General features: G+C 44.2%; 11 protein-coding genes and 2 long non-coding RNA genes across 36 annotated transcripts; 6 read left to right on the forward strand and 7 right to left on the reverse strand.

Moving 5' to 3' along the window:
* Positions 1–207: 207 nt before the first annotated feature.
* On the forward strand, positions 208–16,758 carry CDV3 (CDV3 homolog). 3 transcript variants are annotated; one of them, XM_051612930.1, is made up of 5 exons: positions 208–657; positions 2,598–2,677; positions 4,873–5,009; positions 6,083–6,245; positions 14,088–16,758. In XM_051612930.1, the coding sequence occupies exons 1-5, from the start codon at positions 433–435 to the stop codon at positions 14,110–14,112; spliced, it is 630 nt and encodes a 209-aa protein (XP_051468890.1). In that variant the 5' UTR covers positions 208–432; the 3' UTR covers positions 14,113–16,758. The 3 variants fall into 3 exon arrangements, with proteins under 3 accessions (XP_051468890.1, XP_051468889.1, XP_051468891.1); XM_051612929.1 differs by lacking the exon at positions 14,088–16,758 and adding an exon at positions 7,397–10,751; XM_051612931.1 differs by lacking the exon at positions 14,088–16,758 and adding an exon at positions 7,828–9,703.
* A 1,605-nt stretch (positions 16,759–18,363) lies between these two features.
* On the reverse strand, positions 18,364–42,245 carry TOPBP1 (DNA topoisomerase II binding protein 1). Of its 3 annotated transcripts, none has more exons than XM_051612927.1 (28): positions 42,215–42,245; positions 41,748–41,836; positions 41,032–41,166; positions 40,280–40,423; positions 39,339–39,520; positions 39,006–39,199; positions 37,988–38,167; positions 36,825–36,994; positions 36,122–36,285; positions 35,358–35,605; positions 34,762–35,081; positions 33,802–33,974; positions 32,564–32,775; positions 31,480–31,772; positions 29,629–29,802; positions 28,484–28,593; positions 27,567–27,690; positions 27,057–27,206; positions 26,486–26,585; positions 25,694–25,886; positions 24,935–25,083; positions 23,661–23,824; positions 22,655–22,769; positions 21,974–22,137; positions 20,926–21,066; positions 19,731–19,820; positions 19,122–19,283; positions 18,364–18,717 (listed from the first exon to the last, which is right to left on the reverse strand). In XM_051612927.1, the coding sequence occupies exons 2-28, from the start codon at positions 41,826–41,828 to the stop codon at positions 18,574–18,576; spliced, it is 4,476 nt and encodes a 1,491-aa protein (XP_051468887.1). In that variant the 5' UTR covers positions 41,829–41,836; positions 42,215–42,245; the 3' UTR covers positions 18,364–18,573. The 3 variants fall into 3 exon arrangements, with proteins under 3 accessions (XP_051468887.1, XP_051468886.1, XP_051468888.1); XM_051612926.1 differs by having other exon boundaries at positions 24,857–25,083; XM_051612928.1 differs by lacking the exon at positions 29,629–29,802 and having other exon boundaries at positions 24,857–25,083.
* Positions 42,246–42,439: 194 nt separating this feature from the next.
* LOC127381603 (uncharacterized) lies at positions 42,440–51,183 on the forward strand. Its single transcript, XR_007888767.1, has 2 exons — positions 42,440–42,524; positions 50,730–51,183. It is a non-coding gene; the product is annotated as an uncharacterized LOC127381603 (long non-coding RNA).
* LOC127381602 (C-C chemokine receptor type 5-like) lies at positions 46,733–69,424 on the reverse strand. Of its 2 annotated transcripts, none has more exons than XM_051612134.1 (3): positions 69,359–69,424; positions 48,586–48,745; positions 46,733–47,916 (listed from the first exon to the last, which is right to left on the reverse strand). In XM_051612134.1, the coding sequence occupies exon 3, from the start codon at positions 47,903–47,905 to the stop codon at positions 46,835–46,837; it is 1,071 nt and encodes a 356-aa protein (XP_051468094.1). In that variant the 5' UTR covers positions 47,906–47,916; positions 48,586–48,745; positions 69,359–69,424; the 3' UTR covers positions 46,733–46,834. The 2 variants fall into 2 exon arrangements, with proteins under 2 accessions (XP_051468094.1, XP_051468093.1); XM_051612133.1 differs by lacking the exon at positions 69,359–69,424 and adding an exon at positions 65,602–65,692 and having other exon boundaries at positions 46,742–47,916.
* LOC127381601 (C-C chemokine receptor type 5-like) lies at positions 60,037–69,424 on the reverse strand. 3 transcript variants are annotated; one of them, XM_051612130.1, is made up of 3 exons: positions 69,359–69,424; positions 64,006–64,165; positions 60,037–63,341 (listed from the first exon to the last, which is right to left on the reverse strand). In XM_051612130.1, the coding sequence occupies exon 3, from the start codon at positions 63,328–63,330 to the stop codon at positions 62,260–62,262; it is 1,071 nt and encodes a 356-aa protein (XP_051468090.1). In that variant the 5' UTR covers positions 63,331–63,341; positions 64,006–64,165; positions 69,359–69,424; the 3' UTR covers positions 60,037–62,259. The 3 variants fall into 3 exon arrangements, with proteins under 3 accessions (XP_051468090.1, XP_051468089.1, XP_051468091.1); XM_051612129.1 differs by lacking the exon at positions 69,359–69,424 and adding an exon at positions 65,602–65,692; XM_051612131.1 differs by lacking the exon at positions 69,359–69,424 and adding an exon at positions 65,602–65,681 and having other exon boundaries at positions 64,006–64,141.
* Positions 69,425–82,220: 12,796 nt separating this feature from the next.
* On the reverse strand, positions 82,221–122,301 carry LOC127381868 (C-C chemokine receptor type 8-like). Of its 6 annotated transcripts, none has more exons than XM_051612767.1 (4): positions 121,999–122,301; positions 114,331–114,508; positions 112,622–112,733; positions 82,221–84,158 (listed from the first exon to the last, which is right to left on the reverse strand). In XM_051612767.1, exon 4 carries the CDS (start codon positions 84,147–84,149, stop codon positions 83,094–83,096), a length of 1,056 nt encoding a protein of 351 aa, XP_051468727.1. In that variant the 5' UTR covers positions 84,150–84,158; positions 112,622–112,733; positions 114,331–114,508; positions 121,999–122,301; the 3' UTR covers positions 82,221–83,093. The 6 variants fall into 6 exon arrangements, with proteins under 6 accessions (XP_051468727.1, XP_051468728.1, XP_051468726.1 ...); XM_051612768.1 differs by having other exon boundaries at positions 114,331–114,511; XM_051612766.1 differs by having other exon boundaries at positions 114,331–115,096.
* On the forward strand, positions 114,543–115,547 carry XCR1 (X-C motif chemokine receptor 1). The gene has a single exon (XM_051612770.1). The coding sequence runs from the start codon at positions 114,543–114,545 to the stop codon at positions 115,545–115,547; it is 1,005 nt and encodes a 334-aa protein (XP_051468730.1).
* FYCO1 (FYVE and coiled-coil domain autophagy adaptor 1) lies at positions 122,215–165,566 on the forward strand. Of its 9 annotated transcripts, none has more exons than XM_051612756.1 (19): positions 122,215–122,288; positions 131,604–131,785; positions 133,301–133,407; positions 134,581–134,706; positions 137,517–137,623; positions 138,483–138,626; positions 139,290–139,383; positions 139,799–142,429; positions 143,451–143,543; positions 144,575–144,693; positions 146,069–146,236; positions 146,662–146,811; positions 148,058–148,263; positions 148,620–148,752; positions 156,654–156,803; positions 157,590–157,685; positions 159,591–159,801; positions 161,257–161,366; positions 161,716–165,566. In XM_051612756.1, the coding sequence occupies exons 2-19, from the start codon at positions 131,731–131,733 to the stop codon at positions 161,789–161,791; spliced, it is 4,776 nt and encodes a 1,591-aa protein (XP_051468716.1). In that variant the 5' UTR covers positions 122,215–122,288; positions 131,604–131,730; the 3' UTR covers positions 161,792–165,566. The 9 variants fall into 9 exon arrangements, with proteins under 9 accessions (XP_051468716.1, XP_051468715.1, XP_051468717.1 ...); XM_051612755.1 differs by lacking the exon at positions 122,215–122,288 and adding an exon at positions 122,783–123,180; XM_051612757.1 differs by lacking the exon at positions 122,215–122,288 and adding an exon at positions 123,599–123,666.
* Positions 153,947–156,550, reverse strand: LOC127381215 (C-X-C chemokine receptor type 6-like). Its single transcript, XM_051611184.1, is given in 2 exon segments — positions 153,947–154,617; positions 156,477–156,550. Coding segments are annotated over 2 exon segments (633 nt in total). The 3' UTR covers positions 153,947–154,058.
* A 4,602-nt stretch (positions 165,567–170,168) lies between the features above and the next one.
* On the reverse strand, positions 170,169–171,846 carry CCR9 (C-C motif chemokine receptor 9). The gene is made up of 2 exons (XM_051611849.1): positions 171,829–171,846; positions 170,169–171,332 (listed from the first exon to the last, which is right to left on the reverse strand). Exons 1-2 carry the CDS (start codon positions 171,844–171,846, stop codon positions 170,169–170,171), a joined length of 1,182 nt encoding a protein of 393 aa, XP_051467809.1.
* Positions 171,847–176,930: 5,084 nt separating this feature from the next.
* Positions 176,931–199,149, reverse strand: LOC127381729 (uncharacterized). Its single transcript, XR_007888784.1, has 3 exons — positions 199,089–199,149; positions 177,478–177,696; positions 176,931–177,127 (listed from the first exon to the last, which is right to left on the reverse strand). It is a non-coding gene; the product is annotated as an uncharacterized LOC127381729 (long non-coding RNA).
* A 7,921-nt stretch (positions 199,150–207,070) lies between these two features.
* On the forward strand, positions 207,071–218,135 carry LZTFL1 (leucine zipper transcription factor like 1). Of its 4 annotated transcripts, XM_051611754.1 has the most exons (11): positions 207,105–207,151; positions 208,358–208,443; positions 208,646–208,770; positions 209,243–209,437; positions 210,075–210,135; positions 210,992–211,060; positions 212,557–212,622; positions 212,766–212,843; positions 215,570–215,743; positions 216,218–216,321; positions 217,169–218,135. In XM_051611754.1, the coding sequence occupies exons 2-11, from the start codon at positions 208,426–208,428 to the stop codon at positions 217,185–217,187; spliced, it is 909 nt and encodes a 302-aa protein (XP_051467714.1). In that variant the 5' UTR covers positions 207,105–207,151; positions 208,358–208,425; the 3' UTR covers positions 217,188–218,135. The 4 variants fall into 4 exon arrangements, with proteins under 4 accessions (XP_051467715.1, XP_051467714.1, XP_051467713.1 ...); XM_051611755.1 differs by lacking the exon at positions 208,358–208,443 and having other exon boundaries at positions 207,071–207,151; XM_051611753.1 differs by lacking the exon at positions 207,105–207,151 and having other exon boundaries at positions 207,207–208,443.
* Positions 218,136–224,929: 6,794 nt separating this feature from the next.
* SLC6A20 (solute carrier family 6 member 20) lies at positions 224,930–238,676 on the forward strand. The gene is made up of 11 exons (XM_051611477.1): positions 224,930–225,150; positions 229,033–229,173; positions 229,907–229,998; positions 230,512–230,739; positions 233,045–233,155; positions 233,537–233,778; positions 234,541–234,703; positions 235,187–235,388; positions 236,086–236,245; positions 237,361–237,526; positions 238,446–238,676. Exons 1-11 carry the CDS (start codon positions 225,030–225,032, stop codon positions 238,593–238,595), a joined length of 1,776 nt encoding a protein of 591 aa, XP_051467437.1. The 5' UTR covers positions 224,930–225,029; the 3' UTR covers positions 238,596–238,676.
* The last annotated feature ends 418 nt before the right edge of the window (positions 238,677–239,094 follow it).

Consider the following 239,094-nt stretch of genomic DNA (forward strand, 5'->3'; position numbering starts at 1 on the left):
GCCGCCGCTCCCCCCTCCCCCCCCCTCCCCGCAGCCCGTCACGCATCCTCACGTCGCGACGTCAGCGGCTCGGCCCCCCACGGAGGTTCCTGATTGGCCGGCCCGAGCGGCTTTCCCGCGCGCTCATTGGCCGGGGCGCTGCGGCGCGTGCGCGGGGAGGGCGCGCCGGCGGAGGCCCCGCCCCCCCTGCCCCCCAGCCCCGCCCCCCGGGCCGCGCCGAGCGCCGGGCACCAACGTGGAGCGCCGCGGCCTCACCCCGCCGGGCGTCGGGCGGGCGCGCACGGGCCCGGCTCCCCGCCGCTGCTAGGCGGCCGCGCTCGCTGCCCCGCGCCAGGGGCGGCAGGGAGGCCGCTGCCCCGAGCTCACCGGTTGGCCCGGGCCGGCGCTGCCCCCGCTCCCCCTCTCCTCGCCCCGCCGGTGGGAGCGGCCGCCATGGCGGAGACCGAGGAGAGGAGCCTGGACGACTTCTTCGCCAAGCGGGACAAGAAGAAGCGGAAGGAGAAGAGCAGCCGAGGCGCCGCCGCTGCCTCCAGCGCCTCCAGCGCCGCCTCCAGCGCCGCGGGGGCGGCCGCGGCGGCCGGGGGAACCCGCCCGGCTGACGGCGGCGGCTCCGGGGCCGCTGCCTCCAACAGCGGCTCCGCCAAGACGGCGACCAAGGTGGGCCCGGGAGCAGAGAGGGGGGGGGGGGGGGCGAGGGGGGGGGGGGGGGGCGAGGCGGGGGCGGCGCGGCCGCTCCGTCGGGGCGGCGGTGGGGGAAGGGTCACGGCTTCCTCCGGCGGCTCGGGCCGCGCCTTCCTGCCGGCAGAGGGCGCCCCGCCGCCGGCCCGGGGAGCGGCGCCGCCCGCCCGGCCATGCGGGCCGCCCGGGGCCCTCGGGGCGGCCGGGCTGCCGGGGGGGCCGGCCCGGGCGGGCTGCCGGGCGCCTCGGAGCGCGCTGTGTGTCCTCGTCCAGGGGTGCAAGCGAAGCCGGTTCCCGGTCTGCTCTCCTGTGCAGCCCGCCCTGGTGCCTGGGGTTTGGCCCTAGGCCACCCGGGCGTGTGGCCCGTGGCCATAAGCTCGCCCCGGCTCTGCAGGCAGCGCACGCCGAGCTCCTTGCCTCCCTGCCGGGAAGGGCTTGAGGGGCCAGCACATTTGTTGTGCCGCGTTACGGCGAAGCGACGAGAATGCAAGAGACGCTCGAGTGCTCCTAGTTGAGTCAGTGCCTTACAGCTGCCCGTGCTGCGTGGTTTTAAAGTGGTTTTAAGAAATACTCTGCTGCTGTTTCCTGGTGCTGTTTAGCCTGGGGAGCTTGACACCTCCAGTGGTGGCTTTTTAAGCAGACCGAGGTCAGTGGTAATCATTCAGCTGGTCCTCCGTTCGTTTGCTTCTAAAATAATACTTTGGTTTTGATTGAAGTGTGTCCTTGGATTAGAAATGAAGATCTTTAAATAGGAAAGGTACGTTAGTTTATGATTTTTACGTGGAAGCGGGGATATAAGAAATGAAAAGACTTTAGAGCTGTGGGCTCGTGCTCTTGCCTTCAGCAGACGGTGCAATAACGTGAGGTCACTTTCTACTCTGATGTTATATTAAAGCAGGTCAGAGTTTTCCTGTGAGATGTTGATAATGGAGAAAATCCTTGGACAGGGCTCTTGAGCTGTATTCCCAGCTGTTCAGCAGAAAGGGGGCTGTGCCGTTGGCAGACCTTGCTTGCAAGGTTTTAATATTTAAAGTAATGTGACTGCGTTTCATGTTGAGTGTAGTAATTATGTGCATTGCTAATTGGGCTGCGTGTGTCTTAAAGCTAGGAACATGAAAGGGCTGCTTATCTGTTGTGGTCCATTTCTGGACTACCTTAATACCCCCAGAATCTTCTTATTGTACAGTAGGACAAAATTGGCTCCACTTAGGTGGGTCCATCTTTCCCCAAGCACGTAATCAAATTCTGGTTTTAAAACCTTATGTTGGTCTCCAAAGACTAATATTTTAGTATTTTTTGTGTACTGTGGTTTCGAAGCTGACCTTTTTACTACTATAACAACAGTATTAAGATAACAAGAAAGGCTGTAAATGTGGTTGTGAATGTGAAAAAGTCAAATTACCAATGTTAATCTTTGCCATAAATCCACTGTAAGCTATTCCAAATGTTCTTTACTGTTTGGCTTAGGAAAAGGGGTAATGGAAAAGTAAATCTAAAGCTTCATGTGTGTTTAAGCTGTTGTAAAAGTTTTACTGTTAGTAAAATGGAGAGAGGTCTTGCCCTTGTGTTTCCCTGGTCTTGACTGCACAGTCCTGTTCCCTACTTCGAGTTTTGGCTTCCTGCTGGATTTTTACTGAGGTGGTGTGGTTTTCTTGCACTTGAGTGTTTTTGCGGAGGCATTTCTTAGCTGTTCTAGTGAGTGAAAGTCAGCTCACAAGTGCACCCTAGGTGACATACAGGAAGTAATGGGAGAAGGGAGTGGAATTCTTTCCCCCATTGGCAGTGGTGCACACAGACAGGTTTCCCATGGAACTGCACCTTTGCCCTTCTTTTTCTTTGTGTTATCTTGGTTACATTCTTCTTTTCTACTTTCAGTGTAAAGAAGGTGACAACTTATATTTTTTTTTCTCTTCTTACAGGAAGAGGATGATTGGAAGGAGTTTGAGCAAAAGGAAGAAATCGATTATAGTGGTCTTAGAGTTCAGTCCATGCAAATAAGGTACTACTTTTTTTTTTTTTCTTTTTCTCTCCAGAATAGTAATTACCTATGTCTAAAAAGCATGTTTTTTTCTTTAGAGCTGCCTCTATGGAATCCAATTAAACAGGGGTTTGATATGATTCTGCTAGTATAGGAGTTTGCTGCATGGAACTGACTGTTCTCTGCAGATGTTTGCTTTATTTTTTAAATCTCTGTTGATACTCTAGGTCCATCTGTTTTGGTCAGGACTCAAATTTTTATTGCAAATGCTTAAGATTCCCCTCCATAAAGATAGTAAAGTAGGAATTTTGCTGAGAGGAGTGCAGAATAGTAATTCCCACTTAATCATTTGACTGCTGTAAAGGTATCTGACTCAGTCTATTCAGTCTGGGAAGTGAATTCCTGAACCATGGAATTTTTATTTCAGAAAACCCCAAAAATACAGTTGGTAATACCAGTGTCCTATGGCAGGATCCCACAGGACTGCATTTATGAGTCTGCCTTTTCATTAGGTTGTTCTTGTAGTCTGGTCCAAAGTAAGTCTACTTAAGTCTGTCCTGGTTAAGAAAAACATTTTTTCAGGTCAGAAAAAGGATTTTTATGATCTCGTTCTTAGACTGAGAATGTAAAATAATCCTCATTGTCCAGGTATTGATGATGTTCAGAATAATGCCATCTTAAAATCATCTTGTGACTAGTTCAGCAGATGCTTTCTTTCTGTTTTATATTCTTTGATTAATTTTAATTTTTTACACACACAGACCCTCTGTTAGTGAACTTGTCCTTTTAGGCTGTTTGCACTTATTTGGTCCACAAGCTCTCCATACCTTTGAAATGTCACAGCAGATAAACACGTCTGAATGGACAAGTGACAAGTGGGCTGCTGCTTCACTGACTACTCGTACTGTTTGATTGAAAAGTGAGCAGTTTGGTTTTCCAGACAAAGGCTGGCATTCTGAATGCTTTTGATGCTGTGGCAGATTTTCAGGCATGTGAAAGTTTGTGCCACAGGATTTTGTAACTGCTCCGTTAGTGGATTCAAGGGGAGGGTAGAGAAGTAAATGGAATTAAAACTCGGTGAGGTTGTGAATTCTGCAACTCTGACAGTCTCTTTGCTGAAAATAAGACAGTGTCTGGCAGGGGTGGGACATTATGTTCACCTACTCTGTTCTAGCTAGCTTGTAGGCATCTGCTTTTGACTCTAGTTTGAAACAGGGTAGTGATGTGCTTAGGCCCTTGGTCCAGCTTACTGTGTTTGTTACTCTTATTTGGATGAAAAGTGAAAGGCCTTTTGATTTTCTGAAATTATAGGTATTTATAACTGTTCTCCGAGTATTACTTTTGCAGAAAGCTTATTTGATCATGATTAGTAGGATTTAGTGTTGTTCCAGATTTCTCCTGTATTCACACTTTGCTGCTGCTGTTGAGATCAGTGTCTTGTTTTTTAACACCCTCCATGTATGTCCTGTTATACCACACAGCTTTCTCTAGTAGCTTTGTGTAAGAAATTATTTTTAGTCTCTGACTACTTCTGTGCAAGATAAAATAATCCAATTAAAATACAGTCAGGCTTTTGCATGCAGTTCATCTTTTTAAAGTGGCATATTTTTCTATCTGTATTTTTGATTGCCTGCTTTAAAAAAATAGATCTGAGTTTGTAGGGTATGATAATATAAGTGGAGTGGGTAATACAAGTATGGGCATGGGTTATAAGTTATGTAAGCTATGTATGGATAATATAAGAGTGTTTCTAAGGTGCTGTGGTTACAGGGAAAGGGAGCTCAGAGCTTGCTTTGTGTCACTGCTTTTCACATGTCTTCTTTTTGACTAAAACACTTAATGGAAGCTGGACTTGCAGGCCTTTCCTGCTTTATATTCTCGTCACTTCCAAATGCATGACTGTCTTAGTAAGAAGAAAGTCTTTTTAGCTCAAGATAAGAAATCAATATATTTGATCACTTAGTACAGTTTGAATTTGTATTTTTGGGGAGAACTTTTTTCCTTCTCTGTTGCCAAGTTATGTAACTGTGCCACAAGTTGTTCGGGTGGAAGTACTAATGCAGTGGTTACAGGACTAATGTAGCCTGGTTAAATTGAGTGTCTTCAGTGCAGTAACCATGAGTGAAGTCTCATCTGTGGTGACTGTGGTATCTCTGGCAAGTCTTAAACCGCAGTTTATAAAATGCAACTTAGTGTTTGTTTTTTTTTTATAATAGTGAAAAAGAAGATGATGAAAGTGAAAAAAGAGAAGAACCTGGTGAAAACTGGGAGGAGACTGGTGGTGTTGTAGACAGATCATCTGGTCCTTGGAACAAGTCGGCTCCTGCTCCAGCACCTGTCATTGAACCGACTGGTAAATTTAACTCAGAGTTGTTGCTTTTTCCAGTTGGAAACGTATCATGTTGAATTGGGTTGCTCAGAGGGTAGAGCTCAAGGAGCAGTTCCTATTCAGGCACCTTCTGACGTATTGATGGTTTGTTTGACATACTAGCAAATGAGGAGAATTTCCTTTGAAGGGATCTGAGGAACTGACTGGATAGTACTGTCAGATACTTTAAACATGAGTGGAGTTTTTCTATTTCTGACTGAAAGTGAGGAAGGAAAGCTTTCCATCTTTGAAGGAGATTCCTTTATTTTGCAATCTGCAAAATACCTGTTGGAAGCATTTCTGTTGATCTAAAAATACAGTTTTGACCGCTAAGTAGATGCTCAGCCAACATTTGATGTCTAATAAAGCAGTTCTTGAGTAGAGTTCCATGCTTAGTAGTATGCTTTCCAATCAGTTCTAGGGTACAGAGAGCATGACATTGCAAAATTGATTTCTTAACTGAGATAGGACTTCAGGTTTGATTAAATGAGGTTTATTAGCATTCATCAGAGATAAACTGCTTAGCCATGACATGAGTTCAGGTAATTGTTTTTGAGAAATTCGTTAAAAAATGGCCTGCTGTGTATTTTGTTTGTGCAGGCAAGGAGGTAAAGTTAATCAGTGTTATTTCATTGGTAGATTACCTTAAAAATGAAGTATTTCTGTATTCCCTTCTGCATTTGGAGAGGTGCTTTAAGTAAGATTTGGTTAATATATAATTATGTGTTTAAATCTTTAGTTTTAAATATAAGCTGCTAATAGATTGCAAATAATAAACATGAAGTTTATTAAACAACCTCATCAGTGGTTTTGATTCACTGACCTTTGTGAGGCAATACACTGGAGCCATATTTTAATTGGATTACTAAGTATAACTTAAATAAGGTGACACCTGATTTCCTGCCTTGTCTAAAACACTTGCTTCCAGAGCTTTAAGAGGTGCAAAAACATACTTGTAAGATTGTTTTCTTCTGTTGTTGTTTGGGGGGTGGTTTGTGGGTTTTTTAGATAGGAATGCCAGCTTCAGTCTCCTGTCTAAATCTTGTTCTTGTACCTAGTTACAGAAGCCCCTGAACCAGTCCAGACGGGGGGGGTGTACCGGCCGCCTGGCGCCAGGGAGGGCGGCAGGCCACGGAGGGCACAGCAAGGACCACCAGAGATCTATAGTGACACGCAGTTCCCCTCACTGCAGTCCACTGCCAAGCTTGTGGACAGCCGAAAGTAAGTACATTCATTCCTTCCCTAAGAGATGGGGTTTAACTGCCTCCTCTGGGTGCTTAGTTTGGCTTAGGGCTTAAGCCTGTGTCTTTCCACAGAGGAAAGGAATAACTAGGAGATTATTCTGTTTGGCAAAGAGGTATAGGAGACATTTTGACTGTGTTTTCCAACTCTAGGAAGGGCTTCCCATGAGATGATTTTCATAGGACATAGCCCAGTGAGATAGCCAAACAGGACAGCTAGTTACTCCTTTTCTTTGACTTGCTAAAGGATTTCCCTGAGCAGAATATGTCTGCTCTTGACAGCATCTAGTTCCCTGAGGTACAAGCCATGGTGAGTCTTGGTTTCTAGAGTCAGTAGACTTGAGTAGGGGGTCTTGAGCATACTGCCTTCTCATTAGAGATGTGAAGGTAAGTTACATGGAGGAATGGAATTTAACACAGATGTGCATAAAGAAACTTGCTGTTGGAGCTGTGTTTTACAATGATGAACTGCCCCGTTTTGATGAAGTGTGTTGTATTTTGTGGTGCTCAAGACTTTGAGTCTCACCTTTCTATTGAGTTTTGACATTCCATAACCTCATTCCTTAGAGAAGGAATAGCTAGACCAATACCTAATTCACTTGAGGCTTGGGTTTTTTTCCAGTTGGTGGTTTTTGGGGCTTTTTTTTTTTGTTCGTTTTTATTCCCATTTATATTTTTAATGCTTGCTGTGTTACTGACTAATACAGCCTAGCAGAAGCTTTGCTGCTTATTTTTTGGTATGGCTTTGTCTGCTTGGCAAGTGAGATGTGCTGTCATTGATGCATTAGAGTGTGAATGGTGCAAAATGAGCTAAGATGAAATTCTGAGTGAGCATTCTAGGAATGGCTTTCTGCTTTCTAAAGCCTATTTTTCATAAATGCACTTAAATGTAATTCTGAGATTGCTAGTACTGAAATTTAGAATGTAATCTGAATTGTACTGGGTGATGAACTTGATTTTGGAGATAAAGTTTTACGATTTGCTTGGGAATGTTTAACTGTTCTGTTAAAACTAGATCTTAGTGTTCTATGTTCATAATGTTTTTGTTGGGATGGGGTGGAAATCAACTAGAAATTCGCAATTCACAAGCCAGTGATAAGATACTTACTGATTACATTTATTTTCCCTTAGGGATAAAGAAATGGAGAAGAGCTTTGAAGTAGTAAAACACAAAACTAGAGGTAGGGATGAGGTCTCAAAAAACCAAGCACTTAAACTTCAGCTAGACAACCAGTATGCTGTGCTTGGAGATCAGTAGAGCTGCATACACATTACAATTAAGGAATGCTTTTTTGGTAACCCTTCTACTAAGGTAACTAAACTACAGCTAACGGCTATGATGAACATGCCACCTTATTTCTGCTGGATCTACTGCAGCAAGTGCAGACTGCTTGACGTAAGTGATTGGTTCTGCTGCACTATGGAAGCATACTATGTTACAACTTCTCCATTGGATATGGGGCAGATTAATATCAATGATTGAACAAGAGTCATCAGTGTTCTTTAGTTGCTCAGAAAGATACCTACAGCCAGTGGTCATTTCAAAATCTTTTTATGTTCAGATACTGAGCCTTCGTAAAGGTTGACTACCTCAGACTTGCTGCACTCATTGTGGACACCATGTGGATCACAACTTCTGGAAGAGAAGGTTACAGCTGTTTTAGTGGCCATCTGAAACTTGAAACCAGCTCTACTGGATTCCTGTCAGAAATCCTGCAGAAGTCAGCCATTTGGTTCCAATTTGCTATAACAAAGATTTAAGTGACCTTAATGACAAACCTATTCCGTTCCCCTTCTGAGGAATCCTGTCATGTGTAGCCGTAGCCTACTAGAGACTCCTGGAGCGTACCATACCACTCATACTATCCAAGTATAACAGAGCTGTAGTTTGTTTACCTTTTTAGATAGCTGTGCTGAAGTAACTGCAAAACAAATTGAAACTCATTCAGTATCAGATTTGAGGAATTATGGGTTTGAATGATCTGTTTGCATTAGCCATTTTCACAGTTGTCTGTTTAAGCATTTTTTTAAATTGTGTTCTCCACAAAAAAAAAAATGCCTGCCTTGTTTCTGGTATCAAATTGCAGCATATTTAAATAATGATGAGATGTTGTAGTGAAATAGGGTCTCTCCTGGTTTTTTGTCATAGGGTTTGTCTTTCTCACCCTAAAGCACTAAGACTTAAGAGTTCTGATTTGACACAGAGGTATCCAGACTCCAACGACAGTCTTGTTGAATTTATCTTCTAAAAATGAGATACATGGCAGTAGCGACACTAGATAAATTATCCTCTATTAAAAATAGTAATTGTTGAAGGGTAATGGTTAAATGATAACCAAAATAACTTTGTATGCAGAGGGATAACTAAAGCTGGTAAGCCTTATTTGGCTACTTCTGTGAAGAATGCAGGCTTTTTGAAGCAGAAATCCTCTAAGTAAAGCTCATAAATGGTGTTTATTCAAAGTCAGGAAGTTTAGTATTAATGGAAGGCAGTGACTTCTAAGTTGTTGTCATCTCTGACTTCGTTTAGTGGAAGCAGGCAAAATAGCCCTGGTACACTAATATAGGGCATTGCCCTTAAGTCTGATTTGATGAACAAAAGCTGTCAAGTACCAAAAGTGTCCTGCTGTAACTGTTTTTCTCTTCTCTGAATTCTTAAACCAGAAGCAAAATGAAGTACAATAGTGGCATGCTCCAGTGTTGAGGTTTCTCAGAGTAAATGCCAAAAAATAGACCCAACATCTGTAAGAGTTGCCAATGGCAAGAAAAATAAGGGAACAAAACAAAGCTTGCTTATGTGTGTGGGAGTACTGTCTTATGTGCAGAAGATGAAGGTAGTGCAGGAGTTGCCTATTGGTGTACCCTTGGACTAACTGCTGACTCGCTTTAAATCTACTTCTCTGAGGCCAATGGGAATTTTGCTTGTTGACTTCAGTGGGGCTGGGGTTTCACCTGGTTCTTTTGTGCAGAGTAAAACTGGCCTTGCCCTTGCAGAGTTAACTGTCTATAAAACTTCTGCTACAAGCTGCTATTAAAGAGAGGGCTCAAGAGACTATTCTTAAAGTTGGAGACTTCATTTGGAAACAAAACCCCACTGAAAGACTGATACCAATACCTTGGACTCTTAGCCATGTATCTTCCTTGAAAGTACATTGTTGCCAGCAAAACCATTGATCTGTTACTAAAGATTTATGTGGAATTCATGGTAAATGGACATGTCCCTTGATGTGGTAGAAGCGTGAAGTCTTAAAACACTTCCTGATGCTCTAAAGTGATTGTAATCACCAGTGCATGGGAATCATGTTTTAGTCTACTGTATGAAGGGTAGATGAGACTGTCCATTGTACTGTCTTTATTTGAGGTTTTGGGCATGAATTCTGGCAGTTCAAGAAAACCCTGTAACAGTTTCAAATCAAATAAAATGGAAATATACATGGATTCTGGAGTCTAATGAATCTTTACCTTTAGTTCTAGCTTGTGACCATACTGAAGAAGCACAGAACATTTGCATCTCATGAGGGACAGGCTATGGAGTGGGCAGTCAGCCTTATGGTCAGATGGGCTGTGTTTAAGAGCTTACAGAAGTGCATATTAACATGACTTATTTAGACACAGAAGTTTAGTTTGCTGCCTATCAGAGTGTCTTCTTACTCTCACCATATAGGACTGGATTGAGATTGTGAATGAAGCTTTGTTTTGCTTTTCACTTGAAAGTAGCAGTGCTAAGTTAAAGTATGAAGAAAACAAACAAAACTTCTGGTTGATTGCTGTCACCAGAGTCCATCAGATGCTGTTAACTAAAGGTTTTATTTGGCAGGCTTTCTTAAGCATATCATTCCAGGTTCTTTCTGGAGACATTAAGGGAAAAAAAAATCAGAAATGCAGAAGAATTCTGTAGTACAGAATGTTGAACTATTTAAAAGTGTTTCTTGTGTTAAATATTGCTGCCATTAACTATCAAAATGCCAGTTGTCAGTAACAATAAATTGTCTGGCATGCCTGAAATTTGAAAGTCCTGTGTGGAAGCTCAGTGTGCTTTTGAGACTCTGAAGTCCAGCTTTATCTGGTTGTTGTTGCATTCAGTCAAGACATGCTAAGAATGTCCATTTAATTCCTTCAGAATGCTTGTTGAAGGCTCATTCCATAAATGAAGGATTGTCAGTTGTAGACCTGAGATTCTTGATACCAGTCAGTAAAAGGTGGTTGCGTGCTGCTTCAGGAACTTCGTAACCTGTACTGTGGTTTTATGATGGGTTTGTTATTTTGAATTTCAGTGTTCCGCTTTACTTTCTTTTGCTTAAAATAAAGACACAGTCATAGTGTTACCAACATACTGGTAGAACATGTAAATGTTCAGTACTTACTGGGGAAGGAACAATTTGGATTTGTGGTTCTCAGTGATATAGTCTGTATTTAAGGAATGCTAAAATGCCAGAAGCTAGATAATTTTAATAAAGTTGGACTTCACAAGTGCCTGCTGTAGGAATCTGGCATCTGTATTTACTTGAGCTGGGGGTAAATGTAAGAGGGGATTAGTTTTGCCCCCCCCACCCTTCCCCTGGTTTTGCTGTGCCACGTCCCATTTTAATGGAATTTTATTTAGGAATTGACGACTAAAAGTGACTATTTCCTGCTACTTCGGTTAGCTATCTTTACTAGTCTTGTCCAAAGTAACTCATACAAAATTTAGGAATAGATGAATTTTTAGTGGTACAAATTGTGTTAAGAGACCTGACACCACAGGGACCAGGATTTTTGGTATTTGATTGCAACTGTTGGCTCTTAGAAACTCTTTCACCACAACATGGCTGAGACAGCTGTTTAGGTCAATATAAGTTTGATAAGGCTGCACATCCTGGAGTTTCTGATCTTTGGCAAGAGTTGAATCTTCTTTCTGATTTCAGCCTGGTTGAGCAGTTGAAAACTTGCTTGTGGTTTTCTGTCAAATACCATAACTAAAATGGAGCAAATGATTCTTTTTTAGACTTACTTGTCTTTGTGTGCTTAAAAGGTGCTCCTGTTTTACATGACCAATTTGTATCAGAGGCCAAAGAAACACAATTTTACCAAAGTCGCCTCAAGCACTTATCCTAATGAATAGCCACAATCCAGATTTCATCACGACTGTAACTTAGTTCCCAAATTATCTCTTTGTTTTTAACTTCTAATTTAAAAAATTGTTTTAGCAATAAATACGGGCTTTATTTAAGACTGTAAGAAAATAATGTGTAATAATTTCAGATACATAAATTAAGTACATACAAAGTGGGAGGAAATCTGACATATAGTTTCTGACAAATTCTTCAGAAAAAGTTTAAAAGTCATCTTGTCTATATTGAGGTTAATAGGAGACCCTGCAAGCTCCAGCAGATGGAAGAAGAAATGACAGCTGAAAACAGAACTGAGGAGTCTAACACTGACTTGGATAAGTCATAACTATCATGTATCTAGAGTTTGGCTTCTGAAAGACCAAGTGCGGTTCCACCATCTTCTGTTTGAAGTTAAATAGAGCAGGAAGGAAGATGTCTAAACAAAAAAAAAAGAGTGGGAATTATGCAAATGAAACAGGAGATATAAGAAGAGAGTGCTTAAGGCCGTTTTCTAAATCAGAGTATTAAAAGCATAGCCTGAGGTAGGGATTGTAGTGTAAGTTCTTGGATAAGAGGAGAGGTACTGCATGGGTAAGAGCTGCTTTCACAAGTGACAGATGTGTCTGCCTTTAAATCAGAAGTGTTTGAAGCACTTGGGGAAGGCATCCCACTTCATCTTTTCCCTTTGAAGGAAAGAATCAGGAAAACCTGTCCAGAGAGAAGGTAGGATTTTGCTTTGGCACAAAGCTGTCTAACCTGTTGACTGAAGGGAGAGCAGAGAAAGGGCGAACTCAAAGATAGTTCAGCAGTCTTATTAGGAACTAACTTGTTTCATATTTAAGGAAACTTTCACTTTTGCATGATAAAAAGCTGAGACACTGATTCAGATTGCTGTGAAGACTCCCTTTTTCTGTGAAGCATCTTCTAATGGTACGTATATCATGGTATTGTGTTCAGTTGCTTAGAATGTATGTTGATATAGTGAGGTTAATGAAGAGCCACAGGCTGCTTCACCAGAACACAAGTATTAAAAATGTATCACAATATTAATGAATCACCAGAAAAGTAGTCCATCTGGAATACTGGAATGGAAATGATTAAAATATCAAGCCTATTTTGTAGCAAGAACATAGGATCAAGAGAGGGGGTTTGGGCTTTGTTTTCCACTGGGCTGCTGTGTTAACTTGAGGTAATTTAGTTTCACTTTGCCTCAGTTTCCCCAGCTGTATCAAAAAAACACCAACAACCTACCTCACAGGGGTGTTGTGAGGCCAAAGCTGTTCTTCATCAAGGGCTGGGACTGATGGAAGGTGCCTAAAGATTTTTATTTAAAGATCTTTATATTAGCTTTAATTACAGTATTTTAGTACTACTTTGGGAAAGGCATATTTCTATAGAATGTAATATTCTATTTAAGTATTCTGTTCTTGGACTTACTTTAGTGTGTATGGGTAAGGAAAAAGTTCAGGCTGAACACTGAACTGGTATTTCCTCTCTTCAATTATCTGTGCCATTTTTGTTTTTACATTGAATACATGAGAACAAGTATTGCTATATTTCATAAACCCCATGACTGAAATAAAACCCTGCTCATGGTTGATAGCCATGTCTTGTAATGTGGCTGCTTTCATGTTTGTTCAAATCATGTGAACCAGGAGTGTTCACTCTTGAAGGTATACATCTGTGCTAGGATACTAACTGGTATTTTGTAGTAGAAATGTAGTTTTCTTCCCCTCTTCACATGCAGACACACATTTGTCCTACTCTTGATCCTTTCCCCTATTTAAATTGAAGTAGTACACAGGTACAATGGAAAGATGGGAGAGGTTAATCTTCAAACCTTTTAAAATCTGGTACTAAGGCAGGCTGTGGAGGAAAAATATTAAGGGAAATAGTTGCCCATTAAGAGGTTTATGTGAAACAGATAAATGATCAGAAGGTAAAGCTTAGAGAGATAAATAGAGGGATAGGAAGGAGAGGAAGGAATAGAGATACAGAAGAGGTGATTACCCTATTTACTGTTATCTCCTGTTTTATCAGTTAACTGCAGCTGAAGGAACACGAATAGTTTTTATGAATATGCCCTTGTCTGCTGTTGCTGGTGATTTCAAGGTTCATTGCTCAGCTTTTACAGTGGGCCTCCAAATGGGAGCAGAGAACATGATGGTGGCATGAATGCAGACAAATTAGAGCTCTGGTGAGCACTGGACAGAGATGAGGCCCAGCAGCTATCTTCTCTTACTGGTATTTTTAGCATTGCAGCACCTCTAAGACAGTTGTTAATGAGCATCAGCTGTGACAATTCTGTCAGAAGTGATTACTGTTAAATTTGAACAAACTATTGCAGTTGCTTTAGAGGAAATGTTGAACTAGCTGAATAATAAGCACTGAAGAATAACAGGGCGGGCTTTTTGGAACAGTTATGGTGATGTTGATGGGTGGTACTGAGGTCAACAGATTGGTAGGTGGCTTAAAAAGACTGAGGTGTATTTCCATGGTGGGGAGGAGAATTACCCTACGATGTGTTTCATCTTTTCCCCTCTTAACATACTGCTTTGGTCTTACTGTCTTTGCAACTACAAAGAGCTGCTTCTGTAATTCTTTTATTACCTTCCTCCCCGTATTTTTCTAGTATGTCACTTTTTCAAGGTCCTGATGAAACAGCACATAATATTAATTGGGAACATCTAAGAGAAATAATATGCTGTAATATTGTTCTGTCTTTAATGCAGCCTAACATCTTACTCGCTTTCTTGACTACAACTACACATTGAGCAGATGTCTTCATCAAGCTGTCCATGGTGATGCCTAGATCGTCCCCTTGAAAGATCACAACCAATTCAGAGTCCACCAGAGCATGTATGAGTGGTTTAAAGCCTTTCCAGTATTCATTGCCTTGGGTTTGTTCTCTGTTGGACGTTCACTTGCCACGGAATCACCACGTTTACAGAGCTGGTTAGCCTACCCTGGCAATCACCATCTTCCCCAGTGCTGACAAACCTTATAACCTACTATGGGCATTGGCTTTTGCCATCTGATATACTGAAGTCTTCAGGTTCGTGTATATAATTCCCTCTTCTTGCCAGTAATAAGCATGGCATGCTCTTACTAACTTTTACTCAACGTGATCCTTTCTGTTGTTTCTTGTTTCGTATCTTCTGTATTGAATTTGCTTTATAGCTCAGTTACAGCATTGAAGTCATGGAGTTATTACTGTCGGCTTTATTCCAAATCATTTGCCCAGAGAAAACTGTTAGTTAAAATGTTCACATAAGCTTTCTTGGTTTTAATTAAAACAAATCAACTCATTCTGTGTATCTTTCAGAGTATGTACAACCATAACAATGATTCAAACCATAAAAACAGGCTGATAAAGGAGAACAAATGGATTGAGAAGCAGGTAAAACACACGTGAATTTGATCTCCCAGAGCTTAACTTCATTTGTTTCAGTAGAGTTATTTCTATCACTTGAGATCAATTTCATTAGACCTTTACTTGAGATCTTCTCACTTGGAAGTCCAGATACAACAGCCAGAATCTAGCACAAGTCAACAAGCCCCATAGCAAAATTGTTTTAAATTTCTGGGTTATTCTGCTTTTTGTTTGTGGCAGAGATGAAGCAGATGTGCTCTCTGACCAGGAAACCAGATGGACTCAGCTGTGCTTAGTCTACCTGTTGTAGTATTTGACTCATCATTGAAATTAGACTGCAGTATTTGAGATGAAGATGAGTGCAGCAAGGAGGAAGCAGGCTTAGTCTTTGTGGTTTGTTTCATCTCTTCATGTTCTCGTACTTTAGAGATTGTACATTTGTAAATAAGGTTAAGTCTTTAAATGCTGACTGCATTTACCAGTAATGCTACATTTATAAATACAAAGGAGGTGTTATAAGGGAAGACCCAAGCCTGGTAGGATGTGAAGCCTACCACTGAATAGCTGCATTGTCTCAATATCATAATACTGTATCATATAGAACAGCTGCTTTCCAGGACTAATTCCAGGAATAATGAATGTACTTTGGGTTTTGCATACAAATGAATTTTGTTAGGTGTTCTGTTACACCAATTACTAGTATTTAGTCAAAAACAATTGTGGCTGCTGGGAGTTTATAAAGCTGGCAAATTGGAGCTAAGGTTTTTGTTAATTTTGAGGGGCCAGGGGAATACAGCATATTCAACAGCTGTTAGAATGTAGTATTTCGTACCCTCTCCCATGTATCTGTAAGACTCATCTCTGCTGCTACACTCGACCAAAGCCCTGCCTTGCCACTGTAAATTCTTAGTGTTACCCAGTAACCTTTAGGACTAACTAGGTCTCTTGGCTGTGTCTTTAATCCAGGAATTGGGTAAAAGGCAAACTGACATGACCATGTTTTCCAGATAACTGGCTCTGCTTTTTAATTTTTTTTTTTCCTGCAACTCAAAGCCCATAAAAAATCTCTTTTTTTGACATTTCCTCACCCTAGAGTATTCCCTTCTTTTGTTCATCTGTATTATTACTATGCCAAGGATTCCTAGTCAGGAGCCTGAATTATTCAGCTCTATAAGCAAGAACTGAGTCTTTATGATGCTGTATTTCTTCAGTCAGGGCTTTAGCATCACAAACATGGCTCTGTCTCTTGCAAAACTGCTAAGCAAGTAAGTGTGATTTCCTGGAATCATTTAGACCTAGACCTTCCAAGGCTTCAGGGGAACCCAGTTCCCACAGAGTACAGCAAATGAAGGCAAGAGTAGTGGTTGCAGTACAAAACAGTTCAGCTGTGAAAAGGAGTAGGACAGTATGACTGGTAACATGCTACCTGAAACAAAACTGTCTTACCTAGACAGCAGGGTCTAGCCTATAGCATTTTTATTTTTGTAATTAAGAGATGTGAGTGAAGAATAGTAAGAGGACAGCGCTGTGAGAAAAAAATGAAAACTGAATTTGCTTTCAACTATGTACCAGAATGTCTCACCACCAGACAACCTGGAGAAATGAAGATAAGGCCACTTGAATACTTACTGTAGTGTGAAATGAAGTGATACTGTCTCTCTGGGAAAATGGTTAGCTGAGAGCCCACTGAGCACAGCATAAACTGCTTCAGGAAAGTGGAGTACAACACAATCTACTTCCAAGAATCCCTGCGTGGCCCCACAGTAAATGCAGGAACCTAATGGTGCTTGTATATTTATATGTTTATGGTCCTAATTTAAGTTCAAAACCTGAACTATAGTAATTTTTTTTACCCTGGTTTACCTATCATGGCTTCTGCATATGACAGTATCTCACTGTGCAGTGCACAAACCTATTGTCCTTTTATCCCATGATAAGACTAATGGTATCAAACTCTGTAAAGCACTTTTGCCATGTTTCCTGTGAAGAAAGATGAAGAAAATAAATTTATCTTAATAGCACCAACTGAATTTATACCTCTAAGTTTGTCTCACTGTTTTTGTGTCCATCCCATCTCTTCTTCTCAGTTCAGGACAGGAGAGGGGCTGGCTCTGGCTCTAACAGCTGCTTTCTGCTCTTCCCCCCAGCTCACAGTGAGTACCAGGATTCATAGCAGCTGCAGGAACTGTGTGTCTCCAAGTCTTCTTTAAAGCTTAGCTAAGTGGGTCAGGTTTCTTATCTGTAAAGTGCTAATAGCAGCACTACTGTTCCCCAGCAGCTTCTTCTGAGGACTGAGAAGAAAAAAAGTCACACACCCTTAGGTGTCATCCACTGATAGCCACACCTATTTAAAATGCCTGCAATGCAAAGCAGCATTTTGGAGATGGAACAGAGAGGAGTGCTGGTAAAACACAAGTCAAAATGTGATTTAAGGCATTACAAGCAACATTATTTTCAGTATGTGTACATGGAGCAAGTTGGAGATGTTTGACATCCACAAAGACCATCAAGCTGTGAAGATCAAGAAAAGTAATGTAGATGATAAGACTGTGGTTTCTGCAACAACACAGGAATCTTGCAACAGGCCCCCACTGACGGGCCCAGATTTCAGTTTTTTAAAAGAATCAGCTCCATCATACTCGTTGGCATGTTTCAACCCATCCTGACAATTCCTTCAGTCATCCTGACGAAAGTACTTGAACATAAAGGCAAGCTGCTTTCCTGCTCCCTCTCACCTGGAGCCTCCCACAGCTCAGGGCCCTTCTCCCTTCCCCAGACCAGCAAGGGGTTAGTTCTTCCCAGCCTATATTCTCTGGATTGCGTAGGGCTTAGATGCTTGTGGCTCCTCCCATCTTGACACTGATGCAAAGACTTTCTACAAAAGAGTATTCAGCAGCTGGAAAATAAAAGTAGAATCTAATCCCTCCCCATCAAGAACAGTAGAGATAAATTAAATACACTTTAAGAATGTTACATGCATTTCCCCAGACAACTCCACTGTTTGTGCAACTGGATGTCATGCTTTTCTGTTCAAAGGGGCTGCAGCAATTCTAGCTGCTTAAATACAGCTCTTCAGATTTCATAAGCACAAACGTTTTTACCCACACTAACACAGCACAATTCATATAGGGCAAGTTCAGTAAACAGACCCAGACCCCACAGTTACTAAAAGGTGAAACAGTTTGTCAGATACTGTGGTTGTCTGACTAAGAACTAATTTCTGGCTGCTGGAAACCCAACATCTCTGTTCTGCCTCTGGTTCCTGTTGCAGATTCAAACAGGGAGCATGGTCAGACACACTTCAGAGCTGGTTTCAAGTTTGCTGAACAGATACATTAGCACTCCAAATGGCAGCAAATCAACAGCACCTCTGTTCTATAGAAATAATTAATTATACCCTCTATTAGAGCAAAAATTTACCAGCCAATTGTTCTTGTCCAGCTTTTCTTTTCCCTTCCAATAAAAAACACCAAAGTCCATTACTGTGTGGAAAATGCAACAGAATTTTTGGCAACTGGCATTTTCCCCACAACACAATAGCTAAAAAGGTTTGATAAGCATCTCAGAAAGTATTTCTTAATTATTATTATGCAGTGGTGCCCCTAAACAAAATCATTAGTGGGACAGTTAGGACATTTTGGTGACTAAGTACTTTTTTAATGAGTTCTTTCACACTTTTAGATGCTACTGGGAACCAAAAGCAACCTTTCCTATCAGTATTACTGTAAAGCTATTTTCATCTCAGGACAAATTGGAAGTGAATCTCAAAGCTTTTAATTTTTGTGGTGAGAATGAAAAAATATAAATATAATTTTCAAATGTACAAATTAAAAACATGGAGTTGCTTAGTGTGCTCTGGATCTCTTGACACTGCTCATTTCTCCCAGTGCTTTCCTCTTCTGGGATACTCCAGTTCCAAGTTCTGTGTTATTCTGAAGGTAAGATTCAGCTTCTGGCAGACAGTAAGACTCCATTGGTGGAGGTGGATCCTTCAGCAGAGGAAGAAAGAAAAAAAAAAAAGGTGGCTTAGCTCAAGTCTGTGTTTAGCTCAAGAAGCTTCTGATAAGAAAGACACAGCTCATTAGTTTTCTAAAACTGAAAATAATAAAACGAACACCTACATTTTGAATAGGTTTTGCAAGCTCCCTACCCTGTGACAGATCTCACTGCCAGCACTAGTACAAGCCATGTTACAGTAACTAATATTAGAGGTCACGGATCAAAATACTCGGCATAGGGACTTGTGGCCTCAACTCCTGGGAAAAGGAGACACATGATGGGTAAAGTTGCAGTCCCCTCCAGAGGTTTCAGGTGGCTGGGGCTGCTGGAGGGGAAGGGCCTGCCCCATCCACCTGTTGGGCAGGTGAAGAGCACCCCGAGAGGGCAGGCACACCTGGATGAGGTAGTCAGCAATGTACTCCGGTTTCAGGCAGTTCACTCCCTGGACTGCAGCCTCTGCTACGTTCACTCTGCTGTCATCTGGCTTCAGCTTGCTGAAGTCAGCAAAGAGATGAGTTGCTTCTTTAAAGAGAGATGCAGAATGACCAGAAAACACCTACAGATGAAAACACAACAGACAAAACCGAGTTTATTTCTCTGTTTCTTTGCCAGGACAAATGTAGCTCATGACCCACAATTTCACTCATGGAATTAACTAACTAGCAAGCCAGTGGGAAATAAAATACCATTTACAGCTGCACTTTGTACCATCACACACCTTTCAAGAAGGACGATCCTTCTCACCAGAGCAGGGCACAGAAATTCTGTCTTCAGTTCCCACCAGCACTACTGACTTGTGTGGCCTCAGACAAGCTGCCTGGCCTGACCCACATGCAAAATGAAGATTTCCTCCCACTCTTTGACCAAGTCTCAGCTATCCTGTGTAAGCAGTTTTGTCCATTAAGACATTTAACTCACAAAAAAACACAGAGGTTATCAGAAAGAAAATAAAACCCCTAATAAAAACAGATAGATTTAAGTATTTTTTCAAAAAACAACATACTTTTGCTCCTCCTGACTGAAGAAGGCGCCTGAATCCTGCTTCCTTGGTTTGGTCAACATTCAGGATCACTTTCCAGCCACTGAAAGCTCCCTAGACAAGAGGCTCCAGTTAGTAAGAAGTACACTGGTACTAAAAAGGCACAAGGATTTAATGGGTCTGTAATCTGCCCCTTTCATGAATATCCATCAGATGAACATTTGCTATCACCTACTTCTGTCTTTCAGCGTAGGTGGCAAAAAAAAAAACAAACCCACACATATTGAGCCAACACCAGTCAGGCATCTTGCCACCAAGACCTTTTACCTGCATAGCAAGACAGGAAAAACAAATCTATGAGAAGGCCCTTAGCAATAAGGATTTTTTCCAGAACACCAGACACTCATCTTTAGAAACAGATCTTACTTGAACACAACATTTCCCCCCTGCCCCATGCACTATATTATCCTCTCAGTTACAGTAGCAGCACCTAGGGCCAGCTGGTTTCCCCTACAAGCACTCACTCTGGTTTCTAAGTAGGCAAAGGGGAACAGAGGGTTTGTTACAAGCATTTAATTAAAAAGGCTATTGTAAAATACATGCAAATCAGGATTCATCCTGATGCGACTGAAACATCAGTGCTGTTTCTGCTTCTCAATGAACACTCAACAGCAATGCCTGATTTGAGAGGAATTAGAAGTCTTTGGGGACCCTAATTCCCACTTAAAAAAAATCTCATTGGAAGACTGTGAAACTTGCACTATAAACATCATGGAAGGTGCTTTATGAAAGGTGCAAACTTGTGGCATGTTTGAAGCACAGCCCTGCTAGAGCTATAAAAATGCTGTCCAGAGAGCTGTATTCACCTACAGGGCACAGCACAGGACTTGTGACTCCTAAGGCCAGTACCAGTTACTGGTGAATACAGCTCTCTGGACAGCAAGAGGTCTGAAGTGTAATCACCGTCGTCATGGCCAAGGGACCTTTGCATACATAAGTAGCTACATTCCAGCTTTGCAAAAAGATTAAGACTTCCAATATGCGAACACTTACAGTTTTTTCAAACAAAATTACTTAACTAGAATATATCCAGCTAAGCCATTTTGATCTTAGTAACAAGGCAGATTACATTTCTCTGCCAGTTACATTTCTGAGCTCTTTGGTGACAAGCCCTATCCTGTCCACCCACACTGTACAACTTCCACGAGTATATAAATACCTCAACAATACCAGTTTCTTGCCTCCCTTTATGAATTTTTTTCCTCCACCTCATGGCTGCAAGTGCTAGTTTCTTCTGGTTTACATTGATTCCAGGCAAGACATTAAGTATGGAATTACTTCCCCACTCATAATCTTCTTCCTAGAACAATCATAAACTTTAATTACAACTAGTCCTGCCAACTTTAAACAGCAGAAAAATAAAGAAAAAGAATAAACACACCAAGATGAAAAACACAAAAAAACACCAAAACAACGAATCCCAACTCACTCTAGCTTTATATAATGTTTTTATCTGGCTAAAACAGCTCTAGTTAAGATTAGAGATATAGCTCTTAACTGCACACATATATCTCAATCAACTAATTTTTTTAATAACATTAAGTTGCATCATAGACAAACAGATTCCTCCTGCAATGGAATTCAACAGGAAGACAAAGCAACTCACTACTCTGGACACCATTGATTCTGCATTTCTGCAGTGTCTTCCAAAACAATGAAAGTTAGTTTTGATACATAAAGATAAGATCCAGTCTACAGGCATTATTTTAAAGTTAGCCTGCTCAATGTAAAAGAACTACTAGATCCAGGAGAAGTGTAAAATACTGGTGAGGAAGGTGAGGAGTTGGAAAAGAGTGTTTAAAAACGTTTATGTACATAGTTACAGAGTTGGATCACTTAAAACTATTATGTTCATTTATTGAAAGGATCGGGTTTTAATTCCTGCTATAAAAAGATCCATAAAACTTCAGCTGATACCAATGAAAATTTACCAAAAGGTACTCATGCTTCAATTTTTAGAACAAACTATAAAAACATAAGTATTTTGTTTGTCCTTTAGCAGGAGTTTGGTCCAGGACTAGTTTTCAGAAAAAAGTTTGCAAAAAATTTCTCAGATTTTGGATCCCCTTAAACTTCCAAGGCTTGGGCACTTCAAACTGCTAATTGCTTTTGAGAGTCAAGTCCCCTTCCTAGTAGTGCAAAATAAAAAAAATAAAAATGAGAAAGGTGCAACATGAAATCAATTTCTTAATAATAAAATCACATGCCTGAACAAAGCAGCCAGCTCCTCTACATGCCTGCAGGTAGGAACGATGAAGCACCCATTTCCCAGCTGCCATCGAAGCCAAGAACTTTTCATTTCGAAGGGGATGTCCCACAATAATGTGTGTGCAACTGGGATCAAAGCACTGTTTCTCAAGTACTATTCCACCTGGGAAGCGAGGAATTCATTTAAATAAAAATATTTAAAGGTCATGCTGTACCACAGAAAGGATTAACCCGAAGTGAGAACTATGTGAATTGAGATATAGTTAACTCAAGTTTAGACTGAAAGCATTATCATTGAAGTGACATGGGCAGAAGCTGGCAAGAAAGGAGGAGTAGTCAGGAAAAAGTGGCTCTGATAAAAATAAAGTGCCACTCTAACACAGAGAGGAATGAGAGACACCAGAGGACAGCAGTCCTGAGCAATCCCAACAGTAAAGAATGAGGCCCTTGTGGGGACAGCTAAAAAAAACCCTGCAAGAAGACAAAACCATTGCTGTTTTATGAAGCTGATGGCTCTCATAATAATATATTCAAAAACTGCTCAGAAGCACAGAAAGCCATAAATTTGAGACCTCAAATCTGATGAGTCATGAACAGAAGCCCTTTCTTTCCCCCAATGAGCCACAGCCTACCAGCTTATAGACACACACTATTGTTTGCATTTTACAAATATCTAGTACCTAATTCCTCAATCAGATGGCAGTAATCAAATCTTTCTTGAGGATTAAGAGAAGACAGCTGAAATTTACGTTGTTTTTCTGGTTCTTCACCAGCCTTCTCATCTTCTGCAACAACCTGGAAATACAGTAACAGATTTTGAAAATACAACAGAAACATTAGGTTGACAGCTGACTATTTCTCTGCCTAGCATTCTGGGTTATTTTTATATTAAGTTTTCTTTTAGTCAGGAAAAGCAGAACCAAACCTATCAATCACTTGACAAAAGATTGAATCTTATCATATCAATGTTAGGCTCCTGTTTAACATCTTCTTGCTTCCCCCTTTCTTCAGGGCACAGCTGAACCAATCTGTCATAAAAAACTAATCCTTATATCCATGCCAAGTTGAACACATGAAGGAATCATCACCCATCTACCACACTGCCTAATTCATTCAGACCTTCAATAACTTCAAGGGCCTCTATGCATTTCCACCACACCCTATTTACTAACATGACACGTTGTGTCTCTGAAGACACGCAGCTGCTGGAAGTTTGTGCATCCAGGGATACACGGTGGGCAAAAGACTAACCTCATTTTCCCAGCCCCTTCCAAGTTCACCATAACAAAGCAGAAGATCAAATAAGGTTTTTGGAAGAAAAATAATTTTCAGTTTGTACCTAAACACAAATTCCAGATACCACCAAGGAAACAAAAGTCTAAACTTTTTTTTCCCCATCATCCCAATGTGGCTGGAGGAGCTTCAAGTAATACACATAGCAACTCCATCCCCAAGCACACCTTCGCATTCCAGCAGGAGCTGGATAAAAAGCTTTACTTAATTTAACAATCATTATTTGTTCAAAATCTCAAATAAAGGAGGAAAAAAGAACTAGAACTGCACAAAAGTAATCCACTTGAAAATTTTTAAATGCAAATATTCACCTATTTTATATTTCAAAAGGTCTTGAAGTGTCACTACATCTCAGAAGACAAATAATCATAAACATTTCTTCATATGACAAACCTTTTCTTTGGGCTGTGGTGCCACAGGAGGGTTAGCCAGTGGGAAAGCAATGCTGGGGGCCTGTGGAGTGGGGATCAAGTGATCTTTAATTGGTGTTTCAGGATCTCTACACACAGGATTTTCTAGACCTTCAACCAAATCTCCATCCCCAGCCTCAGGAACAGCTGTCAAAGGAAAGCATTTTTGCATGACCTGTCTTTGGCTGAATATAATTATAGATTAAAAAAAAAAAAATTAAAAGCAGCTATCCTAAAAGGACAATACACAGCTGGTGCTACAAAATGTGCAGTTACATTTTCACCATTGCCTTTCTCAAAGATGCTCTTCCTTATACCACAAACTACCAATCGGAATATTGCCTCTTGTTTTGGAAAAAAAATATGGAAAAAGAAAAACCTCAAATAGCCTAATTTCTTTGGCTAAGCTGCATCAATTCAGTTGAATCAAAAATCAACTGAATGCTGCGTGTAGCTAATGTTCTTCAACCTCCCCTAGGACAGGAGTCAGTTGTTAGGAAGCCTGTTGCCACAAGAAGAAACTCTGTAAGTAGACTGAAGGAAGGAGTTGAGGGCAGGAGGGTAAGAGAAATAAACGATTCAGCCATGTCTAAGGAGGCAGGAATGGCAAGAAAGCAGAAACAAATTGGAAACCATAATTATGTTGCTTCCTTAGTCCTAGCAGTAGACTAAGCATCTTCACTGAATCCTGACCGAGCTACATCCATTGGCAGCTCTGACACATCTGTTTTTCAGGCTCATGGGTAACTTCTTCCTGGATCTCCATTCTTCACCTAAAAGTATTTTCACTATAATTAAAAAGCTCCTGCTACTGGTATTCCCATTTGAATTCGACTATACCTACCTACTTAAAAAGTAGCTGTGGTTCCTAATAAAAATGTGGAAGATTTCCTAAAGCTGATGCAGGCTACTTTTAAAACAGGTGCTGCCTTAGTGTTTGACCACAAATGGCAGATGGACAGGAAAGATTCCTTTTAAAAACAACAACACATAATGGAGCTCAAAGATGCAAAATTGTATTTTTGGCATTCAAGAAATGGCAACAATGCTCAGTTTGGTTTGTTTTTTTTTGTTGTTAAAGGAGAATTCAAACAGTACTGTATTTTAAAAGTCTGTATTTTTACAAGTCTAAAATGGATAATGTACCAAAGAAGAAATATATTGTGTTTCTGATTTTACCTATACCAGCAATCTCTGCATCTGCTAAAGATCCTCTGAAGGTAGACTCATCCAAGTTCTTATTGACATTACTCTGACCTTGCTCGGGATACTGGGAAGGACTATTCGGCCACTGAAAGTTGCTGACAAGTCTTGCTCTTTCCTCCCTCGCAGTAGGGTCATCCCAGATGATCTGCTCACTCTGGGATGGCTCTGTATTTATATCTGTGAGTGCCTGACGGGATTGCCTAAGGAAAAAGAAACACAGATCCCTTCAATATTTATTTTACAGAAGACTACCATACCAGAAGGCAATGTGTTAATGATCATACCAACTGCAGTGTCCAAGCAAAGTCAGTATTAGAAAGCAGTGCTACAAAAAGGGAAAATTTCAGCATAAAAGCAACTCCAGCAGCCCTGCTTTAGAGCTCAAGACCTATGCTATGTTTAAAGAGAGAAGAATAGAGGAGAAACATTCACAGAGGCGCTTTGCAGGAATATCTGTTACTTGTATATCATCTATGTACTGAAATACTGCAGCAATGGTTTCTTCATAATCTGTAAGAACACTAACTAATGTGAAGAAAGATATATCAAGTGGTATAATTACATTCAAAATTAAAAAGCAATCATACTATTGCATGATTTTCTGAAAAACAAAAATCAACTCTGGATTAAGGTAACATTCATTCAGACTTTAACTAGCATGACCAGTTAAAGATTCTGAATTGCAACTCAAGCACATCAACAGAGAAAGACAATATATCTGCAAACTCTCGAGACCTATTCATGTTTCAATGACTGTCTAAGTAGGCATAGGGAGGACAAAATAAGACACTTTGAAACAAAAATCAATACCTTAGAGCTTCCAAGACCCTACTTCGGCCATTTCGCACAGATCTCGTGCTGTCAGGAGTGGTTGGAGAACCATCCAAACTGTTCCTCGAAAGGGAACCTCTTTGGCCCTGTGGTTTCACTAACGATGTGGCAGACATGAGCTCCTGCAGCTGCCTTTGGAAGTTCTCCCTCATTTCTAGTGCTTGGGTTAAAACTTGAGGAGAAAGAAAATTCACAAGATCAAGACCATTATATCATAAGAAGTGAAAAATAACTGAAATTCCAGCCAACTTCGCCTCTCAACCCCTGCTCTCCCAGCACCAGGACAAAAACTATACATTAAGAAGAGGAAAAGATACCTGTGAAAAAGTATCTAGGAAAACTACTTATGTCCTTAGTCACCCATCTCTCCATTTGGCTCACTTCCAAATTTGCTTGCATGATCTAACTTATATCCACAATTCTCCCTTAACTCATTTATTTACATAACAAAAAAGTAATACTTCTGAACCAGTGATTTGTCACATTAAAAGACAAACTTTAGTGTTTTAAAAACAAAGAAACAGCAACTAAGTAATTTGCAACAGATGATCATGATTTTTTTATGGGCTGTCAGTCTTCACAAGAGAGAACAAAACCCCTCACATCCAGCAACAATAAAGGGCTGGCTGTATTCCAGTGGTACATACATTAGTACCTAAGCTTCCAAATAAAGGTACTCATTCATGTATCAGCCAAGTACATTCAACACCTGAAACTGTAAAAGGCTTATATGTGTTCCACAACTGTTTGAAAACAGTAATTTACACTTACCTCCTTTGGATTCACTTCTTACAGTTTGTTCTTCCCCTGTAGTGATTGTTTCTTTTATTTGGTCAGCAGTTACACCATCCTCTTCATCCTCTGGAATAATCTAAAAACAGAGAAGGCAAGTAGAACTCTCAAACACCAAAACCATGTTCAACGTTTGTATAAATTCTGAAGATTATTAGTCTTAAGAGTAAATCTAACCTTTCTGCTACCACAGTGACTGCAAAACAGTGAACACCAGCATCAATGACAACACCTATTCTGCAGTCTAAATATCTACTAAGGCAAGTTCACACCTTGAATCTCTTTACCTACAAAAGGCAAAGACTGGACCTACATAATTTCAAATTTGGGAATTGCTTCTAATCTTGAAATGCCTGTGTCTTCCTCCATCACCCTACAAGAGAAGCATTACAAATGCAGAAAAAACTTTAAGGAACATCTGAGATAGCTACTATTAAGTACTAGCTAAACCTGATTCTGGGCATCATTGAGTAAGATTCAATGGTTTTTATTACTACGATAAAATAACAATTGACTGAATCCAAACATGAATTCATATCACACATTATACCTCATTTTCCTCTGCTGGTCTTCCAGTTGATGGAAGTTTACTGGAGGAGGAGAGCCTGACATCCTCCACTGCACTGATATCCAAGCTCATTTTGGGATTGTAAGTGTGAGGAAAGAGAGATTCAGGCAGCCGTTTATATTCTTGGGCACTCTGTAATAACATAATCAAGATGAGAAACTGATGAGATGAAAGAGAAATTCCACATCTTAACAGAGCAAAAGTATAGGAACACCATAAAAAGAAGTACTTGACACGAGAAAAATGTGGCTCTCATTCTGGGAAACATAGCAGAAATGTTCAATGGAAGGTAACTTCTCCTTAAGGACAAAAAAAGGTGAAAGTACATCAACGAAAACTGATTGGTCAATTTACAAATGCAAAACAGGATGCAAAACATCAGTTCCTATAGGTGTTCAAGATAAATTCAAACAGAAAATAAATTGCCATATAACTGGTTTTAAACCTCCATTTCCCTTAACTTTTAATAAGGGAACAAACTGAGCTGCATACCTCTAAAAGCCAGTGCTCTGAAACAATATATATGCCCCGTTCTTTAACTGATTTGTACTCCTTATTGTTGTCATTTTGTCCTCCCTTATAGATGAAGTGTGTTACTGTTTCATCAAAGCACCATCTAGAAAATAAAATAGAACTTGAAGATACAATTTCCTGTGAAAAAGTATTAAGAAAACCATCCCAGAAATTGTTTTATCCCTTAGTCATGTTAAAATACTGTTTTGCCTAAACAAACAACTTTACCAAAGACAGCATTCAGTTTCAGGACAGAAAAATGTCAGTGTCCTTAAGAAAAAAAAAAAAAAGTCTGAGAAACTTAGGTATTTGCTATCTAACACAAACATCTTCAGCATTTCTAAGCTACTAGTAAACATAAGGGCAACTTCCTCATCTGCACTGTCAGTATAAAATATATAAAATATATAAAATACATAAATCAGATTTAGTGGGAGCAGAATTCTGTCTTACATCTGAAAGGTTAGTTTGTATCTTCTATTTGTGACAGCTTTTTTTTCCTAAGCTTTCCTAAACCCACTAACTTAGCTGTGCTTAGAAACTATGAAATACTTAGTTTTGAGCCAGGGAGAAAGAAACACACACACAAACTCAGAACAGATCCAAAACCTAAAATATAAAGCAAATCTTAAACTACCAAAAAGGTAAAATGTTTTGTAGTCTTCTTCAGATTAGAAGTGGATGGACACATTTGGCAACAGAAATTGTTTAAGGTGCTGAAATCTAATGTTTAGCTGTGGGAAACAGTTCTTCCTCTTCCCCATGTAAGTCTAAACAAAATGCTTTTTTGCTATAGCAAAAGGTCATATAGATAAACATACTAGAACACCAAGGCTCATAATTATCAGAAGTCACAACAGTGCAGAAGCTTAGAAGCTGTTTGTATCAGTTAATACCTGTAGTCTGCCCCAAGAGAAGCTGCTACTGCATTCAGTTCACTTTGCTTCTTACTAAGTTTTTTACTAACATATATAACAACATCAGCTAGAGGCTTGGGTTCTTCTTCCTGTTCAAGCAGCAGGGAAGAAACAAAGAGTCATGTTTGGGAAGTTTCTGCATCAGTAACAAAAATACTTTAATATTAGCATATCGCATAGTAAAATATGTAATAACAATAAAACTAAGATAAACACATTTAATCTTATTTTTGCTGCCCCCAAACTCCATGGTCAAAACCCAGCACTATTAGCATTCCATGCACTAAGAATCCAAGGATAAAAGATTCACTCTCAGCCAGTCTCCCTGGAACATACTCTGCTCCTTCCACTGCAGACTGAGCAGTTCCTGAACCCTGAAATACGGGAATTGTCTAAGCTGATGCCACACAAGTATTTCGCTGTACTGGGGTGAAAAGAAAGGTAAAAATAAGCTAAAAACCAAGAAGTGACAGCCTCCCCTTAGAATCATAGAATGGTTTGGGTTGGAAAGAGAACTTATGTTGGGGGCCCCAGAGCTGGACACAGAACTCCAGGTGAGGTCTCATAAGGGTGAAGCAGAGAGGGAGAATCACCTCCCTCAACATGTTCTTTCCCCTCCTCCAGAGGAAACAGTGGCAAGCAATACACGAGTGCTCCCTTTCCTCCTACATCTTCTGTTTTCTCTCACTACAGTAGATTAGACTAAGTTAGATTAGGCAAGATGACTACAAGAAAGGGTAACAATGTGTCTTCATATGGGGGTAAGCAAGTGATCACATCTTGTGCTTCCTAGTATGCAGAAGAACAGCACCTTACAGAGGAAGACAGGAAAAGAGGACAAATGCATTGAAAAAGAACTCCTAACTTTAGTACACTACAGAGTATTTAATCTTGCTCATCTGGAGCCTGGGAATTTAAGTGTAATTAAATCCTCTCATGCCAACACTACAACGTCTAATTTGGCACATATGTATATGCCATGTTATTTGTGAACTGCTTAATATTCAAGATAGTACAGACAGTAGAAAAAGGTTTTAAAATTCTTTCCTTCCTTAAATAGCAAAAGATATGGAGTTTTCTTAAGTAAACCTATGCTCCAGAAACTCAAATCCAAAACTTCCTACCACTTCTGGCTGTGCAGCAGTCAGTTGAGGGCTGGCTGTAAGAGCTACTGCATTCCTTGTACTGTTTGCCAGGGCCAATTTCAAGTTTCTGCCAATAACTTCAGAGAGAGGTGTGCTCAGTTTCCTCGTTTTTTGATCATGGCCTCCTGGAGTTTCCAAAGCTGCCAGAGCATCCTACCCCAAAAAAAAAAGTGACTGAGTTTCATTAATGCAGTATAGAATTCTGTATATAGCCTGTAGTAAGATTTCATACTCCTAAACCAGGATGGAGTATACAGTAGCAGCTAGCATGCACAACTGTTCTACCACTGCACAAAAGCAGTACAAGGCAAACCCAATGTTAGAGCCTGCATAAGCAAAAAAGGAAGACAGAATGTAAATCTTTTTTCACTTCCATCAAGGAAAAGTGCCCACAGTACAAAAGCCAGCGGCCAAACCCTCTCCTAATCCAAATCAACTATTAAATTTAATAATACTGCCCCTACAAGAGTTGCATATGAGCATGTGATTTTATCTGCACCTTTAAAGCACTGAGTTGCCTACTGCCCTTTTAATAAAAGGGGAAGTCTTGGTCTAGAATATCCTGCTTTTGAAAATTATCAAAGTGGTGAACTATTATATTTCAAAAAGCAGAGTACCAGTTGAATCACAGAATGGTTTGGGTTGGGACATTTAAAGGTTATCTAGTCCATCCCCCCTGCCATAAGTAGGGACATAGAATCATAGAATTATATTGGTTGGAAGGGATCTTAAAGACTATCTAGATCTAACCCCCCTGCCATGGGCAGGGACACCTCCCACTAGACCAGGTTGCTCAGAGCTTCATCCAACCCAGCCTTGAACACTTCCAGGGAGGGGGCATCCACAGCTTCCCTGGGCAACCTGCTCCAGTGTCTCCCTGTCCTCACCGTAAACAATTTCCTCCTAATACCTTATCTAAATCTATCTTCTTGCCATTTAAAAACACTACGCTTCATCCTATCACTACACTCCCTGATAAAGAGTCCCTCCACATAGCCCCCTATAAGTACTGGAAGGCCATTATAAGGTGTCCCTGGAGTCTTCTCTTCATAAAGCAGAACAAACTAAGGAGAACACTAAATTGCTCTGGTTTTGTAACACTTGTTTTGTTCTATAGCAGGCAGAGAGGTTAAACAAAACAAAACAAACAACAAAACAACCAATCTACAAACAACCTTCCAAAAAAACCTAGCAACTTTGCAGGAATTAAATGCATTCATCTTTCAGTTAAGGCCTCAAAAATGAAAAATAACCCTGAAGCCTTTCAAAGCACACTTGAGCCATTCAAGAGCTATTCCAGCACAGATACTCCCCAAGTATCAGGATTTTTTTGTTCTAAGACTAGTAGCTTCTCTAGTCTTTTGTGGCCTTCAGAATGACACTCTGAACCCAAAACCCCAATGCACTGCTATAAAGCTACTACATTAAAACATGCCATTAAAGTAGCATTTTATCACGAAACAAGCAAACACTTGTTTCTGAATTTCTGCAGCAATTATAAGCCTTCTTGTTACATGTCTCAGTCTTTAGATGCAAAGAACGCAATTATGTACTGTGTGGGGTGTAGAACACCTGAGCCTAAGATGCTGTAAGAACAAATGAGCTTTGTTGAGGACATTATAGCATCTACTAGCCAATAAACTTAGTCCAGAGGTCATTAGAAACATACACAAATAAATGGAGCCAGTTTTCCTGGCTTTATTCAAAATGAGAAGTCTGTAACTCAACAGCATAAACAGAGGTAAGCACAGGTTTCTGTGCTGCTTCTAGGTTTACATGCACCTTTAACCCTACTGGACATACAGACTAAAAAATGGCAAAGATGATCACCTTGACATCAAAAGAGGGCTTGAATAACTTGTCTTTGGAAAGAAATTTTGATGGTGTATCAAGATGTAAAGATGGTTCTTTCTGTGGCAGTCCCCCCTGTGCAGGAGGGGTTGTGCTCTTGCCAATATGATGAGAGATTACAGCTTGGAAAGCTTTACTCTGGAACCTGTTGATATCAAGAGGGGTCACAGCTGTTTTTCTTCCAGCTTCAAGAAGACAAGTAGATTGCTCTGAATCAGGAGATTTGAAAGTTGCTGGTGTCTTGCTAAGCTGAGTAATGGAACTCTCCTCATCTTTGAAAGAAACAAAGACAATATAAGGAAGCAGTCTGTTTTTTCTTTCAAACACAGATCTCACATACACTTTTATTTAAACAACAACTGAAAGTTCATCCGGCCTTTCTTTCCCTAAAAGAAAATGAAAAATCATATCCCCCAAAAAATGCTCAAATTGATGGTTGTATTTTAAAAGCCAGTATCTTAAGTGCCCTTTCCAATTAACTACTTAGTTTGAGTGACACTGGTACTGAGCTTGAGCATAAGTGTTTGCAAAAGTGCGAGCAACCCCTAGCCCGCTCACACTGTTTGCAGTTCTACACATACCTGTACAGCTCACGTATGTCATACAACAATATGAAAAAAAAAAATCCAAGAAAACAATGGAATGCCAAACAAATCCTTCCCTTTCAACATTAAAGGTAGCTCCTCCTCCTTGGTTCCTTACTTTCTACGTCACATAAAATTTTTCATGCTAATGACTGAATCACACCTCTATGCACGCTTCCAGTCCCTTATGCCTCTGGATTAATAAAATCAAGATTTAGCCAGGAATAAGCCCTCAAAGTTTATCCATCATAAATGCTTCCAGACAAGCGTGACTCATTACCTTTGTAGCTCAAAGAGATTAGTACAAGAATTGCTTTTACATGTTAGTGCTAATTCCCCATCACCTTTTTTTTGCCTTAAAAAAAAAAAAAATCCTTTAGCTCTAGTACCTGAAAGGTATTAGGAGAAAAAAATTAATCTTTATTGTGAACAAACAGCAAAATGACGCAATCATATCCATTAATGTGTTAATAACCAACCTCCAGCCTCTGCATTTTCAACCAAGAACTTGCTTTCATCTGCTCTCCTTCCTGTCTTTGCACACTCCAAGAGCCAAGCTACAGTGACTGCTGGCAGATTCCACTTCTTCGCAGCTTCATACTTGGAACCATCTGGTTCTCTCACCACAAGATGGGTGCTGGCAAACATTCCCTTTTTTGCATTGGCTTTCCGCACAAAGAATTCCTGGACTCTAAAATTAGATGAATTAAACATTCATTTAGTCAAAACCAAAATTAATCTAGGGCATGTTTATACTGTAATAAATCCATTCAAGCAACAGAAAAAGAATCAGTAGAATTATCTAAGGCCATTTACTTTGCACTTTACAGCCTAACCTATGTGCCAAAAATAAATAAAAATGACAACCAAAAAAACAGAAAAAGAAAAAAGTTAACCAGTGATGTTTTGCTTCTCTCAGTATTGAAAACCTATCATTTCTCATACTGTGCAAGTCCTCATGTGTCCCATTTCCAAATCATACACTGGGACTAACATTCTTCAGCAAGATTAACAGGATAGTTTGGATTCCTTTCTGGAACCAACCAGCACAATTTTCAAATGAACAAGTTTTCTTTATATTACAGTACTTCTCTTACCATCAAGGACCCAGTCTTCCCAGGAAATGGAAGAACCGAGAACTCACCAGCAAAGAATCGAGGTCAAACAGAACACAAACCAGATCAAATTATACTCCAAGCTATGTAGTTTTACCACTCCAGGACTAAACATGTTTTTCTTAATGTTTCTTAAAGATTTTGAAGAACTAGGAGAAACAATTTGCCATCCCAGCTCTTAAGAAATGGTGCACTATCACTGGTTATGAGGCTGGACTGGACAGTACCGAAGAAGAGGAACAATGGGCCACTTTTGGACAACTCCAGAACAACTCAAAAGGCCTGTCATCCGAAAAGCTGACTTTTTTTCCTCTGTTCTAGAGTAGAGCAAAAAGTTACTGAAGCTCAGTCATTGGGAAATAGGAGATGTAGCACAGAAATTAGGCTGTGTGAATATTGAGTAGATTTCTGTAAAGGAGAGGATAATAAAAGAACTATATAGTAATGTCTCATTGCTTCAGCACTGGGTTTTGTAAATCAGGGGAATCCAAAAAGAGTTTTAGCTCTCTTTTTTACTCCTGTAAAAGAAGAAATTAAATGCTTAATGGATTTCATCACATTGGCTGTCCAAGAAAAAGAAAAAATGGCGACAGGAGACATACCTTGCTCCTAGCAGTCCTGCCAGATAAGTCAGGGAGTCTCTCTCTGCACCAGTGAACTGGCTAAAAGAAAGAACACAATCTTCCAGAGGGGTAACTCCTTCCATTACTGGGACTGGTGTGAAAAGTGGATTGGACTGGGGATCTAATAGGAGCCGCTGTTCCACACATGTTATCTTAAAGAATGTGAAAGATAAAAGTGCTAATTGAGTCAAACAGCAACAAGTCGATATTTCAGCAACTGTGCAACAGTATTTATGAACTCAACAAGCAATCCTGCTTCCATCTGAGACTAATTATTTCCCACTGAATCAGACAAATTATTTTCTAGAGAATTTTAATTTTGTCAGGTTTGACATACTGAGGCATCATTCGGAACTTTTCAGTTACTATTCTTCCAACCCTTGAGGCTCCCATAAAGTAGTTCAAGGAGTGATCCAAGGGTCTGTACATTTGCTTCACAGAAAGTTACCTAGTACTGAAAATTACTAACAGCTGTTAGCCTACATCACGTGCCTGCTCTTGGCAAATATGGTTAATATATTTTTACTTTGAGCTATGAAGCTGACTTGCTCTTCTGCCACAAGATAAAAAGCTGCAAAAAGCATGAAAACAGAAAAAGTTAAGCACAAAGGTATCAAATTAAATCATTATTAGTCAACTAGCTCCCTCTACAATTCATTGTTTAAAGAGAATGCTGTCAGACTCTCATGTAAGAAGCCTCTGAGTCATGACAATGAAGTCCTACTTAAGAAGCCTGTAGAAAATAAGTGAAACAGATAAAAGGTATCTTACAGATGCAGAGGCTTTAAAGCATGCTTCCATTTATTATATTCACATGAAGCAGGACTACTCTCTCTATATCTTGCTTACATTCAGGCCACAGGTAACTCTGCATTCTAACAAGACATTTTTAATACAGATACCTGTTTACTAGTGGAACTGAAAGCCTAACTCCCTTACCAGCCAGGTATTTGTGACAACATCACCAACAGTTGGCTTCACTGTGCACCCCAGTAAAGGCACCACAGCATAGTCTGCAATGGTTCTGCTTTGCAGTGGCAGAATTTTCCCAGCATTCTCCTTTATAATATCTGCCATGCAGGACTCTTCCTCTTCACCAAAACCCAAAAGAAGAAATGTCTTTCTGACAAACAAGCCTCCTTCAGCCAGTGCAGAAGGCTCCCCCAAAGAGCCATTACAGACAGAAGACTGATTTTCTCCTTGAACAGTCAAATGAGTAACATCATTGAAGGTACTGGATGTTAGTTTTTCAACTCCATCTGAAAGGAAAAGAAACAACCAACCATAGTAACTGCTTGAGAAGAACATCAAAGACAACTCAGAAGAGCTTCATGAGGAAATGACAGTATTCTGGTGTTCTCAGCCAGGTTTTAGTTAAAAACTGCTCTAAACAGGCTTATTTAAATTTGATTTCTAAAACACAATACAGAAGCTAACATACTAGATGTGGCTAGCTTTTTAATAAGCAAATGCTGCAAAACTCAAATGCTAATTAGGAGCACCTAAACCTGTGGTATCCCGAGTGTGGAACGTACCTAATGTAGACTCATTATTTACATATTGAGAGAGGAAGTCATCTTCAGCAGCTTTCGAGTGCCTTGTAATGTTCACAGATTGTTTCTTGAAGACACTGTTATTTTTGGGAAAAACTGACTTTACTCCAGGTTCCTCCAAAACTGGATTCTCTAGCAGCTGGTAGTTCAGAGGGATATACTGCTCCACTGGATGTAGATAACCTTTACTAAACGACTCCAGCAACCATTTTGCTGTCACCACATGAGGCCTATGAAATAAAGTGTTACACAAACGAGTTACAGCAGGTTTCAGATGTGACTCTTCTTTCCCACTCTGCAAATACTAGTATATACACACACACCTGAACTTTACAACTCCATCACTAAGCAAGCTTTGCACACTTAACAGACCACTTTTTTTTTTTTTTAATTCTTGCATTCTGAGAACAGAGAATTTCACATTTCATTTCTGCAATGTAAGTTATACCTGCCATCGCTGGGTTCCCAAATCCTTCAATATATTAACAGATACATGTTAACACCACTTTTCACAAATAAGAATATTTGTTTTTCTATTCACTGAGGTGACTCATGGCTACCTGAAGAAATACAGTATTCAAGAGCACACAGAGATGTACTTATGAATACCAGCTCTAAGTCTTCTCTTTTTTTTGTCAAGAACTATTTTGGATTTTCAAATTAGGACACAGTTTTTCCTGTTTACAGGGCAGTGGGAGAAAGAAAGTAAGACAGAAGTAGACCTTAAGCAATACAGTTATCAGAACCTGTGAGATGTCTTGTCCAAAAAGTGCTTCAGCTCATCAGTATTTTCCCCCAAAATGACATGGGTAACATCTTCATTAAGTTGATTAAATCGAACACCACCAGTGCAATTAATAAGCCTTCTCATCTTGTCCAACTTCCTGCCACTGAAACCACATAGATAGATCTGCAAAGAGAACAGAGCAACAAAATTGGCTTTTAAGTAAAGAAAAAAAAATGTAAACATGAAGAAAAAAATAAAGCAGGCTATTTTAGTATGATTTGTTTTGACTGCTGTAGAAGGCCAAAACTAAGGATGCAGCTTCTGAGAGGCAGAAAACAGTTCAGCATTTAGAATTGGATTCATTTACTTTTGTCAATAACCTAGCAAAACTTCAATATTTACTAATGGAATGTACCCACAGCCAAACCATACAACCAAAAAAGCCAACCCACACCAATTCCAGAACCCATTCACTATTTTAAATGATGTATGTATATAAAGATGTAATTTGATATTTATACTACATTCGTAATACAAGTATACACACACACACAGACCCACATGCAAGCTACAGCATGTGGAAACAAACTAAATCTGACGTTTGCTGCTGACCAAGGAAACAGCAAACAACAATTTACTCAAGCAGCGATTGCCACTGCCTCAACCTAGCTGCCTTCACAGGGTAACAGCAAACATTTCAAAGTATACATTGTTAAACATACTCGACACCCATCTAACAAATCTTCAGGGGCATGAGAAGAACTCGTATCCAAGTTTTCCAGCTCATCAGGAAGAGGATCCAATCTGCTGCTTGTAGCAGAACTACACGCGGTTTCGTTAACACCACTCAAATTGACATTGGAAATGTGGCTGACATCCGAAAGGGTGCTCTCTTTAAAAAAAAAAAATAATTAAAAAAAAAAATCAGAAAAGATGCATTAGTTTTGGCTCATCTCTCTCCACTAATCAAAGTCCAAAACTACCACACACGATTTTGTTGTGCCAGAAGGACAACGCAAATCTGAAAAATAAAAAATACTAGGTAAATATAACCTTGGTTAAACCAAAGGCTGTATTTGCACACATTTGAGTATGGTCTTACAAGCAAGAACGCTTATGCACCTTCTGGTCAATTCCAAATGAATGTCATCTATGAAAGACTCGTTTTCAAAGCTCTCGTTACAGTTTTGCGGCCACCTATTAGAAATACTCTTAGAGAGGCTTCTCTGTAGTGAAGAGACGACAGCTTGAAGCTCAGGCATTGCTCAGATATGCAGTTTCCATAATACCCAGCTTGAATTCCTAGTGCTGTTGGTACTGCTAAACCAGTGCTCCTGCCCACCAATTTCCTGAAGTAGTAGTCAAAAACAGGTGTTTGGAAAGACACTTTTAAAACTGCCTGTATCTTTCATGCTACCAGGTTTGGTTACAAAACGCTTTGTTTTTTCTTCTCTTAATAGCATTAGGTAAAAACAAATACATGAAGAAAAATAAATAAACTTAAAAAAATCAGCACGTTTTCCCTCAAAGACAGCTGTAAGACTTAATTCAGAACAGACACTTGTTTTAAACTACAGGTGTATGAACAGTCTTTTTTTTAGACTTAAGAGATGTACACCACTGATTCTTCAGCAGACAATCATACACCTAATTCAAATTTACTTTTTAAACAGTAATTCACGTGTTTTAAGTCTACACAAGTTGGAATATTAAGTACACATAAAAAGCAATCTGTTGTGTTTTAAGGATAAGCAGAATCGGAACCCAAATTGTCAGAACAGGATTGCAAAAGCAAACAGTACCTTGCTGATTTGAAACAGTTCTTCCTCCTTACTACAAATGTTTCCTACCTTACTTTAGTTATCTTTTTTAAAGTCTTACTTACTATCAGGCTTGCTGGCATCATTTGTAGGTGTCGATGTACTGGGTGTACTTCTCAGTTTTGATCCGGCTTCTATTTTATACATTGTCTCATCCTGACAGAAGCCTTTCTCAATGCTGTCAGAAAACCACTGCACTGACACACAGTGCACGTTCCACTTTTTGGCACATTCATACTTCTGACCTTTCAAAAGTAAACAAGATAAAAATCACAAGTTACTAAAAGGCTAATGCTTCAAACAGTGGTTGCTGAAAGACAGGTGGACATTAAGAAAATTTAAAAATTCAAATAAATTCTTTCAACCTGAAAGTTGTGTTATCTTGGACTCTTCTAATAAGGTGCTTACTTACTCACCTTTAGAGTAAACAAACTTGTTGATAGCTAGCTCATGCATACAGTATGACAGGGTACTAAACAAAAAACACTATTAAAAAAAGGGTCTAAATCTTTCAAGCACAGAAAAAAAAAAAAGTTTAAAAAGTCACAGAAAAAAAAAGTTTAAAAAGTCACTGAACATTTCCCCGTGGGGGAAGGGAGAGAAATTGGGAAAAAAGAATACCCTTCTCATTTGTCTCACAATAAATATCAAACCCTTTCATCTTCCCAAACGCTAAAAAAAGGGAGCTTGCATTTTGTCATAAAAGGTAAAAGGTATAGATCAGTTAAAAAAAAAACCCAACACAACACATTAGTCCACAAGCCAATTTCAATTAGACCAAATTAAGCCACATTGAGCTCTCTCCAGAAAACTTAAGTTTGTCTTTATTCTTCCATCCCCTCTAGGATTCTCTTTCTTCCTTTAAACACCATCTGGGTCTCTGTTTTTTCCTCCTTTTGTTCTCTTTCTCATGCCTTTAGACCCTAAGAGTGCCCTGAGTTACTCTTCCTATTGACAGCGATTCCCAAAACAGAAGTAGAAACAGCAACACTGAAGCAGAGACAGTTCAAACTTCTATGCTTATGCATATTTACACTACTCCAAGTCAATAAATGAAAATAGTATTTACTCTGCAAGCTCTACCTTTTGGCTCTTGAACTATGAGGTGAGTACATTCGTTCATCTTGAGCTGCCCTGTATATTGCCCACCATGCTCAGAAGTGAGGCGCTGAACTTCTCTCCTGTCTGAACTACTCAAGCCAGTGACACAAATTGTACAGCCAAGGAACACAGGACAGGCATAGTCTTCCATGTTCACATCCGTGTATCTCATTATGCTAAAGGAATGAGAGAGAGACACAAAAAAAAGAAGCATTACTCTCTTCCAAGTAAAATCAACCAGAAAAATAAAGCAGCCTATCACCGTAAGAATTACCATTCCCAAAATAAAGTAGGTTTTGTTTTGGATTTTTATACCTTTGCTGAGACTTATCCCACAGTGTCTTAACCCAAGAGGGAAGCAAAATGGGTTTTTTCAGAGAAGCAGCTACCAAGTATTTCTTGCTGCCAACTTCTCCAGCTATCAGATGAGTTACTGACACACTGAGGTCTCTGTACACACATCCACCCATCATCTGCACATATTTATGAACTTCTTCCTGGGTGAGAAAAAAACATTGTACAAAATTATGTTTAAAAAAACGTGCATCATACTCATGCTCACCTTAAAAAACAATGTATTTCAATTGCCCGTGGTTTGTCCTAAGAAACTGTTCAGAAATACAAACCGGATATATACGGAAGCAATAAAAAACATCAAATGTAACTTCCACTTTATCTGCATTTATGAGAAGCTGAACATAGTATGTATCCTTAGTAAAAATTCTAAAATGATACTCTGTGAGACAAAAACTTACATATGGTTGGCATTTTAATTAGAATAAATTAGCAAGATATTGGAATAAATAAAAAGGAAACTTCTAAGATAAACTATTTAAACTACAGTTGACTGAATATTATATCTTTATTGTGTAGTTTTGAGTAACCCACAACAGAGCATGCTGTCTGTAGCTGCAAACTAGCAAGCTGAGATATCCATCAAATCAGTTAATAAAAATCCCTAAGGCATACATTTTCTCCCATGCTAATACCACTGAAATTTTACATGCTTATATATGTACATGCCTATGTAACATATACATGTGGGTGCATAGATACAACACTACATACACATATATATATTACATGTAATTATAAGACTCCCTCTTACTTTGTACAACTTTCTACATAAACCATACATACTCTACAAACTATAGAAAGGCTACATACAACTAGACACAGACATACATAGTAATGAGCAATCTGAAGCAAGAATCAACAAGAATAAGCTAAACAATCCCTTATGTACAACACATTACCCTAACATGTTTTTCAAGGCTGGTACAGGATACTGTTATGTCGGCCATGGTCATATTGTACACAGGATGCTCAGCTCTTGGGACACATCGCTGGGACTGCATGCAGTACAGGACTACCTGTGGTCCAACAATTCTACAACCAAGCTGCAGTAAAATCAGAGGGAAAAAAAAAAAAAAAAAAAAATAGGCAAAACAACAAAGGAAATTAGCAGAAGGTACATCAGTGCAAAGAAGGCTTTCCTTGTCTCTGAATCCTGAGGAAGGCAGGGCCCTTGGTCTGTCCTCCTCTAACTCTCCAGGTAGTTGACAGTTTGGGTTTTTTTTTTACTTTCTTCTACAGATTCTCAGTACAATCCTTGTAGGTTTTTCACCCTCATTAAAAGAAGCAGATGCTATAGCTAACATTCTAGAGAACTCTAGCTAGCCTATCTTCTGCTGGACAACTCCTCGCAGGTCAAACAAAATCATGCTACTTAGGTGGTAAAAAACTGTGAAAGGCAGCCTACTGACTCCAGCAGAACCAGAATTGATCATATTATTTATTTTTCCACATGCTTCAAAATAATCCTTATCTTTGCTAGTCATCTTCTTCCCTAAACACAGGTTGCAGTGAAGTTTTAAAGATTTTATTGTTCATACTTCATACTGCTATATTCAGTGCAAAAAGAGAGAACACAGCAAGTGTAAGCATGGAGACGTGGGCTTCTAGAAAAGAAAGAATATAGCTCGAAGTAAGCTGATGGGCAGCATACCTTTTTGAGATGGTTGAAAACAGCTCCTCTGAAAGGATCACAAATGTAAAGGGATTTATCATTTTCTTTTATACTGAGCGCTCTTTCTTCTTCAAGGATCTGAAGATGTTCTTCTGACTGAAATTCCTTTATAGACTGCAGGTGAACAGTGCACACAGCAAAATGTATGTAAGTGGCAAATCACAAACAGCCAATCCGGTGGAAGCTACATGAGTACATCGACCCGCGACAGCTGACAAGAAAGCTGCCATGCAAGAGCATACCGGCAGAAGAAAAGGCTGAAACACCTCACAAGTGTCCCCCATCCTGCAGCTCTTCACAATACACATGCTTAACTGTTCATCACACAAACTGTCAGGACTTGATCCTGCCACACAGTGCCTTTAGCTCCCACTAACCTCTAAAGGTGGAAAACCATCTACAGTATTACCCTTCTTAAGTCTGCTCAGGTGAGCAACCACCACGCAGACCTTCCAAGCTACATGTCATTTCACTACACCAACAGGCTTTGAAACTATGATCTCTTGTGCCATGTATATTGCTTCAACAAAAGCGGGGTTTGTTCCACAAAATTTGCTAGACGACAACTGCCTCTATAACAGAACCAGCTTTGTTTCCAGGTGTATATATAATGAGCGATTTCTAAGTCAACCACAGCGATGATGTAATTAGGCAACCCACGAGGCTCACTACGAAAGGGGATCAAACCCACTCACCTCAAGAGCTTTAAAGAAATACTCCGAGCTCCCAGAGGACTCGACGAACTTCACAAAAAACGGCTCCTTACTCTCTTTCATCCTTCCCACTGCGGAGACAACACGGGAACCCTCCTCACACGCCCGGGCAGGGACAGGCCGGCTCCGCGCAAGGAGAGGCGGAACCCCTCCGGCCCTGCCCCTGCCCCTGCCCCCGCTGGCCCACGGGCCCGGCCCACGCCGCGCAGCCTCGGGGCGCCCGGGCCCAGCGGGAGGCCCCTTCACCACAGGGCCCCTTCCCTCCCCACGCCGGGGACGCCGCCGCTGCCGCCGCCGCCGCCCGGCGCGCCCACCCGAGGGCTCCCGCGCCCCCGCCGGCGCTTGCTTGCTGGGCGCTGCCGGTTTGACCCCGCACGCCCCCGCGACCCCGACCCCCCGGCCGCAGAGGGGACCCCCCGGCCCCGGCCCCGGCCCCGCCGCTCACGCACCGCCCGGGGCCTGCGCGGCGGGCGGGAAAACGGCGCCTCTCGCACTGCGCAGGCGCGGGGAGGGCGGAGGGGGCGGGGCCGAGGCGCCGGGGGGCGGGGCCTAGGGGCCGGGGGGCGGGGCCGAGGGCCCGGGGGGCGGGGCCTCCAGCGGTGGCTGGGCGGGGCGAGGCGGGCGGCGCCGGCGTCCCGTTGCCATCCGCGCTTCCCCCCTTCCTGCTTTTCCAAGTGAAATACGGGACGGCGTGCCTTTTTGTTCCTGTGACTTCCAGGCTGCGGGCAAAGAGTGTCGGATGCTCTCCTTCCGGAGCTGGTGAGCGGAATCCAGGCCGGCTGCGCGCGTGCCAAAGTCGCGCAGGGGCTGAAGGAAGCTGGCTTCTCCCGCATCGCCCCGTTGCGTCCCCCGGAATCGTTTAGACACGGGGGGACCAGTCTAGGATCTACCCCAGGGTACTGGGGGAGCTGAAAGTGCTCACCAAGCCACTTCCCATCATCTGTCAGCGCTCCCGACTAGCCAGGGAGGTCACAGGAGACTGGGAAGTTAGCAGATGAGATGCCCACCAACCAGAAGGGCAAGAAGGAGGATCCAGGGAACTATAGGCCTGCCAGTCTGACCTCAGGGAGCGTTAAGGAGCAGATCATCTGGAGTGCCATGGCACGGCGTGTGCAGGACAACAAGACAATCGTGCCCAGTCAGTGTGGGCTCATGACAGGCAGGTCCTGATTAACTCGTCTGAGCTATGGCAATGTGATCTGCTTAGTGGATGAGGCTGTGGATGTTCTCTACCTAGACTTTAGTGCAGCCTTTGGCACAGTTTCTCAACACATTCTCTTGAAGAAACTGGCTTTTCATGGCTTATATGAGTGTCTTGCTGGATAAAAAATGGCTGTATGGCTAGGCCCAAAGAGCTGTGGTTAATGGAGTTAAATCCAGCTGGTGGCCAGTCAAAAGTGGTGCTTCCCAGGACTCAGTGCTGGGGCCAGTTCTCTTCAGTATCTTTATCAGTGGTTTGGATGAAGGGATTGGAAGAGACTGCACCTCAAATACTGTGTTTGGTTTGGGGCCTTTACAAGAAGGACAGTGAAGTGTTAGAGCATGTCCAAAAGAAGGGCAGCGAAGCTGGTGTCTGGAGCACAAGTCTGATGAGGAGCAGCTGGGGGAACTGTTCAGTCTGGGGGAAAAAAAGGATGAGGGGAGATGGTATCCCTCTCTACAGCTACCTGAAAAGAGATTATAGTGTGACAGGTAATGTTACCTTCTGCAAGTAACAAGTGACAGAACAAGAGTAAATGGCTTCAAATTGTGCCAGAGAAGGTTTAGATTGGATATTGGGAAAAAATTATTTACTGAAAGGGTTGTCAAGCATTGGAACAGACTGCCCAGGGAAGTGGCTGAGTTACCATTCCTGGACGTATTTAAAAGAGATGTAGAGATGGTACTTAGGGCCATGGTTAAGTGGTGGGCTTGGCAGTGTTAGGTTAGCGTTTGGACTCCATGATCTTAACGGTCTTTTCCAACCAAAGTGAATCTATGATCCTATGATTAAAAGGAGACCATGCCCGTTCATCCAATGGACCTCCATTCCTAGTGGCCACGGCTGTTTTTCAAGGCATCCCGCTGTTTGCATTATATCGTAAGTGAAGGTAGTAGTTTTGATAAAAGATCCTTTAAGGAAAATAAATGTCTAGAAAGGGGAAGGCACCAAAAGCGTTGCCGACGTAGTGAGTGGTCGGTAGCATAAACCTTACAGTGTGGCCACGTGATGGCACCATCATCTTAGGAATGGCAGCGAAGTGAGTGCATAAGTCTGCTGTAATTGTTAGATGTTAGCTCTTCCATCAGGAGGGCAGATCCTAAGCACACTAAAAATACTTTTGTATGCTTATTTATTTTAAAAAACACGTTAATCTTCTAGAATCAGAGTTAATTGTGTCAGGTAGTGCTTTTACCATCTGTAAAAATGAACAAAACGTGACAAGCAGTTAAGAACAGTGGAGTTATTTTGACAGTCTTGTGTTATTTGGTCATGCTTTGTCCACTTGTAAAACCCTGGGTTTGTCCTGCTGCACTTTCAGCATCATAGCAACCTGTTATGGAGAGGAATTTATCTTCCTTTTTCATTCTTCTGGGCTACTAAAAAAAAAAAAAGGGGGGGGGGAAGGGGTCAGAGGGGAAAGGATCAAGAAGTCTAGCACACAAAAGTTAACCAACTTTAATGGACTGTATAATACAAAATATTAGTAGAATCTGTTGGCAGAGTCCTTGACTGAATGTCTCAGCAGTGCTACCAAATATAGTCTTTTCTGTTATCTCCTTGAATATGGACAACAGGTCACTACAGTAGCTGAAATCTGGTTTGTTCTCTTTCGCTGAAGTGTGGTCCCTACTCAATGAAGTGATAGAAACTCTTGATAAGCTGCTGATCCACTGGACCACCAGTCTCTTAAGTTCCACCTCTCCTCTTTGGAAGCTGCTTGTGGCTTGGAAAGATCCATGCTGTTGAAGAGAGCACTGCCAATGATCAGGGCTGCTTTTTACATGCCTCTCAGAAAGCTTGTCAGTGTCCTTGTGCCCATTTGGTTGTTGTACTTTGCTCCTGCAGGGCTGGTCAAGGTACATACCCTGCCTGGCATCAAAGCCCTCGTGAGAAAGTAACTTCTTAAAGGCAAGGTGTCTGAGGGGCCAAATGAAAATTCTTGTCAAGAGCAGTATAAAATACAAAGATATTTTCATAAAGGTATTCTGAAAGAAGAAAAAAAACCACAAAAACAAACAAACAAAAATCTGGCTAGAAGTTATTTAGTTATTGTGTGTAGCTTGCTATCTTTTTTTTTTTTTTTTTTTAATGCATATATTTGTCATTTTCTGCTGAAATTACCCAATTTCTGCTTATTCTGATATGGTTGCCTGTTTTAAAAGCATATACAAAGTCCAGAAAGTAACTGATACACAGGGTCTTCAGAAGGAGTATGCAGCTGAAAATCTTGTAAATTAGAAGTTGTGGTATACTTTTGTTACACTTCCCATGTGGATGTAGTCCAAAAGTCGTGCTTAACATAACAAAACTGAATAACTTAAAACAAGTGGTTTGATGAGCAGAGGTTTCCCTATTTCACTTCCTTTTTTCACAAGCACTTAGCAATGTAAACATTCTTTAGGCTGTTTAAAAAATGTGCTTCTTTGGAAATATTGTCTGAAAGGCTATCCAGAGGAGCTGGGGAGCAGAAATTGCCCTGCTGGATAAGAACAGCAATCAAAATACTTGCTTTTTAATTTCCTGTGTCCTGGAAACCAAGATCATAGGTCTTAGGGGAAATATAAGAGATGGTAGATAGGACAACTTGGACTAAATCAGCTAATAGTGTGATTATGATATTATCTTAAGCACATGATTGTCCCCATATTAATTTCATTTTTTCTGTTCTGCTGTTCTTTTCCTGCTTTGCAGGACCTGAGCTCTAAGGGGAAGGTCAGTCATAGCTCACCATCAGTATTACTAATTATGGAAGTTTTCGTTCTCTGAAAAACTGCTAAATGGCAGAAAAAACCTTATTGTTATAGCCCCAGTTGATGCCTACTTCTAAAACAAATAAGTGATGCTCTGTGCCTTTGACTCTGTAGAGCAGTGAATATTTTTACTTGTCCATGTTTTGATAACTTAAATGTCAATAGCATATGATTATCTCTAAAAGATCTGGTTCAAGCGTCTTCAGAAATCATTTTCACACCTCTAAGGCTGTTATGGTTTTGCAGCCATTACAACTGCATTCATTTCATGCTTTAATTTTTTTCTCTTACACAGGCTAGAAACATGGACAGCAAAATCACGGCACTAAAGCTAAAACCCTGTTGACTTTCTGTCCATATTTGACCTAAGCTGTTTAAAGCTCCATGTGCAATATTTTATTTTTAAAATATTGAAAACACAGTTATTTTCTGATCAATTATATGTCATTATATTAGCTTTTTAGTACAACTAGCATAGAAAAGAGCAGTTGATTAAAAGAGAGCCTTCTGAGGTATCAAGCTCTCAAGTCACTTAGGTATCAACATCTGGTAGTTTAAACTATTACGGGAAAAATCCAAGAGGTTGGTACAGAGCCATATGCAAAAGAAAATACACCTTGAAATATCAGTCTTTTCTATAGATATAGTTTTCCCATACCACTTGTAAAGATTCTGTATCACAGGCCTCAGTAATTTAGCACTATTTACAGAGATACACAACCAGGCTAGTAAAAGATGTGACAGACTGAGTTTAAATGAGGTTCAGTCAAGGGATGTTTCCAAGGAACCAGTGTCAATTTCTAACCTCTGATTCACTTCAAAACACCAGTTTATGAGCCTGCTGGCTTAGGCACTCAGCATTTGTGTGGCTTTGGGACCTACAATACAAACCTATGTTTTTATATTGACAAAAAGAAGATAACTCTTTTATTCCTTACAGAATCCCACATTAGCATATGTAGGAAGCTAATTTGATACCTTCTTTTCATTTACTTAAAAATACCCAAATGGACGTATGCAGCTGCCTTGGAGCCAATATCCCGGACATACTCTGAAGGCTTCAGTCACAGACTTGATTTCACAAAAGTCAATTCCACTTTTTCACTAGACACAATTTACAATGCAGCAGAAACTTCTTGTTCTCCAGTAGATTGTGTGTAGGTGGAGCTAGCCCGTTCAGCTGTGTCAACATAGAAAACAGGACAGTATTTGGAGAAGTGGAATGCAATCTGCTTTCGGAAAAAGCTATGAAGATACTTCCTAAATTTTTCTCCAACAAAGGCATAAATTACAGGGTTGATGCAACAGTGAATCATTGAGATTGTTTCTGTCACTTGGGTTGCTTTATGCAGTTGACCATTGCCTTCACAAGTACTGATGGAAAATGTACTTTGAAAATCACGCAAGAGAATGCAAATGTTGTATGGTGCCCAGAAAAAAAAATAGACAATCATGATGATAAAAATAAGCCTGACTGCTTTATGTTTCTTCTCATTCCTACATTGCAGTAATGTCTTTATAATCTGTGTGTAGCTGCAGATCATAATTAACATTGGAATAACAAGTCCCAGGATGTTCATTTTTAAGGTCAGGAATTGCTTCCATACAATTCTCTGCTCTGGTGGATAGTGAGCACTGCAAGTGTAACGTGAATTTTCCTTTTGAGTTTTGTGAAATACTACCCCAGGAACAGAGGCAAAAATAGCCACAGCCCAGGTGACAGCACTGGTGAGGATGCCGTAGGTAACTGTCCTAGCTTTTAAAGCAAACACTGCATGCACTATGGCCAGATACCTGTCCAGGGTCAACAGGATTATGAAGAAGATCCCGCTGTAGAAGCCGAGGAGGTAGACACCTGAGAGAATTCTACACAGCGCCTCCCCAAAAATCCAGTCATGAACAGCATAATAGGCCCAAAAAGGGAGAGAAAATATAAACAGCAAATCAGAAATTGCCAAATTGAGGAGGTAGATGTCAGTCATACTCTTCATTCTCTTGTATTTTACCAGGATAAGGATAACAAGCATGTTGCCGGTGAGGCCAAAGATCACCACCAAGGAATAAAGCGGTGGCAGCAGTTTTGCTGCAAAGTGCTTTTCCTCAGTTCCCATGCAAGGTGCTGAGTCGCCGTAGTCAAATTCTGTTGTCAGTGACAACTCATCCAAGTCCACAGTGTGGTTTTCCATGGTGTGCTGGTCTGGAAGGGAAGAAAGAGATGTTAAAGTAGAGGAAAGTCCAAGTTTGGCAGTGAGGGGAATGAAAGACGCTGATGTCCTCATCAGGTATGCACTTTCCACTTGCACACATAAGCTATGTCAAGGTGTAGCAGAGAATTAAATTGTAGAACTCCCAGGAAACCCATCTAGGTACCTATGAAGTGACTTTGCTGCATGTTGGAAGTTTGCTGCATGTCATTTCCCACATGTACGCTGTCTGGTGTGTGTTTCCTCCTCAGGATAGCCTGTCAGCTTCCTGACCTCACCAGAAATGGAGGAATGATGAATTTAACCTGAGCAGTGGATGGTTCGGGGCTGTTGTGTTCAGCAGGGGCTTTCCAAGGGGATGGAGAGAGTCAGCAAGGCAGCATGAGGAAAGCACAGCAGCTGGCACACAGGGTGTGGCCGTGCTTCTCCTTGGGACCTGGTCACCTTCTCACCATGCCAGCCCATGCTGTAGCCCTCACCCAAGGAGGAGCAGGCACTGGCAAGATGTAAATCAGTGCCTTCAGAAGTGCTGTGACATGGGTAAAAGAAACCGGCTGCTGCTCATTCTGGTTGTTGCTGACTTCCTGGGAGCCTGGATGCCTATGGGAATCAGGTCCCCGGAGGTGTGGAAACGCCCCTTGCACAGTACCAAACATACCCACCTGGTGGACCTGCTGTCCTGGGTGTTGCAGAGCAGCAAGTCAGCAGTGTTGGTCTGGGTTAAAATGGCAAATGTTGTGTCCTTTACCGAGTGTGGGTCAGGCGTAGGCCATGGAAGCGTGCTGGTCTTAGGTAGCTCTGGAAGGAAAAGGGTGTGCAGTCCTGTGGAAAGGACAGGTAGGCAAACACCTTGGTAAATAGCATAAAAGATGGCAGTTACAAATCTGATTTTTGTAAGCAAGTGATTCTGCTTTTGCAAAGCTTTTTCCTGCCCTTTCACAAGTTATTTCCTGAGTCTGGCTGTCAGCTATGTTCCTAACAGTATCGAGAATGAGAACATCCATGTTTGGACATTGCTGTGGCATGTTGATTATGGCATGAAACTTTCTTCTGCAGAATAAGAGGTAAAAGAAAATGGGCAAGTTTTAACAGTTTGGGTCTTGGCTTTGTCTAGATACAATTTCTTGGGGATGAAATAAGTACTGTCAAACTCCTCAAAGATCAGCTTTGAAGAAACTTTCGCAATCTCTGTGAAACAGGTTTTTTCCACAGCCAAACTAGCTACATAGTCATCACAATATTGATAAAACAGTGCTGTTGGTAAAGGAAGTGGCTGTGGCTCAGGTGTATTGATAGTAACTAAGCTGATTTTGAAGTATCTAAGGGTTTTGTATTTCTTAAGTACTTTCAGCAACTCTTTTAGAAAAAGAAAAAAACCACCTTTGTAAAACACTCTTTAATCCAAAACATCACCTTCTTTATTTCAAAACACAAAAAGACTTGGACACTGCTCAAATATTTAGTACTCCCTTCAGCTAGATCTGCTAAATCTGTGTTGCATGCCCTGATATTACAAGTGTCTGGTATTATATATAGCTAAATATTCCCATTTCTGATGTGTCAGTCAGCCATGCTGTGTGCTGGGATTATGGGATGAGGGACTGGCTGCAACGCAGTGCCAGACCCAGGACATCCTGTCTTGATCATTTTGCACCTGCACAATGCTCATGCATAAACTTGGTATGAAAAACACCTGGGTCATAAACCCAGGGTGGGATTTCATGAGTATGTGATTTATAGGATTCATGGAGATACTGCAAATTTCTGCCTTGATGTTATTGTGGTTAATTATTTTTGCGACAGCCCCTTCTTCCTGCTAACTTCTGTCTCAGTGCTTTCCCTCCTTTTCCCCTGCTTTCTTGCAATGACAATCATGTATTCCCTGTATCTTCTTCCTTTCAACCCATTTTGCATGCTTAAATTGTCATCTCCCTTCAGAGCGGTTCCTTCTACTTAGCCTCATTCCTCTAGCTTAGCTTTTGCTTCAGAAGCTGCTCTCTGCAAATGTACTTACTTCCCTGAATTGTGTATAGTATCCAGTGCATGTTGACAATGGAAACTACAGATACTGATTTGGAACCCAGAGAATTTTAAGATGTTTTGTGCTTCATGCTATAATCTCACTGGTTTAGGAAACAGTTTTGGCCACTGGCTAGAATGGTTCACTAGGTTAATCAACCTGGGTTTTTACCTAATTAGAGATATCTGACTGGGCTTATGTTTCCTGATAATTAAGAAAAAAACCACACAAATACAATAATGGAAGTTCTCTGAAGAAAGGCTATTTCAAAAAAGAGGTCTGTATTAATTTGAACACAGTTTAGATAAATGCAGTATTTCTAGAAGTCTGAAACATGCAATGTAAATTCTGTAGTCATACAGTTTTTAAGAGAAAAGCTCTCCATAAAAGAGCTGAGCAAGCTCATGTCACTGTTTCAAGTTGAGTTTCAGATGAGAACTCAGTTTTTAAAGAGGCAAATACTTTATTCAAGTGAGTGCTAGTTCACTTGCACAATGCTATAAAATGGTAACAGTTAAAAAGGTGTAGTAAATGGAGATAAAATTATAAGCCATGCAGTGTGTAAACAGGTTCCATGAGACAGAGTGTGTAAAACACAATATCAGATTTTCTCTAGTCATTCTGTGAGAAAAATAAGTACTCGGCACTTAAAGAAGATGTTTTGTCTTTGCAGTAACTGTTTTAAAATCCAGATTTAAAACATTATATATAATCTTTAGAGAAAAAATCAGAGAGTTATACTCTATTATATTTATTCCATTTAACATATCCTACTCATTTCCCCAGGGTAATTTTTAAAGATGAGTACACTGGCAAGATTCCACAAGTATTTTTCACCTCTGTCATCAGCAATTATCAAATGATAAAAGAAGAAAAGAAGAAGAAAAAAGAAGCAGCAGCAAAGATGACTTACCATAAATCTTGTGGTGCAACTGATGGCTTGGACTATTACATCAAGAATAACACCAAACTGATTTGTCAGTCACGAGAAGAAGGTGAAAAACACCCCTTCCTGCATGAAGAAGGATGTATCAGTTTGAAAACTTCTAGCAAACAAATCTGTTTCCATTTAAAAAAAATCAAGAAGCAGTTCTCTTTTTTCTAAAAATGGGTCATCAGATGTTACATTTCTAACTCTGTGAGATGTGTAGAGATGTTGAAATTGTGGAGGATCCTCCTAGGAACTGAATTCAAGGTTTCACAACTCACAGCTGTAGTTTCATAAAAAGGTTTTTATCTCTTTGTTTTCTTTTTATTTAGCTAACCTCTTTGAATCATACCAGTTTAAATGAGGTTCATCCCTTTACATTTATCAATCATATTTATTTTAAGGTTTTTGTCCCTGAACAAAAAGTGGAGCTTTTGAATAAAGCATACACTTTTATTCAGGATTACCTCCTCTTTCTTTTAGCTTGCTCTGAGTTGCAGTCTTTTTATTTTAGAAGATTTTATTTATTCTGTTTTTCTCCAACGTGTGTTTTTGGACTATGTTTCTTATTTTAATCTCTCTCTTAATCCTATGACTTAGTCTATAGTGAGTTTGACCCTCTTTTAAAACAACACTGTTACTTTTCAGAATTAAACTTCAGAAAACCCTGATAGAATCTGATTTCTTATCAACTCACTCCCTTGTGGCTGGTTCAGAGTTAAGCTGCACCACAGGCAGCTGTTTTGATCCCTCTTAGACATCAGAGAAACTACACAGGAGTTAGGAGAGGTACAGAGAAGGCAAGAGACTGTGCCTTATCAGATGCCTAAGAACCCCTGAGAGAGAAACCCTGAGAAGATACCTAATAAAACGCAACCCCCTTCCTCCCCTTGACATCTCTTTGGAACCTTCTGGAGCATCTCATCCTATCAACCTAGTGAAGGCACTAAAGGGATGTCTTTCCTCTACTCACTCCTTAGTATCCTTGAAATATTTTTAAATGCCAAAAGCCCACTGGAGATATCTTGCCTTGGATGCTGCCATTCCTTAATGGAAATTAAGAGAAGGGCAGCTTCTGAGTTACATCTCACATCTGGGGTGAGACAGTAAAAAGCAAAAAGTACAGCCTGTTGTCATTGTCAACCTTCTTTTCAGGAGGGACTGGTCAAGGATTTTATTCCACAGAACCAGCAGAGTTTTCCTTTTCCTTTCCTAGTCAGCTGTTCCAATGAGCTAAGGCCTGGAGTCCCAGTGTCAGAAACAGCGGCCACTATAGGGTATTCTAAGGGTATGTGCACACTGCCTTACTTAATGGGCTATATTACAGCCCCTATAGTCAGTGGAAAGAGCTGCTTCTAAAAATGTTTCCACTACACCTAAATCAAGTTCCTGACTGCTGCCAAACTTTGCTGATGAAAAAAACCCTGCACTTTTTCAATGAATTCCTGTAACTCCCAAACAAGGCATAGTATCAAATTAATTTTTCAATGTATAATTCTTAAGCACTCTACATATTGAAATTAACAGACACTTTAAGGATTTCTTTCTGAGGCCTGCTTCATTGTTCAATGCTTGTAACATGTTACTGAACCTCCTAGAGACTTAAAAACCTTTAATAATCCCATTCTATATGAACAGGGGAGCCAGTTTTTTGGACTTGCCTGTTTTTCATCAAGCTTTTGATTTTGAAATACACTCTTACAAAACTGGTCTCAAACATTTGAGACTTTTGGTAGGTTTGTCTTCAGAAATAGTCCCTTGCTCCCACGGATTCATTTGCTTTATTGATCTGTTTCATTTTGTTGCTTATAGCTTTTCATTCTTATAGCTCAGTCTGATCAGCATGGATATTTCATTTACTGATTAGCCCTGCAAGATCGCAGAGGGTTCTGCAGGCCAGCAGAGGGCCTCTGCCACTCACGATTAGAGCAGCTGACTAATGGGAGTGGTTTTGCTGTGCTCACCAGCCAGATCTTACAGCTGGATGAGAGACTCCCCACGGAGAGTGTGAATAGCTATGACACTTGGCAGCCCAAATACAGGGACACTCTGGCAGCAGGCATCTAGACTATGACTTTGTCATCAGCACCTACACGATACATTTAGGTAGCAGCTGCAGATAGGCAGAACTGCTGGGAAGTGAGATTTGATCAGGTCTTGCATGTAGCTGTAGGCAAGTCCTGGCCCCTTGTGCTGTTTGCTGGGCACTGGGGTGCTGGTGGTGTGCTATTCATCAATGCTGTTAGGACAAGATCTCAAGATGTTTCTTCCACCTCCCTGTCCACTTCCCTACTCCCTTCAGACACTCTCCATGAGCCTCATCAGAACTCGCTTTCCCATCCAGTCAGAATCTCCATCACACCAGCCTTGGACCCGCTGTCTTGCTGCTGCATCACTTCCTCTGCTCCTCAGATTGCCTATACCTCGTGTGTGAGTCAATACTGAGGTATGGACAGTGAAAGTATCCATTGTCACAAGTCACATTTTTTCAGCTTTTCTCAGTCCCTTGCCCAGAATCTCTTAAGAAGTGCACTGTTGCTTACCATGAGCTACAGCAGGTTTTAAGAATCTTTTACCTGCAGGTGAACCTCATAATTTCACCAAAAAACGGAAACTATTGTTCAGGCTTTAAGAGTCTTTTACCTGCAGGTGAGCATCATGATTTCATCAAGAAACTGAAGCTATTGTTCAATAATACAAGGAATAATACAGTGGGTTGATACAGCTTGGGATTTTTATCTGTTATGGTTTTACTTTCAGAGATGAGTAGGAGTTACGTTTAGTGTTATGACACTCATTCCCCACATAAAGACATTCCTGGAATGATAGTGGGTTTTGTTCCTTACCTGTGGGGCTTAAGTTGATCTACTCAGCAAGTATGCAGCCATGTACACTGTAAAGTCAAACTGCACTTGTCAATCTCTTCTACCTAGTATCTGATTATATGATTAATCTTCATAGTAATCAGGCCATCACACTGACATATCCAGTATCTAAGTGATAGGCAAACCTGCAAGGAAATGTCATCATATGTGTGAAATCTATACCAGTACTGAAATGTCTACAAGGAGACATACCAGATGTTCATATACCAGTGTGACATAAAAATGTTATCAAGTAGAATTATGGGTACTGAAATTTGAAAATGCAACTAACAGTTTCCACTTGATTTATCAGAAACTTGCACCACCTGAAGAAAGACTGGGGGGAAAAAAGGCAGATACTTTTCTTACAGATACACAGTATGATAGATAGTGCACAACACTATTAACAAAGTCTCTTATCTACAGCAAAACAGATCATCCTTTTCATCTGGAAAAGATGCCTAATGAAGACACGTGAACACAGACTGGATGCATTTCTTTTTCATAGAATCATAGAATCATAGAACTATTCAGGTTGGAAAAGACCCTTGGGATCACCGAGTCCAACCATCATCCCTACACTACGAAGTTTTCCCCTACACCACATCCATCAACACCACATCCAAGTGACCCTTGAACACATCCAGTGATGGTGACTCAACCACAGGCAGGCTATTCCAGTGTCTGACCACTCTCTCTGTGAAAAAAATTTCCTAATGTCCAGTCTAAAGCTGCCCTGTTGCAGCTTGAAGCCATTCCCTCTTGTTCCATCACTAATTACCTATGAGAAGAGACCAGCACCAACCTCTCTACAATGACTTTTCAGGTAATTGTAGAGACTGATGAGGTCTCCTCTCAGCCTCCTCTTCCTCAAAGTAAACATTCCCAGCTCCTTCAAGGGTTCTAGGCCCTTCACCAGCTTTGTTGCCCTCCTCTGTGCTTGCTGCAGCACCTCGATATCTCTCTTGAATTGAGGTGCCCAAAACTGGACACAACACTCCAGGTGTGGCCTCACCAGTGCTGGGTACAGGGGGACAATCACCTCTCTACTTCTGCTGGTCACACTATTTCTAATACAGGCCAGGATGCCATTGGCTCTCTTGGCGTCCTGGGCACACTGCTGGCTCATGTGCAGCTGCTTGTCAATTAGAACCCCCAGGTCCTTTTCTGCCAGACACTTTCCAGCCACACTTCCCCAAGCCTGTAGCCTTGCATGGGGTTGTTGTGGCCAAGTGCAGGACCCGGCACTTGGCCTTGTTAAAACCCAGACCATGAACATTAGCCCAAGGATCTAATCTATCCAAGTCTCTCTGTAGAGCCTCCCAATCCTCATGCAGATCAACACTCATATGCTCATCCAGGCCATGAGCAGCCAGCTTTTTAATGAGAGTTCTATGAGGAACCGTGTCAAATGCTTTTTGGAGGTCCAGATAGACAATATCCACAGCCCTTCTCTTGTCCAATAGTCAGGTCACCAGGTTATAAAAGGAGATCAGTTTCGTCAGGCAGGACCTGCTTTTCTACTAGTTATTTCAGTTATATCTCATTTTGTTACTTGTTATCTTCACAAAATCCATATCCAAATCAAGTTAGTATTAGCATATACTTTATTTCCTCAGTAACAGTTAAATGTTTTTAAGAGGCTGAATAAAGACTTCTGGCTACAAATACTTTGTTGCTTAAGGGTTTCTTCTTACCAGCCTTTTCTTTCAGACTCTCAGGTTCTTGTGACTAATCTTTTGCTGCCACCATACAATCACACCCCATCTTACATCTGTGAGGTATATTCTTTTGAGGAAAATGAGAAAAGAAATGTTATGTATCACAGCCTTAAAATTTCTATCATGGAGACTAGTAAAAAAAGAACACGAACAACAAAACTTTTTACACATTTCACAGTACCAAGGAAGCTGGGTTACAAAAAGGACTCTCTGGAAGACAGAAGCATTTATAATCTGGATTAAAACTACTTCTTCACATGGTTGTTTACTGGTAGCTAAGGGACTGCCCCTCGCCCCCACCCCCCCCAACACCCCCCCATTATTAATCTATTTTCTGTTCACTTCTCTCTTGTAAATCTTGCATATACATAATTTCCCATTGCAGCATATATTAATTCCACTGTCATCGTATTATTTTTGTTTTGGCTTTCTCCAAGCTGCTCTTACTGAACTAGCTGTGTTTCCTCATGCAGCAAGGAGGAAGAGTGTGTTCCTTCCTTTGTTGCTTCTACAAATTTTAACCAGGCTTCTGATGTATGCTGCTCAGTTTTATTTGTAAGGGGTTATCATGGTGCAATAGGTTTTAATTTTGGGCCACAGCTATACATTTCACAAGTTTTCAGCTCTCAGAATCTCATTTTCACATGGGCCTTTAATTCTCACATTTTGCTGTTTTCAGGTACATTTATAGTACATAAATTCTAAGTGTAGAGGTGTTGTTTGGGGCCATCTCAGCTGTGAATAGGAAATACTCCTCCCTGTACATGTAAATCCTCGACCTTTGATCAGGCAGACTGGGAAAATCACACAGCAAATTTCTCCCCAGTGAAAACTAGGCCACAGAAAGGATGGACAGAGTCTGCACAATGACAAGGTATGTGCCAGCACTCAGGAGCCCAAGAAAGTGCTTTTGGGTGCCAAAAATTAGACGTAGTCTGTAGTTGTCCATACCTCATGACTGCATCTCTGCAAGTTATGCCCCAATGGCTTCTTCATTTCCATCCACTCGGTTTTCCTTCCACTCAGAAAGTCTGGTATCAGGATAGATTGTGGTGTTAGTGCTGTATGGTTAGCATCCTACTGGCACAACCTTGCAGACAGTTCTGCAGAGCTGATTGTCACTTGTAGCTTTGTGCAGTTTTGCACGTTAGTCTGTGTATCTGATGCTGCTGCTCTCCTCTAGTTCAGTTGTGGCCCTACCTCCCCAGGATCAGTCATTTCAGGCTTAAAACATTCAGACTAAAGATAGTTCTCTGTCACAGGAATTACAGAACTGCTTGGCAGTTCTACAAACACACGCAGCATTTCTTTTCCCTCCATTCCATTTTTTGAGTCAAGTAAAGCTCCCGATAGGCAAAGTGTCACCAGAATATGGGTACAAAGCAATGCCTTCATCCTTTCTTTCTAGACAAACATCCTTCTTTGTTTGTCCTGGTTGCAATTAATATTCTGAATGTGCTAGAATTTACTGGTTTGGTTTTGTTTCCTCTGCTAGCCCACAGTAACCACAGTAGCATCTTGGTTTTGCTGGGGTAGAATTACAGTATCAATTTTCTGTTCAGGGAAGCTGCAACTTTTGAGAAGACTACAGCACCTGATTCTGTGAAAACAAAGTTGATCAGACACTTCGTTTTAGCTGATGGCCAGCCATGGTACGTGGGTTTCCATATTAATCAAAGTGTTAAGCAGCTTTGAGCTAGCCAGGTGCTAGGGCTGGGAGGAGCGAAACCAGGCAGCTGACCCGAGTTGGCCAACAGAAATATTCCATAGCATAAATGTAAATCTCCCTATAAACTGGGAAGTTTGCTGGGGATGGTTCTCTTCCACAATGGCTGTTGCCCCTGGAGAGTCTTGCCCATTATTTTCCCCTTGAGGCCTCCTCTCCCGTTTGCTGCGACCATTGTGCACTTGCTGAAGCTGTGGTGCTCACAGTGTTTGACGTCTGTCATTCACTGCTGGGAGCACACAGCTTGTGACCATTATGTGGGCTGAGTATAACTTTGTATTTCATATTAGTGTTGGGATTAATAGTAGTTGGTGTCTCTGCCAATGCAGGGGGTTGGAACTTGATCTTTAAGGTCCCTTCCAACCCATTCTGTGATTCTATGATTTTGTGATTATTTTATTTAATCTGTTTTTATTTCAACCCATGAGTCTCCTTTCTTTTTCCCAATCTCCCTTCTCAGGTGGAGAGGGGTCACCAGGTGATAGAAAAATTGCCTAAACATAGACTAGTAGCCACCAAGAGGAGGCCAGTAGGCATCAGCAGTTGAAAACAGCAGCAAAATTAAACTTAAAAATGAGCAGTATTTTCCTGATGTACCATTTAACCTGGTCAGCAACATGTCATTCTCCTGGCACTTCATTTCTTTGTGTTTTGTTAACTGGAACAAGATGTCCTTATGGTCTTTGTATTTATCTCATTTGTAATTTTCACTAGGAGGAGTGATATTTATTTTGGAACTTCGTAACTGAAAGTCTCTCTTGCTTGCCTAAATCTTTTAATGTTCTGCTTAAAATATTTATCTCTGATCTTCCCATTGCTTTGGGTATTACTTTATTAGCCTCTGTTAAAGCTAACAAAGTACTTATTTCATTTTTTGCCACTACTTTTTTCCTATTTATCCATTTTAATCATAGAGTGTTTTGGGTTGGAATGGACTTTAAAGATCATCTAGTCCAACCCCCTGCACAGGCAGGGACACCTTCCACTAGACCAGGTTGCTCAGAGCCTCATCCAACCTGGTCTTGAACACTTCCAGGGAGGGGGCAGGCACATGTTCTCTGGGCAACCTGTTCCAGTACCTTGCTACCTTCACTCTAAGGAATTTCCTCCTAATGTCTAACCTAAATCTGCCCTCTTCCAGTTTTAATCCACTACCCCTTGTCCTCTTGCTACAAGCCCTTCTAAAAAGTCCCTCCCCAGCTTTCCCGTAGGCCACTTCCAGATACACTTCTTCCTTTATATCCTGTTTATCTTAACTAAAATATGCACACGTAAGGTCACAGTTGGGTTAACAGACAAGAAAGTCTTATGATAGGAACATCCCTCTGCACTGGTTACCAGAAGTTTCACTATTTCTATGCTTTCCCATTATATACTTGCCACAGACAAACCAATGGCAGAGATCATGAATGCGGTGGTTGGTTGTGAGTACTGCTCAGCACTCACCAGTACCATATATGCACTTTTGCTCATTTCCTTTTGCCGTTTAGGAAGTCTGCCTGACACCTGGCAGAGTTATCGTCTGCTCTGTGGTACACTTCTCCTCGCATGCTTCTGAGCAATGTGACAGTAGCATCTCCTAATGAAGGTCCGTCCAGTCCTGTTCTGTGCATAAACTGAGCTTCGGTTTTGAGGCTGTACAAGGATATTTTTCCATGCCACATGGACATTCTTTTCATAAGCATGCTGAAAGCCCAGTCAACTCATCTCTTCAGAAGTTCAGTGCCCAAAATTTTGAATTTGTAACAGTTCCCACTTAGTTATTCAACTGTTGTTGTAAAGCAACAACTTACTCATAGCCATCACAGAGCTCCAGTCTTGAATTTTTTGTTGGTGCTCTGGCACTACTTGTACACTCTCTCAAATACTTGCTTTAGTTTCCTCAATATCTCAGCAGAGCAACTGAGACATCTCCCAAGCACTGCAATGGTTCTTCCTTGTGCTAGCTTCCCTGCTGTAATTACAATTCTGGTGTGCCTTGCCATTCTTCTTAACAAACCTTCAGTTCATCACACAGTTTCTGTGTTCCATGCTGGCTTCTCCAGCTCTCACATGTATCTTCATCTCAATGCTTTTCCCTGCGAAGCTTGAGTTATGGAATATTTGTCTCCCAAATGTAGAATTTCCCCCACCTGTCCATCAAGGTGACTTGTGTTGTCTTTCATAGGGGCTTAAACCTTCCCCATGGGAAGCTCCATCACCAGACTGCTTGAAATCCCACTAACCTGATTGGGAGCAGTCTGTCTTGTACCCACAGCAAGCTGCAGCCACATCTGACTGATTAAGATTCAAGATCTGCCACAAAACTATCTAGAACCTTGCTTGTCTCAGTGCAAAGATAGAGTGAAGGATCAAGGATTATTCTGCCTGGTAACATAATTTAACAATAACTTAATTTTTAAGTTTCATTAGTTTATTTTCCTGACAGCACAAAATAGAAAATGCGCATCAGAAAACAAAGGCAGTGGGTATAGAATTTAGCTTATCCCATTATGGGCAGATGAAAAAAGTGTGCAAGGGAGAGGAGCAAATTTGGATGATAGGCTGACAAAAGGGATGGGGGCAGTGGAACAGGGAGAATGAGATGGTGAAGCAGAAGCATATTTCCATATTGAACTTTGAATGCTCTTTGATTCCTCTTCACCTATACATGTCCTGGTTTCTCCTACCTGTCAAATTTCACCTAAAATCTGTGGCCCCAGCCTTTTCCTGAAGCATAATGCACTCTTCTCAAGCTTGCAGGTGGATAAAAGCTGTGCCAACTACAGTAGCTTTTGGACTGGACAGTTTTCCATTCTGACAGCACAGCTGATGCACTTGTGCTTAGGAGGAGAACATGGGCTACAGGATATAATTGTTTTTCAGACATAGATTTTATTAATTTCACTGCATTAACATGAAAACAGGAAGAAATGTAATACCAAAAAAAGAATTTAAAACAAAATGCAGCAGTAGAAATATCACAGTTACATCAGGATTTATGTCATACTGAACTAATTTATGCTTTAATACTAAAAAGGTGCTTTCACATTAGTGCAGTAAAAACTGTACAAAAGAAAGGAGAAGTATTATTTCCAAGCAAGAAGGTTTACTGTGAAGATAGTTGTTGATTTTTTCTTTAGTTTATTTGTGGCTATTAATCACATAAGGTAGTGGCCAGATTATAATAGCTGATGGTATACAAACTAACAAGTAGTAGAAGCAGTGCCTTGATGTTTTAAGGCTGGAGGGGGAAGAGTATTTGCACCACCTGGATTAAGGCATCTGATATCTAAATTAAGGAGATGGCATTTCCAGGATCCTTTTATGGTCAGACAGGAAACCTTACCCCGAGGCCATTTAAATCATACATCTGCTTCCAGCTCAGGCATCTCTTTCTCTACTGCCCGCTGAGTGATCTTGAAGAGATTTGCTGTTAATTTAGGCACCTGAATCATCTAATGTTAAGTCTTCTTGTGTCCTTATGTTGCCTGGAGGCTAGTTGAGCCTGCCTCTCTAGATTTACATGAGCAAGGCTCTACATGCATGAGTAGCACCCTTTGAAGTAAATGGGAAAAAAAGCAGACAGACAATTCTCTTGCACAAAGGGAGCTCACCTGCACTTCCTTATGGTTTGAAGCAAGAAGTTCTCTACTATGGCTCTCTGTCCTCTTCTTTGCTAACATCATGTCACTCGAATACCATTTCGTTATACTCCAAATAATGGCATAAATGAATGGTCATAGGACACCTGTAGACTGATGGTCTCGAGTCTTCAATTAGCAGGCCATTCTATTTGAGGTACCAGTTGACTATGGGCACTCTTCACCTGGGAAGGCAGAGTGGGTATGTTTCCTCTGACATTGGCTGCTTTTTCAGTTCCAAGGCTACTGTCTGCCTAAAAGTGTATCCCAAACATCAGACTTACTGTGTTTGTGAACATGTTCTTCTCATGCAGGCGTGTAGCCTGACACACTGCATCTGCCATGTAAAGTCTTCCTAGTGACACATGATTTATCTGTCCAGAACTAGAGAGGTGTCCAAAATCCTTCAGAGGGTCCTGATATTTTTTTTTTCCTAAAGATCCCGGCATACTGAACGCCAATGTCATTTTCATTCTGGCCTTGCAGATAGTGTTGATGTGTTTTTATTTACTAGGTGCTTTTTTCCTTGGAGGCATATGATTTGTCAGAGGGGATGCAGTGGTTCCTTTTTGTGCAGCTAGTGGACTCGTTGTGCGCAGTTACTTTCAAAACTGAACCCACAAAAATCACAATGTCGCCCATTAAAATCCCACTTGGGAAAATGTTAGCAACTGAACAGAGATGTGGCAGGCATAAAATTAAAAAAAATAAAATCAAAATACTATAACTTAGCCTGTAGTCAAAAGGATTACTGTGTTTAAAAATGTCTACACTGTTAGCTAACAGATAAACCCTTGGGCTAAATGGCTTCAGAACAAGAAAGGTCAGTAAACTCTCCCATCAGAGGAGAGCTATTATCTTGATACATCTCATGTACATCCTCAAATTTATTTTTATGGAAACATCTTTTGTTCATGTAGGGAAAATAAGGGGTATAGAGGTAAAATGAAGAAAAATAAAGCCTCCCTATATCAAACGTCAGATCATGTTGCAGAAAGAATACAGTCAGTTCCGAAAGGTGTTCCTTTAATGTTAAATACTAAACAGATACATCAGTCCTCAAAACTTCCTCCCACTATTTATCTTAAAATGTTCACATAACAGTAAATGCCTCTTGTGAGATGACATATTAGTCCATAGTCACTTCAATATTGTATTCCCCCCAGCATTTGTTCATTGGGTAGGGTTTGGGACAAGAAACAGAATCATAATACTCTGGGCCCCATTCAGATATTTACGTGATCCAGCTACAGTGTTAGTCATTCCTGGGGGACTCACTGCTTCTCTCAGTTTAAGAATGGAAATAGTGGAAACCTCAGGGAGTGGTTAATCACAAGAACTGAGGGTCAGGCAGTTTTCAGTAGCAGTTGACATAAAGATCTCAAATAACGTCAGGCCGCTCTTAAGGCAAAGCAAGTGATGCAACATTTACTAAGTAATGTTCTGATGTATTTCTACAGTCCAGTAGAGATGTCATGCTCTGCAGTGGATGGTGTGAATGTGGAACTAGCTCTCTCTAATTTTTCGCGATAAAGATTTGGACACTTTTTGCAGAGGTGGACTGCAACATGCTTTCGGAAAAAGACACAAAGATACTTCCTAAATTTCTCTCCAACAAATGCATAGATGACAGGATTGATACAACAGTGGATCATTGATACTGTTTCTGTCACTTGGATTGCTTTCTCCAGTCGACCTTTGATTTCACAATTTGTGACGAAAAGTGAACTTTGAAATGTATGCAAAAAGGAACAAATATGGAATGGTGTCCAGAAAATTAAGTAAAAAATCACGATCATGAAAATAAGTCTGACTGCCTTCTGTTTTTTCTCATTCTTGCATCTCAATAATGTTTTTAGGATTTGTGAGTAACTGAAAATCATAATGAGCATTGGAACAACAAGTCCCAGGATGTTCATTTTTAAGGTCAGGAATTGCTTCCAATTTATTGCAGCATCACTTGGATAGTGAGCACTGCAAGTGTAACGTGAATTTTCCTTTTGAGTTTTGTGAAATACTACCCCAGGAACAGAGGCAAAAATAGCCACAGCCCAGGTGACAGCACTGGTGAGGATGCCGTAGGTAACTGTCCTAGCTTTTAAAGCAAACACTGCATGCACTATGGCCAGATACCTGTCCAGGGTCAACAGGATTATGAAGAAGATCCCGCTGTAGAAGCCAAGGAGGTAGACACCTGAGAGAATTCTACACAGCGCCTCCCCAAAAATCCAGTCATGAACAGCATAATAGGCCCAAAAAGGGAGAGAAAATACAAACAGCAAATCAGAAATTGCCAAATTGAGGAGGTAGATGTCAGTCATACTCTTCATTCTCTTGTATTTTACCAGGATAAGGATAACAAGCATGTTGCCGGTGAGGCCAAAGATCACCACCAAGGAATAAAGCGGTGGCAGCAGTTTTGCTGCAAAGTGCTTTTCCTCAGTTCCCATGCAAGGTGCTGAGTCGCCGTAGTCAAATTCTGTTGTCAGTGACAACTCATCTAAGTCCACAGTGTGGTTTTCCATGATGTGCTGGTCTGGAAGGGAAGAAAGAGATGTTAAAGTAAAGTCCAAGTTCGGCAGTGAGGGGAATGAAAGACGCTGATGTCCTCATCAGGTATGCACTTTCCACTTGCACACATAAGCTATGTCAAGGTGTAGCAGAGAATTAAATTGTGGAACTCCCAGGAAACCCATCTAGGTACCTATGAAGTGACTTTGCTGCATGTTGGAAGTTTGCTGCATGTCATTTCCCACATGTACGCTGTCTGGTGCGTGTTTCCTCCTCAGGATAGCCTGTCAGCTGCCTGACCTCACCAGAAGTGGAGGAATGATGAATTTAACCTGAGCAGTGGATGGTTCAGGGCTGTTGTGTTCAGCAGGGGCTTTCCAAGGGGATGGAGAGAGTCAGCAAGGCAGCATGAGGAAAGCACAGCAGCTAGCACACAGGGTGTGGCCGTGCTTCTCCTTGGGACCTGGCCACCTTCTCACCATGCCAGCCCATGCTGTAGCCCTCACCCAAGGAGGAGCAGGCATTGGCAAGATGTAAATCAGTGCCTTCAGAAGTGCTGTGACATGGGTAAAAGAAACCGGCTGCTGCTCATTCTGGTTGTTGCTGACTTCCTGGGAGCCTGGATGCCTATGGGAATCAGGTCCCCGGAGGTGTGGAAACGCCCCTTGCACAGTACCAAACATACCCACCTGGTGGACCTGCTGTCCTGGGTGTTGCAGAGCAGCAAGTCAGCAGTGTTGGTCTGGGTTAAAATGGCAAATGTTGTGTCCTTTACCGAGTGTGGGTCAGGCGTAGGCCATGGAAGCGTGCTGGTCTTAGGTAGCTCTGGAAGGAAAAGGGTGTGCAGTCCTGTGGAAAGGACAGGTAGGCAAACACCTTGATAAATAGCATAAAAGATGGCAGATGCTATCAACGTGGCCCATTAACACCTCTGTCTGTTGTGGCATCTTCCTGTCAACTGAAAGACCTCCCCTGTGCTCAGGGATGAGGTAAGTTTTGAATCCTTGTTTCAGTAGCTGTTTATCAACTGTGATTCAGTAGCTTTCAGGGAAGTTTTGTTGTAGTGGGAGCAGGTAAAGGTTTGTGACTTTGATGTCACCCCTTTCTGTCACCAAACTCTCTCTCTCTTTCCCAAGTGTCTTCTGGGACTGTGAGCCAAATACAGAAGCTTAGATTTGTGTGATTTGGTCTCTGAAAAGTTTAGAAGCTCTGTCTTCTCATAGTCCTCAGAGAAAATGGAACAATTCCTTACGTGTCCCATGAGAAGCCAGGAGAGGATTTTGTGAAGACAGCTATCAGAGGGACCAAATGTCATTCCCGGTCACTTAGTGCGGAAGTGAAATTGATGTGTTTGTTGCACACTCAAAAGAGCTATTTGCTGCCTAGTAAAAGTGCTGCTCTTTCTTCCTGTGTCATCATGACTGCATTTGTCAGGCACTTCATGGCAGATTGGTGACTGCTAAAGCAGATTGATGGATTCAAAATCTGCCTTTTCCTGGCAGTTTGATGCCTGTTCTCATGACAAAGGCAGCGGATTGCTCCCAACACAGAGGACTTCAGGTACTGCATCTGCCCCAACTTGCTCTATGAACTCTGGCTGTGCATGTGGTGCAGCAACGTTTGCTCTCTTCCTGCTTTCAGCCACATCATGCACTGTTTTCAATGATGAGGTCTACCCTGGGCTTTTGCAGAGACCACATTCTCAAAACCACCACTTCATTCGCACTGCACTTGAGAGCTTAGAGACTAAATGTAACTGAAGAGACTCTGCCTATGGCTGGAGTGACACAGGTGTAGGATCCTGGTCTGGTTTTTTTTTGTGGAGGCTCAATGTAATTACATGGTGGTCCATCCTGAGCAGTAGCATACAAAATTTCTGAAGCATCTTAAACTTGTCTCAGCTTACTCAGCTGTTTGAGGAAAGGATTATTTCCTGATACACAATTGCAGACTACTCAGGATCCGGAGGACCTGGTTTTAATCTGGAGCATTATCTCAGTGGTTATATATATATAAAATACAAAAAATCTTAATTACCAAATTTGAGTGCTTACACTGTGTTAAAACAATTTTCTCTGTGTTAATATCCACACGTATCATTAATATATACACACACATACACATATATAAAGATATGCTCACATATATATAGAATCATAGAATCATAGAAATATTTAGGTTGGAAAAGACCCTTAAGATGATCAAGTCCAACTGTAATCCTGACAGTGCCATGTCCATCACTAAACCATGTCCCTAAATGCCACATTTACATGTCTTTTAAATACCTGCATGGATCCTGAGTCAACCCCTTCCCTGGGCTGCCTATTCCAGTGCTTGATGACCCTTTTGGTGAAGAAATTTTTCCTAATATCCAATCTAAATATATAAAAAGAAAGGACAAAATTTTTAAAACCTAGTTTGCAAATTATTTTGAGATTCAAAACCAATAGAAAATAATGGTGATAGTAACAGAACTAAAAGCAATCGCTTCCCTACAGATTTGTCTCCTTTGTTGTCCAAGTCTTTTTTCCTGTGGTGGGTCGACACCAGCCAGCAGCTAAGCCTTCATTTAGTCACTCACTCACTCCCTCCACAGCAGGATGAGTGAGAGAATGAGAAGAGCAAAAGAACGAAAGACTTGTGGGTTGAGATAAAGGCAGTTGAATATGCAAAGGAAACAGAAGAAACCACAAGAGATGATAGAAGGACGAATGCTTGCCACCTCTCCCCAAGCAGGCGGAAAGGCAGCTAGTTTCTGAGTAACACCTACTTTGGGAAGACTACACCACCATCACCACTCACCCCCACCCCCAGTTTTAGTACTGAGCATGACTTTATATGTCACAGAATACCCTTTTGGTCAGTTTGTGTCACCTGTCCCAGCTGTGGTCACAAATAAGGGCCCCATAAAGGCTCCTGTGAAGAAAACAAGGTCCATACCAGCCAGACCCACTATGCTTTCCCACTACCAAAATCTGAGCTCCTCCCCTGTATAATTCACATTGGTGTTGTCTAGAAAGACACAAATTGTCTCTGGCTAACAAATTGTATTGGAAGCTTTGTTTGCATTTGAATTTATTTTTTTTTTTCATTTATCTTTAAAAATTTTTCAAATTTTCATGCAGAAAGGAACATCTTCTGCAGAATCTGTCACCCTTGACAAGAAGTCTGGTTTGGACTCTAAAATGATCTAGACATGAATCTTCAGAATGAGTGTGTTAGCAAAGAAATCTCCAGGTTTATCTCTGCTCTTGTGCCTTAAGTATGAACAGGCTCTTCTGAGAGATTATTATTGGGGAATTTGTGATTATTTGGCTTATTTCCCTCTTACTTTCTTTCCAAAATGACGAATATTCAGGAAATCTTAATTATTTTAATTTGTGGGGCTTTCTCATTTACTTCATGGAGTGCTTGCAGCTATCAGTGCCCGCTGTCCTACGAACACACCAACTGCATGCACAGAAATTCTGGACAATTCCTGCAAAAGCAGGCAAATTAGTTAAACCTAAGGTAAAAATATAAGAGAAGGAGAATTTTCTCTTTGGTGCCTTCCTTCCCTTCTAATTTATCCTCTGTGCTTATCATGCAAAAAACATCTAACTATACGAGCACTCCAGTAAAAGGCTACTTTCGCTTCTCTTCCGGGGGCTGGTTACATTCTGAGTCTTGAAGAAGTTGGGTATAGTGAAGTGTGACCAAGCCCCATGACAAATACTTGCAACCTAGGAAAGAGTTATTGCAGAGAAAATGGAGTTACAGATTGGATAGGAGATAGTTTTGTTTTCTTAATAATTGCAATGTTGTAAGCCAAAATAGATATCATTTCATTTCTTTCAGTTTTAACAAAGCGTCACTTACTGCAACATCAGAGATTCTTGTAATGAGGATGTGGCTCTGAATCATGCCTTTTTAAATTTCTGTTTTTCAGCTGCTCTGAGAGAAGTCTTGCTAGCTCTTGAATATTAGCTGTCACCTATAGTGTGTCACCTTTAGCTATGGAAGTGTCCAGGTGCTGCTATGACTATCAGACACTTCCATGTTAGAGTAATTCAAGCAAAGAAGCTCCTGAGTTGCTACACTGACTTATTCAGGCATGACAGTTGTCGCAGCTCAATGAGTCTTCTCTGCCCGAAGGGGGATGTGGACAAAGTTTCCTCACGGAAATCAGAACATTTGGTAACTACAAGTTAGAAGACCATCTGTGCATTAACAGAGCTACTTATCTCAAACTGAATGACCCCAAAAGTTCCCTTTTCCTTTTTACAGTCTAAGACAAGGTTTATCTTTTGAAAGGTATGAACAGGTAACACAGCACTACTCCCCTTGCCCTCACTCCCCTCCTTTTCACAAATGGCAGTGTTTGTCATACAGAAAAATAAATTGCTTAATGACTTGTAGACAACTTGAAAGTTCTTGTCAGCAGCTCCTAGGGCATTTTATGAAGAGAGAAGTACAATGTAGCACCAAGTAAAACTGAAACTTCAATGCAGAAAAGTAATACCCCATATCCTGATAGCAGATGTTGCAAGAGAGGTCCCCCTTGTCTCCTGCTAACAGTTCTATCTCTTTAACTTTGCTTTTGACTTTCTAGAAGGAGTCTTTGGATGGGCAAAACTGCAGAGAAGACTGTGTACAGACACAAAAGACATCTTGGGGAGCAAGAATAAACACACGTACTTTTCTTAACTTAGCAAGAAAAGTGAAGGAAAAGATGGAAATGTGATCTAAATGCTGTATGTAGTTTCCTTCAAACATGTCTTTTCATGTGGCAGGGACCACAGAACTTCTTTTTAGGATATGATTGGGGAAAGGGAGTCCCTTCTAGAAGTAAAGCTCACTTTGGAAACTTCTTCCTCTTTTACAATAGCTGAGCATTAGAAACATCTCTTCAGAATCACTTGCCTCCTAACTGATCAGTTTTTTTTCATCCCTGCAGATCTTTCAGGGAAAAAATATGTTCTGGGGTGCAATAACAGGCTTAATTCTCTGTGAGCCCTCAGGATCCAATATTTTTTATTATTTTTTTTTTAATTCCTCTGCTTTGGATAAAATATTGAATTCAGAGTAATTCAAACAGTTGTAGTCACAACCTTTCTGGGGATGAACTTGAGTATAAAAAAGGATAATAGTCTGGAATGCAGATTGCCAACATATGCCATAGGATCATGTTCTTGTCATGTTATTGCTATAAGGGTATCCACACAGAGAAGATGAAGCCCACTGCTCTGGCACTGTCAACTGTTCCTGGGAAATGACTGTGCAATTCTCTCATAAAAGCAAATGTTGCAATAGCTGCATATAAAAAGTAAAGAATTCTTCAGCTATTGTAGCTTTTTTGCTAATACTCAAGTGGCAAGATTCTTACCCAAGCATAGGGACTCACCTCATCTTGTATATGAGAATGGTACAATTCCAGTGTAATAGTGATGAATTTGGTTCATGTAAAACTCATTAACAAAAACTGGAAGCCAGATCATGACTGATATATGTGAAATACAGAGTACAGACTTTTTGGTGGCTCAGAGATACAAGATTAAAAAGAGGAAACATAACATGATAATGAAACAACACCTTTAATAGACTAAATGGTTGAATAATACAAAGAAACTATCTGATAGGACAGTGATGAAGAACATCTGTCATCTGCATCTGAAAGAGCAAGATGTGGCTTAGATTTGGAGAGGCTAGATTGAGTGTGAAGGATTTCTTCTCTGATCAGTTTACATCTTTAGGAGAACACATTTTCAAGATACTGACCCCTGGAACAGCTCCAAAACCAAGACCTAATAAGTTTCTACTACAAAAAAAAAGATTATAATTTTCTACACCATTTGTCCAGTTCAAATCTCTGCTCTCACATTTAGCCTTACCCTGAGTTGTAAGTAAATTACAAGAGCCTATTATTCTTAAAGATGTCTCTGCTTGAATGGTATCCTTACTGCCACTGTCATTAGGTACATACATTTCCCCACTGAGTGAATCTTTATCTATAGATACACATTTACATGTAAAAAAGGGAAAAAAAAAAAATAAGCTACTCACTGATTTATCAAGCTTGTATTGTCTGACCGTGTCTTCTTCTTCTTAATGAAGAAACACATAGTTAAGCCCTATATCTGAAAATAGGAATCAGCACTTCCTGTGTGAGGTATTGCAAAACATTATTACAAGAATCAAGGGCATGGTTCTTGTTTTCTCAAAGAGCTCAGTTTCCAGGCTGAATACTTCAGGGACATATACATGTTCTGTTCCAGCTAGAATTGGAGGAGTTAGTGTCTGAACTACTGCATCTCTCAACAGGATCAAGACTGAGTGGTTAAATTAAATAAAATCCTGTTCTCAGGAGAGTAAGTATTTCTAGCTGATCCAGACACTTCTGTAGCTCAGCAGAAAGTGGGGTGAAATACCTAGTATACAGAATGTGTGTTTTTAAAATTAAATTTGGGTCTCCAAAATAGCTGTTGAAACAACCCCATCAACATGTTCTTCATGTTCATTGTGATTGACAGACTCCTACAGAATTTCTACATGCTTCTCCCTTTCATCATCACTGGTGAAAAAGAATCTCTAAGCAAAATTAGGATATGTTTATACTATGCAAAGCAGTGTCATGTCAGACAGCATCACACTTGCCTTAGGTGAGCATTGTGAAGAGAGAAAAGTCAAGGTCCAGAAAATTCAGAGCTAAATAGATCAGGCAGAGCCCTGTGCTGGTAAAGCTACCTCCCTTACAGTTATGTGACCAGTTTATGCAGGCTACACCACACTGCACTGTGCTGTGTAGATTCCTTCCTTGAACATCTATTGGAATTTTTGCAAAGCCATTTATAATGACCTTACACATCTAAGAGGCTGTTGTATGAGGTAAGCTGGAACCTGCAGCTCATTCCCTTTTTGATGTGGTGACATTGCAGGATTGAAAGCAATAGAAAGAAAGAGAGTAAAATAACAGAAAGTGGTTAAAATATATTGGCTTCAAAGGCAGGAAGCCTAGTTCAGTGTACAGGATGCTGTCATGTATTTATCTTTTTAAAGCATTCATTTCACCAATGTCATCAGCAGTGCAGCTGCAACAGCATCCAGCCATTGGAGTGATAATTGATACCTATGTAAGAGATCATTATAAACCAGGACTGATTAATGATACAGCCATTTATCTGCTCCTTGAGCAGTCTTTTTACAATTTTATACAAAGTTATAGCAAGGCTACCTTTTTCAAATTTGTAGGGTTTTTTTTGCTGAGCATTTTCCTGCAGTATTCCTGAAAAGCTGTAAGACTGGCTTGTGCTACATTATAGCTGGATTTTGTAATTTCCTGGAAAATCTACCTGGAGTTTCAATAAAACAAGAGATAAATAACCTGACCACGAGTTCAGGAGACTCAAAGAGCTGTTTCTGGAGCCCTAAGCAAGGTGTTAGGAAGAGAGGTCTCTGTGATGGCTGAAAGAACATAAACATTTCCTGTTCATCTGGAAGGGGTGTGTAGATTTTGCTGCAAACACTGAAAATCTTCAAGCATGAACAGGAAGGACCTTCCCTACAGGGACACAGTAGGTAACAGGGAGACATAACCTATATTTTCTTTCTATACCATCACCCTCTAATTTGCTGACTGAATTCGAGAAGTTATAATTTTCACCACTCAGGACATCTCTTCCTACTCAATATACATGCAGTTTTGTTTGCAAGTTTAATCTTTTGTGAACTACTATGCCTGGTAAAGAAATGCTTGGCTTGCAGGATTGAAAATCCTGCCTAAGACACTTTGTTTTCTCTGGCCCATGAGAAAGAGGGATGGTTGCCTGGAGAAGGGGCCTGTCTAGGCTCTAGAGGGTAGGACTCCTTTGAAGTCAATCGCACAGAAGCTACGGGTGGATGTAATTGTCTGGGGGTGCCAGAGTAATCCTTGCCCTCTTCTCTCCCTGTCTTGTGACACTAGGGCTTCCTTCAGCCTTTTTAAGGGACTTTCTGGAGTCACTGAGCTCCTTCTCTTTGCTTGCTCTACCAGTTTGCCAAAGCAAAAAGCAGTTACACTTGAAACCAGCATGGCCTACCTGTTAAGTGATGGCAGAAGTTTTGGAATTGAATCCCTCCCACGCAAGAGAAGAAAAAGACCTAGTTGTATTAGCAAGTATGCTATGCAGACGGTATTTTCAAAACAAATGTGTGTGTGGGGAAATGTAAACAAACCTGCAAGTGTCCATATATTGAAAGAACTGCTAAAATTTGAAGTCTCAGGAATGAATAAATTCCTGGTTTTGTTTCCTCTCTTACACAGACCAGTGCTAGAAGAGATCACAGAAGAAGTCATCCTTGGAAGACCTATGTGGTAGTTTCATAATCTGTGAGGTAAGCAGCGGTCTTGAGTTTGGCGTAATCCATCTGATGGATCCTTGTGTTGGGTTATGAGTGACTCACGACTCACGTGTAATTTGAGAAAGTACAGTTTTACACACATTGCTTTGAAATAGTTTGAATTCTTTGTGCCTCCAGTCTGTGTGCTTAGACTGAAGGCAGGTGGACAGTATTTTCAGGCTGCCTGAGCTCCAATTGCTCTGACCTTTGAAAATCAGGGACTATTTCTTTCTGAATTGGTAATGCAAAAAATTTCAGAAAGTCTGGCTGAGATTAACACACAGAAATAAAACAAAGATTCAAAGAGAAGAAATATCTCATATTGGCCACTTAATTTTAGGCACTTGGGAATAAATCTTGAATTGTAGCTAAATTATTATGATATTATAGTGGACAGGACCTGTTAAAAAGGGCAGAGCCACCTGAAAATCCCTTTTTCAGGGATGTTTGAGCTCTAAAGAAATCCAGGGGAAGAGAACAAAGTGTTCATCAGTCTAGAAAGCATGGCCTGTGAGAAATTTTTGGGAAAGTACTAGATGATTTATGGAGAGCTTTCTCAATCTGGTTTTCTATTATATTACTCTTAGCATATTTCCTGTAAGGGTGTAATTGAGCTTTATGAACATTAATAATCCAATGAACTGCCTAGGAGATGGAAGCAGAGGAAGCATCTGGAGAAGAGCCTCCCAGAATCAGAGACATTGCCAAGTGAAGACTGTTTGCCTTATAAAATTAAAGAACTGCTTAGATTCTCCAACTATAAAATTAGAAAGAGCAAGAAGGGAAGAAAGGAGTACATGAACTTCACTATGCTAATTAATTGAAATTTTATAAACAGGGAAGTACTGCTTGGTTGTACGAAAGAGAAGAATCAAAAAAGAACAAAATTTTCTGCAGCAAAACTGTCTTATTTCAGCTGGGGCTTTCTACAAGCTGTCACAACACTGTCATTGACAGAACTGAAACAAGGGAACCAAACCTTGGTGTGTTTCTATTAGTCCACCAACCACTGAATGTAAGAGAGAAGTAGATTTTTTTTTACAATAATACTGTTGCCTCAAATTTAGAGTGTGATGTGGATACTGAAGTCAAGACATGGGGCTTGACTCGGGGCACTGACATAATTTTCCTAATTTCTTGAAGAAGTGTCTTTTTTTTCTTTCTATGGGGTAAAAGGGCAAGCTGGAAACAGTTCACTATTGGCAAAAAATATTGGTAAAATTACCAAGCAGATTGTCTAAAGAGAAATGAATGGGCCTTAGCTGAATGCCACTAGGATCAGAGCAAAGATTAAGTGATGCTCTTGCAGTTCAACTCCTCTTCTAGACCTCCCACATGGAAGGACAACTGCTGACTTCAGTCCTTGTGTCAGAGCATGTTTAAGAATTTCAGGCAAAGCAAGACAGTGAGATGATGGAAGGTGCATACCAATTGAGTCAGTATTTCATTCTCTGGTGTGCTTCAGCCTGCCTTTTTATGGTGAAATTGGATGAAGTATATATTTTGTGTTGAGCCAGGAGTTCAATGAATGAATGACCAAGTCCTAGTGTAGTAGATGCCTTTTGAGCATCCTCCTCCACAGTAGCCCTCAGCAGACGTTTTGCTGACTGTCCTCAAGGTAACAGGGATGGGCATGTGGCAAGTTCGGGTGAGCACAAGGAGGGCCATACAGGAGGACCCTGCATGGTGCGTTGGTAGTTAATTCAACCCAGACTCCTTCTAACTGAACAGCTGTAGGCTGTAGGAATCACCTCTGCCACCCTCAGTGGGAAGTCTGCTAGCCAGAGTAAGGGCTCCCTCTATAGTCAAAAGATAGAGGTAGGTGTGCCCCTGTTCTGAGCTTCTCCACCTTCGGCTAAAATGAATCACCATGTGGAGAGGGCTTTCTTTGGCGATAGGAAGAGCCTAGACAAGGGGTTCAGACTAGGCAGCTAACCTGTACATTGATAAAACTGGATTACAGCCCAATCAGTTGTTTCAGATAACCTGAATGAAATTTTTGGGGCTTTAGGTAACAGGAAAGAACCATTCTTTATTTTGAATAAAGATCAAGCCAAATATTTTTTATTTGCTGTTCTTTGCTGAAGAGGAAGGTACCTATGCTATAGATCCCAAGATCAGCCCTGCTGACGACCCACACAGAAGCAGGAATGGATGTACTGGGTTACTACGAAGTCTGTATCCTTCTTTTGCCCATCAAAACTTTGTTCTCCCATTGTGTCACAGAAGTATGGCTGCAAAGGCCATCCTCCTCCTCCCTTACATCCTCATACCCATACGGGTGTTCTAGAGGGGCACTGTGTTTTAGAAGAGGTAGGAAGATACATAAAAGCAAAACACAGTTTCTATTGATGGCATATGAAAGTTGCATTGTTAGCGGTTCAGGTGGCATAGTACTTCCCCACAGCTTTGGGGCATGTCATAGAGTCTTAAAGAAGAAAGACTTGACAACTGAGATGTAAGTAAATTGGGTGTTCAACATATTCTTAAGCTATTCTGAGTTGTTCATAGGAAGAATGACACAAGGAAATCATAGTATCACAGAGTGGTTTGGGCTGGAAGGGACCTTAAAGATGGTCTAGTTCCAACCCCTCTGCATGGGCAGGCACACCTTCCAGCAGACCAGGTTGCTCAGAGCTCATCCAACCTGCCCTTGAACACTTCCAGGGATGGTGCATCCACAGCTTCCTGGGCAACCTGTTCCAGTGTCTCACCACCCTCACACTAAAGAACTCCTTCCTAATGTCTAATTTAAAGTTCACCTCTTACAGTTTTAATCCATTACCCCTTGTCCTCTTGCTACAAGGCCTTGTCAAAAGTCCCTCGATGCATTCTGCCCTTTGTGTTGACCTCTGGAGTACACACATCATGATGCTTCTTCATTCAGTTTGCAGGAGCCATCCTCCCAGCTGAGGGACTGGTTATTCAGGGTTCTTCTTTCTTACTGGTGTGCAGGACCGGGCCCTATTTAATGTGCACTACCCAGACCCTTCTTGGACTGCAGATTTAATTAATTCCTCTATGATTCCATTATATGATTAGTTTTGCTTTTCCCTCATGATCACGTCTCTAGTTCTGTCAGGGTAATATCTGATTGCTTCACAGATACTACAGTATTTGTCTTCTCACCACATTTATTAGAAGAATCAATACAATTATCTCAATTTTGCAATGGGGGAGCCAAATTGCCAAAATTGTGAATAACACTATCAAGCAAGCATCCATTAATCTGGGGAACCTGGTTTGTGAACTATTTTTCCCTGAAGCAAAGTATAATGCTGGGCCATGGTTCCCCTCTGTTGTAGCTGCTGGTTCCTGGTCTTCACATTGAGCCCTGGAACATGAGGAACACAACCTCAGAAGCCTTCTGTGAATATCTAAATTTAAGTGGAAGGGGAAGTTGCTTCATTTATGTACTGGAAGTAGACACTTAAGGGTAGGTAGGATAAATTCAGGCCTAGGTCCCTAAATCTCTTAGTGGAACTTGTGCCTGCCCTGTGAAAAGCTTGCAGATTCCAGGAGTATTTGTGGCACAGGACGAGGCACCTCTGAAATGTAAGTCTTCCCTGATTGTGCTTCCTAGATATCTGTGGGGCTGCTCAATGAAACTGAGTCCAAAAGACACAATGAGACCAAGCTGGTCTTCAGTCTTCTCAGAGACCAGCCTCACACTGCTGCATACCTTTATTCCTGAGAAAACTCACCCATGCAAAGTCCAGTAGTCTGAAGCTAGCTTGGTAGCCATCTACACCAATTAGTAGACATACTGAATCTGACCCTAATCATCTTCCCATACGTTTTATTTACAGGGTGGAGATACCATTTCTTTAGTAACTTCTGCAGAGAAACTTTAAGAAGACACTGGGCTTTAGGTAAGTCAGCAAAACCTTTCTCACAGTCCACAGCAAACTAACCACACCACAGCATCTGTGATACCACAGACTGTGCATGGTGTTTTCCATCCACAGAAATGAGGATCACTGTGGTATCTTCTGTCTTATGGTGTGGTAAATTTTATTGCATTCTCTCTCTTTTTTAAAGGCAGTACTAATTGCTGTCTCATAACGGGAATAGAAGACCTAGCTTACAACTTTGTCTACAAGGGAGATATTTTACACCTGCTCTGCTAGGTGAACAGCTGTGGATAGGCTGTTTGTGCCACTGGGCAAAACAGTATCAGTGCTGGCCAGTGTGATACAAAGCCAAGACCACCTGTGCTTGTGAAGCTCTCAGATCACATTGCAATTGCTGTTCTATGCCTGCATGTTTAGCACACGCAAACTAGTTTGCCATTCCTGGAAGAGACTGTGTAAGTCTAAAGAGGAAAGCAAGCCACAAATAAATTATAAAAATAACTTCAACTGAAAAGCCATCTGAGCAAGACAATTCAAAGGCAGGCTGATATTTCTGCCAAAGTTGCACTAATGTATGCTGGGATAAAGTCCTACATAAAACTTTAAGTGAATCTTAGCAGAAAAACCTATTTGCATGGCCTGAAGTGCACTTGGATTCACCTGAAATCTGAAAAACAAGCTGGCATGGTTCTTTGGGAGAATAACACCATACACTGATGCTTCAACTCACAAGATATTTTCAGTACTATAAGCATTTGTCCTTGGATAGTGGAGAAGTTAAACGTATGTTACTGTTCTTCACACTGACAAGGGACTATTTCTTATCTCCTAGTTGTTCATATGTTAAATACATTAAACATTAAATACTCATATGGTGCTCACTACCGACACTTCCAACTTCCTTCCCTCTACCTCATTTAATTGAAAACTCTCTCAGGTAACTCTAAATCCCACAAGCCTGTGTCTTTCCTGGGATATGGCCTAATGTTTTCTATGCCTGAGAAAAAAGCCTAGAAAAATTAGGGCCAAAGGTTCTGGACATCAGCCACAACCTGGAAAAGCTGTATCAGAAAGCTGTGACAAATGAAAACACAATTTACCAGCTAGCTTGAGAATCAGTGTGAAGGAGGAGAGCAGGATGACCCATTAGGAGGAGAGAGACCAACCAGCTGACACTGAAAAGCGCTGGAATGAATAAGAGAGGACACGTGCTCGTTTGGTTTGGTGGGATTTTTGGTAGTGGGAGAAGGGCTCCATGGGTGGTTCCAGCAAGAAGCAAAACTAGGACAAATTAAATATAGCTACCTGCTCAGAAGATCAGCTGTTGCAACTAAACCAAGCAAAAACAAAGCTTCAGGCAGGTCAATGTGAGTTCAGATAAAGCCAGGCTTGCACACTGAGTACTAATAAAGCCTGTGGCCTGTCAACAGCAATACCAGTACTGTATTACTGGAAGAAATAGATACAGTAGTATATTTCAGGAAATGTATACATTTTTGATATGGAGATAGCGAGGCTAGAGGAATTCAGCAACATCTCTTTCACTCACTAACCTGCAGAGAGCATCTTTGCTCAGCCCCAGCTCTTGAGAGCCAACAACCTGGCAGGTTGATACAGAGAAGCAGAGAGGTGTGCTATCCAGGAAAGAATGGGGACAAAGGCACCGAGCTACCCACTAGCATGTTTATAGAAGAAAAGAAATCAAGGTGCTAGAGACACCTCTAAACAGAGGAAGTAGTCCTTAGAAATGGGAAGACTGTGGTAAGGGAAGTACCCCAGAACAAAGGAAAAAGAGGTCAAGAGTATATTACAGTGGGTTGAAATTTCTGAGTAAGAGAGTGGCTAAAACAGCTCCTAGAATTAAGAGCAGTGCCAAGTCATAACTTCACATTTTCCCTTCTTGTAACTTTATCTTCTACCATATAACAACTGTTGCTGACTTTTTTTTTTTTCCATATTATTTCTAGACACCTTGTGCTGGGTTCATGGCACTTTTTGGTTTTTCACAATTCTCCCACCCCAGCCACAGGCTGAGGCTTTTTCATGTCTCCCCATGCCCCTATGGTCACAAACTCACCAACTACCCATGTCCATGTCCCTGAACTGCTGGACAACCTGACAGACTTTCCAACAGCCATTCCTGGAGACATTTTGGTGCACAGGGTGTAATAAGTGGAGAAATGTGTTTATATTGCACAGTTACAGGTGCATCTGAGCTAGATCCCGGGCCAGCAGCTGCAGGACCTGTTAGTCATAGCTGTCAGCTGCTAATTAGCCCAAGCACAGCAGAACACTTTTTTCACCTCACAGGTCTGTGACTCTGAAGCAGTCTCTCTGTGTGATACTGTAGTTACCATGTTGGCACATTTTTTATTTTGAAAGTGACTTTGTTTTCTTTTTGTGACCCTGAACTGCCCAGCACAGAAATTGCACTGGAAAAACAAACAAACAACAAACCAACTTATTTCTAGCACCTAAAACTCATTTTTTCTACATCTTTGCCATCTAGTAGTGTGGGTGATTTTTGAGCTAAGCTTGTTATTGTGAAATTATCTGAAATGTTGTTTGAGTTTCACATATTTGCCAGAGGGCCTAACTTCTTGAGAGTGGGTTGCCCCAGGGCTGGAAAGCTGCCTGAGTGTGCCAGTGACAGGGTCTGCTTAGAGACCACTGCCCTCAGCATGTAATGGGCACAAAAGAACTACTGGGAGGAGGCTGAATACATTTTTCAGCTCTTCAGAGGAATATACTCATAGTTTCCCAAACTCACTGAGATTAGCTGAAGTAATGTAGTATTATAAGATGAAGCTTAAAGTAATTTTTTTTTTTCCAGAGCTGTATCATCCTGAAGCATTGCATTATTTCTGACATAAGGAGTGGTTTCTATGGGTTGATTCCCATTTTTTCATAATGTTTAAGCATCTTAATTGAGAGTTCTATCTGTGTTTTTCTAGGAGCTTGAGCTGATGCAGGAAAAAAAAAAAAAAAGGCTGAATAAATCAAACTCCACTATTTAGTCAGAAATTAACATCCTTTTTTTTTTTCCCCAGAAGTGGAAGAGGTGATGAAAGTAGATGTTCTCTACAACTTCGTTGGGCTGTCTCCCCTGACCTTCAGTCACTGTTCCTGTTGGGAGGGCATAGCCCCTTAATCTGGTAACAGACCTTTGCAGCTGCTATACAATAAGGGCAAATCCAGGTGCCAACACAGAATAAACCAGCACTTTACCCTGCTCTCACACCAGCTGCAGCTCTTCATTTTTCCTAATGGAAATGGAGGCTTCATGGGGCCAAAGAGAGAGCAAGAGTGTGCACAACCTGTTCCTGAATAGGTACAACCTCAATTTAAGGGATTTTTTTTTTCCCTGTAGAATGATGTCCCATATTCATTTATCTAATCTCACAGGAGCCCTCAAGAAATCAGATGTCCCATGAGCCTAGCATGGGGAGATGGGCCAGATGTGACACATGTAAAGTTCAGTCTCACCTCTTCTTAGCATTGAGCTGCCCCATGGTAAGTCACTAGGATTGACAAACATTACAAAAGCTGTGAAATTGGCAACCACATGCTGGAGAAAAGCCAGGAGGAATCACCCACAGCACCATATTTTTGTTAAGTTCTTGCTTTTCTAGCTTCCCCAGTTCTCCTTTGCACAGCCTTGCACAGTTTTATTATACTTTATTTATTTTAAAGGTACGGCGAGTGTTTTTGAGGATGTGTGCATATGGGTGTTTTGTTGCACAGTGCCAAGTGGTCTCGGACTAGAATAAGGTCAGACTGTACTGTCATAGTGTCACAGGCATCACACCACAAAAGGGCAGAGAAATATGACATGCTGAAGGGGAGGATTGTGAAACATGTTAGATGAACATCGATACCTAGAAAGTTCAAGCACGTTCAGACACATTTTAGAACTAGCTAGAGAAATGTTGCCAAACATGAAAAGTGGTAGTTAGCACTTCAGCTGGCAATCTGACAACAATGGTAGGTGTTAGAATTTGGTTCTTGGAGAAACAGTATTTGCTGTAGTTGTGCAACATCTGATTAGGAGATGGAATAAGATTGAGCTAGATATTTTGGCATGTATATTCACATTACCCCACACAGCACCAGGAAATCCAGGTGACATCAAACCCGAATGTTCCTTGGTGCTTTTGCAGTGGTATTTGCAGCTAACAACACCTCAGCACATGAAAACCAGTTGGTCTGGTTATGAGTAGGCTGCAAAATTATTTTACTAATTTTACTTTCTGTCAAAGCCCTTGAAACTGAGGTACTAGTGCATCTGCTGACTGCTTTAATCCAGAAAAAATATTACATCTGCAGAAGAAAGCAGACTGGGGTTCACAAGTTTCTACCTAAAAAAAAGGATAATGGAAAAAATGGCAGTACCAGCTCCTTAATAGCATCCTGCCAGTGTAGTGCTATTACCCAGAACTATCTTAGTGCCTAGAAGTGCACAAATTTTTGAACATCGCTTAATCTCTCCGTAGATTCTTTCCATTGCATATAAGAGTAGTATAAAATTCTGTGGATTCACGTCATTAAAAAGTAAAGTTGCATGTTTAGAGAAGAAGCACAATGCTTCTGAGAGCTCTGCTGTGTCTGAGTACTTGAGATAATGCTGGGTATGTTGGTATCTTTATTCCGGTAGTTCGTACAAGAAAAGGGGTAATGTAGCTATTTGCATTGTTCCTTTTTGCAGCCACATTGGACAGACAAAGAGCCTTCTAAAGGGAAGAGCTCTTTAGAATCCCTAGTCTTGATCTGTGAGAGACTGACTGTACTTGAGCAGAGGATGAGGGGTTTATATCTATCCTAATTAATTCTTTCAGTCTTTCAAATGCAGCAGGGGAAGACAAGGAAGAGAAGGAAGAAACTCTGCAGTGGGTCCAGCAAAACCTTCTTTTTAACTTTCTTCTAAAAGAGGAAGCTTCACATATCCTTTGGGCTATATTCTGTTATTACCCACACATACAGAGCATGATTTCAGTGGGAGTTGGGGAAAAAAAAAAATAGAAACCAAAGAGTTTGGCTCTTTTTTTGTAACTCAGAAAGAATCCTAGTCTACTCCTGAAAACATTGCTGCCCTCGTGACACAAGAGTCTCTTCACGTTTGCAGAATTTTCATTGTGGCATTGGAAAGAATTGCGCACGGCTGAGGCATAATCTGGGGCCTATCATTTTGAATGATATAGCAAACTGAAAAGGGGCATGATTTTTGCAAAATTGCAGTGGTTTTGACCATCTTGTGTTTTTGAAAGACCCCTCCTGCATGGGGGGTTCCAGACTGGAACAGGTTGCCCAGGGAAGTTGTAGAAACCCCAGCCCTGGAAGCGCTCAAGGCCAGGTTGGATGGGGCTCTGAGCAACCTGATCTGGTGGAAAGTGTCCCCGCCCATGCAGGGGGTGGGAACTAGATGATCTTCAAGGTCCCTTCCAACTCAAACCATTCTGTGATTCTATGAAAACAAATTGATCGGGACAAATTCTTTGCTGTTTCATAGGTGGCCAATTTCAATCAGAAAAAAAAAAAAAAAGCTGCCAAAAACATTGGTAGGTATGAAATGATCATTCTTTGAAATCTAGAGACCTAACAAAGTGCAGGGGATTCTCCACAGATACTTCATATTCTTGAAGGTAGCTCCTTGGTTCTGTAAGTCCCATGCAGTCTATTTTGGACATGGATCCCTTCTTTGATCAGGCAGTTGTGCCTCTTGCCTGCAGCCAGAAAACTTGGGTCCTGACTGCCAAGTTTTGTGCTGTCTAAGCTACAGTGACGCACCTCACTGGGAAGGTGTCAGTGTGTGACAGCTGGCCAAGAAAACATTTCCATCTTCCCTTCTTCTTCAAATACCAATTAATAAAGAATATATATTTATAACTTCACTTTCTTCTCCCATGCATCTTAATTCGAAACATCAGCAGGTAAGATGATGGTAAATGTCACTGAACTTTTTGAACAGAAATACTTTTACCCAGACTCCAAAATTCTGGCCACGGGGAAATACCTGACCTGAGATGCTGACCCATGTTTCTTTTTGATCCTCAAAGTGCCTGCACAGTACCAAAAAACCCACAGAAATTCACTATCAGAGGCCTTTGTTTCTAAATACCATGAAGTCTTCTGAGAAGTAAAACCATATCATAACTGAGCTGCACAGCATTTCTTATCCATTGAGAAATAAAACCTAGAAATGTTAATTACACTATCTATAATAAGTGAAAGAAGTATTTCCTAAACTATGTAGCTAATGGCAATAACATTTTGGTACCAAAGGTTAGAAATGTATTTGAAATTTTTTGAAACAGAAAAATGCAATTATATTTTCATAAGTGAAGACAGAATTAAGGAAACAAATATTTTTTTATTACCCTAGAAAATACAATCTTTTACTATATCCAGGCTGTGTTTTCCCTGGTTTCAGGTACTCTTTTGTTTAACTGTAAAAATTTTGTTTACAGCAATATTACCTCAACATAAATGTTGCTTTTTCACTGGGAATTTTATTTGGGATTTTGAGAACAAATCTTTCTGAGCAGGAAAACGGGGTTAGGACTTATTTTGCTGAAGAGCTTCAGGGCACCTCTCGATTCCGTCAGAGGTATTTTATGTGATACCGGCTCAAAAATTCTTTATCCTTATCTTGTTAGTAGAAAGACTCCCAGAAGCCAAGACAAAAAGGTGCAGTTAATATGTTTATTCAAAGAAAACATTTCTAAAATGGCAGGAAATACTGAGGAATGGACAAAGAGACAGAGCCTACATGCTGTGTGTCATTTGATGGTGTTGACATTCAGCAGTAGGTGTGGGGGGCCCAGAGTTGGAGGTTCCACACCTCCAGCAGTGATGCAGACTACCAGGCTGCCTTGATGGTGGCATATTTAAGTGTATGGGCCTCCACCAGCCACCTGTACAGGGGGCACTTGGAGGCATTGCTCTGCTATTTTGAAGGCATCACCACCAAAGGCTGCTTTTGGGCAGCAGCAGCTCCAGGAACCCCCTGGCTGTGCCCCAGGAAGTGTCCCACAGCAAAGCAATGGGGCTGTGAGCTGAGGGGGCTCTATCTGGGAGATGAAGCAAAGGGGGAATGGTGACAATGGCCGAGGGAATTCCTTCTTTGTGATGTGAAGTAATCGCATGCTGTCCCCTTCCCTGCTTCCCGCAGGGGTGTCCCATGCCTGTCCCACGATGTAGGGATTCAGGGACGGAACAGTTTCCACAAGGCAGAGCATATTTGGGTGGTGAGGCAGAAGCGATGTTTTCAGCAAAGGAAAAAATGAAAATTAGAGGAAGCACCCAGCTCGCTGAAATGTATTTAAAAAGCTCTAAAACATAATTAAAAATAATTCTGTGGCAAGATTGTAAGGTCACCATCTAACAAATGCATCGGTGCTCTTAGGAAATTCACGTTGCCAGCTATTGTGCCGTAGTTCACAGCAGCTGCCCAAAGGAAATACAGGTGTACTGGTCCCTCCAAGAGGATGCTGCATACATGGTGCAACCTCCAGGGCCACCTCAGACCTTTGGCCAACTACTCACACCAGAAGAAGGCAGCTCAGGTGGGATCACAGGAACCCTGTGTTGTCCGAGCAGCCGGAGAGCTGGCTGGGTGCTGAAACCGACTGACCAAACTCAGCACTTCTGACAGGGCTGGAGAAGACACGGACACAGGACTGAAGTAGCCCTTTAAGATGGGCCTTGAATGTTACCCCAGCGAAGGCATAGATCACAGGGTTCAGGCAGCAGTGCATGAAGGAGATGGTTTCTGTCACCTGTAGGGCCAGGGCTATCTGGTAGCTCACCTTGCAGTCATTGATGATGTGCAGGCTCTGCAGAGAGTCCAAGAACAGCACGATGTTGAAGGGCGTCCAGAAGAGGAAGAAAACAATGACGATGATGAAAATCATCTTTATCGCCTTGACCTTGTTCCGATTTTTGCATTTTTGCAGGTTTTTCAGTATCTGGGTGTAGCAGCAGATGAGGATGCTAAAGGGAATCAAGAGGCCTAAGATATTGGCTGCAAACTGAGAAACAACCTTCCAGGTATTGTCGCCTGGAGGGTACGTGGAGACGCACTGCAGAGACTGCTCGATTTCCAGCTGCTGGTTGAACATGATGTTGGGTACAGAAGCCAAGCCAGCCACCAGCCACAGGATTAAACTGACAGTTACGCCACAAGAGGCTGTCCGTATCCTCGTGGCATAGACAGCATGGACAATTGCGATATACCTGTCTATGCTCATCAGGGTTATAAAGAAAATACTGCTATAAAACCCTGTGTAATAAATACCAGCCATTATCTTGCACATAACGTTGCCAAAAACCCACTGGTCCGAAGCGTAACGGGCTTGGAAAGGGAGAGGCACAACAAAGAGGAGATCAGAGGCTGCGAGGTTCAGCAGGCAGATGTCAGTCATCGTCGTCAGCCTTTTTCTGGTCAGGAGAACCCAAAGGACCAAGGAGTTCCCCAGAAGGCAGAAGACAAACACAAGGCAGTAAAGGATTGGCAGAAAGAAGGATCTGAACCTGTGAAAGCTGTTCCCTTCAAAGCATGGAGCAGTGTTTTCATCATATCCATAGTCATATTCTGTTGTGCCAAGGAACTGGCTCGTGGGATTCATCTCAGATACCTGTGCAAGAAAGAGGAAGGAATAAATGGCTGGTTATCCTGGCACAGGACTCCCAAGGTGGCTTCTGCCTCTCTCTGTGCCACATTGAGCCCATGGGTCAGCCTGCAGGCAGAGAGGGACTGCAAAATGCAGTCTAAGTCACACTGGCTGGACAAGAGCAGCTGTGCCACCCAAAAGGCTGCACCTGCAGCTGGCCAATCCTTCCTGTACATGCGTAAGTGTGAGCACTAGGGTGTTCTTAGTTTCCCCAAAACTGCCTTTCCCCAAAACTTCCCCCAAATCACCAATGAGTTAGCCCCTCATTGGTATAGTGACAAGGAAAAATTCATGCTCTGAATAGTTCTAATGGTGCAAAATGGTACAAAACCTGAATCTGAACTAAGAGCCTGGACTTTCTTGTGGACCCCAGGGTGCCTTTTCCTACAGCATGAAGAGTCTCATAAAAGCGTCTAGACGGAAGAAGCCATCACCCAGCAGCATCACCACATTTTTAGCTGAGCTGATCAAGGCTAGATACTGGCACAGAGTCCGGAGACATGTAAGCTAGTTTTCCATGGGTGGCTACAGGATCATATAAAAAACCACCAACAACAACCCAACCCTGTGCCACTGCGAGGAGTTTGCAGAGCTACACAGCAGTACTTGCAGTGCTGAGCTCTAGATTAGCTGGTGAGCAGCTTGGCTGTGTCTATTACTAAAACACAACAGCTTGTCAGACCTGCCTGTTCTGCTCAACTTCAGTTTTCTAGTTTAGAGAAAGCCTAGGCAATCGGGAGGGGGGGGGGAGTGTTTCCCCTCTGTCATTTCTGAAGAACTGAAACAAAGACAGCTTTGAAATAGTTGGACCTGCTCAGCAAAAGTAAGTCAGTTGTTTAGGTTTAGCCATCTTTTTTTCTTTTTTCTTTTCCAGATATCACATCATGACCCCTATAAAAGGGGATCTTGTTTGCTGAGTTAAGTGTTCATATTATGAGAAGTAATGGTTCTTTCAAAGACACTATTTCAAAGGACTTTTCCTTGTCACTGCTACTACATTTGCAGGTTTATTGTGCACTGCACCTCTCTGTTATGCTTGCAGAGAGGTTGATCACACCTTGAAAGATCTTCAAAGACCAGAGTTTCCAGGAGGGAAGAATAGTTTGTAATAATCATTCCTATTAAGCTGTAGTGATAGTATGAATGACAGTGATTAATTCATTAAAAGTAGTGTACATGAATTAAAAATATCTGCTCAGATAGGTGGAAAGAGAGAGAAGAGTGAATGTTTTTATATTGATGAGGAAGGAATCAGAATTCACCCCTTCTTGCCTGGCTGTACCACCTGGTGTAGGAAAAGAGGAGGATCCATATGCACAGCTCAGAGGGGTGCTGGAGTCAGTGTTCGTCCTCTGCTGCATATATGGATGCTGCTCATGGCCTGTCTCAGCTTTTCTTGGGGCACTAGGACTGTTTCCACCAGAGTCAGCTGGCATGTGCAATGCAGAGAAACCTATTACAAATAAAACACTCAACCCTACAGAGTTTATTGTTCAGAAATAACGAGTGATGAGAGAAAAGCACTGCTGCAATCTATGTTGATAGTGTAATTCTTTCCTATATTTAATTTTCAGCTCAGGTTAGGACATCTGCATTATTATGATTTATTTCCAATTTATTTTCATGCATAAACTCCTAAATATCAGAACGTTGAGTCACTAGATAATGGTTGTTCATGCAGCAAGAGATACGGGTAGAAAATATTTCCTGCTAATATTTTTGATGTGTGATTTTGACACGCTGTGACTGTAGGTGTTGCAGCAATGGCTTGTTTTTCTTAATCACCTCTCAGGGACCCCTTAAAAGCAGTCTGTAGATTTAACAACCAAAAGTAAAAAAAAAAAAATAAATTGAAATAAATTAAAATACTGTATTATAGATATAGATAGATATAGATAGATATAGATAGATAGATAGATAGATAGATAGATAGATAGATAGATAGATAGATAGATAGATAGATGCAGATCCATAAATACAGATTTATAGATATGATGCATCTGATTTTAGCAAAATTCAAAAGTGCTTTTCCTGGGCTGAACAGAGACTGGAGATGCTCCACTTCAGACTTCCAGAATGTCTTTACACCTTTAATATCTTTGATAACTTCCAACCAGGGCACAGCATTTTCCATTTTCTCCCCTTTTCTACATCAGCTGGCAAAACAGTCAAGGTGAAAAAGCACTTTTGCGGAGGGTATCAAGAGAGACAAAACTGCTGCATTTCCCTTTCCCCTGGTTGCCAAAATTAGCCCATTACTTTTAAGAGTAGCACAGTAAATGGGGAAGGACTTTACCTTTGACAGCAAGAAGCCTCTACTCTGTCAGTTGGCCCTGATCACCTTCTCCTTTTATCGTGTCCTTGTCTTCCCTTGGGCTCAGGAGCTTCCAAGAGGTTTACTCCATCACTTGTGAAGAGGGCTGAGATTGGATGAGATGCAGGTGCCAAATGGGCAGCTGCCAGTTACAGAACAGGTTTTGAGACAAATAGAAGGTTTTGTAGCTGTGGTAAACAGGAAAAGGGGTGAAAGGGCTTACAAAAGCATTCTGTGAAACAGAAATAAAATACGGCTCTTTCCGAGGACAGTAAAGCTAGCACATGAACAGTGCTTGCTTTTTACTGGGTTTGCACACCTGGTTTAAGCAAAAAAATTAAAAGCTCAGATGTCTCCATCACAGAAAACATCCTAATAAATTCGTAAGTTTTTACAGAAGCTGATACGTATTTTCCAAGATCCATTATTTTAATTTTTAATCTCCTTCAACTAATATCAACATGCAGACTGGTTATGTCCCTCCTCATTAGTAATGTATTAGCCTTCTGAGCAAAATAAGAACTTACAGCTACTGATACCTCTTTGCACTCATTTTTGAGCAGCTTTTATTCAAGTGGAGGTATTTCGGAGTGTCTTTGCTAAGTTGTTGTTTGGTTTTTTTAAAGTACATTTTAGTGCATTTAGGATACATGGTCAAGGACAAAATACTGAAACAAGGACAAACTTGAAACTTTTTAATTTTATTCAGTAACTGTAAACTATTTTTCTTTGTGTAGTACTGTAAACGGTGGTGGTTTAGAAGTCAGCCAAATTGTATGCTTTTCATCCATTAATCTCAATAAGCACTGTTTTCCTGATTTATAGGAGCACAGAGAACACAAGAGATTTGCCCAAGAGCCCCAGGCAAGTACATGGCAGATCCAAAGCATGACTGTTATTAAAGTTATTACCATGTTCTTTGGTAACAGCGAGCACCTCCAATCCAAAGTAGCTTTCCACCTGCTGGCTCTTGTACAAATAAATAGTGAAACACAGTCCTAAAGAAAAGAGAAGCTAAATACTGCAGGCAGACCAAAAACAAAGTGAGAAAATGGGCCGAGGGAAAAAAAAAATAACCTAATGAAGGACCTGGCACTAGTCAGTAGCACAACCAGAAGAAAAAGACTTGTCCCTTGAGGTATCCAAAATGCTACCCATGACCACGGCATCAATCTGCCTCTAAGTACCCAGATGAACTTATTACATAACAGAGACCAGCTCCTTCTTCCTTGTTGATTTATTTTTTGGGGGGGTCATAATTAACTTTTTAACTCTGTTGTAATAGAATTTTATTTTATTCTAGTCTCTCTATATTAGTTATCTGATTAGTAATATGTTGATAGTATGTCCTGCTGCTACAGAAATACAGTAAATGATGTAACTCGATTCCATTTACTATTTGTATAGAAATCAACAAGGTCCTTCCCAACACTTTTCATCTGTGAGTTGCATTCACCACATCCTGAATTACACCAGGGCCAGACAGGCTAACAGGGATTTTCTACCAAGCCAACAAACAGCCCTTTGAAGTTCACCTGAGGAGGATAATAAAGCAGAAAGTGTGGTAAACCAGCAAGACATGGAAATGAACACGGAAGTTAAAAGGTCACCTGCACTTGAAAATGCTGAATTCAAGTGGAAAGAGGTGCAGAGAGACTGCAAGGAGGCAGGAGGAGCAGTGCCAGAGAGCTGGGCTCATACTGGTAAAACAAAGTGGTGGAAGGAATACTTTGCTATGGACAGACAAGCCAGCAAGGAAATAGCCAGGAGAAAAGGAGGGTTGTCTCACCTTACAGAAAGCACAGGCATATAAGAGCAATATTTACAGGTTGTCCCTTGGGCTGAAGGCAGTTTGCTAGCAGGGCACTGGGGCTGTGGAGCAGCCTGCCCGCAGGAGGAGAGCAAGCCAGCTGGTGTAATATGGTCCTCAGCTGAGGGGAACAAAGGGGATGCCTGACCCATAGGTTCTCATAGCCAGGGATGGGAAAGCAGGCACCAGGCAGTCCCTCCCAGGGCCTCAGGATGCTCCCAAGATGCTGAGGGGAGCTGGTGGGCAGGGAGGTCTCAGATCTGTTTGCTAAGAGCCTGTCCAAAATCCACACTAGAGCTCCCTTCTCCAGCAGCTCTGTCTTGCAGTGTCCCTCCAGCTGAGTTTGAGCTGGACACTAACACTAGCGCTAGCGATGTCTCTCCACACTCTTGTGGACTTTCCTGTGAGAAGGAAATACATCAGAAAAGAGACAAGTGACTGTTGGTATCTCTGGTGCTCCAGCCTATGGTCCTTTAGGGCTTGGGTGTGGGAGCCATGCCACACACCAGGACTATGAGCTGCAGGTGAGAAGAACTGTGTGGCATCAGAACCTTGGTGAAACTGCTGGTGCACAGGCATCTCAGTCACCGCTCAGGTTCAAAAACACAGGCAAAATGTTGCCGTAGGAAGAGCCTTCTGGCTTGTCTTATGTTTGACAGTGGTTGTCAGGACCAGCCTGCACTGGCCACAGTGGCCCCAGGCAGCCAGTGGGTGCTGCGGAGTCTCACACCATCAGATTGTGCACCAAAGCTTTCACACTTCCCCTTTATCTGTGCCTGCTGCCATCACCACCACAAGTGGTTCTTGTATTTACACACTGAAGTTACGGTTTCTCCTGCTTTATCTTCTGTCAGAATCGTTGTTTCAGTGGGGGGGGGGGGGGAAACGTGCAATGGTTCGTTCATATTGATGAAGACACTATCAGCCTGAAAGTGACCAGTACATCAGAGTAATGCAGACTTCCATTCCCCCAAACTACCTGGAGCCCCAAGGTCAGGGAAGTGCTGTTCCACTGAAGACTCGTGTTAAATGGAAAGCCTGTGGCAAATGCCATGACCAAAATGAGTTTTGCTGTGAGGCAAACAGCTTGGCCACATCTGCAGCTGTCACAGCCAGATATATTCACTGGCACAAGGGAACACCTGGGCATGCTAGCTCAGCACCTGACATTATTACCTCAGGAGAATTTTCGTATCCCATGCCACCGCTGCAGATCCTCAGTCTGGGGATGATGGCCAGCTTAGTCACTGCAAAGCTGCTTGTAGAAACCTCTCCTTCCTCCTATGGGTAGTCTAGGTGAATTGAATTTGAACACAGAGCAGAAACTGGTTGCAACAGAAGATGCCACCAGCAAGAACTTGCATTGGCCTCAGGAGCTCCAGCCAGAAGCCCTGGTGTGGCCCTGGCTGTTTGGTAGGGCTGTTTTTGGGCACCTTTCTGACACCACAGCACAGGCTCCCATGTTAGTGTAGCAGCTCTTAGGAAAATATGGAAATAACAGCAGAGTAAGATACCCTACCTGGCAGGATATTTCCCAAGAAAAGACCAACTATTTCCTGGATCCAGTTGCTATCATAGCACCCGGCTTGAAAGTGGAGGATGAATTTGCCTTGATACGATGCTCTGCTTCCACCAGTCTCAAAGCAGTGATAACCAGACATGTCAGGCACTTTTATCCAAGAAGAGCACTTTCCTCTGCCTTTGCTTGACAGCAAAATAAGAGCAGCTTCTTAGTCAAAAAGAGTAATTTCCCCTTTCAAATCAGCTCTCACTTTACATCTCAGAGGGTTTACTCTGTCATATTAGGATAGGAGAGAAGAGGTCACTTAGTTCAGCAGAAGAAACAAAACCAGGATTAACTGCAACAGGGGGTATGCAGAGTTCAGAGATGCTGTTTTGCTCAGCCAAAAATGGCTTATAAAATACCAGCAGTCATCATGGTTGATGGGACGAACAATGATGACTGCTTGGTTTTGCAGGAGAAGGAAGATGCTGGGGGTCAGGGTGAGCAGGTCCTCTCCAGTGTGGGGACAGCATGGCAGGTAGCACTTTGTTGAACCTCCCACCCCAAATTTCTCCTCCTGGCCATCTCTATGCCCCAACAAACCTCTCCCAAGTGTCTCTGCTGCCTGCATGAACCAGCAAGCACCCCTGACCAGCCATAACATCCTCAGGGAATCCTTTGCACCCCCACAGGGCAGTGGGGACAGGCAAGGGGGACACTGAGCCCTGGGTGCTCAGGGCTGGCAGCCACCTGGGAGGTACAGGAGGAAACCCCACACAGGAGTTGTCTTTTGAGGAATCCTTGTGCGTTTCAGTTATTACCACATTGCTCAGGTCTATCAGCATTAGCTATCAACACACCATCTTTGTAGGACGACAGCATCTTAATAAAAATTGTTAAATCAGACCATTGCCAGTGTAGAGGTACCAATATATCATCTAGCAGAGTGGTTTGGTTCTGTTTCTTAACGGGGGTAACATATTTGTACGTGCATGTACAAAGAGGCAGGTGAGATTTTTTGGCTGGGTGAGATGTTGAGTGACTGGGTTTTTTTGTCATCAAAAAGGTATATTTAGGCTGACTAAAATATCTCTGAAAGTGCCAAATTGTCTTAGGGGGGATTTCCCCCCTTCAAATTAGAGAGAAGGAAAAAAAGAAAAAGAGTCACAATCCTTTATTCTGACAAGTTCCAGACAAAGCATTGTCATTTCTCATTTTTAAACGTGTCATTTTCAAATATAGCATTTATTTTTTGTTATAAATAATCACTTCTTCTAACTCTTCTTCCTCAAAACCAAGCAGACTTCAAAGCTTCGAATATTTCCAGTAGAACTAAGATGTGTCTGTTTTGCTGACAGCAGACAGAAATTTTTGGTTTTCTTTCCAGCTTGGTCAGCAAAAATATTGACAACCTACACCAAACTGGAGTGGCATTACTGTAACAAAGTGTTTGTGTGTGCAGACACATGCAGATGTGCTTATGAAAAAACTGAACTTGGCACTGCTCTGGCCCTCTCTCCTGCAGCAGATGCTCAGTGCAGAAAAGAAGGCTGTCAGCCAGAGAGTCCTCCAAAAAGCTGTTGCTGAGCTTGTACAGGAGAAGCAGCTGGAGGTGCCTGGTGAGGTCCACGCTCTGCTTTTCACTGCCAGCACCAAAGCCACACAGATTGTGTCTCTGACAGCTGCAGCCTTGCACAATCGCTTCGTTTCACCCAAGCAGAAATCAGTGCCTTGCAAAACACCCAGCACAGTAACTCATTCATCACAATGTCAGCAGGGAGCAGGATTTTCTCACTCATGGTTTATGACAGGGTAAACTGTGGGACAGAAAGAAGTAAACAAATATGTCTCTTGCATATGGAGTCTTTGAGAACAAGACTCTTCTCCATCTGTTCCTTATCTGATGCTTCTTTTTTCTCACCCTGAAGCATGTGGGATTTTAAGTCTTTGTTGTCCTACACCTTTGGTACATCAGTGCATGGGCAATCTCTCAGATTAGCATCTGACACTGCTTTGCCTAAGGGCAGAGGACAGAGAAGGATGCAGTTGAGGATGAGATAGAACAGAGAAATCACAGAAAACAAGGCTGGATGGGACACTGGAAGATGATGTAGTCTATCCCCTGCCTGAAAGGCAGGGGCAGAATTCCACTGTTACTCCTGCCACACGATTATTCAGCCTGCTCCTCCAGCCCCTGTTTTGCCTGCAGCTTCTCCTTACAAACCATCCCAGTGCTTCTCCAGACTCACTCCTAATATTTATGTCTTAATACTTCATCTAAAACTGTCATGGTATGCTTTGAGTCAGTTATTTATCTTATCTGTGGAGGAACAATTGCTACTTTCTTCTAGCTGCTTAAAAATTTTGTCAACTGTATTTCCCTTCAATCTTCATAGCTCATATTCCATCATCTTTTTCCTTTTTGGTCATGTTTTCTAAATTGTTCATTGTAGCCACTGTTCTCCTTTGGCAGCTGTCTAGTTTTCCTTAATCGTTTTTGCACCACAGTGCCCAAAACTAGACAGAGAAGCCCAGCTGTGGCCTTACCCCTGGCAAAGCAAACTGGAAGAGTCATCTGCCTGTGGTAGCTGTCTTCTTTTACAATCACGTAGCACTGGTGATTCATGCTTCTCTTATGCTGGCCCCCAGATCTTTTTCTCCAGAAGTGCTGCCTTCTCCATCTTGTGTTTCTGGTCTCAGCTGACCCTGCCCCTGTGCCCTTGTCCTTAATGAACTGCAGCCCATTGTTCGCAGGCTTTTTAATCTGTCAAGGTCAGTTTGAGCAGCCATCCTGTTCTCCAGCACATTTGCACCCCTTCACAAGGAGGTGGTGTGTGTTAAAAATAGTTAAAACATGCACTAGCCCTTCATCCTGAGCAGTAATGCATACAACGGGGCAGAGCTCAGCCCTGGCTGCAGGACTCCTGGGCAGCTTTCCTCTGCAGCAGCCACCACTCAGGACTTTGACTGTCAACTGCTTCTGCACCCATATAGATGGTGTTTGATAAGCTCAGAAAGTTTGCTACCTCCATGGCACTGGATACTGCTGCTTTGCCTGGCTGGCAGGAGGCTGTAACTGAGGCTGATTTGACATAAGTTCTTCTTGATGGATCTGCATCGGCTCTTTTTTTAAATTTTCTTGCAGACTGCTTATTCCTCTCAGTGCTTTCCAGCAACTTTAAATTACACTGATTGGTGCATAAATCCTTCTCTGGTGTAAACTGATGTTTCCCCACCAGATTATCAAGGCTACCTGTGCTGGCTGGCTGCACAGTGCTTGCCACCAGAGCCTTGCACTGGCCATGCTGGCTTGGAGCAAAGGGCCCCTGGACCAGCCCCCAGTCCCAGGTGCCCCAGTCTGCAGAGGGGACAACCTCACTGCCCAGCCACAGCTCTGCTCCCAGTGCCAGGCCAGCCAGCACTGGTCAGAGGCCACCAAAAACCACAACACACCTTCCTGCTGACACTCAGGGTTCTCTTTTCAGGGCTCGCTGACTTTTCAGGTGTGAGCTCTCTGGCCTCCCGCACAGAAACTGGCAGGATTCCTCCCACCGCAGCAGTGCCACCTAGCCCCGGGCAACACTTTTTGGCTCTGCAAATGCAGATAAATAACACGGGGGTTGGGGAATTGTTGAGGGCAATCAGTTAGGTTCTTGGTTCAAGTTCTGCCTCTTGAGCTCTGCAGGAGACTCCCACAGAAGCTTCTCTGGATACCCATCACATTTTAAAAGGTAAAAACAAAGGGTTTTCAATGTGCAAAACCGTGCTCTTAAAACAAGGAAGCCTGTGTGGTTTAAGGCCAGGATGGTGACTCAGGGACCCTGGATTCAAACCTGCACCCTGCCACTGACACCCTTGGAGGTGTCAGGTGCCTTTAGCAGCCCCTGCCTGGGGTAGGCTGCTCCCAGCACGAGAGCATCACTCCACAAAACCTGGGCAATGGTCCTGTCCTGCTGGAGCTTGCCATCTAGACCGCAGTGGGTACGATCCCAAAGCAAGCATCTGCACAGCATTATCCCATCTTTTGCCTCTTCTCTCAGGTCTCTGCCCTTGCCAGGGGCACGAAGGGAGGCTTTGCTGGGGGGACACACACCTCCCACGCTGCTGCGGTCCGAGAAGAGGTGTGAGGGAAGCTTGGCAATGCCACTGATAAATCTGTATCTGAGCTGCTGGTAAACAGGAAGCTGCTGAGCAGCTTTATTCTTCTTCTTGGTTTTTTGGGTTCTTTTGGTCTGCTTTTCGTAGCTATTTTTTTTCGCTTACTTCATCTCAGGAAACACATTTTTTTCTGCCACCTCTTGCAGGAAATGTGCAAGATACAAAAAGTGTTGAAAACCTCATGGTGTAGCTTAACAAGCTCTAAAAGAAGTGGTGAGTCAAAGGGCCTGGCAACGAGGGTATGGCAATTGCACTGGCAAAAGCTGGAAGCCCACAGGTCAAGTTCACCATGGTGAAAGAAATGCTGAAAGGATTTGACTGTGCAGGACACAGGCACTTACACAGGTTTGTGCTATGATTACATGTTGCAATTCAGGGTCTTTTCACCAGTATCAGAAAGAGCTTTCAAACCTTTTTGGTCAGGAGGACCAGGGACATATCTCTCTTTCCAGAGCTGCAGCACCTGTTTTCAACACCAATGACCCACTGTGGAGCCTGCTGTCCACCCCAGCCATGCCCATCATCCTGCAAACAAGGGCAGCCGTGCTGAGCCCAAACGCCAGAGCTTGCTGGGGGAGAGGGAAGGCCACTCACACTGCACCTCAGTGTGGACCCAGCAAGTTGTCCAGATACATCAGGACCATGGATGACAGACTACGCTACCATTTAACAGATATCCTGGGCTTGTCCTGGGCTGTGGGCAGCAGTGCAGGTACAAAACCTGCAGGGATCTCTCCTGATCTTGGATGGTGCTGCTTGAGAAGACAAGCAAATAATCAAGCCCTTGCTGCTTACAGGAAGTCATGCCAGGGTTTGCCATCAGTGGTGCTGGCAGGACAGAGTGAAGCTGTGAGGGTCAGGGGGTTGCAGGCATTTCTCTCCCGACAGGTCAAGGCTGCAAGCCTGGCTTCTCCTGCAGCATGGCTGACCTTGCGCTGATGGAAGAAGTTTGCTTTATGCATCAGCCCTTCTTACCCCCTCTTCACCCTAGCAGCAAGAAAGATCCCATAGGCTGGCCAGGGTAAAGCAGAGCTCGCACTCCCACCACCTACATTGTCCTCCTCTCCTATCGGCTGGGGATGTGTGTCCACAGCTCAATGAAGACTAGAGATACAGCCCAAAATGTTCTGAAAAATACCAGGTCCAGCAAGAAGCTGGGTTGAAGAGGAAGTGGCGTGTCTCTGCAGTATATGTGAGGCAAGTCATATTCTCATTACCAAACTGCAGTTTCATGTTTTTCTGGCATACTGAAAGCACAAGAGGGGCTGTTGTGGGTTTCAAGTGAGTGGGACAGAACAGATGAACTTTCTGCCACCACATAGGAAAAAACTGTATTTCCTTCTACAACAGGCAAAATTTCTTTTGCTGACTCTTTTCTGATACACTCAAATAATTCTAAGAACCTCTCTTATAAGTTTGTTGTCAGAAGACTAAAAAAGTCAAAAAGTTCTGTTAACCTTTTGACATCGCAAGGTGCGAATGTGTCTTTCTGACCAGGAACAAACACAAGAACAGCTTTTATAGACAAGATTCATAGTAATGTGTCTGCATTTTTTTTTTTTTTTATAGACCAAAGGACATCTGAGGAGTCCTAAAGTCAAGAGCTGAGGCACAGTGATTTAGGCAATATTTAATGAAAAAGAAAGCTCTTGAATGAGTCTCAAAGAGTTTTGAATATCCAGTAATAAAAATCAGTGTTTTGAGTGTTTGTGCTTATTTTACCTAAAATGCTGCTCTGCTTCCTGCATCTTTATTACCAAATATATGCAAAACTAGTCATTCCAAACTCTGAAAACCCTTCCTGGTGTGAGCTGTTCCTTAAGGAAGTGCCAAGAGTGCAGGTGGGGACAGTCAGCACAGGGAAACTTTCGCCCCTTACTTTGCCAAGGATAACTGTCATAAGTTGGGACAAGACTTGTCTTTTTGATTGCTTAGGACTTTCAGCAGTAAAATGGGTCTGAAGATGGAAGAGAACAACTCCCATTTATTTTTACTATATCTTATTTCAGTTCTGGAAAATTAAAACCAGAAAGTTAGACCAGAAATCCTCCACTGTAATGCAATAAAAGAGATCCATGGTTCAAGGCAGCAAAATGAAATCACAACATCAAAGAAAAAAGACACAATGTTTTGGGGTTTTCCTTGCCTTTCAAAATGTGAATATGTGTTCTGATAAGACATCAAACAGCAGCTGACCACATGTACCACAGGAGGTTAACATTTAAAGTACTTCTCAATAAGACAGGCTATTCAACAACACTAATGTGCTCCAAATATTATTTAATCTATCTTCTCAGTGTTAAGCTTTGCATAAACCCCATCTTTTTCCTCTCCTGTTGCACGAGAGAAAGAAACGACTGCATAGAGAAATTGCACATTTGTCTCCAGGCTCTCTAGAAATCCATGGCCAAAAAAGGAATCATTAAATCACTTGCTGTGTTAAAAATTCAGCCCTTGGAAATATCTACAAGCCTGACATCGAGACATGCTTTTAAAACAAAGTTGGAGTTTGGTATATCTTGGGTCTAGGGTAATAGTGGCCAAGAAGATCAAGCAAGTGGCCTTTAGGTGTTACGGAACCATGTTAGAAGTAGCATTCACCACCTGCCATCAAAATACTGATCCCAAGGGTTACTGCTGGTCCTTCAAGAAACTCTTAAGGAAATAAATTAACGTGGGCTTTTGGATATACATACAACCAATGAAAAGCTAACTGATGAACCTAGAAAAGACTTGGAGAGGCTGGTCTAGCAAAACACAGACAGGGCTACGGGAAGCACAACTCCTGTTGGAGAGTGGCCACGCTGACCTGAACCCTGCATTGCAAGGAGCACAGCAGAGAGGTCTGCCTGCTGGCTCTGACAATCAACCTAATGCAAAAGGTAAAGGCTTCTCATCATCCAGTAAACAAAAAGTTTTCAGCAGCATCAGTAAAGTGTTCAGCTCCCTGTGTGGCCACACAACACCGACACGGAGCAGGGCAGAGCAGCAGGCAGGGGGGAAGAGAAGTGGCTGGGCAGGAGGCCAGGCAGCCTGGGGCAGGCAGCTGCTGCCCACCCCTGCCCATGGCTGCCCACCCCTGCCCATCTCTGCCTGCCGCTGCCCACCCCTGCCCACCTCCCCTGGCATCCCACTCCTGCTCCATGGCTGCAGCACAGTGCATGGGGCATCAAAATGAGGAGGCTTACCTGCAGAGTAGGGGCACCAGAAGGGGAATTGCCAGGCATGGAGAGAAAATCTCACTCTCATAAAAGGCAGCCAGCTCTGCTGGCGATCAGGGATACCCGGGGTTAGGCAGAGGTTTCATATTTCATCTGGAGCGTTTTTGGAGAACTAGCTGGGGAGAAAGGAGCAGCCCTTTGGCCATCACCGAAGTGTGAACACACAGTCCCTGAGTTGAAAATATCCTCTATTCTGTTCCTCCCTCGTGCACCTGCATTTTCAATCCATTCTCATCTCCGGCACAAGCGTAGGAACAGGTTACCAAAGATAAGAAGTGATGCAGAGTTGACAGATGTGTCAGGTCACTGCCACCCAGAGCAAAAATACAGGGATCAGCTGGAGGCAAAGAAGCAACCAACTTTCAACACAGCCACATTCAAGACAGTGCAAACACAGCTGTGGGAGGGGGATATGTGGAGCAGCAATGACGCTTCACAGAGTCCAAAAAACAACAGGCAAGGACAAGAAGGAAAAGCAACAGACTGTCCTGAAGATAAAATACTGCCATTAGTCAGTCCCCTTGTGGTAAAGTGCCAGGGTTTGGGCAAGTTTTCCCCAACACTGGGCAGATAAAACCAATATCCATTCCTGTGAGCAGTACCTACCTCCCAGCTCAGCTCTGCTTCAGCCACCTTCTCCTCGCCTGGCAGCACGGGCTTTGGCAGGAGCCCTGAGGAGCTGGGGAGGGAGCAGCTATCAGTGCTGTGGAATGGGGCAGCAGCTGCTGGCTCCTGGGGCTGCAAGGACACACACAGATGGTGGGAGCTGGAGGCTGGTGTGGAGACAGCACTGGTTGCCTTTGAGCATCAAGGCTCCCCCCCCCCTCACTGAATAGTCAGATCTACTTATAGTTCTATTTTCTGGAAAAGCACCTCTGAATGTTTCAATGTATGAGGGCTGTTGTCTCTCCGACACTGCTGCAGCTGTCAGCAAGATTCTATGCCTCTAATTATGAGATGGTGTGCTAGAGTGCCCACAGTTTCACATTACACCATTAAAATGGGTAAAATGCCCTAAGTTGGAGCAATGCTGGAGAAGGAAGCACAGTGTGTGCTCCCCACTCCAGACAGCTACCCATTAGGTGTTTCTTCCTCTTGTACAGCTCAGCCTCTGCCCCATCCCCCTCTTGGGAAGCCCTTTCATCTCCACTGGAGGTGTCCCCCACCAGGTTCTTCCCCAACGGCCAAGGCACCCCTCTGGACATGAGAGTTGTGTATCTAAGTTGTGGGCTGACTAAAGCCTTCAGACCTTGGTCTTCCCCTCCCTGGAAGCCAGCATCATGCCCCAGCTTGCCAAAATGCCTGGATGCAGGGGCTTCCATGGGTCAGCAGGTACTGTCATGGGATGACAGGGACTGCCACAGAACATCAGTGGCAGCCATGAGCAGAGTATGGCAAAGGCCATCCAGGTGCCCCAAGAAGAACAGAAGGAGGAGAAATCCAGACAGCATGTGCTGATGGCATCCATCCTGGGGTTCAGGATGCAACCCAGAGGTGCCTCTGCTGCCTATGGCCTCCAGCAAGGGATGTCTCCATAGCAGGGGTAACAGTCCAGGCAACACAGGTGTTCCTTGGTCATCCCATTGCTGCCGGGAAGAGGGGCTCTTGCACACATGCAGCTGCTTGACTGCCTTCATTAACACGGGTTCAGCAGAGGAGGTCCAAGGGATCTTAGCTCCTCTTTTCTGTCATCCCATGTAACATTTCAGCCAAAAATTGCAGACAACAGGCAAAGAGCTGAGATGAGCGATAAACTCGGGTAAGGAAAGTGAAGCAGCAAGAGCACAAGCTGAGGGCACAATGAGCAGCCACATGAGACATAGAACTGGTGATGGGGGCAAATGCCTTGCACGCTACTTAGTCCTGACCATGCTTGAGCTGATCTTTCTTTTTTTTGCTCTGAGGTGCCCCAGCACATCTTCCTCATTTTCTGCATTGCCCTGACCCAAGGAACCAAGCTCTGCTGCTAGTGCCGCCAGCTGGGTACGAAGCTGGTCTTCTGCAGCTAGCTAACACTTAACTTTACCTGCTGTAAACCAAGAGCAGGATCTGGCCCCAGAGCATCCACTTCCCTTTTGTGCAAAGCCTATTTGACTACGTGCCCCGGCTTCCACTCTTGGCATCACAGCTGTGTAGCTGTCTGGCTCTGCAGAGATGGTGGCAGGACTCCTGCACACCTTCTGCTCTGCTACCAGCTCTTGTCAGCTCCTCCTCGCGTGCCCTGGAATTACTACTCTGCATCAGCCCAGAAAAGAGGAGAAATCTTCCAAAACATGCATGCTTTCTCCTATGGCCCTGAAGCTCTCCAGAGCTTTGTCAACAAAGTAACTGCAAAGATCAGACCTGCCCATGAGTGGTGCCCAGCAGAGGACAAGGGACCTCAGCTAATCTGTAGTAAGCAAGGGTGTCCTTAATCCTGGGTGTAAGCCAATCTCCTCCCGTACGCCTTGGCTTGGAGTCTTTGTCTCTGTAAGCCTTGCACCTTACTCTCAGCTGCTCATTCTGCACTGCTATTTTTGTGTCATCCTTAAGACATGTTAATTTCTCCAAGAAAACATTACAAAATAAGTGGAGGCATCTCAGGAAGAAAGGAATGCAAGATGTCTTTGCAGGAGCTTTGCCTTCTGGGGACAGTTTCAGCTCAGGCCTCTATCCAGGATCCAGCCACAGCCCCAAAGAACAGAAGAACACAGGGGGCTCCATTGGCTCAGATTACTTGAGGAGGAAGAGATGGGACAGGCTGGGACAACTACAGCAAGGATGTGTTGTAGCATTGCTCTTGTTTTGGACAGTCTTCCAGAGAACCAACAAAACTGGTTTTCTAAGGTAGTGCAGATTAGAGGGATTTGGAGCCAGCATCTGGCCTGAGATCCTGACTCCAGAAACCACCCTATTTAAATACCCTAAACGTTCACCATCATGCATTAGACCCCAGTTGTCATCATGATGCTGGTGTGTTGCGGCACAGTGCAACAAGGAGTAGAAGTTACAAAACCGCTTGTGGGAAGGAGAGGGCCAGAGTTAATCTTGGAAGGGAAGCACTGGGAAGAGGAAGATACACTCAGGTCCAGATTGTCCCCACCCAGATTGTCCCTGCCTGGTTTTATTTTTTGTAAAAGTAAAATTAAGAACACATACTTTTGATCATAATGATGGCCCAAATTCTGCAGCAGGACCCCAGTTCATTCCTGTGTAGTCTCCTCCTTTTTAATTTTTTCCCTCACAGACCAGCAGGAGAAAGACCCACAGGGTGAAATTTGGCCACATGGGTGCAGCTCCACTGACCACAGCTGGGTTGCTGCACAAAGCAGTGGGTGAAATGCTGCAGTGGTTTTAAAGGGCATGTGATTCATACCTGAGGTTTTAACTTTGAGGTTTTCATTGGGAAACAGTGATTTGCTGAGGACAGCTTTTATTTTTCAATCCTCAAATCCTGCCAGCAAAGATTAAGGTGTTCCTTGTGGCCTACACTTTGCAGCCCCCTGGCAGGTTTGGACTACATAGGGTCACACTGCTCAATGGTGCATGAGCACCTTTTGTAGTCCTTCTCCAGGAGGTCTGGGCAAACTCCCAGACACTACCCAGAGCCTCAGTGGGACCAGTCATGACCCTCTTCCATGACCCTCTCTTCTCCAAAATACCACCACATAGGGAGCCACTCTAAAGGAGAGGGGCTGGTCAGATGTGTGAACTCTGGCTGCAGCTGTCCCTGTCTTCCTTCACCAGCCCCACATGCAACCTCACACATCCCAGGAGGGGTAACAGAAGAGTCATCACTGTGGGCATCATACGTATTTCAGCCGAGCTTACCCCGCTTTGTTGTGGGACAGCCAGCTCCATCACCCAGACAGTCACCAGAGGCAAGAAACTTCCACTGCCAAGAACCTCAGGAAGAAAGATAAAAACAGTGTTCCCAAATCTGATTACATCCTTGCTTTATTTAACTGCCCAGGCAGAAAAGGAGATCAAAAACAGATGCATGAAATACGGTTTGACAACAGCCCATTTGCTACAGTTATAGCCATGTTTTGTCATGTCCTTGTGGTGGCCCCCAAACAGAACACGAGTCCACTCTGCCATCTTTGGGACCTGGAGAAAATGGACAGGGGGGACGAATGAGGAAACAGTAATATTTCAGCTAAGTCTGACGCTTGGTTTTGTGACGACTTCCGTAAAAGTGCTGGAAGCAAAAAAAAAAATGTTCCAGCTCCTGCTCCAGGAACACACAGTGATGCTTTGATTCAGATTCTAGAAAAGATCAGTAGGGAATTTTGTCTTCAAGGCAGCTGAAAAGCAGGTTTTAGAGAAACCTTTATACAAATGGTTACCCTGAATCAAATCTAAATGTGGCTTATATTAATTTAGCTTGCCTTGATGGGAGGAAGGCGTGAAACTGATACAGACATATATAAATAGACTTAACCAGACTTAAATCAAACTGAGATTTCCCTTGCATGGTTTTGTAGTGCTTTAACTAGATCAGCTTGTAACCACCCATTTTGTGTTTGGTCAGACAAAGCTTCATAATTTTTGTTTTGCAGCAGTTCCAATTCCTGCCACTGATCCTCTGTGCTAAAGCAACAGAGCAAGGTGCTCAGGGATGGCCGGCAAAGCTAGGCCTAATTTTAAACCCACTTCCCTCACCAGTTTAAGCTGTGCCACCTGAACTTTGCGCAGCCCTATCAGAGGTGTGAGCACCATATTTCATCTCACCAGGGGGGATGAAAAATCTGCCCAAGGGTTGGCCCCGACCAGCCTGGCACACACAGTGCTCCGTCCATTCCCCTCTGAGGGGGTGTGAAAGCCCCCAGGAGCCAGACCGGCTCAAACCCCACCCGGAGTTCAAATGAGACCTGCAGAGGCTTCTTGTGGTGGTGTTTTCTTCAAGGTGTGGCTTTATTTTTCACCGGCTTTCTGTAGTAGAACTAAACCTGCTGCCATTTTAGGAGCTTTTCAGGCTTGCTTGCTCTCTCCCTCAGCTATACCGGGATTGAGAATCTGGTTTTACTAGGAGAGGTCCCTGCTTCCCCAAGCTCAAAGCTTTCTCAGCCCTGAAGTGGAAACATACTCAAAATTTTAACAAACATGTTTTCTCCAAAGCGCTCCTTTGCCATTTGAAGTAGAAAGATATTAACAAAATCAACCTACATGCAGGAAAACCACTTTCTATCTCGATTAGTCACATCTCATTTGTCAGGTATCAGTATATCTCCGCTTTCAGCTGCAGAGCTCTTCAGGAAAACCAGAAGAGTCAAACCTGCCATGTGCTGTGGATGTAGGCAGAAGTTTCCCCTTCCTTTTTGCCTGCATGTAAATTTCTGAACTTTATTTACATATCACAAGTATGTATATACAATACAGGGTGCAAACTTTGTCATTTTTCCTCAGCCATCTTTAAAAAACAAATAGATATTGCTCTTTCATCATTTAAATAAAGCAAAATTATACTCTGTTGTTCTGATACCTATAGGGACAGTCTCATAAAATCCTAGGTGAATAATCAAAACAAAAATACCTACATTTCAAATAGTGCTTTTTCTGCATTGTAAATTGAGGTCTGAGGCTCAATTTTGTAACTAGAGGATCAGATAAAAGAAAATTTCATCAGTTCATCAAAGCTCTCCTTCACTTCAATTGTGGTTGACTATAGCACAGTTATTTACTTGCTGTCTTAGAAATATTGCTGCAGCCAAGGGCTTGTCCACTCAAGGTAGATAAAGCCTTAACAACTGCAGCTCTGACAAAAAATCCCTTCATCCCTTTTTTCCTGTTTCTGCATGGTTCCATCACCTGTCTCACAGGGATAGTAAGAACAACTGTCATTAGTGTTAGCAAGCAGTATGTACACACACTGGTGGAAGTCAAGATAAGCAAAGTATCAGGGTGCCTTTGAGAAGGGGCACATTATCACATTAGGTGTTTTTTATCAGATAAAGTATGAAAGTGGCTGTTGGTGGGGAGCTGTTATGAAAAAGCATGCTATCTTCTTATCTAAAATTCAAGCAAAAACATAACACTTTTGCCCATCAGGCGTGGCCAGATGGTGCCTCTCATTTGAGACTCCTCTTTGGAAACAGGGTGAGGGAGTTGCTTTGGGAGGAGCTGCGGGTGGATGGCCCAGTGTTCCTCCCACCCAGGGACAAGCTGGGGGCCAGCTCAGTAATGCACGAGGGTGCACAGCCCAAGTGATGGACCAAGGGCACGTGTCCCACATGGCCAGGGCAGTCTTTGACTGCTCAAAGAAGGGGGATCTGCTCCAAGAGGGGTGCCAGGGTCTGGCCTGAACAGGTGGAGGTGATGGGGCAGTGCTCGGCCTGAGTCAGCAGCATCTACCACTGCCCAGCCACAGCCCTGCCCTGCTCTGCACTGCACACGGCTGAGTCATTTCCAACAGCTTTTGGGAAGTCAGGGGGGGAGGGGGCCACATTTAGCAACTACCTTCAGTTGGAAAATAAAAAGGAAAAAATGAAAAAAAGAAAGGGAACAGTCACGAAAAGTCAATACATGAGGTGTCAGCTTTGAAATGCAAGGCTTGCCTTTCTTCACATTCTGCCCTTGCAGTTTTTCTTTAAATTGATGTTTGTGCTTAGAAAAATGAAAACAAACACCAAGTAATTAGAGTGCCCTTTTGCCTTCCCCCATGAAACATTTTGGTCCCAAACAGATTGGTATTTTTCTTTTTCACAAAGAACAAAGCCCAGATGTTTTCATTTCCAGTGTACCTGGAAACACCTTGTTGCTACTGAGGTTTCAGTCTAGCTTCATAAAATGAACCATAAATTACCCACACAGATGCAGCCAGCACCTTGAGCCTCTCATGCACTTTCCAGGAGAGACTTGGCTGCCTGGAGAAGACGGTGGGTCCCCACAACATCCCAGCCAGGCGTTGCAGCAGCAAGACGGTCCGTCCCAGGATAGTGTGATGGAGCTTCAGACTGGATGGGGGTCATCAAGAGTGTTTGAGGCCAGCAGGGGTGTGGAGAGGGAGGTGAAAGAAAGATCGTGTCCTAACAGCATTAATGAACAACACACCACCAGCACCTCAGTGCCCAGCAAACAGCAGCAGGGGCTGGACTTGCCGCAGCCACATCCAAGACCTGATCAAATCCGACTTCTCAACAGTTCTGCTTGTCTGCAGCTGCTCTAGATGTGGATGTATCTGCCTGCGGAAGAGCAGCTGCTCAGCTAAGCCTCCTTCTGGAAGACAGCTCAGACTGTCGGGGTCCCTTGGAAGGGATTTCTTGGGCTGCTGAAGTAAAGGCAGAGTTTAGCCCTACTCAAGCGTGCCACCTATTGCTGACCCGCACCCTCCTCCCCGCCGCAGGGCTGAGGTGTGCCAGGAAATCAAAGAAGAAAGCTTGAAATTGAAGGACTTGCTGAGGCTTATCTACAAGCAGACAAGCTCTCCAACCATCTTGGTCTTTCATTTTATGTCAGCTGGTCTTTAAAACCTCCTTCCACAAACCTCACTTTGTTCACATCAACCACCGAGGGCTGCTGCCAGTTTTATACACCACAGACAGCGGCAGCTTACAGAAGGGCTCGGCAGAAGTCAAGCATTTCAGTGCCCTGGGGAAGAGAGAATTGCATTTTATTTCAGGAAGAGAAGCAATAGTTTGAGACAAAAAAAGACAGAGGACATAGAAATTGCTCTGAAATAATGCAGGTTTCAATTCTGGCTGAGATGGGAAGCCACACTCCGAGCTGTGGCATGTGCTTCCCAGCAAGCTCTGGCATCCAGAGCTGAACAGGGCACTTGGTGATGCAGGGTCCTGAACCCTGTGAGGGCAGACTTACACATGAACTGAAACAAAGCTCAGGAGCAGCTCATAAAGTCTGCTTGCTTCATTTCACATGGCTGTTTGGCTACATCTCCGGAGGAAGAGGCCACCAAAGAGCCCCAGACCCAAGTGCTTTGCATTGCACACATCCTTCACCCTCAGCTGCCTCTCGCCCTGGAAAGCAGCAGCCTCTGCAGGCACAACGGGTGGTCTTGCAAATGTGTGCATGGTCCCACGGCCACTGTGCAGCCTCCAAAGTACCTGCTGGAAGCTGGAAGTTGAAGCCCTTTGCACTGCAGTCAGCTCGGCTTCTGGAGAAGGGGTGCAGACAAGTATGGAGGTACCGCTGGTCACTTGGGGTGATGGCTAAGCTACCTAACAAAACCCAAGAGCTCTGAGTCTTAATGTCTTTGCAGGGGAACCCGAAATCTTTGGGCTACCCAGGGCTGGGACACTTTGGAGCTGCTTCTTTGCACAGGGAGGGGGTAGGTGGGATCACATCCCAGCTTTGAGGAATGGGAATGCCCTTATTAATCCTATGTCCTGCACAGATCCTTCATGTCATCCATGGATAATTAGCTTGAATTCACTTCCACATTATCATCCACAAACGTATTTAAAATCTGTTTTAAGTAAGGAACAATATGAAAAGGGAAAGTGTACGAGGAGAGTGCTTTCTAGGTTATTTGGCCTTTATGCAAGCCTGGAAACTTGTGTCAACAGCTCCTAATTGCATTACTGCCTTCAGTTTCTTACCTGTTGGTTTTTTGCCACTTAATTTGGGGAAAGGAGCCCACCACACTTCACAGCTCACAAACTTGATTTTCCTTGACAGATGCAACAGTGGCTGTTTAAGATGGTTTGAGCACAATATCACCAAAGAAGAAGAACAGGCCTCTGCCAGGTGAATTGAATAGGACAGAAAGCCTGAATGACTGGAGCTACCTTGGAGTTGACATAGTGCAACCTAGGAGCTAGGGAGCAGTTTGGGGAAGAGCGTGCCAACCCTTGTTGCATAAAGAATTGTCTGCCCTCGCTGCACTTACCGCAAGATCTCGCCAAAGGACAGATGGCCGGAGACGTTATGAAATGTCTCAGGAACTGGAATATTAAGATTTTGTCTCGGTTCACCCATGCTTCACACACAGAGCCCCTGATGTTGCCTCCTGCTGTGGAATGTGGGCTACAGCTGACTTTTTTTGCTGAAGAACAGCTTATCTGGGTGGACTTGCTGCTGCCGGCCACCTGCTCACTCATACTTTGGTGTTGAAATATGTGTGCACAAACTGCACGGCATGGCAGATGGAAATGTGCAGATGTCTTCTGTCAGAGTGCTGTGGCTGCACCAAGGTAAAGCCCTTGGAGGTGCCTCTTACAACAACAGTGAATGTTCAATATGAGGAAATGAGCAAAATGATAGAGAAAAGGGTCTGGGAGTGTGAAAGCATGCCATGTCTAGCAGAATCTTGAGAATGGCTGGGCTCAAACTGAATGTTTCAGCCACTTGTATTTCATCCCAAAACTTTGAAAGGAACAGCTGTGCTCACAGGGGCAGCCAAGGAAAAGGACTTCCTCTCTGTAAAGACTATTGAGAGGAAAGCATGTGCAGAGTCTGTCTGCCAGGAGCTGGGTCTCACCCGGCTCTGTGGACCAAGCGCAGTCCAGTGCCACCTGAACCGCAGTCACCACAGGATGAGCTTGAGAAGCCACTGCTGACACAGTCATTCTTCAGAACTGCGAAAAAAAATGTTTCAGGAGGCAGGTTCCCCTCTTCAGACAAAGCTTTTGCAAACACACCTTGTGCCCCTGGCCTGCGAGCCGAGATGCCACGCCAGGAGGAAGTGCTGAGGTTTGGGGAAGTAACGGCTAAAACAGCACAAGAGAGTTTTTGGTTGTGGTTGATTTTTTCTGGTGCAAGCTTTTAATTGCCTCATTCTTAATATAAACAGTGCTTAGAATGTAACTATGGGTGGGGTTTTTTTCATTAAATGTTATTTATTTTGATGTAGTTCATCAGCGTATCCAACAAAGAGTTGGGAAACAGTATCTGTGCTCTGGAAATATCCTTGCACAACGAAGTTCCTCCAGCTCTGTCTGTCTTCTGTAGAAAACTTTGTTTTGACTATTAAAAGCTTTGCTTTCCTAACTTTTTGTTTTCCGAGGTCTGACTGAGCCTTGGGCTCTTCCCTGCCACCATTTGAGATGCCCTCAGATTATCAACCCTCTGAAGCCTCAGGCCACTCCTCTCTCCCATTCTCTCTTCTGATCAGACTGTTTTAAAAGCTGCTGTACCAGGTGACCACTCAGCGTTTCTCTCTTTTTGCTCACTCCAGATTTAACCCAGAGCACATTTCCAGCTTTTATTACTCCCCAGAAAGAGACCACTGGGAGCAACAAGAATTTTTTTGCTGTGTACAATCCGCAAGACTCAAAGGAAACGAGTGGTTGGTGGTGGGCAGAGTAGTTTCTCTTTTTTGTTCTTTTATTGTTTCATCTGGTTTTCTAGCCTTGCCCTCTGCACTGGCTGCAATGGGGAGTGGCCCAGTAACTCAGTAAGGGGCGGCAGCAGGGAGGGAAGCAGAGCAGCAATGAGGAGTGCTCAGATGCCCTGTACCTCCATGGCAGCAGTAGCATTTCAAGCCCACAGCCTCAACAGGTCTGTGCCACAGGTTGTCTTATCCAAACTGCTGCTGACTGCAGAGCAGCTGCTGCCCCGAGAAAAAAACAGGAACAACATGGCAGCCAACAAAGCTAATCTGGTGATAAGCAAATGACGTGACATGACTTGCCTGGTGGTGAGCCTCATTCTCCCTCTGGCCACAGGAGGCTGCTCGTCCATCAGGTCCCAGTCTTCACCAGAGCTGCAGCATGTCCATTCAAGGGAGCAGCTAGCAATTTGGGCTGGCAGAAGAGGGGCCATTGTACAGCCAGTGGAAAGGGGGATACAGCAATGCTTCATTCACTGACATGTCTGCAGCCTTTCCTTCTTCAGTCTTGCTTCCCATTCTGCAAGCAGAGGCTCCCTGTTGCTCCCTTGGCCAGTGCTGTGCTGGAGGAAGCCTGCAGCAAGGGCTCCCAGCCCAGCCAGGTCCATCCATGAGGATCAGCAGAGGCACGTCTCAGCCTCCCACCTGGGGCTGGGTGTCAGGGGGTCACCCAGGGTTGGGGCAGGCAGTAGCTGAAGCCAGTGAATTCCAGTGGGGTGGCTAAGACAAAGTCAGGCTCTGTGCTGTGCTGCAAAGTGTAAGGGATGTGGTGAAGGGAAAGCAAACCAGAACTGTTTAGAAAGTGCTGAGGAGACAGCAGGGACATGCATGGTTATGTTGTTTGCTTCCTTGCCTATGCCCAGCCTTTTGTTTTGTGCAAACGTGGCACAATGGGTAAGTTTTTCTTTCTTTCTCTTCTTCCTGCCTTTGGCTAAAGCCTTGCAAGTCTCCTGGGCTTCAGCATCAGAACAACTTCACCAGTGAAAGCAACCTGAATACAAGTGGGCCCATTTCACAGTCATAAAAACAGAGGCCAGCTGCAGTGCTGGTGTGGGGGACAGCTTCTGCCACACAGCTGGGTTCTTTCCAGTGATGTTGCTCAGCACTCTCTCCAGAAAACACACCTCTATCTGCCTTCGCCCACAGATGCTGAGGCTGCCCCCCACCTTGTCCCCAAATATGGGCCTGTTGCTCTGAGTCCTGCTTCAGGACAGGGGCAGGACCCCCTCATACCTCCTGGTAGCATCAGTGGCTGCCAGGATAGTTTGCCTCTGTTTCCGCATCATTCCTGCACCAACAAGCCCTGCAGCAACACTGAAATCCTACCCAAGATGTGAACCACAAATTCTCTAGACATGTATCTTGAAAAAAACTAATAATTTAATGGGTGTTTATAGCTTAAATACACTGGTAGTGATGGAATTCTATAGGAAAATACAACCCAGTTCTTCAAATTGTCCATGAATCATAAAAGTCAGTTCATTAACTTCATGTGGAGGCACGAGTTTTGCTCAACTTCAGAGGGAAGATGTGATTATCTCTCCCAAAGGTACAATGCACTCCTTTGCCTTGTCATCTCTTTTTTGTGACTGTAAGAATTTTTGAGAGAATAGGGGCAGCTCCTTTACAAACATCTTACTTAACAGACTTATTACACAGCTTTAAGACTGCTAATTAAATATACAGTGTAATGTCTGGTGGGTTCTCTTGAGGACAGCCCCATTTTTTCATGTACATTACACACAGACAAAGTCTGTGCATATGGCAACATTTTGTTGGCAGCAGAAACCTGCAGATATGTTGTGCCTTAGTAATAGAAACAAGAAGCGGATTTGCTTGGTTTCAATGGCCAAATAAACCCAGCTACTAAGAACCAAAGCAATGCTCTTTTCACAGCCAAGTAACAGAACATTTATGTTCTTTATGGAGCAGATGGGAAAGTGATAAGTCACGTCACTGCTGTCTGGCCTGCAAGAAATGCACTAATGTTTGGTGCCTTGTGGGCGGGAGAGAAACCAGAGTTATGTGTTAGACACAGAGTTGGATGCAATCTCTTTGTAAAAAATACACTTAAAGTCTCACTTGTCTACACTCTGGAAGCACAGTGACAATTTCATCACTCAGAAAACCTCAGAAAGCTCCAGCTTGCTCTTGCCTTCCAGCCAGTTATTACCAGAAGGACTATTTCTTCTCACCCCCAGGGTACATGCTTCCTCGTGCATGAGCTACCAGGAGAATCATGGCCAAGCTCTGCCCATTGTGCTGGTTTTGGCTGGGATAGAGTTAGTTTTCTTCACAGTAGCCAGTGTGGGGCTGTGTTTTGGGTTTGTGCTGAGAATTGTGTTGATAATGTGGAGATGTTTTCCTTACTGCTGAGCAGTGCTTATACAGAGTCAAGGCCTTTTCTGCTCACCAGCACCAGCAAGAAGGCTGGGGGTGCATAAGGAGTTGGGAGGGGACACAGCTGGGACAGCTGACTTCAGCTGACCAAAGGGATACTCCACACCATACGATGTCATGCTCAGCATGCAAAGCTGGGGGAAGAAGGAGGAAGGGGGGGAAGGTTCAGAGTGACGGCACTTCTTTTCCCAAGTAATTGCTACAGGTGAGGGAGTCTGGCTTTCCTGGGGATGGCTGAATACCTGCCTGCTGATGGGAAGTGGTGAATGGATTCCTTGTTTTGCTTTACTTGCTTTTCTGTTGACAGGAGGTGAGGCACAGCAACATTTTCATTCCCTGCTGTCCCTTCTGTCCAGGTGTGTGGGTTGAGATGGAAGTAAAGGTAGTTGCTGGTTCAAAAGCAGAGTGCAAATGCCACTTTTTTCTTTTTTCTTTTTTCTTTTTTTTTTTTAAAAAAAAAGCCCTCTGGATCAGAGAAAGATACAACAAAACTGTGATAAATGGCCCAGAGGAGGTGTTTGCAGCTCTTGAGAAAGGAGAAGCTGGAGAGAACATCATAACCTCTTCCTCATTGTAAAAAGTCTTGGCTACTAATTTTACCGCCATGGTGGCTTTGGATGAGGAGGAGGGCTGCTGCTTCAGCAGTGCTGTGACAGCACTTGTGAACAATATAATTCTTCATGTGGCAGGTCCACAAGCATTAATTCTGTGTAGATGCTGTGAGCTGATCTTGCCTTGACTGTAGTGGCACTTAGTATGTAAACTTAAACTCATATATCTGTTTCAGGACTCTTAGTCTGAGATGTTTGCTCCACCCCCTAGACTAGGGTTATCATAGGGCTGATGGCCAGTGCTGAGAAGCAGAGCTCAGGAGGAACAGAGGACCACCAAGGGGCTGGGCTCACAGCATGTGTTGTACCTGCCCCATGAAACCCATGGGGCACAGGTGGAAGCACCAGTTTCAGAAAAGAGAGCTGGGCTTATTGGGGTCTCCAAAATTCAACTGGGCAAAGGAAGTCCTACTGACTTTTCCCTTTATCCATGTCCTGAATTTGTTGCCATGTGGAAGACTCCTCCAAAGTGGACAATTATTTCACCCACCAGTGAAGACTGATCATCCACAGTGCATCTGTGCTTTGTGCCAAGCCTACATCCCATGAGTTCCAGGACTTTGTGGTTCATGTCCTACGTGTGACTCCAAGGGTGTGCTCCAAGATTGACACCAGTCATAGTCAGGGTAGGAGAAATATTACTTAACATGTTTTAACTTCCATTAAATAAAAAAGGCTGCTCCATAGACCTATTAGAAAAATTAAAACCTCTTCCTGCAAAAAAAGGGCACATTTGGGATTTTTCTTCCTAGCCCAAATTGGAACAAGAGATCAGTTAAGGAAGCAGCTACCAGACAAATTCCAGTTTAGGGGAACAGAAATTTATTTTCTGACTTGATCTTTGCTGCTTTAGGTAGCTAAAGAGCAAACCAGCCTGCAAACCCAGCTAGCTGTTATTTTTTTTGTTCTGCTGAGAAACCTGGAGAACAAGCTATGAAGCCCATCAGCTCTAGCAGGAATTTGGATCAAGTGAGCTAAAAATGCTTTAGACATAGCACCCATCAGTGCCTGCCTTGTGGTCGGGGGCTTCTCTTGGCTATATTCCCCTGGTCCTTTCCAACTAAGATGAGTTTAACCTCAGTTTGTCTGTGGAGATGCCAGGAATCTTCTTAAAGGGTCTCAGTCTCAGCTGCCTCTGCCTGCAGAGCAGGCTGATGTAACACCCAGTGAGCCTGCCAGGGCCTCTCCCTCCTCTGACTGCAAAGGGAGCAGGCACAGCTCCTGCCAGCCACTCTGTCAAATGCTCAGTGTAAAAACAAAACAAAACAAACAAACTTATTAACAAGACATATCTCCAGCTGTCAAGAGGAATTCTAGCTGAATTTTCAAAGAAAAACAAAATTTAATTAGAGGCCGCTAATAACAGCAATTCCACATTTCTGTATTAAAATCCTTTTTTCCATCATACTCTGAGGCAAAGATCAGCACTGATAGAAAACAACAGCTTCTGGGAAATAAGTTGTGTCTGGCCAATAGTGAAATAAATGTTGAATGCCTTGCTGAGTGCTCCTCACAAGGACAGGGACGACTTTAAACTGTAGGATATGTTTTTCCTCTGTTCCTGTTTGTCCTGGCAACAGAAACTAAGGCAGTTTCCATCTTTCAGCCAACTTCTGCTCTCACTTGTACCATTATATATATATATATATATATATATATATATATATATATACTGAAAAAAGTTGCATGATTTGTATTTCATGTGTGATGTTAATGTTCTTAGCCTGTTGATTCAATCACATCAAGTTTTTCCTCTCCTTTTCACATGTCTTAACTGGAAATCCATGCACAGCATTTCTCATTTATAGACTAGAATGGATAAAATACAATAGAGCAAAAACACAGGGTTTGACCTCAGGAGTTTTATAGCGAATCTGAGGCAAGAAGGAAAAGATCACAGCTCAGGTTCCTGCAAGGTGCTCCTTGCTATCACTGATCTGATGGAGGGCTTCCCAGCTGGAACAAACATAATATCGAAGCACATGCTTAGTCGTGATCCAGCCATCCAGGAGGTCAGATGCCTTGTAGGCTGGAACCTTAATCTGTAATTACACGGAGACTGCACCAGGTGACACAGCACACCATGCAGACTCCTACAGCTCAGCAAAGAATAGAAGTCTAGAAGTTCAAAGCTATGTTTACCCTGAGGATGATGACAGAGGTCCTGCATCAAGGTCTCACTTGCACGGGGAGCACAGGGAAGGGGTTCCAAGCAAAGCAGCCAGTGTGAACAATGGCTGTGCAACACCTGCAGCTGAAAGAGGACATGTTGATGGTCAAGACCTCAGTCCAACCCTTGTGTTACTCAAGTGTCTGTATTGTCAAACAAATCCAGAGAGGATGACAGCCTCGGAAGCGACTTGTCCTGCATGCCTGAAGATGGCAGCATGGTACAGACTGTGGGCCACGGGCACACTTGACAGTTAGAACTATAACTCTGGTGATATATGTGCCAGGGCCACTTGCTGTCACAGTACTGAATCCCACATATTCCTTGCCTCCAAAACTGGGTGACCACATCCCAGTGGATGGGTGGTCCCTGGCCTGTGCTGCCTGTGCCAAGCTCTGGCTGACCAGAGCCACCTGCCCCTGAAGACACCACTAAATGCTGGCAGCCAGCAGTGCTCCTTGGCATGCTTTCCTGGTGTAGACATAACCCTCCTGTCCTCCAAAGGCAGCATGTCTTTCCCTTGCTCTAACAGGAAGATTCTACTTTCGCTAATCCAAAAAGAAAAATGCCACCAGAACAAATTTGGCCCAAGTCATGGACTTTGCTTCTCGTGACTGTATTTCCAAAGAGGTGACAGGTCTCTCACTGGCACCAGTCAAATCAGGATCCAAACACAGTGCTGCAGGTAAACCCCTTCATCAGGGATTATGTTAATTTAGACTGAACCGTTGGTTGGAGCCATTACTAATTTTTCTATACCTACTTTGATCTTAATTTCATAAAGACATGAGGCTGCTGTGACCATGCTACCCTTGTATGTTCACCTGATTGTGTGTCATCTTCCAACTCCCAGTAATTTTGGACACTGGCCAATTTCAACCATACAGTTGGGATTAAATTCCTACCTGCAGACAGGCAGAGGGCAGCAGCCCCCAGGAAGGGGTGTGGTGTGAGCTCTGTTCCTGTCGCATCCCTAAGAATCAGCAGGACACAGAGATGCACGGAGTGCAAAAAGTGGGGGTGCCTCCCTCACAGCTGGGAGATTTTTAGGTATCAACCAACGTCAAGACAAAAATTTGTAAGAAACACCACTTTCCCCATCCTTAGTGCTTACACTTATTGATACTGGTACTGCTCAGCTTTTTAAGTTTCTACAGTGCTGAACATCAGTGACAAAGACTCATATATATAGTGAAGTGTTTAGGGATTTTATACAATTCCAGAAAAATGTAAAAATAGTAGTAGATTGGAAAGTCTTGGCACCTGAGATACTTATGTTGAAAAACAATGCATCCCCAAACTTCACATAGTAGAAGCTTAATACTTAGCGATTGTCACTGCCCATGGTCTTAAAGTAGAGCAGGACAGATTTAGATTAGACATTAGGAAGAAGTTCTTTACTACGAGCATGGAGAAACACTGGAACAGGTTGCCCAGAGAAGTGGTGGAGGCCCCATCCCTGGAGACATTCAGGGTCAGGCTTGATGCGGCTCCGAGCAACCTGATTCTACTTAAAGAGGTCCCTGCTCACTGCAGGGGGGTTGGACTAGATGACCTTGAAAGGTCCCTTCCAACCCAATGCATTCTATAATTCTGTGACATTGATTTAGAAACTTAGTTTCTGACTTCTCAAGTATTTAAGATCTTGACATTGCTTTTAGGGTAAATCTTTAGGATCTACCTGTTCATGCTCTTGTCGTAAGAGGAAATGACTCCTTTCTCTCCCAAAACCAGGACAAACAAAGTAGTTTCACTGCTTCTTTCAGTCCTTTAAAACAGCAGGCTCCGCAGCAGGAGTTTAGTTACTGGGTTGATTTTCACCCGAATTTTTGATTGATTGTTGTAGTTCTTTGAAGTAGCTGCTGGAAAATAGCACACGGTTTGCACAGACAAATGGATGAAGAAAATTATCCACCTGATTCAGATTATAATTACTCCATAATTTACAGCAATGTCTGCGAGATGGGCGGCTACTTTGTATTTTACACCCACCTCACTACTGTCGTCTATGCTCTGGCATTTTTATTCAGCCTGATAGGCAACACTCTAGTACTATGGATCCTATTCAAGTACGAAATCCTCACATCTTTAACGAACATCTTCATCATGAATCTCTGTGTCTCTGATTTAGTCTTCTCCTGCATGCTGCCCTTCTGGGCCATGGACCAGTCCTTTGGGTGGATTTTTGGCGAGTTCCTTTGCAAAGCAGTGAATGCTGTTTTCTCCATTGGCTACTACAGCGGCGTCTTCTTTCTGACGCTGATGACGATCCTGCGGTACCTGTTCGTAGTGAACCCCCTCTCCAGTCTGAGATCCCAGACACAACGCTGCGGCTTTCTGGTGAGCTTGGCTGTTTGGACTGGTAGCATATTAATGGTGGTTCCTGAGGTGATTCACACCACAGTGCAAGACAACTTGGAAGGGGGCAAGACCTGTGATTATGCTGACTGGAAATGGAAAAAGGTGGACATTTATCAGAGAAATGTACTCTTCTTGGTTTCCTTTGGGGTTATTGTATTCTGTTACTTCAAGATACTGATAATCCTGCTCAGAACAAGATCTCGCAGAAAGCACAGAACTGTGAAACTCATCCTTATCATTGTGGTGGCTTTTTTCCTTTGCTGGGCACCTTACAACATTCTCAGCTTTCTGATTACTTTTCCACCACCTACCTGTCAGTATGAAAAAGACTCCATGCTTGCCTTTCACATCAGCCGGAAAATTGCTTATTCCCACTGCTGCCTCAACCCTGTGCTCTATGTTTTTGTTGGAGTCAAGTTCAAGAGCCATTTGTTACGTTTATGCAGTCAGTATTTACCCTGTGGGAACAGTCAAGTCTCCAGCCCCAGAATCTCCCCTCCAGACAAATTCCACTATGAAGGTGCGTCCATCTACTGAAGTGAGACTTATTACCAGTAATCCGGGATGAATTTTCAGATTTTTAAAACCATGGATAATCTCTAATTCTTAGAGGGCCTTTCCTGAGAAAGACAGATTTGTGTAAATTTGTGTATATTTACTCTTTGCTAACATGCTGGGTATGGAAAATAATTTAAAAATGTATTTGCAGTGGGAGGGAGAGCTGAAAATGCAGAGAAATTACTTTATTGGCCTGTAAGTCTTTTCTTTATGCTTGTGTTGTGTTTTTTTTTGCACAGTGAGATGGATTTTTCTCTCATTTATAGTTTCTTTTTAAAAGGAAATAAATTTTTGCTTCTTCCTTTGGGAGCCTAAACAGCAGGTTTCAGCATAAATGCTGTTGCATTTTGCTTTCTTGCCTGACTTAAATACTTTGATTGTGTATCACAATAGACATATATATATCTCTGAAGATTTTAATGCTTTATAGTGTTTATCAGTGCTCTATTTGTATAATTAATGTTTGGCCCTTTTCTTTTTTCTTTTTTCTCTTTTCTTTTTTCTTTTTTTCTTTCAGGAAGCCAGAGCAGTAGGCTTTAGCCTACTTGGATGCTCGCTGCTTCACAACTTTTTAAAAACTGCTTCACAGAGATGCATAACTCTGCTTAAAACTTGACCATCAAAGCCAGCCAAGTGTTTGTTTTTGATGTGCTTCATGTCTGTCTAAATACCAGATACAGCCATAACTTGGAGGTGTGTGAGCATCTGGTCTAACTAGCTGCCTGGCCACACTCAAATCATCCATCTTATCTCCATGGGCAGGTGGAAAGTGCAAATATTTGCATGAACCTAGCCTTGAAAATGCTGGTAAGAGGGCTGGCTGTGCTAAGTTCAGGAGTGTTTTTATATGACCACTAAAACACGATTTCCCAACTAAGAGCAAGTTGAGGCAATTCAATTCCACAGCAGGCATTTTTATTCACGTTCTGATTACAACTTTTTTTGTTGTTTGTTTTTTTTTTTCCCCATGGAAATGGATATTCTTCTTTATGGTAGTTCAGTAGCTTGTTGTTTGTTTGTTTGTTTTTCCTTAGGCAGCATAACATGTAGTACACACTCCAGTGTAGCTGAATGACAAAGCCTTTGGAAGCCAGAATATTTAATTTCCTAGCATTTGTATAGAAAGCCAAGGTAGCTTTGCAGTGACACCAAGCAATGGTTTGGCAGGGATTCTAAGCAGCCAACTTAAAATATTTCTGTGTTCCTTCCACACTATTTCATTCAATGTTTAAGGATCATCTGGAGCAGACAACAGATTCTTCTCAGCTGTTGTATAGCTTACAAAACACAGAAACTCAGGCATGCCCAAAGCACAGTGTCCAATTTCTGATCATATCCAGAAGCAAGAATACCTAGGGGAAAGCACAAGAATGGGGCAAACCTATATGACACATATCCAAATAGCCTTCCTAAGGCTTGCCCAGAGTTTCTGGTTTGTGCTTCAGTTTAGCTGCCAGAAGAAAATGATCATAATCTCATCCCTTATCATCAGATGTGCCTTTCTGAACAAGTCAGTCCTGGTATCCTATTACTACAGTTATTGGCTAAAACTTAAAAAATGTAAAGGTTACTCATTAATTGCACCAGGAACTCACTTGTTTTCAGACAAACACTGGAAAAGTGGAAGTTGTCATTTGTCTGGTTGTGGTGGAAGAGCCTTTGGCTCTTGTCTCATGATAAGAGAGATTTGAAATGAATGTGGTTGCTTCTACACCCTTCAAGAGAGTTTGGACTGGAGACTCAATTATGAAGAGACAACCTACTGGAGGACAAATTAGTCCAAATTCTTCTTCTTCTTTTGAAGGAGTTGCCAGGACAACTTCACTGGCACCAGCAAAGCTCTACAAGAAGAAAATGCTATGACAATGAGTAGAAGGTGGTCCTGTGAACCTACATTATTTCAATAAACCATCATTCAGCTCCTTGACCTAGAGCCGCACTACCCTGAAATCTTTACTGTCAATAAATTTTACATTTATCTCTAAAAGGTCAAGAAGTGCAACAGAAGCACCAGAGACTGAAATGATCCTGCTCTGCGCAGTTTTTAACAAGTTATTTAAATCTGTTTCCAGCTTGAGTATACTTTGTTACAGTACGTATGAGCATGTAAAAGGAATGTTTAATACTACCCAATTGTACTTGCTGCTTACCATAGCCAAACTAACTCAGCATGTGGAGACTTCCTCTCCTGATATTATGAAGTGGGACTAATAAACATTCAGAAATTCAGTGGAATACCACACTGTGACTATTGTTCTCCGCCTCTGATAATGTCCTAATGAAGTTAAGATATTTTCAATTTAAGAGGTTATTGTGAATTTTTGTAGATTGATTTAGCTTGGAAGAGAGTTGTGGAGGTCATCCACTCCTCAGCCCCACTCACAGCAGTTCTGTCTTCCCAGTTAGACAAGGTTGCTCAGGGCCTTGTCTGGTCAAACTATGAAAATCTTTAAGAACAGGGATTGCACAACCCCTTTGGGCCCCTGTTCCAGGGCTTAACAGCTCTTATGGGTTTTTTCTTTTCCTTCTACACAAACAAAATTTCTTTTGCTGAAACCTGGTGATGCTGCCTTCTCCTTGCCTTCTCTATGTCCTTGCATTACATAATGGAAAAGAGCCATCAGATCTCCCCTAAACCTTGCTTTTTCCTGGGGCTAAACAAACCCCAGCCAATCTAGTCTCCTCATGTATCACGTGCTCCAACTCCCTAACCATCTTGGTGGTCCTCCACTGGGCCCACTTCAGTCAGCCAATCTCACTCTTCTATTGGGGGCCCCAAAACTGGATATGCTGCTGCAGAGCTGACCACAGTAACATCAGGTAGAGAGGAATAAAGGTTCCCCTCAACCTGCTGGCAATAGATAGACAGAAAATTGCAATGATACTGGGCAATGCCCTCAGCACCATCACATGCACCCTGCCCAGTCCTGCAGACAACTATAGGTCCAGTCTACTTAAGCAGTCCCAATGCAATTCTCCTCTGCCATGGGTTGTACCCCTCTCTCCAAACTCTGCTACTAGGCACAAAGACCTGTAAGGTAGGTACTTGGAACTATATTCATTGTCTAGAAGAAATAGTTGGTGTAGCTTCCATCTTAATTTATACACATATGTTATTAAATATCTGTATTGCTAAAGCCACAGGATAGGCCCAATGTGGGTCTAAGGATGGGCAGCCTGTCCATCTCTTTCCATGCTTGGAAAATACAGACTGCTCTGGGAGCATTGAATCTTTAATTTCACTCAATCAATCAACTACTATGTGGTCTGAGAAAATGCAGAACTGAGAGAAAGAAGTTCATGAAGTGAAAAAGGAAAATTTAATTGTTTTTTGGAAACCACAGACTATTTTGGAGAGGGTAGCAGTGCCAGATGAGTGGTTGCAGTACAACTTCTGTACAGTGCCAGGGATGCCTTTATGCAGGATGGCACCTCATTGCCATCCTCTATCCCTAAGTGTAAGTTCCAGTTAAATCAACATGCTCTTGCTGCTCTGATTAAGTCCATATTAGGTTCTACCCAGTAGAATGGGAGAACAACAGCTTCTCCCACAAGGAATTTAACTGGATTGAGCCCCTCTCCCTACCTGTCTTTTCAGCAGGTCAACACAAAACTGAGCATCACTGTCATAGCCTGTCAGAGCTCCCACCTTTGGTGTAGCCATGAGAGCCTAATGTGTAGTGATAGGAAGAGGGGTAATGGTTTTAAGCTGGAAGAGGGTAGATTTAGGTTAGACATTAGGAAGAAATTATTTTGTGTGAGGGTGGTGAGACACTGGAACAGGTTGCACCTCCTCCCTGGAAGTGTTCAAGGCCAGGTTGGATGGGGCAACCTGGTCTAGTGGGAAGTGTTCCTGACCATGGGAGGGGGGCTGGAGCTAGATGAGCTGGTGGAAAACAGTCTCAGAAGCTGACCTGATAGTAGCAGAATATTCTCCCAAGCCCCTCAGCCACCTTGTCTAAAATGTCATGTTTGCTTCAAGAGGTTTTACAGACCTCTGCTGGTTCTTTTTATGATCCCTGCTTCCAGCTCTATACCTACTGACAATTATTTGTCCACCTATTCAAAACAGAACGCAAACAAATGCAAAAAGTGCTTCCAAAGCTTTCTCCCCACAGTCACAGAAAGTCTCTGATGATGAACAGCAGCCTGTTGTTCAGTCTAGCTACAATGGCATGTTAATCCACTGAGGGTGACCAGGGAAACTGGGAGCTTGCTACTCTCACAAAATACCTCAAGTGCCTAGTGGGAGCAAAGGCCTCCCCAGTTATTATATAACATCAATTAATCCTTAAAAAAATATTAAAAAATATAAGAAAATATGGTAGCACATGTAACAATAGTCTCAGACAGATGGAGAGAATGGATCCTATGGGCACGTGTGTAGAGACCACTGTGAAATGTTCCCAGATCTAATAACCAGAGGAGACATTTTTTTCTGGTTTTGTTGGTTTTTGTTAATAGATCCCAGTTATTTAAGAGGGTTTAGTAAAGACCTGCTCTAGTCAATAAGGCACTAAAATGTTGTAAGCATGACACAACTGAGGGCAGTGTATAACTTTACTTCATGACAAGCACAACAGTGTGAATGTATCTTAGCTTCCCTGAATGGAGGAAACTTCCCCCACAAAAAAAGAGCACATTTATGCATCTCAACGAAAACTGAAGGTTTCTATATTTATTTGCAAAGTTGTATAGAAATGGCTTCCAGTGCCACCAAAATGCAAAAAAAAACCAAACAAACCCAAAAAAACACCCACAAAAAAAAAAAAGATGCAAAACCACCCACATTCAAATTGTATTTTCAGAATCACTCTAAAAAGAAACACAGCTAGCATTAGATTGAACTTCTGGTGCCAGAAATTACTTTCAGCCCTTAAATATTTATCTTGGCCTACATTTTAGTTATATGCAACAGAACCAAAAGAATACAGCAGGATCCTTTAATTATCCTTAACATATGTTATTTAGCAATTCAGTAGTTTTAGTTGATGGAGTTACCTCTATGGAATGTATTTATGATCACATGGGTAACATTCCATCAACTGGTTAAAAGTCTTTTCCCAACAAAGGCTTTCCTTTTGCTGGGATAATTGACATGGCCTTTCCTGGGCTAGTAAAATTGACAATAATTCCTATCCAGCTTATTATACTCTATGAATAAGTTAATCAATATATTGTATTAGAATAAAATTAAAGAAAAGCAACACAAATGGAGCAGATAATGCATTTTTCTCTAGGTTAGCTTCCAAAAAGCAAAAATCTGGAACATCTTTTCTGCCAAGAAATAAAAAAACCCAGAAAATTCTAAGGAAATGTTGATTATTGACAGACCTAGTTGGAAATAGCATGTTTTTCTCTAAAGAAATTGATGTATGTATAAACAGGCAATAATTCAGTAATTAATGTCAGTAATTAAATATTTATGAAAGTGGCTTGTCACCACATAATTCAAAGGAGGAACAATCCCTTCTACTTGATTATTTTTGCGTGAGAAGTAAAACTGCACAAAGACTTCTTCAAAATATATACACCATCCCCCCCCTGCAAGTGCAGCGAAATTATCTGGGGTTTGATGTATCCCTGTTTGCAACCGATGACCTTGAGGCTAATTTTGGAAGACACCCAGCTGCCTATAGATCAACGTGAAGCAAAATTTGTTCGCAGCAGATGCTCCCGGCGCCGCGCTGCGTGCCACAGCGGTGTGCCAAGGGAAGTCAGCCTGAAGGCTGCTGCCAAACCGTGAGACATCCCCCTGCCCTTCCCAAGGCCTGCGCCCGCCACACGCTCAGCCCTATAACCTGCACATCCGAGGACATTAAAATGCTTTCCAGCTACTCAAAACCACGCATTAGGTGAAGATTATTCACCAAAACTTAAGGTAACTTGAGTCATCCTTAAGGTGAGGATGAAAAAATGAGGGGCAATGGAGACATGTCAGTGACTCCAGGCTACACCTGTTTCCTCAGTCTTGAACACGTTGTGCTTTGATCTTTCGGCTTCCTAAGCTGAAGTTTACGGTGCTAATACAGTCACAAGCATTGCGGCAAAAACTGAGGACAAACCTTTTGATCACGAGTCTTATTAAAACGATTCGTTTACTAGGGCAACGCGGAAAAAAAGCGAAGGAACTTAAGTTTTCGAGTAAAGTTTATCCAACGAGCACTGCCCTCCGCTTCAGACACCACGGCAGAAACGCTCTTTTAGAGCATGGCATGGCTTACGGAAGGGCTGGAACGTGAAGAGTGCAAACTGCCTGCTTTTAGCAGCCTGGTTCCAGCTGGGAGATGGTGTGGGAGGCCTGGGAACCCCGGGCTCTGCAGAACGCCCGGCACCCCGCCGCGGGCAGCAACCTCTTGCTCCACTTTCACACCCGCTTTCTCTCTCCCAGTCTCCTTCCGTGGGGGAAGCTCTCTGAATCCCTACCTACCTCTCTCAGCTGCGGGAAGAGGGTTTTTCCTTTCGTCAGCCGATAGGGACAGAAAGGGGAGAGCTGGATTTATGGCACCCTCCCCGCCAGGCCCGCCCGGCGGCAGGGCCCGGCCCGGGCCGGCAGCCCGCGGCGCTGCTCCCCGCCAGCGCCCCGGGGTGGGGAGGCACCTCCAGCGGCCTCACGGGAGTTGTAGTCGGCGGGGGAGCGGCCAACAAGCTCGGGAGCCTCCCCCCCACACACACCCCGGGCCGTCTCTCCGCGACATGGCGGCGGCGGCGGCCGCGCAGGTAACGCGGGACACTCCCGCACCCCTGGGCTGCCCCCGCCCAGGCCCTGAGGGAGCGCGGGGAAGGGGCGGCGGCTGCTGGAGGGAAGCGGGGGGGGGGAAGTAACTTCAGCGGCTTCCACTTGTTGCCGCTCGGAGCTGGGCTGCGAGGGGAGGAGCCCCGGGGGGGCCGGCGAGGGCCGCGGGGGGGGCCCCGCAGCAGCGGGGCGGCCTGGACGAGCGCTGCGGGGCGTGAGCGCGGGCCCGGCCGGGGCCGGCTCGGCCTGCGGGGGGCGGTGGGCCCGGGGCGGCCCGGGGGGGGCTGGTGTCCGTCCGGGCGCTGGCCCTGAGGGGCGGGGAGCTGCGAGGGAACCCCGGAAGGGCCCCCCAGGGCCAGCGCCTAGGCGGCGTACAGGCCCGGTCGCTTGGGGTGACTCGCTTTCCACCTGGGGCTGAGATAAACACTCCCCTCTGTGCTCTCCCCTGTCACCCACCCCTGAGCGGACCCTCCCGAGGCCTCTCCGCAGGTCCCGGCCGCTGTCGGAGGAGCAGCAGAGTCACCCGGAGCCCTCGCTAGAAACCAAAGGCCCGCCCGTGCCCTCACCCCCCGTGCGAAGCGCTGACAGGCACATGTTTGCTGCGGCCCTAATCCCGCTTGCCCTTGTGTCGGCAAATCTCTGGCGCACGGACAGGGAGAGTTTTGCTGGCACACGAAGCGGCTGAGTCTGTCTGCGGAGCAGATGCCGGGGGTACAGCCGGCTCTCCCGCCGGCTGGGTTGATCCCGGTAATCCAGAGCAAGCAGGGGGGGGAAAAAACAAAAACAAACAACAACAAACAAACCAGGAGCCTTTAGTGAAATGATCGCCTGCTGCTTTTGGGCTCTGGATTCTCCTCGGGCAGAGGCGCTGCGGTGGTGAGTTGGGCGGTGGAGGCTGGGGCATTGGTGGCTGCTGCAGCTGCCTCTTGTGGACCTCACGGCCCTGGCGTTTTCTGCCTGGGTCGTTGCACCCAACCCGCTGCTGATTTTTTTTGCCTGTGCAAAGGTTTCCTTGCCTTACGGAGCTGGTCAGCTGTAGGTGTCGTGCTCCTGTTTCAGCCTCTCACTTGAAAACAAGTTGTTTTTCAAGCATCAACAGAGAGGGAGGAGTGCCAGGCGCTGCCTTCATGCCCATGGGGGCAGGCTGGGATTAAACTTTCAGGGTACAGCATGGACCCTGTCCTGTCAGCAGCATGGCAACGTGTTCTGTGTTGGTGTTGTTCTTGTTTTCAGTTCTGATATGATGTTGCAGGGAGATAAATTGCCTTGCAGCAGTGTGGTTTATGTTTTCCAGATACTATTGTGTGCAGGGCAATTTCCTGAAGTCTTCCAATGATCCTCGTGGGAGTGCTTGAATTTAAAGTATGTTCCAAATGTTCCAAACAGTGTTTCCAAACATGCACATTTAGAAGACTGCACTGCAGTTAAAAAAGCTGTATGTAAGATACTGTGAAGGAAAATGTGGTAGTTGATTTTGCACTTCTAGTTGTGGTATATATATTTGACAATTTTTGTTGTCTACTTCTTCTGAAGAGCCAGTTAGCTGTGGAGCCTGATTTTCTGGTATAAAGGAGCCTCTTATGGACTCCCATCTGATAACAGTGAAAGGGTGTTTTGTATTTGCAGTCCTTCTCTCCACTGCTAGAGGGTTACATAAAAGAAATAGGAATTTGTACTAACCTCCTGGAAGCCACAGTCCTCTGAGATTTATGGGGATTAAGACCTAAAGGAACAACTAATGAGAGAAAGCTATTCAAAATTTAAAGAGAAGTATATGTAGAATTGCATAAATACCTGGTGGACATAAGGAAGAGTAGTGCTGAAAATAATTTTTAACTCAGATTGTTATTTGTTTTTCTTAGCTGATCACATTTAGAAATTAACAATTGCCTATTTGTCAGATAAACTCTGAAACAATCTAGTACTCTTAAAATGTTGTTGAGATTGTTTTAAACTGAATGGAACTTTAAAAGCCCTAAGTGTTTTCATTGTTATCTGGTATTCCTTTTATTTACTGATATTACTATGTTTTTATTTCTGTTCAGTATTGCCAACAAAAGGAAACTTTTTAGCAACTTGTATTCCATCTTGTTCATATTTTTGTGTAGTAATTGCAGTTTGTCCAGGGAGTGGAGGCTGTTTGTGTCCAGAAGTTCTATAATAGTAGTAATTTTAAATACTTTGCCCAAGGCTTTACAGTTTCAAACACTGGTAGAAGGAGCAGAACCTTATCTGTATAGGGTCTCAGTCTCAGTGCTTGGAATAGCACTGGGAAATTGTTGCTGCACAGGTCCTTAACTCATACACCCTTCCCTTTGATTTCATTTTCACATCCATCTCAGTATTCTGTGTTTGCTTATGGTTTAGCAGTTTTGGCAAAGGTATTTGTAAACAGTTAACCCCTGAGTGTGTCCACCAGGACATTTAATTTACTGCTGGGATGAGCACAGTAAGGGTCTTGCTACTGCTGTAGGCTAACCTGGGGTTTGAAAGTGAAGAGGTTGGATCAGGATATCCCTGAATAACTGGGCTCACGCCAAGCCTGTGCCATCTGTGAGTCTGTCTGTTCCCAAGCAGCTCAGCAGTGACAGTCTCACACAGGCCTCTCTTCCAAAGGCTTTTAAATCTTTGGGGTTTGTGACTCTGAAATTCCAAAATTTCCACCAAAATGGTGACTTTCACTGGAAACCCAGTGAGAAAACAGGGAGAGAGGGTGTACTCCATACTTCCTGCTACAAAGGAAAGAAAACATGAATGTCTCTGCTGGCTCTGAGGTAGCATGATTCACTCAGTGGCCAGTCAGTCTGGGTTGCCTTAGCATTGTTTTTGCTTAATCTTGCCTTGCCACCTATTTGTTCTGCGTCTGTGTGGCCAAAACCTGTAATTTTCAGCGTTGCATGTTACTAGTTCACTGGGAGCTACATATAGGCTAGGAGTTGCCACAGGGAGCTGCTGCTGATGTTGGCTGGATGGAGGACTGATGGGGTGCTACATATGGGCAAGTCTCAAAACCCACCCTCCAAGCTTCCCAAAACTGTTGTTTGGAGGCAGCCTTTTCAAGTACTTCTGAAACCTCGGCCTGAAGGGACAGTGTGGAACGTTAGATACAGAGGTAAAAAGTCCTGCTAAGGAAAGCCCCCGTTCAGAGTTCAGATGTAATGGTTGTTGCTTTTAACTCTCCTGAAGTCTTAGAGATGTTTTAGCCAGGCTGAGCTTGCTGAGGAAGTTAAGAATGCTTAAAGACCAACTTTGGAAACATGAAAAACGAGGTTTTTTTAAGACTCCAAGCTCCTATAACGAGCACATTGACCATCGCGAGTCTCTAATGCTCCCTTGTGGCTGGCAGTCCTCTACTGTTTCTAGCTCTGTAGGTATCGATATGGTGCTCCTCAGAGTGGCATCTGAGTCTCAGGTGCCTGCCTTTAAGGACATGTAAGAGATTTAAATAGTTGGGTGAGTTTATAGAGAGGAAGAGCAAGTTTTGTGTGAGGAAGGGTACACAGGGACATAGGTAGAATGGCTTGGAAGAATGAGAGTGCAGAGGGGAAAAAACCCTGTTCCTTTTCAAATGAAACCTATCTTTTCAACTCACCAAATAGGCATTGAGGCAGCAGGGGTACCTTCCACCAGGGGGAGTGAAATAGGATGGGAGCATCTGGGAAGAAGCAAGTCTCTGGGAGAGTTACGGTTAGGTTAATTTATAGATGTTAGCAAACACAGTGTAGCATTCTTGACATGTAGTGAGGTCTGGCATGTCCTAAGGAAAAAGGGCAGATGGGTTTGTTAAGAGCGATACTAGTACAATTCCTGTAATCAGAAGAGTGCTCTTCTCCTTGTAAACTGACTGCTTCCTCAAACAGGCAACTTCTTTCGTCAGGAGACAGGGCTGAGACAGGACTGTCTCTGTGAGATAGATACAAGCTCATCCCTGTGTTGGTTTTTGTGGGAAATGGTCATTTGAGTTCATGTTGTTCAACAGTTAGTGGTGTGAGGAATATCAGAGACAAAGCACTGTATTCTCCAAATCAGGAAACTGTCTCCCTGGTCTCCTTTTTGTCAAAGTTCAGTGTAATGTTTTAAAGTGGTTTAAGTCAGGTCTTAGAGTGGTGGTCCAGTATGGTAGGTGGAACATTAAAAAGAGTCGTTAGGGTTGCAAACTTTCCCTACTCAGCCTCAAAAATTAACTGTATCTCATGGAGTTCTTATCGTGCCACTTGTATATTTGTATTTGTTGCTTTTCTAAGCAACAGATCATTTTCTTAGAACACTTTGCAAATAGAAAGAATAGGGGGAGGGAATGCAAGCCAGTTGTTCATAGAACAGGAAAGTTTGCACAAAGATTATACAAAACTTTACTGATTCTTTTCTGTCAGTCTCTCCTGTCAGGTAAGGGGTGCAAAAGCAATATTTTGTTAATTTCATCAGTTCGTGTTCTTAAGCTGTAAAATGCAAATATCCCTAGAGCACAAGAGCCTCCCCACAGAATGGCTTTATTATGAGGAGTCCCTAACTATAAACATGCTACTTTTCTAACAGGCATTTGCAAAATATGTGTAAGTTTTTATGCACTTTACCTAGTTATTCTCTTCTCCTAGGCTATCATACTGTGCTAATTTATTTTTCTGGACACATATTTTCTGCAACAAATGTTTTACTATGTAATGTTTATATGCCCAAACACTTCAAAACAACTTTTGTGTTTTGTATGTGTGTGGGACACACAGCATAGGCTGGCAGCATGGCAACTGTTTGAAGTACTAAAAGAAATATCAAATATTCCTCCCAAAATGTGTTTTTGTAATTGAAATGTGAAGATTTGTTGTTGTAGAACATGAAGGGGGAAGATTAATTTAGCAAGAAAATTTCACTTCTCAGAATGGAACCGAGCTTCAAAACTCCAAATGGAACTCCAAACATAGCTGATGTTCAGACTGTCCCTGCCTTTTGTTTTTAATTGTCCTATTTAATGTAGTCCAGTGTGCATTTTTTTCAGTCATGTATCTTGATATGCAGTGTTAAAGCACAAAGGGTTGAATTGGCTAATAAAAGCATGGATGTGTGCACGATGGAAGAGCCATGCTGTCTTTTTTGCAGTTCACCTCAGACCCTTATTTGCAGCGAGCAGTTCTTTAACTTACGGATCTGCAGCTTTATCTGCCTGCAAGGTACAAAAAAAAAAAAGCTAGCAGCACAGATGCATGAATTCCACTGAGACTCTGTTTCCTGCAACAACAAAGTTCAAAGTACTTTTCCCAGGCTATTATTGGGATGAAATTATTTAACTAAATCATTTAAATAAAATGTTACAGTCCTGAGAGGTAGGGAATTCTCTTTTACCAGTTCTTCCTTCATCTTTGCCATGAGATCTGCATTCAGTGTTCTTTTGTCAGTGTGTCTTGTAGCCACTGTATCACCATATAGGTAATTTTTTCCACACACTTTCTAAAAGTGTGCCTTGTAGTTAACCAGTGTCTACTTTTATGGGCCAAATCATGTTCACATTGCATAAATGAATAACACAGTTTAGATTGTGTTGTCTCATGAATGTAGGATTTGGCTCAGTATCCTTGCTTGACTCTTTTGTTTCATATAGAGTGTTAGAACAAGTATGGAATGACTGGCACCAAATAATTAAAGGTCTTGTGATACCAGTGGGGGCCATGTGATGAAGTGCCCTTGTTTGGAATGGTCAGGCCAGAGCAGTTGAGTTAATGTGAAATATTTCCATAAGCAGTAGAAAGTAGTGGACCTTGATTTCCAATGAATCTGCCTTGCACAGCCAATTTACTTTTTAACTGAATTATTCCAAGTCTTCTGAGTGAGTTCTGTTCTGTGTGATCAAAGTGCAGTTGGGTGGGGAGTGGATTCTCTTATGTCAGGCAGTAGTAGAAGTCTCACTGCAGGTTTTTTCTCAATGAAGAACTCTGCTTGTAGACACCCTTCCAGCTTCCTGTTCTGATTGCACATGGAAAAGTAGGTCATTGTAGCTACCTCACTAACCAATTTAGTTACAGTAATGAAATTTTGTTTAATGTTTTGTATGTGTCTCACTGTCCTTCAGGTAAATCTTTTCCTATGACTGGGCTGTTTCCTTTCTGCTTCTTTAATCTCCAGGATATCCTCCTCTGTAGAGAAGATTGTCACCCCCACACACCCCCACACTCCTGCCAGCAGGAGAAAGAGCAGCCACCTTCAGACATCAGCCAGCACAGCCCAAGGGTGCAAGGAGGGACTGATGGGCATGCTGTCTTGCCTCCTCTGCCGTACTCTGCCAGGTCCTTGGTGTGGCTGCACTGATGTCAGTGCAGCACTGCAGTTTTGTGCAAGTTAATGCCATTTGCCTTAGTAAAATGCTATTATGTAAGAGGTAATGATACATCATCTGAAAAGCTTTTGACCCAGAGCAGGTCACCCATGCCTAGCAGACGTATCATGCTGTTTTCACATAGCAGATGTTTACAGACATACATAATAGGAGAGGAAATACTGGAGGAACAGGGTTGTGCTCTGAACAATCCTGTGCAAAATGTTCTGTGATCAGGAAGGACTAGATCAGGTGTTTATACAACGTCTTCCTATTTTCAAACCTTGGGAAACCAGTTAAGGTTTCTTGTCGGCTTTCTTTGCCATACAAAGTGAGAGCTCTGCACCTGTCTGTGGGATGGATTCTGTTTTCTAAGAACACCTCTGGAAGGACCAGAGAAGGAGGAAAGAAGTACCTTTCTCCCTGATTTGCAGAGGAAAAGGCAGGTAGGAAAAGTTTCAGCACATTCTCCTGTTGTAGTAGCCCAGTTCAAAAGATCCCCTTCACCTCTGGGAAGAGAAGGGAGTAAATGCATGTCTCATGGGCAGGAGCTGATGGGAGGGAGGGAGAAGCTGTGAAACCTTGCTCCCTGTACTGAGGAAAGGAGTGATGGGGAGCAGACAGAGAGGGGAAGTGGGCTGTGGAGTTACATGCCTCCAACTGAGTTGTGGTCTCTGTTCCGAGTTACTGCGTTCTGCCTAGGAGATCTCAACAGGAGCAAAGACGCGTGTCTTGAGCTGCTTTGGCACAACAGGATCAGCCCATTGGCAACAGGCAGCTTTCCCTTGCACTGTGCCACCAATGTCATTTACGCTTGACTTCTGGGCCAATGCACTAACTTACGCAAAGCTGGTGGGGTTGGGGCAATTCTAAACCTCCTTAATCCTCCTCCAGTAAATATCTGCTCAGGCAGTCTGCTGGGAATTAGTGCTAGACAAGGTCCCATGCTGTGCTTGTCTGCCACAGGATGCCCCATGTCCTGCTCCCTGCTGGCTGTTGAGAAATAAGGGCGGGCTCAACTTCCAGCTGCTTCTCTTCCAAGGCTCTCCCTACATGCTTGCAGCTGGCCTGTTCACTGTTTTCCTGGCATGCCTCTCACATAATCTTTGTGCTTCTGAAGCTTTGAGTTCGAGCTTATTATGGCCTTTGCAGGATGAGCAGGATTGTTGGCCCATGCTCTTTTCCCCCATTATGTGAGGAAGAGCATTTGGTTTGGCCACACATTTTGACTTGCTGTCACACACATTGCAAAGTCTTGTCACTTAGGTTCCTTTCTGTAACAGTTGCCAATCTGAACAGTTATGGCTGATATTACAGTGTGTCCCTAGAAGAGGAAATGTTGACTCACTGGGTTTGTTATTCTTTCTTCTTTTCATTGGTACCCAAACTCAGCAAGTTACCAGGAAGTGTGGCAACTTACTTTGTATGATCACTCAGCAGAATCAAGATAGGAATCTTGGGTATGTGATGCTGTTGATTTAGGGTAAGAAATGGTGTTTGGCACCACAAGAGGCCAGCCGGTCTGTGCTGTGCTGGCCTTCTCTCCCTGAAGCAGCACAGCTGTGGTGGGGTTTTTACAGGCCAGGGCCCTTCCCCAGGCCACATGTGGCCCACTCCACAATTGTGTCATAACCTAACAACTGCCATCAAAATACAGAAACGGAAACTAACAGGTAGCAAAACACAAGTACTAAGAGAAGCAGACAGTAAGCCCAGTTTCAGCCTTTTTCTTAATACTTAGCATGTTTCTGTCTCTGTGGCTTTTGTCAAAGTTTGCTTTGTTTAAAAAATAAAAGAATACGGGATCACATGACCATTTACAAACAACACCTCAATACGTAGGATAGAAGGATGGTCCATTTGATTCATTCAGACACCTACTTCAGCCATGACAATTTAGGTACTTTGTGAGTAAAAGAAAGGAGAAAGGAGATAGAATAATTTTACCTAATCACATTTGTATTTCAAAAGTTTGTAAGATTTTAGTTGCAACTTAATTTCATTGTAGTTTAGTTTGAATGGCAATAAAAGCACAGAAGTGTAACAGCAAGTTTTCTAAAGATTCGGTGCTTTGGGTGTTGTGCTTGCTTGAAAATTTGGCTGTAGCTTTGCAGGTGGAACTCTGAACAGCCTTTGAATAGGATGCTTAGTAAGTTCCCTCTGCAGTTTCTGTGTGGTTTTTTTTGAATGATTGTTTCCAGGTGGGTGCTTGAAAGTTTGGGTCCTCAGACATGGCTGTTCTAGTGAAGTGTTTGAGTCTTTTAATTAATTTTCATTCATTAATTTTAATTAAGGAAAGATCTTCTATGAGTGCTAGGTATAGCTCTTTTGTCATTTTGCTGGGTGAAGGAGGTGGTGCAAGGGGTATTTATCCACCGAGGGATACTGTAACAGAGCTTAAAATAGAGTGGTGTCCTCTTACATGTGTTGGGAACAGTGGGTTCTGAGATGAAAGATGTTTCTCATGCTAAAACCAGTCTCCAGTACTAAATCTTTTGGTAGCTCTTATGAGTTAAAATTATGCTCCAATGCCAGACAATCAAACAAGCAGAATTTTTTGACTCCTTGGCCAGTGCCTAGTCTGTGTCTTGAAAGTCTCCCTGAAATGAAAAAGTCACTGTATCTTTTTACTCTGCAGCTCATAGGGAAAATTTCGCAGAGGGTTTTGGGAGGGCAAGTCCTGTGTCATCAGCACCTCCCTCAGGGTCACAAGATGAGTTGCATGAAATGCCAGCCCGAGCTGGGCTGTAAGACTCACTGTGTTGTAACTAGTAATAGAAAATTGCTCTCTGAGGTTTGCTCAGTGGTTTTGAAAGATATAACTGAAGAAATAACTGAAATGGAAAGTGACATCTAGAAGGAAATACAAAGGAGGTTGCTGGAAAAGAGTTTGCCTTATGGAATTCTTTACTCAACAGGATCTAGAGTGCTAAAGCACCTCTCATCTGCTCATTTGAGATGATAAAGACTCTAATTTTATGTTTGACTTTTACAGAATTACAAGTGTCAAAGAGAAGAATAATCATCAGCCCAATGGTCATCAAGGATTCAAATTCTACTGGTTTTATCTAGATGGATGAAAAGGTTAACAGCCCAGAAGGGGAGCTCCTTGGGTTTTCAAGATGGCAGCGACTAGTGGCGAGAGCCAGCTGCAGCGGATTGTCAGAGACTTGGAAGGTACAGTGCCATGCTGACACATTCCTTCTGTAGGCTGGACTGCATCCTTCATGTTTGACACCACAAAGAGTAGCAGTTGTGTTCTCAGTTGTGTAAGATTTTTGTGCAGCAGATGTAGCAACGTGGTTCAAGGTGTGTGGTGTGCTCAGTAAGGGATGTGACTGATTTTTTTGGTGAGAGGTGTGCTGCACTGACTGCAAGATCCTGAATTCTGAAATCATGCAAATAGAAACATGCAAGATGAGAAATAAGTTTTACAATTTGAAAAAGTGTCTGTAGGGTGCACAGTGTGAGCTAGGACTTTGTGGCTATGAATAGAGCTATGCTGTTAAAACTTCATGTGAGATAAGGAGAGGACCTGATTTTTAGATCCTCCTTCAGTGGGAAGGTAGTGTGGAGTTACTGCTAATGTATGAAGGAAAAAGAAGGTCAAACCAAACTGGGAATGAGGAGGAGTGCTGGGAAATTGGATCTGCTGTTCTTGCTGCAGTGGAACATGCTTTCTGTGCACCTGACTTGTCCTACACTAGCTGTAGCCAGCCTAGTTTGTCACAGCCCTGTTGCAGGCAAAATTGGGAGCAGATTTGTAACTGTTTTCCTGCTGTATGTCTGTCTTAGTCAGTTGCTTATACCAAGATCCAGGTATTTTTCCTTTTAGTTTTTATTAAATATAGGTCTGATAATGCCCAAAGCTGAGAATCTCAGTCTTCCTGGAACATAAAAAGTAGACCTACATGCCTGCTAACAAGAAGATACTTTTAATTTGCAAAGGGAATCAAGTGAGACTGGGAGCTAAGGCTCACTCAGGCACTTGAAAAAAGTACAGAACCAAGTGGAAAGGAAGCTCAAAATGAGTAATTTCTGATGCTGAGGAGTACAAACTTTTGGGGCCAGAGTGTTCAGGAAAACAGCAGAGTTTGCTTTGTCCTGAGTTTTCCTCACCCTCTAAAGGTGCAGGTTTAAGGGAAAAGGAGTTGCTGTATGCTTATTTTTATGTTAATTATTTTTCCCATTTGTGTTTTGTAACCAGCACAAGCTGAACCTTCCTGAATAAAGCATGGAGAAGATAAATGTGCTGACTGAACGACTGTTCTCGTGTTACTGATCCCCTTTAGCAGATTACGTGCTTTGTCCTTTCTAATCAGAATTCTGTTTGTCCTGTGGCAATACCTTAATATGCACATGAGGCAGCAAAAAGTTATTTCTCTTTCCTCTGCTGAATTACCAGTTAGCAATTGTCTGTTAGCAATTTTTGCTAAGTATCAGAAGAAAGTTTTGCTCTTTTTAAGAAGTAGTCATCTATAATACACAATTTTGGCTCTCTTTTTTGAGTAGGTGGTGTTAAAGTGCAAGCATATCAATAAGCTTTTGCACTGTTGTTAAGAGAGTTGAACTAAAATAAGGTGAATACACATGCATAATGTCCAGGCAGAAAAACCATTTATTTAGTTGTTTATGGCTTCAGTGCTATATACCTCTAGCATTAGTTAACCATTTTGGTGTCTTGTTTTAAAGATGCTGTGACTGAATTAAGTAAAGAATTTAAAGAAGGAGGAGAACCAATCACAGATGACAGTGGCAACTTGCAAAAATTCTCCTACAAGCTTGAGTACCTTCTACAGGTAAAAGGTTATATGTTTCATTTGTAATCCACCATCAAAGCTAGGCCATTTTTTTTTCTTGCTGCCTTTTCACTATGTGGGGTTTAACTCAAATTATCATAGCTATCCAGTTGAGTCTTTTTTTTTTTTTTTTTAGTGAGTGGACTGAAAAGTGTGGTTCTTATTGTACTTATTCAAGTGAAAGTAAATAATTGTAATGAAAAGACTACGCTGGCAGTTTCATTGAAGAATCTTAAGGCTTTTATCACAGAATGGTTAGGGTTGGAAGAGACCTTAAAGATCATCTATTGATCTGAAAGATTTGAGCTTGATTTTAAACATATATTCTGCTCAGTTATTTTGGAAAAACTAGCAGTACAATCTTGACAAGATTGTTTTTTGCAAAATAAATACTACTATTTTAATGTAAAATAAATACTGCTAAGATGTTCATGGTGTAAACATGGGGTTGTGATTAATTTACAGATTTTTTAGCAATTTCTCTTTGGAAGGTCATTTTTGATGTATGGAACGCTCAACATAAAAGGCTGATTCTTAATCTGGAATGCTGCTTTTTGGTCATCCTCTAAGTTTAATTAAAAGGGGACACTGCTGGGGAAAATGAAATTCAGTTTGCATAGCCTTTTGTCTACACATACTGTAATCATGTCACTGATTGCACCAAAGACATGTTAATCCAGCCTTAATCTAGGCAAGAGAACTTTAACGGGGTTGCAGACAATGCAGCAGAAGCCAAAGAACCCTTTTGGATTTGAGTGGTCCAGGCTGCAGTCCATACTCTCACTGCATTGCTAAACGTGATGTAGCTAGAGCAGGTTTTTCTGGTACGTATGTGTGCTGTGGCCACACTTGATTGCAGGTCTCTCAGCAACTGGTTCCTTGCTCTTGAACAGCTGCTGAGTCTGCTGCCAGTCTTTGTTTCAGCAGTTTTGAATAGCTATCTGTATTTTAACTAGATCCAGACATTATTATCTGTTACTGTCTGTAAAGCAGCTTTTGTAACTGCTGGACTTCATCTGTGCAGTACAATGTCTCTTTCCATTGTGAATACATTGACTAGAACTAAGAGGAGTCATGAATGCACATGTTGCTGGGAGAGGAACAGAATTCCAGCTATATATAAGTATATTTATGTTTAAGTTTTGCTCATTGTTTTTGTTTTCCTTGTTTAAGTTTGACCTGAAAGAAAAAAACACGTTGCTAGGGAACAGAAAAGACTACTGGGATTATTTCTGTGACTGTCTTGCAAAAGTCAAAGGAGCTAATGATGGAATCCGCTTTGTCAAGTCTATTACAGAAGTAAGTGTATCAGTTAAGCTTCATAATATGTGGCTTATGTTTTGGTATGTCTTTTCAGAGAGTTGGGGATTATTTCTTTTTAATTCTCATGTACAATATAAGCATTCAGGGTTACTCGTTTTACTAGGGCACTGAATTATATAGGGCTAGATAGCCTGACTCTTATTTTGAGGACTACTTGCACAAGTGAGTGGTCCTTTTGTTTCTGGCTGCGCCCTGCCTTTTCATAAACTTACTGCCATTTTCCCTAAAAAGGAATGAAACATAAGTTAAGGGTAGAGCCTGCCATCTTTAGCACAGCTTAAGAGAGGACTTAGAATCATAGAATCGTAGAATGGTAGGGGTTGGAAGGGACCTCTGGAGATGATCAAATCCGAAAGATTTACTATGTTTGAGATTTCTTAAGACTTTTTCAACTGATCAGTAGAGTTGAGAAGCAGTAGACTGAGAGCAGCATTTCATCTTCTGTCTCGTCTTAATTCCTTCATGTCAAATAGCATGATGTAGTGGCTTGGGATGGTTGTCATTATTCCCTCTGGTAAGCTGTCATGATCAGGACGAAAAGCTTTCTATTTATTAGTTAGAGTAATAAAAGTTTAATCTTGTAACAGCCATGTTATGTCTTCAGCTTCATAATGAGTGGGTGAAGTAATTGCTGTGAGAAGCTTTCTGTTCTGACCCTTTCTGAGTCTTTAGAATCTTTTGAAGAAGGCCTTCCCTTGTGGGTAAAGGAAGCAGTGGTGTGGTGGTGCCAGCCAGCATTGTACCAATGCTCATTTGTGTTGTCTGTGAGCAGTGCTAACTTGAATTATCAAGTTACTATTTACAGCAGATTTCCCTATTCTCTTAGCAATTTCTCCACAGCAGCTTTAGATAACATTGTCTTGAGCCATCTGAAAGAGTGCCATGATACTCTGGCAGAGGCAGTCTCTAGTGTACCCTACCAACCAAAATAGATACCCTGGAAATTGCTCAGCTCTTAATCATAGAGCTTTGTCCTTGGTGACACTGGGTGAGCAGTGAGTTCTGGGCACTTCCCTTTCAAAAGCTGATTACAGAGAATACACATCTTTCCAAGTCTGTACAGCCACAGGTTGCACAGTGCTGGAGCCATATGTTGCACCTTAGCCAGTGTTTGCAAGCAGCATGGAAACACAGCCAATACCAGACACTGCCTGCCTCCCTGAATTCTGTCAGGGCTCTAGCAGGAGGTGCTGTGGTTTTGCTTCCTAGTCAGATAGTCTTTGGCTGCTTGTAGCTGCATATATGTAAATCTATTCCTCTTCTTCTCATGTACACCTGTTACAGTATTTCCAGGCTTAAAAAAAGGCACTGTGGTTTAAATTGATAAGCCAGTGGGAGTTAAGGATTGAGTTAGTTCAGTGGCTTCCAGTGTTGTCAGGTTTTTTACTATTCTTAGGATATTCACTAAATGTGGCTAGTTAGGAAAAATGCTTGTGAGCTTCTGTGCACAGAGCAGGGGTGGCATCTCCCTGAAGAAGTATTTAGGTATCTACAGGGTGAATGAGTACAAAAAGCAGTTGGCAAATTGAATTTGCTGTTTCTGGAGTACTTAGATTTTGAGGACCATGTTATTTCACACTTTGTGTCCTACAGAAGTTAAAAAGCAGTGTTGCTTCCTTTGCTCCAAATTTCATAATTCCGTTTATAAGGAACAGTTTTGTATAGAGTGGATTGCTGAGGTAAATGAGGAACTTGGGTCTTAGTTGAGCACAGAAGCCTGGCAACAGCAAAATCAAGGAAACTGAGAGTTAAGGCATCGCTCTCACTTCACCACAGTCGCATACTGACCAGGAGAGAAAGCTTTTGAGCCTTCTTTCACACTAACTTTTCAAGCAAAATTTACAGTAACCTACTAACTTGTGCCTTGGTCCCTCTAGTATTTTCCTTGGCCTCCAGCTTAAAATCATTAATATAATTGGTTTGTTAGTTGGATGAGCAGTTTGGTTAGGAGTGTCGCTGACTGGCAAGAAATTATTTTCATCACTTTCATTTTCCATTCTTAAATTGATTACTGATTTAGTGGAAAAGAGAAATGAAACACTACTGTTTAGTGTTTCATTATTTTGCAGGAAAACCAGTAGCTCAGATGTAAAAGACAAAACAAAGCATCAATTACCCAAGTCAGTAGCTGTAACAAGTATTTGGTGCTGAGTTTTGTGATCTTCTTCTATGTTGATTTAACAGCTGTCTTCATAAAAAGATCCATTATTTCAGTCATGCAGCTGCTCTTGGTCTGAAGTAAGAATTAGATTTTGATCAACTTAACAACTAATTATTAAGAAAGACTTTAACATCATCTGGGGTTACTGTGTCCATGGGAATGTATATTTTTGTATGTGTACATGTTTATTCTATGACTAGATCTGCCCTAAATGTATTCTGCGACTATATCTTCCAGCTGTGGCCAGATATGTCTTAAGTAACCTAAGTAATCACTTCTGGCTTTGCTGGGCACATTGAGATTTTGCTCTATGTTGGGAATTATCCTTAGCATAGTCTGTGCTCATGTACTCAGTATGTTAGATCATTCATTGGTCCTGTGATGCCTCTTACATTATTATAAAGTGGACAAGAGCCAGCTGTAGATGCAAACTGGTCACTCAAAAAAGATTCGTCCAGTGACAGTGTTGGGAAAAGGTGTTTCGCAGTGGCAGTTCTTAACTGCTTCCTTTGCAACTAATGGCTTATTGTGGGTGGTCTTTGTGTCAGTGTGTAGACTGTTCTGGACATGTCTCTACATGATTACAAATGATATTTAGACTTTTCTTGTGGCTTCTCCTTTCCAGCTACGAACATCTCTTGGAAAAGGAAGAGCATTTCTTCGTTACTCCCTGGTTCACCAAAGGCTAGCAGACACCTTGCAGCAATGTTTTATGAACACCAAGGTGACCAGGTGAATAGCAAAGTACTTTGTTAACTAATGAATGTTTGTTCACTGTGATCAAGCAGTATCACCTAGTAGCTATTGAAAGAAATTTAAACCTTTCCAAACAGTTGGCTTAGAGAGCTGGTAATAGGATAGGAAGGATGATAGACCTTTTGGCCTGAATCATTTGTTCATACCTATCTTAGGCTGGTAAAGGTTGAAAGTTGTTACAGCTCAATGGCTGGTGCTGATTTTTCTATATGTCCATTTCAAAAGTGACATTTTTATAAGGATTGAAGTTCCTGGGGTTGATCTTCTGTGCTGTACATCACAAGGGAGGATTAATTTGAATGTGTTACACAAAACCCCAGAAAGCATTTGCTTATATCCCTGGATTGTTACCCAGAGGAACAGCTTGCCCTGGCCAAGTAGCTGATTTGAGGCCCTGGCAGGGCTTTTAGAAAAAGCCAAATATTTGCACAGTGTGTTTAACTTGGGTTCCTGCTTTTTGTCCCTCATTTTTTATGTATTAAGTGTGTGCTTTAGGTATTTACTGTGTCATTATCCACTGTATAGCAAGTATTTTGTCTTGCCAGTGTTTTGCCCAAGTGCTAGAGCAAAAAATATTTTGTGCAGGGCCTCCTTTAATGATATTTCTGTGGAACTCATTGAGGCTGTTTGGTTTCATTCACATCAAAGGGATGAGACACTGGTTTACTGGTTGGTGGGTCTGGTTGTTTTCAGATGGCATTTAGAATAGCGTATCAACATTTTTCTGGGGGGAAGTGAATAATGATACTGTGGGGGTGGTTTCAAGTGAAACTACTGCTTCTTTTAAAGTTATGAGTGAGTATTACTGATTCTTGTTTGTTTGTTTGTTTTTAAGTGACTGGTACTATGCAAGAAGTCCATTTCTGAATTCCAAAATGAGTTCTGACATTGTGGGTCACCTCTATGAGCTCACTGATGTTCAGTTTGACTTGGCATCAAGAGGCTATGATTTAGATGCTGCTTGGCCAGTATTTGCCAGGTAAACATACACGTTGTCCATATAATTAGTCTATGACCAACCTGGCCTTTTTTTCCTTCAGTTGTAAACCAGAGATTAGAGTTGATGCTCTGTAATGGAGTGCTTACACTAACTGCAGTTTAGGCCCAAATCCCAAGCTAATCTCACCTTCACAGACACATGAAGAAATGTTCTTAGCTCCTGTTTTAAGAGCTGAGATGTGTAGTGACTGAACAGCCAAGCAATGTTTACTTGCAGCAATGGTAGAGAGGACAATATGTGGTCACCATGGCCTGATCCCACCTCAAAGCAGGGAATAAGAAAAACTAGTAGGTCTGTTCCAGATCCATTTGTATCAGTGGGAGTTTACTAGGGCCGCATCCTGCCAGCGTCTGGTTGAGCCACCAGCTGCCACCACGCAGCAATACAACCTCTTAGAGCAAAGCTACATTGGTTCTTGTGGATAAGGGAAGTCACAGCTACCAACCCCATAATGTTTTACAGGTACTTTTGATATCCCTATTTTGTTTTTCCATCAGCTGCAGTGATTGTTGGCCCAGACACCAGGTGCATATGTCTTTTTGTATATGGTAGTTATAACTAGATAAATCTTACATGTTAGAGTAGAAAAACATGTATGTGCTTAGACTTCTCTTGTATATTGTTTCTCTGTGTGACCAACAGGAGGACACTGTCATCACTTGGATCCTCAGCATATTTATGGAAGCCCCCAAGTCGCAGTTCCAGCATGAGCAGTTTAGTGAGCAATTATTTGCAGGTAAGCAAATTACAAATACATGTTTATGTGGCATGGTAGATCTGTAATTAATGGCACAGTTGCAGAGAGCTTGGCAGTTCTGTGGCCATTATGACTCTTATAATGGTAAACTACAAGAAGAGTTCTTAATTAAAAGTAAAGGGACGTTTGCAGTAGCTGATTGAACTGAACATGGAAATCTTGAGGAGGAAAAAATATATCTGTTCAGAAGGCTGCCTGCAAATATGTGTATTTTCATTTCTCTTTTGTGAAAACAAGCCCCGTTTTCTTTAAGTTGGTATCTTGCAGTGCTGCAAATGCAACATACAGTGTCACTGTGTGTTAAGAACCTGAGCTTGCTCCCATTTGAGCACACCATTCAAATCTGTGTTTAATACCTCTTACACTTCATATTTTTCCCTTTCTGTTCATTTAGGCCCAAGAATTTCCCTCCAGCCCCGATGCAAATAACTCATTAAATGCTGAACACTTTGAGGGCTTTGAAGAGATGCGTGTAGAACTTGACCAAGCTGAGCTGAAGCAGAGGGAGCTTCAGGATCGCATTCACTACCTGGAAATGGAAAACCAGGAGCTCCAGGCAGCTCTTAGCCTTCAGAAAGAGCAAGTACAGGTAGAAAAGGAGAAGAGCAATAACTGTAGCGAGGAGAACTCCCGGCTGACAAAAATTATCACAGAGTTACAGAAGCAGTGTGAGGTCTCACACTCCACTCAGAGCACTGTTCATGACCTGCAGAAGTGCCTACAGTCACTGGAACTGAATGCAGCAGAGCAGCAGAAGGAATATTCAACAAAGCTGGAGCAGCTGGTGAACAGCAAGGAAGACTGTACCTCAAAACTGCAGGTATTGAATCAGGAGCTGGAGGCCTCTAGGGCTTTGGTTGCTATGAAGGATCTTTGCATCAATGAGCTCAAAGCCAAGCTGAGTTCCACAGAACAGAAAAACCTTAACCTCTGTGAAAAATTTGATGCTGCCTTGGAGGAAAAGGGACAGCAAGTCACAACCGACTGTGACTCTGCCCTGCAGATACAGGCACTGTTAGAGAAGCTTCAGGAGACAGAAAAGGAAAAGGCAGATATGCAAAGACTCAATGACAAACATGTGTCTCAGCTGAAAGCAGCAAGGGAGGAGCTGCACCTGAAAGAAGAGGCACAGATGGAACTGCAGTCCAGATACAATCGCCTCACTGCTGACTCCAAAGAAGAGAGTGAAAAGCTGCTTGGGAGCCTGGAAACCATGGCAAAGGAAATGGATGCACTTCAGAAGGCCCTGACCCTGAAAGAAAAGGAGATGACTGAGCTCCAGACCCAGGTAATGGGGTCGCTGGCTCAGGTGGGGTCATTGGAAAAAAATCTTGAGGAAGCAAGGAAAGAAAAGGAGAAACTCGAGGAGGAGTATGGTAGGAGGGAAGGAACACTGAAACAGGAAGCCCAGTCACAAGCAGAGCAACTTGAACTACAGGAAGGTCGCTTAACTAAGGTGAGTCAGATTGTGTGTAGCCTTGAGGAGCAAAACCGGAAACTCTTGTCTGAGAAAGAGCATCTCTGCCAGAAGGTCAAGGAGCTGGAGGAGCAGATGGAGCAGCAAAACTCTGAAGTGAGTGAAATGGGTGACAAGAGCAGGAAGTTGAAAGTAGAGAATGCAAATTTGCAGCAGTCCATTAAGAAGATGGAAGGAAAGCTGACAAGTTTGGAAGCTTCTAACGCTTCCCTGGAAGCTGAGGTGGCCAGGCTGAGAGCCTCTGAGAAACAGCTTCAGAGTGAGATAGATGATGCCCTGGTATCAGTTGATGAAAAAGAGAAGAAGCTCCGGAGTGAGAACAAACAGCTGGATGAAGACTTGCAAAATGCCAGGAGGCAAAGCCAAATTCTGGAGGAGAAGCTAGAGGCTTTGCGGTCAGACTATGAAGAACTAAAACAAAGAGAAGAGACCACCAAGGAGTCTTGTGCCTCACTTGAAGGACAGCTGAAGAGTGCCAAACAGCATAGTTTACTAGTGGAAAAAAGTCTAGGCACCTTGAAGGAAAGCAGTGAGTGTCTACAGTCACAGCTCAGAGAGAAGGAAGTAGAGCTGCAAGGCATGGAGAGTGTTTGTGAGCAACTAAGAGTAGAAGCTGAAAGATATAGGAAAAAAGCAGAGACTTTTGAGGTAGAGAAGCTCAGTGTTGAAAAGACATGCCTTCATCAGACAAAACTTATTGAATCCCTCACATCAGAAAAAGACTCAGTGGAAAAACAACAACTACAGCAGGCAGCTTCTCTGGAGAGGGAGGCAAAAGAGCTGGCTTCCAGACTGACTATCAGTGAAGAGCAGTTGGAAGTCAACCGAGGTGAGGTGTCCAGGCTGCAAGCAGAAGTCCTCGACCTGCGAATCAAGCTTCAGCAGACCATGGGTGAGAGAGAGCAGATGAGAGGTGAGCTGGCAGTCACAGAGACTGTCCTGAGTGAGCAGAAGGTGCTTGTCCAGCAGCTGAAAGAGCAAATCGAGTCACTCAACAGAAACCATGTGCAAGAACTGGTGCAATGTAAAGAAAGAGAAGAAGTGCTGAAAAAAAAACAGGAGACAGCAGCCCATCAAAAAGCTGAGCTGGAAAATAATTTGCTAAACCTGAAGGAGGAGCTATCCAAGGTCAAGCAGTACTTGGAAGCTGCTAGAATGGAAAATGAAGAAAACAAAGATCTCCTCCACAGGACCAACACGGATATGGCTGAACTTGGTATTCAGATTTGTGCCTTGACCTCTGAAAAGGTGAATGCAGAAGAGCAATTAGCCCAGGCCACAGAAAGGCTCAAAGAACTGGAGGAACAGGCAGCAGTGCAACAGGAGAAGCTGAACCTTGACATCTCTGATCTCAGACAGGAGAACAAGGGCCTGCAAGAGAAATTAGATGAGGCTCAAATATGTGCTGCAGCTGTCCCAAGTCTGCAATTGCAGCTGGAGTCAGTAAAGAAACAGTCACGGAGTTTCCAAGAGACCAGCCAAGAAGAACTGTCTGCAATAAAATTTCAAATGAGCACAGAGATTCTAAACTATCAGACAAAATTCAAGGTAAATTAATGTGATTATTATAGCTGAGGAACCTATGCAAGCTGTCCCCTGCTTTACCACCTGCTGCAGCAATTACTGCATGAAATCCTAAGGTTTGTGTTGGTCAGGCTCTGAGACTAGCACACAACCAGCCTAAGCCTGGAAATCTGAAAATGTCTCAACACTTATGACCTAGGCCTATTTGAGGTAAAAAAAAACTCAGAAGAGTTTTTTGGAGATGTATAGTGTGGCCATCCGAGCACAGTGGAGCAGCCATGTGATACGGAAAAGCCAGCCAGCAATGGAGAGTGTGGTGATTTCTTATGTTGGGACTGAAGGTGGCATCTTCTGTAACTTCCCTCTGGTCACAGCTGTGATTTTTTTTTTTTTTTTTAATTATTTTTGGTACAAACATTGCAAGATCTGTTCTCCACATCTGTAACACTACTCCTCCTTAAAACTGATTTTGATGAAAGCAAGCTTAGACTGAGACCAGATACTTTTGCAGTTAATTCCCTCCTGTATTTTTGCTTTCAACTGCTCAAGGGAGCGGCTGAGAAGATAAAAGTTTTGCTCTCAGAAAAACAAGACTCAGCCCTATGTATGTGAAACAGCACACCTACAGGCTGGAAATTCTCATGTTTGTTTTGCCATTCTGAGATAATGTTTAAGACTGGCAGTTATCAGAGGCTTATGCCAATGGTGGTATCCAGCAATGTTGCTTTATGTTTCGTTTCCACAGAGGTTTCTTAAACCTCAGTATTATTTGGGCTAACTCACTCTTTTGAGCCAAAACATTTCACAAGTTGGACCCTCATTTTGTTGAGAACTGTAATAGCCCGCAACAATTAGCAGTAAAACACAGCTAGTCTGCCACCACAGAGGGTGGTCCTTGCATCCACGACTTGGGTGTCTCTTCATCTGGTTTTCTTGAGCCTGACAGTGGTGCTGCATTTATCCCATACATGGCAGTCAGAGCACTTGGTGGATGAAGGTGTGATTGCTAGAGGAATGCTAACTCCTGGCTCAATCTCTCTGCTAGGCTGTCAGTGAAGAGTGTGTGAAAGTAAGAGAGCAACTTGAGGAGCAGAAGCGACAACAGTGTGCTGCTGAGGAAGAGATTACAGAGTTACAGGTAGGTGCTTGGTCTGATTAGAAGACAGAGGTGTTTGTGTCATCAGGCATTAGCGCTGTAATTGAGAAGGCAGGAAGCGTTTCTGATGACTGGCTGCGAGTCTGGGAATGCCCTTGAATAAATACAGGTGCTGCAAACAAAATACTGGGCAGCTGAAAGTTAGCCACTGAAGCAGAGATTATGAAAAGCACAGTGGCATTTAGGATTTGTCCTGCTTGGAAAGCAAGTCAGGTTTTGTGTAAGACCAGGTTATGGGTATGCTTCTTAAAGGGGGGTGCAGGTTTAAATGGTGTCTGTCTTAGACCCTGCTTGCCCAGTGCATACAGTCACATGTGGATCCAATTGTTTGCATACTGCAAGTGGCACTGGACCAATGAATTAATCTTGCTAAGAAATAACCCAGCCAGAAAAAAACAGGTCTTTTAAAATGCATTTATCAAACAGTTGAGTTAGGAGGGTTGCACTGAGGTGTAAGGAACCCAGAAAGAAGAAAGTTAAAGTTATTAAACCTGCCTGCTAGCTGAAATATATACACCTTTAGATGCAGTTATATATGTTCCCTGAGGATTCTCAAGTTTGGCAGATTTCTCTGGAGAGTCTAGCTGTAAAAGAAGTTTTTGTTTCCATTGTCTTTCATGTTCCATATAGCTTTAATAAGCAGCATCTTTCTAATTTTTAATTTATTTTTTAAAACACTTTTGGATGGTGAAAAAGCTTGCAGGACATACACATTTGCCATTATCTTTGAGAGATTTTCCTTGATAAGGAGGCAGAAGCTCAACTGACATGGATTAATAAGAATTACAGGCTTAATACTGTCTTACTTTAAAGTCTATGCCTTATTCAGTATGACAGAAGTAATCAATCACTAGTACACAACTAATTAGTGTTTGCTTCTACAATAATATCTTAATTGGTGGTTTGGTTTAACTGATTCTTTTAAGGCATTATTTAGGAGACTTGGTAATTGTCCAGTGATTGGTAAAGTGTGGTTTTCATGTGTAAGGAAATACAGTAACTTGTTTCACTAGGCTGCAAACACAAGTTTGTCTAGAAAGCTGGATGAAGCAAGAGAGCAGCTGTCTGAATCAGAATCTGCTCGGCTGCAGAAAGAAGAGGAGGTGACATCTCTGAGAGAACTCTTGGCAAGGTGGGAGTTTGTCTTCTTTACACAAGGGTTTAATTGTAAGTCAGGCAAGGGGCCCATAATCAAAGCATGTTGAAAATTTCCGTGGTTTTTTGGAAGCAGCATGTGCCACGGGGTTTATATAGGGCAAATAGTGCATGGGCTCTGATGAGGAATATCAGATTGACACTTCAGATGAGAAATATGTAAATTGCACAGCACACATGAATATGAGGTTTAGGTTTCATTGTGCTGTTCATTTATCTGAGGACGTAAATTCCTTGTATGTCTTTATGAAACTGAAAGACATTTTATCACCTCCTTTTACCTTATAGGTTAGTCCCAAAATTAAAGCACCAGTATTGGGTTTTTGTGGTTTTTTCATAAGGGATGGAAAATTTGTGCTTTTTGACAGTTTATATTTTCTCTCCTCACCATTAAATCATTAAGAATTATTTGAATGGGACCACATCCTGCATGTCTTTGCCTGTTTTAAGTATCTCACATGTGCTGTGCTTCCGAGGTTTGTAGTGTGGGCCTGTGTGGTGCAGATTATCTGGCCATCCAAAACAGATCTTCAGGAGCTGTGGGCTCACACAGAGTCTAGTGGGTTAACCAAAGCTTATGTGTTTTTACATTTTTGTGCTGATATCCTCTGTCTTTGTGGAAAGACAATTCTCAATCTATGCTGAAGGTTGTCAGTAGCAAATCTAACTCATCAAAATATTTGCGTTCAGTTGAATTGGTCGAACGAGCTCACACCAGCTCTGGCCTTTGTGTTGTGTTGCTGTAGCATTTTTGATCCATTGCTAGGATGCACAGTACTGAAATTACCATATTGTCAAGCCAAGATTTACGTTCTTAGAAGCTTCCTGGGGACACTGCTTTCCACTGACTCTGCAGTGAACTGGGTTGTCTTAACCTTTAGTTTTTTATTTGCATCTGTGTTTAAAGAATATAGTGAGAAGCTGGTTTGCTTCCCTTCTGTGAACATGGAGGAGTATGTGTTGAATGGCCCATTCCTGTGCAACCTGCAAATGCTGGGCAACCTGTGGCTATGGGACTTTCCCCATGTAGCTCAGTTTGCAGCTGCTGATGATTTTAGCTTCCAAGGGCATAACTTTTCTTCCCAGCATGGTAGCCATCATAAGCTTCACTATAAGCAGGGCATCCAAGAAACTGCTGATTGCTGACTGTGTTCACCAGATAATGGATCTGTGTGCACTTTCAGTGATGCGGAAAACTGGAGACATTCTGATTAGCTCTAAAAATAGGCATACTGAGAACAATTTCACTGAAACTACCTGTTTATCAGACTGGAGGACCCCTTTCTTCCATGGAGAAGACTTGAATGCACGTGACCTAAAAACAATTCTTAATTGCCTTTGTATTTGATCAGGATCCAAAAGGAAGCTGATGAAGCAAAAGAGAAGGCACTGTATTACAGTGAGAAGCTCAGCAAGGTGGCAGCAGACAAAGATAGCAGTGACCAGAAGTTATTTGCTGAACTGGATGACCTGACAAGAACAAAACAGTTCCTTGAAGAACGTTTGATAGAACTTATCAGGTTGGTAGCAAATTAAACAGCAAGCAGAAATTAAAATCCTAGCTTAGGATTTAAGGGATTGTCTGCCTAGGTGGTTCAGTCTTGTATTCCTGAATTGAAGAGACAGGTAATGGCCAAATTCATCAGCAGTCATAATTTTGCATTTCCATAGTGCAATCAAAAATATAACACCTAATATAATCCCCTCCATAATTTGCTGTCTCTTTTGCAAAAATATGTGGTTCTCTATATGGCATGTATTTCTCTCCCCCTCTTCCCAATAGCTTTGGGTTGGTTTCTTGATCTAAAATTCTGAAAGCTTCTTAGAAGTTACAGCAAGGCGATTTTTACTGTGACACTTTCACCAGCATTCAAATTGAGGTTGGTTAACATTAAACCAGCACTGATAATCTCTGTGTATTTTCCTTTTAACTATATCTCTGCAGAGATAAGGATGCTTTGTGGCAAAAATCAGATGCTCTGGAGTTCCAGCAGAAGCTTAGTGCAGAGCAAAGGTGGCAGGGGGACACAGAGGTTAATCATTGCCTGGACTGCCAGAGAGAGTTCTCATGGATGGTGCGCCGACACCACTGCAGGTCAGTTTGTGGAACTCTACTACACTCTTCAGAAGCAAAGTTCAGTATGATGGTTTACGTGGATGAAATACTTCTTAATGTTCACAGTTCCTTGGTCAAAATCATTGTAGAGACTGAAAGAACACATGAGGTCACGAGGGGGTAGGAGACATTAATGAAAGGTCTCTTGACATGTATTAAGACAAATACCTGGATGCAACTCTGCCTTGGGAGTCTGTCAGTTTCTCATTTCTGAAAACTAAGAGAATCACACCCTACATAGTCTGTTTCTTAGAAGGACTGTTTTTTTAATATATTTATAATGCACTGCTCTGTGCATGCTGAAAACAATATCCACTAAGATGGTTTTGTTGTTGTGATAGAAATTGTCCAGAACAAATCCAACGTGCTGTGCAATTGTTTGCTTACTTGTTCTAGATATGTTCAGAGATAATTACTGATTGCAGAGTAATCTTTTTTTTAAAAGTTAATACTAAATATTTCCTATACAGTTAGCCTGCTTGGAGTTACAAGTTACCAGATCTAGATTTATTCAAATGTATGTAAGTGGATACTCATTTTTGCTAAAATCCGTGGTATCTGCTCATACTTTCACATACTAATGATTTAAATGATCATGAAAAACAAAACCACTAAGACAAATAAAAGTTATCCCTGCTGGGTGCTTTTCTCCATTAAAATTTTAATATTTTCATTAAAATATGTTGACAGGTTTAATACTGAGAGTCTGCAGAGTAGAGAGGGCAGGATGAATGTACCTGTATGTGTCCAGTATTGTTCCTTCTTCCCTGTCTGAAGGGGAGAAGGGTAATTACTCAGGAGATAAATATAGGCATGTTCTAGCAGTCCTTAAAATGAAATAGTTTTGCTCTAACTGAACAAGAGATTCAGTCTGTGTAATGTTTGTAAGTATATTTCCTTTGTATTTATTTAATTTATTTAATTGGTTTGTGCCTTTATATTTAAATATATATATAATTTATTATTATTATTTCTATGCATTTTTTTCTGTTTTCCCTATTTATTAAGCAAAGTATGAATGTGAATTTCTGTCCTGTATTTGTCTAGAAAACTTGCTTCACCTCAGAACACAGCACAGACTGTGTGATGAATTCTGCCATGGATGTAGCATTTGGATTTTGTAGAGAACAAGACCATTATGACAAAGCTCCAAGCTCTGTCCCGTAGATATGTTCCACCTGTATGTGGTACCATTCTAACACCTTTGGTTTTGAATCATTTCTAGAATGTGTGGTCGCATTTTCTGCTACTACTGCTGCAACAACTACATGGTGACAAAGCCAGGTGGAAAAAAGGAGCGTTGCTGCAGAGCTTGCTTTAGTAAGCCTAGAGTCATTGTGGACAGTACAGATGACTCTGGATCCAGTGCCAACCAGGAAGGATCACCAGCTTCATTGGAATCACCTGTGTCACCATCTGAGAGGGATTTGGGTTAGTGTATTGTTTGCATGCTGTGGAGGAATAAGTAGGATTGTTAGACATTCTCCAAGAAACCACATGGTCACTTCCTGCTCCAAGTACCTGCATGTTCATGGAGTGTATTCAGGGTGGGACTCTGTACCATCTTTGAATTCAGTCCATATTGACAGAAATTTGCATGTATATTAAATGAATGTTGGTCAGCCTGAGGTTTTCAGTTGTTTGTAGTGGTTACCTAGTGCTTCTGTAATAGTTGAGAAAGGGCCCAGTCTTCCCCTTACAGGTTTGGCTTTTTTACTTTCCAGACAACCAGCTAATATTTTTTATGTTTCTTTTCATGTCATTTTATGGCACACTTGCAAATGAAGCCTCTAAACCACCAGATGATGCAGCATTTGATATAATCACTGATGAGGAGCTGTGCCAAGTACAGGAGTCAGACTCTCTCCACGATGAAAGTCAAATGGAGAGAGATTCTCTGGATCAAAGTGTGACAGATCTGTGAGTAAACACTGCTTGCTTCATGGAGAGGGGACTCTTTTGGGTTTTGTTTGGAGTGGTGGGGTTTTTTTTCCATTTGGTGGGGGTAGCCAGCCTCTACATAAAAAGAAGACACTTGTGTTCCCAGCCACATGGTCAGTAGACCAACACAAAATAATTTTGGCCTATTCGCACAGTCAGCATCAAATCTAGTAAATCCAAACAGTTCCATCCTCTCCCACCATCTCCTTCACCACAGCATAGAGTAGTCGTCCTGGTTCTGTGCTGTCATCAAGCCAGCTGTCACCCTTAAAATCAGCTTGCAGGCCACACTGGAGCACGCTGGTCATTCATGCCTAACTTATAATAGGAGCTAAGTGATACTCTGTCAAACTTACCATTACTTAATAGCAAGAGAGCAAGGAGCTGGGGAAAAGATAAGGAAAGATGTGCTCTTTTTATGACAGGTTACATTGAACTGAGCGTGAAACAACTGGTCTATGTCTGTAGGATTCCTTGCTACTTTAAAGATAACAGCTTACAGAATAGAAGAAGAATAGAAGTGGTACAGCTAAATCTGGCATAAGATTGTTCTTTTTTTTCTTAAGAAAATGAGAGTGAATGACATCTCAGTGATTTTTTGACATCTGTTTCTATTTGTACATCAATTAGCATTGAGGAATATCTAAGGCCATCTGATTATCTGAATACTCAGTTTGCAGGCTAAGTTGTGGTATTATAGTTTCATGTACATCCATGTTTATGCAAAATACAGGCTTACTGTTTTTCAAATATTTTCACATATTTTCAAAAAATTATTTTCTGTAAAATCTACTATATTGCAAAATGCTTATATATTGGAGAAGAAAAAAGAGCAATTTCACCTAAATTCTGGACTTGTTTTGCTTCTGAGCAGCAAATTAAGCATGATAAATTGAAATGCTAAACTGAAAATAGCCACAGAGTAACCAGCTTGCGGCTGAGAAAGCAGACCTAGTCTCTTTTGACCTCAGCAGACCCGTTTCCGGCATAAACCACGGTGACTTGCAGTTTGGGTAGAAGGCAGACTGTCCAGACTTGTTTATTTGGAAGAAAAATTTTCAAAATTCGACATTTTTATTTCTTGCTAAGTAAGTTCTATGTATTTAGCCCATTTTGTAGACTGTTGACACAGAGAGTTTATTCATATTTATTGTGCATTGGGCAGGCTTGAATGGACTGAGCTTCACAATATTCTTGTGAAGTTAGTGCTGTCTTTGGTTTGCAAAGGGACAGTTTGCAGTGGGAGATTTTTGTTTTGTTTATTTTAGGAAGAAAAAAAGGTGTAATGTAGTACTAGTTCATGCTCTCTATTACAGGTGAGTTAACCTTTGAGAAATGCAACCAGGAGAAAAGAAATAAGTGGGTGTCACCATTTTTTTCAGTTTGGAACTGGGCTAGGTTAGCATTGTCCCACAAAGTATTCAGGCTGGAAGGAAAGATTGACACCAATTATGGAATACTATTCTTCAAGGCACCCATGCAACATCCTGCTTGTACCATGTAAACTTTTAAAGACTGTTCATCTCCTCTTGTTCACAGATCATAGGCAGGAAATACAGGAAATAATGTTTTATCCTCTGTTGCTCATGGTTCATTAGTGTTATGAGCTGAGGGAGAGTCCTACTGCAGTCATCCTTGGAGCTTGAGACACTCTGCAGAGAAAGCAGGCCACACCTGCCCTTCCCTATGGCACTTGTAGTGCTGGAAAGGAAGGTCTCACTAGCCTGAACGCTGGAGGAGAATGCAGGAGAGTGACCTTACACTGTGGATGACTTGAGCACCTCAGGTTGATGGTGTGGTTTTGTGTTATGGGAGAAATGCAGAAGCTGATGTGTGAGTCAGATGATGGCACGGCACCTGCGGTACGTGCTGAGTAAAAAAAGCAGAGTGCAGTGTTGACTGTGACAGCACAGAAGTTTTCTCACGTGTTTCTGTGGGAGGGATATATGTGCACCCAAAGCCTAAGTGTAGCTTAGCACAGGACCAGATAATGCAGCATTTGATACTATGGGTGTTTGAGGGTAAAAATGCCAGAACTACTATACCATACCTGAACTAAGGTTCTGCTAACCCTCTAGCCTGTCTTCAACAGCAGCCCATAGTCTGTGTACTGATAATATGCCAGTGTGTGCAGGGACTTTGTAAGCTGTGGGTTTCACTGCTGCACATTTCTTGGCCATACTGGACTGGTGGACTACCTTGTCTTCATTTAGACTTTTGATCTTTTGTTTTTTAAAGTGTCCAGTTAAATGTGGCCTAGCAGTCTTGAAGTTTAAGTAAAAATCCCCTGGCATCCTAGTAACATTCCCTTTGCATGAAACTGAATATATGTGTTAGAATTTGCTTTGATATTGTGCCTGAGGTAGGCAGAAAGGATCCAAGATTGTGCTTGCTGAATACAGGTATGAGGAATGCTTACAAATAAGTAAGTTTTCAGGCTGAACTTCTTTATTGGGATTCTGCTGAAAATAGTCCAAGCTATTCTGTTGTTTTTTTGGTTTTTTTGGTTTTTTTTCAGAGATTTGAACTAATTGGTGCAGTTCTAAAAGGGAAGAGAAAGGAGGCTGGCAGGCCCAAACAGACAGAACATGCTGTGTTGACAGGGTTTCTTATTGCCTCACTCTATCTGAGTGTCTGGGTGAGGTTTTTGCATTGGCCTTACCTCAAAAATGGGTGTGAGTCCTTGCTGGACTGGAAATGAGAGCTGGTGCTTAAAGCAGTGAATTGTCTTAAAGGACATTTTCTTTTCTTCTTGTCCCTTTTGGTGTTTACTGTTATCTTATTTTTCATGGGTTCTCTTTACTTAACCATGTCCCTGCAGTTCTTTCCTTGAAGCTACATGAAATTATTACAACAGCATTACTTAATGACAGCAGATTTTCAGAGAATGCTCTTATTGGTACAAGTCAGTTCAGAACCAAATAAAACTCATCTTGGTCATGAGCTGCACAGGCATGTGGCTAGGTAAAACAGATGTCATACCAGCATAACTCTGACTGTGAAGCAGCTCTTTTCCTGTGGTTAGGATTAAGCAGCTTCATGCTTTCAGGTCTGTAATGTGAGTTTGGAGCAACCTGATTGAAATCTTATTGTGAGAAGCTGAGAGAAGTTGTGCAATTGCAGTACCTTCTGCTGCTCCAAGGCTCATGGGTTCTCTTTTGCAAGGTTGTATTTTTTTAAACTCTCTTATTTCTAAAACATTCACATTTGCAGCTTGTGCTGTAAAACAAAGGTCAGCATATTGCATAGCGCTGGGCCAGAGTTCCCAGGGTAAACCAGTGCACTGTATTTCCATTTTAACATATCAAAGAAGTTACATGCCTGCAGTAAATGTTGCAGCAGCAGAATCAAGATAACAGGTGGCAGAGGTGTACAAAAAAAAAGAAGTACAAAGAAAGAAAAAATTATCACTGCCCTGTTATAGAAGCAAAGAGTTTATTCACACCTTGGTACTGCTTTTGGTAGAAAGGACATCTCAGCCTGACTGTGGTTGCTGTGTTTTGGATTCTTTTTTCCTTAATGACTCATAACACACTTCCCTGACCTAATTACAGCTCGCATGGCTGGGCAAGGTGCCAGCAGAGCCAAAAGAGGGAACTGTGTGGTCTGAAGAGTTCCCTGCCCTGCGCAGAACCAGCCGGGGATGGGAGCACCTCTCACCGCCCTCTGCTGGTAAAGCCTGCCTTGCAGCTGTGTGTTGGGATAGCAGCTTTACTTGCCACACAGACGTGAGAACACAGCACATTCCTTCCTACTGTTATTTTTAAGGATATTGCACCATTTCGCTGTAGGAGAAACGAGAGATTGTGTAGTAAGAAAATGATTGCCTCAGCAGCTGTTTTCTAGGGGCGAAAAGGGGACTTAGACACAATCTTGCTGGCAAGGGTCAGGTACCACTGAGCTGCAGTGATCTGTAGGAAGGACTGAGTGATAATGGGGAGAAAAGGAACATCCAGAGTAAGCATGGTTATTGCATGAATGGTTTGAAACACCTTAAAACTGTTTTTTGGAAGCTGTAATGCAAAGGACTTACAGCCTTTGAGCTAGACCTAACTTTGCCTTCATCAGCAGTCCACAGATGCATAAAGCCCTCACTCTTCTCCTCTCCAACATCCCTTCTTTCTTTTCCCTGTTCCAGTCTCCACCCCTGTTCTCCTACTCTCTGCAGGAGCTTTTGCATACTCTGCCCTGCACTGCCCCCCATGCACTTTTTTACCTCCCACTGGTAAATGAAAAGAGGTCAAAATTAGAGAATGTGGGAATAAGGAAGGACAACAATTAAGGAATCCTCAGCTTTATGGCAAGGAAGCAGGGTGCCAAGGGGATGCCAGGAAAAACAGTCTGGAAAGATGTCATGGTGCAAAGAATGCATGGGAATTAGGGTGTGAGACTTTGCATCTAAGGAAACACTGCCCAGTGTTAGAGCTCACATGTGGTAGGTATGATGTCTCTAGTGTTGACAGGTGGCCCAGTCATCTGGGAACACAAGCTCTGTTACCAGAACTGAGATACAAGGATGTGTATGGGAGATTCAGGCCATCAACCTGACAGTAGATGGAAGGCAGGTGAAAATGCTATTTATTACAGAAATTTTAGATGAACGCTAAAGGAGTATGGGTGGAGACCTTCTGCCAAATTGAAAAATACTTAAAAAAAACCCACAGAAGAGCCCAACCACACATGAAACTCCGCATGAAGATTGAAGTGTGTATACTTTTAATCCAGAAATTCTAATTAAATTAATGAGCTAAACTAAAATCTATAATATCTTTGAAACAAAACTGCTATATTATTTTGTTAACAAACAGCTTTCATGGAAAACCAGCAGGCCAGAGGTTTGGTGAATGTCTCCAGGCCCTCTGGAGTCACGATGTCCAAGTTAGCTTTATGTAATGAAGAATGGTGTTTTATCTCAGCTTCTTATACCTTTTGAAGATCTCCTTCAGTTATCTCAGTTATCACCTTTGTCTTAAGATCAGCTCTGACCAGGAAAAGCAGGGAACACTAAGTATCATGATTAAGACAGGTTGGCCTAAAGCTGATTGCAGTGTCTTTACTAATGGGATTGTATTGCCTCTTTCATGCAGGCTCCCTATCTCAGTATTTTAAAAAAGGGAAAAAAAGAAAGAGAGAAAAAAAAAAAGAAGCCGTAAATAGTTGCCAGATTCTCTAGGCAGTTTTACAGCAGGTACAGGGTTGTTGCATCTGCATTATGTGAGGCAGTAAGTTTTAGAGCATTTGTCTTCAGTTGTTTGCTGCTATTTAGCCCTAATTTGCTGTTTGATTCATCTTGAGTTTTTAATAATTTTCTGAAAGTTCCTTCTGAATTTCATCCCCATGAAGAAATACAGGATAGGGTTAAGACAGCCATGGAAATAAGCAAGAGCTTCAGTTACAATGATGGCAAATTCAAAGCTGCTATTCAAGTTAAAGCTCCAGTCTGTAATCTTTGTCAGTGTCAAGGAAGTATAGGGTGACTGAGTAACAATACATATGGCAACTACAGAAAATAGGTTTCTTAAAAGATATGTATTTTGAAAATTCATGGCATGCAGTAAGGTTCTAATAATTGGTGAGTAGCAGATGATCATGGCTAGCATGGGAATAAAATAGCCGAGGATCACTTGGGAAACTTTAAGAACCAGCTTTGTGTGATGGTTTGCATATTCTTCCTGACATACTGCCTTACTGGTACTAAAAACCTCACTAAAAATAAACTGTGGTACAGGAAATGCAAGTGAGAACACCCAGATCAAGACACAGATTAATTTGCCTCATGTCATTTGTTTGGTTTGGCACATATGTGCTTTGGTGGCAAAAATAATGGCAGTAAGTTGGTCAAAGCTGATAGACAATCAATGGCAATTATTACACTTGATGGTTCAGAAGCATATTTAAGTGATACTACATTTTATTAGCTTCTACTGGTTTTCACAGAATTGCTGGAGTAGGAAGGGACCTCTAGAGATCATCTAGCCCAACTCTCCCACTGAAGCAGGATAACCTAGAGCACTTTACACAGGACTGTATCCAGGTGGATTTTGAGTATCTCCAGAGATGGAGACTCCACAACCTTCCTGGGCAGGCTGTTCCAGGGCTCTGTCACCCTCACTGTAAAGAAGTTTTTCCTCATATTTAAATGGAACTTCCTGTGTTCTAACTCATACCCATTGCCCCTTGCTCTGACACTGGAAACTACTGAGAAGAGCCTGTTTACATCTTGGTTACACTCACCCTTTAGATACTTAAATACATTAACAAGGTCTCCCCTCAGCCTTCTCATCTCCAGGCTAAAGAGTCCCAGCTCTTTCAGCCTTTCCTCATAAGAGAGATGCTCCAATCCCCCTAGCATCTTCCTCACCCTCCTCTGGACTCTCTCCAGTAGCTCCCTGTCTCTCTTGAACTGGGGAGCCCAGAACTGGATGCAGCATTCCAGATGTGGCCTCACCAGGGCAGAGTAGAGGGGCAGAATGACCTCTCTCGACCTGCTGGCTACACTCTTCCTTATGCACCCCAGGATTCCATTGGCCCTCTTGGCACTAAGGGCACACTGCTGGCTCATGGATAATTTACTATCTACCAGGACTCTAAGATCCTTCTCCTCAGAACTGCTTTCCAGCAGGTCCACCCCTAACCTATATTGGTGCTTGGGGTTCTCCCTCCCCAGGTGCAGGACCCTACACTTGCTCTTATTGAACCTCACTAGGTTCTTCTCTGCCCAGCTCTCCAGCCTGTCCAGGTCATGCTGGATGTCAGCACAGGCCTCTGGAGTGTCAGCCACCCCTCCCAGTTTGGTACCATCAGTGAACTTGCCGAGGATACACTCTGTCCCCTCGTCCAGGTCATTGATGAACACATTGAACAAGACTGGACCAAGTATTGACCCCTTGGGGACACCACTGGTTACTAGCCTCCAACTTGACCCTGATCCATTGATCAGCACGCTCTGAGCTCTGTCACACAGCCAGTTCTCAATCCACCTCCCTGTCCACTCATCTGGCCTGCACTTCCTGAGTTTCCTAATGAGGCTGTTATGGGAGACAGTATCTAAAGCCTTGCTGAAGTCAAGGCAGATAACATTCACTGCTCTCCCCTCATCTAGCCAGCCAGTAATGATGTCATAGAAGACAATCAGGTTGGTCAAGCATGATTTACCTTGGGTGAATCCATGCTGACCTCTCCCAGTGACATTCTTTGCTTTCACATGTTTTGTGATGACATCCGGAATGATTTTTTCTAACACCTTCCCAGGGACAGAGGTGAGACTAACTGGTCTGTAGTTCCCTGGGTCCTCCTTCTTGTACTTCTTGAAGACTGGAGTGACATTAGCCCTCCTCCAGTCCTCAGGCACCTCTCCTGTTGTCCATGACCTCTGAAAGATGATGGAGAGTGGCCTAGCATTGACATATGCTGGCTGTCTCAGAACTCGTGGATGCATCCCATCAGGGCCCTTGGATTTATGGATGTCCAGTTTGGCTAAGTGGCCTCTAACCTGGTCCTCCTCTACCGAGGGAAAGTCCTCCTTTCTCCAGACCTTATCTCTTATCTCCGGGGTATGAGATTCAAGAGGTCTGGCTTTTGCAGTGAAGACTGAAGCAAAGAAGGCATTCAGTAACTCTGCCTTCCCTGTATCATCAGTCACAAGGGCACCCGCCTCATTTGTCAGTGGGCCTACATTTCCCTTCCTTTTTTTATTGAGGTACTGGAAGAAACTTTTCTTGTTGTCCTTGATGGTCCTTGCCAGCTTTAGTTTCAGGTGGGCCTTAGTTTTCCTCATTGCATCCCTCCATTCTCTTACAACATTCCTATATTCCTCCCAAGTGGCCAGACCTGTTTTCCACATTCTGTAAATTTCCTTCTTTCCTCTAATTTTTTTCCAGAAGACCCCTACTCATCCATGCAGGTCTCCTACCTTGGTTTTGGAAGGAACCAACAAGTTGGTTCCCTGTATATAAGAATCCTTGTAATTTTTCTGGGAATGACAGCCTAATTGGCTCCGTTATCAACCTGCTGAAATGGCGTGAAGCAAAGTAAGTATCAGTTAGAAAATCTCTTAACTTACTTTGAAACTATCAACATTTGTTTGCTGACCCTCAAACTCATTATTCTTCCTGTGTCCCAGCCCTGTAATTCATAGCACAGTGTTCACCCAGACCATGCACCCTTTTTGCAGTAAGGAGTGGATGGCAGGTTCTTCCATGTACTTCCTCTGGTCTCCTGGACACATCAGGGTGGGGAGGAGACATCCTGCTTTGTCATCCTGTAACAGCTTCTTCAGTGTATTTGTTTGAATCATCCTGTATTTCTTGTAGGAAAAGAAGATAACATGAAAGTAATTCTAAAGTGATAAAATGTATCTTGTGCATCATTGTCAGAGTAAGGAACTGGATTAATATGCTTGCAAAGCACCTCACAGGTTAAATCCAGGGCAAATGTTATACCCCTGTGCAGGCTTTGTTTAAGTGAAGAGTCTAGACTGTGTGGCTTATGTCTGCCCTCCATCAGGGCCTCTACCTGCCATGGAATCTTTCAAACCTGGCAGCACCTCAATAAGGAATTCATTTTAAGACTGTTGAAGAGATCTTCTGACTGTATGTATTCCTCTTAGGTCATGAAACCAGGATAGGAACAGTTTTACATTTATGTGCTGTGGTCAGCAGATTGGGGCCACAAATGCAATGCACGAAGTAAGAATTCTAGATTTTTGTATCATGGCTATCAAAACATTTCTATTTTTAGGGAGACATCAGACACAGATGATGTTTGACCACATACTACTCAGACAATCATGGCTTTCTTTTTTTCTCTTGTCCTAGAAACAGCACATGCAATTCTTCAACCTTTGAGGAATCAGAAGAGTGGCAAGTTGCTCAAGATGCTGAGATATGCTTGTTGAAGTCTGGAGAAATCATGTAAGTAGAACAGTTTCATTATTATCAGGCTGAAAGAATGAAGGCTGAGCTCAGATACCAGTGATGTGAGCACAAGTCTTGTAGACTTCTGGAAGAGCTGCTTACTAGTGTCCCACAGTAGAATTTAGTCTGAGGGAAAGCAGAGAGTATAGCTCAATTAAACAGAGCAGCAGCAATCAGCCAGGGTCTCTCTCTTTGGTCCTGAAAAACTTAAGTGCAAGTGAGGAATAAGAAAAGATTTGTGTCCACATCACATCAGAAAACCTTCCTTCCTATTATTATTGCAGGAGGTGCTTTGAAGATGACAGGGGCTCAGAGAGAAGGCTGTGTAGTTCTAGTAGTCTCTGGAATAAACAGAAAGGGAAAGTCAGGGAGAGCTGTGCTAGTCTGACCTTTGTCACAAAGAGGGAATTCATGGCCTTTTGGAGCATGTGTCTAATTTTTATTGTTAGCCCCTACTTACTTGCTTCACAGAAACTGTCTTGCCTGCTCTGGCTGATACATGCCCTAGCATAAAATGTTCAGCTGAGCCTCTGTTAAACATCTGTGAACTCTGTGTGCACAATTCTCTGCATGTATCCTGCTCAGAAATCAATAGTTATGTGCAGTAGTGATACAGCACATCATTTTCACAGCCAAGAAGGGAATCTAACATGAAAATGCTGGAGACCTGGAGAAATTTCCTTTTGCTCACGGTCCCCTTAAACCTAGCTTTTAAATTTTGGCTTAGTTATGGGAATGTTTTAAACTTTTAAATGCAGACAGATAAATTAATCCATGCTTCAACATTGTTGCTGCAGTTCAGAGGACCTGGTAAATGAAGCAGTAACTAAAATCATAGCTGGGCTGTAGGGCCAAACCAAGATTGATCATTAGTTTATTAAAATCAAAGATCACCTGAGACACTCCAGTGGTTACTTCAGCTAAGAGAAAAAAAGTAACAAGGTCAGCAATGCTTGATATAAAGCTTCCTTTCTGGCCAGAGTATGATAGTTACCATAATAAAGCAGCTGGAATCCCTAACCATGGTGTAGTCATGGTTGGAAACTCAACTCCTCTGTAACAGCAAATCATCATGGTGACTATGTGATATCTTCTGGAAAATGTGTTGGGTTTTGACAGCTGCTGGAAAAAAAATCACAGTATTGTGACTTACTCTGATATCATTGATTGGGAAATAATTGCTTTGGCTTAAATAATGATATGTTAGATTAGTTTTAGTTAGGGTATTGTGAGATCCTCAGCTCTTAAAAATTACAAGTTTCCCTCAAAGAAAATAAGCAGCATTCTCCTGTTTTAGGGCCTCGCTGTTTGCAACCTGGAGTAGATATCAAATTAGAGGGGAGATTTTAATGCTTCAGGACTAGGGGTCATCTGGGTGCTAAGAACTTAATTTTAAATTGGAAGAACTTTCAAGCAGCTTTTATGCAGCTTGCTTGGGTAAGATGGACCAAGCTGTAGCAGTAGGTACTCCAGAGGATCTAGACAGAGCTGCTGTTCACTTTCTTCCCATCTGTCCTCTCTGTACTCCTGGTCCTTAATTCCTTTACAAATGATATCTAGAAAGGTGAGTAAATTGACTCATTTTTGTTTAAAAATAACAGTAGAGGGCAGAATACTCCTTTATTAATTGTAATAACTAAAAAGTTGTATTCAAGCAATAGATTTTTCTAGTTGAAATGAAATAAATAAGTTAATAATATCCACATTTGCCAAAGCAGTGCTTGATATCAGTCATCTTTTCCATAGTTCTCTTCATCCGAGGCTGAATTTTCCTGCATTTTGTGAACCTGTCCCTAAGATGCTGTGGAGTCTGCCTCAAATAGGTGGAAAATCATTACTGTGGTTTCAGTCTGAATAATGAGATTGAATCTCTTTAAGTAATTGTCTTTTTCCCCCTCACAGGGTCAAATTACCCCTTACAGTGGAAGAGATTGTAAATTTTGGGGAAAGCAACAGAGAGCTGTTCATTAAATCCAGCACCTACAGTATCATCCCTATCACTGTTACAGAGATGGGGCTAACTATTAGCTGGATCTTTTCATCAGACCCTAAAAGCATCTCCTTCAGCGTCGTCTTCCAAGAATCAGAAGACACACCACTGGATCAGTGCAAAGTAAGGCCCTTGTGTCCTTACTACCTTAGAAACTGTAGTTCACTACAATCAGCTGCCTTGAGGAGTCAGCAAATACAGCTAGTAGGTCTCCACAAGAGTACCAGATATTATTTCATTATGAGGACTTGTTTCTTCTATTAAGCTACAGTACTCCCAAAGGCAGAGATGCATCTTTAATTATTTAGTATTGACTGCAAAAGTTGAGTTGAAAAGCACTGTAGCTTCTATCTAAAATTCACTCACTATTATTAAGCAAAAGTGAAGGTCCAAGCCTGCAAAATTCTTCTTTTTTCCTTCCTCAATATTGCTTACTTTGTAAGTTGCTTATGGCTGATCTTGCCAGGCTCTTAAGCAGAGATGGGCCCTGAGCAACCTTAGCTAGTCGGAGGTGTCCCCACCCATGCAGGGGGGTTGGAACTAGATGATCTTTAAGGTCCCTTCCATCCCAAACCGTTCTATGCTTCTGCTAATTAAATGGGTTCACCTGCATTTCTTAAAGTCAATAATATATTTCAGTGCCTTGATAGTGTGCCAACATCTTGCAAAATCACTTTGCCAGTGCTCAGGTTACCCGTTTTTATCTGTGTTGTCTCTGTTTCACAAGGATTATGGATTAAGTTAATCTACATTGGATTAGATGACATTTAAAGGCCCCTTTCAACCCAGACTATTCTGATTCTGTGTTACTCGGCTCATTGCAAAGCTCTGCTGAAGACCAGGCAGCTGTTGGTTTAACCCGTCATGTCAGGGGGAGCTCTAAGGCTGTGATGTCACTGTGGGAGTAAGATATTTATGCAGTGTGCGTTAATTCACTCCAGGGTAATTAACTCGATGTAAAATCTCTTTTTCTCTTCATCTGGAGTCTTGAGTGAATATGGAATGTTGCTTCTATCTTCATATACCTACTTGATACAACTTTGGGTTTTATAGGGCTGTCCTCGATCTATGTCAGCTGCTGTTCTGACAGTCTCTGCTGGGGTTTTACAGCAAGATAGGTGGTTACACACAGTTTTGCTGTAAATTTAGATAAACAGTTAAGATTTGCTGAGAAAGCTTATTTTATAGTACAAGGAGCACAAAATCACATACTAAGAGACCAATCTAACTAAATTGTGGTCTTGGATATATTTGTATAGATTTAATTCAGCCCTGCTGATATTAGTAAACTTGCTTGGATTAACAATGTTAAAAGGATCAGGATTTGATTCTATCTTTAAAGCAGAGTTCAGTAGCTTAATGCTGTGAAGAGGCAGTCAAAGGAAAATGGATGTCTCACTGTGAGGTTTGTTGAGTTTGGGGGAATTTTTCATGCTCATCAATGAAAACAAATGGTATTGCAGGAAGATACACACTGTGGGATTTTGAAGATGGTTCAATTCTCAGTATTTTTCTGAAGTCAAATGTCAATTTATAGGTCAATCAGCAGATTTCATCTTGATTTGTATTGAATTCCAGGTTCTTATTCCTATGACCCGCTGCAACTCTCATAAGGAAACTATCAGAGGTCAGGTGAAAGTCAGAAACGCTGGGATCTACACACTGATATTTGACAACACGTTCTCTAGGTAGGTCCTAGCTGGGTGCAGAAGGTGAGAGAAGCTTGATTTTACAGACTGTGGAACTGATCGCATGTACCATGATTATTCTGCCATTCAGTAGTAAGTATGAGAAATTGGTCCCAGCTTGCCAAGAAATTTTCAGTGATCTGTGACTCTTTCCAAGACAGTATTAGTTGTGATTATCATCTTACTAACAGCAGATCTGACAGTCCTTGCACAGGCATAATTCTTTTTAACACCAGTCATTTATTTGCCTGAATATAAACTGAAAGACTGAATAGACTTTTAAGGCTTTCTCTCTAGTTGAGCTAGAACTAACATGACCATCTTGTTCTCTTTTTTTTCACCTTGACAGGTTTATCTCAAAAAGAGTGTTTTATCACTTGACTGTTGAACGACCCGTCATCTATGATGGAAGTGATTTTCCATAGCCTTGACTCTACTGTGTTGTTTTTAATTACATTTTTAAGAAATGCTGTTATTTATGTACATGTAAGCATTATGGTTACCACTGTGTTTGAAGACTTTGAAACTATGCAATAGTTATAATGCACTTAGAGCACATGTATACACTAAAAAATTGAAGCCTTTTTAGGAACACTAATGGTTCTGTACTGTGTACAGATTGCTGAAAAGCCATGTTGTTTGATTTAACAGGTCAAATAATGTTCCAACCAAATTACGCAGTGGGGAGAAATGTCATTGTGGGAGTGTCTAAATGCAAGCTGAAATTCTCCACTGAAAACTTCAATCACTTTTCTTCAAAAAATATCCTTCAAAAGGAAATTTAAAGAAAAATGCATATTTTTGTTGACCTCTTTACTGAGGAGCAAACATAACTATTTCTCTTCTGCTGTACTGCTCTTACAGTCAGAACAACAACTATGCAATACTTCAATCATCACAGGCATATACTGTAATCCATCTAGAATTTTGTACCTTTTCCAAGTTTTATAGACAGCAAACATAGGGGGTTTTTTTACATTTTGAGGCTGAGATTTGGTAAGTCCTAACTGGCTCTTACAAATGCTTTGGTACTGAATACCAGTTACAAAACAATGCAACATGAAGCAGCAACTCCTTTTCTTTCTGCTCACCATAGTCTGTAAGCTGGTGGCAGAATCAGGAGTATAATTTGTAGAATTGAAGTACTGCTCACTGTGTGACATTAGGAAGAGGAACATTCCTTTTTCTGGCTTTAGCAACTTAAATCATCAGCATTCACAGGAAAGCATGGATTCTGATGTTGTCATCAGTCTCTCTCTCTTTAGACCATGTGGAAGGTAGCAATGTTTGAATTGGTCCCAAAAAGTCCATCCAAAACTGAATGCTTATCCAGCTCTGATGAGCTCTCCACCCAGTGTTAGTGTATTCTGCCCATTTCCTAACCCTTGCAGTTGCCCCAGCCAGCTAATAACTTTCCATCTCAGATCTGGGGAGAGAGCTGGCTGTGAATTCTGCCTTTTAAGGGAAGACTGGGTTCTTATTTATACAACATTTCCACACAAACTGTCTGCTTTCTAGATAGAGTTTCAACTCTTTGTTGAAATATCTGCAAGCAGATCTTTCTGTTTAAAAACCCTGTCTTCTGATGGGAAAAAAAAATAATCCCAAAAACATTTGGCAGGAGAAAGAAGAAAAGCTCTTTTTCCCAACCAGCCTTCCTCATCATTTTAGATATGTCTGAGCTCTCATGTTATGGTTGGCCCGAGGAAACCTCAGACCTACAAGGTTTTAGGGCAGCGGTTGGTAGACAGCCAGCTCAGCTTGCTGGGAGCCCTGTCAGCTCTTGGTGGCAGCTGAAGCTGGTTATACCAGGGGTCATGGTGGGAGACAGAAAAGAAAACATAAAGGGAAAGAAGAAAAGAGGACAAGCTGAAGCACATTATTTAGGGGAGGGGAAGGAAAACAGAGGGCAAACTTAAAAATGTAAAAAACAAAGGCAGTGGATTGGAGGGAGCAGCTCAATAGGAAGGGAAGTTGGGAGAGTTAATTTGATATTTATGTTTCTAGTCCCATCCATTAGCCATAGGGGATCTCCTTCTATGGCAAAAGGCTGGTTGTTTAAAAGATGGACATTACAAGACAAGTCATGAATATTTACATAGTAGCAGCTGAGATAGAGGGAGATTTCTGATGGTAGGAAAGGAAAGAATACTGCAGGTAAAGCTAAATGTTGCTAATACTCATTCCAGTTGTTAACACTGTGTAAATACACTAATCTTGAAGAGGATTGTAAAAGAATGGCTACCTTTCCTGGAGCACTTGGATTTTGGATAGCTTTTCCTTCCTTTCAGACACTCCTTCCCCATATGGGTGGTGTGGTCCCCAGCCTCTGCCAGGCAGAGGAGTGAGTGGAAGGTGCAAGCTGGTTTGTTCCTCCTCCTGAGGGAACAGGCTGCAATGCAGTAAACCCTCACCTGGCTGCATGCATGAAAATTAGATGGACAAGAGACTGAAGTGGGCAATAAACAGGCAATAAAATGGCATATGGAACAGTTAATAGATTATGGCATCTTTCAGTATCGAAGCTATGTTTTATATTAGGCAAGAAGAGATTATTTATTGCTTGAAAATGGAGTACTGTTGTACCATATGCTATGCCATTTCACTGAGCTGTTACTGAAGTCTGCTGCAGTTTTCCTTTAAACTTTTAGGTGTGGTTTTTAAAAGCATTTTGCTGTTGTTTTAGTTATAATACTAATCTTACTCGATATCTTCCTTAAAATGCCAAATATAAGGTAAAGAGACACTGTCAGGTATCTTTCTTAGGCCAAATATGACACCTCTGCTCAGAAGTATTTGAAATATTTCCGTGGAAAATTATTTGAAGGGCTTGCACCTGGATTTCCTCTCGGTATCCTGGTTCTTAACATTTTTCATCCTGAGGCAAATAGTTTTAAGCCACTGTTGATGTAACTCCTTAGTAGGCTCCATTCTAGTACACCAGATGTTTCCCTACCAGTCTTTCATGTAGGCAGCCCTGAGGCTGCCTGAAGCGTGTTTGGGAGAAGGGGAGTAAAAACACCAGATTGTTTTTACTTAACATTTTAGTCTCTATGGTACCTTTTCTTCAGGTTTTCCTGCCCCATGAGAGTAGTTTTATGGATATTTTGCTCTCTGAAAGAGGACTAAGAGTGGGAGTCAGAACCTGTAAGAAAGAAAGGCTTGCTTCTGACTAAGGAAAGTATTTAAGAAGCAAAATATTTCAAAAGAGGAAATACTCAGACTGGTAAGGTACAATAAGTGAAAAGGAGTGCAGCCATTCAAATCCACTTTTGAAGAACAGGAATCTCATCATATCACTTAGAAGAGGGAGTCTTCTACACCTCAGAGGCTGTGCAGAGAAGACAGTAAAGAACCTGTCATTAGTACCCACCTTTTGTTTGAATGTCCCAGATGGTTTATTACTGGAACCACAGAAACCTGATAAAGGACTTAGCACAAGTGTAGGTTTGTGCAAGAGATTATTTAATTCAAGCACTTATTAAATAGCTCCATTCCTGCAGTATTTGTTCATGGGAGCTGTGTCAAGGACACTGATCAATATGTTTATTTACAGGTGCTCAGGTGATACGTTGAATTGGGCCTTTTATTAGCTGCAGCAATACAATTAAGAGAAAACAAATATTTAAAATTGATCATGAAATAAATTTAAGATTGTCCCACACTCATGGGAAAAAGAAAGTATACACTGTGGTCAGTATAAGCAATAGGATGTTCCATCTGGGTGCTGGAACGATGGAGGGTGGTATTTTTTTCTGTGCAGAGGTTTATGTGAAGTAAAAACGTAGTTGCTGTAAGAAAGTGACAGTGTTCCCTTGCTCAACATTACTCAATGTTGCTTTGTGAAAAGTCACTGAGACCTATTGCACAAAGGTGTACACCACGTTACAGAGCAGCTAAGCTACAAAAGCCTGACTTTCCTCCTTTTTTAGCATTGAAATTGCACTATAGTTTTAATTATGCTCAATCACTGAGACGGTAGCTTGTTCAGAAGCATCTTTTGGTTATAACTGCCAAAGAATTCCCAACCCCGTTCACATCAAACTTCACGTGCCAGAGAGGGGAAGAAGAGGTTTGTGTATACCAGTGTCTGTCCAGTCACAGAGATGGAGATGGTTATGTACTGGAATGTTTCTGGATGGTTTGTTTTTTTTCCTTTTTTAACCTCAGGAATTAAATAAAATTCTGTATCATTGAGAAGCTGTGTCCCTTTTCTGCCTCCTAAGGATAGCTTTGTCCAAAGATAAAATCAGATGACTGTATGACCTACTTTTAAGCAGGAAAAAATATTAGGAAATAAGGAAAATAGAAAATAGTTTGTCATGCTTGTGGATAGAGGCCAGATCTAAACAGTACAACACAGCAGCAGCAGAGAGCCTTAGATAAGCACTAAGTGAGCCAGTCCCCATGCTAGAAGAAGTACCACCATGTCCTGGTGACTAGGAGCAGCCAGGCCTTCCCCAGCAAGGGCAGAGCCCCATGGCTGAGAAACACCTTCACCTGCCCTTGCTTCCCCTGGGAGGTGAAAACAAAGCAGCCCCAAGGACAGCAATTGCACTCTCTGTTGCCCACGACACTGAGCAGTGCTGTCCTTCAGCTTAGGGCACCCATCTGGTTTTCCCCTGTCAGTGCACCCGGGTCACACTGCATGGCTGTGTTGGGGAAGGAAGGGCTGAGTGTGTTTGCAGGCACTCACTCTTCATGTGTCACCTCTGAGGCCACATCTATAGTCCCAGCCCTGGGACATGTGAGAAACAGTTTCCAGGGCTTGTCTGAGCTGCTGGGGCCATCTGAATGGGCTGAGGAGGACAAGGGGCTCCATCACCACCTGTCATTGCTTCTTTTATCAGTTATTTCTGTTTCCCCATGGGGGTTTCCTGCTGAGGTGGAGGCAGCAGCACTCCCTGTCCCCATGCTCCAGCAGCAACACCAGCCCCTGCCCCACGCTCAAAGGCTTCTTGTGGGGACAGTCTCCAGTGAAGCTTTGCCTGCAGTACAAGGCACCTTCAATACACGTGTAAGAGACCACACCTTGCTGCACAGCAGCTCTGCAGGGGAGGCTGTAGCTATTGACAGCCTTTCTGTATCTCCAATAAACCATTTTTAGCTGTACTGGGCAGTATTTCCTCCCTTTCTTGGTGCTAAGAACAAGGCTCCCCCAGCCCTTGTGCTGCCTTATGTAGGGTCTCAACCCATCTGTTTCTTGGCCTGTGCCCCAGGACTTGGCCTTGGCACACCCAGTACAACATTCTGCTGTGGGGACCATGTGAGGCTGCCACGAGACCAGTATCTTCCCCATCAGCCCTTAAGATGTCACAGGGACCCTCTGAAGTCTAAATATAACATTTCAAAACACATAGCCCAGGAGGGTTAGAAAAAATAGGCAGTACTTGGGGGTGCTGGGACTATAGCGTCTGGTCAGTTCAAAGAAGGATGATTAATCCAGATAATACTTGGAAATGGTGGATCTGCACATACCGCATGCAGATCAGTTGTTCTGGTTTTGGGCTCCTGTATCTACCATGAGTTCAGTGATTCCTGCAGCACCTCTTGCCATCCTCCCACAGCTTTCCATCATCGTTCTGCTCTCTGGAAGAGGTGCTTCTGTAAAGCCCATCCCTCTTTCAGGCAGGAGCAGGCAGCAGTTACGTGGGTTTGCCTGCAGAGAGTGAAAGTTTCTCACCGTTTGTCCCAACTTCCTCTCCTTGCACCACAAACGGGCCAGTGCCCTGCTATGACCGCCTGCACCCCTGTCCCAGCTGCCTCTAAGCTCTTCACTGCAGGGAATCAAGGACAACCCAAGGCTACCGCCATGGCCATCCCTGACATGGCACAGCTCCCTGCCTTTGCATAGTTTGGGGGTGTTAGGCCTGAGGGCAGGTCTGGCTTGGTTCCCACCTGGGTGAAATCTGCTGTCCTGGCTCTCAGAAGTCTGAGGTGGGGACCAGGGGTCAAAATGAAGGGTCTCAGGGTGACGATGCTCACGGCAGAGACAACCTGAACTGCTCCTTCAGACAAAAGGGGCTGCAGAGGAGACTGCAAGCCAAAACTGGGAACATCTGGGAAAATACGGCCCTAAAAAGAAGGGAGGAAAAGTGTGGATGATCTCAGACCTCTACCAGGACTTCCAACAACTGCTCAGTGACCATCCTGCTTAGAGGCGTTTGGGTAAGGCACAGGCAGCACCTCACGGGAGGCTTGAGGGGCCCATGGGGCAGGGGAGGCAACGCCCCCACCTTCGAGGAAACCTGCTTTCCCAGGAGACAGCACCGGCTGAAGGCTGGGGACACTCTAGGGGGCACAAGAAGGATTTTGGTGGGATAAATCCAGCTAAAACCTTGGGGCAGGGAGACAGAGGAGCCACAGGAGGGCTTGGCCACAAGGAGCCAGGCTGCTGGAGGACAGAGGCCCCCGCAGATGAAGGAGGGAGAAATGCCAGCAGACCCTTCTAGAACCAAGTCCCCGCGGTGTGATGGTGGCCAGCAGTCAGGGACCCTGCCAGGGACAAAGCTACAGCTGGAGGGGCCACAGGAAGGCAGCTTCCCCATGAATTTAGGGATAGTCAGTGGCCTGGGAAGCCACCAGCAGCTGCTGGACCACAGGCAGCCCTGGCAGGACAGACCCCATGAGGGAAAACCCCCCTGGAGGGGCTGGGGCTGGTCACTCTATTTTACCCCGGCAAAGTGTTGGGGCAGCCTGATTCAGAGTGGGACGTGCATGACCCAGAGTTGGCCCCATCACCCCAAACTGCTGAAAGTTCATCGCTGTGTCACCACGCTCAACAGTTTCGCTTGCCAACCAAGCTTGAGAGTTTCCCACAGCATTTTGTGGAGTGAAGAAGCTGTTAACTTCTCTGAGAAGGCCCCAAAATTCAAGTTCCTGGGTTCAGTGGGAGACTGTGCATGGAAGAGGAGCTTGGGGCCACTGGGCAGGACTAAAGGTCAGCAGCAGCTCAGGTTTGCACACTCACTTGTTTCTTTGCTTGCGTGACTCAAGATGTTCTTTTGGGGCTGGGAGAACCCCCTGGGAGGGAGCACCCTCACCCCCAGCTCTGGGAGAGGGTAGCACGGCTCAGCTGCTGTGGGGAAGCATCTGCCGCTGATGTGCTCTCTCCTACCACACCCTCAGAAACCTGCTCTCCCTCCCCAGAAGTGCACCCCACCCCTTCCCTTCGGAGCAAAACTCATCTGCGGTGCCTGCAGGGTCCCTCGGCTGCAACTTCCATGCCCCAAGACTTAAGACATGCATAGTGAACTCTGTTAGCAAAGTTTTCCTCCAGCCTTTTCCGGGGAGGAGGGAATTGTGTTGTTGGAAACAGGTTATGCATAGGATCGACACCTGGGAAGGCCATGTGGGCAAAAAACAACCAGTCCATCCCCTTGGTGTATGTGGAAATGTCTTTATTTAACAGAATTTCAGCTTCTCTTCGCACTGAGCTCTAGATGAGTTGCAAAATAAAGCCCAAATACCTTTCTTATACACCCAAACCTTGCAGAAAGCTTGTGTTTGTCAACAACACTTTAATGATTAATGCATAATGAAAACACTTTCTTCCTGCAAGACAAAATTAGCGAGAGACAAAAGAGATTAAATGTGACCGATTATTTGAAACAAAGCCTCCTGAGCACTGAAACTTGCTGTTGAAGACTGGGAGGTGCAGCCTGTGGTCAGGCAGGACAGGTGATGCCCTGTCCTGGAGAGGGGACGAGTGAGGGGGAAGGGCCACGCAGTGTCCTGCAGCCTGGGGCACCATGATGGCACCAGTGGTGGCACACCCAAAGCCCTGCAGAAGTTGTGGGGTGCATTACAGAAGACCGCTCTCGGGAACTGCTGCCTCCACCAACCTAAAGTTTCAATCCAGATTTCATTCACGTTAGGTTTGACTCTTAATGACTCTGTCTTACTGTCCCCGGGCTAAACATATTTTCTCACCGTTGGCAAAGATACCAGCACATCACTGGGGGTACGTTGAACCAGGGACTTGGTTTTTTGTGTCCTGGTTTCCTGCAGCTTTGCACAGTGCAGCAAATATCCCCAGGACAGGCCACTCGGTGCCTCCAACACCCTTGAGTTTTTATTGTGAGGTGTGACTTGTTTGCAGTATCAAAATAGGAGCCACAGCAAATAAAAATTGTACCAAATTTCACCTTACATCCCACAGCTAAAGTACAGAAGATAGATCTAATTTGGCAAGGACCACTTTATGAACATGAATGATTTGCTCTCCTTTGCAAGAGGTTTGAAAACCACCTGTGCAGCAAAACAGAGCAGCATTTGCCTGCTGCAATGAGCCAGTGCAGGAGCTAAAGGCTGTTCTCCTTTACAGGGGAGGGGATCTGGTGTAGAAACAGGCAGGGCTTCTGAGTCTGGTCACCTCCGTAGAAGACCCCAGCTGGGCAGCAGATGAAGGCTGAAGCCCCTCCTGCTGCTTCCTATGGACGGGGGCACTTATCCTGCTTCATCAGCTTCTGTTGCTGCTATAGCTGGGTTTACCACCTCCCTGCAAGGCTGGTTATTTCAGGCTGTGGTCTGAGCTGCAGATGGGCTGGTTATTTGCAGCTGCCGCAAAGATCTCTTTTGTCCTCTATCAGTTCTGCTTACAAGTACAGCTCCACTTCGCTGCCCTGTGCCAAAGCTTTCCCTTGCTTTCAGCCAGCAAGACCCTGCTGGGTCCTGCACAGCGAGGACAGGCTGTATGAGCAATCCCCAGCCCTCCCCGCTCCTCTGAGACAGCCTTTGGGGTGTACAGACAGTTCCCAAAGAGTCTGGTGCTCCTTCGGAAGGGAGAGAGGGGACAATAACTTACAAGAGGACCTGGCAAGGGGGAGGCGTAGAGGAGGAGGTCAAATGGGTCCTGAGGGTCAGTGAGCTCCTCACTCGCCGCCTGCCCAGCATGGCAAAGGACCAGTTTGAGCTGTGCTCCTGGGTGTCAGCAGCAGAGGAGAACTGCTCTTGGCTCCCATTCGAGCAGCAGCCGCCGCTTCGCATCAACCTGCCCAGCGCCGTCCGGAACCGCTCCCCGGCAAAGACGTAGAGGAAGGGGTTGAGGCAGCTGTGGAGGAAGGCGATGCTCTGGGTGACCTGCAGCCCTATGTCCAGCCGGTCGGCAGCCTGGCAGCTGTGCACCACCCCGGTGTAGGTGTGGATGGCTTTGACCAGCAAAATAACATTGTACGGGAACTGAGTGAGGAGGAAAGCAGTGATGATCATGGTGATGATCTTGAGTGACTTCTGCTTTTGGGATCTTTTGGCTTGCAGGAGGGTGTTGATGATAAGGGCGTAACAAATAACCATGACTAGGAGTGGGAGGAAGAATCCAATTGAGACTTTCAAGGCCAGGACAGTAACTCTGAAGATCATGCTGACGTTTGATGGGTATGTAATTTTGCAAACCGATGTGTCACCCACCTGCAGGCTTTGGCTGTACATGACTTCTGGGAGGCACAGGCTCACGGACATCAGCCAGACAGCCCAGCACATGAGCTTGCTGCGCAGGAGCCGCCTGCGCTTGGAGGTTTTAGCTTTCATCGCCTGGACAATAGTGATGTATCTGTCAAAGCTGATGCAGGTGAGAAACAAGCTGCAGCTGTAGAAGTTGATCTTATACATGCTGTTGACAATCTTGCACATGAAGTTCTTGAAGATCCAGCCATCAAAGGCAGCCTTGGCCCAGAAGGGGAGGGTGAAGAGGAGAAGCAGGTCTGCAATGGCCAGGTGCAGCAGGTACCGATCCATCATGCTCCTCCTGAAGCGGTATTTGCAACAGACAAGCACGACCAAGGCGTTTCCCATCGTGCCCACGGAGAAGAGGAGCCAGAAAAGCACCGGCAGAAAGGCTTGAGCGAACTGCCTGACCTGCCTCCTGTCACACATGAAGTCTGTGTCATTCCCTGAGTTTCCATACAGAGTCAGCACTGTGCTATCATTCCTGTAGTAATCCAGGCTGGTCTTGCCAGGGTGGGTGACCTGTAATGGGACATCAGGTAAATTTGTCTTGAGAGGTGGCTCAGTAAAGCATAAATTGGCCCCTCTCCACCAAATGCTGTTGGAGATCCCCAATATATTCCATCTTAGCTGGGTGAAGCACAGCAGACTCCAGACTGCTTGAAACATGTCCACACCCAGAAGTAGTGTGTGGCACAGCCAAGACTTATAAAAATGACCTATCGAGTACCAAAGTCTTTACAAAAGAGCAGTTCAGAGCCTCAAGCCAACTTCAGTTACTAAAATGGCAGGTGGTGAGAGCATTGTCCCTGCCAGAGCATTCAGAATACTGGTGGTTTGGCAGCTTCAAATACATAACAAACTGCAAAAAGCCTCAACTTGGAATGAGGTGGGGGAGACAGCTTTGTATTACCATAACAGTGGGATGGCACCGGTGGCTTGAGAGAGGCAGAAAGCTGATGGAGGCAAAGAGGGAAAGAAAAACAGAGATTACAGAGCAGGGTAGCTGTATACTTACTATGCTTGCAACTGCCATCTTCAGCCAGATCTTTCTTCAGCCTTGAAGGAGGCTCTGCAACCTGGAAAGATGGGGAGGGGAAACAACTGATTTGAAACTATCTGAAGTAGAGCTGTGACTCTTTCTTCTTCTTTTAATAAATATCGCAACCCCTTAAACTGAGTGTGGCCAGGAGATGAACAAACCACACAGAAACTGATGTTTCTCATTTGAATTATTTAGCTTGTTTCCATTCTACAAATTTACATTTAACCTTTACATTAACATTAGGTCTTCAGCTTCTCCATGGCACTCTGCTGATTAAGTCCTCTAGTGTTCCAGAGTTACGGCAATCTCATTTTTAATAAGATGTAGAGTCCCCAGTCTGCACATTAAAAAAGAAAGTAATCTGAAAGCACCATGTACTTCCAAAAGATTTGTGAGAATGAATGAAATGTGTCTCGTATGTTGTCTGGCAACAAACAAAGAAGAGTACCTGCCTTTAGTAGTAGTTTGCAAGGTTAAATTATCTGCATCTTCCGCAGCATCTGATAATCTCTGCCTGCAACATCTCTTTCTTATCTTTGAGTTTAAGTACAATGCTCATTGCTATTGGCCCACAAAGCAGGTTATTACGCCCCAGAAAACAAGAAAATACTGTTTTTTCCTGCCACCGCTGGTTTTTCAAGTCAGTCTAACATCAGAAAAGGTCGCTTAGCCTGGTGCACTCAACGTGAGTCACGCACTCCTGAGTATTCAGCATGTTCTGCACCAGCCCGCCTGTGCCAGTGCCTGGGGACAAAGCCTGGGGACAAAGCCTGAGGACAACACGAGGTGGGTCCTATTGCTTCTACCAGGGACTTTCAGCGAGCACAGACCTTTCCTCCAGACATTGGTGCCTTGAAAAGCAGGTCATGCAACAGTGAGGTCGCCTCGCAGAACCAAACCTCTCACCACAGCTGGCTAACGCACCTTCCCCAGGATGATTTGGGGCACAAAGTGATGCAGCGTGCACTCCCCTCCCCAGCCTGTGTTAGTGTTACAGAGTTTGTCACCAAAGCCCAGGGCTGTAAGCGGCTACTTCTAGTGATGGCCAGTGTGTTTGCAGCCACGGCTCTGTGTTTGTGGCATCCCCTGGCCCAAACTGCCTTTACCCTCCTTCGCCTGCCCTCTGCAGCAAAGAGAAAGCCTGCAGCAGGTGTCTGCAGGGATTTGGAATCTGGTAAAAGAAATAAAATGCATGTGGTTGTTTTCACCAATTCAGAAATGCCTGTGTTCCAAAAGCACATCTTAGGGCCTAATCCTTCCTTTTTTTATCTTTATGAAAGAACTTTAATGCATATGAATTATTTAAGGATAAGATTAGCAGCGTGAGATCTTTGCCAAAAAAAAAAAAAAAAAGGACACCAGCCTAGTCACACAGTATTTGCTTAAAAATAGATTCAACAAATAAAAACAGTCATAAATATGTGCTCTTAATTTTGAATTTTTCCATCAAGATTCAGAACTACATGCAGAATTATGCTGGTCCCTGGAGTTTCAAGTACTGTTATAAATTAGTACCTGGCTTTTAATCATTCACTTCAAATTCTTGTTACCTGGCTTTTAACCTCTGATGTACAAAACTCAAAATATTTTTAATTTTACTTCTTTTCAAAGCAAACAATCAAGGAAAGTAAATGACCAAAGCCTGTTAATGCTACAGCGTGGCATAGAATTTACATCAGTAAGGATATGCAGGCAGACAGAGAGAAACCATCTGTACAATACCTAAAAATCAACTATACCACAAGTCAATGATAAGAGGTAGGAATTAAGAGCAGTGATAGCCGTGCACATGCGAATGATGGACAAGTCTGCTGAAACAGAAGGAATAATAACAGTAAAGTGGGCTCAACAGAATGAGTTTTCAGATGTTCTAGTGAGCACCTAGATATTTTTCTGCAGTGAACTTCAGAGCACTCTACAAGTTGACGAGCAACAAACTGTTCCTTGAGACTAGGAGGGGACCTTTTTTTAAAAAGAAAGAAAGAAAGAAAGAAAGAAAGAAAGAAAGAAAGAAAGAAAGAAAGAAAGAAAGAAAGAAAGAAAGAAAGAAAGAAAGAAAGAAAGAAAGAAAGAAAGAAAGAAAGAAAGAAAGAAAGAAAGAAAGAAAGAAAGAAAGAAAGAAAGAAAGAAAGAAAGAAAGAAAGAAAGAAAGAAAGAAAGAAAGAAAGAAAGAAAGAAAGAAAGAAAGAAAGAAAGAAAGAAAGCAATTTGTAATTCAGTTTCCTTTCCACAGGGGCTGCATGTGGGGAAGAGAGTGAGATGGATGCAGAGGAGGGGACTCACCAGGAGGGTCACTGCAGGGGGCTCAGCCCAGCCGTCTTTCCCAGCAGCCGCACGCAGTGTTTGCTCTTTGCACCCACAATTAATCTTTGGGCTTTTGGTAGGCTGAGGTGGGTGTGTGCTCCCTGGACCCCAGCCTAATTAGACATGTAACAGGCTGTTTTCTCTGTGGTTTGCATGGTTTAGGTGGCTCAAACACAGGTGGCAATCTTCTCCTTTTATTTTTCTCTGTGTTGTTGTGTTTTTTTTTCCCCTGGTGAGCTGTTTCAATAGCAAAGGGAAGACCTCTCATCCCATCACTTTTCTGCTGACGTGCACTATCTAGCACAGGGCAAATCAGAGGCTGCTCCCAGGATGACCATGTCCACCTGGAAAAAACCTCCATGGGGAAAAACAAAAATCCCCAAATGAGAAATGGGCCCCTGTGGCAACCCACCAGTGTTCCTGGGGAGGCTGGGACAGGAGTGAGGAGCCAGGTCTAGTCCTGCCCACTCCAAGCTGGCCCACAAGCACAGCTGCCCACCAAGGCTGCAAGCAAGCAGGGGCTGGGTTAGCAGGGTCTGTGTGATGCCCTGCAATGCCAGGAGCTTTCCAAGGAGCAGCAGAATGGAGCACAATGAGAGTACACCACCTTCAAGAGGAAAGGCCATGGAAATTGGGGAGACCCAGGGCAGGACTGCAGTCAGTCACATAAATACCCTGCTAGGGGCATGTCTTATGGGACAACCATCCAGAGGAATGTGGCAGATTTTGAAAGATTCAAAGATTTTTAAGAGGAAGGCAGTGAGAAGCGGTTCATAAACATCTGACCTTGCATAGCTCATGTCTTCTCCCTGGCAAGCTGGCATGCAAATGACAGTGATTAAATTCCCCTCTCTGCAGGAAGTCTGAGCACCATGGGGTTTTGCTGGATGGTGTTGAGCTGCAACCGATGCTCATTTGACTGGTGCTTTCAGGAAATGTCCCAGTTGCTGCTCAGGCTCAATTCCAGTGACGGAGAAAACAACAGTTAGGGCCCAGTTTTGCATTGGGCTCAGCTGTCACTTGGCACTGTGCTTCAGCACCAGCAGCCTGGCATCCCTTTCCAAGGGGAAGAAGCCCAGGGCACTCCACGCTCACCTGTGGAATCTCGGCTAAGGTGTCTACCTATCTGTAATATTTAGCTGTCATCCTGAAACAGGCGTAGGTCTGTATGCGATGATACCTCAGCACAGCGTGTGGCATCTCTTGGCTTCTGGACGCCAGGTAAGAAGACAGAGGTAGGGGAGCAGCTCTCAGCTACAGCCCAGGGCACCTCCTAAGGAGAGTGTAAGTGTGAAAGCCCAGGCGTAGCCTCTGGGCTCAGTTCCTGTGATCCCAGCGTGCATCATGAGAGGACTTGTGATTGCCCTCCAGCTCAGAGCTTTACAAAATTAAGCTTCCCTCTTTTCCTTACAAACCTATTGTGTTCCTGCTCACCGACACAACTCCCAAGTGTAGCAATTCTGGGGTGTTTTGATGTTTAAAGCAAGAGACAAAATGAAAACTACCAGCATTCCTGATGTGTCTTCTGTTTAACTTCAGGGTGTTTAATTTTAAGCACAACTGGGGGATGATTTTGGAAGCTTCTCATGTGGTGCGTGTACCAGTGGTTGAGATGTACTCAGCTTGATGTGCTGATCAGCTGCTGGGAAGATTTGGCAGCAAGAGAACAAAACCTGGGGTGACAACCCTCGGCTGAGGCTGACCGAGGAGTTTGCTTGAGAGATGGAAGGAGGACGTGGAAGTCCTCCAATGCCTCCACAGGGCAACAAAGCTGGTGCAAGGGCTGGAAGGAATGTCCAGTGAGGAACGGCTGAGGACTTTGGCTTAGTCTAGTTTGGAGAGAAGGAGGGCCCACCTCCTTGCTCTCTCCCGAGGAGGGGAAGTGGAGAGGGAGCAGCCGATCTCTTCTTCCTGGCACCCAGGGATAGGACATCTGGGATTGGTCAGGGAAGCTTCAGTTTAGACTGGACATCAGGAAGCATTTCATTACTACGATGGAAATTAAACATTGGAACAGGCTTCCTGGGAGAGCTGGTTGGTGCCCCAAGCCTGTCAGTGTTTAAGAGGCATTTGGATAATGCCCCTGACGACATGCTTTAACTTTTGGTCAGCCCAGAAGTCATCAGGCAGTGGGACTAGGTGGTCATTGTAGATCCCTTTCAGTTATTTGCTTCCAAACCTATTTGCTTCCCTTCTCCCCTTGCTGTTTCCCTTCCCCTCTCCTTCCCTCCCAATGAGTTGCCTGAAATGCCAGGGCTTTTTCAGCTCCCAAACCTCTAGGAAGGACACCCACCACACAGGTTACAAGTGCTGTCAGGATTTATTGTCTTTTGCTCAACCTCTTTCAGAGCAGATGCTCAGATGCTCAGAGCATTAAGATGGTGCACATAGACAGCCAGGAGCAGGCTGATGCAACCCTCACTTGAGCTGGAAAGAACATCACTTGAAACCTGGCAGAGGAAAGCAAGAGCCACAAAATCGTAAACGCCAGAAGTTGCCTGGAGAAATGGGTGCCCAAGTGTCATGGTTAAGACAAGAGAAACCTTTGCCAGACACAGGACAGCAGAGAACTGACTGATGCACAAAGCAGGCGCTCTCCAGAACACACTGAAACGTGTCGGGCGGGAGGGTTTTCTTTCCTTTGTTGTGACTGGGTTTTTTCATGTGTATTTCTCTTGGCATCCAAAACGGAACCCAAGACATTCCCACAGCTCGTTGAGAATTCCTCTCATGTGCTTCTGAATTCTTCTTTTGCTTCAGCCCTTGTGAAAAGAGGCCCATCACCAATGTCACCTACCTCTTAGCATGACAAACTCCAAGAATATTGTAGCACCTGAGAAGTCCCTGTACCCTAAAGACTGAGAAATGGAAGCATTTCACGAGGGCCCATCACTCACACAAGAGGAGGAGGAGGAGTGTGGTATTTTCCAGAGTATTCCACTTCTCGATGCCCATCATCCTTCTTGGCCTCCCAACATTGCTCCTCTGGGATTCCTGGCCATGGCAAGGACAGTCTGAGAGAGTCAGGGTATCCAAAACAGAACCCAAGACATTCTCACAGCTCGTTGAGAATTCCTCTCATGTGCTTCTGAATTCTTCTCTTGCTTCAGCCCTTGTGAAAAGAGGCCCATCACCAATGTCACCTACCTCTTAGCATGACAAACTCCAAGAATATTGTAGCAGCTGAGAAGTCCCTGTACCCTAAAGACTGAGAAATGGAAGCATTTCACGAGGGCCCATCACTCCCACAAGAGGAGGAGGAGGAGCGTGGTATTTTCCAGAGTATTCCACTTCTCGATGCCCATCATCCTTCTTGACCTCCCAACATTGCTCCTCTGGGCTTCTTGGCCAGCAATGGCAAGGACAGCCTGAGAGAGCCAGGGTATCCAAAACAGAACCCAAGACATTCCCACAGCTCGTTGAGAATTCCTCTCATGTGCTTCTGAATTCTTCTCTTGCTTCAGCCCTTGTGAAAAGAGGCCCATCACCAATGTCACCTACCTCTTAGCATGACAAACTCCAAGAATATTGTAGCAGCTGAGAAGTCCCTGTACCCTAAAGACTGAGAAATGGAAGCATTTCACGAGGGCCCATCACTCACACAAGAGGAGGAGGAGGAGCGTGGTATTTTCCAGAGTATTCCACTTCTCGATGCCCATCATCCTTCTTGGCCTCCCAAGATTGCTCCTCTGGGATTCCTGGCCATGGCAAGGACAGCCTGAGAGAGCCAGGGCACGAGTGGTGCCTCCGAGGTGGCAGAGCAGCAGGAGAGAACCGAGCCAGAAGGGCCCAGAGAAGCCCTGACAGGGGGAGCTGCTCAGTGCTACAGAGGACAAGAAGCAGCCCCCGGGGGCCACCCTTGGGGCCCACCCTGGGGGTCTGAGAAAGCTTCCTCCCCCCGGATGCGGGGCACGAGGGCCACTTTGGTGGAGCAGGAGCAGCAGGCACCTGGCCTGGCCAAAAGGGCCCCAAGGAGCCCTGGCAAGGGGCCGTGCTCAGTGCTGCAGAGGAAGGCAAAAAACCCCCGGGGACACTTACCAGCCCCGCCTGGGGGAAAAAAAGCCTTCCTCCCCCCAGCTGCAGGGCACCAGGGGCCACCTTCGTGGTGCACGAGCAGCAGGCAGTGACCCAGCCAGGAGGGACCCGAGGAGCCGTGACAAGGGGCCGTGCTCAGTGCTGCAGAGGAAGGCAAAAAACCCCCGGGGACCTGGGCCAATCTGCTCCGGGGGAAAATTCCTTCCTGACCCCAGCAGAGCTGGCGATCGGCTGCTCCCTGAGCACGTGAGCACGACCTGCATCCTCAGCCCAAGGGCTGGTCATGCCTCCTGGGAGATGCCCAAGCCTTCTGTTGTCCCTCAACTGGAGCCATCTCAGGGGCTTTCCACAGTGGCCAAATGCCCCTGGCGTGAATGATCTTGGAGGCAAGAATCCTTCCCACACCTGGCAGGACTCCAGGGGGTGCTCCAAAGCACAGGGACCCCTGGCAACATCTCTGCATCCCACTTCTTGCAGCTGCTGCCCCTGGCTCTGCAGGGGAAGAGGCCAGAGAGCTCTGCTCAGCACTTCCTCAAGTGCTCCTCCAGAAATCATTCCCTTGGCCTTGCCGTTGGCCTTGGTGGTTCTTCTCATGTCCTCAGGAGCTGCCATCTGTTCTCTGAGGGCACCCTTGAGGAACACCACTCATCACCTCCACTTGGACACTGAACTGTTGGCCACAACTCTCTGTACTTAGCCACCAAGTGGTCCATCTGTCAAATCCATGTCATATCACTTTGGAGACAAATCCTTTGCACAAATCCAGATGGATGACATCAGCTGCTCTACCACTATCCACCGTATCTGTAGCCACATTCTAGAGGGCCACCATATTGCACAGGCAGGATTTGCCCTTAGTGAAGCCATGGTGGCTGTCACCAATCACCTCCTTATTTTCCACGTGCCTTAGCAGAGTTTCCAGGAGGATCTGCTCCACAATCTTGCTGGGCACAGACGTGAGCCTGACTGCCCTGTAGTTCCTTGGGTCTTCCTTTCCCCCTTTTTAACAACAGGGGCTATGTTCCCTTTTTTCCAATCAGCGGGAACCTCACCAGGCCACCAGAACCCCTCAAATAGGATGGACAGCAACTGCATCCGCCGGCTCCCTCAGGACCCATGGATGGATCTCATCAGGTCCCATAGACTTGTTCACCTTCAGGTTCTTTTGATGGTCATGAACATGTTTCTCCTCCTACAGTGGGGGGAACTTCATCCTCCCATTCCTTGCACTCACCTGATCTTTGCAATGGATCACTTACCAGACAAGACTGATGCAGAGAAGTCATTGACAACCTCAGCCTTCTCAATAACCTGCATACCTGGCTCTTCCCTTTCCTTCAGGAGAGGGCCTCCATTTCCCCCTGCTTGTCCTTTATTCCCAACTTACCTACAAAAGACTTTCTTATTCTTCTTTGCGACCCTGGTGAGATTTAATGCCATCTGGGATTTGGCTTTCCTAACCTGATCCCTAGCTGCTTGGACAATCTCTCTGTAGTCCTCCCAAGGCACCTGCCCTTGCTCCCACTCTCTGTATGCTTCCTGCTTCAGTCTGAGGGGCTTTTAGGAGCTGCTGGCTCACCCACACCAGCCACTTGGAGTTTTTACCTGGCTTTCCCATAGTTGGGATGCATCGCTCTTGGGCCTGGCGGAGGTGGATCCTTAAATATCAGCCAGCTTTCATGGGCCCCTCTTCCCTGCAGGATGTTACCCCATGACACTCTCTCAAGCAAATCCCTGAAGAGGCTGAAATCCTGCTCTCCTGAAGTCAAGGGCAGTAAGCTTACTGTGAGGCCTCCTTGCTGCCCTAAGCATCTTAGGATCACAGAATCATGCAACTATTCAGGTTGGAAAAGACCCTTGGGATCATTGAGTCCAACCATCATCTCTATTCTACAGAGTTCTCCACTAAACCACATCCACCAGCTCCACATCCAAATGAACCTTAATCATATCCAGGGATGGTGACTCAACCAGCTCCCTGGGCAGCCTGTTCTAGTGCTTGACAACCCTTCTGTGAAGCCCTTTTCCCTCACAGCAAATCCAATCCTCCCTGGTGCAGCCCCTCTAATACAGCCCCAGGTCACTTGCTGCCTTGCCAGGGGGCGGCATTATGACACGCATGTGACGAGGCCCCCATGCCACCCGCCTGCCATGGAGTCCAACCTGACTCTGCCAAGTTAACCTAACACTGCCAAATCCACCACTAAGCCATGTCCCTGAACAGCAGCACATCTACGGGTCTTTTAAGTACCTCCAGGGATGGTGAATCAACCACTTCCCTGGGCAGCCTGTTCTAGTGCTTGACAAACCTTCCGTGAAGCCCTTTTCCCTCACAGCTAATCAAACCCTCCCTGGTGCAGCACTTCTCAATGCCAGTCATCCTTCTTGGCCTCCCAACATTGCTCCTCTGGTGGCCATGGCAAGGACAGCCTGAGAGAGCCAGGGTATCCAAAACAGAACCCAAAACGTTCCCACAGCTCGTTGAGAATTCCTCTCATGTGCTTCTGAATTCTTCTCTTGCTTCAGGCCTTGTGAAAAGAGGCCCATCACCAATGCCACCTACCTCTTAGCATGACAAACTCCAAGAATATTGTAGCACCTGAGAAGTCCCTGTACCCTAAAGACTGAGAAATGGAAGCATTTCACGAGGGCCCATTACTCACACAAGAGGAGGAGGAGGAGCGCGGTATTTTCCAGAGTATTCCACTTCTCGATGCCCATCATCCTTCTTGGCCTCCCAACATTGCTCCTCTGGGATTCCGGGCCATGGCAAGGACAGCCTGAGAGAGCCAGGGCACGAGTGGTGCCTCCGAGGTGGCAGAGCAGCAGGAGAGAACCGAGCCAGAAGGGCCCAGAGAAGCCCTGACAGGGGGAGCTGCTCAGTGCTACAGAGGACAAGAAGCAGCCCCCGGGGGCCACCCTTGGGGCCCACCCTGGGGGTCTGAGAAAGCTTCCTCCCCCCGGATGCGGGGCACGAGGGCCACTTTGGTGGAGCAGGAGCAGCAGGCACCTGGCCTGGCCAAAAGGGCCCCAAGGAGCCCTGGCAAGGGGCCGTGCTCAGTGCTGCAGAGGAAGGCAAAAAGCCCCCGGGGACACTTACCAGCCCCGCCTGGGGGAAAAAAAGCCTTCCTCCCCCCAGCTGCAGGGCACCAGGGGCCACCTTCGTGGTGCATGAGCAGCAGGCAGTGACCCAGCCAGGAGGGACCCGAGGAGCCGTGACAAGGGGCCGTGCTCAGTGCTGCAGAGGAAGGCAAAAAACCCCCGGGGACCTGGGCCAATCTGCTCCGGGGGAAAATTCCTTCCTGACCCCAGCAGAGCTGGCGATCGGCTGCTCCCTGAGCACGTGAGCACGACCTGCATCCTCAGCCCAAGGGCTGGTCATGCCTCCCGGGAGATGCCCAAGCCCTGTTTTGCCTCAAGCCCATGTCTACCTCAGTCATTCCCTTGGTCTAGCTACTGGCCTTTGTGGTTCCTCTCATCTCCTGACGAGCTGCCATCTGTTCTCTGAGGGCTCAAGCAGCATTTCCACCCATCAGATGGCCTTTGAACGTGGCCCTGCCGGGAGCTGGCCTTGCATCGAAAACTTCCCACACCCTCCAGCCTTCCTCCCTCCAAGGAATTCCACTGGCTCCCCAAGGTCTTGCTCTCAGGTGTCTCAGGCCAGCTGTGGCAGCAGGCACCAGCGGACGCTCCTTTTTATACAGTCCCAGGGCATTGTGACTGCTGCGTTGCCAGGCGATGGCACTGTGACACGGGGCTGGGCGGGGGTGATGGGGCCACCCATGCCACCCCTTCACCCAGCATCCTTCAGAGAATCATCACAGAGTGATAGAATCTTAGAACCCTTGCAGTTTGGACTGCAAAGGACCTTGTACACCATCGGGTCCAGACATTCACCTGACACTGCCAAGTCCACCACTATAGTAACCAAACTAAACCTCCCCTGGCACAACCTGAGGCCATGTCCTCTTGTCCTGTCACATGCAACTGCACAGAAGCGGGTGATTCCCACCTTGCTGAAGTGTCCTTTCGGGTCATTGTAGAGAGTGAGGAGGTCTCCCCTCAGACTCCTCCAGACTAAACCATCTGGTTCCCTCAGGCACTCCTCAGAAGGCTTGCGCCTAAAAAACAGAGATGACGGGCCAGAGCATCTCTCCCATGAGGAGAGGCCGAGAGAGCTGGGATGGTCCCCCCTGGAGAAGGCTCCGGGGGATCTTCTCCGTGTGGATCAGTACCTGCAGTGGCTCTCAGCTGGCAGCATGAGGACACCAGGCTGCAACTCTTGATGCCCTAAATGCAACCTTAAGATTACCTCCATCTCTGTTTGTACAATGTACATAACCCCCTGGCTTTGGCCATGCCATGAATTATCAAGCAGATCCCTAGAGCACTTTTTTCCTTGTTTCTTTTATTACTAGAAAAGAAGAAGCAAGAAGTCCTTTGCATCTGGGTAGCCCCATCTGTAATTTCATCCCACTGCCAGGCCCAGGTGGTTTCAGCTGTGGCCAGTGCATGGCCACCTAGGGCAGGGGACAGCCCCCAGGGCCTTTTGGGCATGGGGACTGTCTTGGGGCCAGCACCCCAAAAGCCTTCCTCTGAAGAGCAGAGCTTCCTCTAGAAGAGCAGCAAAGCTGATGAAGGGTCTAGAGCGCAAGCCTTCTGAGGAGTGCCTGAGGGAACCAGATGGTTTAGTCTGGAGAAGAGGAGTCTGAGGGGAGACCTCCTCACTCTCTACAATGACCCGAAAGGACACTTCAGCAAGGTGGGAATCACCCGCTTCTGTGCAGTTGCATGTGACAGGACAAGAGGACATGGCCTCAGGTTGTGCCAGGGGAGGTTTAGTTTGGTTACTATAGTGGTGGACTTGGCAGTGTCAGGTGAATGTCTGGACCCGATGGTGTACAAGGTCCTTTGCAGTCCAAACTGCAAGGGTTCTAAGATTCTATCACTCTGTGATGATTCTCTGAAGGATGCTGGGTGAAGGGGTGGCATGGGTGGCCCCATCACCCCTGCCCAGCCCCGTGTCACAGTGCCATCGCCTGGCAACGCAGCAGTCACAATGCCCTGGGACTGTATAAAAAGGAGCGTCCGCTGGTGCCTGCTGCCACAGCTGGCCTGAGACACCTGAGAGCAAGACCTTGGGGAGCCAGTGGAATTCCTTGGAGGGAGGAAGGCTGGAGGGTGTGGGAAGTTTTTGATGCAAGGCCAGCTCCCGGCAGGGCCACGTTCAAAGGCCATCTGATGGGTGGAAATGCTGCTTGAGCCCTCAGAGAACAGATGGCAGCTCGTCAGGAGATGAGAGGAACCACAAAGGCCAGTAGCTAGACCAAGGGAATGACTGAGGTAGACATGGGCTTGAGGCAAAACAGGGCTTGGGCATCTCCCGGGAGGCATGACCAGCCCTTGGGCTGAGGATGCAGGTCGTGCTCACGTGCTCAGGGAGCAGCCGATCGCCAGCTCTGCTGGGGTCAGGAAGGAATTTTCCCCCGGAGCAGATTGGCCCAGGTCCCCGGGGGTTTTTTGCCTTCCTCTGCAGCACTGAGCACGGCCCCTTGTCACGGCTCCTCGGGTCCCTCCTGGCTGGGTCACTGCCTGCTGCTCATGCACCACGAAGGTGGCCCCTGGTGCCCTGCAGCTGGGGGGAGGAAGGCTTTTTTTCCCCCAGGCAGGGCTGGTAAGTGTCCCCGGGGGCTTTTTGCCTTCCTCTGCAGCACTGAGCACGGCCCCTTGCCAGGGCTCCTTGGGGCCCTTTTGGCCAGGCCAGGTGCCTGCTGCTCCTGCTCCACCAAAGTGGCCCTCGTGCCCCGCATCCGGGGGGAGGAAGCTTTCTCAGACCCCCAGGGTGGGCCCCAAGGGTGGCCCCCGGGGGCTGCTTCTTGTCCTCTGTAGCACTGAGCAGCTCCCCCTGTCAGGGCTTCTCTGGGCCCTTCTGGCTCGGTTCTCTCCTGCTGCTCTGCCACCTCGGAGGCACCACTCGTGCCCTGGCTCTCTCAGGCTGTCCTTGCCACGGCCAGGAATCCCAGAGGAGCAATGTTGGGAGGCCAAGAAGGATGATGGGCATTGAGAAGTGGAATACTCTGGAAAATACCGCGCTCCTCCTCCTCCTCTTGTGTGAGTGATGGGCCCTCGTGAAATGCTTCCATTTCTCAGTCTTTAGGGTACAGGGACTTCTCAGGTGCTACAATATTCTTGGAGTTCGTCATGCTAAGAGGTAGGTGACATTGGTGATGGGCCTCTTTTCACAAGGCCTGAAGCAAGAGAAGAATTCAGAAGCACATGAGAGGAATTCTCAATGAGCTGTGGGAACGTTTTGGGTTCTGTTTTGGATACCCTGGCTCTCTCAGGCTGTCCTTGCCATGGCCACCAGAGGAGCAATGTTGGGAGGCCAAGAAGGATGACTGGCATTGAGAAGTGCTGCACCAGGGAGGGTTTGATTAGCTGTGAGGGAAAAGGGCTTCACGGAAGGTTTGTCAAGCACTAGAACAGGCTGCCCAGGGAAGTGGTTGATTCACCATCCCTGGAGGTACTTAAAAGACCCGTAGATGTGCTGCTGTTCAGGGACATGGCTTAGTGGTGGATTTGGCAGTGTTAGGTTAACTTGGCAGAGTCAGGTTGGACTCCATGGCAGGCGGGTGGCATGGGGGCCTCGTCACATGCGTGTCATAATGCCGCCCCCTGGCAAGGCAGCAAGTGACCTGGGGCTGTATTAGAGGGGCTGCACCAGGGAGGATTGGATTTGCTGTGAGGGAAAAGGGCTTCACAGAAGGGTTGTCAAGCACTAGAACAGGCTGCCCAGGGAGCTGGTTGAGTCACCATCCCTGGATATGGTTAAGGTTCATTTGGATGTGGAGCTGGTGGATGTGGTTTAGTGGAGAACTCTGTAGAATAGAGATGATGGTTGGACTCAATGATCCCAAGGGTCTTTTCCAACCTGAATAGTTGCATGATTCTGTGATCCTAAGATGCTTAGGGCAGCAAGGAGGCCTCACAGTAAGCTTACTGCCCTTGACTTCAGGAGAGCAGGATTTCAGCCTCTTCAGGGATTTGCTTGAGAGAGTGTCATGGGGTAACATCCTGCTGGGAAGAGGGGCCCATGAAAGCTGGCTGATATTTAAGGATCCACCTCCGCCAGGCCCAAGAGCGATGCATCCCAACTATGGGAAAGCCAGGTAAAAACTCCAAGTGGCTGGTGTGGATGAGCCAGCAGCTCCTAAAAGCCCCTCAAACTGAAGCAGGAAGCATACAGAGAGTGGGAGCAAGGGCAGGTGCCTTGGGAGGACTACAGAGAGATTGTCCAAGCAGCTAGGGATCAGGTTAGGAAAGCCAAATCCCAGATGGCATTAAATCTCACCAGGGTCGCAAAGAAGAATAAGAAAGTCTTTTGTAGGTAAGTTGGGAATAAAGGACAAGCAGGGGGAAATGGAGGCCCTCTCCTGAAGGAAAGGGAAGAGCCAGGGATGCAGGGTATTGAGAAGGCTGAGGTTGTCAATGACTTCTCTGCATCAGTCTTGTCTGGTAAGTGATCCATTGCAAAGATCAGGTGAGTGCAAGGAATGGGAGGATGAAGTTCCCCCCACTGTAGGAGGAGAAACATGTTCATGACCATCAAAAGAACCTGAAGGTGAACAAGTCTATGGGACCTGATGAGATCCATCCATGGGTCCTGAGGGAGCCGGCGGATGCAGTTGCTGTCCATCCTATTTGAGGGGTTCTGGTGGCCTGGTGAGGTTCCCGCTGATTGGAAAAAAGGGAACATAGCCCCTGTTGTTAAAAAGGGGGAAAGGAAGACCCAAGGAACTACAGGGCAGTCAGGCTCACGTCTGTGCCCAGCAAGATTGTGGAGCAGATCCTCCTGGAAACTCTGCTAAGGCACGTGGAAAATAAGGAGGTGATTGGTGACAGCCACCATGGCTTCACTAAGGGCAAATCCTGCCTGTGCAATATGGTGGCCCTCTAGAATGTGGCTACAGATACGGTGGATAGTGGTAGAGCAGCTGATGTCATCCATCTGGATTTGTGCAAAGGATTTGTCTCCAAAGTGATATGACATGGATTTGACAGATGGACCACTTGGTGGCTAAGTACAGAGAGTTGTGGCCAACAGTTCAGTGTCCAAGTGGAGGTGATGAGTGGTGTTCCTCAAGGGTGCCCTCAGAGAACAGATGGCAGCTCCTGAGGACATGAGAAGAACCACCAAGGCCAGCGGCAAGGCCAAGGGAATGATTTCTGGAGGAGCACTTGAGGAAGTGCTGAGCAGAGCTCTCTGGCCTCTTCCCCTGCAGAGCCAGGGGCAGCAGCTGCAAGAAGTGGGATGCAGAGATGTTGCCAGGGGTCCCTGTGCTTTGGAGCACCCCCTGGAGTCCTGCCAGGTGTGGGAAGGATTCTTGCCTCCAAGATCATTCAGGCCAGGGGCATTTGGCCACTGTGGAAAGCCCCTGAGATGGCTCCAGTTGAGGGACAACAGATGGCTTGGGCATCTCCCGGGAGGCATGACCAGCCCTTGGGCTGAGGATGCAGGTCGTGCTCACGTGCTCAGGGAGCAGCCGATCGCCAGCTCTGCTGGGGTCAGGAAGGAATTTTCCCCCGGAGCAGATTGGCCCAGGTCCCCGGGGGTTTTTTGCCTTCCTCTGCAGCACTGAGCACGGCCCCTTGTCACGGCTCCTCGGGTCCCTCCTGGCTGGGTCACTGCCTGCTGCTCGTGCACCACGAAGGTGGCCCCTGGTGCCCTGCAGCTGGGGGGAGGAAGGCTTTTTTTCCCCCAGGCAGGGCTGGTAAGTGTCCCCGGGGGTTTTTTGCCTTCCTCTGCAGCACTGAGCACGGCCCCTTGCCAGGGCTCCTTGGGGCCCTTTTGGCCAGGCCAGGTGCCTGCTGCTCCTGCTCCACCAAAGTGGCCCTCGTGCCCCGCATCCGGGGGGAGGAAGCTTTCTCAGACCCCCAGGGTGGGCCCCAAGGGTGGCCCCCGGGGGCTGCTTCTTGTCCTCTGTAGCACTGAGCAGCTCCCCCTGTCAGGGCTTCTCTGGGCCCTTCTGGCTCGGTTCTCTCCTGCTGCTCTGCCACCTCGGAGGCACCACTCGTGCCCTGGCTCTCTCAGGCTGTCCTTGCCATTGCTGGCCAAGAAGCCCAGAGGAGCAATGTTGGGAGGTCAAGAAGGATGATGGGCATCGAGAAGTGGAATACTCTGGAAAATACCACGCTCCTCCTCCTCCTCTTGTGGGAGTGATGGGCCCTCGTGAAATGCTTCCTTTTCTCAGTCTTTAGGGTACAGGGACTTCTCAGCTGCTACAATATTCTTGGAGTTTGTCCTGCTAAGAGGTAGGTGGCATTGGTGATGGGCCTCTTTTCACAAGGCCTGAAGCAAGAGAAGAATTCAGAAGAACGTGAGAGGAATTCTCAACGAGCTGTGGGAATGTCTTGGGTTCTGTTTTGGATACCCTGGCTCTCTCAGGCTGTCCTTGCCATTGCTGGCCAAGAAGCCCAGAGGAGCAATGTTGGGAGGTCAAGAAGGATGATGGGCATCGAGAAGTGGAATACTCTGGAAAATACCACGCTCCTCCTCCTCCTCTTGTGGGAGTGATGGGCCCTCGTGAAATGCTTCCATTTCTCAGTCTTTAGGGTACAGGGACTTCTCAGCTGCTACAATATTCTTGGAGTTTGTCATGCTAAGAGGTAGGTGACATTGGTGATGGGCCTCTTTTCACAAGGGCTGAAGCAAGAGAAGAATTCAGAAGCACATGAGAGGAATTCTCAACGAGCTGTGAGAATGTCTTGGGTTCTGTTTTGGATACCCTGACTCTCTCAGACTGTCCTTGCCATGGCCAGGAATCCCAGAGGAGCAATGTTGGGAGGCCAAGAAGGATGATGGGCATCGAGAAGTGGAATACTCTGGAAAATACCACGCTCCTCCTCCTCCTCTTGTGTGAGTGATGGGCCCTCGTGAAATGCTTCCATTTCTCAGTCTTTAGGGTACAGGGACTTCTCAGGTGCTACAATATTCTTGGAGTTTGTCCTGCTAAGAGGTAGGTGGCATTGGTGATGGGCCTCTTTTCACAAGGGCTGAAGCAAGAGAAGAATTCAGAAGAACGTGAGAAGAATTCTCAACGAGCTGTGGGAATGTCTTGGGTTCTGTTTTGGATACCCTGGCTCTCTCAGGCTGTCCTTGCCATTGCTGGCCAAGAAGCCCGGAGGAGCAATGTTGGGAGGCCAAGAAGGATGATGGGCATCGAGAAGTGGAATAGTCTGGAAAATGCCACGCTCCTCCTCCTCCTCTTTTGTGAGTGATGGGCCCTCGTGAAATGGTTCCATTTCTCAGTCTTCAGGGAACAGGCACTACTCAGGTGCTACGATATTCTTGGAGTTTGTCCTGCTAAGACTTAGGTGACATTGGTGATGGGCCTCTTTTCACAAGGGCTGAAGCAAGAGAAGAATTCAGAAGCACATGAGAGGAATTCTCAACGAGCTGTGGGAATGTCTTGGGTTCTGTTTTGGATGCCAAGAGAAATACACATGAAAAAACCCAGTCGCAACAAAGGAAAGAAAACCCTCCCGCCCGACACGTTTCAGTGTGTTCTGGAGAGCGCCTGCTTTGTGCATCAGTCAGTTCTCTGCTGTCCTGTGTCTGGCAAAGGTTTCTCTTGTCTTAACCATGACACTTGGGCACCCATTTCTCCAGGCAACTTCTGGCGTTTACGATTTTGCGGCTCTTGCTTTCCTCTGCCAGGTTTCAAGTGATGTTCTTTCCAGCTCAAGTGAGGGTTGCATCAGCCTGCTCCTGGCTGTCTATGTGCACCATCTTAATGCTCTGAGCATCTGAGCATCTGCTCTGAAAGAGGTTGAGCAAAAGACAATAAATCCTGACAGCACTTGTAACCTGTGTGGTGGGTGTCCTTCCTAGAGGTTTGGGAGCTGAAAAAGCCCTGGCATTTCAGGCAACTCATTGGGAGGGAAGGAGAGGGGAAGGGAAACAGCAAGGGGAGAAGGGAAGCAAATAGGTTTGGAAGCAAATAACTGAAAGGGATCTACAATGACCACCTAGTCCCACTGCCTGATGACTTCTGGGCTGACCAAAAGTTAAAGCATGTCGTCAGGGGCATTATCCAAATGCCTCTTAAACACTGACAGGCTTGGGGCACCAACCAGCTCTCCCAGGAAGCCTGTTCCAATGTTTAATTTCCATCGTAGTAATGAAATGCTTCCTGATGTCCAGTCTAAACTGAAGCTTCCCTGACCAATCCCACATGTCCTATCCCTGGGTGCCAGGAAGAAGAGATCGGCTGCTCCCTCTCCACTTCCCCTCCTCGGGAGAGAGCAAGGAGGTGGGCCCTCCTTCTCTCCAAACTAGACTAAGCCAAAGTCCTCAGCCGTTCCTCACTGGACATTCCTTCCAGCCCTTGCACCAGCTTTGTTGCCCTGTGGAGGCATTGGAGGACTTCCACGTCCTCCTTCCATCTCTCAAGCAAACTCCTCGGTCAGCCTCAGCCGAGGGTTGTCACCCCAGGTTTTGTTCTCTTGCTGCCAAATCTTCCCAGCAGCTGATCAGCACATCAAGCTGAGTACATCTCAACCACTGGTACACGCACCACATGAGAAGCTTCCAAAATCATCCCCCAGTTGTGCTTAAAATTAAACACCCTGAAGTTAAACAGAAGACACATCAGGAATGCTGGTAGTTTTCATTTTGTCTCTTGCTTTAAACGTCAAAACACCCCAGAATTGCTACACTTGGGAGTTGTGTCGGTGAGCAGGAACACAATAGGTTTGTAAGGAAAAGAGGGAAGCTTAATTTTGTAAAGCTCTGAGCTGGAGGGCAATCACAAGTCCTCTCATGATGCACGCTGGGATCACAGGAACTGAGCCCAGAGGCTACGCCTGGGCTTTCACACTTACACTCTCCTTAGGAGGTGCCCTGGGCTGTAGCTGAGAGCTGCTCCCCTACCTCTGTCTTCTTACCTGGCGTCCAGAAGCCAAGAGATGCCACACGCTGTGCTGAGGTATCATCGCATACAGACCTACGCCTGTTTCAGGATGACAGCTAAATATTACAGATAGGTAGACACCTTAGCCGAGATTCCACAGGTGAGCGTGGAGTGCCCTGGGCTTCTTCCCCTTGGAAAGGGATGCCAGGCTGCTGGTGCTGAAGCACAGTGCCAAGTGACAGCTGAGCCCAATGCAAAACTGGGCCCTAACTGTTTTTTTCTCCGTCACTGGAATTGAGCCTGAGCAGCAACTGGGACATTTCCTGAAAGCACCAGTCAAATGAGCATCAGTTGCAGCTGAACAATTTGCGGCGATTGAGAGACAGGACGCAGCTTGATGCAAGCAAAATGTCATTTATTTTATACACAGGCTGCCTTTTATACACATTTTCACTGTCCACGCACATCCTGTTCCTGTTTCATTGGTTCCCTTAACCTGTTCACACACCAGGCAATAGGAGGCTATGGCTGCTGCTTTTGCAGCTATGAAAGGTCCATCGGGCTTGGGGAATTGTTATGGGTGTGGGAAACCAGGACACCTGAAAAAAGACTGTTTGGCAACAAAAGAAGGGGCTAGACCTAGAGCCCCTGGGATCTGTCCAAGATGCCAGAAAGGACGTCATTATACTAATCAGTGTCGATCTAAATATAACTTCCAGGGATAGCTGCTGCAGGGAAACCGGTCACGGAGCACGGGTCAGCGTCACGCGCAGACACAAGTGCTACAGCCGATGTCCCAGCCTCAGCAGAGGGAAGCATCAGTGCCTCAAGTCTTCGCCCAGCAACAGCTGGCAGCGCTGGGCTGGAGCTGGCAACCTCCCACGCAATAATGTTACTTGACTCTTCTATTAATTTACTTTCAACAAATGTTTTGGGACCTTTACCCCCCAATATGCAGGCACTTTTGTTAGGAAGATCATCTACGTCACTGTCAGGACTCTTTGTATTACCTGGGGTCATTGACTCTGACAGCAATGAAGAAATTAAAATCATGGCATGGACCCCATTTCCTCCCTGTACAGTGCCGAAAGGTAGTAGTATAGCTCACGTGATATTGATTCCTAGGGGGGAAAACACTTCTTCCACCTATGAACCACAACAAAGGTGGGCAGGGTTTGGATCTACAGGGAACCCACAGATTTTATGGGTGCAAACCATTTCACAAAAACGCCGTATGTGTCAATGCATCCTTATCTATAAAGGACAACAAGTAGCATTAAGTGGAATAATAGACACTGAAGCTGATGTCACAGTCATTTCTCAGGCCAAGTGGCCCCCATGATGGCCTCTTGCTAATGTATCTCAAGCATTGGCCGGAATAGGGGGAACTGGCAAAAGCCACCAGAGTACTGAGTTGATACAAATCCAGAGCCCAGAAAGGCATATGGCCTCTGTGAAACCCTTTGTATTACCTGTCCCTATGGTTTTATGGGGGTGTGATGTGTTATCGCAATGGGGGATTTCTATTCAGACCCATTTTTAGAGAGGGTCATTGAAGTGCGCGACACCCGACGGTTAACTTGGAAAACAATCACTCCTATTTGAGTAGATCAATGGCCCCTACTGCTAGAAAAGCTTTGTGCCCTTCAAGAGCTAGTCATGGAACAGTTAAAGAGGGGGCATGTTGTGCCTTCCACTAGTCCATGGAATTCACCAGTTTTTGTTATTAAAAAACAAACTGGCAGGTGGCGCTTGCTCCATGACTTAAGAAAAATTAATGACACTATGGAAGATATGGGAGCCCTCCAACCAGGGCTCCCCTCTCCCACTATGATTCCCAGACATTGGCATCTACCTGTTATTGATCTTAAAGACTGCTTTTTCAATATCCCATTGCATCCGGACAATGCTCCTAAATTTGCCTTTTCAGTCCCAAGCGTCGATAGGCAAGCTCCATTACAGAGATATCACTGGGTTGTTCTGCCACAGGGAATGAAGAACAGCCCTACAATCTGTCAGTGGTATGTGGCTAGGGTACTTAGTCCTTTTCAGGCTGCAGTGCCTGATGCATTATTCTATCATTATATGGATGATATCCTCGTGGCTGCACAACACCAGAAAGTCACGGGGAAAGCTTTAGCCCTTGTCACGGCTGCTGTTACTAAAGCAGGCCTTTGTATTGCACCGGAAAAGGTTCAGAAAACAACACCATGGAAATATTTAGGTTGGCGCATAAGAGCTCAGACCATAACCCCTCAGCCTTTACAGATAAAGGCAAACATTTAACCCATAAATAAACATTTAACCCATAAAACCCATAAACTGGGTCCAACCGCTACTAGAAATCTCCTATGCAGAACTAGCCCCTTTGTTTGCGCTGTTAAAAGGGGACACTGACTTACGTTCTCCTCGCAGTCTTAGCCCAGAAGCTGCTCAATCTTTACAGAAGGTTGCCATGGCAGTAATGGTCAGGCAAGCACATCGATGGGCCCCTGAGTTGCCTTTTCACCTTATTCTCTTAAATCCTGCCCAGCAGCCTCATGCGCTAGTATTTCAGTGGGATCCTCAAATGTCAGATCCCCTGCTCATTATTGAGTGGGTCTTTTTATCAAATCAGCCAACAAAAACTATCTTACCCCAGCACAAGATGTTCGCCTTTTTGATTGTTAAGGCTAGGCAACGTTTGTTGTTGCTGGCGGGCGTGGACTTTTGCTGTATCTGTTGCCGGTTACCCATATTTATCTACAGTGGCTAAACCAGCGGTCAGACACTTTTGCTATGGCATTGGCAGATTATACAGGCCAATTTACATCCCATCCACCTCAGCACAGGCTTTTTACCACTGGCTTTAATTTGCTACCTATGCCTAAAAGAAGCGACCAGCCATTACAGGCCCTTACAGTTTTTACAGATGGGTCTAGGAGGTCACACAAATCAGTCATTTTATGGTGGGATTCTCAGTCTAACCGATGGGACTCAGACATAACTCCTGTTCCCGGATCCCCTCAAATTGTGGAACTAGCTGCAGTTGTTCGGGCTTTTTGAAGGTGGTCTACCCCACTTAGTCTTATCACTGATTCAGCTTATGTTGCAGGAGTTGTTGAGCGGGTCGCAGCAGCAGTATTGCGTGATGCGTCACATCCTGATTTATTTCTTTTGTTACAGGAATTGATTTTTCTTTTAGATTTGCGGCCTCACCCCTATTTTATCATGCGTGTAAGGTCACACACGTCTCTACCTGGCTTTATTGCAGAAGGAAATCGACAGGCCGACTTAATGACCTTAGCAGTACAGGTACTGCCAGATCGCATTGCACGAGCTAAACTTAGTCATTCCTTTTTTCATCAAAATGCAGGAGGGTTAAAACGACAGTTTGGGCTCTCTTCACAGCAAGCATCTAATATTATTGCTGTTTGACCTGACTGTCAAAGACATTCCTTTCCTTCAGTAGCAGTGGGGGTGAATCCCAGAGGTTTACAAAGTTTACAATTGTAGCAAACGGACGTTACACATTGTCCGGAGTTTGGCAGGTTAAAATATGTGCACTCGTCTATTGGTACCTTCTCTGGTGCTTTGTTTGCTTCTTGTCATACAGGTGAAAAAGCGCGTGAGTTTCGAAAACACCTTATGCGTGCCTTTGCCACCTTGAGCATTCCCTCTCAGATAAAAACGGATAATGGCCCAGCATATGTCTCAAAGACAACAAATGACTTCTTTGCCTTATGGGGTATAACCCATATCACTGGTATTCCTCATTCCCCTACGGGCCAGTCTTTGATGGAGTGATCTCATCAATCTTTAAAGCGCATTTTGCAACAACAGAAAGGGGGAATGGGGACTGCCACCCCTGAGGAACGATTACAGAAAGCTTTCGAATGTTTTTAATTTCTTAAATTGCTCTTTAATAGATGAAAATCCTCCAATAGTTCGGCATTTTAATGGAAACGCCTCCCTTGAGGCACAGACTAAAGCTCCTGTGTTGATTCGCGATCCTGAAACAGGTAAGGTTTTGGGACCTTGTCCTCTTGTCACATGGGGAAGAGGTTATGCTTGTGTTTCCACAGAGAAAGGCCCTAGATGGATCCCGGCAAAGAATGGGAGGCCCTTTCGTGAACCCTTACTGCAATCCACAAACAGCAGCCCCGGCCCTACATCTGTTCATCAAACACCTGGAACCGCTGAAGCTGTTGACATCTGAGAAATCATCAGAACATTTGGGAAGGACTTTATTCTGACTCTTATAGCCATTGGGAACATGACTGGTTGTTTGGTTTTAATAATAATGGGAATAAAGCCCCAAATCCTTTGAGGCAACCCCCTTCCTGAGGAGAATGTATGGATTACATTGGCAAACCTGACCGGACAGGATGCCTTGTGTTTGGCTACTGCCTGTCCAAGAAACCCCTTTTCCACGTGTCTCATTGGGTTGCCGCTGGACAAATGGCCAGTGCTGATGGCGCAGCAGACCATGGTCCAGGGCAGTAACCCTGCTAAGGTTTGGGATGGATGGACGCCCTATCTCCCAAGTGCCAAATTAGAACCACAAGAGATTGAGCTTTTCGGATCAGTAAAAATGGATTTTTGTGTCAAGTTTAATTATAGGGGAAAAAATCAATCTAGAGTATGGGATGTTTCTTCAGCTCACCCCATTTTTAGAAATGAAAGTGTTTGGTGCAATTATACAGCACCAAAAACATCTAAGTCCAGTAATGTTCCCTTGCAATTACCACCAGGAATGTTTTTTATTTGTGGAGACAGAGCCTGGCCCGCCATCCCTTCTTACATAAAAGGGGGTCCCAGTAGTTTGGCATGCCTTTCCTTACTAACCCCTAACACATCTATGATTTTACAGCATCATTTTCCTCATAGAAGGAAATGTGGCATTCACGCATATACCCCTGAATGCGATGATAACCTGAAGTTTTGGTCTCTGGGCCAATGCTGGGCTGCATCCGTTTTTGTACCAGGGGCTGCAGCTGCGAAAGCCTTAGGGCTTTTAGATAAGCTTGGGTGCTGGCTTGCTAAACAAACTAATGCTACTAGCAAAGCATTGTCTGGTCTTTTGTTAGATGTTGACAGTGTTCGCCATGCTACATTGCAAAATACAGCTGCCATAGTTTTTCTGCTTTTAGCACAAGGACATGGTTGTGAAGATTTTGGGGGTATGTGTTGCATGAACCTGTCTGACCATTTGGAATCTATACATGCCAGCATCCAGTGGCTAAAGGATGGAGTTTCAGAACTCCGGGAAGAGGATAATTGGGATTGGTTGGACAAACTTTTTGAGGGATGGGGGCTGACGGGCTGGTTTAGGAGTTTGGTGAAAAGCATTGCATACGCTTTAGCTGTTTTTATTTTTACTGGTCTTTTTTCCCTGTATGTTACAGTGTTTACAAAAGTTAATGATGCACTCAATGAAGAAGGTTCTTTTTGTACAACAGAAAGGGGGAGATAAAGGAGAAAATCTGGGGAGCAAAACTCAGAGCACTGATCAATTAATGGGAGGAGATATTCTGGCCCTTGGAGGTCATAAACCATGGGAATAGAATGCAGCTAAGTGAAGTGGAAAAGCACTGACCCTGAGAAGCAGGTAGTAAGAAGCCACAGTAAATCTAACTAAGGCTATGTTAGCAGAGGAATGTGCTAAGCCTGTGTTTAGATAAGGAAACTTGCGCTTAGCTAAAGAAGCAGCATTTTGACAAAGGCAGCCTACATGGAGTTACGCTGAGATCATGCCTGGCGCGTGAACAGGTTAAGGGAACCAATGAGGAAAGGCTGAGAGAGCTGGGTCTCTTTAGTTTGGAGAAAAGGAGACTGAGGGGTGACCTCATCAATGTCTACAAATACGTAAAGGGTGAGTGTCAAGAAGATGGAGTTAAGCTTTTTTCAGTGATGACCAATGATAGGACAAGGAGTAATGGATACAAATTGGAGCAGAGGAGGTTTAAGGTGAATATCAGAAAAAATTTTTTTACTGTGAGAGTGACAGAGCACTGGAACAGGCTGCCCAGAGAGGTTGTGGAGTCTCCTTCTCTGGAGACATTCAAAACCCGCCTGGACGCCTTCCTGTGTGATGTACTCTAGGTGACCCTGCTCTGGCAGGGGGGTTGGACTAGATGATCTTTCGAGGTCCCTTCCAACCCCTATGATTCTATGATTCTATGATTCTATGATTCTATGATTCTATGATTCTATGATTCTATGATTCTATGATTCTATGACACAGGAACAGGATGTGCGTGGACAGTGAAAATGTGTATAAAAGGCAGCCTGTGTATAAAATAAATGACATTTTGCTTGCATCAAGCTGCGTCCTGTCTCTCAATCGCCGCAAATTGTTCAGCTGCAACTGATGCTCATTTGACTGGTGCTTTCAGGAAATGTCCCAGTTGCTGCTCAGGCTCAATTCCAGTGACGGAGAAAAAAACAGTTAGGGCCCAGTTTTGCATTGGGCTCAGCTGTCACTTGGCACTGTGCTTCAGCACCAGCAGCCTGGCATCCCTTTCCAAGGGGAAGAAGCCCAGGGCACTCCACGCTCACCTGTGGAATCTCGGCTAAGGTGTCTACCTATCTGTAATATTTAGCTGTCATCCTGAAACAGGCGTAGGTCTGTATGCGATGATACCTCAGCACAGCGTGTGGCATCTCTTGGCTTCTGGACGCCAGGTAAGAAGACAGAGGTAGGGGAGCAGCTCTCAGCTACAGCCCAGGGCACCTCCTAAGGAGAGTGTAAGTGTGAAAGCCCAGGCGTAGCCTCTGGGCTCAGTTCCTGTGATCCCAGCGTGCATCATGAGAGGACTTGTGATTGCCCTCCAGCTCAGAGCTTTACAAAATTAAGCTTCCCTCTTTTCCTTACAAACCTATTGTGTTCCTGCTCACCGACACAACTCCCAAGTGTAGCAATTCTGGGGTGTTTTGATGTTTAAAGCAAGAGACAAAATGAAAACTACCAGCATTCCTGATGTGTCTTCTGTTTAACTTCAGGGTGTTTAATTTTAAGCACAACTGGGGGATGATTTTGGAAGCTTCTCATGTGGTGCGTGTACCAGTGGTTGAGATGTACTCAGCTTGATGTGCTGATCAGCTGCTGGGAAGATTTGGCAGCAAGAGAACAAAACCTGGGGTGACAACCCTCGGCTGAGGCTGACCGAGGAGTTTGCTTGAGAGATGGAAGGAGGACGTGGAAGTCCTCCAATGCCTCCACAGGGCAACAAAGCTGGTGCAAGGGCTGGAAGGAATGTCCAGTGAGGAACGGCTGAGGACTTTGGCTTAGTCTAGTTTGGAGAGAAGGAGGGCCCACCTCCTTGCTCTCTCCCGAGGAGGGGAAGTGGAGAGGGAGCAGCCGATCTCTTCTTCCTGGCACCCAGTGATAGGACATCTGGGATTGGTCAGGGAAGCTTCAGTTTAGACTGGACATCAGGAAGCATTTCATTACTACGATGGAAATTAAACATTGGAACAGGCTTCCTGGGAGAGCTGGTTGGTGCCCCAAGCCTGTCAGTGTTTAAGAGGCATTTGGATAATGCCCCTGACGACATGCTTTAACTTTTGGTCAGCCCAGAAGTCATCAGGCAGTGGGACTAGGTGGTCATTGTAGATCCCTTTCAGTTATTTGCTTCCAAACCTATTTGCTTCCCTTCTCCCCTTGCTGTTTCCCTTCCCCTCTCCTTCCCTCCCAATGAGTTGCCTGAAATGCCAGGGCTTTTTCAGCTCCCAAACCTCTAGGAAGGACACCCACCACACAGGTTACAAGTGCTGTCAGGATTTATTGTCTTTTGCTCAACCTCTTTCAGAGCAGATGCTCAGATGCTCAGAGCATTAAGATGGTGCACATAGACAGCCAGGAGCAGGCTGATGCAACCCTCACTTGAGCTGGAAAGAACATCACTTGAAACCTGGCAGAGGAAAGCAAGAGCCACAAAATCGTAAACGCCAGAAGTTGCCTGGAGAAATGGGTGCCCAAGTGTCATGGTTAAGACAAGAGAAACCTTTGCCAGACACAGGACAGCAGAGAACTGACTGATGCACAAAGCAGGCGCTCTCCAGAACACACTGAAACGTGTCGGGCGGGAGGGTTTTCTTTCCTTTGTTGCGACTGGGTTTTTTCATGTGTATTTCTCTTGGCATCCAAAACAGAACCCAAGACATTCCCACAGCTCGTTGAGAATTCCTCTCATGTGCTTCTGAATTCTTCTTTTGCTTCAGCCCTTGTGAAAAGAGGCCCATCACCAATGTCACCTACCTCTTAGCATGACAAACTCCAAGAATATTGTAGCAGCTGAGAAGTCCCTGTACCCTAAAGACTGAGAAATGGAAGCATTTCACGAGGGCCCATCACTCACACAAGAGGAGGAGGAGGAGCGTGGTATTTTCCAGAGTATTCCACTTCTCGATGCCCATCATCCTTCTTGGCCTCCCAACATTGCTCCTCTGGGATTCCTGGCCATGGCAAGGACAGTCTGAGAGAGTCAGGGTATCCAAAACAGAACCCAAGACATTCTCACAGCTCGTTGAGAATTCCTCTCATGTGCTTCTGAATTCTTCTCTTGCTTCAGCCCTTGTGAAAAGAGGCCCATCACCAATGTCACCTACCTCTTAGCATGACAAACTCCAAGAATATTGTAGCAGCTGAGAAGTCCCTGTACCCTAAAGACTGAGAAATGGAAGCATTTCACGAGGGCCCATCACTCCCACAAGAGGAGGAGGAGGAGTGTGGTATTTTCCAGAGTATTCCACTTCTCGATGCCCATCATCCTTCTTGACCTCCCAACATTGCTCCTCTGGGCTTCTTGGCCAGCAATGGCAAGGACAGCCTGAGAGAGCCAGGGTATCCAAAACAGAACCCAAGACATTCCCACAGCTCGTTGAGAATTCCTCTCACGTTCTTCTGAATTCTTCTCTTGCTTCAGGCCTTGTGAAAAGAGGCCCATCACCAATGCCACCTACCTCTTAGCAGGACAAACTCCAAGAATATTGTAGCACCTGAGAAGTCCCTGTACCCTAAAGACTGAGAAAAGGAAGCATTTCACGAGGGCCCATCACTCCCACAAGAGGAGGAGGAGGAGCGTGGTATTTTCCAGAGTATTCCACTTCTCGATGCCCATCATCCTTCTTGGCCTCCCAACATTGCTCCTCTGGGATTCCGGGCCATGGCAAGGACAGCCTGAGAGAGCCAGGGTATCCAAAACAGAACCCAAGACATTCCCACAGCTCGTTGAGAATTCCTTTCATGTGCTTCTGAATTCTTCTCTTGCTTCAGCCCTTGTGAAAAGAGGCCCATCACCAATGTCACCTACCTCTTAGCAGGACAAACTCCAAGAATATTGTAGCACCTGAGTAGTGCCTGTTCCCTGAAGACTGAGAAATGGAACCATTTCACGAGGGCCCATCACTCACACAAGAGGAGGAGGAGGAGCGTGGTATTTTCCAGAGTATTCCACTTCTCAATGCCCATCATCCTTCTTGGCCTCCCAAGATTGCTCCTCTGGGATTCCGGGCCATGGCAAGGACAGCCTGAGAGAGCCAGGGCACGAGTGGTGCCTCCGAGGTGGCAGAGCAGCAGGAGAGAACCGAGCCAGAAGGGCCCAGAGAAGCCCTGACAGGGGGAGCTGCTCAGTGCTACAGAGGACAAGAAGCAGCCCCCGGGGGCCACCCTTGGGGCCCACCCTGGGGGTCTGAGAAAGCTTCCTCCCCCCGGATGCGGGGCACGAGGGCCACTTTGGTGGAGCAGGAGCAGCAGGCACCTGGCCTGGCCAAAAGGGCCCCAAGGAGCCCTGGCAAGGGGCCGTGCTCAGTGCTGCAGAGGAAGGCAAAAAACCCCCGGGGACACTTACCAGCCCCGCCTGGGGGAAAAAAAGCCTTCCTCCCCCCAGCTGCAGGGCACCAGGGGCCACCTTCGTGGTGCACGAGCAGCAGGCAGTGACCCAGCCAGGAGGGACCCGAGGAGCCGTGACAAGGGGCCGTGCTCAGTGCTGCAGAGGAAGGCAAAAAACCCCCGGGGACCTGGGCCAATCTGCTCCGGGGGAAAATTCCTTCCTGACCCCAGCAGAGCTGGCGATCGGCTGCTCCCTGAGCACGTGAGCACGACCTGCATCCTCAGCCCAAGGGCTGGTCATGCCTCCTGGGAGATGCCCAAGCCATCTGTTGTCCCTCAACTGGAGCCATCTCAGGGGCTTTCCACAGTGGCCAAATGCCCCTGGCGTGAATGATCTTGGAGGCAAGAATCCTTCCCACACCTGGCAGGACTCCAGGGGGTGCTCCAAAGCACAGGGACCCCTGGCAACATCTCTGCATCCCACTTCTTGCAGCTGCTGCCCCTGGCTCTGCAGGGGAAGAGGCCAGAGAGCTCTGCTCAGCACTTCCTCAAGTGCTCCTCCAGAAATCATTCCCTTGGCCTTGCCGTTGGCCTTGGTGGTTCTTCTCATGTCCTCAGGAGCTGCCATCTGTTCTCTGAGGGCACCCTTGAGGAACACCACTCATCACCTCCACTTGGACACTGAACTGTTGGCCACAACTCTCTGTACTTAGCCACCAAGTGGTCCATCTGTCAAATCCATGTCATATCACTTTGGAGACAAATCCTTTGCACAAATCCAGATGGATGACATCAGCTGCTCTACCACTATCCACCGTATCTGTAGCCACATTCTAGAGGGCCACCATATTGCACAGGCAGGATTTGCCCTTAGTGAAGCCATGGTGGCTGTCACCAATCACCTCCTTATTTTCCACGTGCCTTAGCAGAGTTTCCAGGAGGATCTGCTCCACAATCTTGCTGGGCACAGACGTGAGCCTGACTGCCCTGTAGTTCCTTGGGTCTTCCTTTCCCCCTTTTTAACAACAGGGGCTATGTTCCCTTTTTTCCAATCAGCGGGAACCTCACCAGGCCACCAGAACCCCTCAAATAGGATGGACAGCAACTGCATCCGCCGGCTCCCTCAGGACCCATGGATGGATCTCATCAGGTCCCATAGACTTGTTCACCTTCAGGTTCTTTTGATGGTCATGAACATGTTTCTCCTCCTACAGTGGGGGGAACTTCATCCTCCCATTCCTTGCACTCACCTGATCTTTGCAATGGATCACTTACCAGACAAGACTGATGCAGAGAAGTCGTTGACAACCTCAGCCTTCTCAATACCCTGCATCCCTGGCTCTTCCCTTTCCTTCAGGAGAGGGCCTCCATTTCCCCCTGCTTGTCCTTTATTCCCAACTTACCTACAAAAGACTTTCTTATTCTTCTTTGCGACCCTGGTGAGATTTAATGCCATCTGGGATTTGGCTTTCCTAACCTGATCCCTAGCTGCTTGGACAATCTCTCTGTAGTCCTCCCAAGGCACCTGCCCTTGCTCCCACTCTCTGTATGCTTCCTGCTTCAGTTTGAGGGGCTTTTAGGAGCTGCTGGCTCATCCACACCAGCCACTTGGAGTTTTTACCTGGCTTTCCCATAGTTGGGATGCATCGCTCTTGGGCCTGGCGGAGGTGGATCCTTAAATATCAGCCAGCTTTCATGGGCCCCTCTTCCCAGCAGGATGTTACCCCATGACACTCTCTCAAGCAAATCCCTGAAGAGGCTGAAATCCTGCTCTCCTGAAGTCAAGGGCAGTAAGCTTACTGTGAGGCCTCCTTGCTGCCCTAAGCATCTTAGGATCACAGAATCATGCAACTATTCAGGTTGGAAAAGACCCTTGGGATCATTGAGTCCAACCATCATCTCTATTCTACAGAGTTCTCCACTAAACCACATCCACCAGCTCCACATCCAAATGAACCTTAACCATATCCAGGGATGGTGACTCAACCAGCTCCCTGGGCAGCCTGTTCTAGTGCTTGACAACCCTTCTGTGAAGCCCTTTTCCCTCACAGCAAATCCAATCCTCCCTGGTGCAGCCCCTCTAATACAGCCCCAGGTCACTTGCTGCCTTGCCAGGGGGCGGCATTATGACACGCATGTGACGAGGCCCCCATGCCACCCGCCTGCCATGGAGTCCAACCTGACTCTGCCAAGTTAACCTAACACTGCCAAATCCACCACTAAGCCATGTCCCTGAACAGCAGCACATCTACGGGTCTTTTAAGTACCTCCAGGGATGGTGAATCAACCACTTCCCTGGGCAGCCTGTTCTAGTGCTTGACAAACCTTCCGTGAAGCCCTTTTCCCTCACAGCTAATCAAACCCTCCCTGGTGCAGCACTTCTCAATGCCAGTCATCCTTCTTGGCCTCCCAACATTGCTCCTCTGGTGGCCATGGCAAGGACAGCCTGAGAGAGCCAGGGCATCTAAAACAGAACCCAAAACGTTCCCACAGCTCGTTGAGAATTCCTCTCATGTGCTTCTGAATTCTTCTCTTGCTTCAGGCCTTGTGAAAAGAGGCCCATCACCAATGCCACCTACCTCTTAGCAGGACAAACTCCAAGAATATTGTAGCACCTGAGAAGTCCCTGTACCCTAAAGACTGAGAAATGGAAGCATTTCACGAGGGCCCATCACTCACACAAGAGGAGGAGGAGGAGCGCGGTATTTTCCAGAGTATTCCACTTCTCAATGCCCATCATCCTTCTTGGCCTCCCAACATTGCTCCTCTGGGATTCCTGGCCATGGCAAGGACAGCCTGAGAGAGCCAGGGCACGAGTGGTGCCTCCGAGGTGGCAGAGCAGCAGGAGAGAACCGAGCCAGAAGGGCCCAGAGAAGCCCTGACAGGGGGAGCTGCTCAGTGCTACAGAGGACAAGAAGCAGCCCCCGGGGGCCACCCTTGGGGCCCACCCTGGGGGTCTGAGAAAGCTTCCTCCCCCCGGATGCGGGGCACGAGGGCCACTTTGGTGGAGCAGGAGCAGCAGGCACCTGGCCTGGCCAAAAGGGCCCCAAGGAGCCCTGGCAAGGGGCCGTGCTCAGTGCTGCAGAGGAAGGCAAAAAACCCCCGGGGACACTTACCAGCCCCGCCTGGGGGAAAAAAAGCCTTCCTCCCCCCAGCTGCAGGGCACCAGGGGCCACCTTCGTGGTGCATGAGCAGCAGGCAGTGACCCAGCCAGGAGGGACCCGAGGAGCCGTGACAAGGGGCCGTGCTCAGTGCTGCAGAGGAAGGCAAAAAACCCCCGGGGACCTGGGCCAATCTGCTCCGGGGGAAAATTCCTTCCTGACCCCAGCAGAGCTGGCGATCGGCTGCTCCCTGAGCACGTGAGCACGACCTGCATCCTCAGCCCAAGGGCTGGTCATGCCTCCCGGGAGATGCCCAAGCCCTGTTTTGCCTCAAGCCCATGTCAACCTCAGTCATTCCCTTGGTCTAGCTACTGGCCTTTGTGGTTCCTCTCATCTCCTGACGAGCTGCCATCTGTTCTCTGAGGGCTCAAGCAGCATTTCCACCCATCAGATGGCCTTTGAACGTGGCCCTGCCGGGAGCTGGCCTTGCATCGAAAACTTCCCACACCCTCCAGCCTTCCTCCCTCCAAGGAATTCCACTGGCTCCCCAAGGTCTTGCTCTCAGGTGTCTCAGGCCAGCTGTGGCAGCAGGCACCAGCGGACGCTCCTTTTTATACAGTCCCAGGGCATTGTGACTGCTGCGTTGCCAGGCGATGGCACTGTGACACGGGGCTGGGCGGGGGTGATGGGGCCACCCATGCCACCCCTTCACCCAGCATCCTTCAGAGAATCATCACAGAGTGATAGAATCTTAGAACCCTTGCAGTTTGGACTGCAAAGGACCTTGTACACCATCGGGTCCAGACATTCACCTGACACTGCCAAGTCCACCACTATAGTAACCAAACTAAACCTCCCCTGGCACAACCTGAGGCCATGTCCTCTTGTCCTGTCACATGCAACTGCACAGAAGCGGGTGATTCCCACCTTGCTGAAGTGTCCTTTCGGGTCATTGTAGAGAGTGAGGAGGTCTCCCCTCAGACTCCTCCAGACTAAACCATCTGGTTCCCTCAGGCACTCCTCAGAAGGCTTGCGCCTAAAAAACAGAGATGACGGGCCAGAGCATCTCTCCCATGAGGAGAGGCCAAGAGAGCTGGGATGGTCCCCCCTGGAGAAGGCTCCGGGGGATCTTCTCCGTGTGGATCAGTACCTGCAGTGGCTCTCAGCTGGCAGCATGAGGACACCAGGCTGCAACTCTTGATGCCCTAAATGCAACCTTAAGATTACCTCCATCTCTGTTTGTACAATGTACATAACCCCCTGGCTTTGGCCATGCCATGAATTATCAAGCAGATCCCTAGAGCATTTTTTTCCTTGTTTCTTTTATTACTAGAAAAGAAGAAGCAAGAAGTCCTTTGCATCTGGGTAGCCCCATCTGTAATTTCATCCCACTGCCAGGCCCAGGTGGTTTCAGCTGTGGCCAGTGCATGGCCGCCATGGGCAGGGGACAACTGCACAGAAGAGGGTGATTCCCACCTTGCTGAAGCATCCTTTCAGGTCACTGTAGAGAGTGAGGAGGTCTCCCCTCAGACTCCTCCAGACTAAACTATCTGGTTCCCTCAGGCACTCCTCAGAAGGCTTGCACTCTAGACCCTTCATCAGCTTTGCTGCTCTTCTAGAGGAAGCTCTGCTCTTCAGAGGAAGGCTTTTGGGGTGCTGGCCCCAAGACAGTCCCCATGCCCAAAAGGCCCTGGGGGCTGTCCCCTGCCCTAGGTGGCCATGCACTGGCCACAGCTGAAACCACCTGGGCCTGGCAGTGGGATGAAATTACAGATGGGGCTACCCAGATGCAAAGGACTTCTTGCTTCTTCTTTTCTAGTAATAAAAGAAACAAGGAAAAAAGTGCCCTAGGGATCTGCTTGATAATTCATGGCATGGCCAAAGCCAGGGAGTTATGTACATTGTACAGAGACGGAAGTAGTCTTAAGGTTGCATTTAGGGCATCAAGAGCTGCAGCCTGGTGTCCTCATGCTGCCAGCTGAGAGCCACTGTTACTGCTGCCAATGAAAAGGGGCTTCAGCCAGTACCTACTTCTGCTGGCTTTTTTCTTCCCACTGCCTGCACGTGAACTAGAAGCAAAACGCAAGGAAATCCAGTTTGGTAACACGCCCATGGTTAAAATAATCTTGCCATTTCAGCCCCCGAGTCTTTGAAAGGAATCCTTTTGCACCACAGGCCAACCTCCCAGCGACATCCCAACAGTAAGACACCGATGGAGACATCTTGGGGCTAACATTTTACTGCTGCCAAGCCATGTGATGCCTGGCACATACAAAGTGCTTTTGAGGCAGGTGTCTCAAAGTGTTTTCATCAGTTCAGGGAACTCCTCTACACCACGTCTGCCCAGTGCTGGAGCAGAGTCATTCCTGGTTCATGGGCAGAGAGCTGAAGCTCAGCATTTTGCTCCAGCTGACACAGTTGACAGCTGACAGATCAGAACGTCTGAGTAAAGATACCTGCACGGTCCTGTGGGTTTCTTTTGTGCCCAGAAACTCCCTGGCAATTGCCTCACCTCATCTCGGGTGATTATTTCTTCTGGAATGAAATTACAGCCTCCCAGTTCCTTGGTTGTACTTATTGAAGTGCAACCGTATCACTGGAGCACAGCGTTTGTCGTGTAGTTTGAAGATTAAAAAGTGTTGGTAGGAGCGCATAAACGGATGGGCCAGATTAGACTCTCTTTATATTCTTCCAACTTTAGCAAGGAGATGTAGAAGTCATTTTTATGGCTGCTGTGAACAGATATTGAAAACATATACGTGGATGGATTATCACCTATAGGTAGAGCCCATTAACATTGATTTGTAAAGCCATGCTATGACTAAGGTGAGAAATGTCTGTCGTGCCAATGAACAGGCCCAAGCAGATCCTTCAGCGAGGCACAATTTATTTACACTCTTGCAAGAAAGGGTGACCTAAACAAGTAGGCACACCCACAGTAAGGTGAATAGCGGTTTATATTCCCTATTTCTGATGCAAAGTTCCCTCCCGTTTCCCCACTGGCTGGGTAGTCCAGGGTTCACAGCCTAAAAAACACCCCAACAAAACTGTTCTAACGCTAGGATGTGAGAAGAACACTAAACCCAACACCATGCTTCTAACACTAGGATGCAAAAACAACACTGCATTTCATGTTAACACTAAGACTCTGATCCTTTCCTGTTTTTTAAAATACATCACACAGCACAAACTCCTCATCCTTGAGCCCACATGGATGCTGCAGGGAAAAGGGCACTGACTGCCTTGTTGTATCCTCCATCTGGCTTTAAAGTCAATTATCGCTCTGATTTTTGTTTGCTGCTTTGGTTTTTGTTGTTTGCTTTATGGAGCAGAAGCCAATCTAAATGTAGGAGTGCCCGAGTTCTGGTATTGTTAAGCACTAGCCATCCTGTCTGCATCTCTCCATCCCCAGAGCATTATAAGCAAAGCTCGGAGTTCAGGTTCTGTCACAGAAGAGCAAATGATCCACAGCTACAAGCTATGACTCTTGTCTGAGCCCAGAACCGGCTGCGCCTTCCCCAGGCAGAGACTCCAGCAGGCCAGGCCCCTGGAGAGCCCACGCCTGGAACACCATGTCCAGTGCTGGGCTCCCCAGGGCAAAGAAGAGGTGGAGCTACTGGAGAGAGCCCAGCAACAGGTGACAGAGATGACGGGCCAGAGCATCCCTCCCACGAGGAGAGGCCGAGAGAGCTGGGATGGTCCCGCCTGGAGAAGGCTCAGGGGGATCTTCTCCGTGTGCATCAATAAATACCTGCAGCGGGGGGCAGGGGGTGGGGCCAGGCTCTTTCCAGTGGTGCCCAGTGACGGGACCAGAGGTGACAGGGACCGACACCGGAGGTTCCCCCGGCCCCTCGGGAAACACCGTGTCACGGCGAGGGCGGCCGAGCCCCGGCACAGGCTGCCCCGGGAGGCTGCGGGGCCTCCATCCCGGGAGGCCTCCCGGGCGGCCCGCACAGGCCGCGGGCGGGGCGGGGCGGGGCGACGGGGCCGCGGCTGCGCAGGGCCCGGCGGCGGGTCACGTGGGCCGGCCGCCGCCAATGGGAGCGCGGCGAAGGCGCTCGCGAGGCTGCGCTCTCCATGGCAACCGCGAGCCCGTAGCAACCGCGCAGCGCCGGGCCGGGGCCGCCATGGTGAGTAGCGGGGCCGCCCTCCTGGGCCGCCCTGCCTGCCGGGCCGGGGGTGGCGGCGCCGCCTGGCCCAGCCTCGCTCCCCAGCGGCGTGAGGAGGCTCTCCGCAGGGCTCGGCCGGCCCGCAGTCCGGGCGGAGGAGCGGGGGAGGCGGCCCGGCCGGGTCCTGCGGAGCAGAGGCGGCCCGTCGAGGTGCGGGGGCCGCTCCAGGGCGCGGCTGCTGCCCCCCGCCGTCCTGGGCACCCGTGCCGCCCCTGTGGGAGCCCGCTGGAGGGTTTTGCGGGACCCGATGCCCCGGTTGCTTAGCTGCGCTCGGAGATCACGAGCGGCTTTGGTCTGCGCTTGTTGGTTTGTTTATCTATCTATGTGTTAGGTTTATGTCCGTGTGTCGATGTGGTTGGCGTGTGCCTTACTTTCTGTCCGTAACGAAGAGAAGCTTTTCCCCTACAGAAAACTCGGCAACAGCGAAGAGAATGTTAATCAAACTGTTAGTGCTGGAGCGTGTCCAGAGCAGGGCAGGGTCTAGAGCCCAAGTCTCCTGAGGAGCAGCTGAGGGAACAGGGGTTGTTTGGCCTGGAGGGAAGGAGGCTGAGGGGAGACCTTAGACCTCTCTGCAGCTCCCTGAAAGGAGGTTGCAGTGAGGCGGGTGTTGGTCTCTTCTGCCCAGTCACAAGAGATAGGACAAGAGGAAATGGTCTCAACTTGCACCAGGGGAGAGTTAGGTTGGCTATTAGGAATAACTTCTTTAGTGAAAGAAGTCCAGGCAGTCAAGATCTGTGTTCCTGTTCTCAGTATTGCTCATGCAGGTATGACAGGACTGCATTCTACCTGGAGCTGCCCTGCACTGCTGCGATCAAATCAGCAGTTTTGCCTCAGTTGCTCCATTGCTGTCTCCAATGTCAGCAGTACTAGCTCAGACACTCGGCTTGCATAGAAGGGCTAGTTAGCAGGATCTAAAAACACTTCCTTCTTCATTTGCCCTGGGAATATTTCTTTCTGGGCAACAAGCTGTTGAGAAATAATTTCAGATTCTCACTGAAGACTATATGGGAAGTCTCCAGTTTTAACTGCAAAGTAACAAAGAAACATAACATACTTTCCAGTGCATTTTTGTCAGTATATCAATAAAACTTCATCATTCAGCTACTTGATACGTGTGACTGTGTAATACAAAGACAAATTTATCCAAGAGCTTCCTCTCCCCTGCAGTGGGATCTGGTTCTGATCCTCTCCGAATGTCTCTGATTTTTGTGACTTTCTGAGGGTACTACTGTTCCATGAGGACTTGCTTCCAAGTAAGTGGTGCTTTTAAAGGGGGAGCAGGATGGGAGGTTTGCACGTGTGAAGATATGGTTGTCTTTTGACATCCAGGTTAACACGATGACCTTATGCAAGCAGGCACAGAAAGCAGTCAGAAAGCAAGCCTTCACAGTACTTGTGCTCCTTTTCCCTTCTTTCACTGTGTGTTTATCTTTGTGCTTGCATCCTCACCCACAGGCAGAGCTGGGCCTTAATGAGCACCACCAGAATGAAGTGGTCAGCTACATGCGCTTTGCTCGTTTCAAGCGTGGCCTGTGTCTCAAAACAGTGGATTCTTGTTTTCAGGACCTTAAGGACAGCAGGTACCAGGGGAGGGTGGTGGTGGTTCTAAGCAAGGATGAAGCAAAACACGTCAGCAACAGCTGCAGGTTTAAATGCTTTAGGGAGTGTGTTTTCTCCATTTATATTTGTACGTTCTTAGTGAGGAAGAAAGACCCAGTCATTTTCCCAAGGCTACAGGTCAAGTCCTTTGAAAGCTAAGTTGTCCAAACTCTTAGGGATTAAGATAGGCATTAGAGCTTTATAATTGCTTCTACTGTCCAAATTGTATGTAATAGTGTAGCAGAAGTCCCACGGGTGCTGGTGATGTTTCCAAGAGAAAGTTTAACTACCAGGAGCGATTAGTGATGCCATGACCATCTAGTAACGACCGAGAGGGGATGTTTTCAGAAGGACACTGCATTTTATAAGAGCAATAGCTGTGTGGTGAGGTCTCATAACAATGCAAAGTGGTGACCTTTGCCAGTTGTGACTCCTCTTGGCTGCTCTGCTCAGGCTCGTTGAGGAGACCTTCACAGTTGATGAGGTGACAGACATGCTGGATGGACTGCGGACCATTGTGCACAGCGAAGTGGAGTCGGAGTTCATCAACACAGCTTACACCAACGTGCTGCTTCTGCGGCAGCTCTTTTCACAGGCTGAGAAATGGTACCTCAAGTTACAGACGGACATCTCCGAGCTGGAGAATCGGTAACACACCTTGGGCTCTACAGAGTGTCTGTCAGTTGTGAGAAAGATGATTTGCATTCTTCTCCTAACCACAGAAACCTGTAACAATAGGTTGTTTTCAAGTCTTGCATCTGTAAAGTGTACAGAGTAATTTCACATTTGTCAGGAAGATGTTTATATTGGTAATATTTATTGGCACTGGAACAGACTTCCCAGGGAGGTTGTGGAGTCTTCTTCTCTGGAGATATTCAAGACCTGTCTGGATGCAGTCCTTAGGAATGTGCTCTAGGCAGTCCTGTCTAGTCCTGTTGGACTAGATGATTTCTAGAGGTTCCTTCCAGCTCTGAGAATTCCGTGATTCCATTATATTCTTAATTGAATTAGTCAGTTAAGAGCAGATGAGAGGATTTGATTTAAAAGCCTTTCTGTTCTGAATAGATTCTATTTGACTCAGGGATGCTACATTGTGCAGTTGTAGTGCATATACTGTGCCATTGCAGGGCATGCTCTGTTGCATTTATTGTATTTGCATAGAACTTGATTCTGTACTCTTACATGCAGTGAAGAGCATAGCATCAGCTTGGTAAAAAGTGTTTCATAGCATAGCTCTTTTAATAGTAATGTGATATAAATGCCTCCCTTTATTTTTCTTTTCAAGAGAACTGTTGGAACAAGTTGCTGAATTTGAAAAGTCAGAATTTACATCTTCAAACAAGAAGGTAGAGTTTTCTTTTAATCAGATCACAATCAAATGTCATGTGGAGTTAAGACATGTTTAAAATATTTAGTACTGACTGTGCTTAAGAGAGAAAAGCAAAGAAACAAGCAAAAACCAAAACCCCCCCTGCCCTTTTGGAAAAAAAAAAATAAATTTGAAAACTACTGCTCCAAAAAGGAGCATTTTGCAGTTTGGCAATAAGCTTACACTGAATTGCAGTGGCTGTTACCAGATTGTGGATTCTGCACACCCTGGATGTGTCTCATAATCCTCATCCCAAAGTTGGCCTCACCAGGGATGTGTTGGAAGGTCTGCTCCTGGGTTCCTTTTCCTCTGGAAATGGGGGTAGGACTGGGAGATTCGCTTGTCCGAAGGCTTTGACCCAAAGTCCAGAGCTGAGAAGATTCCACAACACAGATACAACTCTGGCTTATCTTGTATGATTATGGTTGCACTTGATTTTATTTGTAGCCTGAACGTGTATTTAGTTAATTTATCTTCAGTTGGAATACTTAAAAGAAGAAAGCGATTTTGAGCTGTGTAAATATTTTTTCCACTTGGAATCACTCACATTTTTTCTATTTCCTGTATTTTTTTTAATTTTGGTTGCTGCATTATTGGTAGTCTTTTGTAAATTCAGATTTGCAATCCTTCTATGTCTCTATGCAGTGTATTTGGTTAACTTTAGCTGGAAGTGAATGATATAACTTAGAAGCCAAGGTATCAGTAAAACTGAGCTGGAAATAAAGGGTCATTCTGAATTGAGTGTCAATTGTTATTTTACAGACTAAAGGAATACCTTTCTTCCTCCTAGAAATCTGTATAATTTAATTTTTTAACCTTTATTGTTTATTTAGCCCAGTACAGATCTCATGAAACCAAAACTGGCTCCGTTAAATGAAGGTGGGTCAGAGCTGCTAACCAAGGTAAGAACTTGTCTGTTTGTGCCGATGTGATTAATGACCATTCTGCTTATTCAGCTGAACTGGAGAGCTGTACAGTAATATATGTATATAATGTGCCTGTCATTATGTAGACATCAAGGTAATGTACTGCACAATGTGAAGTGAAATGCTAATAAGTTAATAAATATTGAAAAGCATCTTAAATTTATCATGCAGTTCTGGTCTTTAACGTGTATTGCAATAGTGAACGCTTTTTGGCTTTTGTAATTATTTATTATTCCATTTAACGAGATAAATTAGTAGAAAAGAGTATTTAGTATGTTCCATGTAGTTGGCTGGTTTTTTCAACAAGGAAATAAATTAAATTATGTAGCTGGCTGAAATGATTAGGTTATTAGCCAGTTTCTGTTATCATTCAAAGTCCATCCTGTTACATTTCAGTCTTTGTTTTTGTTAATTGGTTAAAGTCCTCCTAAGTAAACAGGCACTTTAAAAAGTTGGAATTTACTGGTTTTGAAAATGTCTGGTTTTTCATTTGCTACAGGTTTTCAGAATTACAAAGCACACTCTAGTAGCTGATGTTATTGATAATTTTTATTAGCTGGTGAACTCATTTAGTTCAACTGCACTTTTTAAAAAATCCACACTTCTTACAATGTGCTTTTACATTCTGGGCAGTCAAGTAATCTAGCAAGGAGCGGTGTTCTCTGTCTTCTAACATCCATTACCAAAATGGTCCATTAAGATAGCTGAAGCATTCAAGAATTCAGCTGTGTTTTACTTGTAGATCAATGTAATTGTCTTTCAAAAGTAATCTCAAGATCTGTTGCTACCCCCTCCCTGAAAGTGTTCAAGACCAGGCTGGATGGGGCTTTGAGCAACTTAATCTAGTGCAAGGGAGTTGGAATGAGATGATCTTGAAGGTCCTTCCCAACCCAAGCCACCCTATGAGTCTGTGATTCATAACAGTGTTTTGTTGAATATGTGCATCTGATGCCTTTTTATTTATTTTTTTCCTCAAAAATATTTCAGAGTTCATCTGGTGAATTTATTCTGATAAAAAACATGGTTTCTTCCTGTGACACAGAATGTGATATGCAGTTATCTGGTGTTTGTCTCTTAAACAAAAACTATGGATAAATTCTTATTTGCCTGTTGATTGAAAAGACAAATGATGGGCAGCAACGAGATTTGCTTTTCTGAACATGCAGTTTTCTTTGTCAGGAATCTTGGTACTAACAAGATCTGAGCTCACTAATCTCAATTCAGTAAAGCATGTGCCAAACTTAAATGAACTATCCTATGTATTACAGTATAATTGGAAACTTTAATTTCTTGCTGACTCAGGCAGGAAACACAATAAATAAATGAATTACTCATTTCTTAGGAAGGCTATTTTCATAGGCATTTAGAAGCTTGTTTGCCTTCCTAAGCTATGGGGTGTGTTTTCTTGGAATATTTGGAAAATTCAAAGTAGCACAAGAGCGTTCACAAACTTCTTCTTTGTTAACCCAAAGACAGTTGCCTGTCTCCAAGAAGAGAATGAGAAATTGAAGGTCAGACTCAAGACCATAGAAACACAGGTAAATTCCCTGTAAGCTTGGATACTTAGAGCTGTTTACATATTTTAAATATATATATATATATAAAAGTATCCCCTGGTTATTATTCTTATGTTATCAATTAAAATATGTTTCTGAGGTTTAAAATTTTCAACTTATCACAGGCTACAGCTGCCCTAGATGAAAAGTCCAAACTAGAGAAGTCACTGAGGGATTTACAGATGATCCAAGGAGATCAAAAGGTAAAGATAATTGATTCCCCCCACTCCCCAGCTCTGTTTAACACAACTGTTGCCTGTATATCTAAAAAGTTGGTCTGTATGGTGTGTTTCATTTCTGGCAAATGCAAAAGTTCCAGTTAGCATCATCATGTTCCCTCTGACATTGTCTGTTCCTGCTGGTCTGTCAGCAGATAATCCAGAACATTAGCTGATTTTATTATATGAATTTTGTGTCACTTAAGCTATGATAAATTATTATCAGAAAGTATTATTCCAGAGTTCATCTTTTCAGAGGTGATATTTTATTAACAGCTGAAAATTTATTTATGTTTGTTTCTTCCATTTACTAGTGAAAGAATGCTGTCTAACCTGGTTTTTATAGCAACAATAAAACACTAATTCTTTCAAGCATTTGTCACACTTGATATTGACATGAACAAGCCCGACTTGCTCCTTCTCCAGACTTTAAAAACCTAAAATACTTACATGTAAGTGTTCTATGTTCGTACGCGTCAATTTCAGTTTTGTGACAAATGTCAGTGATAATGGATCACATGACAGATTTTTTATTTTTATGTAGTTCTACTCATACTAGCCTACTGTCAAAAATTATTTACTGTTTAGTTTTACTACTTGAGGTTCTTAGTCTTTTTTGTAAACAAGGATTCAAACATGATGAGTTGCTGCTGCAGAGAAAAAAAGACATGAGAAGGTATAAATCATCCAGGTTGAGACAGATAAGTCTGTTCTGGTCACCTTAGTTTTTTTTTTTAAAAATTGTGCCCTTATTTTGTCAATAATCAGAATTTTCTGAAGTTTTGTTCTTGTGTGATTTGTTTCTTAAATTTAAAATGTTTCAGTTCAAACTCTTAACAAAATTAGAACACTGCATTATTTTAAGACACCAGCTGTTTAAAGTTTCTGCAGTATTTACAGGTTTGGAAGTGAAGCTCAATATCATAAAACATTTCCACTTTAATTTTCATATTTTAATCCTGATTTCTTTTTATTTTGCTTTCTAACTGGTTTATGGTATGTACTCAGCTTTCTTCATATGTTTTAATTTTATTTAGTGACTTTCAGAATCTATTCAATAGTATTATTTAATGTGGTATTTATAATTTATCATTTATTTATTATTTATCAGTCATGGCAAATATTTTCTTTATCTGTTTTGTTAAGCCTTACATTATTAAAGGTTTAAAATATTAAAGGCGTTTATTAAATCCTGGATAATAGTGTTTGTAGTTTAAAAGACTGGAACCAAATCTCCTAATTTTCTGGTTAAACATGAATGGGCCTCAATGTCAGGGCTGCTAAGTATCTTCAGCTTTCATGTCCTAATTTGCTCTCTCTAATCTGTCAGTTTCTTTTGCAGCTCTTACATGTTCTGTTTACAGACATATATATGTTGTTAAAACTAGCTGGTAAATATAGAGCTGAAATGCACTACTTTATTTATTCAGTTAATGTATTAGTTGTTTGGAGAAAATGCCAGATTGTATCTGGTTTCACTCCATATTTTAATAAGATGAGCGCCAATAACATCATATGAATGCTAATTAAAGGAATAGCTTTCAAATTCTTTGGACAAATTACTTCCCAATCACAATGGTTCTTCAAGGATCAACTCTTAGCTCAGCAGGTTTCTACCTTATTTTTTAAAGTAGTTTAATACTTTTTTAAGTTAGTTACTTTTAAGTTTTTAAAGTAGTTCAATGGTTCCACACGCTAAGTGTGAATCCTGGTTTGGGAGTAACTTAACTGCTTGTTGGGTCACTTTAGCTTTGAGGATTTAGAATTTTGTACACGATTGATTTATACCACAGTTTAGATAACTGTCTGTTCTGATCTGAAGCAAATAATGCTATGTAGTGCCTTTCAGCATCACAACCTTGGCCTCTGTCTCAAAATTCAAAATAAGCTTTTTTTCTGTACAGGTACTGTTATCAAGTGGTTTCCTATGCTCAAATCTTACCTTCCACATAGAAAAAGGAGCAGAGCTTCCATAGTTTTAGATTTTTGTTGGTTTTAAAGTGCTTCTGGTTCAGCCTCATCCTGAGCCATTATACTTTTGAGAGGTTGAAGGTGAGCTTTTAAACCTGAGAGGGTTTTTTAAAAATGGAAATCCTTAGAACAGTTACAGGAATATGATGCTTTGTGACCCAGAACTGATGGTCCAGAAGAGTCTGGGTTGTTTATTCTCACATGGAAATAGGGAAGTTGCTTCACAAGCAACTGTAAAGGCTCTGTTTGAAACTTCTCTGAGAACAGTGCAGTATCAGGACCTGATAATACAAGCCTTAACACTTTCATCCTTTCCTGCCCTGTGTTACACTAGTGTTTTTTTGAAATGCCTGTGATATTTTAGCTGCTTTAGAAATACATGATAGCATAGACATTCAGACTTTAATTTACTACTTCAGTATGCTCAATAGCTCCTTGTGATATGCTTCATCCTGTGACTTTGCCTGATTTTTAAAGAAGTACAAGATTTTGAAATCTCAACTTGGCAGAGAAGCCATTCCAGCCATCTTTAAAATGCATTTATTAACAATTTTTTAAAGTTGTACATTGGTTGGTGCTTTAACTTAAAAAAATTACTTCTAATTTAGACTTCATGGGAATAGCACAAACAGAATTATTAAAAAGTAAGGTGTTCCCACTTTATCTGGAATTTTGCACTTGACATTTAAAATATTTCTTCTCTTGCATTTGACATATTTAAAACATTTCTCCTTTTGAAGGCTGATACAAACCAGGATATCACTGAGCTGGAGAATAAAGTGGCAGCTTTGAAATCCCAGTTTGAGAAGACTCTGAATGACTCTACTGCAAACCAGAAATTCTTGGAAGAGAACTTGATGACAACAAAGCATGACTTGCTTAGGGTTCAGGATCAGCTGTCCACAGCTGAAAAGGTTAGCATTTTGTTGTTATGTAAAGGTGACATCCTTACTCACATTTTCACTGCTTAGTAATTTAAAAGTCACCCACTACAGGATGTGGGATTTACTGATCACTCTTATGCCAGTGTATTTTTGTTATTCAGTGGAAAAACATATTGTACATAAAACAGCAAAACCACAACTAATTGTGTGAGTATAGATAACTTTAAAATTGCGTGTTTGTCTGCATAGAAGTTTTTTGAATGAAAAGTGTATACACAGTCTTCAGAAGATTTTTATTCTGATTTCATTAGAAAATAAAGCTTGTGTTTCTCTGCCTTTCTCAGTAATATTTGAATCTGCTAGCTGACTTACCTAAATTTGAACAAGTTAGAGAAACTGCTATTCTGAAACTTGAGGAGGAAAAGCAAGTGATCTTTTTAAAGAGGCATATTTAGCCTAGTTTTCACAATATGTAAAGAATATGTTGGTGTTGTTATTACATAGGAATTGGAGAAGAAATTTCAGCAAACAGCTGCCTATCGCAACATGAAGGAGATTCTCACTAAGAAGAATGAACAGATAAAGGATCTACGTAAGAAGCTTTCCAAGTAGGTGGTGCTGTTCTCTCTGTCCAAACTGGATCCATATTCTGGATCCATGTTCTACTCCCATTTTGTTTTTATAACTGTGATGCTTCCTATGTAATATTGGAATATACACTCTTTTTAAGGGAAAATGTATAGTCTACTTTACAGTTTCTAGTTGGCTGTTGCCTGATTTTTGACAAGCCAATCCTTCTAGTGGGTGCCAGGTGAATAGGACTGATGCGTGCAACAGCAGCTACTGTGTAGCAAGTAATGAGATAATTTAGTATGGAGAGAATACAAAATATTAATGGATGTAGTAGATAAGCCCCCAGGTGCTACACACAGAGATACAGATTGCAGATGTACCAGATGCTTCAGCATTATCTTATTTCTCCTACACTTATTTATGGGAATGAGAAGTCCACAGAACATAAGCAGGGTTAGGCCTGTGTTGAGGAAAGAAAAATGCACCCTGGCCATTGTATTGTGTAGAAGACTCTCATTGTGCAAGTGCTAAGGGATCTTTGGCAACATGGATTGCCTTACACCTAAGCTGGAGGAGGACTGAGGTGGAACTTAAAACTTCTCTTTAAGCTCCTACCTGTATTTTGGGATTTGTGAGTAGGTTCCTGGTCATTCCCTCATCTACTGTTTGGTAAACTGGCCAATTTTAAATGGAGATAATAGTCTAAAAGGTATATACCTTTGTCTGTGCCCTAAGTGGAACAGGGAGCTTTGACAGGAATGTGTCACTAGCGGCAGCAATTTGTTGCTTGGGTTTCATGTTTTCTTTAGAGAAAAAATGTCTCTGATATTTTTTACTCTTGTTCTAATGATTATATTTCTGTTTATATTTTTTAATCCTCAGATACGAGCCAGAGGACTAAAACACCAAGAATATCTGATCTATCAGAGGCTGCCGTAGACAAAAAAATGTAGACTGGTACTATTTTTTGAAAATCTTTGTTTTGAATAGTATAATTTTTGCTTCTAGTGCTTAAACTTTTTATAAATACTGATAAGATGCTGAAACTCCTGTCTACTCCTTATAAACCTACAATTTATAGTTATTCATTACTGTAGTCATGTCTTTAGTTGTTAACCATTGACATTCCTTCAGAAATATCAAGCAAGCTTATTGAAGACCTTAAACCATTCTCTACAAATAAAGGAGTTTATTTTTGTAAAGAAAAAGAAAAAAGGAAAAAATAAACATTAGAGGTTTTTTTTTTGATGTCTTTGAAGTGGAAACTCCCATTGTTACTTTTGTATAGTTAATGTAGCCATGGAATGGCATTGTATGTGGAACTTGCATCGGTAGTAGGAAAAAGTAGGAGGAAAAAAAATAAACATGCAGGTTCTGAAATATTATTTGACACTGGACATCTCATACCTCAGCAAAACGTGGTCTGTAACATTTTGCTTGAGGGTGTTCATTAGATAGTGAGGTAAATATGCTTTTAGCAGAAATGTTGGACCCTTTCAAATAAAGCCACCAATCAGAGTTATACTTTTTCACTTGAATTTGTTTATAACAAATTTGAACACCAGAATACAGTACTTGCCAGTACTCTTAGCTTCAAGATTATAATCTCTAAAAGCATAGGAAAGTTGCTAATGGAGCAGCTTTCTTGAGAAGTAAGTTATTTTTAGATATTTTCATCTTTCCCTATTGTAACCTCACCAGAGACCCGCTTCCTTCTCCCAACTCTTGCTTGTGCTCCTTTGCCTTGTGTTTATCTGGAAGCCTCTTACTACTGTATTCTACTTTTTCGTCTGTCCCTGTTTGTGTGTATGTTGTGTTTATTTCAAATAAACCATTCTGTTTTCAAACACTTTATCTTTAAGAAGCTCTTTTTTTAATAGGAATCTTTTGTATAGCTTTTTTTTATTTTTTATTTTTTTTTTAGTATCTGTAGAAATCAGACCAGTAGAGAATCTTGCTAGAAATGCAAACATGTAAGTTACAGATTGGTGCCCAAAGGCACACCATGTCAAACAGCTGTTTGGCTGTACACAGCCATTTGTACACAAAAAAGTGTACCAGTGGCAGGGCTGGGAAAGGGCTGGTGTGGATGTGTGGATGGTACAGAAACTGGCATTTCACAGTGTTTGTCTCAGCAGCTGCTTGAACTGAAATGGATTGTTTTTTTTCATTCTTTCTTAGATGGGCAAAGCTGTTAAAATTCCTCAAGCAGTGATGCTCCGCTCAAACCTGCCATACTTCTGCAGTCCACAAATTCTTTTGTTTTCCTTTTTCCCCCACTGGTTAAGCAAGGTTGTCTGAGATAAAGTCCTGTCTGTAGCATGATATTATTGCTGTAGTGTGATAGGGCTTCATGGGCATATTCCTCGTGCAGTGTCAGGTGAATTAATGAAAGGTATTATTTTGCTTCTTGTACAGTCACTAAAATGTTATGTTCTTAATAGGAATGTACCAAAGAGCTTTCTGGCCTGTGCTTCCTCAAATCAATTATGTTGATACCAACAGGTATACTTGTCTGGGTGAATATTGTGTGTGCTTTTGTAATGACACTCCTTTTAATGAGCTTAATTATTGTTTCTAAAATGGCAAGCAAAGGGTGAAGAAAGGCAGAGAATCTCATTATTTCTGCTGGTTTTCTTCTCTTCTGATATATCTTCGGCTGTTGATCTAGCTAAAATGTTGTCTCTGATAGGCATCAACAAGAAAGTAGTAATCTTCATGAAGTAAGTTTGCTGTAGGCAAGTGTGGTTACAGACCTTGTTATGTCCTATAATGAATAAGGCAAATCTTGTAGAGAATGATGCAGTGCAAAATGGAAACACTGAGTTTGATAACCTGCCAGTTTAGTGAGTACAGTATCAGTGGGATGCTGTCATTGGTTTGCATTGCTCAGTGACTAAGGTAAAGGTCTTGTGTGGAACTCTTGAGAAAAAAATACATCATGATTTATCCATCAAAGAGGACATGGAGAATTAGACAGTATCCTCCTTTTCTTGAGATAGATGAAATATTCTGAAGATGAAGGGGACAGCTGAACCTCACCTGATTGTGTCAGGTGTTTCTAAAACTTCACTTCTTTCCCTGAACTGTAAATTCTAGTTCTGCTTTTACCAGCCTTTGTTTTTCAGAAGTCCATTATACTGATCAAATTGACATAATCTGTTGTGTGTTGTTGGTTGTGTTGGTTTTTTTTTCATTTCAGCTGTTAATTGCTTAGTTATGCCTGAAAGGAATGTTTAAAAAGAAAATGTCTCCCTAACTGGTTGATCCGCAGGAAGCAAATCTCTTTCCAGCTGGGTGGGGTTTTTTTGCTCACAAACTGAAGTGTATTTTCTATGGGAATGAAATCTAGGCAGCTCAGTTTAGCTAGTATTGATTCTGAAAGCTAACAAACAACCCTGTGCTGTAATGGTGACTTGAGTTCAGCAGTTGGTCATTAACAAATGACCCAGCCGTGCTGCCTGCTACCTTCGTAATGAGACAGTGTGTTACCTGATGTTCTTTAACTGCTCATAAAGTACTTCTTATTCTGTTTTTCTCCTGTGGATAGTAGCTTTGCTTTTTTAATGTTCTAGGATGAGTATTAATGTATACCACTTAAACTTGCAAGTGGTCCTCCTTACTTGATAGACCAGTGTAAAAACAGCTGCAATTTGGACATTTCCCACGTACCTTACTTTTGGGAAATCCACTGTCATCTGCCAGGCACTTAGATTTCAATTTAGCTAGAAAGTTCTTTAGATTTCTCAGTCTGACTTCCCCCTTCTGGCATAATCAAGGAGTGCTCTTGGCTTCTGTGTGATACCTAATGCTGTCAGGCCACAGTTGAATGGTTCTTACTCCCTCAGGAAACAAACATGAATCATCTTGTGATGTCACATGGCCAAATGGATCAAGCTGAAGTCTGAGCTGCTCTAGGAGGCCAGGCATTTTAGAACGCATTGCAAAACAATGTTATTTGATGATAAGTTTGTATGTCAGCAGGTAAGAATTATCTTTATTATTATTATAAATGTTTCTAACTAGTTTTGATCAGAGAATGTGCCCACTGGAATTACCCTGTGAACGTGAAAACATTGGCCCAGGATTCCTGGTCTGCTCTGACCACCTACAGTGCTCTCCCTGGAGATGCCTAGATCTGCCCTCCTTATCAACCTTCTCTCAGACATACCCTGAAACATTAGGCAGCCTGTTTGGAGTCAACTCTTCCTAATAAAGGTGGGTTGGTACATGTAATTCTGTTTCAGCAGTCTTAATATCTAGAGACTTTAAATTTTTTTTTTTTTTTTTAATTATTCTTTTTAGGAACCTGTTAATGTAGTGCCTTGGAGTGTCTTGTAAGCGATGGTGATGAGGAGTGGTTGGTGCAGGACTCTGACAGGGCAGCTCAAGACTGACAGCTGCTGGTGAGCAAGAGAGCTGCCTGGAGACCTCCCGAACCTGCAGGCAAGCTTTGACTGAGAGAAAGTGAGAGCTGGAAGAAGACAAGCAAAATAACTGAATAGGCCCGATATCCTTTAGATTTTAGTGAGGTGCCAGTTTGTGGCTCTCTTGTTTTACACAGGCAGGTTGTGAAGTCTGGGTGAATTCTGTGAATTGGAACTGTGTTGAGTGCAACTTGATGGAGGGAGAATTCTATAAAACCCCACAGTTAAAAGACTGGTAGAGCTGTGGTGATAAAGAAAGGAACATAAAAGGAGATACTCTTCTCAAACATCCTTTCTTAGGGATAAGGCCTCCATAAAGATGTTTTATATTCTTGATCTCTGGAGACTGAAGTAGTGCAAAACAGTTTTAAGAGTGATTAAGGGGCTGGATGTGACTTCAGAGTACAGACCAAAGGCATCATCTACAGTTTGGAACCCAGAATCAAGTAGTAGTGATGAGCTGGAAGGAATAATTGCAATCCTAATAACTTCTTAGAGGAACAACAGTGATCTCCAGTTACAGGTAGAGCAATCATACAACAGTTGTTATAGCCTATGAGTTGTCAAAGACCTGGAAATCTGGCTAGATTTTTTTATTTCTCCTAAATCAAAGAAACATGGGGCTTAGCAACTCTGGACAATGAATCCAAGCAGAAGAAACATGTGGGGGCTGCAGCTCTCTTGGCTGTATATCTGCTTCCTGTGACACCATCACTAAACATTTGCAGAGCTTGTAGAGGCTGTTTCATTGCTTCCCTTTGATACTCCTCTAATATGCTAACAGCCAGCACTTTTCCATTGGGATGGAAATGCCTCCAGCAATGGAAAATACTAAATGCCAGGACTGGCCCCCACTGATGCTTTGATCCCCTCCTATATGTCTGGCTCATCAAGGAAAGTGCAGAAAGTTTATTTTTAAATCTAGGGGTTATAGTCATGCACTTGGATCACAACAACCCCATATGACATTACAGGCTTAGGGAAGAGTGGCTGGAAAGCTGCCCAGCAGAAAAGGACCTGGGGCTGCTGGCTGAGAGCTGGCTGAATATGAGCCAGCAGTGTGCCCAGGTGGCCAAGAAGGGCAACAGCATCCTGGCCTGCGTCAGGAATAGTGTGGCCAGCAGGAGTAGGGAGGTGGTGGTGCCCTCGTTCTCAGCATTGGTGAGGCTGCACCTCGAGCACTGTGTGCAGGTTTGGGCCCCTCACTACAGTAGGGATGTTGAGGTGCTGGAGCATGTCCAGAAAAGCAGCTGGTGCAGAGTCTAGGGAGCAAGTCCTATGATGTGGTGCTTAGGGACATGGTGTAGTGGTGGACTTGGCAGTGTGCTAGGTTAGTGGTTGGACTCAATTATCTTAACGGGCTCTTCCAACCTGAATGATTCCATGATGCTGTGTTAGATGTAGCATAATCAAGTCTAGGCTACCTGGTGGAATTGCTCCTTCCTCCCTTGATTCTGTCTCTTTTGGCAATAGATCTGTTAAGCTTCTCTCCTACCCTCAAATCATGGTCCCCAACCTGTTGCTAGGACTCCAGACTGCCTTTTTGCTTGTGTTTTAAGTAGCTGGGAGAAACATGTGGCTTCTTACTGTGCTGGTGTCAAAAGACACAAGCCCATGATTTTTGGTTCGTTCCTTGACCCAAGTTCTTCCAGTTTTGCTTCAGTGAGAAATGGGATTCTCTGTTGTGTTTACCAGCTTCTCATTACATTTATATAGGGCAGTTCTTATGCTGTCCCATTGGTCCCTGGCCTGCTGTGAAGATGAACCCCTACCCTTTCACACCCACTTTTCCAAAACCCCACACTCACGTTTGTTAAGTACTGGGGAAAATACTACCTTCTAATCCTTCTTTGTCATGACCAGTGAAATGATCAGAAGTTCTTGCATGTGTCTATTAGAGGCTTATCTTTGTCCCTGCAGATAAAGCCCAAATCCTTGCCCAACCCAAAGCAAAAAAAGGAGTTGAAATCTTGAATGGCATCAGAAATAACATATTGATTGTCTGAGGTGTTTAAGGAAAGTCCCACAGGAAGAATCCCTAACTGTTACTTGTTTCAGTACCTTCCAGTATATTTACAGTCTGTCTCACAAGGAGCCACTGGATGACAGGCACTTTGCTGGCTGCCTAAGGGTATGACTGCCTTTAAAAAAAAATCTCGTCATAGTTTGTGAGCTGAGCTGCTTTTGAGACTGACATTTGTGAGAGAGAGAAGGATTCATTTCATTGCATCTGAACTTCCTTATCTGGCCTGACCTGAGCCAAGGACACACCACCTCTGTGCTTTCACAGTCTCCCCAGTCCATTTGTGAACTAGTTTGAAATGTAATGGGAAGGACGTACAGAGCCAAGGAAATGTTTAACTTGATCCTACTCACCGGTAGCAGTAATCCATTCACACAGAAGCATCCCAAGTGTTGTGCTATATTTTAAGCTGTCCTGCCTGCTGTATGAATGCTGTAAGTTATTTATAAGCATCATCTGTGATAAATCCCACAGGGAGCGATGGACATTGAACTTTTTAATAATTTATTTTTTATTTTATTTTTAATAATTTGCAGAAGTTTTTGTGATGTGGGATGGTTGCGCATCTGTAGCTGCTCAGTGTGTCTCATTCAGTTTAATAGCTTGTGGACCTAAAATTGCCTTGGATTATTCCTTCCAGCAGAATTCAGGGTTCCCCATGAGGCTTGCTTCCAGGGCTGGCTGGCATGTTGCAGTTCTGTGAGCAAGACAGGAACAGCAAAGATGTTGCAGAAGAGCCAGGATGTTGCAAAAGAGCCACAAGCTCCCTCAAAACTCTACTCTGGGAGGTTTGGCAAACTGATGTTTTCCAATTACAGCCTCCATTTCCAGCAGCACTAAAACAAGCTGTAAAGAATGGATTCACTTACGGAAGATGCACAAACCTTTTGCAGTCACCTCTTATAACATGCAAAAAAAGTGATGTCCCACTTTGTGATTTTGCTGCTGCAGTTGTCTCGTCAGCAAGTCCTACTGGTCTCAACAACCCTGCAGGACACACTCTGCAATTTGTGCTCATGTCCAGAGGCCCTGTGGTAGAGGTTCTCACCCATACCTGGTGAGATGTTGGAGCAGCACACGCAGCACTGGCAGGGAACAGGTCACTGGCACTGGAGGAATGGGACTGACAGCAGCTGAGCAGGTTTTACCTGTAAAATGGACCCAAATGGCATCCAGTCCTGGTGTTAAAAAACTCCACGCATTTAGACAAAAGGAGGAAACTGAGTCTTTGGACTTTCTCAGCTCCTTTGTATTTCTCTGGACACTGCTGGTAGACTCCTTCAGTGGGAGACCTGCCTGAAGGGGTTGAGCTCAAAGTGTACCTTGGCAGGGGCCCAAGCACACAGGGTTCATGTTCAGACCTGACATCTCTGCGTGTGTTCAGATGACCCAAAGGCCTCCTAAGTCCTTCTGCCTCCACATTGGGCCAGAGACACCTTTTCCCAGTGGTCTTTATATATCTTTGGTCCCTGCTGCTTAACAGTATTTTTAAATGGCAAATAAAAGTTCAGAAAAGTTCATCTGCAGCAGTGGGGTTTCAGCATGAAGGTAAGTGAGAAGACTGGGTTATTTTGGGTGCTCACACAGTGCTTGTAGAGGGAGGGTAGAGTTCTGGATGGTCAGGCTGGAGTGTTGTACTTGAGGCTGCAGCAGGCTGGGGACATGCATGGCTGACAGGAACTGTTTCAAGGCCACTTTTGGAACTGTGAAGTTCACTGGGCTGGTTGGGGAGAGCACCAGGGTGCAAGTGATGGGTTATCTGAGGACCTGTTTAGGGCATGGGACTCTGGGAACAAAAGGTAGATCTGACAACCACGAAGTCCAGTCCTAATGGTCTGGGGACCCTTTCCCCTGTGCTATCAAATCCAAGCTGGTGCCACGCACATAAATGCCTCTCCCAGTGAAGAGAGCCCTGTGGGGAAGGAGTCTCCCATTTCCAGAACCAAGCTGTTGTCCCATCCCTGTGTCAAGTTGGCGTGTGAGCCGATAAAAACCCCTGGGCTCACATCTTCCCAGAAATGCCAGTCAAAACCCAAGCAGCTATTCACCCAAAGTACCAATTTTATAGTTCTGCGTGTGTGTCTATAATCTATTTACCAGCATTCCTACTTCAGTATGTGCCTGTTAATAAGATTAGTAATTGAAAAGCTTGATAGGAATTGGCAAGCACAGCTCCTCCGCCTTCCCCTCCCCTCCAAGCCGGGCTGGCGTGGAGTCTGAGGCAGGGCTGGCAGAGCACCTGAAGGAGGGCAGGCACGAAGGCTCTGCTGGAACCTCTGCCTGCAAGGAGGCAATGGAGAAATCCCGGCCGCTATGGGACAACCCCCTGCAGTTCATTTTTGCCTGCATTTCCTATGCTGTGGGGCTAGGAAATGTGTGGAGGTTTCCATACTTGTGTCAGATGTACGGAGGAGGTAAGTGTGGCTTATGTTTCTCACTTCACTCGAGGATTATGGCAGGCTTTAAATCCAAAAGTGTGTTGTCCACGCCAATGCCCTGTCCACCAAGCAGGGCCTGGGGCAGAGTAGGAGGTCAGGCTTTTTGTTGGTGTGCAGTCTTTTCTATTGCTGCTTTATTTTACATATTCTTCAGCATGAGACTTTTACCTGACAGCTGCCTGATACAGCAGCTTTCATTTCCTTGAAGTGCAGTGCAACAGTGGCAAGGCCCATGTTTTCTGCAAGAGTGGAGGTAGAGTGAGAGATGTACTACCACATGGTATTAATGTATTACTTTCTTGCCCCGTTGAGCCACTCTGAAGGCATCAGAAACTAGTTCAGTTCCTTGTTAGTTCACTTGGAGCACATTGAGAAAGGGAAGTGCTTATGCCGATTCCGGGATCGGCTGGATTCTGTCAATTCGCTGTCACTAGTGTTGTCTTTCATACGAAACCTTACTTTAGGAAGTGATAACTTGGCTGCAATTCTGCCCTGAAGTTGGCTGAAACTCCTTAATCAACAGGAGTTGCACAGCTAAAGCCTCCTGGCTAAAGCTTTGAAAATGGGGAATGAATTGGGCTCCAGAAAAACCCAGCCTCTTTGAAAGATTGTCCTTCTAGGTCCAAACAGGAGAAAGATATTGTCTGTATCATACCAGCCACAGATACTCTTCCTTAGAAATCAAAATTCAGTTGATTAGATTAATTAAAACCCAACACTGATAATATTTTCTAATATACAGCTACCACTAATGACCATGTCTTGAATAATCCTTATAACAAGCCTCTTTTTACCAGACATCACAGTTTCATACTGCTGCTTGTACCTCATCGGTTGTTGTAGTGTTGGACCCACCTCAGTTGTGTATTAAGTGACATGATGAGCACCTGCCTCATCTGCTTCTGGTCTGCCTCTGCCTTCCCTTCAGGAAGAAACACACCGAGATGTTTCAGTGCTTCTTTGCTTGTTTTCTGTTTGTTTTGTTGGCTTGTAGCTTGTAAATGCACATTGGGTGGTAGGTTCATGCTGGTTGTTGAGAAGTCAGCTTGGTCCTGGGACTTCATCAGAGCTGCTCAGTGGGATCAGGTCAGAAAAATAAAGCCATAATACACTGGGTGAAATCACAGTAGAAGCTAGATGCTGCAGTAACTGAAGTTTTCTTACATGTTTCAGACAGCAGAGGAGACAGACATGCAGTGATTCCAGGTATATTCCTCTATGCAGATGCTTTTGAGAGTAGGGACTTCATGTCTGACAGTGGACTCTAGCACAATGCAAGTGTTTCTGCACACAGCTAAAATGCCTGTGATGAGTTCACCAGCAGCCTATCTTGGCAGACACCCTGAAGGACAGCAAAACTCAGACACTGGGGTCTTTGTGTGGTTTATCCTCTTCTTACCAGCCATCAGTAGTGTAGTAGATGGTGAAAATTATCTGAAATGTAGCCAAAGCTGGAACACTTGATTCAGCAAAAAAACCCAGAAGACTCAGTAAAGCTAAGTATTTTCTGAAAAGCATGTCTCAATGAGGAGTTTCTCCATTGCTTTTGTCCTCCCTGGTTAGATTTTCCAGAGGAGAGACAGCTCTCCCTCCTGTGAAATTAAAACTCCTGACAGCAGGCTTTGCTTTTCTTAATTGTTTTTCACCACCCTCTTAGAAAGGATTCGGTGGCTTTCCAGGGGTCTGCAAAACCCACACAGTCAAAACATCTTTTCAGGAGCTTAAAAGCTGGATAAGGCAGGCGCTAGGCTTAGGGGGTTTGCCAGCAACTGCTTGTTTGGCATCTTCCTTGTAGAAAAGCACAAAGCCAATGTCTGTCCTGCCCAGCAGAGCCCTTATGGCTGATGGTACTCATAAACAGGGTATTTGCAGACTTTACAACCTCCTGTCTTTCTGTTCATCAGCATCTTGCCTCCTTCCTCTTGCTTGTCTCTAGAGAGCTTGGTCTGAGGAGAGCCAGGGGGGTTCAGACCTTGTAGCTGCATTTCTCCTGTCCATAAGCAGGCTGAGCCAGGCCAAAGCGATGCTAGGATGGGTGTACAGCAGGATGGGTGCTCTGCAGCTCCCACCCCTGAGCGGGGAGGCCCTGGGCACCAGGTGGGATAGTGAGCAGGGGCAAGGGTGTTGCTGGCCAAGCATGGTGCCTGGAGCAGGCCTGGGCCATGTTCCATAGGCTGTGCCAGCTGTGGGGGTGTCTGGCCTTGGGCCTGTGTTTGTGGGTGATCGACACTGTGTGGAGCAACGCTCAGGTGTAAATGAGCAGGGAGGTCAGTGGAGCTGTGCTGGTTCCCAGCGGTTAAGGAGCTGGTTCATGCAGCTGCCCAGAGTCACTTTCATGAGACGTTGTGGTTCAACCCTTTAGAAAAGTAGCACCAGCAGCAAGACTGAAGTGCAAACAGGGTGCAGAGCAGAGGGCTTAGCCCCGGCACCCCCAGCTGTGGGGGGACACTGGGGTGAAGAGCAAGCCTGGAGGCACTCCTCTTCCTTGCAAAGTGGCAAAGCCATTGCCAAGAATGTGGTGAGGCTGCTTGGAGAGTGGAAGAGCCTTTGCAAAGGGCCCAATGCTGATTCCCCCTGCAGTGTGTGGCAAAACTCCTCTCAGCAACTGCTGGGGCAGCTCACACCTTGCCAGGACAGAGCAGCTGCGGGAGCTCTTAACGCTCCGACAGCTCCCTTGTGGCATAGGAAGTTATCTAACAGACTAACAAAGGGGTTGTTAATTACCAGAGAGCTGGGAGGTGGGAAATTAATTCCCAGAATAAACCGGATTATTGCTTGATGTGTATTTCCAGTTCTTTCCCTCAGTCACTGCCCAGAGTTCATTCCGCTGCGGTGCTGCACCGAGCCCATTGCAAGGAATGTTAATGCTGCAGATTAAATCCTAAAGAAGAGAGATTGACGTAAATATTTTTGGCTTGCTGTAAAAAGGGAAACAGGAAAGCCTTCGCAAAAATCCAGTTTTTGACTCAGTCAGCAGCTCTTTCTAAAGCGAGTCCCAAGTCGAGGACAAGGATTATTATTTTTTTTTTTTCCCAGCAGAAATTTAGGCCAAAGCGCATCCTGGTTGCCAGCTGGGAAAGTCCTTTGCCTTCCCTTGCCACCTGCCCACCCATTCCTGCTGGTCCTCTTCTGCAGGAGCATCCCTGTGGCTCTCTGTGCCAGGGAAGCAGGAATGAGCAGACATGGGACAGGGGAAGGCCGTGTGCCTCTGTTCCAGGGTCTGCTCCTGCAGGTGGAACCCTGGGAGGGAAGACTTTGCTGGCATTTGAGGGCTCTGCATGGGTTTTGGGGGGAGTTTTGTAGCTTTGCTTTTTAATTTAAGTCAGGCTAGTGTTCACCATGTTACTTAAAACTCTATTGAATGTAGAGGTTGCTGTTACTTTTTCATCGAGCACTTGGGCTGTGCTGCAGACCAGGGCACACAAAGTAAATCTTGCCCTCATCCTGTTTCTCTCATTATCTTTTACAAGGTTTGGCTGGCAGTTAGTTACCCTTTAACAGCCCCAGCCCCCAACATTGCTCAAGCCACCCGCACAGCACCTGAGCAGCCCCACGCGCCGGGGTGGTGACCGGCACATTTTAACATCAGAAATCCCAGTGCTGCCAAGTGCCTGTGGAAAATTCCCCATGTCCAGGTGCTTGGCATCCATCGGGATCTGGAATGCTATCTGAAACCCCATGAGATAACCCTCAGGGTTGGGCTGTGCCCTCAGTGCACAAGGTGCCTGGACAGGACCCAGCTCCCGCCACCTCCTGGGACACTTCATGGGGTGATTTCATCACAAATTGAATCAGGGCAACCGGGTGTTTATTATGCTGCTGTTCTGCTGAAGGTCACCTGTTGGGTTTTTCTTGCAGGTGGCTTTTTGATCCCGTATTTGATCATGCTGATTGCTGAGGGGATGCCACTGCTCTACCTGGAGCTGGCCGTGGGGCAGCGCATGCGTCAGGGCAGCATCGGTGCCTGGAAAATCATAAGTCCCTACCTCTGTGGTGTCGGTATGTTCTCAGCTTGGAACCTTATTTTTAAGCACCTGAGCAAGACGGATGATTTTGAATGGAGAGCTGTATCTTTTAGAGCAGAAGCCAGGCTGGAGGTGGGGTTTTACTGGGTCTCACCAGGCTGAGCAAAGCGGTGGTCCAGATGCCCCACAGCATGTGTTTACCCCATCCCTCACAGGGCACTGGAGCCAGACCCTGGCTCGCTGTACCAGGTCCCCAGCCACGGAGGTGTGAGTCTCTCTGCCTTCAGGCAGGTGGTCAAAACCATGGTGTGAGGGCCAGGGCTTAACTCAGCCCCTGGGGCTGCCCGCACTGGGCTTTGACCCCAAGTGCACCATCCCGATAAGCTCAACATTGAGTGATAAAATTACGTCTTTCCTACCATTGCTGCCTTTTACCAGTGTCTGCTCTCAGCTGCATTAGAATGTTATTAAATTACCCCAATAGCCCAAATTGTCACTAATCTACTTACATGCACGTTTTATTTGTAATGATAAATTGAATAGTCGTGCCCACAGGGGCTAAGGTATAAAGACCAATGCAGTATGGCCCTGATGGGAGCAGGATGAGGAGGAGGAGGCTGCCGTGGTGGGGAAAGGGCCTGTGCGTGGGGCCATGCGAAGGCAAAGCCCTCTCTCCATGCTGGCCACAGTGCCCCCCCTGAGTGTTACAGGGCCATAGGCGTTTTGGGGTTTCACTGCTAACCAAGTGCATCCCTTCATGCCTGCAGGCGTTGCCAGTGTCATCGTCTCCTTCTTCCTCTCCATGTACTACAATGTGATCAACGCCTGGGCCTTCTGGTACCTCTTCCACTCCTTCCAGGTGTGTGGGTGCCCAGCAGCACCATGGAGGCTGGTGGTGGCCCTGCACTGGTGCTGGACATTGCCCTCCACCATTGTCAGCCACTGGAGGGGGGAGGTGGTGGGACCAAAAGTTCCAGAATCCCTCCAAGGGCATTTCCAGGGAAAAAAGTCCCGCAGTGGAACCCTACTCTGGGGTTGCCCCAAGTTTACCAGGGTGTCTCCTCTTCATGAAATGCAGGTTGAGGCCTGCCCTGTGAGGCCTTAAGCCTTGGTGGCCGTGTTGTCCTGCACCCTGGGGTGGGTCCGTCAAGATCAGGAGGGTCATCCCCGGGGGAGAGGGTCAGAGAGGCTCAGTCCTCAAGGAGAGGGTCATCTGCAGGGATCATGGCCAGGACCAAGGGAGAGGCTCTGGCAGCACCATGTAGGGACAAGCAAGGCCTGGACAAAAAGCTGCCTTTGCCTTCATCTCCCCTGGCTCTCCCCACCACGCTGACAGCAGGCACTTGCCCCTTGTCTCTCTCCTTCCTCTCAGGACCCTCTGCCATGGGCCACTTGCCCCCTGAACATCAACCGCACCGGCTATGAGGAAGAATGTGAGAAGACATCATCTACCCAGTACTTCTGGTACCGGCAGACCCTCAACATCTCTCCGTCGCTGGAGGACAGCGGCAGCCTGCAGTGGGAGCAGGCGCTCTGCCTGACACTGGCCTGGCTGGTGGTCTACCTCTGCATCCTCCGCGGCACGGAGTCCACTGGCAAGGTGAGAGGTGGGCACAGCCCCATCGAGTCCGGGCAGGGTAGGGGAAGGAGAAACAAGTGCCAAATAAGGCCAATTGCAAGGTCCTGCACCTGGGGCGGCACGATCCCAAGCACAAATACAGGTTGGGTGGAGAATGAATTGAGAGTAGTCCTGAGGAGAAGGACCTGGGGGTGTTGGTTGATGAGAAGCTCAACACGGGTCACCAATGGGTGCTTGCAGCCCAGAAAGCCAGCTGTGTCCTGGGCTGCGTCAAAAGCAGCGTGGCCAGCAGGGCCAGGGAGGCAGTTCTCCCCCTCTACTCTGCTCTTGTGAGACCCACCTGGAGTGCTGTGTCAAGTTCTGGAGACCCCGGCACAGGAAGGACACGGAGCTTATGAAGAGGGTCCAGAGAAGGGCCACAGAGATGACCAGAGGGCTGGAGCACCTCTCCTATGAAGACAGGCTTGAGAGGGTTGGGGCTGTTCAGCCTGGAGAAGAGAAGGCTCTGAAGAGACAGCCTTTGAGTACCTGAAGGGCCTACAGGAAAGCTGGGGAGGGACTTTTTACAAGGGCATGGAGTGATAAGACAAGGGGTAACAGCTTTAAACTAGAAGAGGGGAGATTTAGGTTAGACATTAGGAAGAAATTCTTCACTATGAGGGTGGTGAGACACTGGAACAGGTTGTCCAGGGAAATGGTGGGTGTCCCCTGATTGAAAGTGTTCGAGGCCAGACTGGATGGGGCTTTGAGCAACCTGGTCTAGTGGAAGGTGTCCCTGCCCATGGCAGGGGGGTTGGAACTAGATGATCTTTAAGGTCCCTTCCAAACCATTGTATGATTCTGTCGCTCTATGAAAAGGCAGCAGCCAAGGCTGCTGTTAGTTGGGGTTAGGGTGTCTCCATGGGACCAGCCAACCCCGCTGCCTCTGCCAACCTGTGGGGTTGTAACTGAAAAGGGCTCAACCAAAGCACTGAGTGATACTAAAATAACAAACAAACAACCAGAAAAGTTCTTTAAATCCGGGCAGCACTGCTGCACAACCAGCCACCAGGCTGCTGGCCCTGCAGAAAGCTGCCTGCCACCACAGAGCCATGTCCTGGAAGCATAGAATTGTTAAGGTTGGAAGGGACCTTAAAGATCATCTAGTTCCAACCCCCTTGTCTGTTCCTCAGTCTTTGCAAGAAGAAGAAGGAGAAGGTGGCTACTGAGCATTTTTGCTCAATTTTTATTTACAGCAGAAGTTATGAGGAAGTTCTGAAAGGGGGGGGGGAGAAGCAATGTCCTGGCTGAGCCTGCACTAAGCAGCGAGCTGAGGGCTCTAATCCCCAAATCGTATTAACCGAACGCAGAAAGCCAAGAGACTGTAAACCAAGAATAACCTGTTAAACTTGCTGCAGCTGGCTTTGTGGGCAGAAAAGAAACAATCAATAGCCCAAGGCACATTGAAAGGCAATTGTGAAGGCAGAGTCTCCTCAGAGGGAGCAAAGGGAAGCTTCCCCCACATCCCCAGTGGGCTGTCCTGCTGGTGAAAGGCAGGCTGCTGCTTTTCCAGGTGTGTGACAAGGAAAGGCAGGTGTCCACTGGCAGTGTAGGCAGGTGTAAACTGGGAGAATGTTTGGTAATTGCCCATTTGTTTTTCTTCCCAAGAGCTTGGGAAGGCATGTGTTTTGTGAGTTTTTGTATAAATTTCTGGGCGAACCATTGGGCACGTTTTTTGAAGTGGGTTTTGTTGGGTTTTTTTGTGGTGGTGGGGTTTTCTTGCATGTAGCTCTTTCCAGCATGGAGATTAAACACTTAGATTCAAATTCAAAGGTTTGCTCAAAAGCTCATAGGTGGAAGACAATGGAAAGATTTAATTCTCTTCATCCTGCTGTCTGGGTTATGTTAAGTTAAAAGTCTTTTTCACATCTGAATTAAAGTGGTTTTTGACCTTTGATGATGTCTGCTCACCTTCCTCTTAGAGCAGATGACTGACCTTTGCCTAATGTACTCTTGACAGGCAGTTGCAGGCTGGTGTTACTCCACTAAATGCTGTAGAACGGAGTTTGTAAATGCTGCATGTATTTTAAAAGTAATTCCTATCCTTTTTTTTCCAATCCAAACCAGCGGATATGTTAGCACAGGGTCTTTTATTAATAAGAAGAACTTGTTTCCCTAAAACTTAAATCTAAAGCTGGATTCATCTGAAAATATTTCTTCAAAGATTAATACAAAGTTACAAAAACTTTACATAGAGCATTTCCACTACTGAAAGTGAGAAAGCTGATCTATTACAGCCAGTCTTGTGTATTGTTTAGACCAAGGTTATTTCCTCTCCTTCCTCCAGGTGGTCTATGTAACAGCCTCTTTGCCATACTGCGTTCTCATTATATACCTCATCAGAGGATTAACACTTCATGGAGCTGTGAATGGGCTTGTCTACATGTTCACACCAAAGGTACAGAAAAATCATACTGAGTATTTCACAAAATGTTTTTAGTTACTAAATGTATAGGATCTTAAAAGATTGTAATAATCCTGTTCCTTATGTTGAACTTTTGCAGCAGTATCTCAGGTCAGGCAGCTTGAAACCCTGTCTGGGAGCTGCGGGAGGCTGTTCTGCCATGGTGCCTGCAAGCTGCTTGCTTTCTCCTGCAGAAAAACACCTGCCCATTAGCATAAACCATAGTGTATTACTTCCAGACTGAGCAGTAACCCTGCCCAAAAGACGCCACTGAGCTACAAGGGGTGCACGAAGGGGACTTTCCCCCTCTCCATCCCAGTAGGATGCTGTCCACGCACAGCTTCCCACTGCCCCTCTCCCCATCTGATTTTGCAGCTGGAACAGCTGGCAAACCCCAAGGCATGGATCAGTGCTGCCACACAGATCTTCTTCTCTCTGGGCCTGGGCTTTGGCAGCCTCATCGCCTTCGCTAGCTACAACGAGCCCAGCAACAACTGCGAGAGACACGCCGTCATCGTCTCGCTCATCAACAGCACCACCTCCATATTTGCCAGCATCGTCACCTTCTCCATCTATGGCTTCAAGGCAACGTTTAATTACGAGAGCTGTATAAACAAGTAAGAGTATTTCACCCGTTTTCCACCACAGGCCGTTCTGGGGAAGGTGAGCGGGAGGGAGCAGGGGGAGAGGTAAATAAATAACAGCCCACGGTGCTGCCAGTGCTGCCCCACGCCCAGCTCGGATATTGCTCGAATAAACCTAATAGTGTGATTTAAAGTGGTGAAGGCTGAGATGAAAGGTCAGAGCTGGTGTGCCTTTTGACACCTGGGAGCTCAGCCGCCTCAGCGGTGATGCTCCGGAGGTGCCCAGCAGCCTGCAGGATCGTGCCTTAAGGCAGCAAGCTTCCATGAGGTCCCTGGCATAGGGCCCGAGGCAGTTACACTTTTACTCGTGCATTTACAGCTTCCAACCTATCTGCTGATGAGAGAGGAAACCAAGCTGCTAGTCACTGCTCCTTGCCAAAAGGCTCGTTAAATTGGTGAGGTGTGGACGTGGGACTGGAGGGCAAAGGGGAAGAGAAACCAGCCAGCACTGGCTGGCACCCAAAATACCTGCCAGCTCCCTCCTGGGTGCCTTAGAGCAGCAGCCTAGGTGCAGGAGCTGCTCTCTCCAAAGCAGAGATGAGCACAAGGCTGCCAGTATCCCAGCCCTCTCTGGAAATGCCATGGCCACAGCTTACACCTGGGGAGACCAGAGCCCTGGGGCAGGCAGAGCATCCCTGTGTGGGGGCTGAGGGAGAAGAGGATGCAGTATGAACCTGGCATCAGTTTTTTTATACCTTGTCCTGAAAGACATTCAATTCCAATAATCTTTCCCAGGGTGATCCTGCTGCTGATTAACGCTTTTGACCTGGAGGAAGGCTCTTTAACAGCAGACAACCTCAAGGAGATGAAGGACTACCTCATGGCCAAGCACCCACGGGAATACACACAGTTACTGCCGCAGCTGAAAAACTGCAGCTTGGAAGCTGAACTAGATACAGTGAGTTGCTGCTTTGTGCTGGTGCCTGGGCTCCTCTCCTACCTTTTCTTCTCCCAAGCCTGGCAGCCCCTCAGCTCCACACGGGCACATCTAGTACCCCCTGGAGCTGCCTTGTCAGGACTGTGGTGGGGGTCATTTCTGCACCTCAGGATGGGGCAGGGGGCACTGGCTCAGCCCTGAAAGGAGCTTGCTTGGCTCATTAGCAACTGAGCTGGGGGGCAATGCAGCCAGACTGCTGGCTCCAGCTGTGGGACAGGGCAGGTCACAAAGGTACAGGGCAAATGTATTTACTGTGAGCAGAACTGTGCCCGTTTCTATCCTGTTTGGATAAATGGGTGAACATCTGCCTTTGCTGTGCAGAGCCACCACCATGGGTGTATTTTGTCATTGTGGAGGATCAGTCTCACATGTCACTACTCTTGTGTCCTCTACGAAGCTGAGTTGCTGCCCGTAACTCCCTCCTTTTCCCCCTCTTGCTGGCAGGCTGTCCAGGGGACCGGACTGGCCTTCATAGTCTATTCTGAAGCAATCAAAAACATGGAGGTGCCCCAGCTATACTCCGTGCTCTACTTTGCCATGCTGATGCTGGGGATCGGCAGCATGCTGGGGAACACCGCCGCCATCCTCACGCCGCTGACTGACAGCAAGGCCATTGCTGCCCGGTTCCCCAAGGAGGTGATCTCAGGTGAGCACCTGCCATGAGCAGCAGAGCCCATGCAGGGAGAGAGCACATACCCCCACAGCCATTCAGGGGTCCTCTTTGATCTCAGGTGGAGCAGAGAATATCAAATACAATTCCAGAAGGTTTTTGCCTGCCCTTGGGAAATCCTGCCCAGGCTGCAGAGCACCTTCCCCTGGGAGCTGTATGTTGGCAGGCTTCCCAACACACTCCCAACTCCTTCAGACTTGTGTCTACTTCCTAGTGAAACTCAAAGGGCCAGTGAACACCTCTTCAGTCTCATCACTGGTATCCCAATGGCAAACCACTTGAGTCTTTGGGCAAAAGTGATATGTGCTTGCTTTCAGGCAGCTGTCCCACCTTAAAACCTGGTTAGCTGGATGCCCAGCACTGACAGCAGATGCTGCACACACACCCAACAACCCTATAATCAGGAGTCAATCATCTCAGCCCTGCTGGGATGATGTGCTGTGACTGTGCAGGTCTAAGGAGCAGCAGTTTAAGGCTACACCAGCATAGTCACACACACACATGCACACAGAGACAGGTCTTTTCCAAATGGCAAAAAAATGTCTTTCTCCTCTGAGAAAGCTGCTCCCTGACAGAAATCCCACCAGCTTTTTAGTGACAAGAAGTATGACATTTTCCTACCCACAATTAGATTTCCAGGTCTAACAGCAGGGTCCCTCTTTTATCCATGCAGGTGCTGTGTGCTTTATTAACTGTGTGATTGGCCTCATCTTCACCATGGAGGCTGGAAATTACTGGTTTGACATATTCAACGACTATGCAGCCACCCTCTCACTGCTGCTCATCGTGCTGGTAGAGACCATTGCTGTGTGCTACATCTACGGGATAAGAAGGTAGAAGTTTGAACCCTCCTTACTTCAGAGCTGGGGTGTGACCACTGGCCAAGACACACAGGGCCAAGAATAAAAACACCACCTTGGGATATATTTTCCTCCTACTCTGTGGGATCAATGAGGCAAGGGGGAGTCTCTCTTGCCCTGCAGATACCTTCCAGGGCCTTGGGAAAGGGCTGGAGCCAGGCTGGGCTGCCACCTTCTCTGTGGGCATGAGCAGTACACACTGCTCCCTGGTTGTCTTCTCTTTGGTCTCAAGAGCACCTTCTGCCGAAACGCTGCTTCTCCTTTCCCAGCAAGTCAGTGTGAGCACAGCAGTGCTGCCAAGTCTGGCCGGTCACCTTGCCCATCGCTGCTCTCTCAAGTCATCCCTTGAGAGTAAAGGCAATATTCAGCAACAGCAAAGGTTTTAGGCACCAGAGGTGTTTGTGCTCAGGGCATCTCAAGGAAAGGGGTCACCTTTCCCATCGCTGCTCTCTCAAGTCATCCCTTGAGGGTAAAGGCAATATTCAGCAACAGCAAAGGTTTTAGGCACCAGAGGTGTTTGTGCTCAGGGCATCTCAAGGAAAAGGCTTTGGTATTGCTTTGTTAGTCTGCAAGTACAACACGTGTACAGGCACCTTGACTGGCATTAGGGCCTTGATGGGTTCAAGGCCTTCAAGTCAGATCCAGGTTTCCTGCCTGATTTTAGGTGTCACCTCCAGCATCAGTACTTCCTCAAAGACAGTCAAGTAACAGCAGTGAGAACAGCTCAACTACCCAAAACCAAGCCGTTTTCTCCACCTTACTTCAGCAGTATTGCTTACACCAGTGGTCTGAACTTGTGCCCCAGGCAGAGTTTTGTTGGGACTTTCCCTCTGTACCCATGCCTAGCTACTCTTACCCAGTCTGGGATCCTCTCAGAAGCCCTGCTATATTTTTTATTGTGCCCTCACTGTATCACCGTGGTGATCCAGTTCTTCAGATGATACCTCCAAGCTCATTACTCCTCTGGTCAACTATACTCTCTGTTCCCATATATTTAATTCTATAGGTGGTTTTGAAATAACTCGGATCATGGTATCGACTGAACAAATACAGCTATTTTCAAAAATTTTTTTTTTTTTTTTAAACAGATTTGAGAAAGATCTTTACACCATGATTGGACGCAAGCCAAACTGGTATTGGAAAATTATGTGGGCTTTTGTTAGTCCTTTGCTAATTATAAGCCTATTTATATTTTACATCACCGACTATATCCTCACAGGAACACTGCAATACCAAGCATGGGATGCCACACAGGTAAAATAGGTCTGGTTTGGGGGTTTTCTTTGTTGTTTCTTTGTTGCTTGGTTGGTTTTTAATTCCTCCAAGGACACAGGCTTCCTTCCTAGCTACAGCATTCCACAAAACTGCCTTGCAGCTGAAGTCAGGGCACCTCCCTAATTTTGTGGCAATGGAAAAAACCTGACCTAGTGACAATGTCATGGTTCTGTAAAATGGGAGACATTTCCTACTACAATTCTTAATCGATCCCTTCAAACAGGAACATTTTATTCCCGTTGATTGAAGACCCACATATTATCTTAAAAATAATCTTTGAACAGGAAAAATACTTTCAAAGTGTAGCATTTTGAACAAATGTAGTGATATTTTTAACAGAACTAAGCTGCTGCAGGAATAGCTTTCAGAAACCACTCTGGTTTGCATTAATTTCCATCTTTTTCTTCATGGCCAAAAGGCTTTTATATGAATGTTGAACCACTGTGTATTTATCACAGAGGAATTACTACTGGATAAGTAATCCCTGCTTTCACATCATTTTGTGGAATTGTTCCTAGCATGCAGCAACAAATTACGCCTGTTGTTTTCATGTCTTTGCTGATTTGGGACCCAGTTGGGAGCCTGGCCTGTTGACAGGGTGTCAGCACGAGCCCACAGGCTCCAAGGGAGGAACGGCAGAGACCTGACAGAGGTCAGGGCTGAGCCATCTCATTAAGAAATATTAATCAAGCCAAAATGTGGTCTTTACCAAAGCTTGCACAAGATTTCCCCAGTATTTTTGTCAGCAGCTCTGCCAATTTTAAGCTTGAATGGTCGGACAAAGCAAAGCACAGGCTGCTGCAGCCTTCAAGTGCTTCTCAGATGTCCTTTGCTCCAGCCCGGGGGCACTGAAAACGACAGATCCCCCAATTCCAACCCCTTCTTCTTTCCCTTGCAGGGGCAGTTGGTGACAAAGGATTACCCAAGTTATGCCCTTGCAGTAATTGGGCTGCTGGTGGCAGCATCCACCATGTGCATCCCCCTGGGGGCTCTAATAACTTTTATAAGGAAGAGACTGAAGAGGGAAAGTGTTTCAACCGTTGCATGAACACCAACAGCTGGATTTGGGAAGACCTTCCCCCCATCATCAGTGAGCGGGCACTTCTGGAAGACAGCAGCAACCATTACTTGTAGCAGCTACTTTATAGAGTTGAGAATCATGGGTGCTATATTGACCAAAAAGTGCTCTTAGGAGGTTCCACAATGGTTTGGGAAAAAAAAAGCTCTCCTGTAACAAGCTGGAGCTTTAATATGGCCTCTGTAAGAGGGGAAAAGCAGAAGAGAGTTCATACAATGCTAGATAGCACAAATTAACCAGTGCATCAACCCATTACACAACATTAGGTGCCTCTTTTCCACTCTGCTGTAGCACTGCCTATATGGAAACATGACTGGCCAACTCAGCAGGTTCCTGCACCAAAGTACCAGCAAATACCCTCACCGTTCAAGAAGGCCACGCACAAGCACGCACGTTATCTGAAATGACATCTGTATTTCATCAACAGATCAAGCTGTTCAAGTCCTGCAATGTGATCATCCCTTTCCTA

The sequence above is a fragment of the Apus apus genome, chromosome 2 (assembly GCF_020740795.1).
Source record: "Apus apus isolate bApuApu2 chromosome 2, bApuApu2.pri.cur, whole genome shotgun sequence".
NCBI lineage: Eukaryota > Metazoa > Chordata > Aves > Apodiformes > Apodidae > Apus > Apus apus.

Excerpts from the sequence above, each read along its gene's own strand:
- XCR1 (XM_051612770.1), top strand. The coding sequence starts at position 114,543 with ATGGATGAAGAAAATTATCCACCTGATTCAGATTATAATTACTCCATA.
- LOC127381868 (XM_051612769.1), bottom strand. The coding sequence starts at position 84,149 with ATGAATCCCACGAGCCAGTTCCTTGGCACAACAGAATATGACTATGGA.
- FYCO1 (XM_051612756.1), top strand. The coding sequence starts at position 131,731 with ATGGCAGCGACTAGTGGCGAGAGCCAGCTGCAGCGGATTGTCAGAGAC. Across the intron at positions 142,430-143,450 it reads ACTATCAGACAAAATTCAAG|GCTGTCAGTGAAGAGTGTGT; the intron begins GTAAATTAATGT and ends TCTCTCTGCTAG. Across the intron at positions 156,804-157,589 it reads CTGAAATGGCGTGAAGCAAA|AAACAGCACATGCAATTCTT; the intron begins GTAAGTATCAGT and ends CTCTTGTCCTAG.
- SLC6A20 (XM_051611477.1), top strand. The coding sequence starts at position 225,030 with ATGGAGAAATCCCGGCCGCTATGGGACAACCCCCTGCAGTTCATTTTT. Across the intron at positions 229,174-229,906 it reads TCCCTACCTCTGTGGTGTCG|GCGTTGCCAGTGTCATCGTC; the intron begins GTATGTTCTCAG and ends TCATGCCTGCAG. Across the intron at positions 229,999-230,511 it reads ACCTCTTCCACTCCTTCCAG|GACCCTCTGCCATGGGCCAC; the intron begins GTGTGTGGGTGC and ends CCTTCCTCTCAG.
- TOPBP1 (XM_051612926.1), bottom strand. The coding sequence starts at position 41,828 with ATGAAAGAGAGTAAGGAGCCGTTTTTTGTGAAGTTCGTCGAGTCCTCT. Across the intron at positions 41,167-41,747 it reads ATTTCTTTAAAGCTCTTGAG|TCTATAAAGGAATTTCAGTC; the intron begins GTGAGTGGGTTT and ends GTTCACCTGCAG. Across the intron at positions 21,067-21,973 it reads GAGCTGGCTGCTTTGTTCAG|GAAGAAGATTATGAGTGGGG; the intron begins GCATGTGATTTT and ends TGATTGTTCTAG.
- CDV3 (XM_051612929.1), top strand. The coding sequence starts at position 433 with ATGGCGGAGACCGAGGAGAGGAGCCTGGACGACTTCTTCGCCAAGCGG. Across the intron at positions 2,678-4,872 it reads GTTCAGTCCATGCAAATAAG|TGAAAAAGAAGATGATGAAA; the intron begins GTACTACTTTTT and ends TTTTTATAATAG. Across the intron at positions 5,010-6,082 it reads ACCTGTCATTGAACCGACTG|TTACAGAAGCCCCTGAACCA; the intron begins GTAAATTTAACT and ends TCTTGTACCTAG.
- LOC127381602 (XM_051612134.1), bottom strand. The coding sequence starts at position 47,905 with ATGGAAAACCACACTGTGGACTTGGATGAGTTGTCACTGACAACAGAA.
- LZTFL1 (XM_051611752.1), top strand. The coding sequence starts at position 208,529 with ATGACCTTATGCAAGCAGGCACAGAAAGCAGTCAGAAAGCAAGCCTTC. Across the intron at positions 210,136-210,991 it reads TTACATCTTCAAACAAGAAG|CCCAGTACAGATCTCATGAA; the intron begins GTAGAGTTTTCT and ends TTGTTTATTTAG. Across the intron at positions 211,061-212,556 it reads GGTCAGAGCTGCTAACCAAG|ACAGTTGCCTGTCTCCAAGA; the intron begins GTAAGAACTTGT and ends GTTAACCCAAAG.
- LOC127381601 (XM_051612130.1), bottom strand. The coding sequence starts at position 63,330 with ATGGAAAACCACACTGTGGACTTAGATGAGTTGTCACTGACAACAGAA.